This window comes from Sciurus carolinensis, chromosome 2 (genome assembly GCF_902686445.1).
Source record: "Sciurus carolinensis chromosome 2, mSciCar1.2, whole genome shotgun sequence".
NCBI classification, from domain to species: domain Eukaryota; kingdom Metazoa; phylum Chordata; class Mammalia; order Rodentia; family Sciuridae; genus Sciurus; species Sciurus carolinensis.
This window is the reverse complement of record NC_062214.1, coordinates 172,363,131-172,639,526: the sequence shown is the minus strand read 5'-3', so window position 1 is coordinate 172,639,526 and position 276,396 is coordinate 172,363,131. Positions and strand designations below refer to the sequence as shown.

The 276,396-nt window shown below is 40.3% G+C and overlaps 6 protein-coding genes, 1 long non-coding RNA gene, 1 other non-coding gene and 1 pseudogene across 15 annotated transcripts; 4 read left to right on the top strand and 5 right to left on the bottom strand.

Annotated features, from left to right (window-relative positions):
• Window positions 1–15,612: 15,612 nt before the first annotated feature.
• Vsx2 (visual system homeobox 2) lies at window positions 15,613–33,478 on the bottom strand. Its single transcript, XM_047542279.1, has 5 exons — window positions 33,109–33,478; window positions 31,729–31,813; window positions 27,828–27,951; window positions 16,743–16,923; window positions 15,613–15,938 (listed from the first exon to the last, which is right to left on the bottom strand). The coding sequence occupies exons 1-5, from the start codon at window positions 33,476–33,478 to the stop codon at window positions 15,613–15,615; spliced, it is 1,086 nt and encodes a 361-aa protein (XP_047398235.1).
• A 37,391-nt stretch (window positions 33,479–70,869) lies between these two features.
• Lin52 (lin-52 DREAM MuvB core complex component) lies at window positions 70,870–177,793 on the bottom strand. Of its 2 annotated transcripts, none has more exons than XM_047542505.1 (6): window positions 177,603–177,793; window positions 171,975–172,043; window positions 169,347–169,384; window positions 166,618–166,684; window positions 164,178–164,261; window positions 70,870–72,835 (listed from the first exon to the last, which is right to left on the bottom strand). In XM_047542505.1, exons 1-6 carry the CDS (start codon window positions 177,631–177,633, stop codon window positions 72,780–72,782), a joined length of 345 nt encoding a protein of 114 aa, XP_047398461.1. In that variant the 5' UTR covers window positions 177,634–177,793; the 3' UTR covers window positions 70,870–72,779. The 2 variants fall into 2 exon arrangements, with proteins under 2 accessions (XP_047398461.1, XP_047398460.1); XM_047542504.1 differs by having other exon boundaries at window positions 171,975–172,049; window positions 177,603–177,791.
• Window positions 152,394–152,470, bottom strand: Trnam-cau (transfer RNA methionine (anticodon CAU)). Its single transcript has one exon. It is a non-coding gene; the product is annotated as a tRNA-Met (tRNA).
• LOC124974109 (mitochondrial import inner membrane translocase subunit TIM14-like) lies at window positions 170,134–170,425 on the top strand (annotated as a pseudogene).
• Window positions 177,794–178,122: 329 nt separating the features above from the next.
• Window positions 178,123–197,811, top strand: Aldh6a1 (aldehyde dehydrogenase 6 family member A1). The gene is made up of 12 exons (XM_047539490.1): window positions 178,123–178,250; window positions 183,896–183,952; window positions 185,874–185,948; window positions 186,116–186,277; window positions 186,600–186,678; window positions 186,832–187,134; window positions 188,194–188,315; window positions 189,763–189,952; window positions 190,152–190,333; window positions 192,021–192,200; window positions 192,546–192,644; window positions 196,505–197,811. The coding sequence occupies exons 1-12, from the start codon at window positions 178,203–178,205 to the stop codon at window positions 196,607–196,609; spliced, it is 1,602 nt and encodes a 533-aa protein (XP_047395446.1). The 5' UTR covers window positions 178,123–178,202; the 3' UTR covers window positions 196,610–197,811.
• Bbof1 (basal body orientation factor 1) lies at window positions 190,648–233,556 on the bottom strand. Of its 2 annotated transcripts, XM_047539492.1 has the most exons (12): window positions 233,362–233,555; window positions 231,014–231,242; window positions 222,502–222,567; window positions 218,145–218,288; window positions 211,511–211,591; window positions 208,791–208,861; window positions 207,328–207,472; window positions 205,786–206,279; window positions 202,191–202,292; window positions 199,940–200,014; window positions 199,667–199,775; window positions 190,648–192,781 (listed from the first exon to the last, which is right to left on the bottom strand). In XM_047539492.1, the coding sequence occupies exons 1-12, from the start codon at window positions 233,415–233,417 to the stop codon at window positions 192,770–192,772; spliced, it is 1,584 nt and encodes a 527-aa protein (XP_047395448.1). In that variant the 5' UTR covers window positions 233,418–233,555; the 3' UTR covers window positions 190,648–192,769. The 2 variants fall into 2 exon arrangements, with proteins under 2 accessions (XP_047395448.1, XP_047395447.1); XM_047539491.1 differs by lacking the exon at window positions 190,648–192,781 and having other exon boundaries at window positions 199,626–199,775; window positions 233,362–233,556.
• On the top strand, window positions 205,313–207,295 carry LOC124976691 (uncharacterized). Its single transcript, XR_007107047.1, has 2 exons — window positions 205,313–206,235; window positions 207,175–207,295. It is a non-coding gene; the product is annotated as an uncharacterized LOC124976691 (long non-coding RNA).
• Window positions 214,139–216,154, bottom strand: LOC124976690 (E3 ubiquitin-protein ligase RNF113A-like). Its single transcript, XM_047539502.1, has one exon. It carries the CDS (start codon window positions 216,038–216,040, stop codon window positions 215,033–215,035), a length of 1,008 nt encoding a protein of 335 aa, XP_047395458.1. The 5' UTR covers window positions 216,041–216,154; the 3' UTR covers window positions 214,139–215,032.
• Window positions 233,557–233,574: 18 nt separating the features above from the next.
• Window positions 233,575–273,522, top strand: Entpd5 (ectonucleoside triphosphate diphosphohydrolase 5 (inactive)). Of its 6 annotated transcripts, none has more exons than XM_047539498.1 (16): window positions 233,575–233,639; window positions 235,443–235,506; window positions 251,776–251,828; window positions 256,272–256,555; window positions 257,344–257,423; window positions 259,303–259,446; window positions 263,013–263,088; window positions 263,345–263,380; window positions 263,900–263,988; window positions 264,298–264,377; window positions 265,211–265,272; window positions 266,418–266,519; window positions 267,377–267,517; window positions 268,187–268,243; window positions 269,458–269,573; window positions 272,796–273,522. In XM_047539498.1, exons 4-16 carry the CDS (start codon window positions 256,339–256,341, stop codon window positions 272,880–272,882), a joined length of 1,287 nt encoding a protein of 428 aa, XP_047395454.1. In that variant the 5' UTR covers window positions 233,575–233,639; window positions 235,443–235,506; window positions 251,776–251,828; window positions 256,272–256,338; the 3' UTR covers window positions 272,883–273,522. The 6 variants fall into 6 exon arrangements, with proteins under 6 accessions (XP_047395454.1, XP_047395451.1, XP_047395457.1 ...); XM_047539495.1 differs by having other exon boundaries at window positions 251,776–251,843; window positions 272,796–273,521; XM_047539501.1 differs by lacking the exon at window positions 251,776–251,828 and having other exon boundaries at window positions 233,587–233,639.
• The last annotated feature ends 2,874 nt before the right edge of the window (window positions 273,523–276,396 follow it).

The window sequence follows — 276,396 nt, the reverse complement described above, 5'->3', positions numbered from 1 at the left end:
AAATTAGGTAGAATGGAATTGCAAGGGAAATAACTTTATCACTCTTAAGATTTCTGGCTATTTAATGCCTTCTTAACACCCTGTAAAATGATTCCAGGTGAGAGTGGAAGTCCCTTGCATGGGGAAATGTGCCCTGGACTACTGCAGCTTCACCCGTGGGGCTGGCATGGCCTTGACCTGTTCCTCTGGATCTCCCTGTAGGTCTGCTAAGGCATGTGTCCAGGTGCCAGGCTGACGGTACATCCAGCCCCTGCCAAGGAACTGCAGGATTGTGGCCCTAGAAAGGCCCAGGTCAGCGCTTCAGCTGCACTCAAGGTTAAAGGGGCCTTCGGAGTTGGTGTCTACTTCAGGAACCTTCACATTCTTGAATCTTCCAAACACCCCATTCCAAGTGCCCCCCCCCCACACACACACACTTTTTTTTTTTTTTTTTTTTTTAAAGATGCTGGGGATTGAACCCGGAGCTTTGCATGTGCTACGCACATGTGGTAACACTCCAGCACTGGGCCCTGCCTGTCCTCTAGCAGCTCTAATGGGAAAATTCTTTCTTAAGGGAATACCTGCCTCTCACAGGTGACCCTGACTTCACCCCTTGGGCTTGTGTCTGTTTAGTTGACTCCCTCTGGTTTAATTTCTGTACATTACCCCCTAGCCTTTTGGGGGGACATGTTGTCTCATTGACTTTGTCCTTACTGATTTCTTGGACTCCCCCTCTATCATTCGCTCACCTCAGATGGAGGCACTGAGAGGTGTGAGGAGTTGGTAGAAACCCATATGAAGGACAGGCAGGCCTTGGGCCCTCCATAGAATTTGACAGGACAAATACGTTTGTTTTTAAATATATATCAGCCAGGAAGTAGTTGCCCAAGCTTAAATCCCATTCTGCCCCCAGGACCTACATAGACTCAGATGGAGCGCTGTCCCCTCCAGCACTCTGCTGAAGGGCCCTGGCTTGTGGGAGAGGGTAGAAAAGCAGTGTTTTGTCATCTCCAGCCACTGTCTGCTTACTATATCAATTTGTGTAAAGGCCCCTTCATGGTTTGAAGTTGCCTTCTCCAAAACTCATGTCGAAATTTAATGTGTTGTAAATGTTGACAACTGGGACCTTTAAGAGGTGACTAGGTCCTGGGGGCATTGCCCTCCCAAATGGATTGAGTCTGTTATAGTGCAACTGGGTTAGTTATAAAAGGGTGGAGGTTGGGCCCCCTTTTCCTCTTTTTCTGTCCTCCAACTACACTTCTCTCCTTGTAATGTGACACCTGTCACGTTAAGACACAGATACCGATCGGCAATCTTAGACTCCCAGCCTCCAGGTCAGGAGCCAGATCACTTTCTTTGTTTATAATTTACCCAGCCTGTGCTATTCTGTTAGGTCAGCAGGAAACGGACTGAGACCCACGTCCACAACTGCACCTATGGTCTTTCCCAAAAGCTGTTTCTAGGGTCTGCTGTGAAAGTGAGCCACACCACTGTAGTCATACAAGTCAAAACTCAAGTGGTCCTTAACATACCCTTTCCGCCCCTTATCCAGCCCACCACCAAGTGCTGTTGGTTTTACCCTGCCAACAGGTCCTCCGTGGATTCACTCCTCCACGAGCTTGAATCCCATCTCAAAGGAGCCCAGAAGGGAGCCAGGAAAGGAGAATAGCCACAAAGAGATCAAGGAACCAGAGACCAAGAGAAGTAGTGCCAGGAGGCAGCCTAAGCCCTCATTTAGGAATATCAGTGCCTGTGGGTTAGTCATTCTATGGACCAGAGTGCAGCTACTGAAAATGGTGGCATTGCTGTATTTGTTCATCAAACAGCTATTGAACACCAGCCACATGTGAAGTGCCATTCTAAACTCCAGGACTACGGTGGGGAGCAAGATGGGCCTGCACTACCTCTCCTGGAACGTCCTTGCTCTGTGGTACGCGGCAGATCTGAAGACCATGAAACACAGGATGCTTCAAATGGGAGACATTCACAAAATTGAACTTCTGCTGTGATGCTGTAGAAGGTCTGTGGCTTTCCCCCAAATACCAGTTCCCAAATAAAACCATGGAAGACTATTAACAATTTCGCCAAGGGTTCACGAGGTTTGGGGGCATCATACAGCCTACTACAAAGCAGAACGTTTAAAAATCCCTGTTAACTTATTTTTTCTGCCCACAGTTTTCACTCCCTGCATGTCTTCCCTCTCCCTATGCTGTGTGTCCCTTTTATCCACTTTAACCCCTGGGGTACTTCTCTCCCTCCCTTCCCAAGGGGTTGGGTGTTGGAGAAGACAACTTAGATTCCAGGGTGAACTATGTCAGGAAAGACCAGGGTGGTGGGAACGATACAAGCCTGTGATCACAAATCCACGAAGGCAACGTCTACAGACAGTGGTTATCAGCAGCTGCCATCCCTCCCACATATCCAGCACTTTCCACACCTTTTCTCATCTAATCCTCACTGCAAACCCAGCAGAGAGGAAGGCCGCAGGGCTTGGGCTGTAGCTGATGCACAGGGGTCTTTGAGTCCTTGTAACACAATGCTCCTAGACCAAGCCTGTGCGTTCTACTGAGAACAGCGAGCTTGTGACCTGGGACTGGAACCTGGCCAGTGGGGAAGGAAGTGACATGGGAGAGGCTGTGGGCAGAGGAAGGAGGGAGGGAGATGCTTCTCTTGGACAAAGGATAAGGAACCCTAGGGAGACTCGGATTAACCACCTCAGTATTTTGGTGTCAGGAACTGACAGGTAACACCAAACCTCTGTTCCTGCCTCAGACCACAGGCAATTGCGTTCTGTGTCCTGCATTACAGAGGACGGAGCTGAACTTTGTCCCAGGAAACTGGAGGGGGACAATGCAGTTGACCTCAGTAAAGACTGCTTTTCTAGAAGCATCCTGTCAGTGCCAAGACTCCTGGGTAATGCCATATCTGAATGTTGGGGTAACAGGAGGTCCTGACCTAAACCCTGGGGAAGAGGGGACCCTCTGGAGGCACAAAATTGTCAAGAGAACCCATCCCTGGAGGAGAACAAGTCAGCAGAGGGGGGCTAGGATCCTTGTGGGAGGCTGTAGAGACCACCTCCTGGGAGGCGGGATGGGGCTTAGATGACCTCAGCCCAGGGTATCAGGCAAGGGACATGGGCTGGGGAACCTCGAGGCTGTCAGACCTCTGGGCCACTGGATTTGCCATCAATAAGTAGATTTCCCTGGGAAAGTTCAAGTTCAAGGCAGGGAAAAGACTTTCACCCAGCAGTGGGTCAGTCCCTGACCCTGGGTCAAAAAGTGCCAGACCACAGCGAGGTAAAGGGAAGAGGAAGGTAAGCCCAAGCCTGGCCTGGGGAAGAGGTTTGGGGTTACACAAAGCTTGAAGAGGATGAGGGCCACATTCCCCAGGAATCTCGAGGAAGATGCTGCCTTTCCTTTATAGCCAGATTGAAATGACTGAACTCGAGGAGCTGAAATGATGTGCTTAGGAGTCTTGGGTTGCGCATGTTCGGAGAGAACCCCCGAGCAGCTCTCCTGCCTCCACCTGTAGCCTCCATCTTGCCTACCTCAGGAACTGCCTTCATTGACCCCCTTGAACTCGGGCCAGAGACCAGGAACTCTTAGGAGTCCTCCCCATCCCACCCAGCACTAGCTCCAGTGTGTTCTGCCTCCAAAGTACACCCCTTTTCTCCTTCCCAGCACCACCAAGCTGTTCTGAACAACTACAGTGACCTCATTCCTGGTCCCTGCAGCTTCTCTCAGTCCCTACATCTTCCACTAAGCAGCGTGATGGGCCTTACGATTGTGAATTGGTCGCTCACTGCACTAAAATCCAAAACTAGCTGCTGGCCTCACCCAGCCTCCAGGCCCGTCCATCGACTCTCTGCCTTCTGGAGTAGACCAAGCCAGTCCTGCCTCAGAGCTTGTCCTCAAGCCTCCTTGTTTTCATCCCACTTTAGATATTTCTACACATTTAATGGGAAACAGGCCCTGAAAGGGGAGTCCTGTGCTCAGGGTCATTCAGAGCAAAGATTCAAACCAGATCTGAGACCCAAAGCCAGTGCCCGGCGGCTCCTTCCCCATTCCTCATCCAGTCATTTTGCAGTGGAGCTCAGAGAGGACAGAGGTTCCAGAGTCATGAGACAGCTCAACCTGGTGCAGAGAGGACAGGATAACAGCACCCAGGGTGCGCCCTGGGCTACTCTTCCCCTACAGCCTATCGACAGAATCAGGCCCAGGGGCACTGAGCCTCGTGTCTCCCAGCTTCTGCCTACCAGCTCCTGCTACTCAACCAGCAGGCTGTATGCAGAAAGGACAATGAAGATAAAACACAAAACACTGGGCTAGAGGTGTAGCTCGATGGTAGAGCATGAGCTCAGCATGCACAAGGCCCTGGGTTCAATTCCCAGCAAGAACAAAACAGTAACACCCTGCAAGGACTGATATGCCTGCATTTAATTTCTTAGCTATTTTTGTGTGCTACTGGGGATTTAATCCAGGGGTGCTGTAACCGAGGTACCCATCCCCCTTTTTATTTTTTTGTCTTTTTTTTTTTTGAGACAGGATTTCACTAAATCGCAGAGGCTGACCTAAAACTTTCAATCCTCTTGCCTCAGCCTTCAGCGTCTCTGGGATTACAGTAGTGCACCACTGTGCACATTCTAATGGATTCCTAGTTGGTGGTCAAAAGAAACCTCAACCAGCCAGGCACAATGGCTCATACCTATAATCACAGCTATCTGGGAGTCTGAGGCAGGAGAATTGCAAGTTCAAGGCCAGCCTCAGCAACTTAGCAAGACCCTGTCTCAAACTAAAAGATTAAAAAAAAAAAAAATGGACTGGGAATGTGGCTCAATGTACAGCACCCCTGGGTTCAATCCCCAGCACTGGGGGGCGGGGAAAAACTCAAGAGAGAGAGGCAGAAAATATTAAAATATCCCTCCCTGTCTGCTAAAGAAAGGCAGTCACTGTCCTGGGTCAGAAAATAGTCCTATACTTGCTATTTTTAAGGACATTGAAATTTGTTTCTATGCTCTGTGAAAGTGCCTTCAGCCTCTGAATTCTAGGAATTCTGAAGGGCTATCTCAGCTCCTTGTCCAGGTTAATGATACTGAAATGCACATCTGCTCTGTCAAAGGTGGACTCGAGGATTTCCTTCATTAAACCAGAGGCAGGCCACTGGCTCTTCTCTCTTCCCCTGCATGAAATAATTTGATGACCTGGCAAGATTTCTGATATGAATTAGGATTGAGAGAATATGTTCCTCATTTACATTAACATGGGAAATAAAAGTGTAACACCTCAACTCTCAGGCTGTATTACGAACAGGATTTTAATATAGCATTCAAGTTTGTAGGCCGACTCTATTGAAATAAAAAGATTTGCCCACACCAGGGCACACGCTTATAATCCCAACAGCTCGGGAGACTGAGGCAGGAGGATCTCAGTAAACATGAGGTGCTAAGCAACTCAGGGAGACCCTGTCTCTAAATAAAAAATCCAAATAAAAAAAAAAAAAATAGGGCTGGGGATGTGGGCCTGTGGCTGAGTGTCCCTGAGCCCTGAGTTCAGTCCCTGGTACCACCCCCCCATCCCCCAAAAAGAAAGAAATAAAACGAATTATAAAAAAATATTATGGCCAGTCATGGTGGTGCACACCTATAATCCCAGAGGCTTGGGAGGCTGAGGCAGGAGTATCACAAGTCAAAGCCAGCCTCAGCAACTTAGTAAGGCCCTACACAACTCAGCAAGATCCTGTCTTTAAATAAAATATAAAAAAGGGCTGGGGGTGTGGCTCAGTGTTTAAGCATCCCTAGGTTCAATTCCTGTTACCAAAAAAGAAAAGAAAATACTGGGGCTGGGGATATAGCTCAGTTGGTAGAGTGCTTGCCTTGCAAGCACAAGGCCCTGGGTTCAAATCCCCAGCACCGCCAAAAAAAAAAAGAAGAAGAAGAAAATACTGTGAATAACGACACCAACAAATAGGGCTACCTAGATGAAATAGACAAATTCCTAGGAGCACACAAACTACCAACACTAACCCAAGAAGAAATAGAAAATCTGGATGCACCTTTAACAAAAGATCGAATCTAATCAAAAACCTCTTGAGCAATAACCCTAGGACGAAGTGGTTTCATTCGTGAATGCTACCAAATATTTAAAGAATGTTTACTCCCAGTCCTTCTCAAAATCTGCCTTTTCTCTTTTCAGTACTGGGCAATAAACCCAGCAGTGCTTTACCACTGAGCCACCTCCCCAGTTCTTTTTATTTTCTAATTTGGGACAGGGTCTTGCTAAATTGCTTAGAGCCTCTATATATTGCTGAGGTTGACCTCAAACTTGCAGCCATCCTGAGTCACTGGGATTACAGGTGTGCATCACAGTGCTGGGACTTCTCCAAATCTTTTTTAAAAAATAGGAGAGAAAACTCCCTAACACATTCTATGAGGTGAGCATCATTACCCTGATACCAAAGCCACACAAAGGTGCTTATTACAAGAAAACTGTAAAACAATTTCCCTTATAAATATGAAGACCTTTAACACATAAAAATGCAGCAGTATATTAAAAAGATTACATGATATGACCAAGTGAGACTTATCCTAGGAATGCAAAAGTAGTTTAACATGAAAACCAATCAATCAACATGATACACTACATTAGTAGAATGGAGTGGGGGGAAGTACATGATCATCACAATTGATAAAGGAAAATATTTGACAAAATTCAACACCCAGGAAGGCACTGTGGCACGTGCCTGTAATACCAGCAGCTCCAGTCTCGGGAAGCTGGAGGATTGAAAGTTTGAGGTCAGCCTCAGCAACTTAGCGAGGCCCTAAGCAACTCAGCAAAACCCTGTCTCTAAATAAAATATTTAAAAGTCTGGGGATGTGGCTCAGTGGTAGAATGCTTGCCTAGTACCTGTGAGGGGCACTGGTTCGATCCTCAGCACCACATTAAAATAAGTAAATAAATAAAATAAAGTTATTATATCAATCTACAACTAAAAAAAAGGCTAGGGATGGGGGTCAGTGGTGAAGCACCCCTGGGTTCAATCCCCAATACCAAAATAAATAAATAAATAAATAAATAAATAAGATTAAAAATATATAAAAAGGACTTGGGGATGTCACTCGGTGATCAAGTGCCCCTGGCTTCAATCCCTGATACCAAAAAATAAATAAATAAATGAGGGTGGGGGTGGGGGTGGGGTGGGAGGTGTGCTCAGTGGTAGAGCACTTACTTGGTACATTTGAGGAGTGGGTTTAATCCCAGCACCATCAAAAAATAGTCTGAGTTATAAGGAGAATTAGCAAAATCATAATTAAGTAGTTTTTTTAAAAACACATCTTTCTCAGCAAATAAAACAGGAAAAAAAGCAATATAAAATAGATGTAATATATATGGTAATCCACACAAAATAGCTCAACTGATAGGTATAATATATAAAACACTACTCTCCAAATTAAAGAAAATATTTTATGTGTAATTACAAATGGAGTATTTATAAAAATTAATCACTTTTCAATCCAAACCAACTCTCAATAAAAACCAAAAGATCAAGAGAATGAAAGGGATGATCTCTGGTCACAACATAATAAGTTAGGAGTTCGTAACAGGAATAATCACTTCCCCCATAAAAATACCACATGCTGAGCTGGGCACAGTGGCACATGACTGTAATCTCAGTAACTCGGAAGGCTGAGGCAGGAGAATCCCAAGTTTAAGGCCAGCCTTGGCAACTTAGTGAGACGTGAGACCCTCAGCAACCTAGTGAAACCCTAGTGAAACCTTAGTGAAACCTAGTGAAAATAAAAAATGAAAAAGCTGGGAATGAAACTCAGTGGCAATGCGTCCTGGGTTCATCTGCAGTACCTTCCTCCCTGCAAAAGTCCCATATCCTTGAAAATTTTAAAACACAACATTTGTAAGTTTTCTTTTCTTTTTTTTTTTTTTTTTTCACATAAGGGAGTTTATTAAGCAAACAGAGTGTCTCCCTGCAGGGTAAGAGAGAAAATGAGAGGAGAAGAAAAAGGGCGCGCTCTAGAGAGAGTGTGGAAAGTGAGGAGGAGAAAGTGAATAGGAGAGAGCCTTTTTTTTTTTTTTTAATGTGATTTAGTGTATATGTAAAACTGTAAATTAATGAAAACTATACACTAAGTCTTATGGGTTGCAGCTACAATAAACTTTAAATGATTTTAAATGTCTTATTAGTAAAAAAAAAAAAAAAAAAAAAAAAACAGAAAAAAAGAATGAGGTAAGTGTTCAACTCAAGATGTTAGCAAAAGTTCCCCCACTCAAACCCCATGTAGATGGTGGGACTTTTTTTTTTTAATAGCAGCAAAAGCTTAATAAAAGCGATTAAAGAAGAAAGAGTTTAGACAGGAACAGTGGAGCTACACCTGTAATCCCAGTGACCCAGGAGCCTGAGGCAGCAATCGCAAGTTCAAGGCCAACCTTGGCAATTTAGTGAGACCCTGTCTCAAAATAAAAAGGGGTGTTAGCCCGGTGGTAGAGCGCATGCCTGGCATGCTCCAAGCCTTGGGTTTAATCCCAGCAGAAGGAAGGAAGGGAGGGAGGGAGGAAGTGAGTGAATTCAGTGCCAGCCTTCTCATTTTCTCCTTGGTTGTCACAAGAGCCCAGTGACGAGATGAGAGCACCATACCTGAGGAGGCTGAGGGAATCAGTCTGCACGTAAGCTCAGACCTCTAGATCCACTCAGATGTGCCTTTTTTAGGCTGCCCTCTTGTCAGCGACACTCATCCCTGGGTGCAGACAGAGAGGGAGTTCCTGGATGCGGGAGGGCTCTCTGCTTGGCTCTCAGTCGGTCCCTGCCTTTCCCTGCATGCAATTCTGCCCCTGTCCTCCACCGCTTCCCAGAAACCGGCTCCTGTTGCATGGAAACCACAGATGGACTCACTTGGGCATTGGAACCACAGGGCATTGTGGGAATAAAAATTGTAGGGTGGAGGAGAAAGTGATCCTCCTGTTAGAAGTTATGACTGTCCTTTAAACACGCTTCTGCATCCATGACTATGAAGTTCGGCACTTTGTATTTTCTCGTTCATTGGTACGTCCATTCATCTAATTCCTATGTCGTCATCTTAACTGGCTAAGGCTGCATTCATTTCTTTTTTTATTTATATTTTTAAAATTTGCTCTAATTAGTTATACATGACAGTAGAATGCATTTTGACACATTATACATAAATGGATAAATGGGGTATAACTTCTTCTGAATTAGCTTTTACTCTTTTGCACTTCTGAGCAGGAATAAGCTGCTCTGGTCCACCCCATGGGGACCATGTGGAAGAAATGCATGTCTCCTCTTCCCTCTTCCCTCTGAGCCCACTGTGATCACCTTGGTAAAGCACCCCTCCCCTGGCCTCCTCAGCACCAAGCAAAGATGGGAGGTGAATCTCAGCCTGGTGGACAACAGGACAGCTTATGTGATTCTGCAGCTCAGCACAAGGCCACCTCCTCATTCCCTGACCCACTTCCTGTGACAGAGACTCCCACTTCCTATGGTCCTTATATTAAGGGAATTATTCTCTTAGATTAAGAGAATGGGCCCACTGTGCTGACCCCCACATGCTTTCTTTTCCAAGAAGCACTGCAGCACTGCCTGGCCCAAGTGAACAGAATATGTCGCATTCCTCAGCAGACTACTGTTCACTGCAGGAGAAATGCAGGCCCAAGATAATATTGGTAAGAGGAGCCCACATAACACTCCCTGAGGGAAGAGATGTGTGAGCAGGTCCTCATTTCTGGAAGATAAGGATATTTCCTCCTGACCATAAAATCTGTAATAATGTGTGATTGAGAATCCAATTAAAACTGGTCAGCATTTATTGAGGTGACCAAGATTTGCCATGACAGCGGGGACTTGAAAGTCTGATGTCACCTTGCTGTCAGTCAAAAGTCAGGAAGTGGACCTGGTCAGAGTTCTCTGGAAACTTCTCTGAGATCCCCAGTAAAACTGGAGTGCAGGAGAGGCACATTGCACCTTTCCTCTCTGAGAAGACCCACTCTCTCCCTTGAGAGTGTCCCCTTACCCTTCAGTCCCTTCAGTAAACTCATTCCTGCTACTCTGAGCAAGATACCTGAAATCTTTCTGACTTGGTCACAAGAATCGGGGTCTGAAGAGGGGGTCTTCGTGCTGCCTCGGTTTTTCGGAAGTCCCCAGCTCCATAACACTTAACTTGACCCTACCACATTGGGAACAGAGCCATAGCGACACAATGGAATGGTCCCTGGCTCTGAGGCAGGGAGTAGGGGAGGGAGTGAAAACGGCAATCAATAACAGTTAGCATTGGACGGAATTGATCTATAGTAAGGAATTAATGGAGCAAAACCTGCTGGGCCTGCTCAGCTGTGGCTAAGCAGAGACTTCAGTGGCTCCATTGGGGCCTGAGGTGAGGGGCAGCCAGGCAGGGGGAGGAGACAGAGGGCAGCCCAAAGAAAAAATAGGAGGCAGGAAGAGCCAGGAGACAGACCAGGGAAGGCCACCAGCTCTAGACCCAGGATCAGTTCCCCAGAGGGTACCTGGATGATCAACTTGGTAACTGGAGCCCCAGGGGTTAGAAATAGCCAAAGGGGCAGTCCTAGCACTAGTTTCAACCCAAAGAAGCCACTGCTGTTTCCCCTCTAGAAAACCAACAGCTTATGAGGTTTTTCTGTTTTATTGTTGTTGGTGGTACTAGGGATTGAACCCATGGGCAACTCTACCACGGAGCTACATCTCTAGCCCTTTTTTAAAGATAGAGTCTCACTAAGTTGTCCATGCTGGCCTTGAACATGCAATCCTCCTGAAAGCATTCAGAAAAACCACTCCGGACACAGGAACTCGCACAAGAGATTTTATTAAGCAGACAGGCAGAATGTCTACCCGCAGGTGGGGAGAGGGAGAGGGAGAGGAGAGGGAGAGGGAGAGGGAGAGAGAGAGAGAAAGGAGAATTCGAGGGAGTGAGGAGAAGGGAGAGAAAGTGAGGAGGAGCTATTCTTAAGTAGTGGAATTTCATGGGTTAATAACAACAGACCAAAGCTAATAATCTGGACCAGCCTGTTCACAGACTGACAGCAGACCAATGGCTGACTAGGATGTTCCCAGCCTGACAATAGGGTTGTAAAATGGGGGGGGGGGGTGCAGAATAATGGCGGCAGTAAAATAGTAGATCTGATGCCAATACCTCCTGCCTCAGCCTCTTAAATTGCTGGAATTACAGTCATGTGTGGTGGTACCCCACTGTGTTTTTAAATAAATTTTATTTTTACAATTTTAGATTTACAGAAAAATCATGAAGCTGATGCAGCAATCCCATAGTACCCTACCCCATTTCCCCACGTTGGCATCTCACATTAGTAAGATTCCTTTGTAACATTTGATGAGTCCCAAGGGGAGCCTGGATAGAGAGGGCACTGCAGCTCCAGTGGACGCAGGAGGAAGACTCCAAGGTTCCAGTGAGTTGTGGGGTGCAGGCGCCATGGGAAGCTGGTGATCCTGGCAGGGAGCAGGGACCAGTTCCCAGCAATCCTACAGACCAGATTCCCTTTCCCCGCACAGCTGCTCCCCCCACATCACAGACCTGGGCCTCGGGAACTTCCCCTCTGTCACCACCCCGACATGCCCTAGTTGGCCTCCTTATTCTTTCCTGCCAGGCACCCACAGCTTGGAGGCGGCCGCACTCACCCACCAGTCCTGCCTGCCCTTTTAAGGCTCTCTCGCACTTCCTAGTGCAGGTCGCCCTCTGTCCGCAGCCTGGTGGACTTGCAGCTTGGAATGCAAATCTCCCGTCCAAGGGCACCTGAGCAGGATTTGTCTTTGTTCTGCCCTGACTGGGCCTAGCCATCCAGGCCATCCCTTCCCGTGCAGCCCTTCCCTTGGCCATGGCTTCCCCGCCTCCCCTCACTGATTACCTGTAGGTCTATTTACATCTCCCTCTGCAGACAGCTGCCTGCCTCTTCCCAGGGTAAATCCCCAGGGGTGACTGTCCTGGAGGATTTCTGGCATCTCACAAACCTATGAGGGTCCTCGTTGTCCCTGAGGTCTACTTGAGAATGGGGCAGCTGCCAGGGACCTGAGGAGCCTGCCCTGGCATGGCCATCCTTCCTTGTGCTCCTGTGGGACCTTTCCCAATGTCCTTGCTCCTTCCTCCCAATTCTGTGGGAACAGATGTTATTATTCCATATGGGAGGCAGGAGAGAGAGGCTCAGAGGTTTAACACTTTGACCCGAGTCCTGTGGATGGTCAGGTCACTCTATTATACACTTTCATGGTCCTTCATATCATGCCTCCAAGGTCGTAGGACATATGCAATTTTCTGTTTTCTTTGTGTGGTTATTGGAATTCTGTCTCTCCATCCAGACTGTAAGTTCCATAAGAACAGGGGTTTAGGACTGCTTTGCCCACCACTGCAGACTCCCCTGTCTGACACATATTAGTTGCTCAATAAATCTTGTTAAATTACAGATTAATCACATAAGGTATAGAAAGAATGTTCATTCATTCATTCAAGAGTGGTTTGAGTAGCAGGCCCTTTGATGGGTCCTAGGGTTAAAAACAAATAAGATAGAGTCCCCACCCTTAAAGAAATCAGTCTTCTGGGGAAGGTAGACTTGTAAATAAAAATTACAACACAACATGGAAAATTCCATGATGGAGCAATGTCCCAAATACCAGAAGAGAACAGAGGCCATAAACCCTTCTGGCAGGGTCAGGTTGCCTTCGGGGAGGAGGGGACTAAATAAGAAGTGGTAGTTTGTTTCTGGAGGGCTGGGGATAGGCAGGTTAGGGAAGGGTATTCCTAGGCCCTGATGCTCAGGGAAGGCCTTGAAGCAGCCTAAGGCAGCAGGACTTGAAGTTCCCACATGCGCCCCCTCAGGCTCCAAGTTGGGGAGGACCACATGTGAGTCCCATCCAGGGTACAAGGACTGTCCACCTCCTGTCATTCTCTTTTTGCGGGGAGCAAGTACTGGGAATTGAACTCAGGGGCACTCAACCACTGAGCCACATCTCCAACCCTATTTTTAATTTTATTTAGAGACAGGGTCTCACCGAGTTGCCTAGTACCTTGATTTGCTGAGGATGACATTGAACTTGAGATCCTCCTGCCTCAGCCGCCGGAGCCACTGGGATTACAGGCGTGCACCACCACGTCCAGCTCAGTCATTCTCTTTTGATGGTGGGCTGCCAGAAACCTCTCCCGTGAGGAAGTTCCACATCTGAGCCAATTTGAAACAATCTTATGAGACTTTTTGAGCCCAAAGCTCAAATACAGTCCATCCAGTCTGCTCACTGCACCCTCTCTCATCTTGTAATTCCGTCCAACACACCATCAAGCTGGAGGTCACAACTGTCTGCAGGCAATTTCACGCCAGCCCTTCCCTTTGCAGGTTTTTCCTTTACTCTGTTTCTTTGACGGGGATTTAGCATCATCTCTCTGACTTTCAGTTCCAGATACACTTACCTTTTCTGTTTATAGTTATCTAGGTGGAGGGTGAGATGTGCGAGGGCACAGGTATATGCAAAAAGAAAGAAGGCTGCGCTCTTGGGGGTCCAGGGGGGCTATGGGCTTCACTAGCAGTGCAAAGGAAATAGGGTCGATTCCAGGTAAGTGGCAGACAGAAAGGTTAAATGTAATCTGCGTGGGAAGTTGCGGGCTGGTAGGTAATACCTTAGGGGCTCCGTGGCTGCCATATTCAAGTTGGGCCTTCATGGAGGAGGGTCCATATCACAGTGATAAATGTCACTGGAGGGTGGTATCAGCTCAACCAAGAGAAGCAGGCCACTTGCTCCTGATATGTCAAGTAATTCTGAAAGAGGAACTTAGTTTTGACCTAAAAAATCACTTTGTGGATTAACTTTGATGCCACCTATACACACAGACACACACCATCCCCACCCATGGAGGACTTCTGGGTCCCTCCCTGCTGTTTTTACATCAATTTTATTCTTACTTGTATCTTTACAGAAAATGGCACAAAAGCACAGGTTTAGAATATCTAGAGGTTATTACAGTTCCATATTTCAAACAGTTCAATATCAAGTTTTTCTTCTCACTCTATGTACATTATTTACACACCAGGGCTACAGTCTAACATTTTCAAACCAACAGAGGACAAAGACAAGAACTGGAGTGGGGAAGGGTGTTTCCATAAACGGGATGAAGAAATCAACTTTTGATAGAGAATTAAAATTGCAACTCAGTGTCTCAGGCCTTTCTCTTGCAAAGTATTCCCCACCGTGGTGGGTGGGGAAGTAGAAGAAAATGTCATGGGGTGAGAGGGCTCATGCCGGGCCTGGGAATATGGTCCAGTGGGCTCCACAGAGCCGTGTTCCCATTACTAATGAAAAAGTGAAAGGGGGGAGTGGAAGGAACAGGTGCAGAGAGGCATAGGTATTGACAGGCCTACTCATCAGCGGATAGAAGCCCTAGTCCTTATTACAACATGGCTCCTGGGTCTGTCTTACTCTAGTGAACATACTTCCCAGGATGCATCTGGCATGATAGGAGGGCTGTCACCTTTATCTGGTTTAATAGTGGCTCCTGCTTTGCTTTCCTTTGAACCTTTTCCCCTTCCTTTCTTGTGACCCATCCATGATGACTATGACCCAGTGCCACTCCAGGCTTAGGGATAGCCTAGGTCATGTTGTGGTTTCCTAGCTGCATTGCTTTTCTCCAAGGCAGGCACATGCGAATGAGTAGTTTGCTAGAAGCCCTAGGGGAAGGATGCTTTGCACAGCAAGTCAAGGTCTCGGGCAGTACTTGGGGAGAGTTAGAATGCTTCACAAATACAGGAACAGGAATCCAAGGGCTCTGGTAAGGGGCCTGGGCTCCCCAACAGTGCAGCGAGCCACAGCATTTATGAGACGGGCCTCCCCTGTAGAGCACAAGACCTGGACCCAGTACAGGTCTTGTACATGGGCACACGTGCTGTTGGCACCCATAGGGCAGATTGGGTGGGGAAGGCAGGTTCCTGAGGGTGGCCCACAGGCTCAGGCTGAGACTTCCCAAGTCAGTCTGGAAGGTGGACGGCATCAGAGGGGTGGGGCAGAGGATGTAGAGGTGGGGCAGAGGATGTAGAGGTAGTGCATGGGCCTGCGGAGCAGAATATTCCCACAGCAGAAACCCAGGCCCAGGTACCCCAGAAGGAACAGGCTGAGGGAGGATTTGCTGAGGATCGGGGTACTCAGAACATTGGAACTGGAATGCAGGTACTCAGTCCGTGTCACTGCTGTCTGTGGCTGGCTATGCTTTTGCAGCAATGGACTTCAGGTAGGTATGTGCTGAGCGGGATCCAAAGAGGTGCAGAGCTGGGAAGGAGGGCCCTGGAGAGCCAGAGAGCAGAGAGTAAGGGGTGGATTTCAACAGCAAGAGTCGCAAGGGATTGAGTGAAAGGGACTTGAGGTGGCTGGGGCAGCAAGAGGGCTTCTGAGGCAGGGATGTTGGGATGAGGAGGATGCTGGAGAGTCAGGACTACGTCAGGATGTCTCAGCTGGGGCTGAAGCTGAGGCCAGAAATGACCTGCGCCTGGAGTCAATGGGGGTAATGGAGGGCCTGTGGGGCAGGGACGGGCGGCAGAGAATCTCCCCGCACCACAGAGGCCAAGAGGAACAGAGTCTTGAGGCTCCAGGGCCTGAGTGCCCCTTGACCTAAGCCATGTCCTCAAGTGGTGATGGACTCGGCTTCTCGGCTGGCCTGTCTTCATCCATGGCCTCGTCCTCCTCTGCCTTCTCTGCATTCCGGGCCAGGCTGTCTGGCCCAGACACAGTCCCCAGCACTTTGGTGCTGTGCTCCTGAGCTTTGGCTCGGAGAGCTGCAATGCTGTTCTCCCTCAGTTCCTCCTGGGAGATGGCTGCCTGGGCGTCGGGGCCCCGCTCTTCCTGCTCCATCTTGTCGAGCTTGGGCAGGGCCTGGCGTTCCACCTCGGGCTTCCTCCCCGACTCGGCTGCTGCCTCCAGTGACTTTTTGTGCATCCCTAAAAAGAATTGTTGGTATTCGGGTTTAGAAAAGCGCCTGGGAAAGCCATCTTGAACTGAAAACAGCAAAGATAGAGAGAGGCCAGAATTAAGGACGAGCAGAAAGCCTTGCTTCTCACACGCCAGTCACGCAAGTCCCAGGGCTGGGCCAGGGTCAGGGGATGGGAAGAGTGGGGGTGGGAGATTGCAGGCCAACAGCTGGGAACCAGGCCTACAGAGGGGCTCTCAACAACGCCCCGGACAGCTGGCCCCCCGTGGCTGGTTTTGTCCCTTCAGGGCACAGATCAATTCCCCAACCCTCCACACTGGGAGTCCAGGTTTTAGAACCCCAAGATAATCTGATACTGTTATCAGACTCAGGCGTCCATGGCAAGTGGGGGAAGATGGCAGGTGGAGAGATTTGGGAGAAAAGAAGTACTTTTGGGCAAAGCCAGACCCAAGGGTCCCCTCAACTCCCGGGGGCGCTATTTCATTTGCCATAAGCCCACCTCTGGCCAAGGGAAAGGGGGAACACAGACCCTAGGGTAACAGCCAGCCACATCCTCCTTACAGGATAAAAGAATCCAGCCAGGGACCGGTGCAGGTTGAGGGTCCCTGGCACTCAGTAAGTAGGTGTGAGGGATAGACACCACACCAGGCCCTGCCTGCCTGAGTCCCCAAGGTAGACTGGGAGTCCTGTGTGGAGGCCTCTCATTAGGCTGCCGTGGCCCAGGTCTTCCTACCCCAGAGCTCTGCCGCCTCCTCCGGGGAGCCCGCTCTCCTCACCTCAGGGGCAGGGCCCCAAGGAAGGTGCGGGCTCTTACCCAGTAGCCACGGGGCACAGGAGTCCATGATGCCATCCTTGGCAGACTTGAGGATGGACTCGGGCAGGGGGATGGAGTGCCGCACCATGGCCCCATAGAGCCCGTACTCGGCCATAACACTGCTCCGTCCCCAGCACTTCTCTCGCTTCCTCCACTTGGCTCTGCGGTTCTGGAACCAGACCTGCAAGTTCAGAGGAGTGGCTCAGGGGCATGCTTTAAGAAGGTCCTTACCCCTGCTGCAAAATTTCCTCAGCAGGATGTCCTTACCCCAGCTCTTCCACCCCATGCTGTCCCTGAGGTTCCTCCAGGCTGGGAGGTATCAGAAGGAGGATGTCAAGGCCTGTGAGAATATGACTTTGTTTTTAAAAACAGCTTTGTTTTCAGTCAAAGCAGTTCTAGGGAGATGGGCTAGGGATGCCTACAGGACAGTCCCTTGCAGGTGAATAGCACCCAGTGTGTTCCTTGGTTTGCTGCTGAGAAGCCAGGACTTGATGGGCCTCTTGCTTACGTCACACCTTCAGCATATAAACAGAATCTCTTTCTGTTTTGCAGAAGGACAAATCCCCATAGTCCCCGTGCAGGCATTCTGTCTTGTTCAGGGCTTCCTCTCCACCAGAGGCCCAGAGGAGTCCAGGAAGGCTGCAGGGGGCAGTCTTGGGGGCATTTCATTCAGATGTCAAGGAAACCCAGAGGCAAGGAAGGGACCCTCCCTGGGTCTGAGTCAGGCTCTCTTCTCTGCTCCTCCCAGATGAGCACCGCCATGCTGCTTTTTGCCCTGCATAGTCTCTGGCCCACCTCTGGGCCTAATGTGAATGGGATTTGGGGGAACTGGGTGCCATCCCTCAGTCAAGGAAAGACGATGTTCTCCAGGGTGTGAGGGGCAGGAGGGAGTAGGAAGCTCGGAGAGTGTGGTAAGCCCACCCTGGGAATGTTTCTCTGGCCCCTAAGCTGATTGGAGGAGGGTCTAAATGAGACTGGGGTACCTTGTGGGCACGTGCAGGTTCTTGGAGGAGATTCCATAAACGCTGCCCAGTTTGGGGAGGGAGGATTTCTTGGCTTCCCAAAGCCCCTTTCCTGAAACATTAGCAGTTGACAGCCGAGCTTCCTGGCCTAGTCCCTCAAGGAGGGGAGAGGCCCTTAGGAAACTGGTGGTCCTGGAAGGACCCCAGGCCTTTCTCTTGTCTTTGGGGCCCTGACCCCTGGGGCGGCAAGATGCAGAAGCATCCCAGGGGAATGGGGGGTGGGTGGGCTGAGGAAATCCATTGGTTTTCTCCGCGATTTCCATTCCCTGGCCTGGCCGCCCCCCACTCCCCGCCTTCCTTCGGGCCCCTCCCCCGCCCTAGGCGGCCGAGGTATCAGCTTTTGATGAAAAATTGCTCCAGCTCTATTCAGGAGGCGGCAAAAGAAGAGTCACCCCCAGGGGCAGCCCTGGGCTGATTGAAAAATAAGTTAATTTCAGTTTGAATCGATGGGCCTCAGGCACTGAAATATCACGGGAAATTAAAGCGGCTGCTCTCCCGGGAGCGGCGGCATTGACCCGCACTAATTAATGCTGGGGAGGCAGCGCTCGCCTCGCCGCGAGCCGCTCCGCCTCCCCGGGGGACCCCAAACACTTCTCATTTAACTAATTAGACGGGGAAAATTGGGTGTTAATTTGTTTAGGATTTTTCCCCCTCTTCCCCCCAGCAGCTCCCTCCCCGGCCCCCGCCCCGCGCGGGGGCGCGGAAATGAATGCGGGGCTCGCCGGCAGATGGCTGCCCCGGTCACTCTGCAATCTTCTCCGACTTGATTGCTTGATTAGGTCGTTAGCACATTAAAAAAAAAATTGCTTGCCGTCTGGCGCTGGCGTGATGAGTGGGACGCGCGGCAGCGCCTGGGTAATTTATCTTTTTATACGGCAAAGAATTTGATTTCAATCTGCAGATATATGGGGCGCCTTTGACACCTGTTTAACATCGCGCGGCTGACAGCTTAACCCTTTGCTGTCGGGGCCGCCGGGAGTCCGGCTGGGGGCCCGCGGGGCTCCGGGTTCGCGCGCTCCCGCGCCTCCCGCCGCCGCCGCCAGATGGCGCAGCGCCGGGCGCCTCGCCTGCCGCCCAGTCCGCGACTGAGCTAGGCTAGCCACACCCGGCAGGGGGCGCCCAGGCAGCCCCCAAACACCAGCCGCCACTCGGACGCTCTGAGTTAGCGCGGAAGAACGGCTTGGTCCGTGCTCACCTTTAGGTTGACCCAAGCGTGTGTAGCCCTGTTTGACCATTTTTCCTTTGCAAATAACCGAGAGAATCTACAAATGGGAGAGAAGGCCTCAGATGCCCTGGACCTCTCCACCCAGGCACTGGCCAGCGCCGGTAGAAAGCCATCGCCACAGAGCGGCAGCGCCTTCCATTGTGCCGCACTTTTGCCACCAGCACCTTTGCCACCACTGTTTGGCACCTGCAGTTCCTGCTCAGAACTGGGTAGCTGGGAAGCACAGCTGCAAAACCTCCTCCTGGTCTGAACCCTGACCGTTCTGGATGTCCCCTGCCAAGGAAAAGGTTTATGCAGTTTGAAGGCCACTAGATGGCTATTCTCCTAGCCCCAGAGAGTGGAGAGAGCTGTGAGTCGGGAAGGCGACTAACCCAGCCTTTATCCTGGCCTGGCTCCAGGATGCATTTAGATCTCTCCCCAAAGATGCCTGCCTGTTCTGCTGGATGTCTGCTCTACCCAGGGCCTGCGGTTTAAGTGGGGCTTCTATCCTGTTCCATCTCCATATAGTATTAGCACTGGGTCGCCCTCCACAAGTTCCCACGTGCTTCCAGCTGCCTTCTCCCAGAGAAGCAAAATCAAAAAAGACTAATACATATAACAATCCATATAAGTGACTTGCGGTTTCATTCACCTCTCAGAGAAAACAGAACGGACCCCATGCTGACGGAATACCAATCATCTAATCTGACTGTAGAGGAGTGGGAAGACTTTATGAATAATCAAGCCATTTGCTACCTGATCGGGTGACCTGTCCTGCTTCCACAGAGTGCATTATAAAGCAACAAACCCACAACTCTTAACTGAAATCCCTGGGGCCAGGGGATGTTTGGGATTTTGGAATACATATGTGATGTACATACCACATGGTACATATCACCCTGCACCAGCAGCACCTTATAATCACACCCATCAGTTTTGATCCCTGCAGCAAAACAAACACACACTGAGAGGTATAAATTGCAAAAGATCTAGCTTGATTTTTGCCACCAAATGAGTTTTGATGCCAAATTTATGAAGAAACTTTCCATGTTCAGCACTGTTTGGATTTGGGAATTCTGGAGAGGGCATTGTGAAGTGTCAAAAAACAAAGCCCCCCCCTACCCCCTGTGAAGCCTGGCAAGGTGCATTGCCCTGGCTTGCCCAAGAGCTCCAGAGGCATCAGTGCTGGAGATGGAGCAGGACTTTCAGATGGAAACAGCATCTTTAGGACACTAAAAAAAAGGGTTCAGGCTCAGGATTCTGCTCTGGACCATTTTGTCTGGGTCTCCTAATTTGCATAAATAAATAACTGGTCTATAGATCAGACTCTGCCCACAGACAGTCTCCCAGGGGAGCAGGTGCCAGCTGGAGGCTCTAACCAGGAGTCATCCCTACCCTCACTTATGGGCTCCTGGAACGCCTGGCTCTCCATGAAGACCAGATGCTGCTCCAATTTACAGAGGAAACCTGGACAGCCAAAACAATTTCGTTTTAGGACTGTTGGCAGGGAAGCTGGCAGTGGTGCCTTGGAAGTGGACAAGGCATTAGAGTTAACCCTAACAATTCTTTGTATTTACCTTTTTCTTCCCTTCTTGGAAGCAACCAGTATGTGTGCAGAACTTTAAAGTTTACAAAAATCATTGAGGCCAACCAGTTCTGAACTGGAATTCCTAGCTCTTAAAAATTGCTGTGTGAGGGGGGCTGGGGATATGGCTCAGTTGGTAAGAGTGCTTGCCTCACTAGCATGAGGTCTTGGGTTCAATCCCCAGTGCCACAAAAAATTGCTGTGTGATCTTAGATATGTTATTTGATTTCTCTCAGTTCCAGGCTCTTCAAACAAAAAATAAGAATACTGTGGGCCCTTCATATCCGTGGGCTCTGTATCCAGGATTCAACCAACTGTTGATTGAAAACATTTTTTAAAACTGCATCAAGTAGGAGGTGTACAGACTCTTTTTCTTGTCATTATTCCCTAAGCAATACAGTTCAACAATTTCTAGCATATTGGACGTTATAAGCACTATAAGTATGTACAGCAGTATGTACATACTTTACATGCAAATACTATGCCCTTTTTTGTTTCTGCTTATTTTGCAGCGCTGGGGATTGAACCCAGGGCCTCACACATGCTAGGTAAGAGCTTTATCATTGAGCTACATCCTTACCCTTCAGCCTTTAATATTTTAATACAGACAGCCTCTAGTTTCCTGCCAGGCATCTGGAGTGCCAAACAGATGCCCCTGAAACCCTTCCTGCATTTCTAATAAAATCCAGGCCCTCAGGGCTCAAATGCAGGCAAAGCTCACCCCTGTGAAGGGCCCTGATTCAGAAGCTTGGAGCCTAGGCTGGAACTGGCTGCCCTACCTGTCGCTGCCTTTGTGACTACACTCACATTTGTTAATCCCCCTGAGCATCCTGCTCCTCATCTGCCTGTGATATCACTGCCTGGTAAGTCTGTTGGGAAAATTAGAACAGTGTATGGAATAGCTGGCAGGTAGTAAGAACGAAAACGCCCTAGCCTGACATGGGTGAATTCTGTGGGCAAAAGTGCCATGCTGAGATTTGGCTTCCCAGAAAATGCAACCAGACCCTCCTGTTTCCCACCTTTGAGAAAGAATCCTTGTTGGCATGTAGGCCCCCTTTCTACTTGGATTCTGGGTTCTGAGAGGCACATGAGATTCCTGAGTCCTCTCTCACTCGCTTTCCTAATGGTCCATTTTCTGGAAGGAACGGTTCTTCTTTCATGGGAGTCTGATCCCAACCAGGGCCAGAACCTTGCCTTACATGTTGGGGCTTCTGAGTTCCTGAGAAAGGGCCCAAAGCAACAGCAGGGTCACCAGATTTGGAGTCCTAGGCAAGAGTGTGCTGGAAGACTCTTCCAGCTTGGGAATGAGCCTGGGTTTCTGGGTACTTTTCCTTTAAGAGGAGGTGTCTGGCAATGCTCAGGAAGCTCAGGTGAGATGCCTCTAGATGTCAGCAGCTACTGTGGCAGGTACCGCCATAGCATACAGGCAGAGGGTGCATATACCTCCCGGGCTGAATGGCCCCCAAGAAGGACTTATTGCCACATGGATGCTCTCTTGCTACAGGGCACACAGCTAACAGGCTAGGTCACTCTACCAGTTCTTCCTCTCTCTGTGTGGATGGCCAGCACAAGAAGCTATGGCCATGTCCCAGGCCAGGGCTCCTCTGTCCTCAAATATCCCATCTCCTGTAGTCTGCTGTCCTGGCATTCCCACCAGACAACACGCCCAGGGCTGCTTCCCCCAAGTGTCTCCCAGAAGACTGCCTGCAGTCCTTCCAGGATGGCACCCCTACAGAAGACATCGTGCATAATATATGCCCTTTACACATTTTGATCATCTCACTACCTGCCAGCTCTGCCTTCCTTTTTTTTTTTTTTTTTTTTTTTGGTACTGGGAATTAAGCCCAGGGACACTTTACCACTGAGCTATATCCCCTGTCCTTTTTTATTATTTTTTAAAAGTTTGAAACATGGTCTTGCTAAGTTGCTGAAGCTGGTCTCGAACTTGCAATTCTGCTTCAGCCTCCAAGCCACTGGGATTACACAGTGACTACCTTCCAATCTTGCCACAGGTCATTAACCTGGCTTTATCATCCATGTGGCAGCATCCATCACGTTCGTTCAGCCTCTTTCCTCTCCTCCGGCTGGAAGCTGATGGATTGAAGCTCATGGCTGGCGTGATGTAACACCCCTCAGCCACTCAGCACTTCTGATACCATTATTTCAATTCACTCCTTCCAGCCCAGCTGGAGGCTCAGAAAACGAGGCCTTGCTGCAGCCTCTGGTGTCCACTAGGGGGCAGCTCCAGGCAGCATTCTTCCCCACACCCTTGGCAGATCAATTCCTTCCTCACCCACTTGTCACCTCAAAATCCACTTTCTTCCACTCATATTAACCCACTTACCCTATCCTGAGCCTCCAGTGCTTTTACACTTATTGCATGAAGAATCACCTGGAGGGATGTAAAGCACACAGATGCTGAGGCTCCACTCCAAACCAATTATTCAGGATTGCTGGGTGTGGGCCCCACATGGGTATTCTAAAATGCTGCCTTTCCCAGGCAGACAACTAAGTTTTCATATCTAGACTATAACTTTCTAACACTTTGATCCCTGCCCTTGGGTAGGAACCACTTTAAAAGAGGCAAAATTGAACTGTGCTGGTCAGAGCATCCAAATCTCACCCTTCCCTATACACGAAGTGCTAAGTAGTGCAGTGCAACGTGGACTTCGTGCCCTTTGAACATCCATAGCTCTGTAATGTGTGAATTTTTTTAGGGTGGGTACTGGGGATTGGACTCAGGGGCACTTGGCCACTGAGCCATATCCCCAGCCCTATTTTGTATTTTATTTACAGACAGTCTCACTGAGTTGCTTAGTGCCTCACTGTTGCTGAGGCTGGCTTGGAACTCAAGATCCTCCTGCCTCAGCCTCCTGAGCTGCTGGGATTATAGGTGTGCACCACCGAGCCCAGAAAATGTTTGAATTTTAATTACTTTATAACGAGTATGACTTTTGTCAGGAAAAAAATAAACAAGAGAAGTCATGTATATACCCCAATCTTATGATTCTAGCAACAAGTGATCCCACAGAGGAAATAAAACTAGTCTGAAAGCCCATTTGCCTTCCTTACAGATGACATCTGGCAGAGGCCTCAGGAGTGCCTTATCCCAACATTAATACATAAAGAGGACTGTGTGCCCAGGTCTCTCATGGGGACTTGGAATCTTTTCTTTCCCCACCAGCACACCATAATCCTCCATTCCAAACCCAGAGAGCTGTAGAGAGACTTCGCCCTCCTGTCACGTCATTCACATTGATTATTATAGTTGTACAGATACTGCTTGTTGGATATCATGTGATAACAGTTGAGTACTGAGTTCAAATCCTGGTCTACTGTGATTTTACCATTCAGTCCCTCAGTTTCCTCATCCTGAAAATAAGACATGAGAATAACATCTGTCTCATCTGGTGTTGTGAGATGAAATGACACATCTGGGACAGTGGTAAGTACTTAATAAATTCCAGAAATCACAATACTTCTTTGAAGTTAGCAGTTCAGAAAAATGTTACTATTATTCATTTATAAATGAATAATACGAAGCTCAGAGTTTGGCTTGCCAGCGGTGAAACAAAAATGGGAAGTCGGCCTGTGTAGGTCCTCATTAGACAGTAGACAGTAGCCTCCGATAAGTCCAGGGGTCTCCTTGGGTTGGTCCAGCAGAGTGTGAGCCCCAGCTATTCACCAGGGACTGTTAATCCCCACCTGGCCTGCACCCCACTCCACCAATGGCGGCCGCACGCCTGGTGAGGGGAGGTAATCCTGACGAAGCTCCTCTCTGGGAGGAATTCAGCCTCTTTCTTTCACAGATGAGGAACCTAAGGCGTAGAGGTGCAAATGGCCTGGCTTCTGTGGTTGTCAGAGTCTGAGTTTTTGATATCCTGTCTAATCACCTTTACATTACACCTGCAGATTTCCTAATTTGGAGGCTCCAAGTCCTCTAGTGACTCCCCTTTTTCTCTTCCTACACACACACACACACACACACACACACACACACACAGAGCTATCTCACCCAAGGCTGGGGCAGGAGAGGGAATAGGTACTAGACTGGTAGTGGTTAATCTTCAGATGCATCAACCCCACCTAATCAGCATACGGAGGGGACATGCTAAGGAAGGGGGACAAATAGTGGAGCAAGTGTCCCAGAGTCTAAAAGACTCAGTCTGAATTTTGATCTCTGTGCCTCATGTTCCCCCTTTGTAAAATGAGAACATTAGTCCTTAGCTCATGGGGTTTTCTGAGGACTCTTAGCTGAATAAACCTAACTATCTCTAGAAGAAAACAAAAGGTACTAGTTACCACTGGAGACCTGCTACCAGGGAGTGAAAAGGAAGACTAATTTTTTACTCTTTTGGACCCATGTACATGAATTTGCACATTCAAAAAATAATTTTGTTTTATGTGAGGTTATTATTATTATTTATTTATTGGTTCTCAATAATTTGTGTGTGCAGTACTAGGCGTTGAACCCAGAGGTGTTCTACCACTGAGTCACATCCCCAGACCTTTGATTCTTCCTTCCTTCCTTCCTTCCTTTCTTTCTTTCTTCTTGAGACAGGGTCTCACTAAGTTGCAGAGACTGAGTTGGAACTTGTGATCCTCCTGCCTCAGCTGGGGTTATGGTATTCACCACCATGCTCTGCTAATATTTTTTTACAGTTATGATACAGTTAGTATGCATGAGGTCCTGGGTTCAATACCCTACCAAAATAAGAAGTTGTGAGACAGGCCCCCCCATGCTGACTTCAAACCACCTCTGTTCCCCCAGTGTCAAGTGAAAGCACAGGTTTCAACCCCAAAAAGCAGGTGGTGAAAGAATGGGCTTTAGATTCAGACATGGGGTTGAGTCTTGTCCCCCATTTCCTAGCTGTGTTGCCTTGGACAAGTTTCTGAGCCTCCGTTTCCCCAGTTCTCAGAGGAAGCTATAGGCTGGGAGTGTAGCTCAGTGGTAAACCGCTTGCTTAGTATGTGCAAGGCCCTGGGTTCCATCCAGCACTGCAAGAATGAATGAGTGTATGAACGAATGAATGCATGGAGGCTAGCAGTCTCTCCTCTGCCAGTTGCCACGGGATTTAATCAGATAAGAGCTGAATCTGAGGGGGCGCTGGTACTTACTGCTCTGAACACTGTACACATATGGCTCAGTGCATCTGCGAGAGGCAGGTACCACTCATCCATTGGACAGATAAGGACTAAGAGGGGAAGTTCGGCTGTGAACCAGGCAGTTGGGAACTGGTGTCCCCAGCTACTATACCACCCTGCCTCGCCTGCACATGCCACATATTTAGAAGAACCCTGGCACATGGTAACTGCTCTGAACTGCTCTGGAAATTCTAGCTGGGATTGTTATTGATACATGCAAAGATCTTTCCTCGGCCACCTGGTTAAACACTTGGGAGTATGACCACTTGACCATCCACAAACACATTCGGGGGTCGCATTTAGCCACACGGTGCAGAGGATCTGAGAGACTCTTGCCCCATTTCTCCCACATTCACCCACATTGTAGCCAATCCTCCCAGTTCCAGGGTAGTAATGCTCCTTCCTCCACACTCTCAGCTCCTCTGTGTGGTTCTGGTGGCTTCTGATACCTTCCTTGCCTTATGGCAACTGGACGAAGCTGACACTAGTCTGCCAGGGCATTTGTAGCAATGCGGTTACAACTTAGGGACAAGCTTCCCCCAAATCCCAAGCTCAGTAGACTTAAAACACCCCACCTTCCACCACTACAGCCAAGCAGCTTTTAGGCAACCCACTGCAAGAGACAAGATGCTGCTCCTTACAGTCAGTAGTGTGAATATGGCGCCTGCCAACCATGGCGATTTGCCAGCCTTCCACTCCACCAGTCATTTGTTATGGCTAATGTGGTGCTAAGGGAGGGCAGGCAGGCGTTACTGCCACGTATCAGCTGGGTGGCCTGGGCCTTGGCTTCTGAGTACCTGCACCCCACATGTGCATGCACACACAGTTCAGAATTAACATTCAGAATTAACTCACCCCATTAGAACCCAACTGAGTGAGAGGGGATGGTTCTAGGCCACACTGGATAATGCACCAAACATAATCGGCTTATGAATAATTGAGCTTATTGTTAGTGTCAATGTCTAAAGCCATGGCTGAAATTTCTAATAGATTTCCAAGGAGAGGAAGGCCCTTTTGGAAAAGTAACTCAAGATTTCATTTCCTATTGTCTGGTCATTGAGTGAGACAGTGTGGAGCAGCCCCCAAACCTTCAGTTCCCTCTCCAGCTACCCTACACCCCACCTGGAGACACACAGGACCTCAATTGGGGTATGGAGAGATGCTGAGCAGAAGCAGTTTCAGGAAGTCAGGACCTGACTCCTGTCCCTACTCCTCAGCCCCAGCAGCAGCCACCTCTGGACCACCTCTGGACCACCCCAGGAGAGTAGCTTTCGTTTAAGGTTGAAATCGAGCTGAGGCAACTCCAGATCTGGTGGAAATGTCCTCCTTATTTCCATCTGCCATGAAGGCCCTGCCTAGAAGCCACTGGACTTCCTTGTCTCACAGAGAAGTAATTCAGCAGCCCACCCTGGTCCAGTCGGGGGGCTCCTGGACGTGGGAAGACCTGGATGCTGCTTCAAGAAGGCCCTATGCTCACCACTGCAGAGGCCCACCACAGCACTGGTCCAGAGCAGTGGCTGGTTAGCCACAGAACTGTGCAGGAGAGGAGGGGCTTGGAGAGTCACACCCACAGGTACATATCCCAGGTCACATCTGGGGCCAGACTAGGAGAAGTAATGGAATAAGGGCTCAGGGCAGGGCCAGCAGCTACTTGGGTATAAGGGGAGGAAGAAGCAGCAGCTGGATGTGGTGGTGGGGAGGAGGAAGGGGGCAGGTAATGTCTTCCTCATAAAGAGGAGAATGGAGGGAAAGGAAACAGACTGGGATCAGAGCTGAGTCACCTACTCCTTCACAGTCACACAAAACAGCCTGGGGCCACCTGACCTCAAAACAGACATCTACCACAACAGAGACCCTGCTCAGGATGCAGGACGTACCCAAAACTCCATATGTCATTGCCATGCCCCCTCAGGGAGCCTACAATCTGGAACAGCAGGCCAGGCCATATCTGATCAACCTTTGTCCCCACACAATGCCCACCTTACATGGCAAGTGGACAATAAATGCCTGTCAGCTTAAATAAAGGATTCTTTCTGAGGGCATGCTCACAGGGGACACAGGTGAGTGGGTCATGTGTATCTGGGACCCTGCATACACACTGATGTCCCCTAGGGGCTTGGGGCTGTTACCTGTATCCTGTCTTCTGGCAGCTCCGTTTTCATGGCCAGCATCTCCCGGGCATAGACATCTGGGTAGTGGGCCTCATTGAATGCCTTCTCCAGCTCCTCTAGCTGGTAGGAAGTAAAGATTGTCCTGAGGGAAGCAAGACAGGACACTCAGGAACCCAGAGACAGGAAAAGCCCAACTTTGGAGAGAACAGAATAATGGAACAGCCCTCTCCCAAAAGCTCCAAGACAGATCCCAAGCCCAGGCTAGCTTGGCATAATCAGCACAGTCTCTGTCTCTCTGTCTCTCTGTCTCTGTCTCTATCTCTCTCTCTCTCTTTCTTACACACACACACACACACACACACACACACACACACACACACATTTACACACACATCGGTAGCTTAATTGTCTGGACTCTTCATTCAAGGTAGAGGGCCCACACTACTCTCCTGGTCAGGGGTGGGCATTATTTCAGCCCTCACTGAACTTTCACCTTCAGTACGGCTCTGGAGATGCTCTGGTGTTAAGGAGGAAATTTTGAAGACCACAGAAAGCCCTCCTCCCAAGCACAGAAAGCAGACCTCACCAGATAAATAAAATATGCCCCAACCCTGCCGACCTGCTTCCTGGGCTCCCCTCAAAGTTTGAGGAGTCCCTGGAAGGTCAGATGAAGCTTCAGCCTCAGTGTTTGCATGGCCAAGACCTGAACCCCGACCCCCTTAGCCGACCCTAACACTCCTTCCTGCTCACCTGCCCTTTTACTGCCACCACCCAGACCTACCAACTGCCTAGAGTTACCCTCAGGGCCTTACCTCCATCTTCTCTGGTGCTCAAAAGGTGAGGGCCACTTTCCAACCATCCCCCACACAGTCGGCCACTCACCTGGAGGTCCCACTCAGGCCTCCCTGTCCCCCACTGAGCAGTTCCCATTGACCTATTTTGTATCAAAAACTGCTTTAGAGATCTGGTTAAAGCTACATTCTCTCACACTAAGAAAATGTGCAAACAAATATTCCCCAACACATAAAATCTCACCTCCAATATTAGAGGGTTCATAAACCCCCTTTTTTTAATAAACCACTAAACACCCATTTGCAGATACAAACTCTTCTCTTCTCATACCTTAATTTCACTAGGATTTAAGTGACCTTTATTCTACACCCTCATCAACAAGCCAAAAGACGATACAATCCAGTTTCCACAAACTGAAATTTGTAAAAGTGGTACATCCCTTGCTTGAGCCCCTTGGATTTGGACCTTGGAACCAGCATGGGGGGTTAGAATGCCTCACTGCTATGTCCTCCCCCTCACCCAACACAAGAAAATTCAAAGCCCTACATATTCCTCATGCTGGTGTTCACTTCAATATCTCAGGGATGATGCAGAGGGTGTGAGAGGAAGAGAAAATGACTGGCTTGATTCTAAATCATTCCATCTGTTCTCTTCTGGGGCATGGGTGGAATTCTATGTATATGGAAAGTGAATTCTTCAGAATTTTGAAGATCTACTGCTTTCTACTTCTCTCCTGCCATTTGCTGAAGTACTCTGGAACTGATCATAAACAATCAAAATATGCGAGTCCTTCTCAACACCAGGGAAACTGTTGTTACACAGGTAACTGTGTAACTGGGTTACACAGGTAATGTGACCTGGTCAAAGTCAGAGGAAAGCTAAAGATTAGAGGGCATTTAGAGCCATTCGAGTGGAGTGACTACCTCTTCTTGGATGAGTATACAATTAAGAAAAAACAAAAACAAACCTCAAATCCCTCCAACTTCCCCTATTCTTGCCCCCGAACTGGTCTGTGTGTTGATAATGACATACTCTGCAGAGAGATCTCCCTTTGCCCACCATGTGATCCAAACTTTGCTCCTGATTTAGGTAGAATCGCAGATCCTTTGCTCTTGTTGTATCTGGTCTGAAGAGGAGCTGAGCTTTCCAGAAAGAGCAAAATCCCAGAAACTGTCCCCATTGCTGCTCCTTCCCTGCCCCCCCACCTAAAACCCAGCTAAACCTGGTTTGTTTCCTCCAGGAGATAAAGAGAACTCCATCACTCACCACCAGATTCCAAGGGCTCTTCTCCCAAATTCCCAAATAAGAGAAGTTCAGGAAAACGTATTTTTTTCTAACTAAAAACCACACCAAGGGGTAGGGGGCTTAGTTCAGTGGTAGAGGGCTTGCCTAGCTTTGTGCAGTCTTGGGTTTGATACCCACAATAAATACATAAATAAATAAATACTGCATCAGCGATCGGTAGCCATTCTCCTCTCCAATAATCTGCTGCCTTCACGCACCAGGAATAGAAACCCAAGATGGTTAATTCTCTGATGCTGGTGAGTTGCTGTTCTGCCCCCCTGTGAATTCACCAAAGCCCCCAAAAGGTCTCCCTGGAGGAGAGGGTCACAGAGGAAGACAGGGTCAGGAAGCTTAAGCCCTCATACCATTCCAGGACCGGGATTTGAGGGATACATTTTCCAGGGGCTCCCATCCTAGGAGAACCCCTTCCACCTATTCCACCACCAGCACAGTAGCAGACTACTTCCACATTTTGTCCTGATGTGGGAAGGCTGACAGGATTACACACCCGGGCATGAGATGGTGCAGAAAAGGTGTTCTATGAATATTTGTTGAATTTTAAAAGTACTAGGAACAAGACTAATAAAAAGGTTTCCGTTTAAAATAAAACAAGCAACTAAAGCAGATAACTGTCTAAAGAGAATGACTCAACCAAGGAGAAACCAAGCTGAAGTTCACCTTTCTTCAGGCAGGAACCTATTGGGCCTGAGAGGTCAGGAAGGGCCGTTTTCAAAAATGGAGTCAATAGTGGAACTTCTGAGGGTAAGGAAGAGCAAGGGGCAGGGAGAGACAGCATGCAAAGAGGCTTGAGAACAAACTGAGAGAGGGAATGCGGTGGGGCAGGGAGCCGGAGAGCGCCCCAAAGAGGAAATGTCCCCAGAGCCAGTGGGACCCCTAGCGCTCCATCTGGATTGGGGCAACAAGAGAGTTGGGAAAACAGCCCCGCTGGGGAGCGCAGGGGCAGCGCTCGCAGAAAGACGGGCAGATTTTTGCTTCTTCCCGCTTTATTTCCTTAAAAATTTCCCCAAGAACTTCCACAAGGAGCGGGTAGCAGTGGTGCTGATCGGAAAGGAAACAGGTCTGGGGGCGTGGGGCAGAAAAAGGGCGAATTGCTTTTTAAGACATACCTCTGCGCCTATTGAATTTTAACTTTCTGCAAGTAATGTCTATTTAACTACACTTAACTCTCTTTTTAGTCTGCACTCCCACCCTACTTCAGTTGGGTCTGGTGGGACAAACCACCCAACCCCTATTTTACAGACTAGGAAACTGAGGCTCACACAAAGATAGCAACTCTCTGAAGCACAAAAGAACAGAAACCCAAAGAATACGTTCCATAAGTGCAGATATCGCTCGAGCTCTGTGGAACGGTGGGAGCAGAAAACTGGGGAGTTGGCAGAGAAGAACGGGGATCGGGGGGCACGGAAAAAACGGAACTGGCTCCGGCAGGAGGTGGGGGCCCAATCTGCCCGCCACCGGATCTGTGTGGCTCTCAAAATGTGCTGATACCGGGAACTGGGGTCCGCCAGTCCCTCTCCTGCTCCGGCTTGGCGCAGGTTAGGGCCTTTCCTTTCTCTTGCGGAGGGAGCCAAAGCCGGGGCAGCTGGGAGACAGCCCCGCTGGGGAGCTCGGCAGGCTGCTCCCGCGGCCCCTCGGCTTCCCACCTGGTGCGGCTAGACGCCAGGCCCGGACAGATTCCCACAAACGACGCCCGGGCTCTCCGCCCTAGTACGGCCCCGGGTTTCACCTTTGGGTCCGCGAAAATAAGACCCGCGACCAGAGCAGGGGACTGCGGGACAGCGGATGGCGGGAGCAATAACCGAAGGCGCCGCGGGGGCCTTACCTGTGTCGCCGCTTCTTCCGTTTCTTAGTCTGGTTTAAAGCCGATTTAGACATTTTTCGGTCACTGGAGGAAACATCTTCAGAATCTGAAAAGCGGGCGGAGAGGCATGCGGCAGAATGGGGAGAGCGCTCTGCGGCACCCGAAACCCGTGAGGGCCCCACCCCCAGGCGCCTGAGCGAGCCGCGGGGGCCTGCGATCTCCCTGGAAGCCCTCCGGGACCCTAGTGACTGTCCCCATCCCTAAGCCCAAAATGGCCCCACCAAGGTCGGCGCCTCAATCTGGGGAATCTGAACAGATTTCGTTGCAAGAGAGGCAAAGGCCACGGGGTCTTGGGGGAAGGGGTGTTCGGAGAACCCGTCAGGCTCAGGGGGTCGCAGGGACCCCCGGGTCTGCGCTCTGCCCTGAGCCTGCAGCCCTGGCGTCCCGGGTCAGAAAGTTGGTCCGGAGGAGCGGACTCGTGTCGCCCGCAGTTGAGATACGGAAAGGGCTGGGAGTTGCCAGGTCTCTGTCTCTTTCTCGATGCCCACACAATGTGCCCCCCGCTCGAGATTGGAGAGCCTGCAACGAGCCACTTTTCGTTGCCCTTCTAAATAAAAAAAAGAAGAAAAGAAGAAGAAGAAATGAAACGAAAAATCAGGGAATTTGCCGAGAGAGCACAAAAGCCGGTGGGCCGAGACGACCAGGACGGTCGGCTAGGAAAGTGGCCGAGGGAGGGCGTGGCGAGGTCATCTAGGGTCCTGCGGCCCGCGAAGTGCCGAGATCCGATATATTGTGACGCTTACATAGGATCCGATGGTGGCCACTTCGGCTGGCGCAGTGGCCTGGTTCTCCGGGTTCGTGGGATGAAAAATAACCCCCAGCTGAGCAATGCGGGGAGGGAGGTTGGAAGGAAGAAAGGAGGAAAACTGCAACTTTGGACACCAGGGCCGGGGCCAAGAGCCTGCACCCGCTTCCTGGGCCGCCAGTGAGCGGAGCAACACGGAGCTCCAGAAGCGCGGATCCTCCCAGAGGCCGGGGCCGCAACGGAGCGGCAGACCTGGGAACCTCCAGGTCTCCCGGGACACCCAGCTCCGCGGGTCTGACATCCCAGGTCGGTTATCCACTGGGGCCCCAACCTGGCGCTGCAGCCAAGACCAGCCTGACTCGGGGTCGCGGGAACGGAATAGCAGTTAGAAATGCTGGGGCCCAAACCCGGCTGGTGCCAGAGCATCCTCCGGGTCCTGCTCCCGGGTCGGCTGGCTCCAGGCCCGAGCTGCGTGTGACCCCTCGGCCTGCAGGAACTTTTCCACCTGGAGGAGGCCTTGTCCCGCCGGCGAGAGCCGACGGCGCGGGCTCCCGACTAACGCCCGCAATCAACCTCGTAGCCTCGCCCGCACCTACCCGAGCTGGCCGTCTGGCTGTTGTCCAGCGGCCCCGACGCTCTGCCCAGTGGCTGTAAGTGGACGCTCTGAGGGTCGGACAGCACTTCCAGGAAGGTGGGCTGTGCGTAGAAGCCGGGAAGTCCCCCGGGCCCCAGTAGCCCCATGCTGCCCACTCCTGCCGGGCTGAGCACGGAGCGCGCAGCCAGCAAGTGCCCAGGGGCCAGGCCGTCGAGGGCAGCTCGCGGGTGGGAGCTGGGGGGCTCCTTGTTCAAGCCCAGGATCTCCTGGATGCCGAACCCTGTGCACCTGGCTGGGGCACCCCCCGAGGTACTCTTGGCCACTGTCTCGGATTTGGGTTTGTTCAGCGCTTCCCCCGTTTTCCCCGTCATCTCCCGGTTCTTTGGAGGGGCTGAGGCTGCAGGTCTTTTGCTCCCCCCACCCCCCCACCGGGCTCCCTGCTTGGCAAAGTTGGTCCCAGGTGCCCCCTCCGGTGTCTAATGCTCTGGAGCCCCAAGGAGATTCCCCTTTTATCCAACCAGGCGGCAGCCCAAGTGGGGTCAGAGCTGAACAGCCAATCACCGGGGCCAGGAGCGATTAGGAATTCCAAAAAGCTGGCAGCTCCCGCCGCAGGCAGCGCGGAGGGGCCTGGGCGCTGCGGGTCTGAGTGCTGGTGGGCTCTGCAGAATGCCCTTGGGCAGGGACCCCAGGGGCCCAGGTAAAACAAGAAGATTCAGGGCTGTTCCGGGAGACAGAGTGGGTAAGGTTCTGCGCACATCCTAGCTAGGACCTGTCCCTGGGGATAGGTCCCTGGGGTGGGGTGGGAGGATGGGCTGAAGGCAGAAACTAGGAACTGGGAAATCTCCTCCCTCCCTTAACTCTTAGGTCGATCAGCAGCCTTAAACGGGGACCAGTTTGAAGCCGCCTGTGTAAAAGGGGACAAGGGTAGGATGAGTGTTCTGGACAGTGTGGTGGCAGTGGGGATAAAAGACCGCGCCAAGATGTGGAGATGGAAATGGGTGGGGGGCTTGTAAGGCTTGTCTTCCCGGCACAGGTTATAATGCCTAGTTCAGAAGAGATGTTCAATAAATACAGGCCCAATGAATGAATGTATTAATAAAGGGCTTAGGATTAGGGGTCTCTGGTGGGAAAGAGGAGCTGTGATGACTTCTTTTGAAGAGCCATGGACATAGGAACATCCGAGAGTAAGCATGAAGAGTGGTCTTTTATTTATTCTGCCACCTAGTCATTCAGCTAATATGTACAGAGCACCTACTAGCCTACTAGCTCTGAGCTAGGAGTTAAGGGTTCTGCAGTAAATCAGACAGACAAGGCAAAGGGCCTGCCATACTTCAGAGTTCATTGAGCAAACAGAATGAAGAGGCTGGGACTGTTGATGTGAAGGGAGAGGGAGAAGGGAGGGGTGAGAGGCAATTAGAAGGGGAGCTGCTCTCCCCAGTTGGTGGAGACCCTGTGATCACCTCCTGCACCGGAAGGGCAGCCAGCAGTGCCACTTGAAAGCAGCAAGAGGCTGCAGGAAACTCCTTCCGACAGGATGGGACCAACTGGATGGGACCATCCTCTGGAGAGGAGGAATGCCTGAATGATAAAAATGGCAGTGGAGCTACCGGCTTCCATGGCGCTCTTGCTTGCAGAGGAGGACATGGTCCAAGTGTCATTAGCAAAGGTGAAGGCACCCATCACACACACCGCACAAGCTTCTGCGTATCCCTGAGATCACACACTCTGTCGCTTCAGCTAGCTCTGCTGTGGCTTTCCTAGAGCTGGGAACTTTCTTACCTATCTTGGGACTCTTCTCTCCACTGTTCCTTGCATATAGTAGGTTTTAATGCAGTTCTCATGACTGAAAAACATGCATAAAGAGAGATAAACACAAGATCATTTTCTTTGCGTAGAGGCTGGAAACCCAGGCTGGGAAGAGATTCCATTCAGAATTTTTTGGCCAGTCAGCTATAAAATCCCAAATAGAGGGAAACCTTCTAACCATCCTCAGCCCACTGCCAAGGGGCTGAGGTAGCCTCTGTGGCCACCATGGGGTCAGACTGAGAGTTAAGAAGAAATCCTACAGGAGATGAAACTGAGAACTTGCTAAAGAGCTGTGGTGAGGTGGGTCTCCATTCCCTCTGGTGAACAAGAGCTGGAATTCATCAGGGGCTCCTCACAGTGCAGGAGGAATGTAGGAGAGGTGAGCCTTTCACTCCATTAACCCATAATAATGCCATGCCTGCCAGTGTCCCCAGCCCCTTTCCTTAGTATAATCTCTGGTCCTCACAACAGCCCTATAGCACCTTGGCTCCACATCTGAAAATTGACTTAGCAATTCTCACTTGCACAGTGCGGATGTGGGGATCCGCAATCTTGAGGCACCCTTCACCTTGTATTCTATGAAGTTGGTGGCACCACTCAGACAATGTAAATGGTGCTCTGGAGCTGTGCAGAATGGTGTCCTTGTCCACCACAGAGGCATTTCTAGCCCCATTCACAGCTACAGAAACTTAAGTTCCTAGCAAATAAGCAGCCGAGGTCAGACATCCACAACCATCTGATGAGAGAAGCTCTCTTTTGACTCCATCCTTCTCTCTCAGCCTCTCTCCATGCCAGCCTACCCTGCGAGGATGGATGGGGATGTTATGTTAATGGCATCTGTCATGTCCCTGACTTATCACAAGACAGCCATGATGAACCAGATGCCAGCCATGGGCAAAACGTGAGTGATGGAAAACTAATGTGTGAGCGATGAAGGTGGCTCTTGCCAGGAGATGAGGATGAAAAATCTCTTGACCAATCCGCATGTCTGAAGCTGCCGGTTCCCAATCCAAGGGCTCAGTCACCATTCTGCCACAAGAGGCTGGGGACAGGGACAGCCCCAGGCTCTCCAAGAGACACCCTTGTCAAATGCTACAGGTGGAGGGAGGGCCCAGCCTCAGCCTGCAGCCAGCCCTACCCTGGGAACTGGATTCCTCGACAGCCTCCTGTGGAGGTACTGTCTCTGAGCCTCGGGATGTCATTGTTCTTTCTCCACAGTTGCCAGACTCAAGACATTTATGGAGTATGGGGGGAGCCCTACAGGGAAACGTGTGCCCCAAAGCTTGGGCTAGCAGTGGGGTGAAGCAAATCATAGCCTTTCAGAGGCAATTAGCTTGGTCACACTGGATCCAAATTTCAGGTTGGCTTTGAACTGATCACTTTAACTTCTTTCTTAGCTTTAATTTCTTTTTCTTTTTTCTTTTCTTTTCTTTTTCTTTTCTTTTCTTTTTTTTTTAACCAGTACTAGGGATTGAATCCAGAGGCACTCTACCACTGAACTACATCCCCAGTTCTTTTTATTTTTTTGTGATGGTACTGGGAATTGAACCCCAGGCCTCATGTATGCTAGGCAAGTGCTCTACCACGGAGCTACATCCCCAGCTGTTATTTTTTATTTTGAGACAGGGTCTGGCTAAGTTACCCAGGTTGGTCTGGAACTTGTGGTCCTCCTGCCTCAGCCTCCCCATTTGCTAGGATTACAGGCACACACCACTGCACCTGACAGTTTTGATTTCGTTACCTAAAATACAGCCTATACCAGACATCTCCTGACCTCCCGAGTTAGCATAGGGGTCAAGGACATGATTTCTAGTCCACAGTGGGTTCAGACTCCTGCTCTCACTTGCTTGGTAATTTTGGGAAAGCTATCCAAACTTTCTGTGCCTCAGTTTCCTCACCCATGAAATGGAAATAATGGAAGTACCTACTCCTTAGAACTGCATGAAGATTTAGAAATGCACAGTGCTGAAAGTAGTTAATCAGGCTACTTCCATGAGGGAATGTATATAAGGAAAAAATAAAACCCTCATGAGCATTCATCATCAGGAGGATACTGGACTTGGCACTGGCAATATGGCAGGGAACAAGACAGACCCAGTCCCTGCCGTCGTGGAACATGGGCTAATGGTTGAAGGAGATGAACTTACGCACTTAGCACGGTGTGTGGCCCTGGAGACTGGCTACATTGTGGCCCTTAATAATATTACTAAGGTCACCAGGCCCCTTATCACATTTAATCCACTCAACTTCTCCAGTGGATCAGGAGTTCCGTCCTTCTTGTTACAAATAAGACACTAACTAAAGCTCTCTTGGGGTGGGGGGTGGAGATTGGGAAGGGAGATTCGGGAAGAGAGGGGATGCTGACTCTCTCCTTTGCCTCCTTGCTGGTCATTTTTTGCACCAGCTACAGATAAATCATCCCCCAGCTGCTCTTCCCTGAGTCCCTAACCAGGCTGCGGCAACACATTTTTGGGAGGGGCTAGAAAATGCAGGGAAGAGAAAGGATCTGTGTTTGAATCAATAATCCCATTAGGAATCTGTCACCCATGAATGTTTTTTGCTTTTTAAATGCTCTTGTGTACTGGGGCCTCACCCCTGGAGGGTAAACTTTATCTTTGGTTGTACTGGACAGTTCTCCCTAGAGTCTTGGGATGGGCCTGGTCCCAGTCCTGTGCTCTTCTTGTCCTGTCATCAGACATTTGACCAGATATTCTGTTCCCTTTGTTCAATAAAGAGGTTGATTCTAAAGAAAAACAAGAGGATTTTTGCCCCCATTGGGGATGGAACCCAGACCTTGCACATGCTAGGTAAGCATTCTACCACTGAGTTGAGCTACACCCCCAACCCGTTCAAGAGGGAGCTTGATTCACATTTAACTTGCACACTCTGAACAAGTTCTGAACTTCCTGACATTGTCTCAGTGAAGCTTCCCAATTACCCTGAAAGATGTGTATCATTTTTCAAGCAAGAAAGCAACCTCAGAGAGGCTGGGTGACCTCCCCAAGAACACACAAATGCCAAGGGCCAAGTTGGAGTCCAAATCTACTGCATCTTCTTTTTTCTTAAAGATGGAATTAGGGCCTCCAGTGGAGAAAGGGATCTGGGAAATAGGGAGACAAGCAATGTCCCCCCAAATTCTTGAGATACCATCCTTCCCCATAAGGATGGGAGGGAAGAAATGAAGGGGGTCTGGGTACCCAGAGGTGCCATGGGCTACTGAGGTCAAGGCTGAGGAGAATCCCCAGAACTCAGGTCTGATGTGAATATCTTACCTTAAACACTAGGGCTTGCTTTTTCCTCCTAGTTCTCCAAGAGACTGAGAAGTAATCTGTAACCTATAGAATTTTCCTGGGGGGTAGTTCAGGAAGTGGGGAGGAAGGAATAGCTCCTGGTAACGCCTTCAGTCAACTCTGTAGATGGCCCTGTCTCCTCCTGTCACCCACCGTCAGGAGCCCCCAGTAGCTGACCTGGGGGTCTCATCCAGGCAGAACACCATCCATGGTTTCCAGCTGCTCACACCTCACTGGGCCCTTCCTTCCCCAGCATTAACCCTTCCTTGGCCTCTCAAAGGAAAAGGAAGACACTGCCTGCATGCATCATCCTGGTCTCTTCTGCCATGTTCATCCACAGGCAGATGGAACAAGGAAAGAAGGAAGACGTAGAGGACTTGCTCCATTACCAGTTTGCTGCCTGCCTCTGGGTGGCATCTCAGTTTCTCATCAGTCCCAGATGGTGGATATGACCGCATTCCTGACAGCCTAAGAGGATGTTTGTTCTGTTTTTTCTCTCAAGAATGTTATAAGATAACCCAGGGCTCAGTGGTAGAGTGCTAGCATGTATGAAGCACTGGTTTTGATTCTCAGCACCACATAAAAATAAATAAAATAAAGTCCATCGACAACTAAAAAATTTTTAAGAAGATAACCTAGTCAAGTATTTATTCCTTCATCAAATAGTTATTAAGCATCTACTATGTACAAAGTACTATTCTTGTCAAGAATACACTGGGGTTAAAGACAGAAAAGTCTCTTGAATTAGTCAACTTTCTGTTACTGTAACAAAATGCCTGAGATAAGCCTTGTAAAAAGAGGAAAAGTTTATGTTGACTCACAGTTTGGGAGGTTTCAGTTCCTACTGGTTGACCTTTGGGGGACATTTAAGATTTAATCTATAGTAGCCTGTTCTTTAAGAATTTATATTCCAGTTGTGGGAGATAGTTAACAAAAAGAAAGTAAAGAAATAAGCAAGAACTTTGTGTGTGTGTGTGTGTGTGTGTGTGTGTGTGTGTGTGTATGCACACATGTATGATCCAGGGATCAAAACCAGGGCTTTGTGTATGTCAGTCACACATTCTACCACTGAGCTACACCCTCAGTGTAAGCAAGATGATTTAAGAAGGTAAAAAGTGCTGGGGATAAAATAAACCAGAGTAAGGGGTTACACATTGACTGTGGGAACCTCATTGGGATGTGGGACAGGAAGGCCTTTATGAGGATTCAACAACAGGCAGAGATCTGAGTGGTGAAAAGAAGTCAGCCATGTGGGGGGCAAGGATGGGGACAGGATTAGGGGTGTATTGTTCATTTCTCATTGCTATAACAAAATGCCTGAGACTGGATAATATATAGAAAAAAAGGTTTATTTAGCTCAGTTTTGGAGGTTGAAAGTTCAAGATTGGGCAACCTCTGGCAAAAGTATCATGGAGGATGGCATCAGGTGGAACTGTGTATCGGAAGGATCACATGTCAAGACAGGTAGCCACAAGAGATGGAAGATCCAGACTTACTTTTTTATATCAACTCACTCTCATGAGAACTAACTCACTCCTGAATACAAGCATTAATTTCTCCAGAGGGCAGCACCCCTGACAGCCTGATTACCTTCCACTCGGTTCCTTTAAGGGTAAGGAGCCCTTAAAGGACACACTCAAACTACATTCAAACCATAAAAGGGGGCCAGCAAGTGTACACGTTCTAGAGAGAAACCAGGTAGGTGTTTCTTAGAACCAGGGAGGTAACTGGATAGAGTCGGGGCCAGCAGGGAAGGAAACTGTTAGGAGTTGCAAAGCAGAGAGGCCAGTTTGGGGACTGTTATGTGGTTCAAGCAAGAGACCACTGTTGCTGGTTTAGCGGGTAGAGTGTAGCAGTGGACATGGAAAGCAGGGGATGGCTTTGGGATAAATTCAAAGAAATTTGAAAACTCCAAGCTCTCTCCCAGGTGGAGTATGATTCTCATAGTCTGCAGCTCAGAGATCTTGGAGCCAAAAGTCTTCCTGAAGGTCACTTTTGTGTCCTCCATATCAGTCCCAGAGATTCTCCTGAGTCAAGGGTCCCTGTGGCCTCTCCTCCTGACGGCAGAAGTTCAGCCTCTGTCTCTGTTCAAGTTAGAGGCAGGGCTAGGATCCAAGCAGGATCACAGGATGGATAATGAGCAGTCTGTAGCAGACATAAATATTAAACCGTTGTAAATGGTTGGAAAGACAGGATGGTGTGAGGAAGGCAGAAGGCACGTGACCTTGAGAGTAGCTTCCTCAGAGACCAGACAACGATGGCCATGGGTATCCAATCAAGGACAGGAAAGGAATGGGGCTGCAAAGGCACCTCCAGAATCTGATCCCCAGAATTTCCAGATTCCTTATGTATTGGCCATCTGAAGTGGGCAGCTTGGCCCTTTCCGGTTACATGACCTTGACAAGTGACTTCGCTCTTTGAATTTCCATTTGTTCACACATAAAGCAGGAGTGATAAGACCCACTCCACAGGACTGTCGTGAAGATTATGTGAAACAGTGAGGCCCAGGAATGAAGTGATAGAGCACTTGCCTAGTATGTGCAGGGCCCTGGGGTCCATCCCTGGCACTGCAAAAGAAAAGAGTGTCTGTAAAAGAAAAAAGTCCTGTAATGGATATTTATTATTTTATGGGCTGTCCAACATCAGAACTTGATTCTTTTTTTTTTTTTAATTTTTTATTTTGGTATCAGGGATTGAATCCAGTGGCACTTAACCACTGAACCTCATCCTCAGTCTTTTTTATTTATTTATTTATTTTTGAGACAGGGTCTTGCTAAGTTGCTGAGGCTGACCTTGAACTTGCAATCCTCCTGCCTCAGCCTCCTGAGCTGCTGGGATTACAAGAGTGCGCCATGGCACCCAGCTTGGACTTGGTTCTTATTTTGGGAAATTTTACAGCTTATGAGCCCTAGTGGAAGACATAGTTCCTCTTCTGTGATGAAACTGAAAATTCCAGACATTTATCTTCCCAGCTTCTCTTGTAACTAGAACGTGGCCAGGTGACCTGGGCTCCACCAATCAGAAGCAACCACCCTGGACTTTGAATGGGGAGGCAGTAACAAGAAGCAAGAACCATGGAGGAGCTTCTCTGGTGACAGCAGTAACAACAAGATCAAATTGCAGAGCAATAAGTTAGCCAGAGAATTCCATGGCCAGCATTGGTGGGGGCAGCAGAGGGAGCTCCAGCACCTACTTAGGGTCCAGCGGAGGTGACAGTAGCCACAGTGGCTTCTTCACCAGACCAGTATCATGGTGAGATTCCAGGTGTTGATTCTGGTCTCCAAACATCTTGGCGAATCTCTGAGCTACTGGTATCTTTCTAATAAATTCATTTTTGGCTAAGTCAGAGTTGTGTATAACCCAGAATTTTATTATAAGATGTGAATGTAGCACCTAACCCTATCCCATGCTGCAATCCAAGCTGGAAACCTTAGTTTCCCTAAATAATCAAATTTGGACCAAATCTGAAACCTATTAGCATAGGTTTACAAAGAGAAGAACTTTGGAGAGAAATCTTGCCAATTCTGATCTAAGCACATCTTGCAAATTCTGAGACTGAGAGCGATTGTTAGCCTAATTTCCATTCTCTCCTTCCTTTAGTATCAGAACCCTAATTTTATTCCAAGACATGATAGTCCTAGTAACTAAAGACTACATTTCCCAGCCTCCTTTGCAACTAGAAGACCAAGACATTTAGCATACACTCTTTTTGCTCTTTCCTTTTTGCCTCCAGCTGTCTGACTGGAACACAGACATGGTACAGCTTCAGCAACTGTCATGGAATATGAAGTGACCTTGAGGATATAAGCCAACACTGGGAGAGTAGAGAGGATAGGTGTCTGGTTGCCTGGAAACCATCAGCTAGCATATCAGACCTGGAATTGCCCCAGTGAATTCAGTGTTGAAGTCACTGGTCTCTGCTGTCTGTTACTGGAGGCCACAAGCAATTCCTTACTGAAACCGTGGAGAAGCATTTGAAATAAAATGTTGCGATTTGGGGGAAAGTGGAAGGCTTACTTATGGTTTTAGCAGAGATCTGGTTTGGGTAAGTCCTGGCAATCTCTCTTGGGTCCATTTCCCCACTCCAACCTCATGGAACCTGAACTTTGCTTGATCCTCTTCTCTTCCCTGACACCTAGGTGACTTCCCAGTGTCTTAAATGATGACCCCAAAAACAGTTTTGCAGTGGTGTGCCCTGGCTTTCTTAGAAGGCTATGGTAGAAAATATGTTCAGAAGATGGTGAAATATCAGTCAGATGTCTGGTCCTCTGTTTCTTGATTACAAATGATGACTCAGAATGTTTCAATCATCTTATTTGCAAGCTTAGGTATTTTTTCTACCTTGTACTTGTCCACAATTGCATCTCATCTACCCACCTTTCTCATTCTTCAGGCTTTTAAAGATCCTCCTGAGATTTATTCCTGTTGACTTGGTACTTTACTATCTAGCATTTACATATAGCTTGCATTTATCTATTGGAATTTATAACCATCTCTAGCAATCTCAGTTAATATTTATTGAGTGCTTACTATGTGCCAGACATTTTTGCTCAGCACTATACATGGATTATCTTATTTAATACTCACGGAAAACCAAAGAGGTTGGTGCTTCTCTTATCTTTTTTTTACAGATGAGGAAACTGAATCCCAGTGTGGTTATGGTCAGTTGGCTAGTGAATTGTGCTGTCAGTATTTGAACCCAGTGAATTAGGTTTTGTGGCCATAAGACTGTCTCCATTTGGATACTTGAGGGAAGCAGATGCTGAGAAAGAATTAGGAGTGCAAGTGGTTTGTGGTGTAGGGGACACCTGTGACATGTAAAGAGGAGGAAGCATGATTGGGCAGGCAGAGTCTTGGATTGTAGTTCAGGTCTCACAAAGTCTGGGTTCATCCTAACAGGGAGCTCTGGAGGGAAGACTGCCGGTTCGACAGAAATGGTCAGGTCCTAGCAGCCACGGCATATCCAGTCACTCACACACTGCAGTAGATCACACAGGGGCCACACCGGAAATGTCCACTAACAACAAATAGAAAGGGACATCCAAACAGTGCAACTCCACGGCTTCTACAAACACTGTGTAGCAAACATCTCAGGGTCCCTGGGTCAACCAGGCACAGCCGGGCGTGGCTCTGAAGTGTGGGCTGGTGTCAGGTCTGCCTCACCTGTCTCTTTCCGGGACTGGTGTCTACCAAGGTATGCTCTTCTCCTGGCTGAAGGTAGGTTGACCAGAGGCTGAGCCAGACCACTCTACTGCACTTAAAGCCCCACCTGCTCAAGTACTGTTAGCTGAAGTTAGTCACATGACCAAGCCCCAAACCAGTGGGGTGGGGCAACAGACTCCCTGCACAAGGAGAGCTATAACAGGAGTAGAGAGGAAAGGAATCTCTGAATAAACACACACACTGCCAGGCTAGCCATCTGGCTCCAGAGCACCCTGGGCCACGTGGTCACAGCACCTGATATGATGCATTATGACCCAATGGCTGAAAACATACCTGGAGTCAGGTGACTGGGATTCAGACCCAGCTCCAACACTTCCAAACTATGTGATCTAGGCCATGTACTTGACCTCTGAGAGCCTCAGTTTCCTCTTTGGTAAAATAGAGATCATTAAAGACTCCATTATGGGATTGTGTGGGGATTGAATGAGAGAATGTAGGTGAAGCGCTTGGTGTCTGGTATGTGGCAGGCACTCAGTAGCATTGTGTTTCCTTTGACCTGTGGTTGTTATATCTACAACAACCCTGTATTGTGGAAACTTACTGTTTGTTAACCCAGCGCCGTGCATTCTGGGAATGTTCTGTTCCCCATGTCCTAAATTGTTTCACTCTCAGGCCACCATTGATTGGCTCAGGGCCATTCACCTGCCCTGGGTTGGGTCCATGACTCCCTTTCCTACGATTTCTGGATTTGGGTTTAACCTTTATCTGATGGTTGGAGATGTAACCCACAAACCTGGGAGTTGGCAGCAACCATTTCCGGAGAAAACCCACGACCAGAGAATCAGATTGAGAAGAAGGATTGGTTATGCCATGAGTTCATTCCCCTGTTGCTGCTAAGGCTCAAGTACACTTTCCCCCTCTAGCCATGGCCTCTGTCATGTTCCAGTATCCTCCGTCAGTTCAAGTGGACTCTGTTAAAGAATCTTTACTAAGTCACTCTGCATGTTATCTGTCGTAATTCCCATTTTCAAGAAGTGTCAGGTAGGGTACAAGGCTTGTCTGAGGCCACAGAGAAGGGAGTGGCAGAAGTGGTTTGAATCTAGGCCTAGGGGATTCCAAAAGCCATGCTCTTTGTGGCTTTCTCCAGAGATGCTCTGTATAAACAGATAACCTGATGACTTTGCCAGACCCTCCTGGTTCCTGGGCTGGTTCTAAAGATGTTAAAGAAAAACAGACTATGTGGCTGTACAGAGAACAGATCTGTGTGTGTGTGTGTGTGTGTGTGTGTGTGTGTGTGTGTGTTTGCACACGCTGGGGATCAAGCCCAGGGCCTCTGGGATACCAGGCAAGTGCTCTGTCACTGAGCACTACCCAGCCCTGTACATATCTTCTTCTTCTTCTTCTTCTTCTTCTTTTTTTTTTTTTGGCAGTGCAGGAGATTGAACCCAGGGCCTTGTGCTTGTGAGGCAAGCACTCTACCAACTGAGCTATATCCCCAGCCTGTCCATATCTTCTTATGGAGCCCATTCAGCCTGTGGAGCGAAGCCCTGACTGGGCCTCAGATTCCTGGATGCCCATGCCAAGAGTTACTTCCCTCTGTCTTCCAATGCCCCAACCTCTGATGCTAAGTCCTCTTGCCTGTCCTCACTGACTTTGAACTTCTGCTTCTTCCCACAGGATACTTCTGTGCGTGACTTGTCCCCAGGGCCTCCACTGTTCTTTCCTTCTGTCATCACTGCTTCTCTGCTGAGTCTCTTTCTCCTCCCCTGTAGCCCCAGCACTTTCCAGACACGTCCAGAGGCCCCTACTCGCTCCACTTCCTGGCCAGGGTTTAACTCTTCTCAGTCACCAGTTCGTTGGGGCTCAGACCAGGTATTGCCCTGATGATTCCCAGATGCCCCCTGGTACACCCAGGTTCATGGCCAGAGGCTGATTAGGGACAAAGGAGACTTAGGTGAGTCTAAAAATTTGAAAAGTGCCTCATCAGGAAATTTCATGCCAAATATAACTTTTTTATCATTATTAGTATTGCTATCAATATTATTACTATTACAAAAGTAATACATGTTCATGGTGAAAAGTAAGAAAATATTGGTAAACTAAAAGAAAAGCATTAAAATCATCCCAAGATAACTGCCATTAACATTTCAGGTTGTCTGGTTTTTGGCTACAGTCTAAGCATGTAAGTAATTACATTTATAAATATGGGATTCCACTGTATACTGTTTAGTAAATCTTTTTTTTTCCTCACATGGAATGCACTATAATATGCCACAAGCACCTTCCTGTGTTGACCTTTTCCACACCTGTTCTAAGTTGTTCCTTTCCTTTCCGTGGATGTTCCCTGACTCAGGTTCAACTCCCTTCTAGCCAAAGCAGGCAGATTCCACTCTCAGATCCACCCACTGTTGCCCTCAAAGCCTCCCTTACTGAGCCCTGGCATGGGGGTGGGTGGGGAGGAGGTTCATGCCAGGGCCCCTGCCTCACAGAGCTGGGTGGCTGACCAAGGCCTGTGTGGTGAAGGGCAGGATTGGAAGGTGGGATGCAGATGGATGTGATGTGGGGGTAGAAGAGGAGACGGGAAGCCTAGTGGGTGGGGCTGAGGGCTGAAGCCAGAACATGGAAAGGGGAGTGTCCAGGAAGGCTGCCCGGAACACCTTTAAGAGTGTGAAGACCCGGTGGGCATGACTTGACAAAGTGTTATGGGGACAAGGAGAGGGCTTCCAAGGAAGGCCTGTGACACCACAAAGCTTAACCTCTTCACATCTCGGCTTTTCCTTCTGTAGAACCGGAACCTCTTTTGAGAACCTACCTTGCAGGGGGTTGAGAGGACTTAGGGACAGTGGAGATAAGGCACATGGACTGTCCCTGGTACACCGTGGGCACCTTCTCTTGTCACCCTCCCATCTCCTCCAGGCTAAGGTCACCAATGAGGCAGTGCAGTGTGGCTCTCAAATCACAGAGTGCTGGGTTCAGTTCCCCATCTGCCCTTGCTAGCTGTGTAACCTTGCAACTTAGCCACTTTGTACCTCAGTTACATCCCCCTTATTATTTGAGGTATTGGAGACAGAACCCAGGTGCTGTACCACTGAGCTATACCCAGTCCATTTTTTCTTTTTGAGACAGGGTCTCTCTAAGTTTCAGAGGCTGGCCTCAAATTTGCAATCCTCCCACCTCAGCCTCAGCCTCCTGAATCACTGGGATTACAGGTGTGCACCACTGTGCCCAGATAGTTTCCCCTTTTATATGGAGCATGCAGGGAAATCTTCCTAGAGGAGGTGGCATTAGGACTGGAATGTTCAATGGGACATTCTCCCTGAAACAATGGAGCCCCCACCTCCTCTACCTGCCATCTCCTCTCAGCATTTTTCCATCAAACTTCAGGATTTAGGATACTGCTCTGGAAAAATCCCATCCCACCTAATACCTCCTCGTGTTTCTCCTCAGCTGTCCTCAGTAGCGCGCTGCTCACTGCCACAGAGCAAGGGATTCTCCACCTCAGCCTAATTTTCTCTTGGCCTAGAATCATCACTTGTCATGACAAAGACTGGGGTCATAGTCTGAGGGACATGGTAGGCGCAGGGAGAGGAGGCCAACTGAATCCAGAGACCACCAGGGAAAGGTTTAGCCCGACAATCCAATTCCACTCAATATCCCATAATAAAACGCTGTCAGCACGAGTTTCCTGTTCAAGTGGATTTGTTAAGAAGGCTGGGGGAGGTCAGAGGTACATTCCGGCCCTCCTGGTGTGGGACTTCAGTAGGGTGTATAGGGGTTACTGGGGCATAAGGGCCCCCTCCTCACTCTCTCCGCTCTGCAGTCCAAACAGGCCCTCAGGAAGGGGTTGGTCACACTCGCCTGTAACCAAGGCTCTGTGGCCCTGTGGTGGCTCACAGAGGCCCCCTCGAGTCTTCTGGTGGTATGTGTGTCTCCTGAGAGAAGTGTCCAGCCACTAAGGCAGAAGGTACGATTTTAACACTAGGAAACTCAGCCCTTGACCAGAAGTTGGGAAATGTTGGCGGGAAGGATATGAAGGAGGATCCACAAGGCCAACTGGAAGGCACCTGTGGGTCATAGGGTTGGTTGCCTCAGCCCTTGTAAGTGACAGTGCAGGGTGTGACCCCACCTAGTACTCAAACGGGCTGCCGGTGGCTCCCTCTGCCTCAGGTACTGCCCACAGCTGAACTTTTCTTCCTCCCAGGAGCAGAGGCTTGGCTTCCCTGGAGTCCTTTGTGGCTGAGCTGCCTAGAGGTCTTGAGGGGAGCCTTCAGTGAGAGCCACCTACTGGGCAGTCACCATGGATCAGGTGGTGCTGTGGCTTCCCATATCTCACCCCCTGATGGAGTTCAGTAGTGCCAGGCCAGATCCCAACAGGGGTCACAACAGGGGCTGCACGAGGACAGGGATGTTATTCTCATCCTGTTTCTTCTGAGCCAACGGGGCTCCAGGAGTTTAAAAAACTAAACCAGGACCTCACATAACGAGAGATGGCAGGAGGACAGCGGGTGTGGCAGAGCCTTTGGACATCCAGCCTGGGCCAGCGCTTGGCCAGGGACATTGTACACGTCTGACTGGAAGTATCTGGGAGGGTGGGGGCAGAGGTAGAGGGGATGAGGTCATGCCTTGGCTTCTCCCAGGGACTTGCATGGGTGACAATGAGACCATGGGAGGGGCCAGGGGCCTGGGGGCCGAGGAGGGCAGGGCTGGGCCTCCAGTCCTTTTGTGAGCCGTTTTAATTCGTGTAAATGAGGGTTTTTAATTTGTTATTCTGGGTTTTATTTCTATTACCGTCTCATTTGCCTCTAAACCCTATTTCGCCCCAGCCTGGACCGAATTCCATTTGATGCATTAGGGACTAATTCTCCTCCCAAAGGGTTAGACGTTTTCTCCCCACACAAAAGTCGCTTATTTTGGATAAAGAGACGATTAGATTTATCTTTAATATTTTAATGGCAGCTGGGATTAGTGGGCAAACAGCCCTGACTGGGGTTGTTCGCTGCGGATTAGGTTCTGATAAACTCTCAGATGGGGAGCCCCCCCCCCAACTCCACTTTCTGTTTTCCACAAAGTGCTTTTTATTATTTTTGTTGAAAAAAAAATTCCCTTGTCTTTTGGAGCATCATAAATTCCATTTGCTGTTTTCTATTAAATCAAGTTGATTAAATTCGTTGTGACTCTCTGCACATAGATCTTTTTAATTTTAACGTCTCCAGCATAAAATCTTTAATGGTGCAATTTGAAATTGCTGCAATATACAGTACAGGCCCTGATAAAACAGATGGAAATGAGGTTCTGCCAGGGAGGGGGTCCTGTCAGGAGTCGGTAGCCTGAGCAGGCAGGGGAGGGGACAGACTCTCCCTGAGCTGAGCGAGCAAGGCCCAGAGAGTCTCAGTTTCCCATCCCTGTTCGGTGTCTGGCTAGCTTCAGGGTTTTGCCTGGAACATGGGCCAGTGTTTATAGAGTGCTTGCTGGGTGCCTGGCACTGTGTGTGCACTGCAGCTAATCCACTCTAAGAGGTCACTGGTTCAAGGTCACACAGCAAGTTAGTGGCAGTGGTTGGGTCAAGATTGTCTTTGACCCGGGCAGCCCCATTTTCTTTCAGTCTCCATTCCTCATCAATAAAATGAGGGTGATCATTTCTCCCCTCGCTCACAGAGCTTGGATGAGTCAGATGAAGTCCACAAACCGTCTTGTGAACAGTATAGGGCTGGGCTTCCCTGGGGACCTATAGCATGGGACCAACCCATTTGGGGTTCAGAGGCCCTGCCATCCATCCCTGGGTAGAGATGATTTTTGAGACCCTGGGAACCTTCCCTAACTCCGGGGACCAGGCTCCGCCTTCTCTTAACTCTCCAGCTCTCCAGCCCCGCCTCGGGCTTTCTCTCCCCATCCCTCTTCTCTAATCCTGACCTCATCAAGTCCAGGAAGAGTTGATCCACAGGAGCAAATCCCTCATTCAGAGAGGCAAAATCAGCTTAATTTGTAGCAATTTGAAGCAGGTCTTTGCCAGGATTTGAATATCAAATTATCCCACATCCTGGGCTGGCCTGAAGGGCCTCCGCCTGCTGCAATATGGATGGATGTGCTCTGAGCTCCGCAAGGAACCACTGAGGCTGAGGCTGGCCTGGGTGGGGAGGACGATTGTGGGCTCCAGAGGGTTCTGGGGCAGGTGGGGGTCACCAGTCAGCCCCTGTTCCCAGAGGGCACTGCAGCTCCCAGGCCTAAGGGATGGGATGGGAGTGGATTCCTTCGGTTCTTGAGAGGTACCTGGGGCTCTTGTCAAGCATGTCAGTCCTCTGTGAATGTGAGTTCCACATTTATGAACAGCAGATACAAAATAGAAAAAAATTGTGTCTGTATTAAACATGGACAGACTTGCTTTTCTTACCATTATTCCCTAAACTATACAGTGTAACAACGATTACACGGCACTTGCATTGTAATCTGGAGAATATTTAAAATACAAGGAAGGATGTGTTTAGGCTATATGCAAATAATATGCCATTTTATATAAGGGACTTGTGCATCCAAGTGTTTCAGTGTGTGGGGGGTGTCCTGGAACCATACCCTGATGGGTACTGAAGAATGACTGTACACAGATTCCCTGGCCCCTCCAAACATCAAGAGTTTCAACGAGAAAAGTTTGGGAAAATTTGGTTAGCCCGTGAACAGACACCCGCTGTGCACACTCTCTGTACCTCTGCTTATTTTGAGGGCGATCAGCCTCTGACACTGCAGACTATTTTCTTTGCAGGCTGCTCCTGGGCGGCCCTCGGCATCCACTACCGAGGACTCAGACTTATCTTCCTGGTGTCAACATGCCGATTTCCTTGGGCCATCTGCTCCTCCAATCCTCTGTGCATGCTCAAGAACTGGCCAGCATCCTCTCACGTGGACCACAGAGGACACACCACCAAGATCCAAGTCACACTAACATGGTGGGCATGTTAGGAGCCTCTTCATGGAGAGCTGGTGTTGGATGAACCATGCTGGTCACGCTCCTCTGGGTCCTGCGATGGGGACGTGGCAGGTAGGGCTGTTGAGAGAGCCCATGCAGGCCCATCTGTCTACCCACCACTATCAACACGGAGAGAAGGCCTGCCGGTTCTCAGAGTGCCCATGGCTGGGAGGGAACATCAGAGATCAGGCACCAGAGTGACACGCACTATGAAACCACAGTGCTTATTAAGCACTCGCCAGGCACTGGGGACAGTTCCGAGTGCTTTTCCTCTATTCTCCCATTCAATCCTCACAAGACTCCATGAGGTAGGAACTATGATTACACACATGCATTTTACAGATGAGCAAATTGAGGCCCAGAAAGATCAGCAACATGCCCAGGTCACAGAGCAGCAAGCAGTGGACCTGGGGTCACCCAGCAGCCTGACTCGGCCTGTCTCCTAACCACATGCTCTGTCTCCATCCATTTTCCTTTAAAACAATTTTGAATAGCTGGGTGCGATGGCACATGCCTGTGACACCCACAGCCTGGGAAACTGAGGCTGGTGGATTGCAAGTCTCAAGGGCAGCCTCAGCAACTTAGTGAGGTCCTAAGCAACTTAGCAAAACCTGTCTCAAAATAAAAATAAAAAGGGCTAGAGATGAGGTTCAGTGGCATAGCACCCCTGGGTCCAATCCCCAGCACCAACCAACCAACAAACAAGAAAACTATCTTGAGAGACAGTTGATGGATGGGTGGATACATAGATGATAGAAGATGGATCAATCGATGAGAGATAGATGATGGATGGACAGATATTCTGCATAACCGTGACTGACCTTATTGATTGATTTATTTATTATCAGAGATTGAACCCAGGGGCGCTTAACCACTGACCCACATCCCCATCACTTTTTTTTTTTTTTTTATTTTGAGACAGGGTCTCACTAAGTTGCTTGGAGACTTGCTAAATTGCCAAGTTTGGCCTTGAACTTGTAATCCTCCTGCCTCAGCCTCCCAAGCCTCCCAAGGCACGTGCCACTGCTCCTGGCTGTGACTGGCCTTACTCTTAAGGGCATAGACACAGGGTGTTTTGGTAGCAGAGAGGCACATTCGACCTACATGAGGGCAATCACAGAAGGTACTTTGGAGGCAGCATCTATTTGTTCAAGGATGCACTTGGCACTGGCAAAGCAGAGATGGAAAGCCATGCTTCCTATCCCAGAGACAAGTCCCCTCACTGGGTTCAGTCACTAAGATAAGGCTACAGAGGTCCTGCCAGGCACATATACCCCTCTTTGTCTCAGCCAGTCCCTCCTTTGTGGAGCCTTCCTGGGTCAACCAATATCAATCCCTTCTGTGACCACAGGCAAATCCCTTTGGGGGGAAGTCTGTGTCCCCAACATTCACGTGTTCTGGGAGTAGAAGACTCCTGAGTCCTAGATCATGTACCTACAGGGATCAGGCAGAGGCTCTTTTGGGGGGTGGTAAGTGGCTGCCTTGGGAAAGCCCAGTGGTTTGATTTGAGGGTACCTAGAATTTATAGCGAGAAGGGACTCCAGGAAATAATCAAGCCCACTTAGAAGGGACTCACAGGAGCTGCCCAGGCGCCCATCTGAGCCGGGACTCAAACCTCAGCCTCCCAGTGCCCCCATCTCCTCTCTGGGGTGGTCTGGCCCCACCTGGGCTCTCCTCCTCCCTGTCTCCCGTGTCTGCCCTGCCTGATGGTGGCCAGGGTAGCTTTTCCTGAATAACGATGGTATTGGCTCAGATTAAGGGCAACTAGCTGGCTCTTGGCTTTTCCTTTTTATATAACAACTAATCTCCTTCTAATCAGCCATTATTAAATTATATTCCGTTTTTAATTCATTCACAGATCACCGTTGGGACAGCTGGATGGATAATTGGGGAGAGATAATTTATGTAAATGAGGAACAGCAGAAGGTGGGGGAGAGGGAGGCCCAGGGTGAAAGGGGCCCCTCCTGTGCCCAGGCTGAGGAGAGGACAGTGCTGTGGCCCAGGCTGGGTATGCTGGGGGCTCGGGCCTGCCATGGGACCTTAGGGCTCCTGACTGGTTGCCCCTCAGCATCACCTGGAGCCCTCCTGGCAAATAGGGAGCATACTACTTTTGGAGGGCAGCTTTTGGGGGGGAAAATCAGCTTTTCTTTTTAAAAGTGGATCCGGAGAGGCGGTAGAATGCCCTGGAGAATTCTAGAATGAGAGCTGTGTTTGGTTCCAGCTACTACTGTGTAGTGATCTCCCTCACTCTCTCTTTGTACTGGGGATTGAACCCAGGGGCACATTACCACAGAGCTACTTCCCTAGTCTTTTCATTTTTTATTTTTATTTTGACTAAGGGTCTTAAATTGCTGAGGGTCTGATTAAATTGCTGGACTGACCTCAAATTTGCACTCCTCCTGCCTCAACCTCCCAAGTCACTGAGATTACAGGCATGTGCCACCATACCCAGTCTCTGTCTCTGTCTCTGTCTCTCTGTCCCGCTCCCCTTGGTACCAGGAATTGAACCCAGGGGCATTTAACCACTGAGCCACATCCCCAGCACTTTTTAATTTTTGAGACGGGTCTTGCTAAGTTGCTTAAGGCCTTGCTAAAGTGCTGAGGCTGGCTTTGAACTTGAGATCTTCCTGCCTCAGTCTCCTGAGTCACTGGGATTACAGGTGGGGCCACAGCGCCCCACTTGTGTATCTATCTCTTAACCTCAGTTTCTTCATCTGTAAAATGGAGGCAACAACAAGCCCTGCCTCATAAGGGTGGTGGTGCAAAAAACTTCAGTACCTGAGCAGAAGAGCCTAGCACAATGCGTGCTGGCTCCCAGTCCTCCTATGAGGACTATGCACACGGATTCAAAATCTGTCACTCTCATACCTGTGCTCAGGCTAGGGAGTTTCCTTTGAAACTGAAGTTGCTGTAGGTACCACTGAGAATAATCACATTAGCAACTAACACCTTGGAGGCCTCCTGCCCCAGGCCTGGCTGAGACTTTGATGACAGAGTCTCCCTGCATCACCAAAACAACTCGGGGCTACTGTCTCTGTTTTACAGATTAATACACTGTGCTCCCAAGCTCTCTTGACAATTCCTGCAACAGGCACTCAGAAGTCCCAGAAGCCTGCTTAGAAAGGAACAGGAGGTTAAAAAAATTAGGACCCCAGATGGAGGCTATTTTGGGGGACTGGCAGACAGGATCAGGGCTGGCAGGGAAGGCAGGTGAAGGAGATTGGACCTTCAGCTCTTCTGGCTGTCCCTTTGGGGCCCCAGCAATCAGGCACAGGTGGTCTGACAGAGAGTGAAGGATGAGGTCTGCTTTTGACGGGGACTGGCAGGGGATGGCAAGGGCTGGTGGGACCTTGGACGGTTCCCAGAGGGAGGCAGGGGATTAAGGAGGGCCAGGAAGGGTGGTCCCAGGGGGTCCATGCAGAGTAATGGGATTAGCCTTTGGGCAGTGAGTGAAAGTTATTATCCTGTGGGGCCTCTGTCCTCCCACCCAAGGCTGCAGCTGTCACCCATCCCTGGGAGAGAGTCGCTGACAGCTCCCCCTCCCCACTTGGGGCAGGCTGGCACCCCCTGCTCCCCACAGGCTTTTCTGCTGTGGTCATCTGTTAGGGGGCTGGCCTCCTAGACAGCCTTCTGCCTGCCCTTGCCAGGGCCACCCACATATATTGTGCCCAGCGTTGCCCTGAGTCTGTTTCCCCCTGAATAGAAGGATAGAGTGAGGATGCTCAATTCGCTGTGAGGGAGAACCTCTGATGTATGGGGGTCCCAAGACCTGGGTTTCAGGTTGTGCTGTGCTTTAGCTATATGACTCTGGGTAGGTCCGTTAGCCTCTCTGTGTCCTAACTGGTAAAATGGTGGGTGTGCAGTCTCAGCGCAGGGTTTCACAGGTGAGGGCTGAACAGGGGATGCAGTATGGGCACCTTGGGTCTAGGCACGTCCCCGAGGTCGAAGTCCCAGAGGGCAGCGAACCCGGGACTAACAACAGGAGGGATCAATCTTGCCAGAACCTGGCTCTCCCTGCGCGGTGGGTGGAGGAGGGCAGGGCCTGCAGGAAGAGCCTTCGGGCGCTCGCGGCTCCCTCTAGTGGTTATGGCGCGGATGGCGCGAATAGCGCGAATGCGCGAATAGCGCGGGCGCGGCCTCTTGCGGAGGGGCTGAACCCAGAGGCAGCTCTGGAGCACAGGTCCGGAATCGGCCCAGTCGGTGTTCCTCAAGGCACCAGAGGGGAGGCATTCCAGGGGTCCTAAAAGGCTCCCCGCTTTTTTTTTTTTGGTACTGGAGATTTAACTCAAGGGTGCTTTACCATTGAGTCACATCCCCCTCACACACACACACACACCCCCCCCGCCCCTTTTTGAGACAGGGTCTCACAAAGTTGCTAGGGCCTTGCTGAATTGCTGAGGCTGGCTTTGCAAACCTCCTGCCTCAGCCTCCCGAGTCTTTGGGATTACAGGTATTAACCAATGTCTGACACCCATCATAAGAACATCCTTCCTTTAGTTTATATGTCAGCTAAATGTTACAATGAAAATACCTCAAAGCAGGGGCAACACAGAGGGACATCTTACCTAGGAACCAGCCCAAAGCCCAGAGGACTGGGGAGGTTGGCCAGAGCATTTGCCCAGTATGGACAGCTAGTGCCAGTCAGCTGCGGGCTTCAGAGGTACTTGGAAGAGCCTGACTTTAACCTACCCTGTTTCCTGTGGTCAGCTGACAAGGACGAGTAGGTCAGTGGTTCTACCTTTTCAACAGGAACAACCTTTTTAAGTCTTAAAAAAAAAAAAACCCTCAGATTCCCTTCTATTTGCCATATTTGACTCAGAAAACCAAGTAGTGACCCCAAAGTACTAGGCACTTAAAATTGCTTTTACTTGAATTGATACTTTATTAATCTCCACATCTATATGTTTTTAAATGATTTTAAAATAAATTTCATCTTTAGGACAGTTTTAGATGTATGGAGAAGTTGTGTGTCCCCACACACCCTGCACCATTTCCTTTATTTATTTGTTTGTTTATTTATTTTTATTGGTGATTAAACCTGGGGATGCTCTACGAGCACATTCCAAGCTCTTTTTTATTATTTATTTTGAGATAGAGTCTCACTAAGTTGCCTGGGCTGGCCTCAAACTTGCAGTCCTCCTTCCTCAGCCTCTTGAGTAGCTGGAATTATAGCAGGTGCCACCAGTTTCCCCTATTTTCTGACATTAGGATGCTACATTTGTTATAATAAATGAAGTAAAATAGACACATTATTACTAATTAAAATTCAGGCTTCATTCAAACTTTAGTATTTGGCTAATGTCCTTTCTGTTCTAGGATCTCACCCAAGACACATCTGACATCTAATCATCATTTCTCCTTAGGATCCTCTTGACTGTGATGGTTTTACGGTTTTAAAAAGAAAAAAAACAGGTATACATTTATAGAATGGAATACCGTGCTGCTGTTCTCATGCATTCTGATGTGGAACATTACTTTAAAAAAAGGAAGATAGTATATTTTACTTCCATTGGTGAAAAATAAGAGATGCATACATATGTTCTTTTAGTGATACCAGGGATTGAACCCATAGGTGCTTAACCATTGAGTCACATCCCCAGCCTTTTTTGTTGTTGTTTTAGTTTTGTGGTGCTGGGGATTGAACCCAGGGTCTTGTGTATGCGAGGCAAGCACTCTACCAACTGAGCTATGTCCCCACCCCACCGTAGTTCTTTAAATATTTTTATTTAGAGACAGGGTCTCACTAAGTTGCTTAGGGCTTCACTAAGTTGCTGAGGCTGGCTTTGAACTTGAGATCCTCCTGCCTCAGTCTCCTGAGTACTGGGATTACAGGCATGTGCCAAACCCAGTTGTGTTATCTATCTGGATCAATAATTCATTAAACATAATGGTACAAACAGGTGTAGTAGGTTCATTGCATTACTTGCCACTCCTGCCAGCACACAGTAGGCACTTGGTAAGTGCTAGCTCCCTTTTGTTACATGAGTGTCCAGAGCTCAATTTGTGTTTACCCAACCATCTCCCCTGTAGACTGTGAGCTTTAATATGTAGGCACAATAAATGTGTGCTTAATGACTGAGTGATTTGGGCTGGGGGGGAGGGGGAAGATGTTGCCAGACCTTCCCAGAGGCTGAGGACCACTGCTGCCCACGCCAGGAGGCAGAGAAAGGCTGTCCTGGGCCGGGGTTGAGGTCGAGAATATGGATTAAAAGGGTGATTGGGGTGGGTGAGTGGATGGACTGGGCATGGGTGTGGGAGCATGTGACTATCGCTGGTACGGAGCGGCCCAGTTGGCTCCTAGCCCCACCTACTCTGTGTCAAGAGTGGGAAGCCCATTCAGCTGCCAGGGCCATGCTCAGGACATGAAGTCAATGCCCAGGGCTGCCGTTAGGCCCTTCAGCCCCAAGACCCAAGGGGAAAGGGCCCGCGTTTGCCTGCTTCCTGGTCTTCAGTTGGAGGCCTGTGGTCACCTCTGTGAGCTCCATATGGCATCCAGGGCCTTTTGTGAGTGGAAGGACCAGCTGAGCCTGGGTACTTGGACGTGCTGGGTAGTGGGGCAGGGAGAAGAGGAGGTGGTAGTCAGCATTTGGCACCCGGAGTGTCCTGAGCAGCCCACTCATAGTCTTCAGGGGTGCATTGAAAGCTGGAGGCTACGTAAAGCTGAGGTTCACAATTTGGGGATAAACCACAGTTCGAGTAAGTAGTTCTTAGTGAAGCACCCCTGAGCCTTGACCTGCCCACCTCCACTGTCCTCACTGCTGAACACGCTGAACGCTTACCATGTGACAGGTGCTTCACATGCATGACAGCCCTCATGGAGACCCAGGAAGGTCTTAAAACTTCTTATCATTATTTTCTTGTGTGACTCTGGGGATTGAACCCAGGGCAAGCCCTGTACCACTGAGCTACGTCCCCAGCCCTTTTCATCTTTCTTTGAGACAGGGTATTCTTAGTTGCCCAGGCTGGCCTTGAACTTGCGATCCTCCTGACTCAGCCGCCCAAGTTGCTGGCATTATAGGCGTGTGCCACTGGGCCTGGCTTATTCTCGTTTTTTAAGATGAAAAATGTGATTCAAAGAAATTAAGCCACTTCCTGAGGTGAGAGAGCTCACAAGTAGCTGGGTCAGAATTGGAAGGCAGCCCTGCCTGCCCACACAAGCCTGCACTCCCCGTCAGACCTGGCTTCCTCCTGGTCCACTCTGGACCTGGCTACCTGCACTTGCCCTTCTCCATGGCCTTGAGTTCCTATGGCCCCATTCCCCAAAGCTGTCCTGCCTGCCTCTAATTCTGCACCTCCCTCCCAGTCTATTCAGCTTCCCAGGAGGTCCCCAGGGACCCCAGTGTATGGGGACAGTGGTGGGCAGAGGGCCGTGGTGCCTCTCAGCTGGGCCGGGAGTGAGCTCTGTGGGGAGGCGGGCACGGTGCACAGCGCTGATCCTAACCAAGTTTGCCAGCCCAGCTTTTCTCATGGCTCCCACACAATGGTCTGCTTTGTGCCCACCTGCCGATAATGCTTAATTAGGCGAGGAGTTGATTAATTTGAGGTAATTGACAGCTAATTAGAGGCCCACAGGCTCATTAACTTGACATCTTGTCTTCGTGAATTGGCTGAGTAGGGTCAGGTGATGGGAGCCGTTGCTTCTCCCTCCCGGGCTCTCCAAGCCCCCGGCTGAGGTGATCACCTGGGAAGGGCTGGGCAGACTCAGGGGTTCAGGTGGGGCAGTCCCAAGACCAAGAATGGAGCAAACTAAGGCAGTAAAGGATGAAGGGTCCTGGATGAGTGCTGCCCTGACCCTAGGAAGGAGGCAGCGATCAGGAATGGGGGGCTCACAAGCACTGGGCAAGGCACCCAGGTTAGCGGGGATAGTAATAGTGGAGGGGAGAACCTGGTGTCCATGCAGGGAGGAGGGCCAAGGGGAAGCAGGTATGTGGGGAGTACTGAGCAGATGTGGGCTTGTTACTAAAGTTCAGTGACCATGAATGAATGATTTAATCTCTAAATCTCAGACTTCTTTTCTGTAAAATGGGAATAATAATAACAGTACCTAATAGTACCCATTAGGACCTTCAGGAGATCATTGTGAAGAATCAATGAGAAGCTGAAGTAAAGGATCCAGGTCAGTCATTGGGGGCCTGGTGACTCAGTTAAATGCTAACTATACTTAGCAGCAGAAAGAAGTGACCTGAAAAGCAGCTAAGTGACTAGAATGGGCCTCCAGGTTATGGGAGGCCATGGAAGCTCCTCCCAAGGGGAGTCCCTATTACCCTGCAGGAAATCTGCATGCCTGATCCTAGCATGAGCTTGAGGAAGTGGGGAAAAGGACTTGTCACAACTTCTTTAGGGGGCAATTAGCAATATATTAAAATGAAAGATGCAAATAGCTTTTGACTTAACAATTTCCCCACTAGTGACATATTTTGTAGATATATTTATACATGCACAAAGATTTAAATACAAGGATATTTGTTCATTCCAACATAGCTTACAATGTCAGAAGATTGGAAACAACCTAAATGTCCACAGGGTATGGTTCATCCATACAATGGAATCGTGTATAGCTGTTAAATCTACATGTACCAATATGATCAAGATTCAGGATAAACTGGGCGCAGTGGTCCTTGCTTGTAATCCCAGTGACTTGAGAGGCTGTGGCAGGAGGTTCACAAGTTCAAAGTCAGCCTCAGCGACTTAGTGAGGCCCTATGCAACTCAGTGAGACCCAGTCTCTAAATAAAATATAAAAAAGGGCTGGGGATGTGGTTCAGTAGTTAATCATCCCTGGGTTTAATCCCTGGTACAAAAAAAAAAAAAAAAAAAAAAAAAAAAAAAAAAAATCCAAGGTATACCAAAGAAGTAAAAAAGTCAAGTATAGATCTGTGCACAATTCCCATAGGTTGGTCACTAATGGCCTGAAGGTTATGGTATGTTGATAGAGAGATGTATTTTTTCACAATCTATTTTAAAAATGGTTTGTATTTATTACCATTCCAAAACATATTTGAAAATTAAAAAGCAATATAACCTTTTCCCCAAATGAACTCTAACTTGAAATCTGAATTTATAGGCAGAGTGGCTCTGGCTGTCTGAGGTGGGGACCATCCTACCTACCTAATTCCTTCCTCCAGTCTCCTAAAGTCTCCAGGAGGGTTTGAGAATTGTCTAGAGTCCGGGTAGCTACTGAGCATTGAGATGTGGCTAGTACAAATAGAAACTGATTTTTTTTTTTTTTGGTAGCAGGGATTGAAGCCAGGGGCGCTTATTTTATTAGAGACAGGGTCTCGCTGAATTGCATTGCACCTAAGTTGCTGAGGCTGGCTTTGAACTTGTGATCCTCCTGCCTCAGCCTCCCAAGCCATTGGAATTACAGGCATGCATCACTGTGCCCAGCTTGATTTCTTTTCTTTTTTTTTTTTTTTTTTTTAAATAAAAGAGGTTTAGCTCACCATTTTGAAAGGTCAAAGTCTAAACAGCATGGTGCAGGCTCTAGCAAGGCGCCCTTTAAGTTGCCTCACATCATGGCAGGAGCACATGGGTACCTCTGTTGAAACTGAACATTTTATTTTATTTATTCGTAATTTAGACTTCATAGCTACACGTGGCTAATGGCTGCCCACTTGGATAGCACACACATCTCTTCAAACGGTCCAGCAGCCCAGCTCTTCCTGCCCTCCATCTGAGGGAATGTACAACCCAGAGATATTCGTGGGCACCCTGCAGTGTAAACACAGGCTCTTTTCAAGGAGGAAGTTTAGAAGAATCCTGGAAAACTTGCTTCTTGAAAGAACAGGAGCTCCTTCCCAGCAGTATCGGAACTAGACTGAACAGATGCACATGGGAGATGCCAGCAGCTCACCTGGAATTGCCAGTACTTTTTTAAGAAGGAGAGCCTGGCTGACCCAGTAATGAAGAAAGCATATCTTTGGCTTTGAGGTGGTGGTAGATCCAGCTGGGTGACTGGAGGCTGTGGATTTGAGCGTCCACTTGGCAACTCTGTACTGAGCACCCATGACATGTCAAGCTCTGGATAAACACAGAAGCACAGACCCGATCCTCGCTCTGAATTCTCAGTAAGGGGTGGACACACAACGGGGCGCCCTCACAAGAAAATCCAATTATGAAGTGTCTGGGATCCCTGGAGTCTGGCTAATAGCCCTTCCCCACATCAAGGTCACAGGACAGACCCCTAGACTTGTGCTCAGTCAGCATGACAGGCAGCTGCCAAAGGAACATGGTGACTGTCCTCTGTCCTTCCTTTGACTCCTGAGTCCAGGAGGAGCCTGGCGTCCTTCCTATCCCCCCGTGTTACCATCCCAAGGCTTTGCGGTTTGAAACACAGAAACCATCAGCTTCCACCAGTGTTAGAGGCTCCAAGGACTTTAAATCCTTTTGTTTTGGGGCGCAGCTTACGTGGAGTGAAATACACAATGACCAGATGCGCAGCTCATCCTAGCACACCTATATAACCACCACCCCATCAGGAGAGACTATTTCCAAACCCCCAGAAGGTCCCCTGTGCCACTTTCCAAAACTCCAAGGTCACCACTGTTCTGACTTCTCACCCTAAATGATCTCTGTGCTGTCATTCTCCCCTGCCTTGCTTGTGCGGTTCATACATGCCACTGTGGAAAGCAGTACAGTGGTTCATTCATTTTTACTGCCAACTAGCATTTCATCCCACCGTGTGAATACATAATTTATCCATTTTCCTGTTGATGGACTTTTTTTTTTTTGACAGTTTTTGGCTTGCATGAATGAAGTTGCTATTAGCATTCCTGCAAATGTCTTTTGACATAGACACTCATTTCTGTTTGGTCTATACATAGTATTTGAATTAACAAAGTCTGTATTCCAGTTTTTTTTGTGGCGTGGGTGCTGGGGATTGCACCCAGGGGTGCTCCACCACTAAGCTACATTTCTAACCTTTCCATTTTTTTATTTTGAGACAGGGTATTGCAAAGTCGTCCAAGCTGACCTTGAATTTAAAATCCTCCTGCCTCAGCTTCCTGAGTTGCTAGGATTACAGGTGTGCACCACTACACCTGGTAAAACCACGTATTCTTTTTCTTTTCCTTTCTGGTACTGAGGATTGAACTCAGGGATGCTTTACCATTGAGCTGTATCTCCAGCCCTTTATTTATTTTGAGACAGGGCCTTGCTAAGTTGCTTAGGGTCTTACTAAGTTGCTAAGGCTGACCTCAAACTTGTGATCTTCTTGCCTCAGCCTCCTGAGTACAGGTGTGCCCCATGGTGCCTGGCAAGACTGTATTCTTGAAGGTCTTGGTGACTATCTCCACAGCAGTGAGGCTTTCAGGAAGGAGTAGGGTACCAGCTTTCAAAGTCCTCTTGGGCGTTGTGTCTCACTGGTTATGGAGGAGTGAGTTGCTCACATCAAAAAGGAAAGAGATAGAGCAAACCAACAACCACAAGATGGTTCTCAAATCAAGGTCATACTGACCATGACAGAACAAGTGTGTGAACAGAGGCTGGAAGGGCAGTGAGCACAGAAAAACAGAAGCCTTTGTTTTATAGGTGGAGTCTGTATAAGGAAGGCATAACTAAAGATCTTTTTATTTATTTTAATTAACCCCATGAAAATAAATTTATTTTCTCCTCTCTGCCTTATTTACATAACCAACAGCAGTAAGAAAAATCCTTATGTTTACCCAAAAATGTTTACTTCTAAGAGTATTGTTTTTAAAGCTCAGCATTTCCCTGCTGGCACATTTCTATCCCTGCAGAAGGTTCCCTTAAGCTCTTTCCCAGCCAGTCCCCCAGCAAGGGCAGCCACTGTCTGACTTCTGCCATTATAGACTAGTTTGTGCCTGTTTTTGAACTTTATTACATGGAATCTTCCAGTTTATATTAACATTTGATGAACATTTATTATGAATTTGCTAAGTACTACCAAACAGTAGTACTTAATTTGGTAGTAGTTTTAGTAGTATTGTTTGGTAATACTTAGTACTTACTGCCTTTGCTAAGTACTACCAAATAGTATCTCATGATCTTGATCCTGGAGAACAACCTGGAGAAGGGGTTGTTTTCCTCCTTTAATGAAAGAGGAAACCAAGTTCAATAAGGCCATACTCCAAAAGTTAAGTGGCAGAACCTGGGTTCAAAACAGAGTGACTAGCTATTCCATTAGTAAGACAGTCCCTCGTCCAGGGAACTCCTGGGTTTACAGTAAATGAGACAATTAGTCAATCTAATTTTGGGATTGAACTTGAAAGTTGGGCTCTTAATCATCAGGCTGGCATTTCCTTTGGCCTAAGATTGATCAGACAGTGCATGCGTCCGTGGTTAGCAGACTCAGTGGAACGTTTTGACTTCAAAACAACTCCCTTATTCAGAATTTTACTTGTTTTTGTTTCCATTTTGAAGAAACTGATTTCATTCAAGAAGATCTGAGTTGGGTAAGAACAAAATTATTCACATTAAAAGGGGATTCTACTATCATTGATCCATCAAACAGAATTTACACAGCATGCATGCACTGACAAGAAGTTTAAGAAGGTAATTATGTACTTAGGGAATGAAACTGTAGGATAATAAAAACTACTATTGATCACCTACATCTGAGTGCTTACTATGTCCTGGGGCTTCACTATAACATCTCATTTAATCTGCACAGCATAGCTTTAAGGTATGTCCTGCTTTATACTCATTCAGATGAGGAAACTGAGGCGAGGAAAGGCAAAGCTGATTTGCTCCAGGAAAAAAAAAAGAATCACTGAGCTGTTCATTTAAGATCTGTATACTTTGTATGAAAGTTATACCTCCAAGAAATGTTTATTGGATAGGAAGCCACTGAAGATGGGGAAATTTTTCTTTCCTCTGCTCTTGAATATACTATCCCCAATAATTGAATGCAAAAAATATTAAATGTGTTTTGCCTTTCATTTTAGTAAAATGGGTTAAGATGGCATTTTTTGCTTTCATAGCAAATAGACATGGCTCATGACTGAGAAGGCAGAGACCCAGCCTTGCAGAGGGGCCCAAGAGCTGACACAGGCTAATGACACCCCAAACCTTATCCCTTCTTCACCCTCCTGACCCTGCCACCCATCTGCTTTCCAGGTTCGAAGGCCCCCGCCCAGAGGAGCCTCCATCATTCCTGCCTGACGTGTCGGCTTTCATTTTCCTAGAACGAATCTCATTTGACAATCTCCGGCCCATATTTCTAAGCTCTCTGGGTCTCACGATGCTATTTCTCTGTCCTCTCTGGGGTTTGTAACACCAATCATCTGCAGGTTTCATTAGCATGCTGTTTACCCCTGTCTTTCAGATCATTAATGAAGATGTGAAGTGAGACACCAATCCTCGCAGCCCCCACCATGTGCCCCTCCCTTGCCCAGCGCTGCTGGAATCATTATCCTTCCTGGTGTGACAGGGTCAGAACCAAACCAATTTGCATCAATCTTTGGTGATGTCGCGAAGTGTCGCCGGCCCTGCAATCCTCCTGTTGTTGAGACTGCTTCAGCTGTCATTCTCAAGCACTTCTCCATCCTGCGGAGGGCTCATCAGATCTGGCCACCCCGGTTCATCTGGCTGGGAGTCCCAGAGCTACCATGATGGTCAGGCAGGACCCAGGGCTGCACACGACCGCCACTTCCTCTTCGTTGTTTTGTTATCCTGAGCTGGGAAGGAAGTAGTGCCTCTTTTTGGAAAACAAGGATGAACCAGTGCTCACACGGCAGGGAAGGTGGGTGGCGGGGGTGGATGTGACAGGCGTGGGTTTTTCTTACTTATCATGACACTTATTTTTATTTATTTGTGTCTGTTTTATGAAGAACACAAGGGGCAAAGCTCCTTCGGCCCCACCCAGGCCTGGGCAGATGCTTGGGATTGTGTTCCAGGTGCCTGGGACTGGTGTGGTCAAGTCGCTTCTCAGAACAAGGTCCATTCTTCTCTGTTATTTTCTTATGTCATCTGGTCCTAGAACTTTTCTGTCTTCTCTATGCATGAATACATGTCTCGTCATGGAGGGAAACTGACTTTACATACACACTTGTCTCCCAGTGAAGTTGAGACTCACCTCCCACCCACCCCGTGTCCTTCGGATCCAGCCAGGATGAAATGCACTTTTTTTCAGTACCAGGGACTGAAACCAGGAGTGCTTAACCACTGAGTCACATTCCCAGATCCCTAGTTCCCTTCCTTTTAAAAAAATATCTTTTTAGTTGTCAATGGACCTTTATTTTATTTATTTATATGTGGTGCTGAGAATCAAACCAAGTGCCTCACACATGCTAGACAAGCACTCTACTACTGAGCCACAATCCCAGCCCCCAGTCCCTTTTTAATTTTATTTGGGGACAGGGCCTCACTAAGTTGCTGAGGCTGGCTTTGAACCTGTGATTCTCCTGCCTCAGCCTCCCAAGCTGCTGGGATTACAGATATGTGCCACCTCACTGCTGAAATGTACTTTTTTGCTCCCTTTTCTGATGGGGCACTGTCTCTGATTGGCTGTCTGTGATGAAAACATAATTCCAGACTCTGCCCTGACCCATTCCTCCCCTTGACCCTCAATTCATCTTCTTCTCTCCCAACTGGGAAGGGGAGGGGGAGCAGGAAGAAAGTAAGTGAGGAAACTGTCAAACGCATCTGAAGCAATGTTTTGCATGCCTAAGAGCTGGGAAATTCAGCCCTCAGATTCCACAGCAAAATTTGGTGAGATGCTTTTCTCGGAGTAGGGATGGACTAAGGGACAAGATGGTAATTTTGCAAGACTGATATTTTTCTATCCCTGGGCAAAGGCTCTGTGGATGGAAATGTGAGGAGGGGTGGCAACCAGCATGATTAGGGAACAAGTGGCTTTTCTCTACATGCTTGTGATGTCTAGGGCACAGTCGGAGGTTTAGTAGGTATTCAGTAAATACTTGGTTCTCAAATGATATACATTTGCATATCTAAGAACAAATGTCATCACCTTTGTCATGCACACGGGTCACTGGTGAACTGTATGTGCAGGCAGGTGCATGTTAACAGGCTGAGTTATGGACAGGGTATTTGCATACAGCTCCAGAGGCTTTTTTTCCTCCTTATATTATAAAAGTAATACAGGCTGTAGAGGAAAATAAAAATGACCCATAATCTTCCAAGGCAGAAAGCACTATTATGACCTTGGTCTACTTCCTTCCAATTTTTTCCCTACAAATTGGAGATCCTGCTGTCTTTATAATTTTATATCTCACAATTTTCACTTATCCTCATGACAAAATCATTTCTTCTGTGATATTTTACCTTCTTTGCAAACATACTAAATCGCTTTCTAATACTTCACTATGTGAACGTGCCATAATTTCCTCGATAGCTGCATATTCTGAAGGGTCTTTGGGTCATTCCATCTTGGGTAGCATGGCTGTGAGGAAAGCAGTGGCAATAGACACAGACGATGGGGAGCAGCCAGGGTAAGGCAGCTTTGGGGAGCCAACCTTCCTTCGACCTTCTTCCATTCTTCCATTTCTGGTTGAGCCCCTCGTGGCCCTGTCCCAGGCAGCAGCAGCTGGGCCTTCTCATTTCCACTAGGCCTCAAGTCGTTGACTTTTCCACCTTGACTCTTCTCAGCTGCTCCTTTGTGTGGAGCTGCTGGCCCGAGCCAGTGTGGCTCCTGGGGCTTGGCTGCATTCAGCAAAACCCCAGGGCGTGACCTTCGACCTAGCTTGACCCTGAGGCTGAAGGCTGCAGAATCAGGACAGGCTGCTTTCCATGGGCTCTCAGAGGAGCTGAGGCTAGGGTAGATCCTGCTCAGTCCAGGAAAGGTAGTGAGGACTTGACCAACTCACACCACAGAGAAGCATCTGGAGAAAGTGTGGAAGGGCTGGTGGAGGGGAGGACAAAATAATCAGGAAGTGTGTTTCTGGGCAGTGACTGGAACAGCATGGAAGCTCAGAAAATATCAGGACTCCAAAACCCAGCAAAGCATAATGATTCAAAGCTCATGGTAAGCCCGGTGTCAGCTAAGAAACATGCCAATGTCACAAAGAACAGCTTTCCCTCTTCCTTGCCTATCACTAACAAATGGTCTTTAGTGACATTGTCTGCACAGTCACAATGGTATCAATGCTGGCATGGAGTTGTCTCAGAAGGCAGAAGGATGGGGCTGGAAGCAATCAGTAAATCTGTCAGCTTTTCTGAAGGGTTATTAGAGAAATGGTCCTCTGCTTAAACATTTCTTTTTCTTTGTTCTTTTTTTTGGGGTACTGGAGATTGAACCCAGAGGTGCTTAACCATTAAGCCACTTCCCCAGTCCTTTTTTAAAAAACATATTTTATTTAGAGACAGGGTCTCACTGAATTACTTAGGGCCTCACTAAGTTGCTGAGGCTGGCTTTGAATTCATGATCCTCCTGACTCAGCCTCCTGAGTCGCTGGGATTACAGGCATGTGCCACTACACCCAGCTGCTTAACCATTTCAAGTAACCAAAAGTTAGCATATTTTACCTGAGGGGTTATTAATACTTAACAAATATGAATATAATAAAATTACAGATTATATCAAGTCTATTTATAGGTAGACCCATCAAGCAGTTATATAATGGATAAGGTGTGCAACACACTGTTCGCACACTTTGCAAGTACCCACTGAATCTCTACAACTACTCAAGGAATTAGGGACTATTACTGGACCCACTTCATAAACAGGCAAACCAAGTTGCAAAGAAGTTAAGCAACTTACTCAGTCACATAGCGAGTAGATGGCAGAAGCAGGATCTGGACCCTGGCAGCCTGACTTTAAAGTCTATGTGCTTATCTACAACACTGGGCTGTCTCTTTTAAAGCACAAAAGTTCCTGAGGAGACCGAGGCTGAGAAAGCAGTGATTTGCACAAGCTCCTCCCTGCCCCTCTCAGAATCCCAGCTGTCATTCTCCTTAGACCAACAACTGGCTATAACATCGAATATGGAGGTACACTTCCATCTTTCAACAAATTCCTTTTAAGCATTTTTTATGTGCCAACTACAGTTTTAAGTTCTGTTTATAACCAGAGAGGCTGTAGGAGTCTGAGCAAATTTGGGCCAATTCTTTGACATCTTCCAAAAGTTATTTAAAAAGTCAAATCTTACCATTAAGTGTGTCTCAGAGAAGATGGACAGACAACAAAGCAACTCTGATTATTTGAGTTTTGGGCTCCTTGGATTCTACATAATTGTTTCCTTGAGGTCACTTTCAAAAGCATCAGGTATAGATCAACAGAAAGCAGAGGGCAAGATAAGAATAAAAAGATGTGAGCCAATTCTGCTCAAAGCTAGAGTTTAATTGCGATCCCAACTGCCACTCTCCCCTGCATTCCTTTGTTCCTGGCTATGACCAAGTTTGTCATTGCATTGCCCCAAGTAATCCCTGTAATGGGCTGCAATCCTGGGGCTGTTTCTGTTCATTAAGTGGCCAACCTCTGAGTCACATGGAGTGTGGCCAGTTGTGGCTTCTTGCCTTGGCAGTTGATGGGCCACTTTTCTGTCTTAAAAGCCAGGAATCATCCAGGAGAGAGAATGGAGTTGGAGAAGAGAGAGCCGTGAAGGTGATGGGGCTATAAATCAAAGTAGGGCGAGAGTGGGAGCAGGCGCCCCTTGTAGGATATGAGCTCTTTGAGGGCTGGTGTGCCTCGACGTGGAAGCTGTACTTGGACAGAAAGCTGCAGTTAACTCCAGCAATGGTGCCACTGTCCCTGTTACAGCTGCCCATGATACCAGCTGTGTGGACAGGCAGAAGGGGTGAGGAGGCCAAATGGGGACAGAGAGGCATGGACAGAGCAAGGCAAATGGCAGAGAGCGAGTGGACTTCCCCCAGGGTCGGGATTCTAAGGGCTTTAGGCTCTGGCTCCAAGGATCTGGCTCCAAGGATCAGGCCCTGGCTGTGCCCAGGGCAGCTCTTCCTTCGAGCCTACAGGCCCCGTGTCTGCCTCTTGAAGTCGGGGAACCTTACAGCAGCTGGTTGCTTAGAGATCCTGTCCCCCGTTAGCCTGCCCCACACCCTGCATCTGTCTTCTGGTTAGAGTTGTGTGAAGCGGAAGACAATTTGGGGCTTATTAGTGTCCCAGGGAGACATGTAACTTGTGTTGCTGGGACCCAAACAGCAAGAGTCTTAGCGGCAAACTCCAGCCGAGAAAAGACTGAGGAATTGTCTCACCTAATTACAGGGAATGGCCCTCTTTGTGTTTGTGATTCGGTACGGTTGTCCGATCGCTTTTGATCGCTTTTCTCCACTTGCTGGCTCAGGCCTTGCTGGAATTGTGCTAATTAGAAGAGAAATGGACAGAGTGATCCTGTCAGCCCTGGTTACTGGTGGGGACAAAGCAGAATATTATTCTGAGGCACTGTTTTGTGAGGGCCCTTCTCCCAGCTCTCATTAGGAGGAAGGGGCCCCCAGGAGGGGAAGGTTCCGAATGCCTGGCCCAGCTAATGGAGCATCAGGGTGTTCCTGTGCTAATTAACAGGCTCTGCCAGCTCTCGCGCCAACTAGGAGCCTCACAGTTGCATCTGGTGCCACCTGAAGTCCTCAACTGCCCTAGTCTAGAAGAAAAAGTGTCAAACAGAGGGTGGGAAGGCCAGTGGCCTCTTTAGGCAGAGTCAGGAACACATGCCCAAAGTATCCAAAAGCCTAAATAGATTAAAAAAAAAAAAAAAAAAAAAGCTGGTTACAGGCCAATCAGAACTTAGGAACTGACTTTGGAGAGCCCACTGCTTGCCCATTCTCTGGGAACAGGGTTACAAGGTTTTCTGGTAAAATGAAGCCCATGCAGGGAGCGGGTAGTTTTTGTTGTTGTTGTTATTGTTTGTAATACTGGTAATTGAACCCGGGACCCTGTGCATAACGGTAGGCAAGTGCTCTACCACTGAGCTACTAAGTCTTTTTTATTTTTCATTTTGAGAAGGGTCTTACTAAGTTGCTGAGGCTGACCTTGAACTTGCAATCCACCTGCCTCAGCCTCCTGAATCACTGGGATTGCAGGTGTGTGCCACTGAGCCCAGAAGTCAATCAGGTAGTAAGTCTTGTAGCTCTCAAAGGATGAAGAAAACAAAAATGGAGAATATAACCAAATGCTTGAGGACAGAGTTAGGCATAGTTGAGAGCTGTTAAGAAACAATGTTATTTGACCCCTGGGACTATCCACCTTGGCCCATGATTTCCTCATGTTCTATTCTGTTTATCTTTCTGTGATGCCTTAATCTGGGAGGAAGCAGAATTGAAGCATGCCACTGATAAATGAAATTTCTTCACTTCGTTACAAAGTTCCAATGGAGGTCCAAACACACTTCTGAAGCTGTAGGGACAATGGAATGACTTTCACCAGTTCGATTTTCAATGCCATAATTTGGGTGACTCCAGATATAGTGAACAGATGCTAGAGAACCAATAAAAGAGCAGTTACTAAAAGTCTATTTAAAACCTATGCTAAAAATTATGATTAATGCCTGGAATCCCAGCAACTCGGGACGTTAAGGTAGGAGGATCTAAAGTTTGAGGCCAGTCTCAGCAACTTAGCAAGACCCTGTCTTAAAATGAAATAAAAAGGGCTGGGTTTGTAGCTCAGTAGTAGAGGGCTCTGAGTTCAATCCCCAGTACCACAAAAAAATGTGATAAATATCCTTTACAATAAAAAAGATAAAAAATTAGTGGTGTTTTGATATTAGCACAATTAATATCTCTTTGAACTTTTAACAGTATCTTATGAATTGCTCTGATTAGCAATTTTATTTCCTTAACATAGAATGCTTTCTCTAGAAAGGCAATATTTGGCCTAGGGCAGGCCAGCTATCAATGGGTGACAGCGACAGTCCTAATGTGTACTTTCTCTTCTCTAGGTCTGGAACAGAGTTGAAAACAAAAAAATGCTAAGAGTTTTAGTGGGCAGCAGAGAAATGTTTTTTTTAAACTCCATCATGTTTAACTGGAAGTCTGCAAACAGCTTTGAACCCTACTTCAGAGAACCAGACGTGCAGGAGACAATCACAACCTGGAGGAGCTTATGACTTGGCAGGGGAGTCAGGTCTTTCATTAGATCACTTAAGACACAAGATGGAATGTGCTGAAAGCCAGAGGGACTACGGGACACCTAAATGTTGTAGGAATGCTGGGGGACAGGGATCAATTCCAGCTGGGTTATCAGGGGTTTACAGGAAGAGCAGGCTGAACAGGTGGCAAAAGGGAAGCAAACTTTCTAGAAACTCAATGACATGGGAACTGTTCAGAGGGACTGGAACAGACTTGATACAGGGCAGAGGAAGGAAACCAAACTGGAGGGTGGATGAGGATTACATGCAAAGTCTTAATTAACATGCTGGGTAGAGCAATCCAGACTTTATCAGTAGACACAGGGAGGTGACTCAGGTTTCCAGGTGCTCCTACAGGGAGTGGATGATGCTGGTAGGACAGACGAAAACCTAGGAAACCAAGTGGATGATTATAAAGCCCCAAATCACCCTGTAGGATGTGAAGGGGGAGATATGCGGGTTATTTGTCACTAGAATTGTATCTTTTGATGAGGTCTATGCTTTAAATAGGGACCTTGGTCCTTTGAGGAAAAATTCACTCTCCTATAAAAGGGACATATTTATTATGAAGACAGAAAACATCATATACAAAGTACAATCCTCTAACATTTTGAAATATACACGTATACACTGTACATAAATTTATATTATCAATATAAAAATACATCATTAACATTTCTAAGGATGACAAATACAAAACCAATAAATATCGCAATTCTAAAACATCTACTTACATTAAGTGCTGGTGAAAAAGATGACAGTAAAAGGAGGAGGCCAAAGCAGATCAGAAAACCAACTACCTGGCTTCCGGTTACAGACTTGAGTTGGTTTGGGGGAGGTATCCCAGTATTCTCCACATACTTCTCAATTTCCCCAAACACGTAAAAGTGCCTGACATTATCAACTCTCGAAAACAGAGCAAAGAAAAAATTTGACGTTAATGGTACTATTTTTTGATCACACACATGCGCATAAGCTCTTCAATCGCATTTAGGGAGATCAAGAAACATCAGTCATAAGCTTAACTTAAAATTAAAGCCTCCACAACTGACCTCCTGGGTAGCGACCAACCAGAAAGAATGGTTTCCTTTTCCCTCTTGCCCTTTGTGTCTCATGCTCAATTATCTCTCTCTCTCTTTCTTTCCTCCCCCCCAAAAGTAAGACTACCTGGTTGGTCAAGTGACACAAACAAGAGTAAAAACTAATGTTAATTCTAGCATGGGAAATCAGCACGAATGTCATCAAATGGCTAAAGATCAGCCATTAAATTGAAGAGTGCTATGCGCTAGCAGACATTCAAGACCACAAACTTGACTACAAGTTTGTGTCCAAACTCCCTCCGATTATTACCACAGGAATATTCTTTCCATGAAATTCAGGAAACCCTGTGTACTTTTCAAAACATCAGAAGATGTGCAATTGATTTTACTCTGGGGTGAAATTTTCAGGTTTTTATAAATAATTGGCTAAGAACACCATGAAAAACTGTATTTAACTGAGGAAATTCTCCTCATCTTTTGTGTGTTTGTGTGTGTGTGTGTGTGTGTGTGTGTACATGTTTCTGTGAAGTATCTGATATGTGCCATGAGGGCCTGAGGTGGACAAAACATTGTCACCATCCCATAGCACACACTAGATTGATTAGGATTCTACTTTTCAATCAAATGGAAACTCCCATAAATCATGTCCTTTTCCTATCTATCAGGCCATACTGACTCCTTCACTTAGATCTGTAACTGATTAACTAGAGCTCAAAAGTCCAGTAGGTCATCTTCATATTTGTCTTGAGGTCTGCAACCCAATGCGACCTAGCATGGACCTTTCACTTCTCAAGCTGATTCAAGGAGCGACACCCTACTCAGGGATCCCCTTGCCTGGAGTCAGGCCTGGGAGGTGGGGAATGAACAGTGTTGAGGGTAGGACTATAATGAGAGGTATAGAATTTAAAAGCCAATGTAAATTTCAAGAAGATTCTGGTTTTTCCAGCTGAAACATCTTGGAACCTATTTTATATTGGAGAGTTCACAGATCAGGCTGCATGGTCTAATCCAGAACCTAGTTGGTCTCTAATCTCCTCACATCATAAATACTTCCTAAAAGATCCAGTTCAACTCAAAAGAACCCATCCAATCAATGTGTCACAAGTGACTTCGCCATCATGGAATCAAATCAACTAGAAGATCCTGGGGCTCCTGAATCACTTCCGGAAATGAAAAAGGGTGACTTTGACCTTTAAGGATGATAGGACCTCTGGTGTTACCAATATCCAAGGTTAAGAAGCTGACGGAGTAACTGTGATGATCCTTGGGTAGAGCAGATTCTTCTCTGGTCACTGAATCTCCTCAGAGACACAGAGTGCCAGGAGCAGGGCAGAGGGGCAGTCCTGAGGTACAGCCTCTGGCCTCTCCTGAGGAAAAGCTGCACTGGGAAGAGTCCCCAGGACACCTGTCCACGAGCTGTTGCTACTTCTTGGGTTTCTCTAAGATGTTGAGGAATTTTCCCCTTGTCATCTCTCTGGCTGGAATAACAAAGCAAACAAAAGAGCAATGAAAACCTAAAATGTGAAAAAAAGGATCTAGGAAGATTTTATTTAAATGCAGGTTGGTTTAAATTGTATATCACGTTGCTACCACAACACATTCAACTATCATCAACCTCCTAAATGGGGAAAAAAATTAAAACTACTATTGACAAGTAAAACTGGAGAGAGACCCTGAAGTTGGCAGTTGTTATATGGTACCAGATAACAAGGGAAGACCATCATCAAACCTTAAAAAAAATCACCAGGGAATTTCCTTTTAATCATTTAATAGCTCTATCTATCTGTCTGTCTGTCTGTCTGTCTTTCTGAAGAATTTAACCTAACACCCATGTTCACTATGTCATGGAGTTTTCTCTGGAGGCTAAAATCCAACCAAGATGAGTCTTCTCTGGGTTGTTGGTCTGTAGACATCTATAATCTCAAATCAAAATCAGAGTCATTACCCCATCTCAGTAGTGGTTGTCCCGGCATGCTGTAACGTAACAGGGTTTATATTCCCTCAGTGCAGTTTGTCTGTGGATGGGAGTAATAAAGTGCAGTTTATAGAGCTTTGGTCTTCTCTCTCTTGGCATTGTCAGTTCTTAGGTATTTAATATAGCCAGGCAAGGTTTATGTGTCTTTCTCTGACTTTCAGCACCATCAATCTTTGAATGCTGTACTCACCAGTGGTTTTATACAGCTACTTTCCTACATATAAGGTTCCAAAATGAAAGCAAAACATTTCTCGATTACAAGGACCACTTCAAAAAACCCCTGTTTTAGCTCTGTCAAGCAAATCCTCAACAAGCATACACAGTAAAACACCCCCTCATCCTCATCCCACAGGGTCATCTTTTCAGATTTCTTAGCAGTTCCATAAGTTTCTGATGGCTGGCCCTGGAGGCCAGAAGTCTTCTGAAACCATGCAGTGGGCCCAGGGCATGCTGTGGCCCATGGCCTCTCAAAGACATTATCTCCATCCTGGCCAAAGAAGTGAAGTGGCTAAGGAGGCACCTGAAGGAATGAGAACCTTCACCCTGGCCTTCTTTCCAAAGTCCAGAAAAATGGTGCTGGATGACTGGCCTGCTAGTTGCCTGTTTATTTGTACAATGAAGAAATCATTTTTTGCACAATATCAACTGTCATCATAGGGAGGCTTTGGGTAACTGCTATCTATCCACCTCCCAGCTTTTACTAGTTCCTGAGCTCCAACAAAGGAAAAGGAAATTCTATTAGCCAGGAGTGGAAGCCCCAGCGCTGGGTCTTGCCTCATGTGACCACACCACTACTCTGTTCCAAATCAAACCAACCATTCATTCCCTGATGAATCTACACCAAACTGTACATTCAAAGTTAGGACTTGCACACAGATACTTGTTTATGTACTTGTCTTCTTCCACTAAAATATAAGAACTGAGGGCAAAGACGGTTAAGTGCTAGACCTGCTGAATAAACGCTAGCTGAATGAATGAATGGTAACATACAAAAGAACCTAATAGGAACACAACGAACATTAGTTTCCTTCCTTTACATAGATAAATAACAAAGACTAGTTAGTGGTCCTTGGTGTTCCAGCTTCTCCACTGTAGGAGTCTTTTTGAATGCACTTTGTTTATTTGGCAAGAAAAATATTTTCCTTTGGTGGAAGTAGTGCCAAATTTAAGGAGAGATCAGGGGTCAAGGGCTAACTATTCCAGAGGAAATTCAATCAAGTACTCTCTTGCCTATGGGAAGCAGCATGGGGCTTCTTCTGGCTTACCACAGGATGTAAACTCAGTTTAAGTTTCAGTGCTAGCACTTTATAGCTGGGTGACACCTTGAGTTGGACACTATCTCTAAGCCTTGCCTTCTTCATCTGTAAGATGGGTAATATGTTAATGCCACCGGTCCTACTCTTCTCTTGGATATTAGCAATGAACATACTTGGAATAGTGGCATTCATTAACACAACCCTTTTCACATGTGGGTAAGCTCTACCCTCAGTATTTTCTGAGGGAATGAATGAAGGACTATGACAAGAGGGACTAACAATCTTAAAACCACCACTCCTTGGAATCTTTTCCTCAGCCTAATCCTACAGGAATTTGCTTATACTTTTGGGTATTGTTTATTTCTACTGGATGAGTTACCTGTCTGTTCTGTAGTACTTATTAAAGACTTTAAACATATACAGTTATCAAATGATCCTGTAACATGGCTAGAAGCAGGTACTGTGGAAAGCGGACAGTGGTAAATCAGAATTATGATGAGAAGATAGCCTTGTCCCAAACCTCAAGTCTAGAGTACTGCCCTGACCTCACCAGGGTGACTTCCGCCTGCTGCCCTTCAGACACCCTCTACAATTCCTTACTATTTCTTCCCCAGTGGAAGAATGACCAATATTTTAAGACACAGATTAAAGATTCAATTATAGGAGGGATCAAAAGGTTTAAAAGGGAAAAATAAATGGAGATTCTGTAGTCTCTCCGTTGCAAGTTCTCCTTGAATTTAACCAATCCTTTTTAACAACCCCTTTTCCACTCAATCATTCCTCCCCCTTCAACCTAATCCAAGTATACAGAGCTGCAGGAAACCACCGTAAAAGTAGAAGTAATTCAAAAGACATCATCTTCTACATGGGAGGGGAGAAAGTTTCCCTTCTTGCCAGTCCCATATAGGAGATATACGAATGTGTGACACAGCCGCTCCCTAAAAGAGGGCTGTGCCCTATAAATCAGAGCCTAAGCACCAACCCCTTTTTGTGCACAGAGAAATTGCTGTGGGTCAGGGGCTGCTCCAGAGCACGTGCCCTCCTGTTCGCTTGTCATCAGAGATGTTAACATTTCTGATTAATTCACATAGCCCTTATTTTATTCCCTTTTTCTTTATCCTTGCTCTTCTGCAGGGTAAAGATTCTTAGCGACCTGCTACAGTAATCACCGCCGGCTCACCGCACCCCCCCAAAACCTAGTGAAATTGTTTAGTGATGCCAACCGCGCTTTTAATTTGCAAGACATCAGACACAGAGGTAATTTATACCAACATCTGTTCATTTTTGACTTCTGAAACAAACTCGCACATGCTGCTACAAAATCCCATTAGGAATAGGAAGACAGCCTTCTGCTACTATTCTATATTGCTTGTCTACACACACACACACACACACACACACACATTCACACACTCACACACACTCACCCCTTCCAGGAGGGTTTTATATGTAAATGTATTTTACTAAAACATTCCCACCAAGGATTTCAAATCTCTTTGGGGGAAAAAACCTTTGAGATAGCTACTGCCTGCTTATAGAGGAGAACAATGTATTTATTTCCCTCTGCCTAGTTCTGTCCCTGCTTCTTCCCAGTAATTACAGGATGGTTTACTCTGGCATGAATGGCCAGGGTAAGATCACATGTTCTTGAACTTGGCACTTCCAGTTCCTCTGATCTCTCCTATATTTCCCTCGCCCACCAGCCCCACACAATGTGTATACAGAAAATAATCCTAGGAGCTGGGGATGTAGCTCAGTGGTAGAGCACTTGTCTCTCATGCATGAGGCCCTAGGTTCCATTCCCAAAAGAAAAAAGAAAAAAAAAAAAAAGAAAACCAATCTAGAATTAGTGACATTTAACCACTATCTGCTTCTGGTTTACTAGCTTGAACAGGAAGGCAATCCTGCTACCATTTTAATAACTATGCCAAGAAGAACACACTGGTCATCAGCCTTCAAGATGTGTGCTGTGCAGAAGAAAAGCACAACGCAAGTAGTGATTTAGAGTTCTTCCTATGTAGTATACAGATCACAAACCCAGAAAGTCAAAACAGAGACTGTCACTATAGGGTTAACACATGAATTGCTGCAGTGTGTGTGGAGAGATGACCACTTGTACACACTGAAAGGCAGCAAATGACTAAACTACATTCAACTTCCAGGTTTACGCTATTTCTATTACCCACCTGGAAGTTTCTCTAGGGCTGTCAGGTTCATGGCAGCTGTAAATACGTGGGTATACTCAGAGAGGTCAGGGTTGAAGGGAGGACTCCAGCCTGCTTGTTCTGAAAGTGGTACAGAGTTTAATATAATCTCTTCTTGAGATTCTCCAATTCCTCCATCCTGCGTTTAGCCTTGCCTCTGGCTTCCTTTTCACAATGACTATCCCCAAACTGCCTTCTTTGCAGTAAATTTTCTGGTGGCTGGTTGAAAAAGATTCAGTGGTACAGATTGATTTCTCACCAGTGAGGGGATGAGGGATTACCAGAGGCACCCTGGTTAACGAGATTGGGTGCAGCATCTCTCTTGAGACCAGTCCTCGCTGCCAGGGTTTTGTACCTTTCGTCTATGACATATGGGTTTCATTATAGGAAGATTTTTCCAGATTATAACTTTGAGGCAATTGCCTGATAAAATTCCACTCGACTTTTATGTAGGGAACAATGTAAAGACTCAGTAACTTTTTTAATGAAATGGAAGAAACTCATCATAATGTTTGGTTTTTAATTTTAAACCACTTTAAATATTTCTGTGCTGCAATCTAATTAAAAACATCTGCAAGGCGGAGAAGAGTTACTTTCCACTGGTTTGCTCATATCTGGAAGAGTAACAAGCCGTTTTCAGGAGGCTCTTGCTATAAGTGGCCAGGAAATAAAGGAGATAGTATAATATTGTAAAGGGGGCAGGGCTCTTGGCATTGAACAAGCCTGGATTTTAACTTCATATCCTACTCTGACCCTGGGCAAGCCCCCAGGTTATCTTTCTGAGCTTCAGTTTCCTCATCTGTTCAAGGTGGGATTAATATCAATGTCTGACAGGCTTTCAGTAAATGCTAGCTTCTCGGTCATCATGGCTTTCATTTCCAACAAGAAGTTTCTTTGAGCAACAAGATGTTGCATAGAAAAATAATCTAAGAGTCATTTCTCTTAGAGTAATTATACCTAAAGACAATGCCCTATATGTAGCAGCTCTGTACAAAAGTTATAAAACTATCCTTGATTTTACAATGGTATATGAAAAACCTAAGACTTCTCTGAAGGAACAAGGTTTGAACAACAAGATTTGTTGGTCTGAACAACAAGATTTGTTGTTTTCTGTTAAATGCAGAGAACAAAATAATTTAAGGGATTATAAAGATAACTGGAAAAGTATGTCACTAATGGAGATAGGGAATATTTTCACAAAATCAGTATTTTTCTCTCATTCCATCACCCTTTGAAATTGATCAAAACATACTTGTTGGCCATTTAGTTGGGGGGAAAAAGGCAGTATGTTTACACATATGTGTCCCTTTACATACAATAAAGGAAGAGGAAGGGGGAAATGAAAAAATAGAGAAATCCACACTGTCAGGATGTCACGAGACCAAGCTGTAGTTTTCTAAGGAAATGTATTCTAGGTCTATGGGAATAGAGTTCTGGAGTAAGTAAAGGTTCCCTTTGCAGCAGACACTGTCTATCTGCTGCTGGAACACCTTAATTGTATCTCCAAACTCCATTTGTAACTGTGCAGGGGTGTTTCATTAATTGGTTACCCATCAAACTGGAATCTGATCTGCTTCATTGATAAGTCTTATTGTTTGCAATGAACTTTTATTGGTTTACTAAATGGCATATTCTTAATCTTAGATTGTACCCCTGCCACCTTCAAACTAATAAAAACCACTCTCCTCATTCTGAATTCCTTTCCTAGACTTCTTTTTTTTAAAAAAAAAAAAAAGAACTACAAATGCAAAATAAATGGCACCACAAATGTCTTGCATCTGGATAATATACTCTGGTGGATTAAACCCTGTTGGAAGAGCAAGCAAGCTCCAAGCACATCAACGCTGGTGATCTTGATATGAGCTTGTGGCTAACTTCAAGAATCTGAAAGTACCAGCTACACTCTGGGATCCATTTGACAATCAACCCAAACCTAACAATGGGCTAGCCTAGTCTTGAGAAAATGGATGTTAAAGGAGGTTCCTCATCAACAGACATCGTTAATTCTTAGCTATTTGTTACCATCTGCTTTTACCTCTATAAAAAACTAAACAAACATTAGGGTAACATGAACAAACCAAAAACTACCCTGCTGGAGTAATGCTGAGTTATTAGTGAGAGGCAGTGATTCCCAAGCAAAAAGAAACACAGAAAATCGTGGTTAGTTTCATTTATATCAATGTGCTAAAAGGCTATTTATTTAATTAGCTTCACAGAAGATGTTTTATAGAAATGAGGTCATTTGTTATATTTATAGGTTTGACTCTTTAAAAATTACTCCTTTGGTCCTTGATTGCACTGTGCACCTGTGACAAGAGGGATCCACCAGTCAGTCACCAGTGTGTGCTGCACAAAAGCATGAAGCGGGGAAGCTGTCCAGTGCAAACAGTGCCTACCTACTATGTTCAAGATATTAGAAAGATTAAAGTAAATTCAAAGATAAGCTTTTGGTAGAAAGAGACTATTCCCAAAGTCATGTTGCTATTTTTAAAATATTTTTTTTAGTTGTAGATGGATATAATACCTTAATTTTATTTATGTGTGGTGCTAAGAATCGAACCCAGTGCCTCACGAATACTAGGCGAGTGCTCTACCACTGAGCCCCATCCCGGTCCGCCATGTTGCTTTTGATGTCAATTACTTGTTAACAGTATTGTGGTACTTTAGAGAATGAAAAGAAACCAATGTGATTTATAATGCTGATTTCTGTCCTGCATGAAAGTGAAACGTTTTCCTGACACTATGGGACAAAGTTGGCAAACAGCAAAGCAGTTCCAAGACAGCCTGCCAGACTGAAATTCTTCTCTGAGCTCCAGTTCAATGTCAGATTTCTGCCCAGAAAGGACCACTAAGTGACTGATAATTCAAGTCAAGGACCAAGCACTTCTGAATGCCTCCAAAATGAGAGCAGCTGGTGCTGGTGCTACTGTTACAAGCAGAAGGAGCTGGGAACTGAACACAGTGTCACTGGATGAGGAGGGGTCTTTTGGAGTCACACTGCATTGGGATACTTGATGGCCCTCAGCAGGTACTAAGGGCCAATAACCATTTTCAAGCAACTGTTAGGGCAAGTGGTCACAAGTGAGAGTATTTGGTAGAAATCTTGCTTTCTCTAAAATATATAAAAGTGGCATTTGAAGGTCAGAACAGCTCTGTTATGGTTTGGATGGAAGGTGTCCTATAAAAGCTCAGGCGTGAGACAATATAAGGCGGTTTAGAGAAACAATTAGGTTACAAGAGCCTTAACCCAATCAGTGACTTAATTACCTGATGGGATGAATTGAGGGGTAACTGAAGGCAGGCGGGGTGTGGCTGGAGGAGGTTGGCCATTGGGAGCATGGCTTTGGGGTATATATTTGTATCTGGTGAGTGGAGTCTCTCTCTGCTTCTGATCATCATGTGAGCTGCTTTCCTCCATCACACTCCTCCCCGTGATGTTCAGCCTCACACCGAGCCCTGAGGAATGGAGCTGGCTGTTTATGGACTGAGACCTCTGAAACCATGAGCCCCCAAATATTCTTCCTCTTTCACAATTGTTCTGATCAGGTCTTTTAGTCACAGCAGTGAAAAAGCTGACTAAAACAATCCTTGAAGTTTTTGTCTGAAGTGCTTTGAGCACAAACATTTCAAAACAGTTTGAGATACTATACAACTGAGAAAAGCAAAGCCTGGGTACTATATCTGTGACCAAACCATTATAGATAATCAAAATTTGCATCTTCAGAATTCTCAAAAAAATTCTTTTTGGGAGCATACTTTCCAGATTCTCCTTCTATTGAGTGTTTTGACTTTGTGACAATTACTAAAAATGCTGGTTCCTCCAGCAACTTCAAAGAAAATTTTATGTTAAACATTTTTTTCCAACTCTTAGTAAGGCCCAATTCCAGAGAATGTTTTATCCAAGAAGTAGTATTAGAAAGAAAAATCAGGACTCAAAGTGCAGGTAAACAAATGTGGACAGTTCCAATATGGAAAATAATTTTAATGGCTTTTCATAACAACGGGAAAAAAAAGGACAGAAATATCTAGTCAACAGATTTATTTTCAGAATATAAAACATCAAGCAGGAACATAAAATATGGGAAGTGTCAGCCATGATGCCTGAAGATTGAAGGCAGAAGTAAAGGTATCTTAATTGTCAGGCATTTGAAAAATGCTGTATTCAGGAAAAAGCCTGTGTTTCTCCAACAACTCTCCTTGCCCTGCCCTCTTTTAAAAGCAAAACAAGACTAGATTTCACATATGCAATCTTTCTTATCATCCTTCTCCCTACTAAAAACAAAACAAAACAAAACAACAAAATACTTCAAAGATCTGTGTTCAAGAAGTAAGAGCTAAAAACCTACTTGTATTTTGTTTTCTTTTTGGAGGGCCTCATGGGTCTGTTGCAGAGTCTCTCAACTTGGTTCCTTTTTCAAGGGTAAAACTCAAATTGAGTGAAAGACAATGAGATCAAAGCAATGGATTAATACTCTGGGGACTAGAACTTTTATTCAATACTCATAAATTTGTGCAGAACATTCATGCTTCAGGGCTTCTACATAGTATTACATCCTGGTGAAAACTTATGACCAAAGGTTAGCAACTTCACACAGTCTTAACACCCTGATTCATAAAGTGAGAACAGCAATAATAATCTATCAGGAAAGCTTAAGATATAACAGTTAATCAAAGTGACTTTATCAGTATATGCAACATTTCGCCCCATGTTAGACAGAGATTATTATTCAGAGGCCAGATTCTACTCTCAGGAAAACCAGACCAAGATCACTGTACAGATCATTTCAAAGGACTTGGATATTAAGACAACTTTCCTTCTTGGTCCATCCCACTTCCAGATGCTGGCAGCAGCTTAAGTCTAGGGAGAATGAAGGACCAGCTTTCTTGACCCCCAGGGCAGGGAAAGAGTTACATCTTCACACTGAGAAGCCAATAAAAAGCTCTCTTGATTATAATTTAGATAAGAACCACTGGATTGAATAATAATGTCTGAAACTCCCCTGGCTGTTTCACCTTGAGACGTCCATCACTGGGTTAAACATGATGCTAATTGCATTTGGATTGATTAATTTCTCTCACTCCTGTCTATTCGAATAACGCTTAACAAAATAATCATAGCACCCACAGCCAAATCTTTTCCGTCAAAGGAATGAAGCCATCAGAACAGGCAGAGAAGAAAGAAATGAAGATGACCCGTAATTACTGCTACGGTGATATCATTACCATATTATACAAAATGAGTGTGGGGGGGAGGGGGGAGGGAGGAGGGGCTGAGATTATTTTTTTCTTAATGGACCCCTACAACCTAAGAATACAGATTTGACATCAAGTGGAATGCACAGAAATACAGAACTTAAAAAAAAATACAAATCTTGCTCATGAAATTGCAAAATCCAACACTGAGGCCCAAGATACATCAAGTGTCTTGGGCTGTGAGCAGGTATTATTCACGCCACTATTTTTTCATCGCAATAACACTTTGTGTATGACTTGCATAGAGATTTAAGATGCTGTCTTCACACCACAAGCATGCCTATGGTTACTGGAGAATTTTTCTTTGAGACAGGGAATAATACCATTTTATTTTAATATTGTTAAGGGTGGCCTTGTTTGTGAAATTAGAACCTGGGTTTTAACTGAAGCTAGTTCTGAGGTAGGACAGAGAAAAAATTTTAAAAATAGGTAGAAAGGAGACAGAAGGAAGATGTAACTAATATGAAAAACTTATGCTCAATTTCTTCATACTTTCCCTCCCCTAGTCAGTTCTCTCTCCCAGGCATGTCATCCCCAAATTTCCGGGAAATTTACAAATCTTTACTTGCACTCTTAAAGGTACTGGAAATTCACCCACTTATGAAAATTGCCCTGTGCACTGTTAATTGGCCCACGAATACATGTATTTTCAGGCTAGATCGAGAAAAGTAACCTGTAAAATAAAGTACTTTTCTAGAAATCTATAATATAAGGTACTTTCCAAACATTATCTATTGATTAGATAATGAAGAAGACATCAACATAAGGACCCTGAGAACTGCCACACCACCATAAGCCATCTTGTCATCACCAGTCTGAGATCGTCCCCACATACCTTCCCATGCCGCCCCTCATTTAGTCTCCTTTAAAAGAAGAAGCTGAGACCCCAAAAGTGCTTCTCACTCTTTTAGATAGCCTGCACTCTCCTTTGAATGTGTATTCCTTACTTTCCTAAATAAACCTGTGTCTCAGTATCTACTGCTTGCTGAAACTCTTTTCTGTCACACACATCAAGCATCTCGTTGTCCTGCGCTGATGCCTCCCTCTCCCAGACCTCTTCGGACTCCTCCGGTGACAGTTTCAGATTAAGACACCAAAGAAAATATCTGTGAATCTTCACACATGGTTCATTAGACAATATTCTGGATTTAATTTAAAATGCTAACAAGGAAGAATAAGGTAATATTTTCCTATAAAACTATTTTCTTGTTTGATATGAGCTTTTTAATACCTATGAGAGAAAACCTCTGATTGTGTGGGATTTGAACTTTAGGTCAAAATCTATTGCTGATTAGATGGCGATTTCAGGTAAATTATGTAGCCTCTCTGTGCCTCAGATCCATCATCTGTAAAAATGGGACCAGTATCTACCTTACGGAGTTATTGTGAGTCTTAAGATAATACATTTAAGTACTTAATAAGTGTGGGTACAAGAAAAAAAGATTCCCTTACAACTAACTGTATAGTTATTTGCAGACTCCTGTACAATGTCTTAGTTATATTTACTAAAGTTAATTCAACAGATATTTGTAAAGTACCTTACACAGAGAATTTAACAAATATTTGTGAAATAAATAAACAAAATACTTGAAAGGTTCATAGTTTTAAAAGCCTAGAAACTGACTCAGGAGGCTGAGGCAGGAGGACTGCAAGTTTGAGGTCAGCCTCCTATTGCAACCTCCCAAGTTGTTGGGATTTACAGGTGTGTGCCACCGTCCCTGGTTTTATTTTCTTATACAAACAATATTCCCAAATAAACCAAGCACCTGTATTTCCAATTTGCAATCATTCAGTAATAAACATGAACAGGGCTTTAAAAGAAAAAAAACAAATATCTATTTATTTCTGCCAAGTTAAAACAAGAGTCTAAACCATTTGCTTTATTAACTCAATATTTGCTGCTTTCCTCCCTGGTTAAGAGAGGCAATGTAAAACAGTGAAAACGATTTTTCTATCTGGCTTTGGAGTTAGGACCGAATTTATTTCAAATCCCAGACCTCATTTCCACACTTTAAGACCATGAGCAAGTAATTTACAGTCCTGAGCATCAGTTTCCTCATCTGTAAAATGGGAACTATAAAGATTTTGCAGCCTTGTGAAATTAAAAAAGGTTATATATTTAAAAAACAAAAAAAGAGGAAAAGAAAATCTTCATGCTATCTGGCACAGAGTAGGGAAGTCAATAAATGGTAGTGTTAATCTTTTTATCCTTCATGTCTCAGCTCAAATGCCCCTTCTTAAAAAGACCTTCCTCAACCATCCTAAAGAGCACCCTCTTCAGTTACTCTCTTTCACATCAACCTTCTTACTTCCTTTATAGCACTTATAAAATCTGAAATTAACTTTGTTTACCTTCCTGCTCCATGAAGTTCTACAGAACCTCTTACTGTACTCTAGCAATGAGAACAATACCAAGCATATAACTGGTGGATAACTACACACACACAAATAAATTATTCATGTGAGGAAAGAGAACTTTGCTTCCTTTTTAATTCTTTAAAATTTTTAAAAAATATTTTTAGTTGTAGGGCTGGGGAGATAGCTCAGTTGGTAGAGTGCTTGCCTCACAAGCACAAGGCCCTAGGTTCAATTCCCAGCACCACCACCAAAAAAAAAAAAAAAAAAATTTAGTTGTAGATGGACATAATATCTTTATTTATTTTTATGTGGTGCTGAGGATGGAACCAGTGCCTCACAGGTGTGAGGCAAGCAGTCCACCACTGAGCTACAGTCCCAGTCCTCCTTTTCAAATCTTTTTTTTTTTTTTTTTTTTCAAGGTGCTGAGGATTGAACCCAGGGTCTTGTGCTTTCGAGGCAAGCATTCTACCACTACCCCAGCCCTTCAATTCTTTTTTTTTTTTTTAGATGTTGTCAGACCTTGATTTTATTCATTTATTTAATGTGGTGCAGAGAATTGAACCCAGTGCTTCACACATGCTAGGTAAGCACTCTACCACTGAGCCACAACTCCAGTCCCTCAATTCTTAATTAAACACTATATGCATAAGATTTTTTCCCCCAAGTAAAACTACATATATATTTTACCCTTGGACCCAGCAATTCCACTTTACGGTAGTCACATTCAGTAGTATTTGTAATAATTGAAAATTGTAAATGACCCAAATGTCCATCAATTAGGAGGGAACTGGTTAAATAAACTATAGTATAAGCACATTATGGAATACTGGTCATCTGTAAAAAAGGCATGAAGATGATATCTATATGCTGCCATGGAGAGATCTCCAGAACATATTGTTAAACAAAAACAAAATCAAACAACAAAAAAACAAGGTATAGAAGTGTATATGTGGTACATTACCTTACACAACACATTCAGAGGAGTGGAAAATACAAAAAAATATGTATATTTAGGTTTATTTTCAGAAAGAAACAATGAAAAGATACAATGTAGTACTAGTTTGCTTTCCTTTTTTTTTTTTAACTAATAAAATGGTTATCCAGGAGCTGTTTCTGTAGTTCAATGGCAGAGTACTTGCCTTGCACGTGTGAGGCACTGGATTCCAACCTCAGCACTACATAAAAATAAATAAATAAAAGTATTGTGTTCATCTACAACTAAAAATTAAAAAAAAAAAAAATGGTTAGCCAGGGGAGGGAGGGAAAACAGGGGAAAAGAGACAGAGATGGGAAATGGGTACTTTTACCTTAGCTTTTTAGTTATTTTTTAATACTATTTTTTAAATTTATTTTTGTTGATGGATCTTTATTTTATTAACTTATTTATATATATGTGGTGCTGAGCATCAAACCCAGGGCCTCACACATGCCAGGCAAGTGCTCTACCACTGAGTCACAACCCCAGCCCTTAGCTTTTAGTTTTAACTTTGGGATACTATGTAAATATTTCATAGATTAAAAAACAAAATCTGTTAAATAGAAATAATCAACCTTTAAAATTTGAAATTAGTGGAAATAACTTAAATCTATAAGGTTTGGCCTAACTGCACAGGACAAATTTTTAAGAGATACATTAAAACTATATGTATAGTTATACACATCCCTGAAAATATCTATCCTGAGGATATAAAAGAAATACAGAGAAACTTTAAACTGCATCCAGCAGTCTTGTTATATATAGTTAGTTCTTTTGAAGCTACTTTTACTGTGGGTTAAAGCAAATAATTATGTTAGTTATTAGGAACCAAGATTTTTTAGCCTAAAAGAGATCAAATACCTGAAATAAGAATGCCTTAATATCTTTAATTTGAACTGGATATACTACAGGTAGGAATGTTGAATTTCTTTCTCTTTAAAAAAAAAAAAAAAAAAACACATATTTATCAACCCTGTTCCTGACTGTTCAATGATAATGAATGCTATTAGTGCCTAAATTTCCACTAAAAGGAACCAGACTTTGGAGAAATGGATGACATTTCAAGTCTGGAGAAGAAAATGACCAGGGATACCCTGACATGCCTGAAAGCAAGGAAGTTATCAAAGTTTAGTAAGGTCATATTAAAAGACACAGGAACCAACTTGAAGGACAGTCTGCTAAAGTTGGGAAAATTGTGAAGCAAAAAAGAATAATGAAACTAGACGTGATGGTGCACACCTGAAATCCCAGAGACTCAGGAGGCTGAGGCAGGAGGATCTCAAGTTCAAAGTCAGTCTTAGCAATTTAGTGAGGCCCTCAAAAACTTAGTGAGATCTGTCTTAAAATAAAAAATAAAAAGGGCTGGGGATATGGCTTAGTGGTTAAGTGCCCTTGGGTTTGATCCCTGGAACCAAGAAAAAAAAAAAAATAATGATTGTAATAGGTCAAAATTTATCAAATACAAACATCAATGATATTTACATTTCTAAAAATCCCTCAGTAATTTCAACTTCCTATTCTGAAATTTGATAGCTAAAAGGGGGGATAGCTAACATTTTTCTTGCCATTTCTCTTTGACTGCATTTCAGAGAAGCCAAACAGATGCTGATTTAATAGAGTAACAATAGTTATCATTATCATTATCATTACGAAAATGATCAGACTGATACCACCCAAACTCAGTGGTCTTCACTCAAACTGGAACAAACAGATGTCAGATGCTCCTGGATGTGAAGCAGGAGAAAACACCCAGTGAGGACTTCAGTTATAAAGAAGATTAAAAGAGACTTGATTCATGTCAATGTGTAGACCTTGTCTGGATCCTCACTCAACCAAACCAACTGTAGAAAACACAATTTCGAGCCAAACTGAACATGGATCATATTAGATGTCATTGTGGAATTATCGGTGTGATAATGGTGTTGTTTAAAGGGGGGGATTCTTGGTTAAAAAATATACACTAAAGTATTTATATATGAAATGGTATTACATGTAGGATTTGCTTTAAAATATTCCACCAAACAGACAAGCACAACAAAAAGTATGATACAAAGGTGTACAAATAAAAAGAATAGTATAAAGCTGACCATTATTGAAGTCGGGGGATGGGTATATGTGATTCATTATAAAATTTATTCTTGTTAGTATATGCTTGAAAATTTTCCATAATAAAAAGAAAAATTTCACCAAATGCTTCTCTGGAAATATGGCCTTTTCTCATTATCACTACATATCACAATATAATTCATAAGGCTAGGAGCTTCACGAATGAATACTCAGGGAAGGGTAGGCTGGGGAACAGAGATGAGGATAATTAATTCTGCCGACAGCTTGGAAATGGTTGGACAGGAAAAGCTTTAGAAGGTGGGTAACTTTTCATGTCATGAATGTTTATTTCCATCATTAAATTCTTTGAATGAGAAACAAATTAGACACGATCAACAATCAAAAGCAGATTACCTATTTTTTTAGATCTACCAAATTGAACTCAGGTTAAGTCTAGTAATAAAGAGCTGCTATCTTCCAACCTCTCTCTCTTAATTATTTAAGAAATCATACTGACAAATCTAAGAGCATAATTTTCACTTTGTTCATAAAATAGCTGAGAGAAGCTTGCTGGTTTAATACATTGCTTCTACAAGAGTCTTGGGAGGGAGTGAGAATGAACCCTTGGTTACTTATTTATTGAATATTCTTAGAAGAAGCTTTTTAAAAAATATTCTTTAGTTGCCAATGGATATTTATTTATTTATATACAGTGCTGAGAATCGAACCCAGTGCCTCACACAAGCTAGGCAAGTGCTCTACCACTGAGCCACAACCCCAGCCCTAGAAGAAGCTTTTGAGATAGGTAGAAAATCTAATCTCAAGGTCTAGGCAGGCTAACAAGTTACAAAAGGAATAGTTTAACTTAAACTCTACCAGTCAGCTGGGCACAATGGTGCACTCCTGTAATCCCAGCAGCACGGGAGGCTGAGGCTGGAGCATCACAAGTTCAAAGCCAGGCTCAGCAATGTACAGAGGCTCTGTCTCTAAATAAAAAAATGTTTTAAAAGGGGCTGGAGAAGTGGCACAGTGATTAAACACCCCTGTGGGTTCAATCCCATACCAAAACAAACAAACAAAAAAATAAAAAAATTTCACTAGTCATCCTAAATTTCAGCAAGTTTTCCCTCACACACTGTTAATAACTATGTCTATAAATGATGCCCTCAATAATCTTTCTTTACTTTGATCACTTTTTTTTAGGGGGGCGTTACTAAGGATTGAGCCCAGAGGTGCTTTACCATTGAGCTACATTCCCCCATCTTTTTTATTTTCAGACAGGGTCTCACTACATTGCTGAGGTTCTCACGAATTGCTGGGGCTGGCCTAGAACTTGTGATCCTTCTGTTTCAGCCTCCCAAGTTGCTGGGAATACAGGCAGGAGCCACTGCACCTGGCTACTCTGATCATACTTTTACTTCACTGATGCTGACTTATCTAATTTAAAACAAACTAATTGTTCTAGTCGATAATTTTACTTTTAATTGTACTGTGGTTTCACATGTGTATGGTTCATTTTCTCTGACTGGATAATGAATTCATCATGGAAGAGACTTTTAAAGATAATTTCCCTAATGGACTTGGAAAAAATGCACAATATACAGTACTATCCAGTAAGCCTTAATTTTAAAACCCTTTCCCTTTAAAATCATGTAGTAACACAAAAGTATAATTTCTGTCTTGCTTATAAATTTCTTTTAAAACTACACTGCAAAAAAAGAAAAATAAAACTACATTGCAAATATGAAGGTCAATGGAATAACTAGAAGACATAGAATACACATAACTACAGTCATCTGATCCTTGATAAGGGTGCTAAAAGCACACACTGGAGAAAACTCAGCCTTTTTAACAAATGGTGCTTCACATGCAGAAAAATCAAACTAGATCCCTATCTCTCACCCTAAAAAAAAAAAAATCAATCCAAAGCGGACAAGGACCTAGGAATTAGATCAGAAACAATGAAATTGCTAGAGAAAACACAGGGGCAACACTCCAACGTATAGGCACAGGTACCAACTTCCTTAATAAGATTCCTAAAGCTCAAGAAATAAAACCAAGAATCCATAAAGATGGCCTTAAATTAAAATCCTTCTGCACAGCAAAGGAAACAAGAACACAAAGGGGGAAAGTCTACAGAATGAGCAAAAATCTTTGGCAGCTACTCCTCCAACAGGGGATTAATAATCAGAATTAATAAAAATAACTCAAAAAACACCAAAACCAAAACAAATTGTCCACCCAAAAAATGGGCAAAAGATTTGAATAGGTATTTTTCAAAAGAAGATATGCAAATGGCCAAGAAATGTATCAAAAAATGTTCAACATCCTTAGCAATCAAGAGAGATACAAATCAAAACTACACTGAGATTTCATTTCACCCCAGTTAGGACAGCAATCATCAAGAATACAAATAATGATGGGGCTGAGGCTGTGGTTCAGTGGTAGAGCACTTGTCTAGCACGAGTGAGGCACTGAGTTTGATCATCAGCACCACATAAAATATAAATAAATAAAATAAAGGTTAATAAAAAGAGAATACAAATAATGAGTTGGGCATGGTGGTGCATGCCTATAAACCCAGCGGTTCAGGAGGCTGACACAGGAGGATCCCAAGTTCAAAGCCAGCCCCAGCAACTTAACAAGGCCCTAAGCAACTTGGCAAGACCCTATCTCTAAATAAAATATACAAAGGGTAGGAATGTAGCTCAGTAGTTAAATGCCCCTGGGTTCAATCCCTGGTACACACACACACACACACACACAAATAAAAATAACGGCAATTGCTGGCAAGGATGTGGGGAAAAAGTACACTTATACATTGTTGGCGGGACTGCAAATTAGTACAACCACTTTGGAAAGCAGTAGGGAGACTCCTCAGAAGATTAGGAATGGGGTAATGCTGAGGAATGAGATTGGCCAAATTATATAGTTATATTGTGTGCATATACAAATATATAACAACAAATCCTACCATTATATACAACTATAATGTACCAATAAAAATGTGGAAAAAATAATTAAGTGTGTTGGCAAGATTAAAAAAAAAAAAAGAATACGAATGGACCCACCATATAACCCAGTTATCCCACTCCTTGGTATTTATCTAAAAGAACTAAAATCAGAACACTTGAGTGATACATGCATACTAAAGTTTACAGCAGCACAATCCACAATAACACACATTATGGAACCTTGCCTAGTTGCCTATCAATAGACAAATGGATAAAGAAAATATGGTATATATACACAATGGAAAAAAAGGGGGGGGGTGTGGCTAGGGATGTGGCTCAGGGGTTGAGTGGCCCTGATTTCAATCCCGAGTATGCTTCCCCCCGCAACCAAAACAAAAGTAAGAAACCTGAAAACAAATGACCTAAGTATCAAAAAGTTAAAAAAAGAATGGAAATAAAACCACCAAAAAATCTAAAAAAAAAAAAAAAAAAAAAAAAAAAAGAAAAGAAAATATTAAGTGTAGAAATTAAGGAAATTTAGGATAAATCCACAGTAAAAGAAATCAACATTCATATGTTAATCATAATCATGAGTGTAAATAAAGATTTTTAAATAAATATTAATGAACTAAGTTGACCTAATGTAGGAAAAGTTAATATATAATAAATTTTCATCTTGTACTGAAGAGAAAAACTGACTTAACATTCAATAACTACTCAATGTAATTTACAACATTAACAGAATAAAAGAGGAAGAAAATTATGTAATCATTTTAACGATTGCAATACAAGCAGTTAAAAACCATCATCCATTAAGAATAAAAAGGAAAACTTTCAGTAAAAAAGAAAAGATAGTAGATGCCTTTGGGGAGGAGGGAGAATGGGATTGAGAAGGATCATGAGGGAGGTAAGGTTTGGGTGGGGTTTCTGTCAGTGTTCTGTCCTGAATTTAGAAACACAGCACATTTGTTTGATGCTTATATTCACTGAGCTATACTTTTGTTATTTTGTACACGTTTCTGCACTGTTACTTCAATAAAATTTTTTTAAGAAAAAAAAAGAAGAATGAAATTATGTCATTTGCTGGTAAGTGGATGGAACTATCAAACAGCATGCTAAGTGAAATAAGCTAGACTCAGAAAATCAAGGGTTAGATGTTTTCTGTCATGAGGGCTCTGGAGAGAAAAAAGGAAAAAAGGTGGATCTTGCAAAAATAGATTCCCTATTGGTAAAATAGAGGGGGAGATCAAAGAGGAGGGTGAAGGGGAGGGAATAGAGAAGAATTGGGGAATGAAGTTGACCAAATAACACTATGTACAAGTATGAAGGTATTGCAATGCATTCCAAATTTACATATAACTATACTGCACCAATTAAAAATTAAATAAATAGAAGGAAGACAGAGTAGATGAAGGGAACTGGGAGAGGGAGGGAAAGAGGGAAAGAGGAAGTACTGGGGCAAATGGAGCATTTATGATTATGTAAAAAATGAACCCCACTGCTTTATATAACTATAATGTACCAATAAAAACACAATTTAATTAAAAAAGATCAAGGTTACAGAGTCTCCGAGAAAAAAATAACTACATTGCAATCAGGTAAGAACTTGATTGCATGACATACCTACTTATACCATAGTGGTTATTTTCCCTGCAATTAGAAATAATAGCTAGTTAACATCTGGGTTTTTGTTTGTTTTTTTCCAGAATACACAATTTTGCTTTTTCTGAATAATCTTATTTACAACATTCATGAATTACTGGTTTAAAATAATCAGAACATGAGCTGGGAATGTAACTCAGTGGTAGAGGGCGTGTACGGCATGCAAGAGGTGCTGGGTTCAAACCCCTGGACCACAAAAGGCAAAGAAAAAAATGAAAAAGAAAAATGCTTAAAAATAATTAGAACACAACAATATCCTTAGCCATAAAATTATATTATACTGTGTATAACAGTCTGTGTCACTGACACTCCAGCACTTAAACTGCACATAGTTGATAATAAATGTGTATTGGGTGAAAAAATGCTCTTTCAATGACAATACATATCCTAATTTAGGACCTTAAAAAGAAACTTGTGGGTAATCAAAGTAACAGAACAGAGGGGGAAATCAGACTCTATAAGCATTAGACACTCTATAAGCATTTATTTAATTTTTTATTTTTATTAGTATATTATAGGTATGGCTCATTTTGACATATTTATACATGCATATAATTTGCTCCATTTCAATTCCCAATATTTCCTCTTTCCCTTCCCCCTCCTCCTTCTCCTACTTCTTAATTGAAAAATTTTTTATTTTATTAATTTTATTTTCATTCAAATGAATACTGAAATGAAAGTAAAAAGAAGAATTTTTACAGATGCTAGACTACTGGTCTCAAAATCAGATGATTAGAGCTCTAAACTAGTTCAACTGGTTAGTCAACAAATTCTTACTTTATGCTTACTATATATGCTTATACAATTGCAGACGATGAGACACCAAAAGAAATCTCCCATTCTTCCTTAGAAAATGCCTACCACTCCTTTGAGCACTTAACTTTGCTCACTGAGAGTTAATGCTAGACAGGTGAGGTGGCACACACCTATAATACTAGTGACTGGGGAGGCTGAGGCAGGAGGATCGTAAGTTCAAGGACAGCCTTTGTAAATTAGTGAGACTCTCCCTCAAAATAAAAAATAAAAAAGACTATGGATGTAGCTTAGTGGTAAAGCACCCCTGGGTTCAATCCCCAGTACCAAGAAAAAAAAAAAAAGTTAATACTCTGTGTGTAGACATGATACCTATAAACAACCAGACAACTTTGCAAATGTGAAGTACTCTTTTCTCCCTAAGACCTTAGAGCGGGTCAGGTGGGGAGATCAGGAACAGATTCTATTTCAATATCCTATATGTGTTCCTGGTAAGTTAGTTAGATTTTATAAACTATCATATAGGTGGTTTTCAAAATGTGGTCTCTGGGCCAACTACATTAACATTACTTAGAAACTTGACAGACATGCAAATTCTCAGGCCTTACCCAAGATCTCCTGAGTAAGAAACTCTAGAGGCCAAGTCCAGGTTGTTCATATTTTAACAAGCCCTTAAGGATACTCTAATGCATGGATCTTTGGTTTTGGTTCCAGTTCCCTACATCTCTAATTCATCATTAACTATGTTAGTTAGCTTTGTGTCACAGGAATAAAACACCTGAGAAAAATAAAGGAGGGAAGATTTATTTTGGCTCACGGTTTCAGAGTTTCAGTTTATGGCCAGTTGATTCCATTGCTTTGGGCCTAAGGCAAGGCAATATCATGGCAGAGGAAAGCTGCTCAGCTCTTGGCAGTGGCAAGCAGTGGGGGAGGGAAGGAGGAGGAAGAGGGGGAAAGGGAGAGAGGAGAAAGGAAGAGAGGGGGAGAGGGAGAGAGGGGGAGACCAGGGAGAGAGTGCATATGCAGAAGGAACTAGGGACAAGATATATCCTTCTAGGGCAGACCTGCAGTGTGACCCACTTCCTCCAAGGAGGTGGGGTCCCTACCTCCTACAGTTTCCACCATCTCTCACTAATGCCATCAAATTATGAATCTATCAACAGATTAATCCACCAAAGAGGTTGGAGAAGTAATGATCCAATCACTTCCTAAAGACCCAACCTCTGAACAATGCTGCATTAGGGACCAAGTCTTTACACAAGAGCTTTGGGGGACTGTCCAGATTCAAACCATGCCATTAACAAAGGAGCAGGTTTTATTTCATCAACATTATGATCATAAAGTATATTTCTTACTAAAATAAGAGACACTTATCTGTTAGAAAATATGAGCCACAAAGAGGGAAATTCAAGTCAGTCAAAGGATTAGAATTTTGTTGTTGTTGTTGTTGGCAGTGCTGAATGTGGAATCCAGGGTCTGGCACATGTAAGCAGGTACTCTACCACTGAACTACACCCTCAGCCCACAAATGGAATGTTACCAAAACTGAGTTCTATCTCTATTGGGACTTCTTGTGCTCAGTATTTAGGCTACAATATAAATATAACCCTTACCCTTGAGAATCTTGGCAGGAGAAATCCTGGGAAATAAACAATTATCAAATGTCATAAAAGCTATAGATGGAGTCTAGAACACATTATTAGAACAAAAATGGAGAAAATTCTATAGAAGGCTTAGGGTAAATTGACAGGAAAAGCTTTAGAAAGGGGAGGTGTGTTTGGACTGAGCACGTAGGAACATACAATCTGGGAATAACTAGGCAAGTCAAGGACAGCGCCTTTAAAAAGCTTTACACTAAGCTACTGGTGTAAAATGCAGTGAACAATACAAAATTAAATCTCAAAATAGGTCTGAAGTACTCACTCAATTCCCAACCTTGTATAGGACTTCTTGTAGATACCAACATAGTATATAAGACATGGCCCTGCTTTTAAGAAATTAAATCAGAATAACGAATTTGTCCTTATCCAAAATTCAGTAGAAACTAAGTCAATTACAGTCGTTCTTTTTTTTTTTTTTTTTGGCAGTGCTAGGGATTGAACCCACAGCCTTGTACTTGCAAGGCAAGCACTCTACCAACTGAGTATCTCCCCAGCCCTTTCGTTCTTAATATTTTGTTAGGCAAAATGGTGAAACAGGCAACAACCAAATCACCAAATCATAAACTCTAGCTTTCATAGTTTGCTAAAAGAACTATTTTAATAAAGACTAATTACTAACTCCCTACTAATCTAGTTCTGATTTGTTTAAGAGGTCCTATTTCTAACAAATAAACCTCAAAATCCAGAGCTGAATCATCAGTCAGAAAACAGTGTGAATAACACACTTGGATTCCTCTCAATCATATTCCTTAAGTCACTTTCTTAATGACTGCTCAAGTTCAGTTTGAGCTGCTGGGTACATTCAATTCATTTGTACAATCAATGATGTGTCTTTGAGGTTAATGTCAAGAGAGAAATTAATTTCTATGTGCTAGAAGCTGTTCAGTATTTTAAGCATACAGACTTGAAAAGTTTCACTCTAAACAAAACCAACAAGAACACGACTGGGATTTAAAGACAATGACAAAACAGAATGACTTATTGTCGTCTTTCGGCTTTTCATGCTCCAAGATAGCTAGGCAACTGTGAATGGGTTCACAACAAGTCATTCTCTCTTCTAACTCAAGACAAATAATATTTAACTCCAGACTCCCTTGAAATAGAGTTCAATACTGAGGGTGATGAAAGTTAAACGGACAATTTCAGTTTCTAAGTAACTCAAAAAGAAAAAGGAGAAGCCAGGAGGGGGCCCACGCCTTTAAACCCAGTGGCTCGGGTGAGTTCAAAGCCACCCTATCTCTAAATAAAATACAAAATAGGGCTGGGGATGTGGCTCACTGGTCATGTGCCTCTGAGTTACAATCCCTGGTACCCCTCTCCCCCCATCAAAAAAAAAAAAAGAAAAAGAAAAAGAAAAAGAGATCAATGAGCAAGTAGATGATCTATCAGTTTAGTAAGATGGATTTAGATCACTGGATAATATATGTTGCACTCTGTTAAGTAAAACTATACCTGGGTTGTTCTAATGTATATCTTATGGCATTATATACAAACATACACCCACATCCAAAGAAAGCTAAAAATGGTGACATAAAAACTTGTACATAAGTTCATAGTGGCATTATTCACAATAGCCAACAAGTGAAAACAACCCAAATGTTTATGAGGAATGAATAAACAAAATGTGGTATATCCATATAATGAAATTTTATTTGGCAAAAAAAGGGGAATAAAATCCAAAGACAGAAAGTAGGTTAGTGATTACTTAAGGCTAGTGGGGCAGGATATGGCAGGGGGAGCCAGGGGAATAGGGAGTGACTATGAACAGGTATGGGGCTTCTTTTGGGATGAGAGAAAGATTCCAAAGATAGTGGTGACAGTTGCACAATTCTCTTAAAACCCATTGGCTTGTATATTTTAAGTGGGTGACTCTCATGGTATGTGAAAAATATCTCAAAAAAGCTGTCTTTTTTTTTTTTTTAAGGTGATTATGGAGTTGAGCAAAAATTAAATGCAGAGATGTAAAAAGTCCTTTGAGCTTTCAAGTCACATCCCTGATGAAGAGATTTCATTCACATGGGAGAATTCATGGCAACAGAAGCAGTCTCTCTCCACTGAAATAACAGGCACCCAGTTCTTGTACCCTGAAGCACAAAAGGAAACCTACTCTTTTCTTCTCCTTTTTTTTGGGGGACGAATGGTGGTGAGGTGCAACAGGAATTGAACCCAGAGGTGCTTAACCATTGAGCCACACCCCTAGCCCTTTTTATTTTTTATTTTGAGACAGCATCTCCTTAAGTTGCCAAGGCTGGCTTTGAACTTATGATCCTCCTGTCTTTAGCCTCCTGAGTTGCTAGGATTCAGGACCACCATGCCTGGCTCTGGCTTTCTTCTTGATAAAAGAGTTGACTGGAAATATAACTAATCAATGTTCTTAACCAAAAAATGGGCATTGGGATATTACTACCATCTATTTCAAGAAAGAATATACTTGACAAATTCAATTCTGTTTACATTCAAACAACAGAATTTGTATTTATGATGTACTATTTTAAAAAGCAAAGACACTACTTTGAACTAAACAAGTATATTATTTAGATTTTCAGATATTATGAATAATTATTTGAAAAATGTTCCTTTTGTGTAACAACTTGATATTCATCCCAGGAAATCAGAATGCAATTAGATTTAATATAAATGAATTAGATTAATGTAAATGCATTAAATAAAAAAACATTTAATAAAGCTGTATATTTAAACATCAAAATCCATGAAAGGAAAGATTAATGTTGCTATGAAATCTAAGTAATCCTCAGTACATGCAAATAACTGGTTAAAGGTAACAGCTAAATCAGCTATCATCAGATTACGAACAATATATCTAACTTTATTTATACAAAAAGCATCTAGTTGTAGACTATGTGTTCATTATTGTGCTACACTCTAAAGGTATTAGGAGACATAATAATGATAGTTTCTTTGTGTGTGGGGTGATGAGGATGGAACCTAGGGTCTTCCATATGCCAGGCAAGCAATCTACCACTGAACTACACCCTGAGTCCTAGAATTCATTTTTAAAACTGGTTCATTCAATGTGTACTTATGGAACACAATTTAATACAGGATTAGGAGTTTTATACCTTTTTGCATTCACAGTATGAAGAGATTAAAATATTCAGATAATCTCTAAATAAGTTACAGTTATTCCTATGGTATAATTTCTCTCAGGATCCATATGAGACCCCATCATCTTCATACTAGTTAAGTACCCTTTAGTGCTGTGTGGTTCTTTGAGCAGAATCATTTTCTGATCTGACCACATTCTTAATATTTACAAAGCAAAGTTCTCATTTTTCCAGTGCCATCCTTCCTTGATGCTGGCTTATTTAACATATACTCTTGATTCATTAACATTGAACTCAGTCAATAAAACTATAACTCATGCTGGGCACAGTGGTGCATGCCTATTACATAATCCCAGCAATCTGGGAGGCTGAAGCTGAGGATTGTAAGTTTGAGGCCAATTTAGTAAGACCTGGTCTCAAAATTTAAAAAATAATAAAGACTGGGGATGTAGCTCAGCGGTAAAGTGCCCTGGGTTTAATCCCCAATACAAAAAACAAAAGCAAAAAAAAAAACCCAAAAAACCCCAAAAAACAAAACCAATTATAACTCAGGTTTGGATGAAGTCTATTTAACACATGTATGGTCTCTGTAAGACATATCATACATGGCCTTTTTGCACTTAGCAACATAGACAGAACTTCAGCATTATGGTTGGGGGCATTTTAAACAGCAAAATCACCAACAAAATGAACAGATGCAAAAAAAAAAAAAACAAAAAACAAAACAAAAAAAAAAAAAACAGTGGCACTAACCAGTCATGATAGAGCCCTTCTTTACAATAGCTAAAACAAGACAGCAGAGCACGGACTTTCATTTTCTTAATAGTATTTTCTGAATAGCAGAAGTTTTTACTTTGATGAAGTACAATCTATTAACTTTTTCTTTTATGGTTCATGCTATTTGAGTTACCTAAGAAGCTTGTGGCTATCCCAATAATGCAAAGATTTTACTAGGTTTTCTGTTAGAAATCTTAACTGTTTTAGCTTTTACATTTATATCCACAACCTATCTTGAGTTAATTTGTTTTATGTTGTGATGTAGGGGTCAAGTTTCATTTTCTAAAAATTTTATTTATTCATTTATTTAGTGGTACTATGAATTGAACCCCAGGGTTCTCTACTAGAGCTACAGTCTCAGTCCTCTTTGACTTTGTGACAGGGTCTCGCTAAGTCACTAAGTTGTTAGGCTGACCTCAAACTTGCAATCCTTGTTCCTGGCTGTTTCATTTTTTGCCACATAGACACCCTAGTAGTTCTAGCACTATTTGCTGAAAAGACAAGACTATCCTTGAATTATTTTGGCATTAAAGAGAAACTGACTACCTATGTATGGGTCTATTTCTGGTCTTTATGCATCTCTTTATGTCAAAACCACACTGTCTCAATAACTAACTGTAGCTTTACAGTAAGTCTTGAAATTAGATTGTGTAAAACATTCTTGTTCTTTTTTGAAACTGTTCTAGTTATCAGGTCCTCTGCATTTCCATATAAACTTTAGGATCATTCAGTTTTCAAGATAGCTGGCTAGGATTCTGATTGGAAATGCATTGAATATATATATATGTATATGAATATATATATATGCATATTGAATATATGCATATATATGTATGTTTAGGGAAAACAAATAAACAATATTCAACCATCTGATTTACAAAGTATAAATTTGCAGTTACTTAAGATCTTTATTTTCTCTCATCAATGAGTACATTTCTGCACATAATTTGCTAAATTTATTCCCTAGAATTATATGGGTTTTTAATGTTATTATAAATTGTACTGCTTTTAAAAATTCCTTTACCCAATTGTTTATTGCTAGTAATAAAAATAAAATAAAATAAAAATAAAAATGATTTTTAAAATTTTGACTTTGTATACTTGCTTCCTTGCTAAATTTCACTTACTAGTTTTGGTAGTGTTTTTGGAGATTCCTTACATTTCGACGTAATCACGTCATCTAATATGAAGACAGTTTTATTTCTTCTTTTCCAATCTAGAAGCCTTTAATTTGTTTTTCCTTTTTTCACTGTTTAGGTCCTCTAGTGAAAGGATAAATTAAAGTGGGAAAAGCAAACCAGGCAAGGTGGCGCACACCTGTAATTCCAACTACTTGGGTGGCTGAGGCAGGAGAACCATGAGTTTACGGTCAGCCATGGCAACATATTCACAACCTAGTATCAAGGCGGGGGGTGGGGGGTAAATGGAAAAAGCAGACATTCTTCTTTACCTTGTTTTCAATCTCAGGGAGAAAGCATTTAGCCTATCATGAGTGACTAAGTACGAGGATAACAGTAATTTTATTTTATTTTATTTTATTTTTGCAGTGCTCGGGATTGAACCCAGGACCTTATGCTTGTGAGGTAAGTACTCTACCAACTGAGCTACATCCCCTGCCCTAGTTTTATTTATTTATTTATTTATTTTAAATTTATTTTAGTGTTAATAGATCTTTATTTCATTTATTTATATGTGGTGCTGAGAATCAAACCCAGTGCCTCATACATGCTAGGCAAACACTCTACTGCTGAGCCACAATCCCAGCCCCGCTAGTTTTATTTTTCTATGTATGCAACCTTTCAGTTTGAAGAGTCCTTGTACTTGTAGTACTTGTAGCTTCACTTAAAAAATAAAGTGGGGGAAAAAAAACTCTTTAAAAACAAAAATAGGTGCTAAATTTTCCAAATGCCTTTTCTATAGATGTTGGAAAATGTTTTTTTCTCCTTTGTTGAAACTGTGCATTACTTTGATTTAGAGTATTGAATTAACTTTGCATTCCTGAGATAACCCCCACTTGATCAGGATATATTATTATTGTTGTTTTATATATTGCTGAACTCAACTTGCTAATATTTCACTAAGTATTTTTGCATCTATGCTCCTAAGAGATAATAGACTATAGTTTTATTTTCTTGTCTTTGTTTGATTTCACTATTAGTGTACAACTGGCCTCAAAATATGAGTTGGGAAATGTTTCCTCCTATTTTCTGAGCATGTGTGTGAGTGCTATTACTAATTTTTTTTTTTAATGTCATACTGGGAATAGACCAGGACCTTGGGTATGCTAGGCAAGAACTCTACTACTGAGCTACTGAGCTATATCCCCAGTCCCACTAGTACTAATTCTTCATTAAATGCTTAAAAAAAATCAAATAAAGTCATATGCACCTGAAATTTAGTTTTTGAGGTTTTTAAATTACAAATTTTTTTTTTTTTTTTTTTACTATATATAAGTAAGGCTACTGAGTTTTACTCTACCTTCCTAAGGCAATTCTGAAAATCTGCACCTTTCAAGGAATTTGCCCACTTCATCTAAGCCATCAAATTTAGTAGAATAAAGGTGTCAAAATTTCCTTCCATTTCCTATAGGATCTATAATGAAGCCCCTCTTTCAAAGCCCTTCTTTCATTCCCAATATTAGTAAAGAGTAATTTGTGCCTTCTCTATTTTTTTTTTTTAACTTGATTAGTCTAGCTGGAGAGTTGTCCATTACTTTATCATTTCAAAGAATGAGTTTTTGAAATTACTGATTTGGTATCTTTTGATGAACTGAAACTTTATCATTATGACATGCTTCCTTTCCTCCCTCATAACATTTCTAGTTCTGAAGTCTACTTAATATAATCACTCCACTCCAGCACTCTTTCGACTAATGTTTGCATGGATTATCTTTTTTTATCCTTTTATTTTAATGTATCCATGTATTTATATTTAAAGCTTATAAGTAGCATACAGTTAAGTGTTGATCAACAAAGCACTTTTTAGTATCCCATTATATTTTCACTAATGGTTTATTAGCTATGCCTTGTACATTTTTAAATATGTCTACTGGAAATTATCCTGGTTTTTGTTTGCAAAATTTATTTTGTCTTAATTTTTGAAGCATATCCTTTCAGGATATGCAACTCTAGGTTGACAACTGAGTTTTTCTCTTTCAACATTTTAAAGATTTCATTCTATTATTTCTGGCTTACACACTTTATGACAAGAAGTTCTTTGTTTCTTCTGTATAACTTTTTGCTGCCTGCTTTTAAGATGTTCTCTTTCTCACTGTTTTCAACCCTTTATTATGTGTGTTGGTATAGTTTTCTTTGTGTTTGGATTTCTAGTGGCTTCCGTATCATATTTGGGCTATTTATTTCTTCAAATATTTTTTGGCTTGCAGCTCAACTCCTTCCTTCAGGGACCCAAGTTACATGTATGCTACACTGCTTGATTCTGTTCCACTGAGTCTCTATTAATTTTGTTTTTCATATTTTTTCTTGGTGCTCTGTCTTGGATAGTTTATATTTATCTAATAGTTTCTACTGCTATTCAAATTCAAGTTGGGCAGAATCACACAACTAATTAATTTTTAAATAAGCTAAGTTCTGCTTTTGACTTCATGTATACCAAATAGATTTTCATTATGGGCGTAAATCTAGAGTGCTTATTGTCATTCCTAAGGTTTGCAGCAAGAAGAGTGGGCTTTCAGAAAAGAGACCAAAGATGTCTCTTAACAGAAAGTAACAACCTCATGGAAGGAAGGAAGAGGAGAGGATATGGCACGGATTAACCATCACTCAATTCTTACTATAAAGCATCAAACTGAAAAGAAAAAAACTGTAACTTTTCAATCTCTTCCATTTTTAATCAGAGAAAAATGGAACATTTAAACTTCAAGGCAAATTCTAAAAAGTTAAACAGGATATTGCAGAGTTCACTTCACCAAGAAATATTTTCATTTTGCTTTAAGTTGGTCATTTGCAAAATGTAGCACAGCAAACTCTGGCAGGCAATTAAATAATTGAGCATTTCTTATTTATCTCAGAAATCCATTAAAAAGGAAAAACTGCTCATTAATAATTATGCTGAAGAATCAGAAGATACAAAAGTCCTAGTAGTGTGAAAAGAGCCGGTCTTCATAAAGTTTAAATGAAATCTCTTTCTTGAGTTTTGTTAATTGGCAGTATTAGCTCACTTTTCACAAGAGGGCAGCAAGTAGCTTTCTAATGTCATGAAAGTTCTAACTGAAAGGTATGCTAGGTATAATGAAATTTAAAGCAATTTATATAATTATTGGGGCATTCTATGAAAGCCTAATGAATGCACAGGTAGGAAAGATTTCAGAAGTTCTAGTCGGGCATGGTGGTGGTACACACCTATAGGCCTAGCATAGGGAAGCTAAGGCAAGAGAACTGTTAAGAGACCAGGAGTTTGGGGTCAGCCTGGGAAATAAAGCAAGACCCTTTCTCAAAAAACAAACAAAAAGTTTTACTTTCAAAGGTCTATAAATGTGTTCATACTTCCCTCCAAACTGTAACATCTCTCTCCATTCAGAAATTCTTCCTATTATCCAAGTCATTCAGTCTTCAAGTTAAGTATATTTCCTTTTACTCTAAATGTTGTTCTAAAAAACTTGCTAATTTTCCTATCAGAACATTTAATAATTTAAGGTAAAGTACCAAGAACGTTGCTATCCCCATTAACAAGTAACAGCTATTATTTGTAACAGCGAGGACTATAGTAAACAAATATTTTAAGAATGGAACAATTCAATATGGAGACTGTTTATTTTGTAGAACTTTTGTTGAAAGCAAAAAGTATAGATTTTTTTAAATTCTATGAATATATAAGAGCATTTGAGATTAGTTAATTTGCGTGCTCCTACTTAATCTCAAGCATCTAGTCACAAAGCTCTGCCTGAACATTCCCAATGCAAAGGAATTTGGCACTTTCTGAGAGTTCATGTAATTCTGAACATTTGGGAAGTTCTTCTTTAATACTGTAGCAAACCAACCAACCAACAAATCCTAACCTCTCTAACTCCTCCTCCTTGTTCCTAACTGCCCTCTGGAATGGGACATGTGGATCAATGCCCACAGTTTAGTCGAGTCAGACAAAATAAGATGCAAGGAGTCTAATCAAAAGCAAATTTAAAAAAAGGTGAAGTGTTAGGAGCAACTAAGATAATAGGCAGCTGTCCTTTATCATCCTCCCTGACATTAAGATTATGTTCAAAGGATTTATATAAATTGTACAACTCTTTTAAGCTTACAGATATTTAGTATTTCTTCAGATGCAACATACAATAAGGTGAAATAGCATGTGATTCTATGGTCAACCATGGATGATCCATTAAAAAGACAAGTGACAGCTCAACCCTCTCTCCAGGAACATTTGTCACCTACGCCTTTATCCTTCAGGGATCTGAATTGAATGACATTTGCTTTAGGTTGATAATTAATTTTTCTTTATTTTTCTTCTTTACTTCTTTTTTTAAGCACACAAGGCCAATGTTGGCCTCTTCCCCAGGAGAGACACTAGCCTGAGTGGTCTGGGGAATATATGCCTTCATCAGATTTGCACTATGACTCCTGAATGCAGACACCATCCAAGCAACACCTGCTCTCCTGATAAGCCACCTGGGACTAGCAGAAAAAGGATGCATCAATTCCTTTCTCTCCACAGAGGTCAACCAGACCTAATGCTACATGTACAAAGTAATGCCACATTATATAAGTAAAATTCCATCTACCAAAACCTATCAGCTACCACAGGTCAATATGTTAGAGGGCTCTAATAATGGAATTACCACAGAATTCTGGTTTTTGTTTTTGTTTTTTTCCTAGCCGAATTACAATCCCACTAAATACTGGGAAAAGTATCACTTAAATCAAGAGATGAAAGATGGGAAGGAGTGAAATTCCTTAATCAAAGTTTGTCACCAACATATTGCTAATGGCTTGAATTTTGGGCTCTATTTCCCATCACTGGATGGAAATACAGTTGCTTCTCATGCAAAAACTGAGTTATTTATTTTAGATTGCAATAACGTTTGGGCACACAGACTTTATAATATAAAAGCTGAAAACATAAGAAATCACATTTTAATTCAAAGTAATTATAGCTTCCTTTTACATAAAGAAAGGTAGACATCTTTTATTTTTGGCCTATTTGTATACATTTTGTCTATTTTGATTTCTATTCAATTTGTTATTGTTACTTAAACTCTAAATATTACACAATCTAGTCTCTGTCCTCTGTATTATTTCACCTACTTTTAAACTTTATTTGTTTATATATATTTTTTGTGGTGCCAAGGATCAAACCCAGTGCCTCACATGTGCTAGGCAAGCACTTTACCACTGAGTCACAATCCCAAGGCCCCTATTTCACCTATTTTGGACAATGAAATCATACACACACACACACAAACATTTTAACAATAAAGTTACATATGTATCCAAGAGTCAAATAATTCTATAAGGTTTGTTATGAAAAACCACAGTTCCCATTAACTCCTGCCTGATAGCAACTATTAAGCCAATTATATTTCTACTATGTCTCTAATAACTAAATAACATGCCTGTATTTCTTCTTGATTTTTCGATTTGTGGCATTATCTATTGACCTCCCACAAGAACAAAGTGATGATTTAACTTTCTTCCACCCACCCTTCTACCTTAATTCCTTACAAAACACATAAAAGCACCCATCTCCTCTCCTCTCGGAGTTCTACAGTCATGTGTAGCTTAACAGGGACATATTCCAAGAAATACTCTGTTAAGTGACATTGTCATTGTATAAATAACATCATAGTATACTTTCACAAACCTAGGTGGTACAGCGTACTACACACCTGAGTTATTTATTATAGGCTACTGCCCCCAGGGCAACAATGAACAAAACAACATGAGATTAAAATCAAGCATGATATAATCGAGACACAGCAAACACAAGAAGTACCAGGGCACCACTAATGTAACATGGTGTACTGTATTACAGTACACTTTTTTCTTATAAGTAGAAGCACATCCTAAATAATGATTAAAAGTTTAATATAGTAAATACCTAAAATAGTAATAAGGCCCTTTATTATCATTGCCAAGTATTATGCATTCTACTTAATGTGTGCTATATTTTTATACTGACAGTGCAATAGGTTTGTCTGCAGTAGCATCACCATGAACAGACAAGTAATGCACACTGTTAGAACACTATGATGGCCATGACGTCACTAGGTGACAGAAGTTTTTCAGCTCCATTACCATCTTGTGTGACAAATATATGCAGTCTATCATTGACCAAAAAGGTCATTAGGCAGTGTATGACTGTATATGGTAACTTAGATCAATATTCAGTTTCTATATTATGGCTAAAGCAAGAGGGCTGTGCCATGTAGTAAAATAAACTATGATTATTTTCCTTTCTGGCAGGTTTTGTTGTTTTCCTGTGGTTGTGGCATTATCTATTGACCTCCCACAAGAACAGAGTCTATGTCTGGCTGCCATCTAAATCGTAAGATACTGAGATGTATTGTGAAATTTATCAATTTCATCTTCCCAGATGCACAGTCTGTCTTCCTCTGAGTTGGTTTTTCCACTTCTTGCCTTTGTTCTTTATTTTTCATGATAGGGCTTTTCTCCAACATTGGTAATCTTTGTCTTTTCCCCCTATGTAAACAGGGGATGAAGAAGCACTGAGGACAGGAGCCCAAGCTTGTTGACCGTGAGCTGCAGCAGGGTTGGCTGTCTGCTGGAGAACTTCTAATATCAGTGCTTAAATATCTAACTCCTTTTAAACCAGATTTACTTCTTCCTTATTTTTGCCACCCCCCTCTTCCACCTAGTCTCTTACCAGTCTTCAGTCTTTTGGCCTACTGTGAACTGGCTTAGATCTTGGCTTTCCTGGCTTCAGTACTGTTTTTCATAGGTCTGCTAAGTTCATATACTTTCCAGCTTCCAAAATTTTGTTTCACCTACTTTTAAACTTTATTTGTTTATATATATTTTTTGTGGTGCCAAGGATCAAACCCAGTGCCTCACATGTGCTAGGCAAGCACTTTACCACTGAGTCACAATCCTCTTAACCTATTCTCTCCTTCAGGACTTATATCTTTTGTTTGTTTGTTTGTTTTCCCAATTATTTCAGTAGGATTTGAGAAGGGAAGTGGAAAGAATGGGAAGGAAAGCAAACATGGGCTTAAAACCATCATTAACCTATATGCAAACCCTCCCCACATTTATTTTCCACTTCAGATACTTGCCGCTTTTTCCACGAGCATAACAGTTTTGCCATCTTCTTACTCCTACCCTGGTTTTGTCTTTACATTCCTACGTGAGATTATTATTTTTCCTTCTGTTAGACTCCTAGAAAGTAAGAGACACTGAGAGACTGTTGATAGCTTCTGCAAAAGTAGTAATGAGAAAAGAATTGGTAAGGACCTATCTGTTCTCTGAATGCCTTAGAAACTGTGTTTCTCTTTTTTATTCTGTGAATATAAAATGATTCTATCTACCCAACAGGATTTTGCCCAATTACTGTTTATAATATACAAAGGGAATACTATAAAGTATGGTCCCTGACTTTAACAGCTTTACAATTTAGTTGGGAAGACAAGTATACCTAAAAATTGAAGAACAATAAATGGTCATAAGACAGGAATGGGGGAGTTTGAAGTGGCTAAAAGCTGAGAGAGAATAAGGGTTTATTCACATTCTTGCTTTGTTATCTTCCCATTATTATTTATTATTTTTTAATTTTGAAAATATGTTAAAACATATTTATTGAATAATATTTATAAACCCCTTTTGTGAAAGGTAGTCAAAAATTTTTTAGGGAGCATTTGCAAATCAGTGGCTCAGGTAGCACTGTCCAGGTGGTGAGAGCTACCTAGCCAAGTGCAGAAATTACAGGTGTACCTTGCTTTAGGAGAAATAAACTGTTGGGTTTGGTGGCATGCACCTGAAATTTCAGCTGCTTGGGTGGCTGAAGCAGGGAGATCACAAATTTGAAGCCAGCCTGAGTCACTTAGAGAGACCCCATCTCAAAACCTAAAAAGGGGCTGGGATTTTGCTCCGTAGTAGAGCACTTGCCTAGCACTTGCAAAGCCCTGGGTTTAATACCACACACACACACATACACACTCAAAAAAACACACACACACAAAGAGAGAATATACAATGGAATATTACTCAGTTATAAAGTAATTATGGCATTTACCAGTAAATGGATGGAACCAGAGATGATCATGCTAAGTAAAATAAGCCCCTTCCAAAAAAACCAAAGGCTGATTGTTCTCTCTGATATGTGGATGCTAACACAATAAGGAGAGGAGGAAAGAACAGATCATTGGACTAGAGAAAGGGGAATGAAGGGAAGGGGGAGGAATGGGAATAGGAAAGACAGTAGAATGAACTGGACATCACTTGTCTAAGTTCATATATGAATACACAACCAGTGTAACTCCACAACATGTACAACCACAAGAATGGGAAGTTATACTCCACATAGGTATATGTCAAAATACACTCATTCTACTGTCATGTATAACAAAAAAGAATGAATAAAAAATTGAGAGAAACAATTTGAAACAAGACGTATTCATCTTTGAAAGTGAATTCATTTACTTTTTAAGATTGAAACTTACAAAATGCTTTTATTCACTGGGTCACAGTTATTCCTTTTTGTCTGTTGACTCTCAGATCCTAATTCACCCTTCTTTGCCCTGCTTTGTGGTACTGAAGCAAAACCCAGCGGCAGGCTGCATTTCTCTTCTGCCAACTGGTTCCATATTAAGTTTTGCCAATGGAAAGCTCTGGCGAGAGACTGCAAGGCTAAAGCAAGAAGGCATTTTTCCTTCATGTAGTGTGTGGGTTTTGGGGCAGTGACAAGCAGGTTGGCATACAGGGGTCCTAGAAATGCTCATCTTGGCAATGGTGGTCCTCATAATCCACCACAGGGGCAGGCTGTTCCCTCAATATACCCAGGAGCACCTTCTGGCAGTGGGCAGCATGTTCCTGCAGCAGCGTGTCTTCTCCTAGAGGTCTGACTCTTTTATGGGGACCTCCACAAGTTCCTCTGCTGTTCACCACTCTAAGGGCTCGTGGTTTTTTGCAGTTGCCACCTCCATACACTTCACCGTCTTCTTTTATCCTTTTAGAAGTTAACTACCTTTCACCTGGTTAACAATACTTTAAATTTTCTCCATCAAATTACCCCTGACTGGATTCCCACTGATATAATCACCCCCAAAGACCAAATAAACAGAACACAATGTGATCCCAACTAAAGCCTATCCCCAAATCCTAATACTAAAAATGAATTCTAGGCATTACTGTTGTATATCTAGGAGAAATAAACTGTTGGGTTTGGTGGCATGCACCTGAAATTTCAGCTGCTTGGGTGGCTGAACCAGGGGGATCACAAATTTGAAGCCAGCCTGAGTCACTTAGAGAGACCCCATCCCTAACATCAATTCTGAATAAGGTAATCATGAATATAAGGTTACCCAAACCATGAGTACTAAGCACCAAAGAACAAAAGTCAAGAAAAAATTATGTCAGAAAAACTTTTTGTTTTGATAAAATTATAAGATCAGTGGCTGACAAGAACCCAATGGATGAAATAACCTGATTATAAGAAAGCATTTAATACTGCTTCTCCTGGCATCTTCCTTGCAAAATTAATTAAAACTAGCCAGGATATATGAGTCTCATGAATTGAAAACTGGCCTCAAGACTGCAAGGAGTGATTATAAACTGCCTTAAATCACACTGAGCAAAGTGTCTGATAGAATGTCCAGAGAGTATTAGATTGGTTATAATCCAGTATTTCCATTAGTGCTTGGGAGAAGTAAAGAGTAAGTTAATTAATGTTGAGTCAACATTAACTAGAAGGGATTTGTGTGAAAAACAGTATGGCCTAAGGTATAAAAGATTCACCACAGTGAAAAGGATGTACAGAAGATCTTTTCAAAAGCTAAATTATCCCTTTACTAGAAATAATTAGTATAAAAATAATTTTCACCTAGAGATCTCAAAATCTCCATATGTATACAGGATTACATAAAGTTGATAAGGAAGAATCAAAGGTTTTTATCAGGGGTAAGAAGAGCAGTCACCTCTGAGGATCTACTTACAGTTAGTCTACAGAAATTATAAATTCTAAGAGCCAGGGATGTGTCTCTGTGATTGAGTGACTGCCTAGCATGCCTGAGGCCCTAGGTTCCATCCATAGTAGAGTTTGGGTTTATAAATAATTCTATGCATTACTACATCATATAGCAGCTTGAGCTAGAACCAGCATTTCCTTTCCCCAAGGATCTGAGCATTTCCAAATACACAGAGGCAGAGACAGAAGTAAAGCAGCAACAGCATCAGCAGTCAAATTTTGGTAAGATATCACTTAGGCCTTCGTAAAGAGATTGCGGAAACCCAGAAATTGGGCTCTTCTTTCCTCTTGTGCCCTTTCTTTTTTTGGGTGCAGGGGAGTACGAGGGATTGAACTGAGGGGCACTTGGCTACTGAGTCACATCCCCAGCCCTATTTTGTATTTTATTTAGACACGGGTCTCACTGAGTTGCTTAGTGCCTCGCTTTTGTTGAGGCTGGCTTTGAACTCGCAATCCTCCTACCTCAGCCACCCGAGTTACTGGGACTATAGGCATGCACCACCATGGATGGCCTCTTGTGTTTTTTTCTTGGCATCATACTGGGGACCCAGTGGGAAGCAAAAAAGACATTCTAACAAGTAATTGCAACACTGAGTTAGGAAAAGGGGAGCAGACAGTGCTGGTAGAACATGTATCCTGGGAAAGGGAGAAGAGACAGGAATTACCTAATCTAGGAGCCAGGCCCAGCCTTCCACAGAAAACCACGCTAAACCTGGAGCTTACTCCAATTCCTGCATGGGATCTATTCTTAAGGGAATGAGTTGTCTATGGTAATTTCTTGTTATGGGACAGAAGATGGTCTGGGGCTTATTCTCAACTTGACTTCTTCAGTCAAAAAGTGGTCCCTCAGTCTGATTTTCATGAAAAATTCAGGGATCTAAAAATGCTAACAAGTTGCAATTTAGCAAAAAAGGGCCTGTATTAAGCTCTTCCTCCACTCTACCCATGTGGATATACTATGATTCAGGCTTCTTTCTAGCAATTATTTGGACTTAAGGACTGGCCTGAAGAATTAACTATTTCATGGTATTGCTAAGCTAACATCAGGAAAGTACTCAGGGTACATGATAAGAGGCCTATGGTCAACCTCAGCAGCCACATTTAGGATTAGCATCTCAGGAACACTCAGGCCTGAGTTTTGGTCCTGGCTCTATCATTTAATACCTGAATACATTGGGCAAGTAATTCTCTCTTTCTCGCTAGGTCCAGTGAAAGTAATAGTAACTATCCCACAAAAGTATTATCTGGATGTGCACAAGGAGCTGGGCACAGTGCCAGGCACGTATCATGAAATGTAAGCTATCAGTAATAAAAATATATATGTATATGATGGAGTATATCTATAAGTAGTTGAAGGAGTATACATGATTATTTGGAAATGTCTAAAGTGTTTAATAAACCCATATTTAGCTAAGTAAAGTGATAATATTGCCAGGTATAGTGAAGTACACCTGTAATCCCAGTGACTCAGGAGGCCGAGAGGTAAGAAGTTTGCAAGTTCAAAGCCTTAGTAATTTAGCAAGACCCTGTTACAAAATAAATAAATAAATAAATAAATAAGCCAAAAATGTAGCCCGGTGGTACAGCTTGGGTTTAATTCCAAGTACCACCCTCAACCAAAAAAAAAAAAAAAAAAAAAAGAATGCTATAGAATGCTCCAAGAGCAAACAAGATAAACATGCTAAAAACAAATATCTCCCAGACCCAAACAGTACTTTCCATATATTCTCTATTCTGATTAATACAACCAATAAAAAAAACTCCTCAGGTTAGAAACTAACTCCTGCATCATTACATATTCTAAAACCAGTCACCCTGAAACTAGCCGCCCACTAGACATGAGCACCTATAATGTGTCAGACACTTTTTAAAAAGGGAGGGAGAGAAATACTGTGAAATGAATCTACAGGCTCTGTCCTTAACCACCTGTCAGAGATCTTCCTAAGAAAAGGTCAATGTTATTTCCCCCCTTATCATTCTTCACTGGCCACACAAAGCCTTCGAGGTAACACCTTGTCTTACATGCATGATCAGGATCCTTCTTTAGCTTTCCATATTCATCTCCTAAACGCTTACTCAGCAGTTCCTGCAAATACAGCATGCTTCAGGATTTTGTTTTCACAGCAGTTTATGTGCAGATTATTCCTTATCACTCTATTCAGAAATATCTCTCTTTCTCTCTCTCTCTCTCTCGCTCAACCTTAAGGTTAAAGATTATTGTACTTTATCTGACCCTGAGATAAGAACCCCTCCCTAGTGCCCTCTAAGACACTGTAGCTTTAAGCATAAGAATGTTCTTTATAACATATATATATATATATATATATATATATATAGAGAGAGAGAGAGAGAGAGAGAGAGAGAGAGAATGAGAGAATATGAATATATATCTTTACACACACACCTATTTTTTTGCCCCTTCAGGGCTAGGCAAGTGTTCTACCACTGAGCTACATCCCCAAATCTCCTTAATCTTTATTAATAAAACCCTGGTTTTATTCAGGTCCAGGTTGATCACGTTCTTAGGGGGGCCTAGTATCTTTACCACCCTGGAGGGTAAGGTCTTACTGGTTCCTCTAAGCCAATCATGATAAGTTTCATTTCTCTTGCAGGGACTGGTTCAAGTATAAGAATGTGATCAACACCACTTGACTATATAGAAGGGGAATCTTTCAGAGTTTCTGGGGTTTTCCCTGACAAGAAGATACAAGGGGAACACAATTCCCTTTTCTATCTGAGAATACTATTTCAGCATAAGATATTAAAAACTGTAGCAACCATCCAGGAACTAAGAAGGAAGTTAACCAAAGAGGGAGCTGAGTTCACTGAAGGTGGCACAGCAGAAAAATGGAAATAACAGGGATCTTCTAGGATAATGCTGAGTCCCTGAGTTAACCAATCCTGAAAATGACGTTACCTCTAGACTATGTTACATGGAACATCCTTATCCTTTAAGCCATTTTAGTTGAGTTTTTTGTAATCTGCTGACAAAAGCACCCCAATCAATATAGGGCTCATGTAACAAACTACCACAAACTGAGTAGCTTAACAACAGAATTCTATTTGCTCACAGTTCTGGAGGCCAAGCAAGGTGTTGAGGACCCTGAGGAAAGGCTCTCTTCTAGGCTTCCTTCCTTGGCTTGCAGATAGCTCTGTGTCTTTCACTCTGTGCATGTCTGTTTCCCAAGTTCTCAATTTATATAAGGATATAAGTCATACTGGGTGACTTAAAGGCCCACTCTAAGGACCTTAATTTGATTACCTCTGTAAAAACCCCATCACCAAATAAATTCATATTTTGGAATGCTAGAGGTTAAACTCCAGCACATCAATTTTGGGGACGCAATTCAACACTTAACAGAGTTCTTTTTAAAAATCTGATAACTATGGATATTCTGCAAACACATAAATTTTTGTTTATCATTTCAGAAGACTTGGAACCTCTAGGTTAAGAAGCATGCTATGAGATCTTATCTCACATCAGTCAGAATAGAAGTCATCAAGAATACAAATAATAAATGCTGAAGAGGATGTGGAGAAAAAGGAACACTTTAACACTGTTGGTGGGACTGTAAATTAATACAACCAGTGAGGAAATCAGTATGGAGATTCCTCCGAAGACTAGGCATTGGAACCACCATTTCACCCAGCTATACCACTCCTTAGTATTTATCCTGAAAAACTGAAATCATTACACTATAGTGATGCATGTATACCCATTTTTATAGCAGCACAATTCACAATAGCCAAACTGTGAAACCAGCCCAGATGTTCATCAACAGATGAATGGATTAAGACAATGTGGTATATGTACACAATGGAGTTTTATTCAGCCACAAAGAAAAATGAAATTACGTCATTTGTAAGAAAATGGATAGAACTGGTGAAACAAGCCAAACTCAGAAGATCAAGGGTCGTCTGTTTTCTCTCATATGTGGAAGCTAGAGAGGAAAAAGGCAAAGAAGAAGGGAGGCAGAGATCTCATGAAAATCAAAGGGAGGGGTTGGTTGTGGCTCAGTGGTAGAGCACTTGCCTTCTATGTGGGGGGAGTGGGTTCAGTACTCAGCACCACATAAATAAACAAAATAAATAAAAGTGTTGTGTCCATCTACAACTAAAAATAAAAAATAAAAAATAATTAAAAAAAAAAAATCAAAGGGATATCAGTAGAGGAAAGAGCCCAGAGGATGGGAGGTATAAAGGGAGGGGAAAGTGCTGAGGAGTGATATTGACCAAATTATATTTTTATATTTTGTATGTATATGGTATGTAACAATAAATCCCATCATTATGTACAAATATAATGCACCAATAAAAAAATATGGAGGAAAAAAGGAACCATGCTGCAGACAACTCTAATGATACTGTGTTATGTATACACAAAGGCAGACAAGAGATATTTTATTTAATGAAAGCTATGCTAAGATCACCAGAAAGTTTCAAACAAAGAAGTTACTAAGAGAGTCTTCTTTTAAAGAGATAAAGTCAATAATATTCTTTATTTTACTTAAAAATTTTAAAGATAAATCTTTTGAGATTTTTTTAACCTGAGAATTTATAGTACTAAATTTTTCTTATAATTAAATGTAAAAATACAATTTACACTGAAATTTATTGATAAAAACAAGAAAACATATTTTACTTGCATTAAGCCATTAATGTCAAATAAGGCTTAAAACATGTAACTTACAATAGCTGGGATCCAACTACTAGGAATACAGAGGCTTAATATGCTCACTTCTCAGACCCCAGCAATACTACATTGTTGGCAAGGTTGGAAGGAGTTCCAAGGCTCAGCAAAACGGCTGGAAGGAGAGGGTAGAGAAACCTAGGAAGAAAACTAATCATCTGGATGAAACATGGATGTAACTTTGATGAGAAGGCCTAGAAAATTCTGAAATTCTGTGCAATCTGGCTTTGAAAAATAGCATTCGAAATTATTAAGGGTCATTTGTGTGCTGTGACAGTAAGTTAAATAAGTCCATTTCTCCCCTCTGGAGAGAAATAACTTAAGATAGTGGTAATGGTGGGAACAGCAACACTTCTTGTCTTAACCAGAGAAATTTCCTCTATCACTGCAAAACAAAATCCAATTATAAAGAGAATGTCATAAGGACAAATCATTGAAAACTTGATCATCAAGATATCTCTGAAGTCGAAACAAAGAGCTGAGAACATCTGCAATACCATCTGGCAAACGATGCACAAAGTCCTTGATTACTGAGACCAAGAAGTTGTACATTTCCTCTTCCATGGTAAATCCTTAAAACTTCAGATGCAGAACCCACTGTCTGATGACAAGATCTTATTGGAAAGGGCCTGAAAGATAAATGGAAGTTTTCCAGATGCAACTGGAGAGAAAGAGCAGGCCAATGCTAGGAAGCCCTTTTGTGGAGGCCTGAGGAATTTAAATTTTATCTTGTAGGATCCAAGGAGCCAAAGAACTTTTATTAACAGGAGTATGACATGATTAGTTTTGTTTTTTGAAGTATCTGAGGACGCACAAGACAGACTTTTTTCACCACTGACCACAGCAACTAACAGATGTTCAATCAATACTTGTTGATAGACTGACCAACTAAATCCTTGGAAAAGGGTTATTAGAACTAGACTGACATAAACAAAAGTGGGACCAAAAAGCCAAATTTGGGTGTTCACATAAAGATAACAAAAGTACTGAAGGTTAATGTTTGTTTCTTGTCATTGCTAAACAGGGAGTAAGTATTATGCTCTATAACCAAATGATGCCAATTCTTTTCCTACATTAATATGACATTATCTGGCTTAAAATAGAAGAACAAAGCAAATCAATAACCTTATCTAGAGGAAATAAAGCCGAGTAAAATCACACCCCAAACAGCAATGTTTATTTCAGTCTGTTAGCCCTTTTCTTGCTCAGCTGTACAGTCTCCAATCATCCCTGAAATACAGGTGATTGGGCTCTTCTAGACCCACCACTTAAAGGGAGGGAACATTTATCTACCATCAATTCATGGGACACTAATCTCCTTCCCACTCCTCTGATTACAAGCAAGCAGGATGCTAGAGAAAAGGCTTCAACAGAAGCTTTAAAAATAAATAAATAAACCCAGCCCCTTCTGCTCTAGGAATACAGAAAAGATTGGCATTAATACGAGAGAAAGTGATCTGTCCAAACAAAAGCCAATCTGAAGGAAGAGCGAACCCCACAAGCTAGCCTGGCATTATCACTAGCAAGATAGCACCCTTGTTAAAAATGTATATTTTAATTTTCTGTATTGCAAAAAGCTCCAATTTGCCCAGGGATCTAGCTAAGCTGCCATTTTCTACTACGACAGAGTCTAATCTTTATTTAATGGATTTAGCATCTATCTTTACTAGAGTGGTCTCTAAGGAAAAGGGGAGGGGAGAATGAAGGGGCAGAGAAGAGACGGTCTGTCCCCCTCCCCCTTTCATCCATCCGGCGCTCATGTTTGTGTTCAAAATTCAATTACCTCCTTATTGATACTTCACAGAGATATTTAAGCTGCAAACATGAAGCCCTGATTTCCCAAGGGGCCATGCCCCTCTCTATTTCACTGCTCTGCTTCCCCCAGGGTGAATTCCTGAGGCGTCCATATTAATAGGTAATCAGTCACAATTCATTTATTAAACAGCTAGCAAGGTTTATCAGCCTGCCCTGATTAGCCCGAAGAAACCACTGAATTCTTAATTTATTTATGGAAATGTAAGTGTCTTTTTGAATTCCATTCAGGAGCTGCAGGAGTGTTTTGGGTTTGGCATACTGAAATCTAACAGCAGCACAAGCAGCAAGCAAGCTTTCCAGGAAGGAGAGAGTGCCTTGGCAATAGAAGGCAAAGAGCCAGGGTCATACACTGCAGAGATTCTTCTGGTCACCGGATTTGGGTCCACATAATCCTTGGATTAGTACTTATTTGATTGCTTTCTGTTTACATAAAAGAGTTGGAAATGTTGTCACCAGGCAGCCATTACTAGCCAGTATAACAAAAATCAATCTCCAGGATGCTATTTTTTGATTGGCAGAAAAGTGGCCCTTAATGGAGTAGAATTGAGGACCTCAGTGATTTAAAAGACAATAATTCTTAGCAGAGTTAAACCCAACACCAGGCTGGAATACAAACCAAAACTACTAAAAGAATTGTTCTCAAGCATTCATCTTAGAATAGTAACTAAACCAGATCCTGTTTTAATCTTACACTGCTCTAGGCTGTAGTGACAAAACAGCTTTGTGTATAATTTCTACAATTCTAATCAATTAACATTTCACCCAAAATTGCCCGTTACTAATTAAAAGGCCAATACAGATTAAATAAAGCTCTTAGGAGTAACATTAAAGCCCATCCTAACTGCCCCAACAGGTGTAATTAGAAAAGAGATTGTTCTGGGGACATGAGTAGATCATATTTTCTAGACTCTTGTTCCCAACCAGAATTAGAACTGGCTTCTTATAAAAAATGAAAATAAATAAAAAATGTAAAGAATATATAGCCAATGTTTCAATGCCAACAAAGAAGGCCGCCAATGCTTATCTTTGGCTCTCTCTCCACAGCCAATATTTTCAAATCCTAATCTGCCTTCCTCACAAAGCTCACTATGATTAAGAGCACCCTTTCCATATGTGCTGGTGAATGCAGTGAAAGGCAAGCCACAAGCATGAGAAAACATCAAACTCCAACTGAGGAACATTCTACCATATACCCAAACCAGTACTCCTTACAACAGTCCAGGGCTCAAAAATAAAGAAAGTTTGAGAAACTGTCACAGTCTAGAGAAGCCTAAGGAGACACGACTAAACTGTAATATGGCATTTTGGAGAGGGTCAGGAACAGAAGAGGACATTAGAGAGAAAACTAAGGAAGTCTGAATCAAGTATGGACTTTCCTGTTTAATTAATTGTATACCACATTAATAGGAATTTGTAGGGCAAACTAAATGTGGGTTATATGGGAACTTCCCTTCATAATTTTCCTGTATATGAAGAAATAAAAAGTTTATTTAAAAACAATTAGTGATAATTTATAGACTAAATCAGAAGGTGACCAAAACATGAATAATATTATAGGTTTAAAACAGGAGTAAGTAATATTTATGGGTTTAAGCTTTTGAAAAACCCTTTTCCATTAAAAAATTTTTGGACTATTAAAGATAACTCATCTATAAATGGAAATGTTCATATATACTTAATTATTTTTACCTAACAGGAATAGGAAAAATACATTTAGTTAGTAGTGAATTTAGTTACCATTTTAAAAATCTATTCTCCCAAAGATGCCATCACCATGAAAATATCAATGACCATTATAATTACAATAAAAGAGAAAACACTCTAAAACATGCACACACACACAAAGAAAGAAAAAGGCAAACCAGTTCTAATATTAAATAAGATATAATAGGAAAGGGCATCTGTGAAAAAAAGTCATAGTATATACTCAAAGAAGACATTAACATTCACTAAATTGTATAATGTTATTCTTTATTTCTCTCCTTGAGTGAATTTTCAAGAAATAATCTGCCTGTGCTCTGGCTAAAGACAAAACAGGCAAGTCAGAAGCATCAACTTTCCCCATTCCTAAATTAGTAACTGCATGCACTAGGATTCTGTTAATAATTCCAAATAATACTCAGTTTTTTCCTTTAAGGCCTAATGTCTATAAACACCCAGTACATAAAAATATTATATGGTCCTAGTTTCTAAAATAATGGATAGAGAAAAGTCAAAACTCAAGTGCATCAATGGCAGGCAGAGAGCATCATACACTAAAAGCAATGGCTATGGAGTCAGATGGTTTAGACTGATTTGTAGCTCTTGGGACTCCTCCAGATCTTTGCCAAATGTAAACTGGAGTCAGTGGTCCAATTTACTCACAGAGCAGCTGTGAGGCTTTAGAGACTATGCACCTAAAGGAGTGTCCATTAGTAGATACTCATATAATGAAGGCTGCTGAAGTAATAATAATCAATGTTTCACAGTAGGCACCTGATAGCTAGAGGCAGAAACCTGGAGGAAACAAGTTAATTGAACAGTACAAAACCAAAGTAGAGCCCATATGTAGACTCCATCATCAACACAGCACCCTTAAAGCCAATGCATCTATTTTATACACTCAACCTATAAGGGAGGCAAAGCAGTTATTTATTTATTTATTTATTTAATTTTTTTTTTCCAGTACTGGAATTGAACCCCACGGCCTGGTACATGGTTAGGTAAGTGTTCTACCAATAAGCTAAATCCCCAGCAGTTTTTAAAAAGAAATTTTTGGCACTGGGTATTGAACCCAGAGGTGCTTAACCATCGAGCAACATCCCCAGCAGGGGAGACCCCCACCTTTATTTATTTTGAGACAGGCTCTTGCTTAGTTGCTTAGGTCCTCACTACTAAGTTGCTGAGATTGGCTTTGACTTTCGAGCCTCCTGCCTCAGCCTCTGGAGTAACTGGGATTATAGGTGTGCATCACTGTGCTTGGCTATAGTGGTTATTATCTACAACTGATATTTCACAGATAAGAAAAAGAAAAATGCTGGGCACAGTGGCTCACAACTGTAATCCCAGCAATTCGGGAGGCTGAGGCAGGAGGATCGTGAGTTCAAAGCCAGACTCAGCAGATAAGCGAGGCACTTAGCAACTCAGTGAGATGCTGTCTCTAAATAAAATATAAAAAAGGGCTTGGGATGTGGCTCAGTGGTTCAGCACCTCTGGGTTCAATCCCCAGTACCACACAAAAAAAAAAAAAAAGGGAAAAGAAGAAGAAGAAAAATAAGAAAACTTAGGCAGGTTAAGTGATTTGCCCAAGGTCGCTAATTAATAAGAAGCAAAGATGTGAATGTAGTTCTTCTCACTCCATTCACATCAGTTAAATTTATTAACTGGTCTCAAATTCTGCATGACAGGATATTTTCAGACTAGCTGATAACTCCTGATTTCTCTATGGCATATTATTATATGTCAAATTCCTTATAACTAAAAATTCCTATATGCCAGATTTCCCTACCACCTCTAGATTGCTTAAACCCCAGAGCTTTTATCCAACACTATTATTTTAAGAAACTTTCAATATTAAAATGAGACTATTGAAATAGTATTTTGTTTGTATTAAAATACACAGTAAAAACAGTCAACTTTTAAAATTTCTGCTCAACCGATTCCTAATCTCCTTATCAATAAATTTCAGGGACATCTTTGTCCAAAACAGTTAGTCACAATCTCAATCTTGACGTATACATATTTCTAAATAACAGACAGTACACACACACAAAAAAAAAGATTTCCCAAAACCTCTCCGAATATTCTATCCTTTAACAACCCCTTAAAGCAATATCACATTAAATGAACTTCTTAGAGGCTACCATTCTAGGATTTTGCATGAAAACAATGTGTTCTTTAGATGTGTGGACTTCTAAATCCTGTTAATTCATTCAAAATTATAACACATGAAACAACACACAATAATAAAATATTCTTTCTGGTCTACTTACCCTAGTATGTGACTCATTTTTACTCCTACAAAAAAAAGAGTCACCCCACGTACCCACATTTTAACTAAAAACTTCAAAGGGAACACTGCCATCTACTGAATCATATTCATCACCATCCTCTCGCTATTCCAGCAATACGTCATTTAAATGATGCCCTGGGGACAAATTTTAACACTCAGAATATTTGTGTTCAAACAAACCTAGGAACAAAAAATTGTACACGTTTCACAGCTTTTGATGACAAAACACTTCAGAAAACAATTCCTATTATTCCATTAAATTAGGCCTGCTCAAGATACATTTTGAAATTTGGGGGTTGGTTACCTATCTTCAAGATTCTCTTTTCCTAACTGTTTGGAAAACTGATACTCAATACCCTTCTTTCATGAACTTCCCATCTCAAACCAGACAGGCAAGAGAAGCTTTTCCATTGTAAGGCCAGACCTACTATGAGACTTCAGAGTAAATTTGTTTCAATTTTTATCTTAGCCATAATCCATCTATAAAATTTTTTAAATAAAAAAAAAATTTTATGGTACTGGGCATTGAACACTCTACCCTTGAACTACATCCCCAGTCCTTTTTTAGAGTTTCAGAATTTTGAGACAGGGTCTGGCTAAGTTCCTAAGGCTGGACTCAAAGTTGTGATCCTCCTGCTTCACCATCCTGAGTTGCAGGGATTACAGGTGTTTGTCACTATGTCTGCAATTTTTATTTTTTATTTTTTTTTAGTTTTTAAAAGTATAACATACATATGGAAAAATGTGCTAATTGTAAGTATACATGTTACCCATGTAAAAACCACATGTTAAGTATAGAGGGAAACACTACCAGCACCGGAGAAGCTTCCCTTCTCGAGTTCCCTCCCAGTCATCACCATAATCCCAATGCAACCATTATTTTGACTTATGCTGCCACAGATCAGCTCCAGACCTCTATTATATTCTTGTACAATAAATGCCATATTGTTGCTGGGTGTGGTGGCCCATGTCTGTAATCCCAGTGGCTCAGGAGATTGAGGTAGGAGGATCATGAGTTCAAAGTCAGCCTCAGCAAAGGCGAGATGCTAAGCAACTCAGTGAGACCCTGTCTCTATATAAATGACAAAACAGGGCTGGGGATGGGATGTAGCTCAGTGCAACTGAGTTCAATTCCCAGAACCAAAAAACATCAACAACAACAAAAACATATTGTTTGTTATATTGTAAGTGAACTTTGAATTGTTTCTAGGTTTGGGTTATTACAAATAGTGCCACTCTGAACCTTTTTGTATGTATCTTTTGATACACAAATGTATGCATTTCTATTTCCAGGGTATACACCTAGCACTGGAAATTACCTGTCATAAGGTACAATATATGAATAATCTTAGAAGATACTAACAGTTTCCCAAAATGTTTATATCAATGATCACTTGCCATTTAAGGTCTCATATTTCCCAGCAAGGGGGATGCTATGACTTGAATATGGTTTGTCCCCTTCAAAACTCATGTTGAAATTTGACTGCCATTGTAGAGGTCTGGTGTTGAAAAATGTGGCCTTTAAGAGATTAGAACCGGGCTTGGTGGTGCACACCTGTAATCCCGATGACCTGGGAGGCTGAGGCAGAAAGATTGCAATTGCAGTCCAAGGATGGCCTCAGCAATTTAGGAAGGCTTTAAGCAACTTAAAGGACAGCTCAGCAGTAAAACACCCCTGGGTTCAATCTCCAGTACAAAAAAAAAAAGTGATTAGGGTAAGAGGGATTAATGTCTTTCTTGTGGAAACCGGTTCATTCTTGCTAGAGTGGGTTGTTATGCCCCTAATGTTTTGCCTCTCTCACATGCACCCACTTGCCCTTCCACTTTTCTATCATATAATGATGCAACAAGGGGTTCACACCAAATAGAGCTGCCTAATTTTGGACATCAAGTCTTCAGAACTGTGAACTAAATAAACTTACTTCCTTTATAAATTACCCAGTCTCAGATATTCTGTTATAGCAACAGAAAATAAACTAAGAAAGGGACAGTATTTCAATTATAAGTTGTTCCCAGTTAAAAGAATTTAAGACTTTTAGAAGCAGGCACAGAATACTTAGGGAAAGAGACGTCAGAGAGTGGGTTGAAATGAAAGCATAAGACCTTCCTGAATTCTGGGTGCCCTGAGGACTATGACCTTAAATCCAGAGATTGCCATTAGCATATGAGAACAGACATCTGTGTCCTATACCACTGTACCCTGATACCAATTTACCAGCAGATTTCTTCCATCCAGGTTTTCCTTAGCACTCTCTTAACCCTAATCAATACCTCAAACTACTAAGGAGATTATATATTTTTGAGCACAAGCTACATTATTTCAATCAGAATTCAAAGATATTTTTACACCACAATTTCCTTCTTATTTGCACAGAATGTGTTTTGAAGTAGAGGTTTCTGACAAGCAAGAATATTACTGGAATTGATTTGGAATTACTATAATAGGAGCCCTTCCCCCAAGATTTCTCCTATTTAGTGACAAAGACCCTTGTCAATAATGTGAGAATACCATGTCTAAACTTATTCATGTACGGATCAGGCCTGGTACAGTCTTATCTCATCATGATGTCTCAACTTAAAGGCAAAAAGGAGACAGCTGCCAGAATATTTTAATGCCTATGAATTTAGAGAATTGCTCTACGTCAGTCTAATCATTTTGTAGAGTTATAAAAATATCTGCTACAAAAGTGGTACTGTAAGTATGTGTCCTTATGTAGCTGAGGGTAATAAAACACTGCACAGCCCTGGGTCAATGTCTGCCAAGCCAGAACTGATATACATCTGAGCTGTTGTGAATTTTTAAAACTGTCCTGGCTAATCTTTTTGAAGTACTCTTGTTTTATTTAAGTAAAAATTAGCTGCAATAGTAATCGTCTCAGTGCTTCATTGAAGAGATGTGCCTAATGAAAATTCAGAAATCATCATTCCATGTCATAAGGAGATTAACATTTAACATGGAGACGACAAGAACAGGGGGATGCAGAAAGGAAGAAAGAAGGAAGGAAATATTTTTAAAAAATCAAGAGTCTTTGAGACTCTGATGGATAGTAAATTCATTCAGCATAGAAAGTAAAAATAATCAAAATCATTGTCAAGGTGCAGGTCAAATTCACCCTAGGCCAGAGATGTTTGACATTCGCTACTTTCTTATCTCTTTATTGCCACTTGCAGGCTTATCAGGGTATATATCTGGAGAGCTGGCTACAGTCTGATGGCCAAATTATGATATAAGATTTGCTTCCTAATGCTAACTTACTGCCTCACATGTGAGAGATAGAGAAACAAGTAGTGCTCCCCCCCAGAAAAGTGGACTGCCAAACAAGAGAAATGGGTAAAAGGGAAAAAAAATTATGCAGGTTAATTGAATAGCAACTGCTAACACAGAATGTTACATGTTACATTTTACATGGAATCTTACAGTGAGGAGAAACCCACTGATTATGCCACTGATGAAATATAGGATTTGTTTTTCATTCCAGTTTAAATACCACTTTTTCCTCACCTCTGGACTATTCTGCTCTCTCGTCTGTCAACTTCAATACTATTCAAGTGGCTCTTAACTGCAAGGTCTTTTGCACAATCTTTTTACACATTTGCCTTGTCTCCCAATCAGTTAATAAGTGCTTTGAGAGATGCTTATGTATTTTTGGCACCTAAGTCAGGATACTACTTTTCGTAATAACCCACAATGAATGTTTTATTTATTATAATATTCAAATCCTAAGAAATAGAAGTGAACTCTTAGTAGTGTCTGTGATGTTAAAAGAAAGGATGAGAAGATAATTTCCAATCTATTTCGGGAAAAAATAAAAGGAAGAGGAGGAGAGTAGGTACTTCTTCACAACTTGATGGAAGTAGAATACAAAATTGGTCTACTTTTTTTTAAGGCCTTCAGGGAGCTGAGATGTGGCTCAGCAGTATAGCACTTGCCTAGCATAAATGAGGCCCAGGGTTCAATCCCTAGAACCACCAAAAAATATATACATATATAAATAATAAATAAAAAGGTCTTTAATTCGAAACAATGATATGAAGGCTTCAAATCCTTCTGGGCTTCCTTGATGAGTTTAATTCTTTTTTTCTTATTTTTCTCATACAAATTTTAAAAACTGAGCTATAATTCATGTGTAATAATGCCAGCACCTATCTTCTTAAATTGTGGCAAAATATATATAACACAAATTTACCATCTTAACCATTTAAAAAAACTTTGGGGGGGTACTGGGGTAGAACCCAGGGGCACTTAACCACTGAGATATATCCCTAGTCCTTTTTATTTTTTGAGAAAAGGCCTCACTAAGATACTTAGGGCCTCACTAAGTTGCTGAGGCTGGTTTTTTAAAAAAACTATTTTTTAATTTGTTCTAATTAGTTATGACAATAGAATGCATTTTTTACACATTGTGCATAAATGGAGCACAACTTCTCATACCTCTGGCTGTACATGGTGCTGAGTCACACCAGTAGTGTAATCAAACATGTATATAGGGTAATAATGTCTGTCTCATTCTACGGTCTTTGACTCCCCTCTGCACAATCAAAGTTCCTTCATTCTTCTCTATCCCGCCGCCCCCAATGGATCAGCATCCACTTATCAAAGAAAACATTAAGCCTTTGGTTTTTTGGTTTGGCTTATTTCACTTTAGCATGATATTCTCTAGCTCCATTCATTTACCTGCAAATGTGAGGCTGGCTTTGAACTTGGGATCCTCCTGCCTCAGCCTCCAGAGCCACTAGGATTAGAGGCATGTGCCACCATACCTGGCATGTTAAGAGTACCATTCAATGTGGATTTACTTTTATTTGAATCATTGTGCAGCCAATCTCCAGAACTTTTCATCTTGCAAAACTGAAACTCCACACTCCTTATTCAATAACTTCCTATTATTCCCTCCTCCTAGCCCCTGGCAACCACTATTCTGCTTCTGGTCTCTATGAATGTGACTACTCTAGTTACCTCATGTGAGTGGAACCAGCCAGCATTTTTCTTTTGTGACCGACTTAGCCATTAGTGTCAATATCCTCAAGGTTCAATCAGATCTTTGAAAATTGACTAATTCTGTTACATGTAGATGCTACATTTTTTGTTTATTCATTCATCAATAGGTAAGTGGGTTGCTTCCACCGTTTCAGCAATTGTGAAAAACACTGCTATGAATGTGGATGTTCAAATAACTAACTCTGCTTTTAATTCTTTCGGATATATACTCAGAGTTGGAACTGCTAGATCATATAGTAATTCTAGTTTTGATTTTTAAGGAACTAGGGACTGGGGACATAGCACAGTGGGTAGAGTGCTTGCCTAGCAAGCATAAGGCCCTGGGTTCAATCCCCAGCACTGCCAAAAAAAAAAAACAAATTAAGGAAGTACAATACTGTTTTTCTTGGTGGCTGTATCACTTTACAGAGCTAACAACAGTGCATAAGGATTCCAATTATTTCACATTCTCAACAACACTTGTCAATCTTTATTTTAGCTACCCTAGTGAATGTGAAGTGCTAACTCTTTTTGGGTTTTGACCTCCATTTCCCTAATGATCAATAATGTTGAACATCTTTCCAAATGTGCCCATTGACCATTTGTATATCTTCTATTGTTGGTGATAAATATGATTCAGTAGATGGCAGTATTCCCTTTGAAGTTTTTATTTAAAATGTGGGTACCTGGGGTGACTCTTTGTAACTTTTTTTTTGTAGGAGTAAAAATGAGTCACATACTAGACCCTCATCAGATGACAGGCAATGATTTGCAAATATTTTTGCTCATCCTGTGAGTTATCATTTTCTTTCTTTCTTTTTCTTCTTTTTTGGTGGGGGGAGTACTAGGTATTGAACCCAGGGGTGCTTAACCACTGAGTTACATCCCCAGTCTATTTTTTTCTTTTCTTTTCTTTTTTTTTTTTTTTTTTTTTTGAGAGAGGGTCTTGCTAAATTGTTGAATCTGGCTTTGAACTTGCAATCTTCCTGCCTCAGCCTCCTGAGCCAATGGGATTACAGGCATGCGCCACCACACCCACCGTTTCACTTTCTTAATGTTGTCTTTGAGCACAAGTTTTTAATTTTGATGAAGCTCATTTTTTTCTTTTTTTGCTTATGCTTTTGATTCACATCTAAGAAACTACAACCTAATTAAAAATCATGAAGATTTATGTCTGTTTCCTTCTAAGAGTTTTAAAATTTCAGCTCTTATATTTAGGTCTATGATCCATTTTCAGTTAATTTTCTGTGTATGATGTGAGGAAGGGGTGATTTAAATTTTTTGCACATGGATATTCAGTTTTCCCAGCACCATCTGTTGAAGGAATTATTTTCCCCCACTGTATAAACCAATTAAATATAAATGTGAAAGTTTGTGTCTGAATTCTCAATTCTATTCCATTGATCTATATGACTATTCTTGTCCCAGTACTACAATCCCTTGATTACTACAGTTTTGCAGTAAGTTTTAAGATTGGGAAGTATGAGTCCTTCAATTTTGATTTTTTAAAAAACGGTTTAACTATTCTGAGTCCTCTGCATTAACATGAAGATTTTAGGATTAGCTGCAAAACTAGTTTCATTCTTGATCTAAATAAAGGACAGTAGTAGTTTCCACATTTGGTCGAATATGTAGTCCCCATGAAGTTCATCATGCAAACTGGGATCTCCCCACTTTTTGCACCCATCAAAGACCAAAGCAAATCCAAGAGCTAACAGCCATTTTGCATACACTCATATCATACACTGGTGGTGAAAAACAGAAACACAATCCAAAGTAATCTCTAAGAACAGAGATATTAGTTTGAAGAAAATAACTATTAATCTCATTTATAGCTGCAGTATTATATATAATGCTGAATAGTTCCCCTACATTAAGAATTGAATTTTTCTATACTTTATTCTTAGAAAGGAATCAAAGTTAATCTGAATGACTGTTATTAGTGTTTGAATTCAAGTCTTTATTCTCTGTGGGATTTTACTGTGAAAGCATGAATGTCAATAAAACAGTTTATTTGCAATTATGGTGAGGAACAAATCTGAACATGGCACACTGAATGACCCAGTCTTTTTAGCTGGTGAGCTTGGTGGTCCAACCCAGCATCTGCATTCTGCTGTGGATGAGATTACTGTTAAGTGGTATTCAAACACAGAAAAATAACACTCTGTGAAGCTGAAGAGGACTGTTTCTACAAACTTGGAATAAAAGATTGATGGCATATTTTCTGGGAGGTGAGCTCACATATAGGACATGAATAATGCTGAAATATATCCAGCAGGAATGTCTTAGCAAGTATGCCAGTTTTATCTAAAATATTCTTTGTTAGAGAGGAAAAAAAAAAAAAAAAAAACAAACTAGTGAAAGCTGAAAAAAATAGTGAGGATTATTCAGGAAGCAAAGGACTCATGACTACAATGTGATCTGGGAGAAAATATGAAGTTAAATGGTTCAGGAAATGGAAGGGTAGTAAATCATAACAAGAAATTGTTCAACAAAGATGTCTTTATAAACATAAATAATGGAAGAGGAAAAGTGAGCACATATTAGCCAATGGCCATCTACTATATACCAATTATGGTAAGTATCTGGGATTCAGTGGTGAAAAACCCAGGTGCCTGGATATCCTTATAGAGCTTATGGAATTTAAAGTCATATTGACTCTTCCACATTGTAGTAATATGCAGGCTTTATGAAAAAGCAAGAGGTTCCTTGAGAACCTCAGAAAAAAAAAAAGGAATATATTTTCCAAATAGTAAAATGTAAAACCATCCTTAGCTCAGAGTCAAAACAAAAACCCACTGTGGGCATAGTTCATTGACACTTAGTCTAGAGTAGTGCTGTCCGATACAGTAGCCACTAATCACATGTGGCTATTGAGCATTTGCCAGTAAACTAGGAAATGAAATTTTAAATTTTATTTTATTTTAATTAACTTTAAACACACATTGTGGCTAGTGGCTCCTTCTGTAAACAGTATGTGGTTAGAGGACCTTCGATACCTACAACAGTGCCAGAAATCTCTACATCTATCTCTCGAGAATCTACTGAAGGCTTAGAAAAGAAGTAAATTAGGTATAAACAGTAACTCTAACTAATAATAGCCTCCAATTATTAAATTAAGAATTATGCAACAATCCAAATGACTAACATCAAGGAAAGGAAAAATACCATAAGAAACCTGAAATCAAATTAGCTGCATTTCACAATTTATTAGTAAGACATTTCTTCAGTCATGTTTGGAAAAATCAGAACTTTGAAGTGTTGACAGAAAGAATTTTTCAGTTTAAAAGGCTAAGCAATGTTTCCATTTTTGATGGAAGTGAAATTTCTACTGTTCAATTTGCAAATAGATTATCCTATTGCAGGCAGATGCAACTAAAATTAGGTTTTTGTTTGCCTGAAAAGACAACTGATTTCTCCCATCACTAACCTGAAAAGCTCCTGGAAAACTGTTCTGCTTCACTCATACTGCCCCTCCCAGCAAGGCCCTTAAAGTTCATGCAGCACAACCTTCCTTTGTTAGCCAAGCCGTTACACGAGAAACTTAAGTCCTCATTTCCACATGTTCACAAATCATTTCCCAAGTCCATTAATGCATCTAAAACTTGACTCCTGGAACTTCTGAAGTAGAAAATTAAGGGAGAAAACAGTCAACTATAGGGGAAACTTCCAGTAAATACCTTGGATGACATTATCAAAAAGCTATTTGTTTTTCCCATGTATGTGGAATAGAAAACTTCTCATTTAACAAAGCAAAGATTTTAAAAACACGCAGCAGGGTGCACATCAGTACACACATTCAGCTGATGATGCAGGATCAGACTCATATCATGCCCCCAAAATTTCACCTTCAGCATTTCCTATTTTCGAACAATCCTAGACTAAAGGCTAAAGTTTCTGAAGAAAGGAAAATCACTTTGTGTGAAATCAGAAGTTGAACCATGGAACACAAATCAATGAACACAATCAGGACAATATGCATTCACTTATGAGGTCCAAGTCAAATGATCTACTAAAAGTCTAGAAATTTTATATGCATTCAATAAAATTCGACACATCAAATGGTAAACAATGTGAACTGGGGAGGTATCTCAATGGTAGATGCTTGCCTTGCATGTGTGAGGCCCTGGGTTCAATCTCCAGCACCATTTAAAAAAAAAAAAAGTTAAATTAAAAAATGGGGAACAATGAGGTAAGTCTATTGTGAAAAAATACCCAACATACAGTGTGTGGTTTAAAAAAAAAAGTTACAAAACAGTATGCAGATTATGATCTCATCCCTGAGTGGTAGCAAATATTAACCTATGTACAGAAAACGTCTGGAGGTGTTCATGGAGAAACTGGTGGTGGTGGTCACCTCTGGTAAATCAAGCATACTAAGGCTTTTACTTTTCGCCTTATGCTCTTTCACGCTATTTAAAATTTTTTATATCAAGAGCTTGTGTTACCTGTGTAAGTTTAAAATATTCCTTTAAAAACCTGAAGAGATCTCTGTAGTGACTCCTCTCAAAAGCTCAAGTTGTGGGCTGGGGTTGTGGCTCAGTGGTAGAGTGCTTGCCTGGTGTGCGTGAGGCACTGGGTTCGATCCTCAGCACCACATATAAATAAATGAATAAAATAAAGGTCTATCAACATCTAAAAAATGTTTTAAAAAAAAAAAAAAAAAAAAGCTCAAGTTGTGGTCCTTCTTTGCTGTTGCAATGTCAATAATTTAAATGAAAAAGTCAATGATTCCTTTTGTACTTAAAGTCATTATAACATTCCAAAGAGTATTTCTGTTAATGAGTTTCCATAGTGGGCAAAAGAGAAAAAATTCACACAACAGTGTTATGAAACTAGAAGAAGAAAGGGAAAAAAAAGGGGACACACTTTAAAATAGGGCCTTGGTAGGACCAGACAATCCACAAGTGCCAACCAGCTCCAGGGCTGTAGAGATCTCAGGAGAGCCATCACATTTCAATTACCATCACTAACATTACTTATTATTTGGCCTGCTCCAGTCCCTCAGGAAGGCAGCTTGTGATGATAATACCCGGCCTCTTCTTGTAAAACAATTCATTAGGCAAAGCAGAACAGCTGGGGCAGCCACGTGCGAGTTCTTAAAGCGCCGCCCCACTGGGACCTCTGGCCCAGATTTCCCTTTTCGTGAGGGACAGTCACCACCCCTCTGACAGCTGTAGAGTCCTCCAGGGACTCTTCAGGTTTAATCAGTACTTCCTGCACCACAGAGGGCCATTTGATTTCTAACATAAACTAATGGCACTCCTGCTTTCAGCAGGTTACACCAGACATCAGATAAGAGGCTTTAGTGCATTTTTATCTTGTTCTAATGCTCGAGAGTTAATGAGGCAGCAAAAGATATTGTCATAGAGCCCCGGTGTAGCTATATTATCCAATAAACGGACTCTTTCCAAGACAGGTTTAATATGGATCGAGGAGGTAAAGAAGGCTGGCTTAATATTGATCCTATTGGGAGGATGAGAATCCAGTGACCATAAGTAGGGCAAAATCATGCACATTCTGCAGCAAAGTGCTACAAAGAACGTAAGGAGTCGCCTTTGAAGACGAAGAGTTACATGCTGATATTTTCCATGGCAAGCAGCATAACCTTATGGCTCTGACATTTGATCTAAGTTTTAAAGCAACACTTCGAAATGGATCTACCTATTTTCATGTATTTTGCTGAAAAGTGTTCTTGGGAGTTAGCGTTGTTACTAATTTTTTAAAAAAATCTATTATAAAAGTAGCTTTGTATTATGTTAATTACATAATACAATATATAATTATATTATGTATATCACACAATGCTATAAAAGCAATTATAGCTTTTTGCCAGCTATAAAGCACATTTTATTATGTTAAGTGGTGAAGACTGCCTTAATTTTTAAATTTCACCCGAGCCTACATTATACACAGAGGTCTTCAGAAATAATTTGATCATTCATTCAACAATACAAATAGCCTATTATAATAAAGACTGTGTGAAACAAAGTAAAAATAAAAATCCATTGAATTCATTAGTCCATGCCAAATGCATAAAAGAAAATATTAATCTTTTATTTTTAAACCTGACAATCTGTTTTGGCAAATACATGGCAATCAGAAAACCTGGTATTCCTCTTCTCCATAGCAGAAATATCTATGGCAGATTCTACTAGCAATTTTAAAAGCTGAAAGTTTCTGGAGTGGCTTGCTCCCTAAAGATTAAAAAGGGGGCTGGGGTTGTAACTCAGTGGTAGAGTGCTTGCCTAGCATGTGGTAGGCACTGGGTTCCATCCTCAGCACCACATAAAAATAAAGGTATTGTGCCCATCTACCACTAAAAATAAAAATAAAAAAAAAAAGAAAGGACACACTATGCATGCATTCATTCATCTATGGAATACCAAATATATTTAATATGATTACAAAAACAAAATAATCAATACATTACATGCATCCAAGTCACAGACACTAAGACCACACCTTTAATATCACTAATTCTGAGTTTTCTCAACATAACCACCACCTCACATCCTTCTACTTCTACTGACCCATTGCTCTTGGACAGGTCTTTTGTTCCCTGCTGTGGCCGAGAATGTTGGCTGCCTTTGCTAACACCCATCTTCTCTTCCTCCTTATTAATAAAACCCCCAATTTTTGCCAGCAAAATTACAGCCCAAAACAAGAGATTACATTCTTTTGTAGCTAAGTCAGGCTACGAGACTGAGTTCTGTGGGACTTGCAGGAAGGATATTTAAAGGAATCTGAGTCAGCTGTGTGGGACCCCCCTTTTATCCTCCTCCCGTCCCACATTTTTCTGGTCTACAGCTCAGACATGGTGGCTTGAACTCTAGCACCCATGAGGTACTCTTTAGGACAGAAGCCATGTACTAAGAAAGAGGACTAGAAAGGCAGAAGCCCTACTCCTTGATGTGGACCTGCCCCACGTGCCTGGCCTGTCCATCTCCAGCCTGCCTTCATGTGGGAAAAAAAGAAAAGAAACCTACCAGTGTGCGTCACAGTGATCTTGGATTTATAGTTGTACATTATTCTAACCAATGGACGTGATATCCACAACCTTTTAACCTATGACCCTACGACAGTAGTTAATTACAAAAATGCTTTAACACCCTAGCAAACAAAACTGAAGTTTTATAACATATACCCAGTTCTACCCTGAACTGTATTCTCCTAACCACAGAAGCTTAAAGACTTGACATTATTTTGACTCTTGCTTCTCTACTTTGTTATGATTTCTTATCTACCTTTTCTCCCAAAAGCCTCTCTGAAGGTCCCTCCTCTGTATTCACTCATTCCTACCCAGTACAAGCAGCTACTGCACTCTTGGACTCACAAAGGCAACCCCCTACCAGTCTCTGGAAACCATTAGCACACCCTTCAGGGGTTGTTATCATTTAGAAAATGCTTACTCAGCTGGTCCTTCAGGCTTTCCATAATCTAGTTCCTCCTTACTATCCTAACCACACTTGTTAGTATTCTAACCAATCTATACTCAAAAACTGCTTCCTAATCTGAGGTATATTCACTCCTTCCACATGCAAATAAAAATGTCAACCACCAATCCTACTTCAAGTTTCATCTCTTCCACAAGGTGTTTCCTTAATTCTTGACCTCACTTTTTCTTCTACAGGAATCTGCAGAACACATGCTCAGAAAGGGAACATGGTATGAGATGGCCATTGTGTGAGAAAGACCAGATCAGACAGAAACGGAGCCCAAGCTAAAGGTTTTGACTTTATCCTAAAAACAACAGGAAGCCACTGATGGAATTTACGGAGAAGGGAATGAGGTCACGTGTCAATTTGTGTTTCAGAAATACTACCTCGACTATGGGATGGAGAAGATATTGGAGAAAAGATCAATGCTACAACTAATTCAGCTGGAAGAAGGGGATAATACCAGAAATTAAGGAGCTATGATAAAGCAGGTTTGTTGTACAGGGAGAACCTAAGGCTCAATATTCTGGAGGAAAACGATAGCCATTGGAGTAAATATATGTTCTCTGTAGGGAAAAAGTGGCAAATACTTATTACAAGATTTGGTGTGCAGAATTTAGTACTAAATGTTCTCCTATTTAACAGCATTTACAATGTCTAGACCTTGACTGGATATTTGTTTTAACAAAAAGCTTAGATTATTAGAATAATTGAGTAAGTCCTAATATGGAAGGATATTAGATATTTTCAAAGTACTATAAATTTTTCTTGAATGTGCTAATGTTATTATGTAGCAAACTGCTTATTCTTAGGAGATAAGGGCTGAAGTATTTAGGGATAAAATCCCATGCTGTTTGAAATTTATTTCCAAATGGTTGGAAACGGAAGGAACACATTCCCATGCACACATGGCAGCAGAGAGGGAGTACACTGTGTTTAATATTTTTTTCATGACAAACTGTTGGAGGAAAAACTGGACTTGACAGCATTTCTTAAGTTACAAAGAAGGGCTTCTTTCTTGATCTACTTGTAGCATTGATATTCATTCATTTACTTGATAATCTGAAATGCCTTTTTTAAAAATCAGCTCCAAAAAATCTGGAATCTTAAAAAGAAAACCAACATATGAGGATTTTCACCCCAAGAATCATTCCTTCTACAAGTAGTAAGCAGATCAATACAGCAGCCCTCGCTCTAGTTTCAAGCCTGGCTACTCTTGGATTCCATTCTCCGCCTGATTAACTAAGGCAGGAAGAGGCTGCCTGTTCTCTTTAAAATCTGGAGACACCTGACTGAATCCTTCTCCAGTACCTCTATTTGTTAAACCTTTTATACAAAGTTATCAAGTCCTGCTGTAGAGTCAGTTCAAAGATTAGCAGGAACACCAATTAGTACTCAAATAATCTTTTATTTTGTTGCTCTTCTTTTAATGACATTTTCCTCCAACACCGTGAGACTGTGGCTAATTAAACCCTTGTTTTTCCTGAACTTGACAGCTGACAACAGCAGACACAGAAGCAGACAACCATAAACTATTTTCCCTTCAACCAGGGGAAAAAATGCTTCCCCTGTGAGCCTAGAACACTACACTTTACCCATCTATCAAACTATTTTCGGGCAGGGGGATACTCTTTGTAACAACAAGCTTTTCAACATGAGCAATTAAAAAGCTTATTTTTCATAATGAAACTGTTCTTTTGACTTACTGAGTAGATGTAGGTGAAACTGCTTAACTTGGTCCAACTTTCTTTGCTTATAGTCAGACTGCATAAAACTGATAATCAAAGACAAAATGAAGGTCTGTATCAAAATGGATGTCACACAACTCCAATATGTGCATTCACAAAGGAAAACAAATTTAAGTTCATAGAACAATACAAGGAGATCCAGCTCCCACAGGATAACTTGAGGTTTTGTATGTTTTTTAGGTTATAGTGCATGAGTTAGTTACATGGCATAGTAATTCAGAGAAGGTTTCCAAAACTAGACCTGGGGAACCATGTAATTTCATGAGCTCACACCAAGAACACTGTTGGTATGAAGGAAAGAAAAGAGAAATAAAGGGGGCCCATTTTTCTAAAGCAGGTCAAGAGGGACAAGACAAGAGGGCTACGTAGATTATTCCTCTCACCCAAACAAGGTAGTTTACAAACTGTCGAGGAAGAAGAAATTCTACTCAGGCCATAGGAGAGATTAAAAAATATTAAAGCCCTAGATATCATTTTGGCCACACTTTTTTCTAAACAGGCTTTTCACCAACAGCTAAAAAGCCAAATAATTTTCTATTACCTTTATTCTTCCCACTCTTGCCTACTGATGGAAAGATGGCCATGATCAGTTGAGGTCAAAAAAGAATAAGTGAAGAAAGAAGCTGAAGGTATATAGAAATTAACCAGATTAACTTTCCACATTATCTGGACTTGCATGCTGCCTAAAGATTGAGACTGACCATGTATCTTAACCTCTCCTTATGATGTTGCCTTACTATTTTTTAAAACTACCTCAGAGAAGATTCAGCAAGTACAATGACAGTTTTGACCCTTGAGGGATCTGCTTGAATATCAAATGTACCAGAAGCAAAATATTTGTGTCTGTCTACCATCTACTTAAAGGGGGCTTCTCTTAACTTCCTGTGGGATTCCAGGCCTGCATCACCTTGCCCAGTACTACTGGGTCTTTTGAAGACAGGGATATTAAGAATTTCTCTCTAACACTGCTTTTCTCATGGTGAATGGTTGCCAGTACACCACTTGAAGCAGCCAAAAAAGAGCCAATAATAATTGAAAATTAAGATGTGGCAGATGTAGTCATCATTTTAACACTAGCTGCCCCCACTCTTGAGGAGGAATGAATGTTTTGAAAGAGAAATCCTGTGTTTTAATTCTAAGGAAAGGAAAATAGGGGAGGGGAAGACCCAAGTTTAGATACCAACAGTGATAGGAAAAGAAAGTTATCTTAAAAAGGCATTGTATAAAATGAAGTTAGAAAAGGTTTCTAACTTCATATCTAATTTAATGATATAAGTTGCATTTTCATTTAGAAAATGAACATTGCCTGTCCATGCCCTATTTTCTAGACAGTAATCCTTAAGGAAGTCATATGACCTCAAATAAACAAACAAGAGAGGCCAAGGTCCAGTATCAATTCCTATCCCACTGTTCCTACCTAATCTCCTAGACTAGCAAGCTAATGCAAATCAAAGCAAGCACTTCAGTGCTGCTGGTAGCGAAGCCTGTACCTTTCCCAAGAGAGGCCTGTAAAACAGGACAGTCACTGACAGCAGTACAATTACTGACACAGATACAGACTTTATGGACATGTTTATCTCTGCTGTAAATCCACACTCTCTCTCCACTCCGATTCACGAGTCATAAAGAAATTGCAGATAATGAAAAAGTTGGGGAAATTTACAGCATGTCGGAAACCTCAGACAGCCAGAAGAAATTAAAGAGCTGACTAGGGATAAATCACACAGGTACAATTAAAACTTCTCGTATACCTCCTTCATTTCCAAACTGAGGCACAATCCCATGGAGCTGATGAAAAGTTGAGGTCATGACTCCTCAGGCTGTAATCATTTCTTAACCAACTGCATGTTAAAAATTAGCCAATTCATGGGTCATGTGTAAATGCTGATTTCTTGCTGCTAACTCGACTTCCTCTGCTCTCCACTAGAAGCACTCACAGAGCAATTCTGTCTGTAAACAGGCCAAATTGCAACAAGCAATAAATGGAAAGGTGATGTCCCCTCTCCTACTGCCATTTCTGTAGGAACAGGACATCTTTTACCATTGGCACTGTGGACGGAACATTAAAATGAGAAAGTGGAGCTACAATGGGTGAATGAAATTGGAGGTTTCTTGTTCCCCAATAAATAACCATTCTGAAGGTTTCATTTGATCTCTTTTCAACATTCCAAAAGAGATTTTAAAGCATTGTTATGTTCGATACTAGAATAAGAATTACTCCTGGTGATACTTGGTTTTCAATAGTGGACTGAGTTAATGTCTCATAAGGTTATGCAACCATCTCTGCATGCTCTGATTACTGTGTTAATTAATGTGCAGCTCTTGTGACAAGAAAGTAAATCAGAAAAATACCAAAGATAAGAATTGATGCCCATTTCTCAAATAATAAGGTTCAAGAGATCCCTACTACTGAAGACTAGAAAGTGAGTTGATAATTTTGGTCCCTTTATTACACAAGGCCTTTATAAAATCCTATGTGAAAGAAAACAAGAAAAGATTCTATCATAGTGCTCTCTTCATCTCATTTAGCTGCAACTAGCAGTTTTAAAAAAATGTCAACCCACTCACAAGATCTCTGGAAAGCAGAACACAGATTTTACCAACTAACTTCTATATAACTGAACCAAACTAAGTGTCAACAAAGGTATAAAAAAGTCAATACTAATCTTTGTGCATCTCTATGAGATGAAGCTTCAACCAAATTAGCTCTAAATGATTTTGAAATTTTAAGCCCTGTCACAAAATGAAGTTTTAGATATGAAGGATGCAACTAACATGGTTTCGATTTTATTCCTATTTGACCCCTTGATAATTTGAGGTCCATTTTACACTTCAGAGAACCCAAATGTCATTTTCATTTTATATATTAAAATTTTATTCTCTGTGGGATAAAAATAGTTCTAAGGAAGACTTTCAACCTAGCTGGGTGCAGTGGCGCATGCCTGTAATCCCAACAGCTTGGGAAGCTGAGACAGGAGGATTGCAAGTTCAAAGCCAGCCTCAGCAAAAGCAAGGCACTAAGCAACCTAGTGAGATCCTGTCTCTAAATAAAATACAAAATAGGGCTGGGGATATGGCTCAGTGGTCGAGTGTCCCTGAGTTCAATCCCCAGTACCAAAAAAAGAAAAAAAAAAAAGTTTCAACCTAGACAATCACTAGCATAAAATACGCAGGTCATATAAAGTACATGGATCTCAATTCTACTCACTTGATAAGCATAAGTTATGGTCTCTGATCTACTTTTGTGTATAATGAAAAGTTACTTAAATACCTAAGTATCAGAGTGGTATCTAATATCAACAGGAGCTACTGAACAGTAGCAGAGTTTTATTTACCAACTCCAAGAGGCAAATCATATTTTATCAAATTAGTATTTGAGTGAAGCCAAGAAACACATTCTCTGTTCCTATCCCAAGGGGCAACATTATCCCTAGATTAAGAATCAGAAGACTGGGATTCTATTCCTAGTTTTACAAATAGCTAAGAATGCAACTCTGGGCATTCTATCCAAATGGGAATAATACAAGATTAGCTCTGAACCTTAAATGAGAAACACATGTAAGAAACATAACAGGCTCATAAATATTTGCCTTTTTTGCTTCATGATCTCATGATACATGATTCAAATTCTTGGTTCTGCCATTAATGAGCTTTGTCCTCTGGCAAGTCCCCTAAGATTGCTAAGCCTCCGTTTCTGTATCAAAGGGGTAGGAATCAATGATGTCTAACATTTCCTTCCAGCTCTAACATACTATGACTACATTAATGGGTGATCCTGGGAGAGCCCCTTCAATTCTTCAGACCTCAGTTTCCTCATCTTTAAATACTGGAAAAAGAATCAACAGAAATAAATAGACAAGAAAAGTCATAAAAGGAGGAAAACTGAGTAGCTGGTGAACATTACTTCATTAGTAACCAAAGAAATGCATATAATACTGAAAAAATTTTTCACCTATAAAGTAGACATGAGTTAAAAAGTTTAAAATATTTAAAGCTGGCTAAAATATAGGAATCCAAACACTTTCATTCACTGTTTTCTGAAATGTAATTTGGACCAGTCTTTCTGGAGGTCACTTTGGTAATATACACACAATTTGTGTATGTGGGATGGGGGATTCTAGGAACTGAAACCGGGGTGCTCCAACACTAAGCTACATTCCTTGCACTTTTCATTTTTTTATTTTGATACCTGGTCTTGCTAAATTGCCACAGTTGGTGCTGAATTTGCCATCTTCCTGCCTGAGCCTGTCAAACTGCTGGGAGGCAGGCAACTTAGACCCTGAGCAACTGAACAAGACTGTGTCTCAAAATTAAAAAAAGACTGGGGATGCAGCTCAGTGGTAGAGCACCCCTGGGTTGGGTTCAATCCCAAGTACAAAAAAAAAAAAAAAAAAAGGTTGTGGAACAACAATAGCATAATAGGGGCTGGGGCGATAGCTCAGTCGGTAGAGTGCTTGCCTTGCAAGCGCAACGCCCTGGGTTCGATCCCCAGCACCACAAAAAAAAAATAATAATAATAAGAAGAAGAAGAATAGCATAATGGCATGAATCAAAAATTATATATATACATATGCATATATGCAAATATATGTAAATATTATATATCTGCTAAAAGAAATGTTTAGGGGTTAGGGGTGTGGTTTAATGACAATGCTTGCCTACTAGCATGTGCATGATCCTGGGTTCAATTCTAAGCAGCACAAAAAAGAAAAAAAAAAAAAAAAAAAAAGAAGAAGAAGAAAAGAAAAAAAAAAAAGAAATGTTTGTAGGGTTTGTAGGGGTGTTCACCAAAATGTTAACAATAACTATTTGGGGATGGTGTAAATTTAGATGATTTTTGCTTTCTTTATATTTTCTACAATGAATATATTACTTTATAATGGCAAAAAAGCTCATAGTTAACTTTAAAAAATATGTACTCTAAAAAGGATTCTATTATTCTAACAATTCTTAATCAGATAAACAACATCTCTTGTTCTTGAAACAAAACTGAAACTTTAAGAAGGGAAAACTTTTTTTTTTTTTTTTTTGGTGCTGGGGATCGAACCCAGGGCCTTGTGCTTACAAGGCAAGCACTCTACCGACTGAGCTATCTCCCCAGCCCCAAACTTTTTTTTTTTAAAAAGTCACTTAAATACCAATGAATTTTATTCACAGTTATCCTTCAAATCTCAATTAGAAATATCACAGCATTTAGGAATTCTGACGGGGGGCGGGGCTTACTCAAGATTCCTAAAATCCAGGAAAAGTGCAAGTGTGACATTTGAAAAGCACACTGAATGACAGGTGATGGGATGGGGGTGCTGGTTATTTGTTGCTGGATACCCTACATAGGCAAACAAGTACTTAAGAATAAAAAGCATAATTTCTAAATTATGTTGAAATTGTCAGTTGCCATTCTATATGTTAAATGAATTTCTTCATTTTCTGATAATGTTCATGTAATTTTAGTTAGAAAAATACAGAAAGGGAAGGTCTGTAATCCAACACACTGGTACTCCCTCGTCTTCCTACCAACTCACAAACCTGGATCTTCATCTGCTCTCCTTTCCATAGTTATGATAGAATAACAAAGTAGTTCTTTTTCTTCTGATCTAAGGCCACTGTATCTGTGCTCTAAGTTCCAACCCTTCAAGCCCTCTCAAGAAACTTGTATGTGATCCTTTCTGTTTCAGTCTTCATCATGGAAACTTAAACATTTATAAGTCTACTGTCCTAAAGTAAAAGATAACTCTGACTCCACTTCTTCCTCTAGCTATCCCCCAACTCTCTCTCTTAAGAGCCAAACTCTGAATTATCTATATTTCTATTTCCTACCTTCCGCTCATTCCTCACTCCACTTCACCCTGCCTCCACCACACCACTAAATCCACCTCACTTGTCCATACGTTCAGCTGCCTACACAAGGTCTCCAATTAACATCCAAAGCCAAGCCTCATGTTGAAAACCAAACTCATAATCTTTTCTTACACACCTGTTCCTTCTTTTGTTTTTCTTAAAGAGTTTTGCTGAGGTATAAATACATGAGGTATTCATACATGATAAACTGCACATATTTGAACTGTTCAGTTTTTAAGTTTTGACAAATGTATTCACCATTACTCAGGCAAGACCCTTCTGAGTCCTTTTCCCAATATCCTACAAAACATGAGGTTTATCCCAGTCAGGGCAGGTGGCCCTGTGGCGTCAGACCCTGCCCCTCTAATGCTTTCCAATGGTTCTTTCTTCTGTCTGGTTCCCCATCCTGTGAATTCTAGTTGCCTCAGTCACTAGGATCAGTTTCTTCAACATAGGGGTCCGCGCTTTCTGCCTGGGGTTCCTGTTTCTGCATCACAGCCTGGAAACTCTCAAAGCAGTCAGCTGAGGCAATCAAAGGGAGCGCCTCATTTATTTCCTCTTTCTCAGGAATCACTGTCCATTGTTGCTTAATGTCCAGCATTCTGAAAACCATTGTCTGATATATTTGGTCACTTGAAAAAACTGTCTCAGATGGGAAGGTGAATCTAATCCCTGATATTCTATCTCAGCCCATTGTTCTTTGCATACCACTGACTAATATGCTCAACAGAGAAATGTAGGGGTCATCCTTGATAATCGGTCCTCTTTCTCATCTCCCACAGTCAATCCACCAAGACTCGTCCTTTGTCTTAAGACATTTTCAAATTAACAACTTCTTCCCATGTTCACTACCAGTACCTTAGTCCTAGGCATCATGGTCTTGGAGTGCAATGATATTCTCCTTTGTCACCCTAGTTCCTCTCCTGCCCTCCTTCAAACACTCTTTGAAATGACCAGGAACTGAATTGTATTTGCTTTAAAGCCCTTCAATGATTTCCCAGTGCTCTTAGGATAATGTCAAAATCCTCAATATACCTGAGACGCTGCATATGATCTGAACTTTATCTAACTCATCAGTCACCGTCTGAGTTCCATCATATTTGTCTCCTTTCAGTTCTTCAAAAGCACTATGCTCCTCTCCATTACACGGTTTGCTGCTCCCTCTTGAAACTTGGGATTACAAGTGTGCATATCTTTATCCTTCCACCCAGTTAACTCTCACTCATTCTTCATACCTAAATCTCTCTCCCTCTCCCTCCCTCCCTCCCAACCCTCTCTCTCAGGAGATCCATTCCTGCCCTCTTAAACCATTCCACATTTTTTAGAAAACTTATCAGCAAATGATTATTTAGGTAATGCCTAATCTACCAGAATGTTAGCTCTATGGCAGTAGGAACCATGTATTATTTAACTCTAAGTCTTTGCTGCCTAGCACAGTACACTAAAGGCATTTTAATTAAAGAAGCATTTGAATTAAATACTGCATCTTAAAATAATATAATTTTAATGCCATAAGGAGCTTAGCAGGGCTGGGATGTAGCTCAGTGGCAAAGCGTCTGCCTTGCATTCCCAAAGCCCTGGGTTCGACCCCCAGTTCCAAAAAAGACAAAAAAAAGAACCCCACCAAAGGAGCTTAGCAGACATGAAGTCTAATAACTTCATTTTTCAACCTAGGAAATATGCCCCAAGTCATATCTAAACTACTGATAAAGGTGATACTAGGCAATAGTATCTAAAATTTATTAATAGCTTAACAGGATTCAAACACCATGCTAAGCATTTTAAAAATGAAAGTCAAATTCTTTTTTTTTTTGTGTGGTACTGGGGATCGAACTCAGGGCCTTGTGCTTGCGAGGCAAGCATTCTACCAGCGGAGCTATCTCCCCAGCCCTCAAATTCATATTTTTAAAGTGAAATTTGAAAGTATAGAATTCACTAGCATTTAGAATGTTTGCCATGCTTTGAAACCACCATCATCCCAAAAGAAAACACCATACTCATTAAGCAGTCACTCCCCATTCCTGACTCCCTCTGGTCCCTGGCAATGACCAATCTATTTTCTGTCTCTTTTGGATCAACCTACCTTGGATGTTTCATATAAACAGAATCATACAATATGTATGACCTTTTATGTCTGGCTTCCTTCACTTAGCATAAAGAGTTCAAAATTTCTCCATGTTATAACACATATCATATTTCCACTTGTACAGCTGGATGATATTCCATTGAATATATATACTACATATTGTTTATCCATTCCGGTGTTCATGGGACTCCTGGGTTGTTTCCACCATTTGGCTACCATGAATTGTACTGATGTAAACCTTCATGTACAAGAATTGAATAATTGCTTTCAATTCTTTCAGGTATATACCTAGTAGTGGAATTGCTAGGTCATATGGTCATTCTGTTCCACTTTTCTTCTTCTTCTTTTTTTTTTTAATTTGGGTCCTTTACTTCTTTTATTTTTAATATTTTTTTTAGTTGTCGATGGATCTTTATTTATATGCAGTCTGAGAATCAAACCCAGTGCCTCAATAGGCAAGCACTCTACCACTGAGCTACAATCCCAGCCCCTGTTTCACTTTTTGAAGAACTACCAAATTGTTTTACACAGTGCTTACACCATTTTACATTGCTATCAGCAAAGAAAGAGGGTTCCAATTTCACCATATCCTTACCAACAAGTATTATTTTTTGTGACTGTATTTTGTTATCACTGCCATCCTAACAGATATGAATGGTATCCCATTGTGGTTTTGTTTTGCGTTTCTCTAAAGACTAATGATATTCAGCACTTACATGCTTGCTGGCAATTTATATTTCTTTAAAGAATGTCTACTCAAAAGGAGAAGGAGGAAGGGGGAGGGGGAGAGAAAAAGGAAGAGGAAGAAAGGGAATGTCTACTCAAGTCCTTTGCTCATATTTTAACTGGTAGGTCTTGCAGTTATTGAGGAATTCCTTATACATTCTAGATACAAGTCCCTTATCAGATATAATTTGCAAAAATTTCCTCTATTCTGTTGGTTGCCTTTCACCTTTTTCTTTTTCAGTACTTGGGATTGAACCCAGGATAGTTTTACCACTGAGCTATATTCCCAGCCCTTTTTTTCATTTTTTATTTCTAAACAGGGCCTTGCTAAATCACTAGGGCTGGCCTCAAACTTGAGATCCTCCTGCTTCAGCCTCCCAAAGAGCTGGGATTACAAGTGTGCATATCTTTAAAGTTTTCTTGACAACATCCTTTGATGTACAAAATTTTAAAATTTTAATGAAATTCAATTTATCTATGTTTTCTTTTGTTGCTCATGTTTTTGATGACATATATAAATTCCATGGCCAAATTCAATCATTCAAATCACCTCACACAAAGTATAATCATCATCCAATTTAATCCTCTCAACAACCCACTAAGATCTAGGTATTATTATTACTTTCAATTTACAGACAAGGAAAATGAAGCTCAGAGAGATGTAACTTGTCAAGTTAGTAAGCAGAAGAGCAGATCTGCCTCCAATGACCACAATCTTATAATTCCCAAGCCAGTTTTCTCTCAGAATCACAAGGCAGCTTGCTTCTCTGAGGAGGGTGGGGAGAAAGACAGTTACTGTCTTTTTCCAACTTAATCTCAGAGTGGCATCCACTATTTTGCTATCTCCAACTCCAACTCAATTCTTAAGTGAATTTAAACAGGGGCATAAATACCAGTAGCAAGAATCACCAGAACTATATGAGGCTGCCTAGCACACCAAGATTCTGTTTTAATGTTACATATCCTTTCCTGATGATCGCTTCACCTGTGGCTTCAACTGGAACCTATGAGTTGATGATGTTCTAAATTCTTATTTCTGGTGCTCTATATCCATATATCCAACTATGTCCTTGAATACCTATTTACACCTAGACAGCCTGTAGATACTTATAACTGAACTTCCCAACTATTCTTCGCAAAGGTCCTCTTCTTCCCAATATTTACCAAGCCTGAAACCCAAGAGTCCTTGATTATTCATTCTTACTATTCAGACTCCCCAACACCAACACATCCAATAAGTCACTAAGACTTTGCATTCCACCACCCAGCTTTCTAGAGCTGATTCCTCCTTCTCCTGTTGCCCTTCTACGATTTTCATTGAAGGGCTTACCATTTCAGTCTGGCTTACTGAAGGAGCCTATTTTGTCTTCCTAGCACCATTTTTTCATTTCACACTAATCTATCTTCTACATGTTGCCAAAGAGATCTTTCTAAGAATATATAAATATGATCACATGCCTACTGTGCTTAAAATTGCCCATATGCTGTCCATAACAATAATAACAGTTAAGGGGTTTTTTAACATTTACTAGGAGCCAGATAATACAGTAAGGGTTTTACAAATAAGATGGTATCAAATCATCAAAATACTCTATGAAAGCGGATTTCAAAGTGTAGTCAAGAGAACATCTACAGACTTTGGATATCTCTAAGTCCCTTTCACGGGGTCCACAAGATCAAAACTATTCACTTATCAAACTAAGTGAAATGAGATACCTTTTCACTTATTCTCTTAAAAGCATATAGGAGGCAGGAGAATCACAAATTCAAGGCCAGTTAGAGCAATTAAGCAAGAACCTGTCTCGAAATTTAAAAAAAGTGATGGAAATATAGCTCGTTGTATAATATCCCTGGACTCAATCCCCAGTACCAATAAATAGACAGATAGATAAATAAGCAAATAAAAAAATTACTGAAGAAACTTTCTACTAGCTTAGAAACTTAAGTAATTTGCTTAAGACTGCAGTAAGTGGTAGACTCAGATGCAAAGTAAAGCTGTTATAACTCAGAGCTCAGTTCTTAATCACTCTATTGTCCTTCTCTGTTAGCTATTTATCATCTGACTCCTATCTATTTATCATCAGGTAATTTTTCTTTCCTTTATATTATATTCAGATCATCACTTCTCTCCATTAGCCTTCATTTCTTCAACCACAGGCACTTTAGTTGTTTTGAAAAACCAATTCCTACAAGGTGTTCACCATAAGAAAGCTTTCTTTAACCTAGAAAAACATGGTTTTCACCTTTTAATTATAGGTAATTTCTTAGACCTCATTTTGTGGTTTGGACATGAGATGTCCCCCAAAAGCTCATATGTGAGATAATGCAAGGTTTTGAGGATAAATGATTGGATTATAAGACTCTTGACCCAATCAGTGAATTGATCCCTGATGGGACTAACTGAGTGGTGACTGAAGGCAGGTAGGGTGTGGCTGGAGGAGGTAGGTCATTGGGGATGTGACTTTGAGGTATACATTTTGTATCTTGTGAGTAGAGTCGCTCTCTTCCTGATCATCATGTGAGCCACTTCCCTCCACCACACTCTTCTCCACCATGATGTCCTGCCTCACCTCCTGCCCCAAGGAATGGAGCAGGCTGTGTACAGACTGAGATCTCAGAAACCGTGAGTTTATTAAGGAATAAACTTTTCCTCCTCTACAATTATTCTGATCAAGTCATCCAGTCACAGCAGTGAAAAAACTGACTAATACACCTGACTTCTCAAAAATCTCTTCTTGTGCTGGAGTTGGAGTTCAGTGGTAAAGCACTTGCCTACCTCTGCACCACATTCTGGATTCAATTCCAGCATAATTCCCCACCCCTACACACACAACCTCCCCAAAGATCACTGTGATACCAATACTTACACTCATCTTCCAAAGAACTTGTTTTGGATCCATGAAATGGCAACTTAAAGTCATTGCTCATATGTTTTTAAATTAGTTAACAACACATTCATTTCTACTAAAGGTTTATGAACTAAAAAAACTGCTGGACAGTAAGCCACTAACAATTATGAATAGTGCCACAATGATTTCCTAAACCTTCACACAGATGCCCAACCAAGCTCGCTCTCCTCAGGCATCTGCATAACCATGCAATTTCTTCTTCAAATGAATTTTTTCTAGTTGACTTCAAAATTAGATAGGTACATTCTTACAAGATATAGCACTGATCCCCACTAAATTCTCTTTTTAATGTTTTCTCGCTGAAGATGGTGGTGCACACTTGTAATTTCAGCTGCAGGAGGCTGAGACAGAAGGATCGCAAGTTCAAGGCCTGCCTCAGCAACATAGTGAGACTCTACAATAAAATAAAAATAAATAATTTTTTAAAAAAGGGCTGGGGATGTAACTTAGTGGTAGTGGGAGAGTGCTTGCCTAATATTTGCAAGGTCTTGAGTTTAACTGCCAGTATTACAAAAAAATTAAATAAATAAAAATTCAAAAAAGAAAGGGGGGGGGGAATGAAATTAACTGTTTCTAAAAATAAACTGCCCAGGATGAGTTTTCTACTTGGGGTCCAACTCTACGGACAATAAGCAGAGCATTCTCATTATAGCCTAGCTGACATCAATGGTCCCTGAACAATTTCCAGGGATTTCTCTATTCCCACCCAAACAACTGTTCTCTATTCTAACTATCTGTCATGACTTCGGTCTGCTGTTTGCATTTTATACTATCAATTAAATCTCTATTTGACACAATTAGCCATGATAATTTCCATGTAAAAACAAAAAGGTGTCTTCTGTTGATTTGATAATTAGATGATATATAAGTTTTAATTATTAATGTGAGAATAAACTCTTCCTTAGTCATGCCTTTCCAATTCTAAAATATTTATATATAAATATTTAAATATTTATATATAAATATTTAAATATTTATATATAGCAGGGCTGGGGATATAGCTCAATTCATAGAGTGCTTTCCTGTCAAGCACAAGGTCCCAGGTTCAATCCCCAGCACTACAAAAAAAAAAAATTATATATAGCAACTAGATTGTTAGCTCATTATGTACTTTTTTTTTTTTTTTAAACCATATAGTAACCAGCTTAATCAACAAACAGTTGTAATGCTTTGGTTTTCCAAGAATTTTCAAATGACAATAGTAATACATTTAAAACTGTGTCACTTCACCAAAAAAATCAAATAACCCAATCAATAAATGGGCTAAGGAATTGAACAGAAACTTCACAGAAGAAATACAATCAACAAAAGTATGAAAAAATGTTCATCATCTCTAGTAATTAAGAGAAATGCAAAACAAAACTACTCTAAAATTTCATCTCACCCCAGTCAGAATGGCAATTATCAAGAATACAAACAATACAAACAATAATAAATGTTGGTGAGGATGTGGGGAAAAGGTACACTCGTACACTGATGGTGGAAAAGCAAATTAGTACAACCACTCTGGAAAGCAGTATGGAAATTCCTCAGAAAACTTGGAATGGAACTACCATCTATTCCAGTTATCCCACTCCTGGGTACATATCCAAAGGACTATTACAGTGATGCAGCCACATCACTGTTTATAGCAGCTCAATTCACAATTGCTAAGCTATGGAACCAACCTAGGTGCCCTTCAACAGAAACTGTAGTGTATGTATACACGAGGGAATATTACTCAGTCATAAAGAGGAATAAAATTATGGCCTTTGCCAGTACATGGATGGAGCTGGAGAATATCATGCTAAGTGAAATAGGCCAATTCCAAAAAATCAAAAGCCAAATGTTTTCTCTGATATGCAGATGCCAATTCACAATGGGGATGGCTAGGGAATAACAGAGTTACTTTATATTAGTAGAGGGGATTGAGGGGAGGAGAAGGGATATGGGGATAGGAAGAATAGTAGGACTAATCAGACATTATTACTCTGTGTACATATATAACTACAACTGGTGGGATTCTATATCATGTATAACCAGAAGAATGAGAAATTATATTCCATTATATATGACTATCAAAGTACATTCTCCTATCATGTATAACTAATTAAAACAAAAAATTTTTTTAAAAAAATGCATAACTTGGCTGGGCACAGTGCTGCATGCCTGTAACCCAGCGGCTCAGGGCGCTGAGGCAAGAGGATCTCAAGTTCAAAGCCAGCCTCAGCAACGGTGAGGCACTGAGCAACTCAGTGAGACCTTGTCTCCAAATAAAATATAAAACAGGGCTCAGGTTGTGATTCAGTGGTCAAGTGCCCCTGAGTTCAGGTACCCCTGAACTGGTACCCCCATGCAAAAGAAAAGCATCGCTTGGGGTTGGGGATGTAGCTCCTTGGTAGAGTATCTGCCTAGCATGTACAAGGTCCTGGGTTCAATTTCCAGTACTGCAAAAAAAAAAAAAAAATATATATATATATATATATATGTATATACATCACTTAAAAGGTTGTCAAAAAACTTAAAACACCTCAAATCAAGAAACAAGTGGGTTAAGCAAAAGAGAAAAGCACATCTTTATTTCCTCCATTTGAATTTTTTTCTCCTAACAGATAACCAAAGACAGTCTAATATTCAAAATAATGAAGAAGCGAGAGGAAGAAAAGAATTCAGTGAGGCCAAGTCACACTAGTAATTTAATTTACTTCTGAGATGATCCATGAGTCAAATAAAAACAACTGGGGTGACATCAACTAAAAAGGAAAATATTGCTAAATTGAACTATATACTAAAATCCAAAGCTTCTGTTCAAATTGGAGGAATGTGATTATGGTAGTAGATCAGATAATCATACTATGTTAGATTTTTTGAGATTGTTAAATTGTATTGTAAATATATACAAGAATGTCCCTGTTCCTTAGGAGATAATGCTGAAGTATTTAAGAATGAAGTATCACAGTATCTGCAGCAGCTCTCAAATAGCTCAAGAATAACACTTAAAATTATATAAAGCAAGTGTGATAAATGGTTAACAAGGGGTGAATAGTACAGTGTTGTACTATTCTTGAAACTTTTTTAAAAATTGTACTTTGACAAAATAAAAAATGCATGGGGGGGATTTTGGTTTATTAAAAAAACAAAAAGGCAAGCCATGGCATGAGATATGCATAGTTTATGTAACTGACAAGGGACAGTAGCCAGTATATGTAAACGATACTTAAAATTATCAATTTTTAAAAGATTGACCATGCAATTTTTAAAGAATGCAAAAGACATGAACACTTCATAAAAGAGGTTATCTAAATGGCCAATAAAGATAGGAAAAGACGCTCAAAGGTACTCAACTATTAGTCATTAGGGAAGTGCAAATTAAAACCACATTGAGACTAAACCACACTCTATCTAAAATGGGTAGAATTTAAAAGACTGAGAATATACCTGCTGGTAGGGACTTACAGGAACTGGCATTGATGAGGGGCTTATAAACTGGTATAACCACTTTGGAAAACTGGAAGCATTGGTTAGGGCTAAACATATATATCTTTTATGACCTCATGACCTACTCCTAATTAGATACACACATACACCAAAAAAACAAAACAAAACAAAACAAAACCAGCATTTACTTATAACAGCCAAAAGTCAAAAAGAATACAAATAATTCATCATTAGTAGAATGAAAAGATAAACTGTGGTATATTCTTAGAATGGAATACTACACAGCAACAAAAAACAAATACTGCTAAAAACAATGACATAGGATTGCTATATGAAAATTCATTTAGGTGTGCATTACAACTTGTGTGTACTTTTGTTTACATACATTAAAGTTCAATTTAAAAAACTTTATTGTAAAGAACAAAAAATGGCAGGAAAGCAGAATATTTTTATATTCTAAATCAGAAATTTCACTTTAGCTTTTCTCCCCTTCATTCCATGTTCAAAACTTCAACCCTGCAAATTCAATCATTCTCTCAAAGAACATCTTCACTACTACTCAACCACTCGGTCTTAAATTTATCCTCATACAACAGAGTCAACCAAATGTAACTTTTAATTCCTTTTTGTCTATTGTATTTCTAGAATCGTTTTTCAATTATACCAAACACCAACAGCCTTTACCAAGACTTTAGTCTAGACTTAATGATTTCTATATTTTTACATAAGTCAAAAGTCATCATCATTTCTCTGTACTTTCCACAGCAAAGTATTTTGTCATTTACAAATTCCCAAGCAACATCACTATTTCCCCAGATCAGATTTTCTACACAAGCCAATGGAAAAAAACATGGTAAAACGGTCATAAGACATTGAAAACAAAATATACTTTTTTTTTTTTAAGTACCAGAGGGCTGGGGAGATAGCTCAGCTGGTAGAGTGCTTGCCTCACAAACACAAGGTTCTGAGTTCGATCCCCAGTACCGGGAAAAAAAAAAAAGATCCTTAAGTACCAGAGATTGAACTGGGGTGCTTCACCACTGAGCCACATCCCCAACCCTTTGTAATATTTTATTTAGAGACAGGTCTCGATGAGTTGCTAAGGGCTTCACTAAATTGTTGAGGCTGGCCTCAAACTTGTGATCCTCCTGCTACAGTTTTCTCAGTCACTGGGATTACAGGCGTGCGCCACTGTATCCAGCTCAAAATGCACTCTTGTTTTGTTGAAATCTCTAGAGTATCAACAACTAAACTAATAAATAAACACTAGCAATATGCCAATTTATTTCTCCATAGGCAGAAACAGTCAGTCAATCCTAATTCCAAAATCTAGAAAGAAACTCAACTCCTAGGAACACTATTATAATTTTTTTTTTTTTTTTTAGTTATCAGGTCTGTTCCACCTCTCAAACAGCTGCAGTTCCACTTAAGACTGACTTTTTAAATGTTTCTTTGCTCCTAAGTAGTAATACTGAGTTCAGTTCTCCAACTATGAGAAGAAAGCCTGAAAACAAAGCTTGACAAAATCACCACTTCTCTGGCTAACCAAATCTCTTGCCCTTGACCTATCAGATTATCACTCCTTTTGTTCCCAAATTTTCTACTTCTGCAAGGACATGCTAAGCAGTATCATTAACTTTCACCTTTCTATTCACTGTGTAAATGAATCAATAGTTGTTAATGGATGGAACAATTTTTATTTAGAAACAGTCCATAAAAGAGTTAAAAAATTTAACTGTCCAGAAAATATAGGAAATAGATCTTTCAAAGAACTCTAAATTTTGTTTCTAAAATGACACACAATTTTAATTCATTTTTTTAGATAGTATTTTTCCTAAACCACAGAATAAAATGTATTCACTGTTGATAATTTGGAAAATTCAAAAAAACTGTAAAGTTGTAAAACAAAATCACTTGACATAGCCATTAAAACATATTGTGGCTGGGTGCTGTGGCACACACCTGTAATCCCAGTGACTGAGAAGGACTCTTGTCCTTCAAAGATCAAAAGTTGAGGCCAGACTCGGCAACTTAGCTAGATCCTGTCTCAGAATAAAAAATCAAAAGGACTGGGAATGTAGCTTAGTGGTAAAAGCATCCCTGGGTTTGATTTCTTTTCAGTCATTTGTCTGTGCCCATGCTCTTAAAACTAGTAAGAAAGGGAGGAAAGAGAGGGAAAAAACCTGCTAGTTTTATGTTCTGCTTTTTTTTTGTTCACTTGCCATTGTCTTTACATATAATGAGCATTTTCCTGTCATTAAATTCTCTTAAATGCTTTAATATGATTTATTTGTGTGTGTGTGTGTTGGGGTGGTCCAGGGGATTGACCACTATGTAGGGCCCTTTACCACTAAACTACATACCCAATCCTTTTTATTTTGAGACAGGGTCTTGCTAAATTGCTAAGTCTAACTTCAAACTTGCAATCCTACTGCCTTAGTCTCCTGAGTAGCTGGGATTTCAGGCATCCTCACACCACGAACTGGATTTAACATGACTTTAAATGGCTACATTATATTTAACTGTACAGATCTACTATAATTCACTTGGGTATTCCTCTAAATGTTGAACTTTGTTTCACTATGTCATCTTACCTATAACACATTTTGTAGAAATATATACAGAACACTACTTTCAAACCACCCCCATCCAAATTAATTCATAGCCTGCCTGTTCTCCTCCATCCTTCCTCACCCCTTCAACAATCAGAAGAGAGTAAAATACTGCAAGCATTTTATCACAAAATCCTCTTTGTATGTAAAACCACTGCAGAAGCAATGTTAGATTTATGAAATAACTTGACTAATGGATAAAAGATATAAATGCTTATAAGCTTTAGAGGTAATTTGAGGATTTGTGTACCCTAATTTGTTAACCAAAGGAAAAATGAGAAATAATGGCATGTTTTATTTCCCATTATCAAAATACATTTTTAAAAACAAAATACTTAAGGCTAAATTGACAATTCCTAATTGTGAGAAATAACCTTGATCCCTTCAAAGTAGGGTTTCTAGATTTCATACTTAGTACTACCTAATAGAATGCCACACTAATGACTATGGCTAGATGATATGGTAATGCATAAAACAAAAACAAACAAGGATAAGTTCCAAATGATATTTGAGAATGCAGATTTCAACACTGGTTTTTGGGGGGTTTTTCTATTTGTTTGTTTTGTTTTGCTTTTGGGGTGCCAGGGATTGAACCTAGAGCCTCACACATCCCAGGCAAACACTCTACCACTGAGCCACATCCTCAGCCCTCAACACTGTTTTTAGGGTGTTTTGTTTTGTTTTGTTTTGTTTTTGCTGTGCCGGGGATCGAACCCAGGGCCTTGTGCTTATGAGGCAAGCACTCTACCAACTGAGCTACAGCCCCAGCCCTAGGGTGCTTTTTAAATCAAGTTCCCTGGTTTTATTTTTTAAGTTAAACAAAACGTGAATTTCTTAAATTTCCAGTCCCTATCAACAGATATGATTGAGAACATGAAAAAGAAAGTTCACCTTCACAACTGAAGAAATGAACATTCAACCAAAATATTAATATTTTACTAAGTTGGCCATGAAAAATCATGATGTTTGGAGTTCAATGATAAAGGGGTGGGAAGCGTCAGAACACTATTTAGCCATACGTTTCCCTTTCAATCAGAGGTCCCACAAATCTCCACTTACCTATAAAATGCAGGCTTCACTTCTACAATGAGTTGCCCTAGTGCTGATATAATCCAATTGTAGCTTTTAATTAGCAGATATAACAACAGGAAATATTTTGGGTCAATTACTGTTATTTCAGATCTAAACTTCTGAAACATTTTTCCAGCTAACAAAGAATTAGAGGTCTACTATATATACTCTGACTAACTCTGTATGTTACTTGAATGAAAAAGCATTAACCAACAGGGAAGAAAATTACAAAAATCAAGTCATTTTACTTTATGATCTGCCAAAGAGTATAGGGACTTCACAGATCCATTTCTGAAGTTATAGATGTTCTATTTGACAAATTCATTTCCCTGAGATCAAATAACTTACCACTCTCTATCTAAAACAATGCCTGTTGCCTAAGTGATACAAATAAACTACATAAGAATACTGCTTTCATCCTGTTAACAACACCAACCTTAATAAAGAGCTCTTTTATTCTCCTTTATCTTCAATACTGGGATAGTCATTAATAAAGGTTTTTGTTGCTATTGTCTGCAGTACTGGGGGTTGAACCCAGGGGTGCTCTACCACTGAGCTACATTCCCACACCTTTTTACTTTTTATTTGAGACAGGTTCTCACCAAGTTGCTGATGCTGGCCTCAAACCTGTGATCCTTCTACCTCAGCCTACTTAGTAGCTGAGATTAGACAAACAGCTTTTACCAGGTATACTCATACATTTGCTGGCGAGATTGCAAATTGGTACAACCACTCTGGAAAGCAGTATGGAGATTCCTCAGAAAACTTGGAAAGGAATCACCATTTGACCCAGCTATCCTACTACTTGGTACATACCCAAAGGACTTAAAATCAACATACTGTAGTGATGTGACCACATCAATGTTTATATAGCAGCTCAATTCACAACAGCTAAGCTATGGAACCAACCTAAGTGCCCTTCAACAGATGAATGGATAAAGAAACTGTGGTATATATACACATGGAATATTACTTGGCCATAAAGAAGAATGAAATTATGGCCTTTGCAGGTAAATGGATGGAACTGGAAACTATCATGCCAAGTGAAATAAGCTAATCCCAAAAAACCAAAGGCTGAATGTTCTGATATGCAAATGCTAACACATAATAATGGAAGGAGGAATAATAGAAGTTCATTGGATTAAAAAAAGGGGAATGAAGGGAAGGGAGAAGGAATGGAAATAGGAAGCCAGCAGAATGAATCAGACATAACTTTCCTATGTTCACATATGAATACACAACTAGTGAAACTCCACATTGTGCACAACTGTAAGAATGGCAACCTAATTAGACTGTTTTGCTCTATGTATGTATGTCAAAATATACTCTACTGTCATGTACAGTTCAAAAGAACAAATTTTTTAAAAGTAAAAAACCAAATAGTTTCTACCTATTTCTTAAAAAAAAAAAAAAGTCTTTGCCTATCAAGAGATATGTAAAAGTTATATGATTTTTTTGTTGTTTTTTAAACAAATATCTTGCCTCCTTCTGACTTCCTTGTCATCAACCAGGCTCAAAACATCACAGTAATTTTTAAAAACTACAAGCTAAAACATCTATTATTAGTACACTTTTTCCCATTATTACTTCTACCATCCATTCCAGTCCTCACCTGGACCCCTACAATAACCTCCTACCTCAGGTCTCTACCATTCCATTCCACTCTATATGCACAAATGCCTCCTACAGACGTGTGACTGTTCTACTCAAAACTCTTCAGTGGTAGAATTTTTAATGATACATGAAAATGCTTCATAAGAATAAAGCTTTTAAAAGCACAGGCTAAAACTGCACACATACAGTTTCAGTTATGCTACAAAAGCACGTCTGTGACTATGTATGGGTACTAGTATAAATATAAACACACAAATGCACACAAAGGGAATAAAAGGCAGGCCAGGTCAGGCTAAGTGGCACATGCCTGTAATTTCAGCTACTCAGGAGGCTGAGGCAGAAGGATGGCAAGTTCACAACAGACTGGGCAACCTAAAAAGGCTCTGTCAAAATAAAAAATAAAAAGGGTTGGGATGTAGCTCAATAGTAGAGGGTCCCTGGGGTCAATTCCCAGTACCACTAGAAAGGGAAGGGCAGGAAACATATAGAAAATGTTATAACAGTAGTTATCTCGAGCTATGGTTTTTTTAAAACTTTATTTTTACAACAAACAAATGTGTAACAAAGTCTCTTTCAGCCAAGTGTCTCCACAATCACCTTTAATGAATGCATAGTTAATGTTATAGTAATTAAAAAACAAATACATACAATGTATATATATTTAATTCAATTTTGCCCCTTATTCCTTCCTAGTCTTGTACTTCTGGCCCCTAATACAACCCAGGGTCCTCAGGAAGCAGATTCTATCACTCACACTCTTTCTTGAACACTGCTATTGCTTTCAAAATCTCCTTTTCACCCAATATTCACTCCACCTCGAATATGTTCCTTTCCCACTTTCATCCATCTAGATCCTATGTGTTTTCTAAAATCTATTTTCAGAGTTCCAGAAATAGTAACTACCATGCCTCTTTCCTTTGTCCATAAGCAGACATCACTAATGACTTCTCTGAATCCAGACTCCTTCTCAAAATCCTTCTCAATTGAATGGTCCTAAGCAATCCTTACTAATCAATCCATGCTGATATACACAATGAAACTTATCTGCCATCCCGGCAGCCATCTGATGCAATTATTTTTTTCTCTCTTACCCATATAATTCTTTGTACTCTATAAGAGTTTATCTACTCTGCTTTCTACTAAAAATCATTCACTTGTCTTATCTCCCTTTCATACTAGATTTTAATCTGCATAGTGTAGCGGTGTTTTATTCATCTTTACATCCCCTACAGATCCTCGTATGGAGTAGCCATTCAAACAGTTGTTGAATAGGACGCTTCATTCTTTTGCTATTATCACTCAAAAATGACTATTTAAAAAATTTATTTCTAAATAATAATATTTTTCTTAAAGGACTAATTAATGTAACTTTGTTTCATCAATTTTAGCTAACATTTCTGTTTTAATTTTATGTGGCATTGTCTGATATCTGGTGATAAGAAAGTCCAAGGATACAAAAAAAAAAAAACCAAGAAGGTAACGGACACAAGAGAATCGAACCCATTGAGGGTCTTATATTGGAGTAGTCACTGAACTAAATCACATTTTTGGAATTTTTTTCTATCAATCTCCTTAATCAAATACAAATGCTACTTCAGATAATAAGGAAACTAAAAGAATCTAAGCATCAAAAATATACATTGCTTCAGAAAGGAAATGAGTTTAAAATAAGATTAAGCGATAAACATGAAAATAAAAAGCTAAAATTCAAGCAAGATGTCAACAAAGTTAAGCAAGTAGTCTTATAAAAGTACACAAGAAAAATTTAAACTAAGCCAGAAATCCAGTTCAAAAGTGATGGATATAATAAAAGCTGGAAGTACAGTAAGACTCATGCTGCCATCTAGAGGTTAAAGGCTGGATGATTTTTTTTCCCCCTCAATCAGTCAAGACCTCATAATCGAAGTCAAACAAATAACCCTGATGTCAGGTCACAAAGAAGAATATCTAGGATGTGAATCATAGTTATTCCCTTTCTCTCTCCTTGGATTAAAATTAAAATTCAACACAGTTAACTGCCCTTTATGATTTTACTTACACGGGGAACAATTTCTAAATACAAATGACTACTTTTTTCAAAATCACATGTCTAGAGGGTACAGAAATAAACTATTCTAGAGGCTAGCTTGGAAGCACAAATTTTTCTTCAGTACCACCACCAAAGAAAAGTTGTACCAAATGGTTTCTGATACAGACAACTTCATCAATGTATCAAGTTTAAAGTCTCAATCTTTTTACATTAAATGTTGCTTTAAAAAAATATAGAAAGTGATTAAATTTAGTCAAATAGCGGCTGCTATTCACTAGTAGTAAAACTACTAAATGAACTTATAGGATTATGCTATAAATTACAAAAGTGGCTACTTTCATCAAGGTAAGCTGATTCCTTAAAGCTCTTTTAGTAGGTAATGTACGCAGTGTGATCTTATTTACAATAAAAGATACCTACAAAATCCCCACAGCTAATACCTTATTTAATGCCTTCTCCTAAAGATCACGAGGAAGACAAGGATGTCCACTCTTACCATATCTATTCAACACTGTAGTGGAATTTCTAGCCAGGGTAAGAAAATGAAATAAAAGATATCTAAATGTGATAAAGCTATCTTTATCTGCAAATGAAGATTCTGCATATACAATATTATAAGTAATCTACTAAAATATTATTAGAATAAATAAGTTATTCAAAACTGCAAATATAAGATGAATACACAAAAATTATTGTACTCTTGACAGTAGTAGTAAGCAAACTAAAATGAAATTAAGAAAACAATTCGATTTATAATAGTAACAAAAGAATAAAGTACTTAACCCAAGTGTGGTGAGCATGCCTGTACTCCCAGTGACTCGGGTAGGCCGAGGCCAGAGAATCCCAAGTTCAAAGCCACAGCAACTTAAAGAGGTCCTAAGCAACTTAATGAGATCCTGCCTCAAAATAAAAAATAAAGAAGGGCTGGGAATGTGGCTTAGGGGTAAAGCGCCTCTGGGTTCAATCCCTAGTGCAAAAAAAAAAAAAAGAAGAGAGAGAGAGAATAATGTACTTAAGAATAAATTTACCAAATGAAGTATAAAACTTGTACTTTGAAAACTATAAAATATTATTGATAGCTTTAACTTCATTAGGAAATAAAAGAAGACCTAAATAAATGCAAAGATTAGAACTTATACTTTGAAAATTATAAAATATTACTGATAGCTTTAATTTCTCTAGAAAATTAAAGAAGACCTAAATAAATGGAAAGATATTTATAAAGATAAATATATCATATTTATAGAGCCTTAATATTATTAAGATGGCAGTACTACCCAAACTGATCCACATAGTCAATGCAATCTTCATCAAATCTCTGTGACTTCTTTGTAGCAAAATTGAGAAGATAAAATTCCTATGGCTATTAAATACCAAAAACAAAGAACAAAGTTGGAAAACTTATACATTCCAAATTCCAAAATTTACAAAGTTACAGTAAGCAAGGCAGTGAGGTCACTGGTCTAAGAGTAAACATATTGACCAATGGGACAGAATTGACAGTTAAGAAATAAACCCTCAAATTTATGGCCAAAATATTTTTGATAAGGTTGCCAAAACCATTCAGTGAAAAAAATATATATATTTTTTTTTTCAATGAATGGTGCTGAGACAACTGGATACCCACAAGCAAAAGAAAGAATTTGGATTCCTATCTCACAACATATACAAAAATTAACTTAGAATGGATCAAAGAGTGCTGGGCCTGGTGGCTTATACCCGTATTCCCAACTCCTTCGGAGGCTAGGCAGGAGAATCTTAAGTTTGACATGACTGGCCAATGTAGCAAGACCCTGTCTTAAAATAAGAAATAGAACTGGGATGTAGTTCAGTAACAGTATCACAACACAACAAAACAATCCTCAAAGGATCAAAGATCTAAATATAAGAACTAAAACAATGAAATTCTTAAAAAAAAAAACAGGCATAAATTTTCAGACACCAAAACACAAGCAACAAAAGAAAACACAGATAAATTGGACTTCAATGAAATTACAGTTTGTTGGGGTTAGAGGTGTAACTCTGTGGTACAGAACCTTCCTAGTGGGTCCTGGGTTCAAACCCAGTACCACAAAATAATTAATTAAATAAAAATTTAAAAATTAAAGTTTGTGCTTCAAAGAACACCATCAAGAAAATAAAAAGATAATCCATAAAATAGAAGAAAACTTCTGCAAATTATATATCTGATAAGTGACCTGGTTCTGGAATATATAAAGAACTCTTAAAATTCAATAATAATAAGAAATAATCCAATTTAAAAATGCGTAAAAGTGCTCACTCTAGCAGCACATATACTAGGATGAACTCTAGTTACCAATAATATGTTCCTCTGCTTTCTCAATTTTCCCATTCTATTGTAACATATTTCCAAGTTGGTCAACAAGTAGGTCATTTGCATGACTACTGAATAGTTTGTCACTTTCAGAGACAGAGGGAGAAAAATCAGAAAACAGTAAAAACTACTAAGAATTGGTATTCACTAGGATTCACAATAATTCAATGGGTCTAAGAATAAAGGAAGCAATGTACTATTACAACTTATAGGATTAAATCAGGATCATGGCCGGGTCATAACAGTAATGGAGTAGGGTTCAAGTAGAAGGTAATATCTAGTCATTATCATCACACTTCACAATATGATTTACTCTGTGTAACCATCCACTATTATTAAGAGAAGAAACTCCTGACATCATAAGATTTTTGAACATTACTTTCATTAAAACACCAACTACCCAGAAAAAGAACAATTTCCAGCTTCTATATTTTCAGTTTTAAATCAATGGACTTCATTAGAAAAATTCTGTCATTCCATTCGAAAGCACCAATAGTTAGTCATTCATTCAATCAGTAAATATACTACATGCTTCCTATACATCAGGTGCTCTATGGGCTACAAAGGCAGCCCCAAAATATGACTCTTACCTTAAAAAGTTTCACTCAACCTAATAGATAAGACAAATAACAAAACTCTCCGAGAAGAATGGTAGAAGTACCCTACAAATGAAACAAACTCCTCTCCGAGCAATTTAGGAGGCTAGGAGAAAGATAACTTTTCAGATCAGGGATGAAAAGGAAAGGTTCATGGAAGAGGGTGGGCTTCCTGAGAAAGGAGTAGCAGAAGCCAAACTAACATATGGGTAGTGTTCCAGAAGGAGTATTCCAATGGGGGTAGTGTACAGTGTTTGGGTAGAGGACAACTAAGTCCAAGGCTAGAGATTAGGCTAGGGCCAGAGTATAGAGGATTTTGAATGTCATGCTAAGGAGTCTGAACTTTATCTTACTGGACATGAAGTACAAGTAATGATTCATGAGCAAAGGACAAAGAGAAGCAAATGGAACTTTAGAAAAATTCATCTGGCAGCCAATAAACAGGATGAACTAGAATGGGTAGTTGAGAAGCAGGGAGACAGACAGAAGGTGACTGATACAGATCCAGTAAAAGAGGAGGAGCATTGAACTCAGGTGAAAGTAACAGAAATGGAATTCTTTATACGTCAAGACAGAGTTCTACTGCTTTTAAATTTCTGTATATTTCAAGGAAATTTCACACAAATTAAATGCCCAAATGAAGCCAAGAGACCCAATCATCTGAGAATATATTAAACATCTATAACAAAAGTTATTCCATTTCAGCCCAAAAAGATTATCTGAGGCATAATCATGAACTCAAATCCAAGGTAAGGTTCATCTTCCAAAAGACACAATCTGGCTACTAGCAGCTCTAGAAGGTTCACATTATTTTTATACTAACATTTAACAATGCTCTTGGGAAATGACAAACAACCACGTTTTGAGGACAAATATTTTTTGCATTTTTTTTCTTTCCCTCATCTTTATCAGCACAGATATTTGCATGAAAACAGGACCACTGGTCCTTGGGGATTCATCAGTTCCTACTGCTTATTTTTCATCCATGTCATCCTCTCAATTAATGCAGGAAAGAGGATTGAGACATCGAAACACCAGATTAGGGTGTCAAGTAAAAGCCAACCCCTAGAGTAGATGAATAATCTGTAAGGACAAAAAAAAAATCGTGTTTTTATGCAAATATTCTATACACAATAAAACAAAGAGAGACTGCATCTAAGAAGTTCAATACACATCAATGTAATTATTACCATTTCTAACTTTAAAAATTGTTCTCTATGTCAGCTAAATTCATTATGATCAAGGAAAATGGCAATCAGTTACAACCTGCTACAGAAATCAAAATAAGACTGTATTTTGAACTAGAAGATAATTTTGAAGACTCTTAGCTGTGCTCATGGGACTCCTCTACAGAAACAAGCATATAGTGTGCAGTTTGGGTTCAGTACTGAAGGTGGATGAGTCAGGTGACTTTAAAACCTCACTTCTAATGCCTTAAAAATATAAACACTTAATAGTAATAATGAATTTAATTGTGTGAATTAAAACAAAGCGAAAAAAAAAAAACCACACCAATTTCTTTATTCTGTGGGAAGTCATTAAAATAGACTTCATTTAGAATAAGATGTACTCCATGTTTATATAAATATGTCAAAATATCCTGTCATACATAACTAAAAAGAACAAATTAAAAAATTATATTAGGGCTGGGGAGATAACTCAGCTGGTAGAGTGCTTGCCTCGCAAGCACAAGGCCCTGAGTTCGATCCCCAGTACCGCCAAAAAAAAAAAAAAAATTATATTAAAAAAAGACTTCATTGATGCTTACGAAACTGACTCATTATTCTAAAAACTAACAAATAAAAAAGAAAGACTCATTTACCCTGTTGTTCCAGTAGGAACAGATTGCAAGGCAAAGAGTCCTTCATAGGAAAATTTCAGACAATAAGAAGGAATGACAGAATTAGGATATTACCCTCTTACAATCTTTAATAGTGGACCCAGACAGTAATCGGAGGGTACTAGTCTGGGTGTTACGTTTGATGGAGAAATTTAAAGCTACTGTCAGCTTGTTTTATTAACTATTAATCTTAATAACACACAAAATAAAACAAGCAGACTCAATATACCTCTGATGAACAGACAGAACATTACCTATGAAACATTCTTGCCGAAATAAAAATTAAAAAAATCAAGCCTATGTGTGTGTGCAAACTTCTAAGTCTAACTACCAGGAAATAAACAGGGATAAATGAACATGGTAAGCACAACCTCAGGGATATAATCAACAAAATGCAGAATATGGAAAATTCTATACAACATATGTCTAGGTTTAATAAATGACAAGGGAAAATAAAAGAAAGATAGAACAATGACAGACTAAAAGAGACTTAAAAGATATATTCTTTCAAATATAGTATATGACCTTATTTAGATCCCAACTCAGACCAACTGTATAAAGTCATTTATGACTCAAATCAGGAAAATAAGAATCCTGACTGGCTACTTTATGGCATTACCAAGCAAGTTGGGCCTGGTGGTACACATGAGTAGTCCATTTATAAGTTTAGGCAAAGGATTACTTGAGCCCATGAGTTCAGAAACAGTCTTGGCAACATACCAAAAACCCTTCTCAAAAACAAAAACAAAAACAAAAATATGTTTAGGCATAATAGAAGTGTGGTAATATTATTTAAAAAGTCCTTGTCTTTTAAAACCACATGTGAAATTATTTGGTAGAAAACATTAACTGATGGCTTTAAAATTATTATGGGAGGTTACTGTAAGCAAAGCAAGATAAGCCATACATTGATTACCAAAGAGGGGTCATAGGTATATGACCCATGTACTTTGATATATGTTTAAAATTTTCCATAATAAAAAGTGAGAAAAGGGTTACGGTTGTAGCTCAGTGGTGAGCTAGTGTGAGGCACTGGGTTTGATTCTCAGCACCACATTAAAAAAAGTAAATAAAATAAAGGCATTAAGTCCATATACAACTAAAAAAAATTATAATTTTTTTAAAAGTGAGAAAAAATACTTTGCTACTTTTCTCACTAGGAAAGTAGCAAAAGAAAAGTAATCGGGGAACACAGCAATTTCAGCTACAACTAACTTGAGATGATATAGCTGACAAATAAGTTTGGTAATATAGTACCCTCTTGATGTAATAAAGTTTATTTTGTTAAAAGAAAGACACAGATAAAGCATTGATGATTAAGATGATTATAGTATTTATCATCCAAAGCTAGAAACAAACTCAAGGAATTCTATTAAAGTCTTGCATTCATGAATTTAAAAATCACAGATGTGTCTTTTCATTATATACCCACAGGGTCCATAACATACCTAGTAACTAGTAATTTTGCCAAGACATAAACCTTAATCATAAGAACTAAATCACCAGGATATACAGGAGGTAAATTACCAGTAAGTGAACCAAGCAGACCACAAGTTGGTCTCTTTTCCTTGATTCATGAAGTGATTAAAAAATGTCTTCTTGGTAAAAAATCCAACTGTGGGTTGGGGGTCTAGCTCAGAGCTACAGTGCTTGCCTAGCATGTATGATGTCCAGGGTTTGATCCCCAGCATGCACACACACACATGCAGACAAGACAGCCAACTGCTGCTGATGACAGTAATGGAAATAAAGAAAGGATAAAGAGTCTGCCATGGTGGCACATGCCCAGTGACCCAGGAGGCTGAGACAGGAGAATCACAAATTCAAGGCCAGCCTCAGCAACTTAGTGAGGCCCTGAGCAACTTATTGAGATCCTGTCTCAAAATTAAAAATAAAAAGGACTGGGGAGATAGCTTAGTGGTAAAGCACCTATGGGTTAAATCCCCAGTACCAAATTTAAAAATGAAAATAGAAAAAAGAAAAGGAAAAAGAGAACTAAGGAAGTGATGACTGTAAGTCAAAAATTAGAAATTTAAATTTTTAAAGCACTATGTTGAAGCTGAAATAATTTCTATCAATGAAGTTAACAAATCCACTATATACTCTACATGCTCTAAAGAAACAAAAATAGCTTGGAAAATGATTTTTAGGATTGCTCCAATTAGTACAAAACTTGCATTTTTGAAGGAAATTAAACATCATAATAGTACCATCAAGACTGTGAATTTATGAAGGTCTCAGGAGGAAACCCTTGAGAACAAGGTTCTAACCACTGTATTCATGTCGAATATCTTGCTTTTCAATTACACAGCAAGAATTTGCATTCACTCCTTTTCCAGTTTCACAATTAGTATGAGAAGAGATACAATGTGTAAGGAAATAATTTTAAACTAAACAAATGGAGACCAGACAGGCATAAATGAGAAATTTTAAAGCATTACTCATAGTAGCTGATACATTCTTGGTCTATTATATATGCTTTCCTTTGAGAAACCAACCCTTTCCTCCCATTCCCTGTGATTTTGGTCAAACGAACCCCTCTAATCTGTGTCTGCACCCAGGCTGACATAGGCCTGGTCCACCAGAGTGCTCCTTCCTATCTGGCCAAAGGACTGGTTCAAGGATGAGGCAACAAAGAACAGTTAAAGTCTTCCCAGGACTTTTCAAACACTTAGAAAAAAATATTATTTTTTTCTAAAGTCTCTCTTCAGCATAAGCTAGTTCAAGTTGATGTTCTTTCACTAAAAACTGAAGGATTCCAACAGGCTTTTACGGCACAGAGAAAAATAATGTGTTACCTAGTAAACCCAGTTAATTATTCCAGCATACTCGGTCATAAAAGGCATACTACAGAGTAAATACACTGACTTCTTACCTTCATTCACTTATCTTTTCCCTAATAAAGGGACTATTATATTTTCCTGAATTGTAACTAGATCTCATCATGAATACATAACATGTAATCCCAAATAAATGTGATCTGTGTACTTACACTCATCCAGCCCCAGTTGATAGGCCAGGTTCTGTAGGCCTCGTACCTTCTCCATCAAATTAGCTGTGGTGAGGCTCCCCAGTTCTAAAACAGAATCATTTATTTCAATACCATTTCTTTTTTAAAAAAAATATTTATTCTGGTACTAAGGATTCAACTCGGGAGGCACTCAACCACTGAGTCATAGCCCCAGCTCTACTTTGTATTTTATTTAGAGACAGGGTCTCACTGAGTTGCTTACAGTACCTGGCTTTCGCTGGCTCTGAACTCAAGATCCTCCTGCCTCAGCCTCCAGAGCCGCTGGTATTAAGGCATGCACCACTGTGCCCAGTTCAATACTATTTCTTTCCATTGTTTTCTAGTAACAATTCATTTGGATTGCGGATTCTGGCTATAAAAGTTTTCAAGCTAGGCTGCAGTACAGTACAGTGGTAGAACTCAGGCATAGGACGAACAAAGCCAGGGTTTGATTTCCAACACCAGCAGAAAGAAAGAAAGGAAAGAAAGGAAAGAAAGGAAAGAAAGGAAAGAAAGGAAAGAAAGAAAGAAAGAAAGAAAGAAAGAAAGAAAGAAAGAAAGAAAGAAAAGAAAGAAAAGAAAGAAAGAAAAGAAAGAAAGAAAGAAAAAGAAAGAAAGAAAAGAAAAGAAAAGAAAAGAAAGAAAGAAAGAAAGAAAGAAAGGAAGGAAGGAAGGAAGGAGAGAAAGAGAGAGAGAGAGAGAGAGAGAAAGAAAGAAAGGTTTTCAAGTTAATTCCTATTAATAAGTAGAAAATGGGTTCCTATGTCTTCTCCAATCTTACACACACACACACACACACACACACACACACACACACACACACGAAACCAATGAAATTTTCCACTTCTACAAATGCCTTGAACGATCTTTCCCACTTAACAAGAGCAAGAGCAAGAATACAGTAACAAACTGTTTTATCCTAAGGATCCTTTTATAGCATTCATTTTGTCTATTGTACAAAATGTATACACCATTAAAACACAAAACCTTATGATATGCCATAGCACTGAAAAAGTCCTACAAACAGATCTCAATCTTGCAAAATGGACAATCTCCATTTATAAGTCTCCAGATTTCAACTAACAACAAAATAGCAACAGAATACCATTCCCCATTTTCCAAAGTTTAGAAAATAAAGACTAGATATATATAAATCCAAACTTACCCTTCAAATCAAATTCCAATAAAAAATTCCAAGTTTTCCAAGAAAAAATGTATTATACTAGAAATAAAAACTTACTTTCCCAGATTTTCATTTAAAAGGGACCCAATTCCTTTAGGTTTAAAACCCAGGTCAATTTTGTATGGAACATAATGAGATGATCTCTCACTTAAAATTTAAAGTTTCCTTAGGAAATGCATGCCAATGGGATATTATATAAATGCCTGTTTGGAACATTAGAACAATGAACCTGAGATGCCCTTGAGACTTAATTTTTTCCAAGGCTGGAGGAAGGACCTGCATTTAAGCATGCAGAACAATGGATTACTTCTGAAATCAGATAAAGATATTTTTTTCTCCCATTTATCATGCTGCAGTCATTATCTATATCTGGCATAAGCAGACTTTCTTGATCTGTTCAGCTGCTTAAATAGCTTAAGAATTCCAGATTTTTTACCTTAATTTCAGTCTATTACTTCACAACCATCATGAATCTTATCACCAGAAGGATGATAAAAATAAATAGTGGAAAATTAATGTTTTTAATTTAAATTTCTGTTCTGTGACTGAGTTCCAAATCATTTATCAAACACAATATTCACTACTTCTAGAGTTCTTTATGGAAGAAACCAAAAGGATAGAAAAAAAGAAAAAAACAGCTCTTAACCCACTAAGAAGTTGTCATTCAATAGTAATGACAGTAATATATGCTTTGAAATCCTATATAAGGCACTGTGTTATACTGGAAAAAGTTTAGACTTAAAAGACTAGAGTATAAATTTTGACTCTTTCTAATAAATCTTGGTTAGTTAACCTCTGAATCATGGGCACTGTCATACCTAACAGAACTTTGATGACAATTAAGTGAGAAAATTTGTGTGAGAGATTTTTTGTCCATTGTCAGCATTATACAAAATAAATTTAATATTAAAATAATTAGCAGCAGAAAAATTCATTGTGACAATCTTGAGTTGGTAGATTTCTACACATGGAAAAAGCAAAGAAAGGCATTTCTGATGTGAAGAATTGCAAATTAAGGATGGTTAAGTAGGTAGTTTGAAGCCAAGAATACTTGAAAGAGAATGGTGAAAGAAAAATTGGAGGTGGTTTGTGGCACATGCCTATATCCCAGCTACTCTGGTCAAACAGGAGGTTGAGGCAGGAGGATCACTTGAGCTCACAAGTTGAAGACCAGCCTGGGCAAGAGAGTGAGATCCCATGTAAAAAAAATAAAAGTTAGAAGACACCAGAACCACTTACCTTTCAACATGTCAATGTCATCACGTTCTATTTCAGCCATCCATTTGGGTGGAGAGCTAGTAATAGGCTGTCAGAAAATAATACATCCATTCAGATACATACAAAATATGAAGAGACCCTACTCTTCCTTCTTATAAGAAATGTAGCTTGTCACCCAGTCCTCGGGTTGACTGAAAATACTGGCAAATTATAAGTTAAAAAATTCAGATTTTTCCAGGTTCAGATATGACTTACAAACAATAACCTTACAAAATAATACTGCTCATCTTTAAAGTTAAACTCAGAAAGATGATATTAAAAGAACTTGGTGTGACTACTGTAACTATTTCATGCATAACAAGTTAGTACAGCACTGAAATTTCATTCTGGGGAAAGCCTCCAAATGAACTGTTTGAAACAATAATCAGTTGCATTCTCTGGCACAAAGAAGAATCAAGAATGAGAAATTCTGGGCCTGGGGTTGTGGCTCAGTGGTGGAGTGCTTGCCTAGCATGTGTGAGGCACTGAGTTCAATTCTCAGCACCACATATAAAAAAAAATGAATAAAATAAAGGTCCATCAACATCTAAAAAGAAATATTAAAAAAAAAAGAAAGTAAAAAACCTCAAATTAACTAACAGAATAGAGAGAATGGTCATCACCTGAAATTTCAAACTTTTATTGTAGAAGTTTTAGAAAACTTTAGAATTTTAAGTCATTTTCTCATGTCTGCAATTAAATTTAAAACTATGAAAGAAAGTCTATTCTAAGAAAAACTCTGAGTTGGGAGGCAGTTTCCAATCCTAGTAGCACAAGAGAGAATAACCTATGTAATTTTAAAAATATACAAATGTCTTGGCCATACCACAAATATTCCGATCTAGAATATCTGGGACTGGGGAAGGGTTCAGTGGAGAAAATACAGCAAGAGAATCCACAGCTGCACCTGATTCTGTCATATTAACCATGTAACAAGCAAACACTTTGCATCACGTCATTTACACCCAGAACAATTCTATGAAGTAGGTATTATTATTCCCATTTTACAAATGAAAAAAAAAAAAATCAATGGAGATTTTTAAATAACTTGGTTTAGGCCACACAGCTAGGGAAGTCAAGATTCAAAACCCAGGTAATCAGAGTCCAGAAACCACAATGAGTCCTCTATGCTGCCTCCTCTAAGGAGGTTCTACACCAAATTCACAATTTTCATCCTTAGTAGGGATGTTAACTAGGGTCCTGGGATGAGGTAGAAACAAAATTCAGAATATGTATGTACATGTTTTTAAAAAACACCATCCTCCAAAAGTTAAAACACACACACACACTTTATTTATATTTACAACTTAAAATATTTAGTTATAACTCAAAATAATTAACTAAACTGAAAACCAAGTATAACTGAGATAGAAGAAAATCAAATCATATACTACCTGCTCAATCTATTAGACAAAAATTGATCCAATAGTAAGGCACCTATAATGTTTATTATATCCTAGGCACTAGGCAGAGTGTTTTATAAGCATTATGGCATTCTAAGAATTCTACACTGTAGTTTAAGATGAAAAACTAAAATTTGAAAATGTTAGGAAACTTGCTCATATCACAAAAAGCTTAACAGCAGATTCCAAAGCTGCTTGCTACTTTGTACCTCTCCCACCCAACTCTTGAATAAATGAAAGAGGCTACAAGTCTAGATTTCCATGGAATAAAATTCTCACAGCACCTGAAAGTCTCAGGTCAAGAGGAGTCTTAATATTTAACTCAAGCACCCCGTACTCTAAATAATAAGAGAATGCTAAAAATATAGTAAGAGACAGTGGAAGTTGTATCACAACCCCCAATGGTATGGTTTAAAAGAAAGAGCTTGGACTTTGGAATCAGACAGATCTGCATTCAAATCCTGGTCTACCACTTCCTAGGACTTGGGGGAGTAACTTAAAGGTCAAGTTTCACTGCTAATCAGTGCTTGAAACTGGGCTCAAATCCTATTAAGTATAGTGTTATGAGTACTGAGACCATAATGGGTTCAAAACCTGATTCTTCCACTTAAGAGTTTATAACCTCAGGTAACTTAAGTAACCACAACCAGTCTGTGCAGATATCCTTGTCTGGGATGATTAGAGTACAATCTCATTTGGTTTTGTGAAGATTAAATAACATGTAAAGTATTTAGAACAGCACTTGGAATATGGTAAACACTATGTAAATGTTAGCTAACATTAGTATCATATTTTCCTGGTTTTGGGAATACATAAGAGAATATATTTAGAGCATCAAGCACAATGCCTGCTGCTGTAGAAGTGGAAAAGTCTGTGGCTCTTATCAATGCCCTCTCTCAGGTTTCTGATGAAACACGAGAAATTAGAAAATCCTCTAAGGAGGAGTTAAGTTCACACCATAATGCATCACATAATCAAAAAGAGAAAAGCTTCAAAATTATAGTTTGGGCAAAAAGAATATTATCAGTACATTAAATATTTCAACTGCCTTACCTTAAAAGCTTTCAAGCTGAGAAAAGAGGTTAAGAGACAAAGGACAAAATGTCAAAAGAGAGCATTTGAACAGAGGAACGCATTATCAACCATTAAAGTGATAGCAATATAAACAGATTAATAGGGCTGCAGTTAGAAAATGATTTGAAGGCTATCATGTTACTCTTGAAAACAAAGAAATGAGAGATGGGAGCTTTCACCAAGGAGCAACACTTCCTTAGATACACTTCATTAGGAAAGTAAGATATTACTTACACTTTTGAAGGAAGCTGCAAATTCAGCAACACCTGGTACTAAAAAGAAAAAAGAAAAGTATTCATACAATAAACATTTGAGCGCTCAGGCACAAAGGATTCAAAAAATTAAGAAAATAGCCTTGGGACTGGCTGTGGATCAGTGATAGAGCGCTTGCCTTGCATGCATGGGGCACTGGGTTCAGTCCTCAGCACCACATAAATAAACAAAATAAAGGTATTGTGTCCATCTACAACAAAAAAAGAAAAAAAAGAAAAAAAAGAAAATAGCCTTGCCTTCAAGGAGCTTACAGTCTGTAGAAGAACAGCATAAACTAATAACTCTAAAATTATTTAAATGCATCAAGATGCCAAGCACCATGGAAAGGCCAAAAAAAAGAGAAGGCAATCTAAACCAGATTGAGGAGGCAGGAAAAGCTTCTCATAGGAAAAAAAAAATGCCTCAACTAAGTTTTAAAGAACCAGGAATTATTTGATTTGGGAGGGTGGTGAGATACAATATCTCTTACCAAAAAGTTTAAACTTCCTTTTTAAGTTATGTTGTTTTGTTAATTCAATTACTTATTTAAATGTATCACAGGAGGACTCAGATTAAAAAGCAGAAAAACAAGGGTTCTTGTACTTGGGAGATCTGTACTTGCTTCTAGAGCCTGTGTCACTTTCTGATAAAGGCCTGGTTGTGTGGTCTCTGGATTAGGATGAATGATACTACTGGTAGAGGCAGGGGGATTGAGGCAGAGCCAAGGCCAGTACGGTGGGAGCAGTTAAGACTGACCATTGCTGCTGCAGAATTTGCAGGTCATTATGTTTTACAAGCCATGAGGCATATGGAACCTCAGTTTTTCCAAAGACTATCAAAAACTGCCTTCGGTCATGATTACAGAGGTGGGTTTGAGCCCCAAATGACAAGAGGAAGCAGCATTAACACTTGTTTAAGCTCTACTACAACTAAAGGAAAAATAAAAGATGCTCATCAATAAAGTATGCTCTTAAATTACCCAGACACAGGAGGATTTCCTTAGATACAAGGCAAAAATCAGTGAAGTTAAAGATTGATCAGAAGGTCAAGCTAAAAACTGAAGTAAATATATGATGAATTATAAATTAAAAAAAAAAAAAAAAAAAAAGACAATAAAAACCAGATAGTTGCCAGGCACGGTGGCAAATGCCTATAATCCCAACAGCTTGGGAGACTGAGGCAGGAGGATTGCAAGTTCAAAGAAAGCCTCAGCAAAAGCAAGGCACTAAGCAACTCAGTGAGATCCTGTCTCTAAATAAAATACAAAATAGGGCTGGGGATGTGGCTCAGTGGTCAAATGCCCTGAGTTCGATCCCTGGTACCCTTCCCCCCACCCCCACCCCCACCCCCCCCCCAAAAAAAAAAAAACCCTCAGATAGTTAAAAGGGAAATAATGTTCAATCTCACTAATAAAGAAACACAAACTAAAAATAATAAAGGTTGGCAACATCAAAAATTGGCTGGTACGTAAGAAAATGGGCACTCTCACCCAGTCATCTTTTTCCATGTACACAAAGATGTGCAGATACTCATTAATAAAGATTGTGTTGTTGTTGTTTGCAGTACTGAGAATTGAATCAAAGGAGCTCAACCATTGAGCTACTTTCTCAGCCCTTCTAATTTTTAATTTTCAGACAGGGTCTAGCTGAGTTGCCAAGGTTGGCCTTGAACTTGTGATGCTCCTGTATCAGTTTCCTTAGTCACTCAAATTATAGGTATGCACCCACCATGCCCAGCTCTTATCAATAAAATCTGTAAAATAAAAAACTGAAAGGAACTTATGTTGCCAAATAGGATATGAATATACAAACTATGATGTATTTATATAATAAAATACATTTAAAGGAATGACACAGACCTACACATACAATATGGAAAGATCTACTAATAAATTACTAGGTTTAATAAATTAAGTTGAAAATCATATACATAGGAATTCATAATAATAAAACACAAAATGACCCATTTATATTCTTAAAAATCTATATATTTATTTAGGGTTGGGTATATAGCTCAGTAGTAGAGCACCTGCCTAGCATGTGTGAGGCCCTAGCTTCAAACCCCTGTACAACACACACAAAAAAAAGTGAAAAAAAGTGTGTGTATATGTGTGTGTATTATGTGTAATATATAAAGTATATTATAAGTATAATATATTAATATATATTACATATATTTTATCTGTACACATTGTATATTTGTACCTATATGTGTGTGTGTGTGTGTGTGTATGTGTATACTTGCTTATCGTATAAGTATAAAAAATACCAAACCAATTTGTATCACATTACTTGTAGTTAACTTTATAAGAGATTAAAGTAGGATTAAAGTAGGCAAGGAAATGTTTCATATATCTCAGTATTAACTATGTTTATTACAGATATAGTTTTAAAAAATAATTATTGTTTCAAAGCTCCTTATTTTCTGTCATACAATGTTCTGAAAAAATTAATGAAACAGCTATTCTTATCCTTGGACATCAATCTCTTCCCTTTGCAATGAAATAAAAACTTTAATCATTATGCTTACTTGATAACCCTTCAAAAATCTCCCAAGGGAGTACTGGTTCTCATGCATCTATACTGATAAGAAGAAAGTTAAAAAACTTACATTGTTCTGGCCAAAGATCTGGTGAGGCACGGTCAAGTTTTTCAAAACTTAGCAAAGATGCTTCCAAATCTGTCCCTAGGACAAAACACCCAGATGAGACATAAAGACAGGAAACACATTAATTTCTATTTTATTACATTTCAATCTCAAAGAACATAAACTGAAACACTCAACTGGAGGTCTAGAGATCTGAGATTCTATAACTACTAATGCTCCTTATATAAAACAAATAAATTAGCTGAGTTAGACAGCACACACTTGTAATGTTAGTGATTTGGGAGGCTGAGGCAGGAGGATCTCAAATTCAAGGCCAGGCTCAGCAATTTAGCAGGACCTTGTCTCAAAATGAAAAAAAATAAAATAAAAAGGACTGGGGATGTAAAGTACCAATGAGTTCAATGCCCAGCACCATAAAAAAAAAGGAAAAACAAAGAAAAATGAGTATCAACAAACCCATCTTCATCCATACTCTCCAGCTTCTCCAGTTACAATCAAGCATCCTTTGCTCCCATGAAAGATAAACTCCTCAGCTAGAAATCTGTATTTAATCTTCTCTTGCTTTGTCAAGTACAACACCTTCAATAATCTTCCTCTTCATTTTCTATTTTCTCTGGACTCATACTCAACACCAAGCAAGTTTGCTCTAGAATTTCCCTTCTGTTATTTTGTTTGCAGTACAGGGGATTGAACACGGGGACACTTTACCACTAACCTACATCCCTAGCCCTTTTCATATTTTGTTTTGAGATATGGTCTCATTAAGTTGCTGAGGCTGGTCTCACACTTGCAATTCTGCTGCCTCAAGTCTCCTGAGTAGTTGGGATTATAGGTTTGTGCCACCATACCTAGCTCTATACAATTCCCTACTTAAAAGAATAATAGAAAAAAAAAAAAAAAAAAAAAAACAAACCCTGCCAGGCATCATGACATGAATAGAAAAAAAAAAAAAAAAAACCCTGCCAGGCATCATGACACTCACCTATAATCCTAGCTAAAACTGAGGTCCAGCTACTGCACCTGCCTAACATGTGTGAGGACCCTGGGTTCAACCCCCAATACTGGGGTGGGATGGGGATTTAAAAAACTATATATTCCCTTGACCCCATAAGCTCCTCCTCATCCTTCACTTCTGAAGCTCTTAAGTTGTCTATCTTTCCTTCCCTTCCTCACTTCATATTCCCTCCTTAACCTACGACAAGGTCTGTCCCTACACGTATGGACAGAACATACACTGCTGTTGTCAAGAACAACTGTGACCTGTTGTTAAATCCAGTGGCCATTTCTCTTTTCTCCCTTCTGTGACCTCTTTGCTAACTACACCATTTCTATCAAACCACCATGCTCCCTTTTCTCCTAGTCCCTGACTCCTCCTTTAGTCTCCTCCTCCATCAGGTCATAACCTAGGCTGGCTCCACTCCTACCTTCACCTTGTCCCACAACTTTTACCATCACCTAGAGGCCAGTGACTTCCTATTTACATTACCAGTTCCAACCTTTCTCCTGAACTTCAGAGTTATATGTTCAACTGGCTACTTGACAACTCTCTCCAATTACATGTATGAAAACTTAATATGTTTAAAACCATAATTTCCCAATCCTTGCCAAATTAAGAAACTGCAATACCCTGAACCCAAACCCAGATTCATCTATCATGCCTCCTTTTTCTGAACTGTTCTATAACCAATCTATCAGTAAATACAATAATTCCTGTCTCCAAATTACTCCACGAAATCAAACGTATCCAAGAAGCCATCACTTCTCTCCCGGACTACTTCAAAAGTCTCTAAATAGATATCCCTGCTCCTGTTTTTACTCCTTCCCTTTCACCTTCAGACCTATTCTCCACAAAATAGCCAGACACTACTTTTTAAAAATGTCAATTATGCTGGTCATGGTAGCACATGTCTGTAATTTCAGCCACATAGGGGGCTAAGGCAGAAGAATTCCAAGTTCATGGTCAATCTGGGCAACTTAACCAGACTTTGTCTCAAAATAAAATAAAAAGTAGCTCGGTGGTAGAACGCCCCAGGTATGTACGTACGTACGTGTACACTTACAGACACAAACACAGACACAGACACACAATGATTAATTTTATTAAATCACAACCCTTAAGTACACGTCTTTTCAATACTGGGAGTGACCACACCAGAGTACTCAGAGAACACTTTAGCATATTGGGTATGATGATTGTCTTGGTTGGTCCACTGTGTGAAAATGAAACATCACATTTACTTTAGAGAAAGTGGTAGAACATCCCCAGGTTCAGTCCCCAGTAGCACCCCTCCCAGAAAAAAGTTAATCTGTTCATGTCATTCTCCAACTTAAAGCTCTTCTTTCCAGTTAATTCTTTAAGTATCTATCTACCACATTCTACAAAATTCTACCTGATCCAGCCGCCCATTCATTCTTTGACCTTTCTTGCCCTCTATTCTTCCCCTGGCACACAACAGGTACTCAATATTAAAGTTTGTTGAGTATTAATGTGTGCTTAGCAAGCTAGCTGGTTAAATTAGTTCATTTAATGCTATAAGCCAGGGGTTCTTAACATTTTATGGATAAGCAATATCTTTAGAAATATGAGGGAAAAAAATATGCACTCTCACCCCAGAAAATGCACAAGACTTTACAAAATGTGCTTTTATCTAAACTGAATCTGTTTTACCAATATTCCAAGGGAATTTCCAATTGTTAAAGAACTCATCTAACACATTGATTTATTTAAAGCATCCAAAAATTTGGTCAGCAGAAAAGCTACGTAACACACAAAATATCGATTTTCAAATTCTCAAGAAATGTCACCAATGAGAAGCTCAACCATAATAAAAATAAACTTATTGGGGGGGGGTTAGAATCCAATAAACAATAAGGGTTGTACTACTGCATTCTGGGACATAACTCAGACTCTGCTGTGAGTCTTAAACTCAATTAATAGACGGCTTAACTTGCATTTCAATTTTCTTCTCTTTTAAGAAATTCCAGTAAATTTAGCATGAAAAAGACAAAAGATGCAGAAAGGTAAATTGAAGATTAAAGAGAACTACTTTACACAAACCCGTGCAGCAAGAAAAATTTGCCAATCTACAGATTATATAAAACAGAACATATACAAAATTCCTTGTACCATTTAATTGTAGAGTGCATGCAGTCTAAACTTATATTGTTACTTCCCTGTCTTCTATATACTCACATGAGTCCCCTACCAAAAACAAAAATCCATGTACCTTGTTCACCAAAAATCAAAAAAAAAAAAGAGTAGATGACCTAAACTTACTTTCAAATCAAAATTATTTTAATTAAATTTTAAAGCAAAGACAGGTGGAATACTAAAAATAAAAGTGAAAGAGCTAAAAGCAGTGGAATAGTTTAGGATGATAAAAGTGAAAGAGCTAAGCCGTGGGATAGTTTAGGATGAGATACCTTTTTTTTGAAGACAGGGTTTTGTTAAATTGCTAAGGATGGCCTGGAACTGTGATTCTTCTGCCTCAGCCACCCCAGTCATTGGGATTACAGACCTGTGCCTGTGCACCCAGCTGAAATACTTATTTAGAGGCTCCATTTAAGTTCAGAATGCTCAATTTGATTTTGTCAAAGTAAAAAAGAAAAGATTGGCTAGAAAAAAGGTATAAGCGACAGAGATGAGAATGAAAACTTTAAAACTCAAAATGGCAGCTGAAGGCAATGAGGCACAATTTTAAACCCAGCAACTCTGGGGCTGAGGCAGGAAGATCCAAAGTTCAACGCCAGCCTCAGCAAGTTAGTGAGACTCTGTCTCAAAAAAAACATTTTTTTAAAGGGCTGCAGATGTAGCACAGTGGTAGAGCACCCCTGGGTTCAATCCCAGGTAGGAAGGTGGGAAGATTGGAAAAAAAGAAACCATGGAGAGGATTAGATAACCAAAGGGAAAAAATATTATTCCCAATAGTCTTCTTGGCCAAGGAAAAGAAAAGAAATTGAGAGAAAGCAAGGAAAAAAATCAAACACAAAGAACACAGCTCCAAAATCTCCGAAACTTGCAAATATAAAAAAACTTAATAATAAATTAAAAATTTCAATTGCAATTAATTCTGTACCTAACAATTTGACTGACTTTGTGTGGTGAAATTCAGATAACATAACTCTACCATTTTATTCTTTAAGTGTATAAATCAATGGTATTAAGTACATTAACGTAATCCAACCATCACCATTATCCATTGTCAGAACTTTCTCTTCTTCCCAAACTGAAGTATTAAATAAGTCCCCATTCCCTTAGCTAACTTCTTAAATGCCTTCCACCGCCCACCTCTCCTGGCAAGAGAAGGATCTAAAAGGCAGAACAAACTCTTTTAATTCTGAACATCCATAATTTTTATACCCTATGTCCCCATGCTCAAAAAACTTCAGACTCAATTGAACATTATTTCTATATATATCTAATCATTCTTTTAATAAATGTTAATTGAAGGAAGACTGCTTACCAGGCACTATGCTAAATCCAGGGATTCATAGACAGAATTTATGACCAGGCATAAAAGGGTCCAAAGTTAACAGAATAACTATGCTGACAATGAAGAGACAAAGATAGTGAATAATGGTGGAGAGGGACAACTTCAAAAACTGTTCTGGGAAAAACCTCTTTGGGAGGTGACATCTAAAATGAGAATGGAATTGAAAAAAAAAAAAAGTGTTTGATTCATCCTTCATCTGATGATTCATCCTTCCATCTCCCAAAGCACCCAGCATTTCCTTTTCATTTAGCAGGTACCCAATAATAGCTCTCCTTGGCTTCCACTTCATCTTTCCTGAAATAAACTTCCACGATTCCTTCCAAACACAAAATGTTTGAGGACGGAAAACTACCTGTCAATGAATCGGTGTGGGGCTGCGAACAACAGATGGAAAAATCGAGTTCAAAAATGAGTACAAGAGCCTAACCTCACTAAAGCAGAGTGTACCAAAACCCCCTAACTGCTACCTTGAAATGACTTGCATTTTAGACAACGTATAAGCAGAAATTGTTTCTCACTCTGCCTCAAGAGACAACGCGTAAAGCAGACACGAGTGGCTGTGACATATGCAAGACTACGTTAAAATGCTCAATTCTCATTTCTCTTGAGACTCCAAAGGCAAGAAAACGAGAAAGTACCCCGCTTCTCTTCTGCCGGGGCAACTGAAAAAGCAGGAATAATATTTCTCTTGCGGTTCAGTCCGGGGATGAGGTCAGCCACCAACCCCAGCCGGATCTTGAGAGACTCTTCCATCCCGGCTCAATCAGAATAGAGCAAACACTTCCATGGGGCGCCCCGACGAGAAAACTATAGGAAAGCACCTCGTTCCCCCCAATTGTATTCCCTATGCGACCCTCAGCCCCATCCCAAAGGGATTAAGGAAGGGTCAGGGCGATCCCAATCCTTTTGCCTGAAACCGGTCTCTAGCTGGTGCCTTCCTCCACCCGCCCGGCATACCCGGAGACGCTGCGAAGAACTGGGGACCTGGAGACGGGGACGCATCCCAAGGAAATGAAGTGAAGAGAAACGAGAGGAGCCCAATAAAGAAGTGTAAGTGCGAGGGGAAAATGGTGAGTAAAAGTTCCCAGAGAAGCAAAGAAAGAGGTTGCAGGCGAAAGATCTCTAAGCCGGCTCTTACCGTCTGTGGGAGACGCCATCTTCCAACCCATGTCACGTGACGTGGCCAACCGTCGGCGGGAAAGCGAGGATTCACAAGCCACGCCCCCAAAGAGACACCCTATCCCCAACTTGTGACTGAGTCTCGTTAACCCCCCATAGGGCAATATTTGCCTATCCCCGCCCTCGGCGATAGTCACTCCCCTCGTGCTGTTGTTAAAGTGAAGTGACTGCAAAATTCTTGGAGGGTCTATTTACTTTCCTTAGTGAGGGGGTGGGGCCTGGGTCGTGCCCGTGGCCAATCGTGGCTCCCGGTTAGGGGGCGTTTTCCCCGTGTGCTCAGAATAGAGTACCCAAGTCAGGGGCGTCTCCCTATCTTCACCAATGGAATTGGCTGAGGTGGGAGGGGGCTAGAGCGCCTCTGTTTCTGACCAATCATATTTCCAAAGGACTGGAAGTGAGAGGTGGAGTCAGGTGTTCCGGCGAGTGATTGGCTAGAGGAAGTGGTCTTGTCTTCCAATGAGGAGGTTTGGCAGGATGGAGGGCGAGGCCTGGCAGCGGTGCTGCCTGGTAGGCACAGGCCGCAGAGGCTGGAGAAGCGGAGGAGTGATACCCCGAAGCCATGGCGGCGGTGGTGGCGGCGGCGGCTGTGCGGTCCCGGATCCTGCAGGCGAGTGAGGGTGGCGCCGAGGGACCACGAAACTAGGAATGAATCCTTTCCACCCACTCTCTGAGCAATGCTCCGGCTGGACAGACTTTTGGCCCAGCCCCTTCTTGGCGGACCCTTGTGTTCCCACCCTACCGGTGCAGCCCTGTCCCACCCCCTCACTTCGTACCTTCCCTCGCCCTGGAACGAGCCCTGAATTATCACCCCTGGCCCTCAACCCTTTTCTCCCGAGCCTCCTCTTTTCTGGCTTGACCCACTCTCCTCCAGTCTTGCTGTGTCCCTACTGTCACTCGCTTGCTCTCACCTCTCGGTCCGCCCACCGTTTTCCTTTTCACCTCTGCACCAGCCACCTCTCTCTCCCTTTTCTGGTCACCTCTCTTAGAGCTCTTTCCCCTGCCAGGAACGTCCAAATTGCTCCTTTCTCCCAACTTCTCTATCCATAATCTGAGGTAAGGGCGGGGAGGCACTCAAGGGGTCAGAAAATGAACTTTGAATCTTGTAGAAATGCACACTGGGTTTTCACCAAAAGCAGCCATTTGCTAAGCTTTTTTCCCAACTGTTATAACTCTTTTTGTATTTCCCACACGTTCTGTGCAAAACTTTCCGTTAAACTTTTTCTTGCGAAGTTTTGGTGTTCATGTTGGAGGTAAAGGGCACATTGTTATGCTACCACTATGTTCCACATAATTCAAACGATCAAACATTTCCAAAACAGAAACTAGAAAACGAAAGCAAGCAAGTCAATTAGTTCAAAATTTTTGTCATAAAGTCAGCTTCTTCAACACCTTCTCAACTCTGCCCAGGGGCGCTGAGTGCTCTCTTGGCTCTGGAGTCAAGGAGAGGTTGTAAAATAACACAAGCTGCATGCCTGAAACCTGTGATTCCCCAGCTTTGTTCATAGCCTTTCCCCTGTTGTTCTAAGCCTACCAAGGACTTAGAATATGAAGCAAGAGTTGCTTCAGGGAAGAGTCTCAAACCTATAAGGAACAACATTGCCTTTCTACTCATTACATTCAGCTTGGGAACTTCTTTTATGTTGTTTCACTTTTAGGTAATATTAGCATTTATCAAGTTCTGATGAGTTCTGCAGAAACATATTTTCAAAATTCTTGGCAGAGCCAGCAAAGGTTCATGTTTGAAAATGCTATGTAATAGAATGGGTTAAAGGGGTTGGTCTGGCTTCACTCATATTTCTTGCTGTTATCCTAGTTCTACTCTTTTTTAATAGCAAGGAAACTATATTTCCCATTATTACCTTGTTGAAATCTTTCACTGAAATTGGCTTTTTCCTTCACTTCTTCCCTTATCGAAATGAATCATTGAAAAAAAATGAATCATTGAGAATATTAAGAAGGTATTTTGACTTTTGCATCAAAGAGGAGAATCTCTCTTCCCATGCACTTTATTTTAGAAATATTAGACACTATTTTTTTATTTATTGGAAGAAATCTCTGAACTAACCTGAAAGAGAAGAGAAGTAATAATCCTTAACCAACTAGGAGTTGCTGTAACTTGAAAATTTGCTAAAGAATAGTCTAAGTCAGAAGAGAGTGATCCAAGTTACTGGGGAGGTTGAGGCAAGAGCATCACAAGTTCAAGGCCAGCCTGGGCAACTTAGAAAGACAGTATCTCAAAATAAAAATAGAGCACTTCCTGCACATGCATGAAGCCCTGGGTTCCATTCCCAGGACCACACACACACACACACACACACACACACACACACACAAAAGTAGTCTAAATCCTGACAGCCATGAATATAAAGAGGACTATCAAAAGGATTTGTAGAGCTGAGGGTTCATGTTTTCAGTTATTTTATGTATTCAGCTTATCTTCTCTGTTATTGAGGTTAGTAAAACTGAACCAAGAACCTCTCTCTTTTTCTTATGATATTCTCATACTATTCAGAAAACCAGTCTTATAGACTCAGTAACTTGCCTCAGTGATGTATAAAAAACACAAGCTTCCAATTGCATTTGGCTTCTATTCCAGCTCCACAACTTTCTAACTTTAAGAATATTTATGAAGATTAGAATTAATAAATATAGCTAAATAAATTGTCTGACATTTAATGTCACCTCGTTAATAACTGATGGAACTGGGAATTCAGGACTTAAATCTTGGAATCTTTTTCTGTGAGGGTACTGTCCCAGACTTTCAGTAAAAGACTCACTAAAATTTCCTCTAATGTAATGCAATAAGTGATAAACAATAGGTGTGCCCAGGGTACTGCAAGGGCATAAGGAAAAAGCCTCAAACTCAACCCGTGTAATTCAGGAAAAGTTTCCAAAAGGGTATGACTCTGGGCCTAAGTGTTCCAAGACTAACACTAACAGGTCATTAGCCAAGAAAAGAAGAGAGTTCCTGGTAAAGAAAATAGCAGGTAGAAAATGGGCATCTCATCTCGAGAGCAGAAGTTTGGTATGACTTGTCATAGGATATTTTCTTCAGCAATGGTGCTGAGTGTTTCTTAGGAAGTGAAGAAAAGATGTCAGATTTAACATGACCGGTTGAAACCTACTCCATGTACAACCAGAAAAATGAGAAATTATATTCCATTAAAAAAAAAACATGCAAGTTGGTCCATACCTGTAATCCCAGTTGCTCTGGAGGTTGAGACAAGAAGATTAAAAGTTCAGGACCAGCCTCAGCAGTTTAGTGAGGCCCTAACCAACTTAGTGAGACCCTGCCTCAAAATAAATAAATAAATAAAAAGAGCTGGAGATGTAGCTCAGTGGTAAATTGCTCCTGGTGATGATATATGCCTGTAATCCCAGCTACCCAAGAGACTGAGTCAGGAGCCAAAGCCAGCCTGGGCAGCTTATCCAGATGTAGCTCAGTGGGAGAAAGCCCCTGAGTTTGATCCCCAGTACTACAAAAACAATAGAACTATGCTAGGAGGGAAAAGAACTATATGATAATGTTCTGTGGTACCAGATATAGTGTCTATTATGCCCCTTTACAGGAGACAGGCTGTATATAAGTGAAAACATAAATCTTAAATGGCCTAAAACATTCAAGTTCGCTGATCAGTGCATTTTCTGCCCTTTTTGAAAGAGCACATAGAGCAAAATAAGTAAATAAAATAAAAATATTGCCTGGTGAGTATTCATTCTGCATTTTTTTCTGATGCTAGGGATTGAACCCAGAGCCTTGCCCATAATAGGCAAGCACTCTACCACTTAGCTACACCCCCAGGTCTTCCTTTTTAAAATTTTATTTTGAGGCATTTATTTATTCTTACTAAATTGCCAAGGCTGGCCTTGAACTTGCTATCCTCCTGCCTCAGCCTCCCAAGTAGCTGGGATTATAGGCATTTACCACCATGCCTGGCTCGTTCTGCAAAATATCAATGAGTACTTACTGTATTCTAGGAACCATGCTATGGGCTGAGGGCACAATGGTCTATTGATCTAAGGTGAGAGGTACTTAATAACTAAACAAGCTTAATAGCTTGATTAATATCCATAAAGTGAAAGGAAAAAACTCCACAATCAGGTACTTACCCCAGACCTAAGGTTAAGGATTCCTAGACAAAATGTTGACCAAGTAGACACCTAAAAGATTAGGAGTGAACCAAGCAAATAGAATGAAACAGTGCCAGCCAAGAGTGATTAGCATGTACAAGGGCAAGAGTGCAAAACATACTCAGAATGACTGGAACAGAGAAAGAAAGGAGGAAAGTAGCAAGCCTTGAGACCTAGAGAAACAAAAGTACTACAGAGAGTCTTCCAAGCAACATCAAGGAGATGAGTTTTTATCCCAAGGGCAGTGGAAAGCCATTCCAAGGGTTTGTTTAAATCAATTTCCACAACATATATATAAACTTTTTTTAGAATTACAGTGTGAGAGTGACATTGTAACTGACCCTCCCTCCTCCATTCACTGATTTTGCCACTCAAATAATACTGATAGGACACATTTCTTCCTGTAAGGTACTTGTGGCATTTTAAAAACAGCCTTACTGAAATAAAATTGGTATAAAATAATCTGCATATTCAAAGTGTACAATTTGTGCCAGGCATGGTAGTGCATGCCTATAGTCCCAGCGACTCAGGAGGCAGAGACAGGAAGTTTGCAAGTTCAAGATCAGCCTCAGCAACTTAGTGAGGACCTAAGCAACTTAGTGAGACTGTCTCAAAATAAAAAGGACTGGGGATGTGGCTCAGCGGTAAAAGTGCCTCTGAATTCGAAAGAGAGAAAGAAAGAGAGAGAGGGAGGAAGGAAGGAAGGAAGAAAGGAGGGAGGGAGGGAAGAAAGAAAAGAAAGAAAGAAAGGAAAGGAAAGAAAGAAAGGAGAGAAAGAGGAAGGAAGGAAGGAAGGGAGAGAGAGAGAGAAAGGAAGGAAGGAAGAAAAAAAAAGAAAGAAATTGTACAATTTATATGGTTTAATGTTTTTTTTCAAGATAATGAGAGCCAGGTGTGGTGACACAGGTCTGTAATTCCAGCAACTTGAGACCCTGAAGCAAGAAGATCAAAAGTTCCAGATCAACCTCAGCAACTTATAAAACCCTGTCTCAAAACAAAAAAAAAAGAGCTGAGGAGCCAGGCGCAGTGGCTCACATGCCTATAATCTCTGACCTCCGGGCTGAGTTAGGAGAATAGCAAGTTCAAAGCCAACCTCAGCAAAAGTAAGGCACTAAGCAACTCAGTGAGACACTGTCTCTAAATAAAATACAAAATAGCACTGGGGATGTGGCTCAGTGGCTGAGTGCCCTTGAGTTCAATCCTTGGTCCAAAAAAAAAAAAAAAAAAAAAGGAGCTGAGGATGTAGCCCAGTGGTAAAATGCCCCTGGATTCAATCTGCAGTAACAAAACAAGACAAAAATGACAATCAACATAATGAACCATCACCAAAAAACAGTTTTCCTCTGAGCCCCCTTTACCACCTTCCCCATCATTCCCTAGTAACTACTAGGCTGCTTTCTCATACTATTTGCATTTTATAGTTTTTTTATATAAATGAAACCATCTATTATGTACTCTTTTTATGTCTGACTTCTTTCACTTGTCATAATTATTATAATCACCCATGTTGCATGTGTCAATATTTCATTCCTTTTTACTTTTGAGTAGTATTCTGATGTATGGATATAGACTTTGGTTTCATCGTTCACCTATCCAATGGTGGACATTTGGGTCATTTTGAAGTTTTGGCTTATTGCAAGTGATGCTGCTATGAACGTTTGTATTCAAGTATTTGTATGAGCATTTATGCTTACATTTGATTATGTACCATTTAATCTATGCCTACATTGATTATACATGATATTATTTATAGCTTATTACATATATATTGATTGTACATTGTGTTCAACACCTGTTTTATTATATACCATGCTAAATATTTTCTTACTGTTAGAATTATGGTGACATTTTCCAGACCCCAAACTATGAAAATATCATAACAAAAAATTTAAATCAACCCTCTTCTGGAAATTTGAAACATGATCATTATGATTTATTATTTTCTCAGTTTGCTGTGTCTCATAGTTTCATATATTTTTTAAAAGTATATGGCTTTTGAAAACAAACACCAAGTTCTTTTTCATACCCACAACAACTAGTATAATATACATATAGTAGCCATTTGCTGCATTTTTAATAATTCTCTGCTCTCATTTATCAAATTACTATTTTATCACACAGGTTTCTTCCAAAGTAAACTCCACCTGGTATCCAGCATCCTCCTTCTCTTCTTCAGTGGTGAGTATATTTATCACTGAAAATTGACTTCAGAGAAGGAATCCAATATAGTTTGGGGATATTCCTTTTTATCTTTACATAACTGTGATCAGAGGATATGTGAAATTTTTTATCTTGGTTTTCTTACCTAATATTTTGACTATTATTTTGTGAGTATTTTTATTATTCCAAGATGGTCTTTATAGTTGTTGTTGTTGTTTTTTTTTTAAGTGCTGGAGATCAAACCAAGGGACATGTACCTGCTAAGAAATTCCTCTATCACTGAGCCACATCCCCACCCCTATGATTATGATTTCTTTCTTTTTTTTTTTTTTTTTTTTTTTGGGTGCTGGGGATCGAACCCACTAGGGCCTTGTGCTTACAAGGCAAGCACTCTACCAACTGAGTTATCTCCCCAGCCCCTGATTATGATTTTTAATGACTGTGTAGCATTCCATCAAGTTGATGTAGCTTGAATTAACTAATAATTTCTCCATATAACATTTGGATTGTTCCTATTTTTCAATATCATAAAGCATTTTTAACATAGTTTTTTGGGGGCTGGGTTTGTGGCCCAGTGGTAGAGCGCTTGCCTAGCATGTGTGAGACGCTGGGTTTGATCCTCAGTAGCACATAAAAATAAATAAAGGTTCATTGACGACTACAAAAAAATTTTTTTAATGTAGTTTTTTCCTTCTTTTGGATTATTTCTGTTCTGAATTTTACTTACTATGCCAGAAGGTACAAACATTTCTCTGACTTCTATAGGTTTAGAGTTTGGCAGGAGCGCAAGGTTTAGCTAAGTTACCCAGGCTGGTCCCGAACTTGTGATTCTCTTACCTCAGCCTCCTGAATACCTGTGACTACAGGTATATGCCACCACTCTTGTCTTCTTCTAAAGAATTTGTTGAATCTGCCAGATAGTCCTCTTCTGAAATCTTTACAGTTGTTTTTACAGAACATCTGTCATTTCTGTATGTAAAATCTATTAAACAAGGACTGCTACTCAAAGTCCTTTCCATGTGGAAGTATGTACACACTGTAACACAGTAGTCCTTCACCTTTATTGGTTCACAGACCCTGTATGATCTAAATATAGTTTGTCCCCTCCAAAATCCATGTTAAGGTTTGATTGCCATTGTGTAGGTGTTGGGACGTAGTGCATAAAGAGATGGTTAGGTCATTAAGAGGAATGAATGATATTCTTGCCCACTTGCCCTTCCTGATTTTCTGCTGTTATTGTGAGGTCCTTGCCAGATGCAACTGCTTTATTTTAAACATCTAGCCTCCACAACTCTGAGATAAGTAAACTTCTTTCCTTTGTAAATTACCCACTCAGGTATTCTGTAAGACAACAGAAAAAAAAAAACTTAGACCTCTGAAAATTTAGTGAAAGTGATCTCAGAAAAGAAATGCATGTAGAAAGAACTATTTAAATTTTTTTATCATAAAGGTAAGAGTACATGTAGTAATGTGACAGAAAGTCAATGGAGCCAATAGGCTATAATTGGCTAATCCACATAGTGGCTGCTTTTTTAACCATAGTTTCCAAGTGGGGGCTGGGGATGTAGCTCAGTTGGTAGAGTACTTGCCTCTCATGTACAAGGCCCTGGATTCAATCCCCAACACCACCACCAAAAAAAAAAAAAAAAGGTAGTAGAAGTTTCCAAGTGATGTGTTTGCTCATGAAGTTCACTGAGTAAATAGCAGGGAGTTTCTCCTGCTCAGAGAGAAAATGGTGTTGAGAGGTGCTGCTGCATTTTAATAGAACCATAGATAAGAACATTGTATATTTTTTTCCTGAGGCTCACATTCCTAAAGACAGGAAGATTCATTTATCAACCTGAACTTCTTTATGAAAGGGAAAGGGAAAAAGAAGCAAAGCAATTAATATAAATTTTTTTGTGTGTGTGTATGTGTGTGTGTGTGTTTCATTCCCCAGCCAACAGTAAAACTCTTCATTGATGGCAAATTTGTTGAATCCAAAAGTGACAAATGGATTGACATCCACAACCCAGTAAGCAAAATTGCTTTGGGACTTAAACTGACTAGCCTGGAATTCTGGGAACATGGTGGGAAGGTGGGGGCCTGGGGACTTGAACACATAGTGCTGCCTCTGTGACTAGGTGGAACATGGAAAAGGTATGGCACTGGCAAAGTATGATGGCTTCTTTTTCCCATCAGGCCACCAATGAGGTTATTGGTCAGGTCCCTCAGTCCACCAAGGCTGAAATGGACGCAGCCATTGCTTCCTGCAAACGTGCTTTCCCTGCATGGGCAGACACATCAGTGTTGAGCCGGCAGCAGGTCCTGCTCCGCTATCAACAACTTATTAAAGAAAACTTGGTAAGACATTTAAATGGTATAATTTTCCACACTGATGCCTATGGAGCTTTGGTCACTCCTCCAGAGAACTTTTCAGCTGCCTTCCCTAAGTCTGCAACACCGAGACATCGATCATGGCTCTCTCCCTGTTCTGCTTCTCCTTTGGGTTTGTTCTGTCTTGGCTACCTGAGAATTAAAAGGAGGAACATAGGGACTACGGGTCTAGCTCAATGGTAGTGTGTGTGGTTAGCATACACAAGACCCTGGGTTTGATCCCAGAACTGCAAAAATAAAAGGAGGACTATCCTTGTATGAGTTTCTATTTGTGTGTTTTTCTCTCTAGAAAGAAATTGCCAAGTTGATCACCTTGGAACAAGGGAAGACCCTAGCTGATGCTGAAGGAGATGTATTTCGAGGCCTTCGTAAGCTGGGAAACCCTTATGGGACTTTAGGAAAAGAAAGATAGGAGTCTTTCACTGGCCTGATCACAGCCTCTGGGCTGAACAGAGCAAGATAAAGCTAAGCAGTGTTCCGTGTGGGGAGCTGGTGGCCTAACTTCTTCTTCTCTGTTCCAGAGGTGGTTGAGCATGCCTGTAGTGTGACATCCCTCATGCTGGGAGAGACCATGCCTTCTATCACCAAAGACATGGACCTTTATTCCTATCGTCTGCCCCTGGGAGTGTGTGCAGGCATTGCTCCTTTTAATTTCCCTGCCATGATCCCCCTTTGGATGTTTCCCATGGCCATGGTTTGTGGAAATACTTTCCTAATGAAACCATCAGAGCGAGTCCCTGGAGCAACTATGCTTCTTGCTAAGCTGCTTCAGGATTCTGGTGCCCCTGATGGAACACTGAACATTATCCACGGACAACATGAAGGTAACTTCCCTAATGCATGTGACTACTTAATCTGGCCACCAACAAACTAAGATATTGAGTGATGACTGGGTATTTTAGGATGAGGAAACTAGGAAGGAAGGGACTCACTAATAATCTCCATGATTGAAGGTAATGTTTGTTGACTGTTTCTGTATCTGTGCTAAGGTAACTAACTGGGGAGTAGCAGTGCTTCTTGCCCTTCACTGTGCAATGGGACTCCAAAATTATGAATTAGGATGAAAAAGAGAAAGTTATTAACTTATTTAATCCTCAACAACCCTTTGAGGAAGTATTATTTTTCTATTGTATAGATGAGAAAATTGAGGCAGAGTGAAATTAAGTAATTTGCCGTAAGTCACTACTATAAACTATGAATTTTAGGGTATGTATCATAAGGCTGACTCTGCTTCTTGCTTTTAAATATTAACACCATATCACCTCATCATATCAGCACAATAGTTTCTGAGAGTCTCTGTATATAGCAGCAGTTCTTATGTTTTTGGTACTGAGGATTGAACACAGGAGTGCTTTAACACTGAGCTACAACCCCAGCCCTTTTTATTTTTGATTTTGAAGTAGGATCTTACTAAGTTGCTCAGGACCTCACTAAATTGCTGAAGATGGCCTCAAACTTGCTATCCTCCTGCCTTAGCCTCCTGAGTCACTAGGATTATAGGCATGCACTACTGTATCCAATTGAGGACATATCACATTTTTAAAAATGAAAAAAAATAAAAATAAAAATAAAAATAAAAATGAAAATGTCCAGTTTTGAAAGCCTGTTATTTTAGAGGAAAATAGGACTTGTAGTTTTTCAGAATTAGACTAGAAATAGGAATTCTGGAATAAATAAAAAAAATACTGAAAGGGTAGAGGCTAAATAGAATTTGTAAAGAATTTAAGGGAAACAAAAGAGAGAATTTCACAATGGCACTTGAGTGTAGAAAAACAAATTATGAGAACTTCTTGTTCATATCAGTGGGTAAAGAGAAGATTTGCCATGTTGAGAAACCTATGGCCATTTGTTCTTTTTGGTGACCATTTATTTTCTTCTCCAAGCTGTAAATTTTATTTGTGATCACCCGGACATCAAAGCAATCAGCTTTGTGGGATCCAACCAGGCAGGAGAGTATATCTTTGAGAGAGGATCAAGACATGGCAAGAGGGTCCAGGCTAATATGGTGACTTTTTATTCTTTTTTCTCCTGAACTTTGTTATATGTTTATAAATTACCTAGGAACGGCACTTCAATAGCAGGACCACTCACCCCACTAATGCCACTGTTTCTTAATTACAATTTCGTACTGAATGTCTTCTCCTTAACCATGAACCTTGTGAAGAATATTGATCATGTTGATCACCTTTATCATATACAACTAATCTTGATAACAAGGGACATATTCCTTCCTAAGAATGTTATTCAGATTCTTTGGGTGTTCAGCAGTAACAGCCAGATTCTGGTTCCGGCCCTGTTTCTTCCTTTCTTTATACCATGCTCTAGCCCTTAATCCTTCCTTCTTTTAAGGTACATCCTAAGTAGTAATTCCAAGGCACTGAAAAGAACCAAATATCCCCATATGATATGTGAACATGCTTTAATTTTTACTGTTCTCTTACTAGTTCCTTGCCAAATGCTTAGCAACACTTTAATGCTAAATATAAAGTCCTACCACATCTTTCCTACCCTTCTTCCTTCAGCAAACATTATTTTTCATGGCTGAATGTGTTTTGTTCAATTTGACTTAAGCCCCTCCCATCTCAGTCCATATTTATGCATGTGTTCTGTGTTCAACATTATGTATAATGGGATTAAATTAAGTAGTAGACATGATATATACCCACGCAATCAATTATACTTATCTAGAAAAATGTGAAAATTAATATGTCATTCTACACAGAAGATGTGTATGTAGTTATATATCTAGAAGTCTAGAAGCAAGCCAAATTGAAGAAATTCATTCTAGATGTTATGTATCAGGTCTGATTTTGACTTTCAATTGGTTACTGACTTTTTAAATTATTTATTTTTGGTACAGGAGATTAAACCTAGTGATGTTTTGCTCAGTCCTTTATATTTTCTGCCTTGAAACAGCCTCACTAAGTTGCTGAGGATGTTGCTCTGTTGCCAAGGTTGGCCTCAAACATGGTGATCCTCCTGCCTCAGTCTCCCAAGTTGCTGGGATTGCAGGCATGTGCAGCTTGGCTAATTACTGGTATTATTATTACGGGCAACTCTTTGTTTACATTACTCTTCATTTAACTGGAAACCTCAGCAGACAACAAATTATTCCCTAAGTTAGAAAAAGACATTTTCCTTGGGTTCTGGATGCAGTTTTTAACCTGTTGGTTTGAGTGTGATTGGGGCCTTTCATTGCCTTGGTAATGGTTTTGAGCTAAATACATAGCAGTTTATAAACTAGGAAGTGAAGAAAAAAATGTGGAGACTTGCTTAATGTTGCTAAGACTTCGGCAGTATTAAAAATAATTTCTTTGTCCTCAAAACAACAAAGAATGAACTCTCTAATCCTTCCCTTAAATTCTCATTTGAAATCTCAGATTCTGTGCTTTATTTCTTAGCTTAATTATATTTGGCTAATGAAGACTAATGCACATTCTGTGTTTCTTTAGGGAGCCAAAAACCATGGGGTAGTCATGCCAGATGCCAACAAGGAAAATACACTGAACCAGCTGGTTGGGGCAGCATTTGGAGCTGCTGGTCAGCGCTGCATGGCTCTTTCAACAGCAATCCTTGTGGGAGAAGCTAAGAAGTGGCTTCCAGAGCTGGTGGAGCGTGCCAAAAAACTGAGAGTCAATGCGGGTAATCACTTATCTACCCAGCAACTTTAGATTTTGTATCTTTGACACTAGCTCTTGGTTTTAGCATTGACCTTGACCAGTGGAAGCAGTCATGCCTTCTTACCATTGCCTCTCTTTAATATGTACTTGTCATTCAGATTCATATATTGTTAGCAGACATATTTTATAAGTCCTTAGTCTACTTGTATATTGTTTTACAGGAGACCAGCCTGGAGCTGATCTTGGCCCTCTGATCACCCCTCAGGCCAAAGAGCGAGTCTGTAATCTGATTGATAGTGGAACAAAGGAGGGAGCTTCCATCCTTTTGGATGGGCGAAAAATTAAAGTCAAAGGCTATGAAAATGGTAACTTTGTTGGACCAACCATCATCTCAAATGTCAAGGTGAACAACTCAATCATTTCACAAATATGAAAGCTGAAGGCATCTTAGAGGCTATGGAAGCTATCCTTCTGATTTTTTTTTTTTTTTTTTTTTTTTTTGCGGTACTGGGGATCGAACTCAGGGCCTTGTGCCTGCGAGGCAAACACTCTACCAGCTGAGCTATCTCCCCAGCCCATATCCTTCTGATTTTTAAATGAAGACAGTTAATGATTAAGACCACAACTCTTGCCAGGATTGTTCACTTATTTTAATTTGGAGTCTGAATAAGTCTCCTCTCCTGAGTTCCAACCAGAGTTCTTTCTATCATACCAGTATTCAGCACACTTTCCAGTTTTTCAGAAATATATAATCTCTGTCACAACTCCTCAATTCTGACATGTAGTGTGAAATCAGCCATAAACATTAGGTGGCTGTGCTCCAATAAAATTTTATTTATGGACATACATTTGAATTTATATCATTTTACATGTCATGAAGTATTCTTTTGATTTTTTTTTCAACCATTTAAAAATGCAGAAACCATTCTTAGCTGTGGACTGTACAAAAACAGATAGCCACATTTGACCCACAGGTAGTAGTAGTTTGTCAACCCTTGTCTTATACTATAGTAGTTACTTATTTAGGGTAATTTTGTCTTCCTTCTTGTTACCTACCTCATAGCTACTGAAATGTCTCAATCAATATATCAACCCCCAACACTTGTGTAACTAACTACTCTAGTCTCAAAATTTAGCTACATCTTTATGGGAAAGTGCCAAAAAGAAGTGATCTGTCAATTTTTGTCAAAACTCTGAAAGTCTCTCAGTTGACATTCATGACTAAATTGGGATTAGGAACCTATACTCCTAAATAACCAAGGATTGAATGTAAGTGTAATAGAAATTAAGTCTCTTGCCACAAAATCAATAAACACAGCTGGTTAGGTGTAGTGGTGAAGGCTGTTTTGAGTGTTTATGTATGACATAATATCAAAATACAAATGTAGAGAGTTAAATTTGGGAGGCAAAGGATAAGTGAGAATGGAGTGTAATGAGTAGAAAGGCAATGTTGTTCCTTATAGGTTTGAGACTCTTCTCTGAAGCAACTCTTGCTTCATATTCTAAGTCCTTGGTAGGCTTAGAACAACAGGGGAAAGGCTATTAACAAAGCTGGGGATCACTGGCTTCAGGCATGCAGCTTGTGTTATTTTACAACCTCTCCTTGACTCCAGAGCCAAGAGAGCACTCAACGCCCCTGGGCAGAGTTGAGAAGGTGTGACTTTATGACAAAAATTTTGAACTAATTGACTTGCTTACTTTCATTTTCTAGCTTCTGTTTTGGAAATGTTTGATGTTTTATATATATTAGATTTATAAGAAATACATTTTATGTAATTTTTTGGTAACACAACAATTGTATGAAACAAGTTGTACAGTTTTTACAAAAGAAGCTAGTGTTGTATCATGGGAACTAAAAGTACAGTACTTAAAGAGTATAATTATAGTAAAGAGGAATTTCAAGTTGTTTATATGTTGATAGATTGGAAGATGGAACAGAGTTGTTTTTTTTTTAATAGGCAATTTAAAAATAAAAAGAGATTGCTAACATGAAAGCAATCCATGTAAACTAGTGGGTAGTAAGTGAAATTACCAGATAAGTATAAAATACGTAGAATCCAAAAAGCTCACTTCTTCATTGTTCCTGGCAGCCAAATATGACCTGTTACAAAGAAGAGATTTTTGGTCCAGTTCTTGTGGTTCTGGAGACAGAAACATTAGATGAAGCCATCAAGATTGTAAACGACAACCCCTATGGAAATGGAACTGCCATTTTCACCACCAATGGAGCCACTGCTCGGAAGTATTCTCACCTGGTGGATGTTGGACAGGTTTGTAAACAGAATTTCTGGAGATTCTCACAGCTCTTAGGGATTCCTAAGAGGACACAGTAGACAGTGATCAGTCATTGTAGCTTGTGTAAAGGTTGCCCCTTTAATCTTCCACAATGCTCCATTTCTTCCTTAGGAATAAAAGTTCATAGAATAGAGAATGGGGTGGAAGCTAGCAATTTAAAATGGTCTCTCCAAAAAACAAATACCCCCCCAAAAAAACCATAAAATCTAAATTGATTTTTTTTAAAAAGAAAAAATAAATTAGTCTTTTATGCTTCTAAATAGAGAGTCTATAGTTTGAGTCCTTTGCTTAGTATTTGATGTAGATTTGTTCTGCTTTAGGTCGGAGTGAATGTCCCTATTCCAGTGCCTTTGCCAATGTTCTCATTCACTGGTTCTCGATCATCCTTCAGGGGAGACACCAATTTCTATGGCAAACAGGTAACTTTTGAGTCCATTTTTTTTCCTTTAAGAAACTTTTCTTGAACATATTCAGGAACAAGGATTCTGCAGAGAAGGACGTGCCAGCAGCTTCTGTGGGGTCACCTGTTGTTTTGCAGTATTTCTCAGATAGTCTCCTAGAAAAGATTTAGCAATGGCAGGGAAAGAAAGAATAGAAGTTGAGTGGATTGGACAAAATAGAATGAAGGGAAGGGAGAAGGGATAGGAATGGGAAAGACAGTGAAATGAATCTGATATAACTTTCCTATGTACACATACAAACACACCACAGTGAATATCACCATCGTGTACATCTATCCACAAGACTGGGAACCTAATTAGAATAAATATATTCCACGCTTGTATAAATATATCAAAATGGTTTATACTGTCATGTATAACTATAAAGAATAAAAAATTTTTAAAGTCAATGAAACGTTAACAAAATTGCTTCTTCTTGAACAACTTAAGGCAACAATGTTGGGGGAAAACAGCATGAGGAAGTTTAGGACTTTGCTTTGGGAGTTTTTGTTTTGTCTCGTTTTGTTTATTTTTGTTTTTGTAGTACTGGGGATTGAACCCAGGGATGCTTTACCCCTGAACTATATCCCCAGTCCATTTTTCTTTTAATTTTTTTTTTTTAGTTGTGGATGGACCTTTATTTTATTTATTTATTTACATGTGGCGTTGAGGATCGAACCCAGTGCCTCACACATGATAGGCAAGTGCTCTACCACTGAGCCACAACACCAACCCCCACAGTCCATTTTTTGAGACAGTGTCTTATTAAGTTGCCCTGGCCTTGAACTTGTGATCTTCCTTGCTTCAGTCTCCTGAGTAGCTAGGATTACAGGCATTCACAACCATGCCTGGGAAGTCCAGGCCTTTGTATATGCCATTTTCTCTGCTATTCTTCCAGAAAGAAATCACCTCTAATCACCACCACCCCTTTCTTTGATGCTAGGTAGTATCCCTCATGTGTTCCCATTGCATGTATTTTTCCTATAATAGTTGTTTATCAAAAATTTTTTTGAAGGCTGGGGAGATAGCTCAGTTGGTAGAATGCTTGCCTTGTAAGCCCAAGGCCCTGGGTTCAATCCCCAGCACTACAAAACAAAAAAGAAAGAAAGAAAAAAATTATTGAGCACCTTCTTTGTATCAAACACTTTTCTAGCAGACACGGTGACACACACTTGTAATCGAAGTGATTTGTAAGGTTGAGGCAAGAGGATTGCAAGTTGAGGGCGGGGCAACTTAATGAGAACCTACCTATCTAATGATTTTAAATAATTAAAAATTATCAATCAGATCACATAACAGATATGATAGTTATGACCATATGGTTAAGATATGGCTAATGGGTTAAGAAGTCAACATTGCAAGGCATGGGGAAGCATGCCTATAATCCAGTGACTCAGGAGGCTGAGGCAAGAACGTATCAAGTTGGAAGCCAATCTCAGCAATTTAGCAAGTCCCTATCTCAGAATAAAAACCAAAAAGGACTAGGGATATAGCTCAGTGGTAAAGCACTCCTTATTTCAATCCCCAGTACCAAAAAAGAAAAAGAGAGTCAACAGTCAGGTATTGAGAGATTCATTATCCATTTTGTACATTTGTGACAGTTTATGCAAAATTGACTATATTATATAGACACTCCTCAACTTATGATGATAGGGTTACATCCCAATAAACCTATCATAAGTTGAAAATATCATACACCTAACCTACTGAACATCATAGTTACTCAACAGAGTATACAACTCTCATGGTTGGGGCTGATAATTTGTATTGCTTATTTCTAGTCCAGGAAGAGATCAAAATTCAAAATTCAAAGTACAATTTCTACTAAACACACATTGCTTTTGCACTGTCTTAACTTGGAAAAATAGCAAATCATAGACCACCTGTAGTTTGATACTAGTAACAAGCATTTCTTCTGAGGGAAACAGTAAAACTACTGTTTAAAATAGTTTTTCTCAATCTGGAGTTGTAGTTCAGTGATAAGAGTGCTTCCCTTGCACATGTGACGCACTGGGTTGGATCCTCAGTACCACATAAAAATAAATAAAGGTATTGTGTCCATCTACAACTAAAAATATTTTTTTAAATAGTTTTTTTTTCCTCCCACAAACTGCTATCTCGGTTTAATTACTATAAATTACCCTGGTAAGATAGGGTTCTTGGAGGAAAAGATATACACAGTTGAAGTCTTATCCTTATGTTATTAAATTGCACTTGGCATTCTGGAAAGAAGACATGAAAGTATTACCTTACATAATAAAACATGAAAGTCAAGCCCTGCATGATACCACATGCCTATAGCTCTAGCTACTTGGGGGCAGGAGGATCATTTGAGCCCAGGAGTTTGAGACCAGCCTGGGAAACATGGCAAGACCTTGTCTCAAAAATAAAAAATAAAAAAGAAAGAAAGAAAGAGGAAAATGTAAAAATTTGCTGGGTGCGATGGTGCAAACCTGCACACCTGTAGTCTCAGCAACTCAGGAAGCTGAAATAGGAGGATCACAAGTTCAAAGCCAGCCTTAGCAACTTAGCAAGGACCTAAGCAACTCAGTAAGGCCCTGTCTCAAAATTTAAAAAAACAAAGAGGGTTGGAGATGTTGCTCAGTGGTTAAGCACCCCTGGGTTTAATCTATGGTACCAAAAAAAAAAAAAGTTAGTTGCATCTTCATGTTTAAATTTGCTTTCAACATATTAAAATGGCCCAGATTTTGTCAAATAATTCTAGAAGAGCATTTAAATCAAGGAAGTTTTTTTTTCCTAATATCTTTCTAGTTTGCTAATAATTTTATGAGTGTTAGATCTGCACAATGTATGCTTTCTCTCTCCTCTTTCTTTTTTCTTTTTCCTTCTTAAGTCTCCCTTGCACACTGTTTCTTTTCTTTTTTAAACAATTGATTTGCTACAGAAACTTGGTTGCCACTTCAATACAAAGCTCATTATTACACAATTATCAGAAATGGCCTAACATATATATTTCATACTCTATTCCTTCCCCCGCCATGGGAAGGAAAGAAAAACTAACAATTATTGAACAGCAGTAACTGCTAGGATATTTTTGTGTGTCATTCATTTTCTCCTTACAACATTTCCATAATGTGCATGTTAAGTCAATAAGGCTCAAGGTCAAGCTGCAGTCAGTAAGGGTAAAGGCAGGAGCACACGCCTATAATCCCCAAAACTCAGGAGGCTGAGGAAGGAGGATCACAAATTTGAGGCCAGCCTGGCAATTTAGTGAGACCCTGTCTCAAAATAAGAGCAGGGAATGTAGCTGAGGGGTACAGCACCCCTGGGTTTAATCCCCAGTTCTGCAAAATAAATAAATGAATAAATAAACAAATAAAAAACAAAAAATAAGGGTAGAGGCATGATTTGAGTTAAATCTATTGACATGGCACACGATATTCAGCTCGGGAATAGAATGATCTGCAAGGGGCCAGTGATGTGGCTCAGTGGCCGAGCACATGTCTAGCATGTACAAGGCCTGGGTTCAATTCCGAGCATCAGAATTTACAAAGAAAGAAAAAAAAATGTAACAGAATGACCTGCAAGTTTAACAGATTACATTGTTCTATTTTTCCATTTAGATACTCTTAACTTATAAATTCTAATTTCAGGATATTAATAATGGCTAAGAATGGACTATTTACTCTGTGTCAGGTATTATACTGTTTTAGATTATCTCATGAACAACACATTGGATTTTGGTTGCACCTGTTGCTCAAATAGGAACATGAGTAGCACTCACAGAACAACCTTGAAAAGTTCATTCAAAGAAGAATCATGACCTTCCCCCACCAGAAGTATATGTTAACTCTTGCTATTCTCTTTGCTGTCTTTAGGGAATCCAGTTCTACACTCAGCTAAAGACCATCACTTCTCAGTGGAAAGAAGAAGATGCTACTCTTTCCTCACCTGCTGTAGTCATGCCTACCATGGGCCGTTAGAAACAAGTTTCTCCAAGACTCAGTCCATCCTGAGAAATCTCTATTCTTGACCAGCTTCGTTTGTCAACTTTGCTCAGATTAGATCCTTGAGATTGGAATATGTTGTTATTAAACTCTTTCTCAGGCTCTTGGCCCCTTCAGAGTTGTGTAGGGAGACCCGTAGTGTAACACTAACTCCAGATTTTTATTTGCTCTTCATACTTCTGCTTTGAAGGCAACTCTTGTAACTATAATGCTTATCTGGAATAAGAGCTTAGATCAGTTTTCTAAAACCTTTTCCCCTTTTCTAATGACCTGAAGGAGGGTAAGGTCAATGTATGTACAGATGATCTTCCAAAAATTGGAAAAAGAATCCTTGGATGGGAAAACAGGATAGAACTAGTTCATGAACTCTGGTTGAGCCTCCAAGACAGCCCTCATCAATGCCAGTGGGCAAGACCCCTCTGCCAAGTTTTCCTGAGCCTCTTGCTCATTCCCTCACTGACACAAAGTATAATCAATCCATTTCTATTTATCCCAACATTGTGATCACTGCTCTTTCTTTTCTTTGCCACTTTGTTGTCCCTGTGATTCATGACCACTAATTCTATCATTGTCCCCATTTCTGCTTCTTAAAATCAAATCTCAAGGATACCTCTGTATGCAATGGATAAATTAATGTTTTATGTGCCAAATGTTAAGTTTCAGGGTTTACTTCAACAATCATTTATCAGTGCTTCAGTCATTAATTCAGATGCAAAATAGTTTTCTTAGAAAATTATTTCAAAAGTTATTTTAGACCCAGAAATAAAGGAGGGGTCCACCCACAAAACTGCATTAGATTCTTGCCTTACGCAAGTCATATATGCTATTATTTGCCAAATTTTTTATTTTTTTATTGTTTTTATTTTTTGGTACCAGGGATTAAACACAGGGGTGCTTAACCACTGAGCTATGTCCCTAGCCTTTTTTATTTTTTGAGACAGGTCTTGCTAAGTTGCTTAGGGCCTCACTAAGTTGTTGAGGCTGGCTTTGAACTTGCAATCCTCCTGCCTCAGCCTCCTGAGTCGTTGTAATTATAGACATGTGTCACCACACTTGGCTTGCCAAATTTTATATATTACTCTTTTCTCTTGCCTGCAATTATCATAAGTGATACCTTTTAATGAGAGAATTCCTCATCTGATTAATTAGGGTCTAATAAATTTTTAAGTTTTTCAGTACTTTAAGTAGTGAAGAAGAAATGCTTTGATAGTCTTCTTCTGTTAATTCAGCTGCCTTTATCCTTTGTTTTTTTGATACATCTTTTTTTTTATTATTATTTGTATTGGAGATTGAATCTGCGGATGCTTTACCACTGAGCTACATCCCCAGTCCTTTTTAGTTTTGATTTTAAGATAGGGTCTTACTAATTTACTGAGGGTCTTAAATTGCTGGGGCTGGTCTCAAACTTGCAATCCTCCTGTCTTGGCCTCCTAAGTCCAACAGGCATGTGCCACTATATCTAATCTTGAAATGAGAATGGAAGTTGATGAATTGGGGTTGTGGGTCAGTGGTAGAACACTTGCCTAGCATGTGTGAGGTACTGGGTTTGATCCTCACCATCGCATATAAATAAATGAGTAAAATAAAGACCCATCAACAATCAAAAAAATTAAAAAAGAATGAAAGTTGATGTGCTGAACAAAATAGATTCTGTTTTTTTCCACCATCCCAGTTGAATTCCATCTTTCTGAACTAGGGGAAGACTGTTGGCTCTAATGGCATAACCCTTAGGCAGATGCCGTCATTTATTTTTCTGTTTCTCCATTAGTCATTTAGTGCTACCCTACTCCATGGGGAGTTAAGGATGGTGAAGAACTTTGAAAATGTTGTGCATGGATAGAATGTCAGAACCTTCAATCACTTAAGGTAATACTTACAACCTTACTCTGGGTCTTTTTTATTTTTATTTTTATTTTCTGCCTCCCTACAGGTGAGGCAATAGAAATTTATACTTTTGAGAATGCAATTGCCCCTTGTTTTCTCTTATAAAATATAGCTTATATATAATACAATCCAACAACTTCAGGCTGGGTTGAATAAAAAATTATGCCTAAATTCCAAGTGGAATTAAATATAGCCACAAAGATTCCTAACATTTTCCTTACATTTAAGGAAAGTCACTTTTTAAAAAATACTGACTAGTCAGAATTGTGTTGCTCTCATTGAAATCAGCTCATTTGGCCAACTACTTGCTGTTCAAAAGTTTCTTGTTTCTTGGGGAAAATATGTGTACAGTTGTATTCAAGTTAGTAGCAGCTAAAAAATTCAGAATTTTTCTTTCTTTTTTGATTTGATATGGCTTCATTTGAACCTTCTCAGATACTACATTCTACTAATTGATTATTCATAACAAATTACAAATAAAAAGCTCTTAAAGAGAAAGAAATCTGGCTTTTTCTTTTAATGGTACCATAATTCCTTATAATACCTTTGTCACCTAGGTTGTAGTGACTTGGACATAGACTTCCCACCCTATGTCCAAAGTTAAGAATTGTAATGTCATTATGTTTGTGCTTACATAAAAGATAGTATACATTTTGACTATACTGCTGCTTTCCTTTTTTTTTTTTTTTTTTTCTTTTCTTTTTTTGGTACTGGGGATTGAACCCAGGGGTACTTTGCCACTGAACTAAATCTTCAGATCTTTTTATTTTTTATTTTGAGACATGATGTCTCACTAAGTTGCTTAGGGACTCACTAAGTTTCTGAGGTTGGTCCAAACTTGGATCCTCCTGCTTCAACCTCCTGAGTCACTGGGATTACAGGAGTATGCCACAACACCAGTAGGCTACTTATTTCAAAAGGTTTTCTACACTAAAAGAGACACGAATATCCACTTGCATTTTGTATTTCCAACTTTAGTGTGAAATTTTTATAAAAATTTCTAGGATCTCATATTATTTGTTACTCATTTCACTGATCCCTGAAGGCTCCTGGATGGCCAGTAGAGAAAAGAAGTAAGAATTAGCAAGAAGCTGCATGGGGAAAGGAAATAGCTGTGTGTATTATTCAACTGGATTATAGTCTCCTTACTTTGTTGGACTCCTGAGATCCTTTTGTATTGGGTAGTGTCATTTCACCAGGGTCTGATATTTCAACTTGCTGAGTGATGAAGGTTTGATCTTGAAGTTTACTTTTATCCCTGCAATAATGACAAAATAAGAGTATTGTCAGCATCCATACCTGAGATTTGGTTCAGAACAGCAGATTCGTCATATTATTCTCACTCAACTCTAATACATGTGAAATGCCCACAAGAGCCATTGTGATTGGTTCACATTTGAAACTTTGCAGGAGAGATCTTACCCAAATTCCTTCATTTCTCTACTGTCAGAAACAACATGATCTGGAACTGGAGTCCTAGAAGTCTGGTTGTATTTCCTGTGGTGTATAAAAGTCAATAAAAAATGAGGCAGTGTCTCCTTATATCCTTATATTTCAAGTATACCCTTACCATGACAAGTGAAATGTTTCAGTTAGATGGGCTTATTTTCAAAATAAATTTTTACATGCACATACATACACACATGCACACACACACACATACAGCAGGTTAGGCAAACTAATATATTCACTTGAAAGTTGAGGTATGCCGAACTTGAGAAGTGGAAATATTTATGGAGATGATCATAATGAAGCTACTCATACAACAATTTGTTTGGGGAGGGGGATACTGGAAATTATAAACTAGGGCATCATGCATACTTGGCAAGTGCTCTACCACTGACTGACCCTGTACAACAACTAATAGTGGTAAAGGGCAAGTTTGAACCAGAGTACCAACAAAAATGTCCAGAAAAATATCCTTCTCACAAAGAGAAACCCAGAACACAGAAGGTTATCCAGTAGGGAGATAGGCCCAGTAAGAAAATTTTTACCTTAAATTTTGGAAGGACAGGAAATAAGCATATCATAAATTTAATGTTCTAATTTAAGTGAGTTTAATAGAGATAGAAAGGATAGTAGGTTGATACCCCAACAGATAAAGATACATACCCCATTCCTAAAACTTGTTCTCAATTAGATGCCTTTGAAAGCAACATAAAACACTCAAAATCTAGCTATATAGTCTAATGGTGATATGTAAAAAAATACTTTAGACACTAAAGAATCTGAAGACCTATGTGGTTACTAATGTATTGATTTATTGTAGTCACTTATTGATTATTCCCACTAAGATCAATCATAAAGAAAAATACCATGGACTCATAACCATGAGCTATCAACTATGAACTCTTAATCAACTTCCTACATGCCTTGGTAGACCTTCTATCATCTAACTCCTCCCCCATTTGGTTTGAATCTCCTCAACATTCCACCATCTATTCCTATCTTACTGTTCCTTTATCTAATTCTGGCATGAGGTTTCAACAGGCTTAAACATAGTTCCATTATGAGTTAGGTTCAAGTTCATTGCTTTGGTGTGAACCATCTTGCTTTAATTCCTTTGTTTCTCCAAGGCTGAAAACAACATATAGTATGGAATTAGAGGTCTAGAACTCTAGCTATATTCCTTCAATAGGAAAAAGTTAACTCAAATGGTTATGGTGGTGCACCTGTAATTCTAGCAGCTCAGGAGGCTGAGATAGGAGGATCACAAGTTCAAGGCCAGCCTTAGCAATCTAGCAAGACACTAGCAACTTAGTGATACCCTGTCTCAAAATAAAATTTAAAAAAAAAATTGAAAAAGGCTGGGTACATAGCTCAGGTAAAGCACCTCTGGATTTAATCCCTGGTGGTACCTCCAGTACCCAGTACCCCAAAAAAAAAAAAAAAAAAAAAAAATCAGCTCAAGACTTACTGATGATATCACATTCCCCTAGTCTAGGCTTTCCTATTACTATATAATTCTTCTGAGTCTATGTTATAGTTATACTTTTATATTTATTTGTATGATGATTTTAAAAAATTTTTCTCTCATATAGAGCATAAACTCATTGAGATTAGGTGTGATGTCCTTATTTACTCAACACTATATCCTCAATAAATAGCACGGACTCAATGTGTACAAGTGAATTAAAGGATAGACTAAATAAAATTTAAACCTTTATCTCAAACTGGCTTTCTGGTTTGGTTTTATTTTGTTTTTGTGGTACTGGGGATTGAACCCAATACCACAAAAACACAGTGGCTAAAACACAGTGGTGAGAGTGAAACTAATAATTAAAAGGAATTTATTGGAATACCTGTGGATTTCTGTTTTCCCTTCTATATCTCTTTCTTATATTAGAGTCCCTTGATGAATAATCACATTTACATATTTTTGCAAACCAATAAAACCTTAACAGTTTTTATGCTTCTCTACATGTGCTATACATTCAGTTAAGCAATGTAACTTAGCAAGCATTACAGTAAGCATCATCCTAAATATCTAAGATAATATTTTCCCTTTAATTCCAAGTCATCTTATGTCTTCATGTCTCCTCATTCCTATTCCTTATCTCTTGGTGTACTCTTTTAGTTTTTCTGGTCCTTTAATATATTTCTTCTTCTTCTTTTTTTTTTTTTTTTTTTTGGTATTGGGATTGAACTCAGGGGTGAAGAAGTAGGAAATTACCTAGGAACAAAACCATTCATTTTTGCAAAGAGCAATCTCAAGACTTTTTCCTTCTGCTCCCAGGTCAAATCTGCAATATCCACATTTTTTTCAGTACTTGTCCTAAAGAATTTCAAAGGGAAAAAAGTGAAAAGAAAAAATGTGATCAAAGCAAACTTTTCTTTTTAAAAAATATAAAATACGTAAACATAAGAAAAATTCCATACCATAACTGAATACTATATAATGACTACAAACTATATCCATTAAAAAACATAAAATTGAAAAGGTTACTAATATACTAGACTACCCAAAATGTTATGTAGTCATTAACATGAAAAAGACAAGAACTATAACATGAAAAAGGTTTGTGCTCAAACATTAAGCAAATAAGTAAAACAGAATGTTACAATATAGCACACTATGTATTCATAATTACTTCAAAGACAAAAGGAACAAGAAAAAAAGTTGATTGGTAAGATTATTAATAGGTGTTTTTCTTTTAACATTTCTTTTTGTATAAAATATTTACCTGTGAAAACAGTGACAAAAAGTAAATTTGGGAAATAACATATAAATTAAATTTATAATCTGTTTTTCTTACCTTTAAGTAAGGCTCCAGGCAGGTCTATCTACACTAAAACTTTTCCATAGTATGCATAGTCTACTTGCTATTTATAAAAGCTAAAATGTAGAGTATTTACGTTGTATAATTCAGGAAATATTTTTGCAGATAGGCCAGTGGGGTTGGTTTGTTGTTGTTTTGATTTTCCTTTTTATTGTTCTGCAGTATTGGGGATTTAATCCAGGGGTGCCATATCACTAAGCTATACCCCCATCCCTTTTCTTTTTTTTAATTTTTTTTTAATTGTAAACAAATGGGATACATGTTGTTTCTCTGTTTGTACATGGAGTAAAGGCGTAATCATAAATTATTTGTGTAATCATAATCATTTGTGTAATCATAAATTTACATAGGGTAATGTTGTTTGATTCATTCTGTTATTTTTTCCCTTCCCCCTACCCCTCCCACCCCTCTTTTCCCTCTATACAGTCCTTCCTCCATTCTTGCCCCCCTCCCTAACCCTAACTCTAACCCTAACACTAACCCCTCCCACCCCCCATTACCCCCATCCCTTTTTATTTTTTATCTCAAGATAAATTTTTTTAATTTAATTTTTATTTATTTTTTTTGTGTGCACTGGGGATTGAACCCAGAGAGACTTTATCATTGAGCTACATCCCCAGTCCTTTTTATTTTGTATTTTAAGACAGGGTCTAACTAAGTTATTTAGGGCCTTTTTCAGTTGCTGAGGCTGGCCTCAAATTTGCTATCCTCCAGGCTCAGCTTCCCCAGCTGCTGGGATTACAGGTATGTGTCACCATATCCAGCTAAAAAATTTTTATCTTTTTTATTTTAGGCTCTCAATAAGTTTCCCAAGCTGGCCTTGAACTTGCAATCTTCCTCCCTTAGTCTCTTAAGTAGCTGGAATTATAGGTGTGCGTGACAGCAAAACCTGAAAGTTTAGGGTTTTTTTAATATAATTTATTTTAGTTGTAGATGGACACAATACATTTATTTTATTTATTTTTATGCAGTGCTGAGGACTGAACCCAGTGCCTCACTCGTGCTAGACAAGTGCTAGACAAGTGCTGACCACCAGGCTGCACCTTACAGTCCTGAAAGTTTAGGTTTTGCCTTATGATTACCATATATTTCAATTGTCCTCCCTAATCTGCCTCTTAAACAGATGCTGGAGATTGAAGTCAGGGCCTTGAACATGTTCCACACATGCTTCACCACTGAGCTACACTTCCAGCCCCCAGATGATGCAATAGTTTAAACACCATTTCAGCCCTGCTAGTAGAAGTGATAAGTTGCCCAGTAGCAAAAATGTTACACAGAAGGCAGAAGAGGAAGAGCACAGTTTCTGCAATAACAATGTGGGGAATCGTTTAGCCTCCTCTGAAATTTTATAACAATATACAGTAGAAGAACGGTGTACGGAAACTACCTTATGTATGGTGGAGATGCAAGCTACAATAAAAAAGAGGAAACTGCAGCCAATAGCTTCATAACAAAAGTAACATTCTGAATGTGGCAATAAGATAATATACTATATTATTAGCAAATAGATATATATTATTACAGTAATATATGGTTTTGTTTTGTTTTTTTTTAAGTATCATCATCTTTTCAAAAACTTCCAGAGGCCACTGGGCATGTCCAACCTTCCCAATAGCTATAAAATTCAAAAGCACCTACAAATTAGTCCCTTCTAAATGAATGTAGGGGACTGGCTGTGTGTGGTAGTGTACATCTGTATTCCCAGCTACTTGGGAGGTTGAAGCAGGAGGATCACAAGTTTGAGGACAGCATGGGCAACTCCCCCTCAAAAAAAAAACGAGGACTGCAGATATAACTCAGTGGTAAATTGCCTGCCTAGCATACACAAGGCCCTGGGCTCCATCCCCAGCACTACAATAATAATTAGTATTATTTAATATATAATATAATCATAGTAATATAATTATATTATAACATGATATTATAAAAATATAATAATATATTTTAAATATGTTTATTATAACAATTTAATATTTACTATAATAATACAATTGTGTTACATTATTATTAAAATATTTAAAGCAGAAAATACACATGAAAAAACTCTTACTAAGATACTAAGTTCATAGTTGTATAGGAAGTCCTTTAAAGTTTCATCAGTTGGGCTGGGAATACAGCTCAGTTGATAGAGTGGTTGCTTTGCATGCACAAGGCCCTGGGTTCAATCCCCAGCACCACAAAAAAAAAAAAAAAACAATTCAAGAAACAAAGTTTCATCAGTTAGGACCTCTGAAGAATTCAATTAAATTGGAATACAAACCACAATTTAGTTCCAGAATAATTACAATACACGATAATGTAATCAGTGGTTTAATGGGAAGACTGTACTACAAAACAAAATGCTAACAGGAAACAAAATTAATCACTGTACACCCAGGCATGGTAGCACATGCCTATAATCCCAGCAACTAGGGAGGCTAAGTCAGGAGGATAGCAAGTTTAAGACCAGCCTCAGCAACTGAGAGAGGCCCTAAGCAACTTAGTAAGACCCTGTCTCAAAATAAAAAATAAAAAAGGCTGGGGTGGATTCAATCTCCAGTACCAAAAAATAAAAATAAAAATTTACATGGTTAGATATTTTTGTCTTCATCTCAAGATAGGAAATGAAGCAGTACAAAATATCTGAGAAACCTATACTTATCAAAAATGTTTAACTTGAATCTAATGAAGCCTTTATAACTACTTTCCAATTTAAGCAAAATAAGATAAACAGGTTAAAAGATATTACAATGACATCCTATTGGACAAATAATCTAGTCTCTAACAAATCTCTGTCATGAAAATAATGAGGTATCTACTAAGAATACATACATACTAAGATCCACAAACTATTCTGAACATAAGGATTGCAAAGATAAATCAGTTCCCATTCTCAAGTAACTTGTTGAGAAATCTATTCTACTTAGTTATCAAACTGAACTTTTCCAAGTTCTTATTTCATTAAAGGGCACAAAAATGGCAGCACAAAATAAAAAGTGTTATCAGTACCATTTTTCAGCCTTGATAAGATCCTGATTCACACTATTGGTGCTGTGTTCTCTGCCATCAAATGTCCTGATCAGGGGATATTCTGTTTTTCCTGCACATGCCATTCTCATTTTTATATTGAAAGCATCTTGTGCTATCTGCTTGTAACGCTTTCTGCTGAGTAAGATCTGTTGCTTCACTTGGTATAGAGCATCTAAAAAGAACCTTTCCACTTCTGTTCTCTCATCCAGTATGTTCTTGGCCAGCTTCTTCACGCGATTCATTTCCCTGTCCTTCATCTGAAGGAGGTATTGTAGCTTGTCAATTTCTCCCCGACCTGCTTGGTTCTCTATTGTTGCCTGTTGCTGCAGGTTCGAAACTTCAGTCTCAAACTCTTTGGTCATGAAACTCAGAGCATTCTCTAAGCTTACCACCTTCTTCCGAAGAACTTGGATTTGTGCTTTCTGCTGGGTGAGTTGCAAAATCTTTTCCCTAATCAACAGGTCATTGATCTCCTAAAAACAGATGAGAGAGGGGAGAGTTCATTAATCATTCCAAAACTTTAAAGTTCCTCACTAATTTTCATTACTTCATGAGATATAAGTTAGCTACAAGGCTAAGAAAGTGATTATTTCAATGTTTCTGTGTAGAGAAAGTAACAAATACCCTAAGGCCCTTGTCTGGACATGTGATCTTACTAATTATGAAATTTCAAACTGCCTCTAAAATTTTGAAAGGTTAAATAATTTATATTATCAAAATCAATAAAACTAATGTAATGGAAATCATGGTAGTCTCCTAGTTGCCTACTCCAATATCCATTTTCCATTTTTCTTTGCATCTTAGTAATAAAACCCCAATTTTATTAAGGAAGGAAGTAGAACCAGCTGAAAATCCAAGACTTCCTTGCAGTTCAGCATATTAAAATTCTGGTCAATGAGATATAAGTGGAAGTACGTGTAAGACTTCCAGGAAGACCTCTGAATCTAAATCTAAAAGGGTACATTTTTTTTCTTGTTGTCCTTCCTCTTCCTTCTGTTTGGAATAATGGTTAGACCTCCAGTAGCCACCTTGGCCATGAGATAACTTTGAGGATATAAGCCAAATGTTGCAGAGGAGAGTTAAGGAATCCGAATATCTTTTGATTTTGTGGCACTACCACTCCTGTTCTGGATTGCTTATCACCAGTTCCTTTAGGGCAAAAACAAACCCTCTTGTGGTGATGCCATTGATGTCAGGTCTGTTATAATCAAACTTAGGTGATTTGGGGACCAACTATAATCAAAGGAAAATCAGTATTTTCTAAAGGTAGTAGACAATAAGAATAATATTTATGTTTCTGATAAAAATCATATTTATAAAGTCAAATCTAATGCTTCTTATAAACTATTCACTAATTCATCTTTTCAGATAAGGAAAATGCATCATCCAGACAGAAGAAACATGGTTCTACTGTCCTTTTGTATGCTTATAGTAGTCAATTCTTAATATTCACCAACCCAATCATTAAAAAAAAAAAAAAAAAAAAAAAGACTAGGAAACAGTATAAATGAAAGTGGGAACCTTTTGATGTAAAAGAAAAGTACGATTTTCTTGCAACTTCTCAGAGGTTTTTTGTAGAGCGTCAGCTTCCTTCAGGTGGTATGAGAGAGCTTTCTGGAGATAAATATTCTCTTTAAAAACATTTCTTCCAGCAGCATTCAATTGCCTAAAAGAGATATAAGATCACAAAACATAGGCCCAAGTTTTAGATATTATCAAATGAAAACAATGATTGCTTTATCCTCTAACATTAATAATGACCATCACTGTAGTTCAGTAGTAGTGCACTTGCCTAGCATGCATGAGGCCCTTTAGTTCAGTCTCGCACTCATTTAGTTTATGATAGGCACTCAATAGGCAGGTGGGGAGCTTGTTACAAAGTTCTCACCCTATAGGAAAGTGCAAAGTGATGTGTTACTTTCAGGCATGAGTTTCCCAAGCTCTTTCCTATCCAGACGACAACTTGAAGAACTCCAAAATGGCAGAGGTACAAAATGAAAGCATCCCAGGTTCCTGAATCACCACTGAAGGAGAGTTGCCAGATCCATATTGAATTGTTATACAAGCAAGAAATAAACCATTGAGACCTGGGAGTTCAATTATTAACATAACATACTTTAGTGTTACTTCCACTAATATGTCTCAAAACAATCCTGCAAGTCTGCTGATATCAGTCCGATTTTTATTTATTTATTTATTTTTATTTATTTTTTTGGTACTGGGGATTGAACCCAAGGGAGCTTAACCACTGAGTCACATCCCCAAACCCTTTTTATTTTTAGAAACAGATCTTGCTAAGTTGCTTAAGACCTCGCTAAGTTGCTGAAGTTGACTTTGAACTCATGATCCTCTTGCATCAGGCTCCCCACTTGCAGGGATTACAGGTGTGCACCACCACACCCAACCCATTTTCAGATGAAGAAATTTAATTTCAAGAAAGTTAAGCGGTCTACCAATGTCACATGCATGCTGAGAACCAAAGTCTAACTTCAAGGCCCAGATTCTCTCCACCACACCATGCTGTTACAAAATGGTTAGAGGGAAAGGTGTAGAGCATAAAGAGACAGTCAGGGAAAATAGACCAGAACATTTGAAAAAGGCTAGCCAGGAGAGGAGGAGGAAGACAAGAAGATAAAAAGAAGCCAGGTGCAGTGGTGCATGCCTACAATCCCAGCTGCCTGGGAAAGTGAGGCAAGATCACAAATTCAAGGTCAGTCTTGGCAACTGAGCAATACACTATCTCAAAATGAAATAAAAAGGGCTGGCAATATAGCTCAGTGCTTTCCTAACAGGTGTGAGGCCCTATGTTCAAACACCAGTACTGTCAAAAAAAAAAAAGGTCTGGGTATGTGTAGAGCACTTGTCTAGTATCCACAAAGCCTTGGGTTTGATCCTCCAACCCACACTCCCCTCGAAAGAAAGAAAGTAGACAAAGCAAAGAGGTAAGAGAGGCTTATTTGAAAAAAGAGGCAATGATCTCTTACGTCACAGCTTCATGGTGGGCTCTCTCTGCCAGCATTACTATCTTCTTTTCAGCCTCTTTTTCTAGTCGGTGCTACAAAAAGAAAATGGCTGGTTTAAAATAGTTATATCTCTAGCAACAGTTCTAAAAGATTTACACATGTTATTTACTTTTTACAACAACACTATGAAATAGATATTATTATTATCCCCAGAAGCAATGACTTAGGAAAAGAGAAATTAATGCACATTGTCAGGAAGTGGTAGAGCAAAGACGCATACACAGGCAATCTAATGTTACATATCCTCCCTAATGAGTAATCAAATAAATAAGAGAATGAATAGGCTGTGATAAGAGCTATACATGAAATATGTGGGAGTAATAAGATAGGGAGTAACTAGGGGAGATCATTTTAGGTTGGAGTGTAGGAAATCTCTGAGGAAATGACATTTTAGATTTAGAGAATAAGCCACAGCTTAAAGAAGAACATTTCAGAAAGAGGTAATAGTCAAGCACAAAAACATGGAAGTAGGCATGACTTTGTGATTCAAGATACAGAAAGGAATAAAAGGGAAAACAAAAGCAAACCAAACAACAATGAACTGGGGAAATCCTTTATATGACCAGGTGGAGCATGCTAAGCAAGAGATGAATGAACAGACCTATTGGAAAGCCTAGTGCCTTAGGAAGGAGCAGCCCTGGGATTCAAATCCATAGAGAAATACCCATGAAATCTGTAACAACAGGGTGAGGCTGATACTGCTGTAGGTGACCAACCAACACTTAATTCCCATCTTCCTTTTTCCTTCCTAGCTGCTACTAGTAGTTGGAAAAACAAAATATTCACTTTCCCAGCCTCTTTTATAACATGGTCTAGCCAATAAAATGTAAGAAGAAATCTGCTAAATGCTTCCGGGAAAGGTTTTATGGCTTCCAGATAAAAGGGACAGATATATCTGGAGTATCCCTTCATTCTTGCCTTAAACATAAATAAAGATTGAAGTTACTGTTATCATCTTGCAACTATGAGGAAAAGACCAGAAGCACCTACTCTCAGACAGAATAATCCTATTTATATATGCACTATTACTCAGGTATTCTGTAAGCTGACCAAGTACTTCTAAAGAGATAGGATTCAGGTGAAGTAGAGGGGAAATGCAACTGAGAGCGTCCAATTCCTGACCATTGCAGGAAGAGTCCCAGAGGGAAAGCGCCAGGGTGCTGCTCCTGTCTTACTCCCTTTAGGTAATTCCATACACAAACTAGAAACCTAGGCCACTGTGTGTGGAGGGGGGGGTGCTGGAGATGGAAATCAACTTAACACATACTAAGCACACACTCTACCCCTGAGCTTCATCTCCAACCCCGTAAACCACTTTTTAAAGTAATTCTTCTTATCTAAAATTCATGAGTTATTTGCCCACCCTCAACTCCCTACATGCCTACCAATTTCTGAATCTAATCAATTCTTTCCTACAAATGAAAATTTAAGAAACAAAAGAATTAATTGAAATCATGGGGCCTCTGAAAAGACTCTATGGAAGAAACGTGTTCCAATGTACTTCCCATAATTTGGAGAATTAACTTCAGAGACCCAGAAAAACCAGGAAGTTTGGGATGTGCTAAGAAACATTTTTGAACCCCCTTTTATTAACATCCTTGGCTCCACTAGACTAAGGGAACATTTTCACACTCATACTTAGAGTGATTTCTCCAATACCTTCTCCCCTATGTAGAGACACATGTAGCTTTAATTGTACCAGGGGAATACCAAGCTGAGACCTGAAGCCTTTATAAAATCTTTAAATGGAAACAACCTAAGTGTCCATCAACTGATGAATGGATAAAGAACATGTGGTACATATACACAATTGGGTATTTTTAAGCCAAAGAATGAAATTCTGTCATCTGAGACAACATAAATAAAACTACATGATCCATGGCTGGGTTTGTGGCTCAGGGGTAGAGTGCTTGCCTGGCACATGTGAGGCACTGGATTCAATCCTCAGCACCATATAAAAACAAACAAAATAAAGGTGTTTTAAAAAAAGAGACTGCTGGACTCTGAGGTTCATGTTGCCAAAACAAAAACAACAACAAAACCTAGATGATCTGGATGAAACAGAAACGAAACCATTATGTTAAGTGATACATGCCAGGCCAAGAAAGACAAGTACTGCATGATCTCACTCACAATATGGGATCTAAAATAGTAGTGTAGAATGGTGGCTACCTGAGGCCAGGGAGAGTGGTGTAGATGATGCAGAAGGGTTGATCAGTAAGTCAGTTATGAGCAAGAAGATGTGGTGTGCTATGCACAGTGGAGTGACTATAAATAAACAATATACTGTAAGTTTCAAAAAGTAGAAGATTCTGAAAGCTCTCCCCATAAAGAAATGATAAATGTGTGAGGAGATAGATAGATACTGGATTTAAACAGTATATACATGTATTGAAACATGATATGGTACCACATTAATATGTACAATTTTATATTTTTATTTATCAATTAAAGTAAATCGTAAAAAATTAAGAGAATCTCTGAATGGAAGGGGGAAAGGAATGGAACTTCAGATTTCTAGATTAGAAAGTTTTGTTTTCTCTGATTTTTATCTATTATGAAATTGATAATAATCTATTAAGATACCAAATGGAAGGTTGGTATATTTCAGAATGCATATAAATACACTTATGTCGTTCTGGTAAACGAAACACTTCTTAATTAGCCCTAACATTCTGTACCTTTTCTTCAAAAAATCTGCTCTCCAATCTGCTAAGAGACTCCTGATGTTTCTTCTCTGTGTTTCTTAAATTTTCCTTCAGCTAAAATTTAAAAAACAAAAACTGGTCAGTAGGAAATGAGGTTGACTGGGACATATTTCTAAAACATTCCCAATATAGAAACACTTTTTGATACATGTTAACTTTCCTAGTCCTGAACACAAAGAAATTCAGTGTCCTCGCCTTGGAATACCATATTTCCCTCAATCTTCTATAGGTTTACAAGAACAGTATTGAGGTTTTGTTTTTTTTTTTTTTCATTAAAAAAATGTGTTGTCAATGGACCTTTATTTATTTATATGTGGTGCTGAGAATCAAACTCAGTGCCTCACACATGCTAAGCAAGTGCTCTACCACTGAGCCACAAACCCAGCCCCAGTATTGAGTTTTTAAAAAGCCTTTCATGATCAACAGGTTCTCAGGGCATTCAGATAAATTGTTCTTATCATAGTTTCCAAATATCTTCATTTCAAATGGGGAATCAATAAATTCTGGAATTGGAGGGATATTCCGATGCCAGAGCAAACTGTGGCCCTGAACCATTGCCTGGAGACTGTGCTTGAAGGCTGCTGCCACTGATGTGGGTTGCACAGTGGGGAAAAAAAACTGGAAGGATGTTAGGAGTCAGACTATACCACTTCCCCACCTAACACAGGAACCCCTTCTGAGAAAAATGCTCTGAGACAGAAATATCACTAATTCAAGTCTCATTAATATATCAGGCTGCTTTTAAATAGTTGCCACTTTAAAAAAAACTCTTCCTAATATCAATCTAAAAAATATGTCCCCATGGTTCCCATGGGTGGGCACTATTTTTATTCTCTAAACGAAATAGAACAAAAAAGGCAAAGAAAAATACACTAATTTAAAGTAATGATCCTGTAGTCTATACTACTGGCAATAATAAATAAGACTGGCTGGTGCACACCTGTAATCCCAGCATTTCAGAGTCTGAGGCAGAAGGATGGCATGTTTGAGCCCAGCCAGGCCTTAGTAAAACTGTCTCAAAATTTTAAAAACTGAAAAATTAAAAATGCCTGGAGATGTAGCTCAGGGTAGAGCGCCCCCAGGTTCAAACCCCAATACCACTAAAAAAAAAGAAAGAGATTAAAATAGGCATCTGGAATACTTTTTTAACATTCATACCACAAAAGAGGCAGTAAGAGCTTCCTCTCTCACCAGCTGTTTGATGTTTGACTCTGTTCCAATCACTTAACTGCTCTAAGTCTCAGGTTGTCAGAAAAAGAAGACAATAATAGTACCAACCTCATAGGGGTGTGGTAAGGATTAAGTAATAAATAATAAATGTAAAGCACTTAGCATAATAACCATTTAATATATAAATTGGTGAATGTCTAAAATTATCCTCCCTATACATAACAATTTTCCTTATGTAATCTGTTCTGTTCATTAAATCTCCACTTTATATGATCTCTTTCAGATGTTATTCTTTCTTCCTAAAATTTTATACAGTTTTTTAAATGACCTCATATTGTCAAAGACTTTCCAAATAAATGTCAATTTAGCTGGGTATGGTGGTACATGCCTGTAATCCCAGTGACTCAGAAGGCTGAGGCAGGAGGATTACAAGTTTGAGGCCAGCCTCAGCAACTGAGAGAGGTCCTAAGCAACTTAGCAAGACCCTGTCTCAAAATAAAAAATAAAAAGGACTGAGGATGTAGCTTAGTGATAAAGTTCCCCCAGGGTTCAATCTCCAATACTCCCCCTACAAAATTAATGAGTTTATATCTTCAAGTGTGTGGAGACAACCCTTTTATATACCATTAGACTTCCCCAAAAATCTATAATTAATAAATCTTTCAAATGATAATTAGGCAATGTGCACCACAAATCTTTAAAAGTTCATGTACTTCTTTCTTTCCTTTCCTTTCCCTTCTTTCTTTCCTTCCTTCCTTCCTTCCTCCCTTTCTTCCTTTCTTTCTTTCTTTGGAGATGGGGGTCTCATTATGTTGCCTAAACTGGAGGGCAGTGACTATTCACAGGCACAATTCCAGTACTGATCAGTATTTGCAACCTGTTGGTCCTATTTCCAGGTCACCATATTGATGTCAACTTAGTGTGAACACCCAATAAGCATATACACTATATCCTGGAACTCCTGGACTCAAGCAATCATCCTGCCTCAGCCATCCGTGTAGGCTGGACTGTAGGCATGTACCATCACACCTTATGTCATGTTCTTAAACTTATGTCATGTTATTTCACTTCCAAGAAATTGTCCTAAAAACTAATCAAAGATATAGAAATTTCTTCATGCCTTAGTTGTACATCATACTTTATAATAGTGAAAAATTAGAAAAAACGTCCAAATAGCCTACAGAACAGCAACTGATAAATTGATGTCTACCCAGTGGAATTTCATGCATTTATTCAAAAGATTTTATAGAAAAATACTTATAGCATTGAAAAATGTTCATAATATATAATGTGAAAAGTTAGGTTAACAATTTGTACATCATGACTTTACTTCTATTAAAAATAGCATGTATTTTAAAATATATTTCAACATAGAAGAAAAAAAGGAAAGACTACACCAAAATATTAACGTGGTTATCTCTAAGTTGTGTAATTGTGGGGGCTGGAGTTATTTTTTTCTTTTTTAATTCTCTAAGCTAATTTGCTAAAATGAACATTATCAATCATAGAGCGCTTGCCTAGCATGCATGAGGCCCTGGGTTTGATCCTCAGCACCTCATAAAAATAAAATAAAGGTACTGTGTCCACCTACAACTAAAAAATGTATTTAGAAAAATAGTAACTTCAATTTCCAATGTTCATTTTGTTAGGCAGAGAGAAATCATTTTTTTCTTTAAAAATGTGTGCCTTGGGGGCTGAGGAGATAGCTCAGTCATAGAATGCTTGCCTTGCAAGCATAAGGCCCTGGGTTCCATCCCCAGCACAGCAAAAAAAAAAAAAGTGTGCCTTGAATACCTTTAGATAATGCAAATGTAATTAGTCTCTTTTCAAGTTGTACAACAAATTCTATATACACAGTAAAATGTCCCTAATATATACCTCCAATTTGAAGTTCATAGGCCCCTATGCCTGTCTTATTTCTTCTACATTTGGAACTCCACAGAATCATTTTACTTTTTCCCATAAACTTACAACTTTTGCTTTTGAATTTTAGGTCCTCAACAGCCCTCTTTGAAAGAGCTGAAATCTATTCTTCCAGTAGGTGGCAACATTGGTCTTTAAAAAATCACCCTACGCCCAACTAGAATGTTAACCCATTTTGATTCACGATATATATCTATCTACACATAGATTGATTAATGTTGAGTTTCTGAAAAGTTATATTGTTTCAATTTGCAGCATTTTTATAGAAAACAAAACTTTATATTTCTTCTAGAAAAACTTGACATTCCTTCAATCTTGGTTTGTTTTGGGGTTAAGATTATCAAAAGAAAAACAATATTTATTTTGAGATTTGACAATTATGGAAAACCTAAGTAATGAGGATTAGATCCCATGGGGGTCTCCTGAGATATCCGAAGCACCGCCCTCTGCTGCAGCTCGCTGCTTCTCCAGTTTGGCAATCAATTCTTTCGCGGGATTGAAGACACCATTGGTCTGCTGGTCACAGACATAACAGCGAGGGGTGGTGCGATAATGCTGTAGTGCACAGTTCTCGCAGAAATAATGCCTGCACTTGGTGACAACTGGGTTCTGGAATGTCTGACGACAGATGAAACACTTGAATGGTATTTCCTCATCATCGCTTCCCACTTCATAATTTTCTTCTTCATAACCACCATATCGACCCTCATCAAGCTCCCGTTCTATCTGCCAACCATGCTTGTAATCTGAACGGTCATGGAGGAATTTGCAGCTATCTCCGAAGCCGCAGAAGCCAGTCTCCTTGTAGTCCTTACAGATGTCGGGCTGGTAATCCCAGCGCACGGTGGCACGTAGATGCTCAGGCGCTCGGATGGGGCCTTTCCTCACCATCCCGGAAGAGGCATTGCCCATAGACGTATCCTTGGGTTTTATGTACTTCTGGTAATTATTGATTCCCCGATAGATCTTGTCATCTTCCTTGCCCCTCAGTTCCTCCTGGATCTTCTGGCTGCGCTCAAAGATGGTTTGTGCGTCACGCTCCTTCTCCGTGTCCAGCTCGTAGACAGCTGTGGCCCCCATATCCTCTGGCCCCACTGGCTTTGCCGATCGGGTGGACTTGTAGACCACGCCTAGACTCTCCTCCTCCTCCTCCTCGCTACTGACGTTGCCATAGGCCGCCTTCTGTCTACCGCTGCCACGGGTCTTCTGTATCATTGGATTGTGGGTCGCCCGCTTCTTCTCTGGTCGAACCACGGAGCTGCCTTCGTCACTACTGCTGCCGCTTTCCCCGGGCTCCGGGTCGCACACCGGACGCTTTCTGCGGCCTGCAGCCCCTTTCCGTACGGGCTTTTTAAAGAGAAAGGAGCACACCTGGTCTGTCGACTTTCCCGGAGAAACCCGCTCGGCCATCTTGGAGCCCCACGCGCCTAAACGGCCGCGGCGCACTGGGTAGCGCGCTGGCTGGCGCGGGGCTCACGTCACTGCTGCCGTGCGCTGGGCGGGAGGCGCCGGGGAGCAGCGCGAGAGCGCAGGCGCCGACCGCCGGCTCGGGCCCACTGCGCCTTCCACCGAGGTGTACTAAAGACTGCTGCGGGTCTTGGGTTTCACTGAACGCTAAAGACAACACGGTTCGTGCTTAGAGAATTTACAATCTAGTAGGGGAGATAAAACAATAAATAAATATAACTTCAAGGTAGGAGGGGCTAAGTAGCATAAAAGACATACAAAATGCCTTGGTAAGGTACAGAGAATTGTTGCTTTTTCACAGGACTTCTGAGGACGGTCTCATGGAGAACTTGAATTTGAGCTGAGACTTTGAAGAACAGGTCAAATTTAAAGGGCAGAGATCCATCAGAAATACATTCCAGATTTTAAAAAGCAGTGTGGACAAGTAAGAAAGAAAAGACTTTAGATATAAGTGAATATCCTGTTTGGGTGGATTAAAGGGAGTGTGTGAGTGAGGGAAGAGTGAAAGTAGCAAAAGGAGACAATAACGTCTGTAAGTAGGTGTAGGGTCTTAACTTTCACATTAAAGTATTTAGACAATATTCTGTTTGCAGTGAAGAAATACTAAAGACTATTCTGCTGATCAGAACACTAGAACCATAATATTTTAATAAGATATTCTGTGTATACTGTGGACAACAGCAGAGGTCTTAAAATATGTGCAACATTTTTTGACACGAAATCTTCCTTTCAAATTGAAGCCAAAATTAAGGACAGGTAGTTAGTGTAGAAATAGGGAATGGGTCAAATCGAGGAAATGTAGGCCATAAAGTCATCTGCCTCTGGAAGTTGGAGACTGCCCCTGGAAGAATGGAATGTCAAGGATCTCTGGAGCCCATTGATTACCAAAATTACCTGCCTTTATCAAGGACTGCAAAGAAGGGGCTGCTAATTGGTGCCCCCTGGGCCCTTATCTGCCTGAATCACCCTGGCCCTCCCCCTGCCCATGGTTTCTCACCTAATGAAAAACCAGGCCTAGTCATATAGGCAGGAAGGAGAGATAAAGGGGGAAAGAACTGGAGAACAAAAGAGACCCTAACCTATACCAAATTTACCTGCCTTTATCAAGGAGTGCAAGCATGGAGCTGCTAATTAATGCCCCCTGGGCCCTTGCCTGCCTGAATCACCTTGGCCCTCCCCCGCCCATGGCTTCTCACTTAATGCAAAACCAGGCCTAGTCACGTAGGCAGGAAGGAGAGAGAGATAAAAGGGGAGAAAACTGGAGAACAAAAGAGACTTTAACCTACAAAAGATGTAGGGTGCGCTCACTTCTTGGGACTTTTAGAACATCAGCCATGGCCCCCTTCTTCCTGCCGGGAGAAGTCTGTATTATTACCTTTAAATAAAACTTGCTTAATATGCTTGCCTTGGCTGCTTCTCTAGTGTTCAATCTTCAACATTAGAAGGAGCAGAACTCGTCACCGGTAAAGGGCGGTATCAAAATGATGGAATCTAATTCCCCTCCCCTAGGATGAGGGTCAGACTTAGGGACTCACTTGAGAAATTTGCTACTTTTCCCCTTATGTTTTCTAGAACTGGCATTTCCCTTCTTACTGAAGTCAGTCCAAAGGGTTAATGCTGATAAACGGGAGGATGTGTTGGCTGTGGTTTGGTTGAATTCACAAAGAAATCAATGCTTAGGGAAAAAAACAACAAAACAAAACAAAATAGCCAGCTTGGGAGACTGAGGAGGAAGATCACAGTTCAAAGCCACCTTCAGCAAAAGTGAGGCACTAAGCAACTCAGTGAGACACTGTCTCTAAATAAAATACAAACTAGGGCTGGGTATGTGGCTCAGAGGTCAAATGCCCCTGAGTTCAATCCCAGGTACCAAAACAAAACAAAACAAAACAAACCCCGCCTAACAGTCAAGACCTTTGGCTTCCTCTTTTTCTCTCAAATAATCTCTACATTGTCAAGCAAGTTCTTTGCCATTTCATATGCATTATGTATGTGAAGGTTTTGCAGATCTAAGTAGTTAATTTTAATCTCCAAGAAGGAAACTTACATCATCTAATTCTTTCTCCACTTGAATTTTTCTCTTCTGGAATTGTTTAATTGTTTTTAGCTCAGTCTGAATCATGCCAATTTCTTTGGCTTTTTGATGGAACCGTCCCTCCAGCCCATTTATTTGCAAAGTATATTTTTGTTCCTGTGTTCAAAAAAGAGGCAAAAGAGTTAGGAAAAACAGAAGTTCCAAAGAGTTATGTTCTCTTTAAAGCATTAAGTCATTACTATATCTTCTTTGAAGAAATGCCCCACTTTTATTTTTGCATAAAGTTTTTAAAATTTTGCATAAAATTTTAATTTCTGTAAAACAACTGCCTTAAGTAAGAAAAAAATATGAAAAATTTTCTATACAAGTTGGTCTTCTTTGAAAGGCAGAAAATGCAGATGTTTATTTAAAAGGGGCATAAGAAAATAAACAAAAAACCCCAAAATTGAGTACTTGCCTAGCATGCATGAGGCTCTAAATTCAATCCCAGTACTAGGAGTATAATATATCCCTAACCTAAGTTAAAATTAGTCAGCTAAGATTAAAAAAAAAAAAAAAATTTTTAAAGAAAAAAATTAGTAAGTTAAGAGTCAAAGGGAGGACATGTATATCTCTAATAGAAGAAAACAGTAGGAGAAAGGAAAATGGAAAGGAAGGAAGGAAAGGAAAAGGAGAAAGAGGTTGACAAGACAAGGAAAGGGAGGTAAAGGAAGGAGAAAGAGGAAGAAAAAAATGAGAGGAAAAAAAATGAACCAAAAATATTAAAAGAAATGCAAATGTCCCTCAAACATAAAAAAATCAGTTGAGCACAATAGCACACACTTGTAATCCCAGCTACTCTGGAGGCTTAGGCAGGAGAATCACAAGTTCAAGATTTCTCGGTTTTTTTAAAATTTTATTTTATTTTTTAATTTTTTTTATTTCTCGTTTTTGAAATAAAAAAAAAATTAAAAGGGCTGGGGATGTAGCTTAGTGGTAAAGCAAAGCAACCCTGGGTTAAAATCCTCAAAATAAATAAACATATATATGTATACATATACACACATGTACATACATATATGAAAAATATATACATGAAGAAATGCTCAAACCAGTCCATAAGAAGAGAAATACATATTGAAACATGGAAATATTGTTTCTTATCTATCATATTGGCAAAAATCAATCTTGATAATATGTTCTATTGGTCAAGTTATGAAGAAAGAGGAAATCTCACATAGTGGCATTACAAAATAGCACAATACCTATACAGGGACATTTTCTAATTTCTAGAAAAATCACATATTTTCTTTGACCTTGCAAAACTACTTCCAGGAATCTATGCCAAAGATACAGTGGCCAAAGGTGAAAAAAAAAATGAATATACTTGACTTCCTGGAACACTATAGTACAATAGCAACCCAACTATTCATCAAAAAGGGGACTTATGTGGACTGAATGTTTGTGTCCCCTCAAAAATACTAATGCCCTAATAGCCAATGTGATGGTATTTGGAGGCATGGTCTTTGGAAGGTAATTTAGACATGTAAAAGAAGGTGGAACTTCCATGATTGAATCAGCTTATTTATTTATTTATTTAGGTGGTACTGGGGATTGAACCCAGGAGCCCTTTACCACTGAGCTACATCCCCAATTCCCGTTTTTTTTTTTTTTTTTTTTTTTTTTTTTTCATTTTTTCAAGAGAGGGTCTCACTAAATTGCTGAGGCTGGCCTTTAACTTTCAATCCTCTTGCCTCAGCCTCTGTAGTAGCTGGGTTTACAGGTGTGTGACATTGCCCAGCTGGGTCAGTCCCTTTATGAAGAGATAAAGCACCTAAGAGCTTGCTTTCTTTCCACGTGAGAATACAGCAAGAAGGCAGTTGTCTGTGAACCAAAAGAAGAACCCTCACCAAGAATCTAACTGTGCTGACACTCTGACCTCAAACTTTTTAAGTCTCCAGAAATGTGAGAAATGATAGTTGTTTAAGCTACTCAGTCTATGGTATTCTGTCATAGCAGTCCATACTGACCAAAACAGGGACCATTTGAGTAAATACTTCATATTACTATGACATGATCTCCAAAAAAATACAAAGTAAGTTGGGTGCAGTGACCCAGGCCTGTAATCCTATTGACTCCAAAGGCAGGAAGATCACAAATTCAAGGCCAGTTTCAGCAACTTAGACTCTGTTTCAAAATTAAAAAAAAAAAAGAAAAGGCCTGGGGATATAGCTTACTTAGTGGTAAAGTGCTCCTGGGTTCAATCCCTAATACCAAATATATATATATATGAGAGATACTATTAAGAGAAAAAAGGAAAAGTACTGGTATGCTACCTTTTATCTTTTGTTTATACTTATTACAAAATATACATATATATGAAAGGATATACCATAAATAAAATGGTTGCTTATAGGGAGAGGGAGAAGAATGTGGAAAAAACATAGAGGTTAGATTTCTCAGCATATACTTTGTCCTCTTGATTTTGGAACCATGTATGTATTATGTATTTTACATAATTACAATAGTTACAAAATTTTACATGCAAAATAAAAATTTTTAAAAAGCAAATTCTATGGGCTGGGGTTATGGCTCAGTGGTAGAGTGGTTGCCTAGCATGCATGAGGCACTGGGTTCAATTCCCAGCACCACATAAAAAAAACTAAATAAACAAAATAAAGGTTCTGTGTCCATCTACAACTAAAACTATTTTTTAAAAAATAAAAACCAGGGCTGGGAAGATAGCTCAGCTGGTAGAGTGCTTGCCCCACAAGCACAAGGCCCTGAGTTTGATCCCCAGTACCACAAAAAAAAATAAATAAATAAAAATAAAAAGCAAATTCTAGCTGGGCATAGTGGTCTATTCCTGTAATCCCAGTGACTTAGAGGCAGAAGGACTGCAAATTTTTTATTTCATTCATTTATTTATTTATAGTCGTCAATGGATCTTTTATTTTATTTATTTATATGTGGTGCTGAGTATTGAACCCAGGGCCTCACACATGCCAGGCAGGTGCCCTACCAGTGAGCCACAACTCCAGCCCAGGATCACAAATTTGGAGCCAGCTTCAGCAATTTAAGGGAGACCCTGTCTCAAAAAAAAAAAAAAAAAAAAAAGTAGTTATATTTCAGTGGTAAAGTGCTTCTGGGTTCTAACCTCAGTACCAAAACAAACAAAGAAACACAAAAGCAACTTCTAGACTAGGGGTGCAGTTTAGTGGTAGAGCAAGTACTTAGCATGCACTTGCTCCTGGATTCAATCCAAAATTCAATCCAATTCAAACCAAAAAAAAAAGCAACAAAACTCAAAAGTAAACACAAGCAGCTAAACCTGGCACATGCCTATAATCCCAGTGACTCAGAGGCAGGAGGATTACAAATTCAAGGCCTGCCTCAGCAAATTAGTGAGGCCCTAAGAGAACCCTGTCTCAAAATTAAAAAAAAAAAAAAAAAAAAATGACTGGGAATTTAGCTCAACGGTGCATCCCTGGGTTCAATTCCCAATAAAAACCAAACAAACAAAAAACCTGAAAGTAAAATCTGTTCTTAAGTTTGTTGAGTTGGTGGCGTAATCTCAAAGAAAGGAACTTCCCATGGTTTTTAAACCTTGAGATTTTGATCATGCATCCTTATTGGTATATAACCTACAGGGAAAATGCCACCCCCCAAATCTTAATCTGTTTCCAATAATCTATTGTTGGTGGTAGCATAAATATTCTGAGATTGTATATATTAAGGTCTAAGCAATGTGATTAATTTTGCTGATATCATTAAAAAACCGAACTTTGGTAAGGGAGAAAGGAGATGCAGGTTAGGTAAAGCAAAAATCCTATATTCCTCCATCTGAACTGAAAGTATTAGTATGGGTTAATATGTATTTCCTAGCTCTGTCTACTGAAAAGCCCTAGGAGCAATAAAAAACAGGCTCAGTAAGCACTCCTAACACCAGATAATTTTCAAAGTATTTTCTAAGTTTCCTAAAATAAAAATTTATGTTGGTGTTGTGTTATTTTTATTATTATTGGTGTTGTGTTATTTTATTAGTTATATGTTGTACAAAAAATCTTGAATACAGGGGTTCTTAACGTCCCCAGCACTTTTTTTATCTTTTATTTTGAGACAGGGTCTTGCTAAGTCCTTAAGGCCTCACTAAGTTGCTGAAGTTGGTCTCATACTTGCAATTCTCCTGCCCCAGCCTCTGGAATTAAGGTGTATGCCACTGCGCTTGGCCTATAATATGTTATTTTTGAGTTTCTGTACAATCAAGTATGTGGGCTTTAAAGGTGGTGAGCTTCTTAAAGAACTTTTCCACTTATTGGTCTTAAATATCTGAACTCACTAGAAACCTGACCATCTAGTAAATGAAGTATTAGTATATATTAATACTCACCAATTTTTCTTTCTCCTCTTGAGCTTTTTCTTTTGTTTCAACCAGTTGTTGTTTTAGCTTTTCAATCTGAAAAAGATGAAAATGCAGTCAGGAAGGTGATAAAATTGTTCTGTGATCTACATTCATTCGTATGTTTTAGTATTTTACATAATATTAAGACCAGAGGGGTAGGAGTGGTAGTAAAGCAGGAAGAGGAGAAGGGAACAGGGTTTTCCCTTACACTTAATCTGTTATTGGCTATTTCTAAAACCATGCTATCATCAGAGAATTACCTTAACCATTTTTCAGTGCACATTTCAGTAGTTTAAATAGTTTAAGTTTTTATGTTGTATAAAAAATCTCTAAAACTTCAATCTTGCAAAATTCAAACTCCATACCCATTAAGCACTAATTCTCCCTCTTCCCTTTCCCCACACTCCTTGGCAACCACCTTATACTTTAGTTTTACAATTTTGATTGCTTTATATACTTCAAATGAGTGGAATCAAATAGTACTTGACCTCTTGCCACTGACTTATTTAACATAATGTCCTTGAGGTTCGCCATGTTGAAGCATATGACAGAATTTCCTTTTTCAGACTGTATAACATTCCATGGTATGTGTGTATACCTCTCTTTTTCTTTCTTTCTTTCTTCTTGTGGTACTAGAGATTGAACCCGGGGTACTTTACTGTTAAACTACATTCCAAACTCTTTTGATATTTTATTTTGAGACAGTCTCATTAAATTGCCCAACCTGGCCTCAAGATTGCAATCCTCCTGCCTCAGCCTCTCGAGTAGCTGGGATTACAGGCATGTGCCACCATATTTGACCTATATCAATATTTTTTAAGAATACTCATCAGGACTGGGCTTGTCTGAGGTTTCCTCATGACTACCATGCATTTGGGGCATGTGTATGCTACCTAAGTGATGATATATCCTTTTCAGTACCTCCCATCATGAGGTGAGTAATGTTAATAAAATCAGTTGATTAAGATTATATCTGCCAGGTTTCTCCATCTAAAATTTATGGTTTTCCTTTTATAATTATTAAGAAATTTGTGGAAACATATTGTGAGACTGGAAATAGCCTCATCCTCATCAAACTTTCACTCACTAATTCGAGCATCCATTGATAATTCTATTTTTTTAATTGGGCATTAAGTGCTAGCCATTGTTCTTTTAACAGATTGTTTTATTTAACACTCCTAACAGTTTGGTTTCTCCAAAGGCCTCTCTCCTTGGCTTGCACATGGCTGCCCTCTCTATGTCCTCACACAGCCTTTACTTTGAGCACACACATCACTGGTGTGTCTTTTTGTGTTCAATTGCCTCTTACAAGGACTGAATTAGGGCCAACCTATAGGTCCACTGATAGTTCTTGACTGATTCCAAATAGTGATTTTTTCCAATTTCATCACTCCTTAGAAATGTATTACCTGGTACTCTACTGTAAAAAAAACTTTGCCCTCTCCCTTAATTGCTCGATTGCTTGATGGTTTTTGTTTTCGTCCTGCAGTTCTGGGGAATCAGACTCAGGGCTTTGAGCATGCTAGGCAGGTGTTCTACCACTGAGCTATATTCCCACCCCTCCCTTATTTGTTTATTTAAAATTTTGTCTCATATAAGTAGGAGAGAAAGAAAGTGGCTCAGGAAACCATGGTAATGGTTCCTGGAAGCTGGGCTGTTGCCTTGGCATGTACACTACTACTTGCTGCAGGGCACTGTTCCACCTGGATCCGGTTGTAAAGTTGATTTCAAAAAAGTTGAAGGCCTCTCTTAGTTATACTGGATTCTCAGGGAGCCCTCTGTGGCCTTTTTACTTTATTTTAAGTGCTGTTTCCCCCTTCTTACCAGAGGGCAGCAGCACTATAGAAATTTGTTTTTCCCCATAGCGTGTTATTAGCAGAGGGTCACATATTGGGCAGAAGTTGCTGTTCAAGCCTAGGGTGGGCTTCCAGCTGCCTTAAGAGAAGTATTCAAGTCTCTTGGGTAGTGAGTTGGAAGGCCTACAGGAGAAGAGGGGTACCTGTTTTCACTTGAAAACTTTATGGTTAAGGGAATCTTTAAAAACTGATCTCAAATTTTTAGTGCCCATGTGACTATATTTCACTGCTTTTCTGGGTGGATGAGACTTGTACTTATGTGCTCCTTTGTCCCCTAAGGTCATCCTTACCCACAGGGTTGACTTTGTGATTAAAAATAGGATTTTTGCTTCTGTGTAGCATAGTTGTACATAACCTGTTTCAAGCAACTTTCTTTGTTTTTGATTTGTATTTCATAGCTTAGTAGCTGCTAATAAAACTAGAAGATCCTGAAAAAATAAAATTTTGTTTTTGGTGGTGCTAGAGGTCTAACTTCAGAGCCTCACAGATGCCAAGCAAGCGCTATACCACTGAGCTACATTCCCAGGCCCCTCCCTTATTTATTAATGTATTTATTGATTAATAGTATATACTTATGGATTCTTGTTTCTTTCAATAAGTTACAATCTATTATTGTCAACGTTTGTTTTGGTTGTCTCAGATTTGGCCAATTGAAGTCCCTTCAGGTTAGGCTTTGTGTACTCTAACATTTACTTACTTTCTGGGACAATAAGATATTCTAAGATTATCTTTTCATCTTACCCAAGTCCTGGAATCAATATTTTTCTCCAATCAGTTCCAACTATTTTTCTAAGGAATGCTGGTCCATTTCAGTAGAGAACCTGAGTACTTTTTTAAACTAAAGATTCATTGACATGGTTATAGAATCAGAGGATATAGATGTTAATATATTAAATATTATCTTAGACCAGTTTAAGAAAAATCTAGAAATTTTAAAAATATATTGGAATGGTCCTAAGTCATATAGAACAGGTGTGACAATAAGATTATGATTGATTCAACAAATCCTTAAATACAGAAACCCAGTCTCTTAATTTTGTTCAAGACAAAATTGTTTTCAAAACACATTTCATAAGAAAAATTTCATTTCTAATATTTCTTTTTTTAATTTAGTTTTAGTTATACATGAGAGTAGAATGCACTTTGATACACCATATATAATGGAGTATAATTTCTTATTCTTGTGGTTACACATGATAGAGAATCTCATCCGTCATATAGTTATGTATGCCATAGGGTAATCATATCTGATTCATTCTACTATCTTCCCTATCCCCATATCCCCTCCCCTCCCTTCAATCCTCTCTGCTTAATCTAAAGTAACTCTATCCTTCCATAGCCCCCACCATTGTGAATTAGCATGTGCATATCAGAGAAAACATTGGGCTTTTGGTTTTTTGGGATTGGCTTATTTTGCTTGGCATGGTATTCTTTAGCTCCATCCAATTACCAGCAAATGTCATAATTTCATTCTTATATATATATGATGGAATATTACTCAGCCTTAAAGAATAAATAATATATATAATATATATATGTGTATATATATATAATATATATATATAAATGTGTGTGTGTATATATATATATATTTTTAAATCCCTTCATCTATTTAAGGTATTCTAGTTTGGTTCCATAGTTTAGCTAATGTGAATTGAGCTGCTATAAACATTAACGTGGCTGCATTACTGTAGTATACTGACTAAGTTCTTTGGATATGAACGGAGAAGTTGGATAATTGGGTCAAATGGTGGTTCCATTATAAGTTTTCTGAGGAATCTCCATACTGCTTTCCATTGTGGTTGCACCAGTTTACCTTCTTACCAGCAATGTACGAGTGTACCTTTTCCCCCACATCCTTGCCAATATTTATTGTTGCTTGTATTCTTGATAATTGCTATTTTGACTGGGGTGAGATGAAATCTTAGTTTTGATTTGCATTTCTCTAATTGCTAAAGATGTTGAACATTTTTTCATATGTTTGTGGATCAATTGTATTTCTTCTGTGAAGTGTTTGTTCAGTTTCTTAGCCCATTTATTGATTGGGCTTAGGGTTTTTTGGTAAGTTTTTTTGAGTTCTTTATCTATCCTGGAGATTATTGCTTTATCTGAGGTGCATATGGTAAAGATTTTCTCCCATTCTGTAGGCTCTCTTTTCACGATGATTGTTTCCTTTGCTGTGAAGAAGCTTTTTAGTTTGAATCCGTCCCACGTATTGATTCTTGATTTTACTTCTTGCACTTTAGGAGTCCTGTTAAGGAAGTCAGAGCCTAAGCTGACATAGTGAAGATTTCAGCCTACTTTTTCTTCTATTAGGCACAGAGTCTCTCTCTGGTCTAGTGCCTAAGTGTTTGATACACTTTGAGTTTTGTGAAGGGTAAGAGATAGGGGTTTAATTCCGTTTTGTTACATGTGGATTTCCATTTTTTCCAGCCCCATTTATTGAATAGGTTATCTTTTCTCCAGTGAATGCTTTTGGTGCCTTTGTCTAATATGAGATAACTGTATTTATGTGGGCTTGTCTCTGTGTTTTCTATTTTGTACCATTGGTCTATGTGTCTGTTTTGGTACCAATACCACGCTATTGCTATACCTCTGTAGTATAGTTTAAGGCCTGGTATTGTGATGCCTCCTGCTTCACTATTCTTTCTAAGGATGGCTTTGGCTCTTCTGGGTTTTTCATTTTTCCAAAGAATTTCATGATTGCTTTTTCTAGTTTTATGAAGAATGTCATTGGGATTTTAATTGGAATTGCATTAAACCTATATAATACTTTTGGAGTATGGCCATTTTGACAATATTAATTCTGCCTATCCAGGAGCATGGGAGGTCTTTCCTCATTTCTAATATTTCTATAATTAATGTGAAGTAATACTATAAAGAGTTTAAGAAAATAACACGTTTCTAGAATACCACAGAATAGGTAATAGAACTATGGAAGAAGCGAGGTACAGTCATATACACCTACAACCCTAGCTACTTGGGGCTAAGGCAGGAGGATCACTTGAGTCAAGGAGTTCAAGGTCAGTGCCTGGACAACACAGTGGACCTCATCTTCAAACAAAAAACAAAAACTATGGGAGAGCTAGTTAATTGATATATATTCAAACTATTTTGTTTCTTCTTCCTAGTATACTTTCTTTGTTTTTATTACTGTTATTCTTTGTTTTGGTGTTGGGGATTGAACCCAGGGCCCTGGGCATGCCAAGCATGTACTCTACCACTGAGCTAAATCTCCTACCCCAGTTTCTTTGGTTTTAGTGGAACCCATGATTATAAGAAACTGCATTTGCTATAGCAAGATGCTGGCCTGTGATATACGGAGGCAGATGTCAGTCTGAAAATACAAATGATACTGATAATTGCAACCCAATACTAATTAGTTAATGTAGGATGCAAACCTTCTAATAATTAATTTTGAAAACTATTTGTATGGCTGGTCAAAAAACTTACTTTAGAATAATATTTTATAGAGGAAAATGTATATAATGCCTATTATTCAAAGAGTAATTTTTAAAACAGAAGGTGTCTGAGAATGTAAAAAAATATTAAGGCACAAAAAATTATACCTTATTTAATAAAATACATAAAATCCACATAAATGCTCAGTTGTTTGACTAATTTACTTTTAATATCATCTTGAACTTAGTTGTATTGCTATTAACTTTTTAAAAATATCAGTACATTCATAAGTATTCAAAGTATTAGTATATTCATAAATGCATAAAAAATATATTGAATGACTACTATGTGCTAGGCCCTGTACTAGGAACTGGTGATATAGTCCTGAACAACAACAAAATGTCCCAAATTATTCTAATTAGGAAAAGGGACAATAGACAAATATGTAAGTGACATGCATTATTAATAGATGGAAGGTAACAAATGTCACAAAGAAAAAGAAGGGAGATTAGAGAGTGCTGGAATAGGGTTGATTTTAATCTTTATACAGGGTGATGAGTTATCACTGAAAAGATGGCATTTGAAAAAATATGGACTTATACATGAATTTGTATGTCATCCTTATGTAACCAGCCATGTTCTGCATCACTCCAATATTAGTTTATATGTGTACCAAAGCAAAAACATAGACAATAAAAAATGGTGAAGGGGCTTAGGGTATAGCTCAGTTGTAGAGTGCTTGCCTAGCATGTGTAAGGCTCTGGGTTCATTTAATCCCCAGTGTGAGTGCACACATACACACATGGAAAATGGGAACATATAAAAATGTTCAAGTTGAATAGTTATAAGGAAAATACAAATTAAAGTAATAATTTATACCCATTAGATTGGCAAAGACTATTAAATGCAATATCAAGCATTGACCCATATGTACGCTAATACATCATTTATGACAATATACATTGGTATAACACCTTTGGAGCTCAAATTTAATCCCTGTTGGGGCTGGAGATATGACTCAGTGCTAGAACACTTATCTAGCAGGCACAAGACCATTAGTAAAATAACTTTTTTTTTGCATTGTACTGGGGATTGAACCCAGCATTCTCTCTCTGAGCTACATCCCAAACCTTTTTTTTTTTTTTTTTTGGTACCAAGAATTGAACCCAGAAGTGCTTAACCACTGAGTCACATCCTCAGTCCTTTTTATTTTGTATGTAGAGACAGTGTCTCACTAAATTGCTTAGGACCTTGCTAAATCACTGAGGCTGACCTTGAACTTGCAATCCTCCTGTCTCAGTTTCCTAAATTGCTGGGATTACAGGTATATGCCACCATGCCAGGTTTTTAAAAAAAAATTTTGAGACAAGGTCTTGCTAAGTTACCTAGGTGGACCTCAAACTTATGAGCCTCCTACCTTAAACCTCAAATTGCTAGGATTACAGGTATTTGTCTGGCATCTGGCTCACAAAATTAAAAAGTTCTTGTGAAACTGAAGGTAAGTTTGCCCCATAATTTAAAAAAAAATTTTAACATTTATTTATTTATTTTAGTACTAGGGATTGAACCCTCGGGCACTCAACTACTGAGCTACATCCCCAGCCCTTTTTATATTTTCTTTAGAGACAGGGTCTTGATAAATTGCTTAGGGCTTCACTAAGTTGCTGAGGTTGGCTTTGAATTTGCAATCCTCCTGCCTCAGCCTCTCCAGCTGCTGGGATTACAGGCATGCATCCCACCCCAACCCTATAATCTAAAATCTCACTTCCTGGGGTCCAATCTGGAGAATCTCCCACATGTGGGCTCAGGCAGACATATACAGGAATGTTCATTGTAACAGTGATGATGGTCATCGTAACAGTGAAAAAACGAAAGTTTAACTGAACAATGGGGGATAAACATAAATCTTGGTTTATTTAGTGGAATATTATAAAGCAGTTAGAATGAATGAAAAAATAGAATATGCCTTTTAATAAATTTTAAGAAAATAGACTGAATCATGTGATTTTTGTGAATATATCACAAAAACAATGTTGAGTAAAGAAGTTGCTGAGCCAGGCTTGGTGGCATGCAACTATAGTCCTAGCTAAAGGAAACTGAGGCAGGAGGATTACTTGATTCCTGGAGTTCAAAACCAGCCTGGGCAACACACCAAGAACTGTCTCAAAAAGTTGCAAAAGATCTATACAATATGCTACTATTTATATACATTTTAATGCCTATAGAATTTCTTGTTTATAGGTATGCATACACAAATAGAAACACAACAAAATGTTATGTAAAAGGAAGATTACATCCTCATCACAGTGGAAATCTCCTTGTGTTTCCAAGCAGCTTATAGAGGTAGAAAGAAAATAAAATTTGCAGTTATATCTAAATTCCACTTTTAATATCCACTAGCTCTGTGATTTGGGCAATTTACTTGTCCTGAGAGCCAATTTCTTTGTCTATATAATGGAAATAACAATCTTGTGGCTACATGTGGTTATTAAAAGAATTAAAGGAGTTAATTCAGGTAAAGTAGCCAGCATAGTACCTGGCACAAAATAGTGGCTCCAAAATGTTAGTTCCCTCCCTTTTTCTTTCAGATTTAAAATGATAGCTTTACTCTCAACACTTCAATAAGGATAATAAGATATAAAATTTTAAAATGCAGTCTATAAAAATAAAAAAAGAAAAAAGATATAAGATTCAAGTGGTTGAAAGAGAGAGACTGAAATTCAATTTTGCTGGGTTTATAACTGATCATGGATTATCAGTGAACTGCTTTACAAATCATTAAAATTAAGTATCAGCACCAGAACACAGAGATCATATTGGGTGGGTACAGTATTGAATGCCTGTGAACCCAGCTACTTGGAAGGCTGAGGCAGGAGGATGGCAATCGTGGTCAGCCTAGGCAACTTAGTGAGACCCCGTCTCAAAATAAAATTTATGAAGGGCTGTGGATGTGGTCAAAAGTAAAATGCTCTTGGATTCAATCTCCAGTGCAAAATGAAGTGTTTATAATGCTCCCTTACGATCATCACTTTCTATTTGTTTGAGACAAGAAAACAAGGGACAAGAATTGAAAATAAGAATCATTGACAGTAAAACCACTCTGAAATAGCATTGCTTCAAGGAGAGTTAAAAGCTCACTGTAATGTCTTAACAATGTAAGGGAATTTCAAGGAATTTAAATCCTTGAAACAAATAATCACAGAGGTATCATATGAAGCTCAGGAGGCTTTCTATCTACCTACCATATTATCCTTCTCCTGATCCTGCTTCTTCAGGTAGCTTAATATGGACATTGTGTCTCTCTCCATTTTATATTGCAGTTTCTTTAAGTCCTCATTACTTTTGGCCAGTCTCCTAGAAGTATCACGATACTCAATCCTAGAGAGTTCAGTGATTTCCAACCTGGCCTCCCAAAGGGAGGCATTGGCCTTGGCTCTTTCCACCACGGAGTCTTCTGGTTTTGTCATCTTCCTGTATGGGAAGAGGACATTAAACAGTATATAACTATTTCTCTACGCTATTAGTATTCTCTCTCTTTTGTTTGGCACTGCCTGTATATACACAAGCAAATACTGTTGAGTGAAAGAATGAATGAATAAGAAATATATATTCATTTGTTTTCATTTAAGAGAATTAAGAGGCACCTCTTCCTGGAAGAGGAGAGTTTTGGAGCATAATTCTAAAAGACTGGAAAGAAAGTCAAATTCATTTCATAAAGCTTCTACATCTTTTCATTTACTTTTTTGATTCTCCCACATTTGAATTGTCTTCTATTCTTATTCAGTTGACTGTGAACTTCGGTTCTTTCTACTCTTACTTCTGCAGGAGGACACTTTGTAGTGTACTTGCAATCTTCCCACCCACTCCACACCCCCACCAAGTTTTGTTTGGGGTTTTTGTTTTTGTTGTTTTGGGTAGGCCTTGGACCAAAGATAAGTCACTCAGGCAAGAATGTTAACTATTCTACCAATTGGTACCACAGTGCATCAGGGTTTAAAGATGCCTGAGATACAAATCATAATTATGTATACAAAGGTGAAGAGAATATTTTTTTAAAAGAGGGCGTTGGGGTATAGCTAAATGATGAGGCCTTCCCTGGATTTGATCCCCAGCACTTCCAAAATGAATGAATGAATGAATGGATGGATGGATGGATGAATTTGAAGATAAAACAATAAAAGGTGAGATTTTTCAAAATATTTATTGTACAAGCATTAACAAAGCACTGTCCCTTCTTACATGGTAGACATATTAGATATATGAAAAATACATAAAAAGCTTCACTTGTATTTAAATTCTAAACATTCTCACACATTTGTGAGTGGACCTTTCTAGACTGTCAACCTCCATTTATCAACTCTTGGTCCTTAGTACCTGTTCACCCCTAACTTTTGTTCTCTTCAAATGAAGGCCAGTTCTATCCCCAACCCCATACTCCAGATGTTGACCTCTTTCCAGCACTAGTGATAGACTAGTTTAGACACTAGTGATAGACTGCCTTGCTACAATCATCCATTTGCTCCCAGAAGGTATCAGAGTACTTGGTGTAAGAAATTAGATACCCCTAACACTGACTGGAGAAACAAAGCAGAATTTCTCAAACAATGGGCAGTGAAACAGCCAAGGAATAAAAGTTCTGTTATCCTGAATGTTCTTAATTTTTTACATGTGTACTGCAGATGTATATATAGCAAAAATCTGAAAACGTGATAGAGAGTACCAGATGGGATAAGGCCTTGGCACTTTTTTAAAAAGTGCTAGACTCTGAAGTTTTGTTTAAAAAGAAAAGAAAAGACCTTGTATAAGAACACATTAATACAAGGGAAGGAAAAAAGCTACAAATAATTGGTCTATCACAAAACAATAGTATTAGTTATCTACAAATGATGGGATTATGGGTGATTTTTTTTCTCCTTTGGTGTTTTTCATGTTTTCCAAACTCTGTACTAAGCATGAGTTACTATCTTAAACATTTTTTTAATTTTTATATATATTATTATTTTTGCCACGTTGGAATTTTGGAATCCTGGGCCTCACTTATGCTAGGCAAGCGCTCGATTAATGAGCTACACTTCCACCCCTCCCCCCCAAACACACACAATCAAGTTACTCTATAAACATTACAAATTTTGGGATTCCTGGTCCCATATATGGTGAGACACCATGTAAAACTCCAGTACGTTTAGAAGCCACCGGGGTCACCTAATAGGTCTGGTGGCAATCTAGTAGCAACTCCAAGCATGGAAGGGATTAGTGCTAGAGCATTACCAGTTTCAGGAAAACCTAACTACCCAATCTGGTCAAATCCTTCAGGTTCCTCCTAGAACCAAACCGATTCCTGAAAAGGTCCAAGGAATTACATCGACCACCCAGACCAGAAAGTCTTCTAGATATTCAAGATCATCTAAGCCGCATAGCAGAGCAGGCGGGGGCCAAGCTAGAATCAACAGTAGGCGCTGTCCTTAGAAGCCGGAAAAGCCAGAGCAGGGTCGACTGGCCGGCGCGGGGTGGCCAGTGAGCCAGTCCCCAGAGTCGAAATCCCCTGAGGCCAGGCCCAGGGAGAGGGGACTCCAGGACGGCTGCTCCTTACTTAATGTCTTTGCCTTTGCCTTTGCCTTTCCGTTTGTCCTTTTTCTTCGGCGGCATCTTGGCTTCTCCAGGAGCCCAGCCTCGTCGTTGCCTGTCCCGGCCTCCCGGGCCGGTTCAGTCTCTAAGGAAACCGGCACGCGGAGAGGGTAACGTCCACCTGGCGGTTGCCGGCGCGCGGAGAGCGCACGCGCCGTGACGTGGCCGCGCCGCGGACGCGCGAGGGGCGGGGCGGAGATCGCGCCGAGGGCGGCGGGCGGCCGCGCCAGGGCGGCGCGCGCGGTGAGTGTGCGAGTGGCGGCGTCGCCGGCTTCTGCTCCGGGCTCGGGCTGAGACAAGCACGCCGGCGGGGAGCGGGAGCCCAGTAGCCCTGGGCGGTGGTGCGGCGTCCTGCGGGCTGGGCGTCGCGGGCGTCGTGGCGGTTGGGGCGCTCCTCGCCTCCAGAGGCTTGGTCCCCGCGGGTCTCCCCGCCCCGCCGTGGTAGCCCGAGCGCTGGCTGCGGTCTTGCAGCCTTTCCCTTCTCGTCTGCCTTCCGTGCCGCATCCTGCGCGACCCCGGTTGCTTCTTCCTCGACCTTGCTGCTCCTCAGCTACTCTTGCTTTCCTTCTCCCTTTCCTGGCTTCTAACTTGCAGTTTCCCTAAGGCATGGCGCACCAGCGGACGTCCCAGGCCAAACATTTTCCGAGAGATAATCGAGGACTTTTCCGAGGGCAGTGGCCAGGCTGCCAGTCTCCGCAGGACAGAGTGTCCCGGCGCCCTGGAGTGGGGTCACCAGGCGAGTCCTGGGTTCCCTGGGTCCAGTGTGACCCGTGCCGCCCGCCCAGAACCGTCCCCCAGATTCCCATTAGCCAGTACCTCTTTCGTTCACAGTCTCTCTGCAAGTCGCGTAAAGTTGTAAGCTCTTGCCTTGTCTCCCCTACCCTCATCTTGACTACACCTTAGAAAAGGAGTGTACTCTAAAATATTCTCATTTTTCAAGGGAGGATCTCTGCGATTATTCCTTCATTCAGTGAGAGTCAGTGAGTCATTAAGGAAGATGGGTGTTCTAGCTTCCAATTCAGTATTAGACATGTGGCTGAAGCTCTGCTCTGCCTTATTCCCTTTTCAAATTACATTTTGGATTTCTTCAAAACGTCATTGTAGATCCTCCTGCATTTCTCCAGGGAGAACTTAATCCTATATCCCTTCTTGAGGTCTTTGATGACCCCTCCCCCACTTTTTCTCTTAACTTAGTTTTTATTCCTCAATTCTGTGATTAGAGGAAACATGCTGATTTGGTAAGGAGCTCTGAAAACCACCTTAGATGTGGCATGTGCTACCATTGACTATGCCTTGTTCTGTTTCTGGTGCATTTTCACCCCTATTTATTTGCCATGGTTGCATGAGTAGAAAGAATTACAATACACTGAAGGAGTTACCTCTGATATGAAATCTATAAAGATAGATTATTTTTGTGTATCTCAAGTTCTATAAAAGCATCCTGTTGGTAGCTTGCAGAAGAAAGAGTAGGGCATCCTCTGTCACAATCTATATATTTAGAATTCATTCAAAATATTATAAAAGTCCAAAACTTACTTGATCATTGGCCTACAGATTCATTTATAAACATAAAATTTTGACTATAACAAGAGTACTTTGTAATATCTGCATAACATCTTAAAGTACTTTATTGTATGATTCATGTTTTTATAGACTTTGCTTTTGTAGATAAAACTGTTATGACCTGAGTATGACCAGTAGGAATGTCAAGATGTTTTACTCTGATAGAGGTGGTTCTACAATCAACTGTCTTCTGAATCTCCACATTCTCTACCAAAGAACTCAGTGTTGTTATTCAGTCATTGTTTGGCGAGAACAACTGATGGTACAGATAGCACATTAGGAAGCTGCTATTTAGCAATTTATCTGGTAGCATTTCCTTCCCTAATTGAAGGTAGGCAGCTTTACTATGAAGTTTCAGGCACTGTTTTACCGCATGGATTTGCTTTGTTTCATGGTTCTTCTTATGCTTTTAAAACTGGGAATAAGCCATTTAGGGTTTCATTGGCATGGATTTATAATTCATTTTCTGTCTGATTCTTATAGTTCCTGGTCAACATAGAAATGTGGAGTATATTGACTGAATCCTCATGCAGACAAGATCATTATGGTAGGTAGAGCAGGTATCTGGACATAAGGTAATATCTCTGCTAGCTTATGTCCATAAATGTACTTAATATGTTCTTGGGTGGTAGTTTTTTGTTTTGTTCCTGAGTTGGATTCTTTATCTTTTGCAAAATGATACCAATTGTCTTCTTTCCAGTGATTATAGTACCAAGTGTGAAGTTGTTCAACAAGCTGTCTTTTTTTTTTTTTTTTGGTGGTGCTGGGTATTGAACCCAGGGCCTTGTGTATGTGAGGCAAGCCCTCTACCAACTGAGCTATATCCCCAGCCCTCAACAAGCTATGTCTAGAATTAAGAACTGTAATGTATCAAAATTATTTTTCTGGTAGTTACAAAACTGAGTTCACTCTGTAAAGTCATCTGTGGTTTTACTGTGGTTTCTTTTGGAGACCCAACTTTCTCCTTGTAGATCATCTTTGAAATCACTTGATAGCAGATGATACTCTGTAGGTGAAAAAGACTTGATAAATGGTTTTTAATTTTGTTTTCACACAGCCTCTAGAATCCTATATAATAATTATACAGACTATGTCTGAGGGGAACTGAGCAGTCTTTCTGAATGTCATGGGAGTTACTTTCATTCTACTTTTTTATTGTATGCACTGAAAATATATAATTCTCTTAAATGGACATTATCTTATGATATTATGATAAGTTCATATCCCAACAGAGGCATTATAAGGAATTCTTATGGGGGGGGGGTCAAGGATTTAATAGTATCAATTTCAGATTAATAACATTCACTATTTATACAAGTTGTACTGCCACAGATAATTATTAATCTTTGCACTTTATTTGCAAAATATGCAAATTATCCATCCCAACCTTGGCGTGGGATTAAATCCATTTTTCTGGAATTCAAAGTCAGTTCTATAAGAAAAGTTATCCAAATTTCGGGCTTATTTGTATTTACTTTTATATCTTGGATCCCTCAAATTTCATTCATTTAAGAAGTGTTTAGTAAGTACTAGCTTCATACCAGGTTATTTATTAGCTTGATAAAGAGGGCAGGACAGGACAGGGCCTTTTCTCTCAAATTGCTCACAATCATGAGTATAAGACTCCAACCCAGACATTAATCTCTGAGAATACACACTCTTGTTGGCAACCATACATAAACACTTAAAAATAATCAGTGATTAGTAAAGGGGAGATGGCATAGATCCTCTGTGCTACAGGAATTTAGAGACATTTGAGACTGTCATAGTCTGGGAAAGTTTACAGAAGGAGGTGGATGGAAAGGAAGAGGGGAGGCTCTTTGGGAAGGTAGAACAGAGGAAGTAAAATTCCCAGAGTGCTTGAGACAAGGAATAGTCTAACTAGGGCAGTTTAACTGTGGTTCCTAAAGTGGGGTCCACAGACCAGTAGTAGCATCAACATCACCTGAGGACATGTTAGGAATGCAGTTTCACAGTCCTAACCTTAGGCCTACTGAATCAGAAAATTCTGGCAGTGAGATCCACATTCTGTGTATTAATAAGCCAGTCAAGGGCTACAGGAGTAGCTCAGTGGTAGAGCACTTGCTGAGCATGCATGAGGCCCTGGGTTTAATCCCCTGCAACTTTAAAAAAAAAAAAAAAGTCAATCTATTAAAGCTTCCCAGGTGGTTCTGATACATACTAAAGTCTGAAAAATCACTGGATCAGGGTGTTCCTGTACAGGAGGAATGGGCAAAAAAAAATTTGGAAAGATAGGCTGGGAACTCATATGTGAAGGACTTAGACTGTCAGGAGGAGTTTGTCTTTTATTCTGCAGACCAGAGTCATTAACTTGGGACTTGAGGACTGGGTTTGGCCCATAAATGTGTTTTGTTTGACCTACATGGTGGTTTTTTTGGATTTTAGGTGGAATTAGTTGTCATCATTTAAAACCAGCAGATTTGCTTGGACTTAACTGGAAAAAAATGAGAAGACTTGGCAATAGGGGGCTTATCTTCCATTATGGCAGCAATTGGTGGTAACAGCAAGAAACTGCTCTTTTAGATGGGACATGTGCTTTCCAGTTGCCACAGTCTCTACCACTTCCTGTTGTTTTACACATACTTTTACTCATTTGCATTTCCTGCCTGGCCTCTGTAGACATTAAGTCCTGTTGTGGATAGTGGGAACTTGATGAAAGTTTTGAGAAAAGTGACATCATTTTTATATTGTTAATTCATTCAACAAACATTGGCTAATTAAACACATATGCCAGGTTGTGCTAAGTAATTAGAGTTCAAAGATAAATAAGGGGCCAAGGTTGTGGCTCAGTGGTAGAGCCCCTGCCTAGCATGTGCAAGGTACTGGGTTTGATTTTCAGCACCACATATAAATAAATAAGATAAAGGCCTATTGCCAACTTAAAAAAAAAGATAAATGAGTGCCTGCTATATGCTGGTTTATCACTTAGTGGGAAAAAATGAAAGCACATTTTTAGAAACTTGGTGATGTTTGCATTTGAGAACAGTGACATCTTGGTGATTGGTGTACCATGTATGGTGTACCAATTTAGAGACCATAACAATTCAAGTCTAAAGTAATAAGTACTAGGATTTAGGTATCAGCAAGGGGACTAAAAGTAAAGATGGGAAGATACTGAAAAGGAAGCATCATCAGTTCTTGATAAAAGGGTGCAATATAGAAAGCATGAGAGGACCATTCAAATGATAGTCAAGATTTTGAGTTGCATGTTAGGAAATTATACCACTAAAGAAACAGGAGTTCAGCAAGAGACTCCACTTAATCTCTCTGTGTATATGTGTGTAGGGGCAGAGAGTGGGGGAGGTTTAGAGGTACCAGTTTGAATTGTCTCTTGTTTTGAGCTGTTATATTGGGCTACATACAATTTTAAGTGTTTTTTAAGAGGAAAACTTAATAGAAATATCAAGATTGCATGCTTAGAGGTAGATAGCACTCATCCCATCCTAGAATTCCAAGGAAACTCCTGGAGAAGGGTTTAATTTGTAGTCACAAAAATGGAAGAAGATACTCCTTGGAAACATTTGTTGTAGTTAGAACTTATAACACTGGTTGTATGAGTCAAATTTGTAATTAAAATCCTCTCTTGAATGTATGATCTTCAGGTCTGTGTTGTGTAGACTGTTTCTGTTTCTGAGGGACTGAAAAATACTATATAACCTCAAATATTTTCTAAGTGTCAACACTGTCTTCAGAACTTAAAATTGGCCATGTTCATAGCTCAGTTATGAATTGTTATCATAACGCTTACTCATTCTTTCCCCTAGTACTGGGGATCCATTGCAGGGCCTTATGCATGCTGGACAAGCAGTCTACCACTGATTTACATCCCCAGCTCCTCCCCCTTTTTAAAACAATTTTCATTTTTTGTTTTAAATTTTTTTGTAGTTGTACATGGACAGCATGCCTTTATTTTATTTATTTATTTTTGTGTGGTGCTAAGGATTAAACCCAGTGCCTCACATGTGCTAGGCAAGCACTGCCATTGAGCTATAACCCCAGCCCCTAAAAAATTTCATTTTGAGACAGGATCTCACTAAGTTTCCCTGACTAGCTTTGAATTTGTGATCCTCCTGCTTCAGTCTCCTAAGCTGGATTTGCAGGCATACACCACCATTCCTAGCATAACTGTTGGTCTTTTGAAAAGTTTTTCCTCTAAGGATCCTGTGTTTGCAGTGCTGGGTTTCCCCACATACACATGCCTTTTTTCGTGGAAAATGTTTATACTACAGTAAAATATATATAAGAATTGATATTTTAAAACATTTTTAAGTATATAATTCAGTGGCATTACTTACATTCACAGTGTTTTATAGCCATAACTATTTCCAAAACTTCATTAAGGAACTCTACCATTAAGCAATAACACCTCATGCTTCCCTTTCACCACCACTGATCTGCATCTCTTTGAATTCACCTTTTAAATATTTCATATACTTAGAATCATACAATGTATGATCTTTTTGTCTGACTTCTTTCATTTAACATAATGTTTTTAAAGTTCATCATGTAGCATGTATTAGAACTTCATCCCTTTTTCTGGCTAAGCAATATTCTGTTGTATTGGTATAGCATATTTTGTTTATCCATGCATCTGTTGATGGTAAATGAGTCATTTCCACCTGTTACTATTGTGAATAATTATGCTGTGAACACTGGCATAGAATTATTTGCTTGAGCTGGGCACAGTGGTGCACACCTATAATCTCAGGTGCTCAGGAGGTTGAGGCAGGAGGATCACAAATTTGAGGCCCACCTGGGCAACTTCACCAGATTCTGTCTCAAAATAAAATAAAAAAGAACTGGGTATGTAGCTCAGTGTGGTAGAATGCTCCTGGGTTTAAATCCCTAGTACCAAGAAAATAAAAAAAGAAGAACGATCCGTTTGAATCCCTGTTTTCAGTTCTTGTGGATATGAAAGTAGGTCTGGTATTGTCTTTTAACCTAGTACTCACACATGTAATAGGAAGTAACCACTCACTCATTACACTGTGAAACAACAGCTGATCTTTGGGTTCTCAGCAACACTCAAAAGACCCCACAAAATGCAGAAACTAGATTTAGAATTAACTCTTGAGTTACTACTCTTTCATTTTTACACACACATGGGCACACACTCACACACAGTAGCTTTCAGAGAATATGACTTGCTTCTCTTGCTGTTAATGACTTTATAAATGATCTTGCTGAATGGTGAGAGTGGCTGAAGTTGTGATTTGAATGAGAAGAAAGTGTAGAAGAGAAAAAAAACAGCCAGAGAGTATTAGACTATGAGTTATTCATAGTAAATGAAAAGGGGTCTATAAACCACTAAAGAACTGGCATGAAGTTCATGACCCTTATTCTGTTGAAGAGACACTGATTTGCTTATTTAACAAAATTAGAATAATTATAGCCCACTGATTTATATCCCACAATAGATTTTTTAAAAAAATTAAGTGGTGATGGTTTATTGAGGGAGGTGGACACATGACAGCACTGATCTGTGTCCATAGATAACATGATATCAAGGAAAAATAGCTCAAAAAGCCTAGCAGTCTGGGACCATTAGTATTAGAAGAGCAGACAATATGCCCTTGGAGGCACCCAGAGTTTACAGGAAAATATAGCTGATAGTATGACCCTTAACTATAAATAAAAGGCTGTGTTCTGTATAGGAAATTATGTAATTCACTTAGAAAACAATTTTACCGAATGCTATTAAAATTAAAATGTTGTGGTATTAAAATGTTGAGGGAAAGCATTTAAAGACATATTTTGGAAAATGTAATTATGTAGAATCCTTATTCCTTGCCTTAAACATGAAGTGATCATTATAATACTTAATACTTAATACATAATACTTGAATCTGTTTGTTTGTTGTTTATTTGAGGTATGGGGTTAGAACTCAGGGGTCCTTTACCCCTGAGCTACATCTTCAGCTAATTTTTTTTTTTCTTTTTTATTTGAGACAGAGTCTCACTAAGTTGCCAGGGCTGGTCTTAAACTTGTGATCCTCCTGCCTCAGCCTCCTAAGTCTGGAATTAAGGGGTGTGCCACCATGCCCTATAGCTGTAGTTGAATCTTTGTCATGTTTTTCATTTTGATTTAACATGGTTGAGGCCCATGCCTATAATCCCAGTGGCTGGGGAGACTGAGGAAGGAGGATCCTGAGTTCAAAATCAACCTCAGCAATTTAGTGAGGCCTGAGACTTTGTCTCCAAATAAAATGTTAAAAAGGGCTGGGGATGTGGTTTAGTGGTTAAGCACTCCTGGGTTCAATTCCCAGTATCTACATACATACATACATATATCCATAAAATGGTTGAAGCAGTAACTGTTTTTCAGTTGATAACAAAAAGGGAAAATATATTTTTCTTCTCTTCCCATAGTTGAACTCTAAGCAGTTCTTAGTGATACTGATCCTTGGCAGTTATTCTTCTGTAAATACAGTAGTCTCCCCTTATCCATGGGGGATACTTTCTAAGAACAATTATGGATGCCTGAAGCCACAGAAAGTATTGAATCTTATATATAGTGTTTTTTCTGTACATAACTGTGACAGAGTTTAATTTATAAATTAGGCACAGTAAGAGATTAGCAACAATAATAAATTAGAAAAATTATAATATACTGTAATAAAAATTATTTGAAACTTATGAATTATTTATTTTTAGAATTTACCATTGAATTTCTGACCACAATTGGCTGTGGGTAACTGAAACTGTGGAAAGCAAAATAGTAGAAAAGGGAGTCTTCTGTAAGTACCTCTCACAGTAGATGTGGAGGTACAGCTAGCTTATCACTTCAGATTTTCATTTTATTTGTTTATTGGGAAAATAGGAACCCCTTCCAGATTGGTAGTATTGTCTTATATAAAGGACTTTAATTCTTAATGGACAGATAAGAAAAGACTTTGTGACTTGTGAAAAAAGAAGCCTCAGTAGCAACAGCTTTCTTTGTATGGTGATTATTGTAGCTAAGTCATGCCTAAAACAATGGAGAATGAAGGCATCCGCTGCCTGACTCATCTTGATGTAACATCCAGATTGTTTCATTGTACAGAAGGGTCCTTTTGGACACTTGTCTAATGATGTTTTGATTAAAATGGAATAAAATATGGAAAGAAGCAATCTACTTATAGGAAGGAATTTTATATTTGTTGATAACTAGAGAGCATCAATTCTAATTCCTTTATTGAGAGTAAGATATTTGATCTGAGGGTGAGCGGAGCCTTAAAGGTTATGTCATTCAACTACCCTCCTGATCTGTGACCCCACTCTGGACATTTTGGCTGAGCCCTCCAGGCAAGGAACCTCCCGTCCCCACCAGTGTAAGACACCTCATATTATTGGAAAATTGTTCCTGCTCAGTGTCTCCCAATGTTTCTTTGCTCATGGACCTTAATTACAACTCCTTGGCAATGATCTAATAAAAGTTGATTTTTTTTTTCCACATAAGGGAGTTTATTAAGCAAACAGAGTGTCTCCCTGCAGGGTAAGAAAGAAATGAGAGGAAAAGAAAGGGAAAGAGAAAGGGCACGTGCAAGAGAGAGTGGAAAATGAGGAGGAGAAAGAAAGCAAGTCGGGGAGAGAAAAGCAAGAGAGAAAAGATGGCGGTAAAGCTATCTTTAAGAATCCCACTGGGCTAACAGGGGACCAATAATGGAGAAGGATACTTGCAAGCTGACTGATGAACCAATAGCTAGCTAGGATGTTCACAGACTGACAGTAGTTGGGAGGCAGGGAAAATGGCTGCACCGGAAAGGGCGGGGAAAGTTGATTTTTAAATAAACCTTTTTATTAGTTTTATTGATTTTTTGAAAATACTTGTTATAAAATCTTCCAGTGGTTTTCAGATCTGGACCAGTTGTCAGTATTGTAACTTTCTAACAAATATCTCTTCAGTACCTAAGTATTAATGCTACTATTTTATGATTAGACAACTTTTTCCTATGTAGCATAGACTAAGTTACTGTTCTATTAATATTTTCTTTCTGTATCTTCCTTGATTAGTATTTGAAACCATTTAATTAGTATTTGAAACCTTATTCAATTTTTATTCAGTTATTCAATTATTAACTGTACCTATCCTCTAAAGAAATGCAATAATTTGTTTTCTTCCAACTCTTTCCTAAGTATATCTGACTTTTATTTGAAGTATTTAAATTCACTACCAAGTTGGATGACACATGCTTATAATCCCAGCAACTCAGGAGACTGAGGCTAGAGGATTACAAATTCAAGGCCAGCCTCAGCAATTTAGCAAGATCCTATCAGAATAAAAAATAAAAAGGGCTCAGACATAGCTCAGTGGTAAAGTGTCCTAAGTTCAATCAGGACTTATATAAGTTGTAGTTTTTCTGACTTTGTTTTCCTTAACTAAATATTGGCACTTATAGAAAATAGAAAACTTAAAGTAGTAGGGTAAATTTTAAGAGAAGTTGAAAATCAATATTATTTCTTTAATTTTTACTTTTTTCTTCTTTTCTTTTTCTGTTCTATGGGATTTGAACTCCGGACCTCACATATTCCCCAGGCAGACGCTCTACCACTTTTTACTTTTTTGATACTGAGGATTGAACCCAGGGGTGCTTTGACACTGAGCTAAGTTCTCCTTTTATTTTTTATTTTGAGACAGGATCTCACTAAGTTACTTAGGGCCTTGCTAAATTGTTGGGGCTGACTTTCAACTTGGGATCCTCTCACCTCAGCCTCCTTAGTCACTGGGATTACAGAGCCTTTTTCTTCTTTTTTAATTTTATTTTAAAACATGGTCTTACTTGTTGCCTAGACTAGCCTCATATTTGCAATCCTGCCTCAGCCTCCTGAGTATCTGGCTTTACAGGTGTGTGCTTCCACACTGGGTACATACTTCATTTTTAAAACTGAATATCTGGTTGGGAATGTAGTTCAGTGTTAAAGCACTTACCTAGCATGCGTAAGACCCTGGGTTTGATTCCCAGCACTGGGAAAAAAAAAATCATTGGTGCCTGACCTGGTGGTACAATATATGTATAGTCCTAGCTACTCAGGAGGCTTGAGGTCAGATTGGGCAACATAAGACCCTTTCTCAAAAACAAAAGAAGGGTTTCAAAAGTTAGTATTACAATAATATGTAGTTTTTAACCAGAAGTATATAAGTTGAAAGTGTAGTATGTATATAGATACTGTGTATATAAGGATATAGATACATACAATCATGCACTACATAACATTTAAGTCAACAACAGACCATATGTCCAACAGTATATACTATACAACCTAGATATGTAGTAGACATTACCATCTTGGTTTGTGTAAGAACATTCTTTTGTTCTCACAGTATGATATCTCTCTCTCTCTATCTCTCTCTTTTAGGGGGGATACCAGGGATTGAACTCAGGGGCACTCAACCGCTGAGCCACATCCCCAGTCCTATTTTGTATTTTATTTAGACACAGGGTCTCACTGAGTTGCTTAGTGCCTCACTTTTGCTGAGGCTGGATTTGAACTTGCAGTCCTTCTTCCTCAGCCTGCTAAGCTGCTGGATTACAGACAGGTGTGCACCACCATGCCTGGCACAATATGAACTCTCTTAATGACACATTTTTCAGAATGTATTCCCATCATTAATCAATGCATGAATGTACTGAAAAAAAAACTGAACACAAAATATTATTCAAATACTGGTTTGTTTGTTTGTTTATTTGCTTTTTTTTGTTTGTTTTTTGAGACAGGGTCTTGCTATGTTCCCTAGGCTGGCCTCAGACTCCTGGGCTCAAGAGATCTTCATGCCTCAGCCTCCCAAGTAGTTGGGACTACAGGTGCAAGTCACCATGCCCAGCATTCAAATCCTGGTTGTAGCTTCTAGCCTCTAAGTTGGCTCTTAACAATCCTCACCTTCTAATACTCATGCATTTGTGTGGTCCCATTGCACATTTCATCATGGTTGGTCTGAGTAACCATTAGAATCTAAGGAAGTGATAGTGCATGACTCATAGGGCTAGCTCTTCTTGGATTGTCCACTCTGGAGGAAGCCAGCCACCATGTTGTGAAGACATTCAAGCAGCCCAATGGAGAGTTCGTGTGGGGAGCAACTGAGGCTTCCTGCCAACAGCCAGGACCAACTTGCTAACCACTGAGTGAGCCATCTTGGAGATGGGTACTCCAATCCCAGTCAAGCCTTCAGACAACTGTAGCTACAGCCTACATCTTGACAACCATCTCACAAGAGACCCTGAGCCAGAACTACCAAATTAAGCCTCTCCCAAATTCCCATACCACAGAAACTGAGATAATAAATGCTTATCATTGTTGAAGCTACTAAGTTTCGGGATTATTTGTTATATAGCAATAGATAACTAATGCATAGCATTCTAAAATATTTTAGGAGAGAATTTTAACAATATAAGCAATATTTAAGATTTTTTGGTTTCTATTTTTTGGGGGAGGGGGCGAGGGGCTCCTGAGGATTGACCCAGGGGTGCTTTACCACTGAGCTACATCCCCAGTCCTTTTTTTATTTTGAGCCTGGGTCTCACTAAGTTGCTGAGTCTAGCCTTGAACTTGAAATCCTCATGTCTCAGCCTTCTGAGTCTCTGGGATTACAGGCATGTGTCACTATGCCTGACCTTAGAACTTTATTATTTTTTTTAGTTTATCACAATTTCGATAATTTGAAGGTTAGTTAATTAATTTTGGTACTGGGGATTTAGCCCTGGTGTACTTAACCACTGAGCCACATCCCCAAATCTTTTTAATTTTTAAAAGTTTTTTTGTAGTTGTAGATAGACAGAATGTCTTTATTTTTTTTATTTCCATGTGGTGCTAAGGATCGAACCCAGTGCCTTATGCATGCTAGCTGAGCGCTCCACTGCTGAGCTAAGGCCCCAGCCCTCATTTTTTATTTTGAGACAGATTATTACTAAGTTACTAAGGCTGGCTTTGAATTCATGATCCTCCCAAGTTGATGAGATTATAGGCATATGCCACCATGCCCAATGTGTTTTGATTTTAAAAATTCAATTTAGCTATAGAACTATGAGGTTATAGAAAATAAAATTATAGTTCCCCCAAAATTAATATGAGTAGGTTAGGGATTTCTTTTTTTTATTAAATTTTTTTATTTTTTAAATTTTGTTCTAATTAGTTATACATGACAGTATGCATTTAAATACATATTATACACCAATGGAGCACAACTTTTCCTTCCTCTGACTGAACATGGTGCAGAGTCACACTCGTAGTGTAATCATACATGTAAGAATAAATTTTGTTTTTAGGAATTTCTTGATCAGTTGCATTCTCACTTAAAATCTGTTGTTTACAAAAGTATAATTTCTTTTTATGACACTTGAAATTTATTCCTGTTGTCAGTTCCTACTGGATACCACCTTGGGCATTGATTTAGGTGACTGGGTTACATTGATAAATAAAGATTTCTGCTCTTGAGGAGCTTATATTTTCTCAAGAATACAGACAGTAAGTAAACTTTCTGGCATGTTACAATATGATAAGTGATGTAGAATAAAGGAAAAGTAGATCAGAGTAAGGGAAATTGGGAAAACAGGAGGAAGGGGACACAAGAGGGTGGGAAGTTGTAGTATTAAAGAGAGCCCTAAGAGAGCAGATAATAAATATTTAGAGCCAGACACAGTGGCACACACCTGTAATCTTAGAGATTTAGGAGGCTAAGGCAGGAGGATCCAAGTTTGAGGCCAGCTTCAGCAATTTAGTGAGGTCCTAAGCAAATTTTAGCAAAACTCTGTCTCAAAATAAGAAGGAAAAAAGGGCTGGTGATGTGGTTCAGTGATAAGCACCTCTGGGTTCAATCCTCAAAAAGGATAGGCCTCAATAAGAAAAGCAGCATCAGTTCCCGCCACTTAAAAAAAAAAAAAAAAAAAAAAAAAGCAAGTAAGGCTATATTAGTAAATTTCCTGAAAGATGGTGGCTTGGAGCTAAATCAGTAGTGATGGAATTGGTCAAAAAAGGTGTATTCTGTATTTATTCAGTAGGAAAATGAACTTTTCAAAGCTCTTGATCATGTTTAACAAGATCAAACTACTACAAGACTTTCACATCCTGCTGCAAGTCAAACTTTCTTATCTCTTAACCATTCTCTCTACCCCTATATCCATTTTTTCTGGATGGTCTAGTCATTATGACTGTGAGTCTGGAATTAAGCCGTCTGGGTTTGATTTCTGGTTTTTCATTAACCACTGTGTGTCTTAACCCTGTATGTGCTATCATCCTATACAGAATTGAAAACTTAGGACTTAATTAAGGGTTAAATAGATTCTCTATGCCCCAGTTTTCTAATTGTAGAATGGGGATATTAATGATATCACCCTACTCTCAGAGGGATATTGAGATTAAACAAGGTAATCCATGCAAAATACTTAGCGTAAAGCTTGGCATGTCTGATTAAGGTCTCATAAATATTAGCTGCTATTATTATCTCAGATTGTGTTCTTGTGGTCACAGTCTTCCCTCTGCATTAAATGTTAACCTTTCTTAATATACTCTCTTCCATTATAATATTTTACTTTCTGTTTTTGTTTCCCAAATCTATGCAATAACAATTCTTAAAATGAAGTTTTAAAATAAAGCCAAACTATCCATAATTTTCCTATTATCTATTTCATCTTTTTATAATACCTTTGGTCTTTGTCCACATCTTTATGTAGTTACTTTTACTCATTTTTCATAATCAGTTTAAAGGTCATCTCATGATGCCATTCCAAATCCTCTTGGTAGTTAGCCCTTCTATGCTTTGGACTCCTTTACTATTTTAAACAAAGATGTGGTTATCTGTATATATGTCTGTCACCTTGTCAAATTCTGAGCATCTTAAATAAAAAGACCTGTTTTATTCACCTAGCATTTAGTGAGCATCAGTGAAGATTTGTAGAATTAGACAACCTAGTGATCCTAACAAAGTCACCACTGTACTCCTTCTATGTAATTACTACATTCATATTTGTGACTTTTGCTGAAAGTCTTCAGTTGCTTCCTGTTACCTGCAGAGTAAAGTCTAGACTCCTTAGCTGGGTATTTGGTACACTCAACTATCTGACTTCAATTTCAACTTTATTTCCTACTACAGTTAGTCAAACTGAACTGGACTTGCCAGGGTGCCCCATTCCCTTTTCTATATTTATATCTTGATTCATACTGTTCCTTATTCCTGACCCCTCTCTGGTCTTAATTCATTTCTCTCCCTATGACCCTCCTTAAATGCCACCTCTTTTACAAAGACTCCTTGATCATCCCAGCTCTAAGTAACACCCCCATCTTTGAGGTCTCAGAGCATGCTAACTGCTACTTTTCATTTTCACTTTACGGAGGTCATTTATGGACATGTATTTTTTCCTACTTACTATAGTCTCTTAAAAGATAGTTCTGTCATACACAGTGACACACACTTGCAATCCCAGCTACTCTGAAGGCTAAGGCAGGAGGATGGCAAGTCCAAGACCAATGTGGGCAGTTTAGCAAGACCCTTTCTCAAAATGAAGAATAAAAAGCACTGGGGATGTAGTTCAATGGTAGAGTACCCTGGGTTGAAACCACAGTATTGGGAAAAAAAAAAAAAAAAAGAAAGAAAGAAAGCAGGCAGGTCTAAGATGGTTCATCTTTGCATGCTATACTTGTAAGTAGTAGTAGGCAACTGAAATTTTCTGGAATGGCTAAATGAATTAATTAATATGTGAATAAACAGACTTCTTGCAGTGGCACCCATACCTATGGGCTGATTTGGAGGAGCTGGGAGTGTGATACCTAGGTCATAGTGGGATGCTGGGAAAGGGAGAAATTCTTGTTCCAGTGCCCCTGTGCATGTTCCATTTGGGGTGCACTCACTGATGTCTAACATGTTCCAGACCTAGATGTCAACTTTGGAATATAAAAGATATGCACCCCCACCTTAGACAGCCTTCAGATAGCAAGGTATTCTGGGGCTCTGGTCTTTTGTGTTGGTCCTGTAGGTCCCAAGGTTCATCCCCAGATGAGGTCGTACTCACTGTGCTGAACTCTGCCCGAGGGTTACCTTATTAGACCCATGCAGTTTTGCTTGGCAGGGCTTTTATACAGCATAGTTTGGCTATATTCATTCCCATAGTTCAACTTCTGCTTAAAATTTTATTTCTAGTTACATTTTAAACTTACCTTTTGTTTAATTTTTAACTTTGATCAAATCAGCTCTGCTGTGGAGCTCAGGTGAATTGGCAATGGGAGCTTTTACATTTCACTGTTTTCCAACCTTTGGTGGACTTTTCTAGTCATTTATTCCATTCCATTATTTTCCACTGTTATAAAATGCTGTGTCATTTTATTCAAGTCAATCAACATTGATATTTGCTTAGGGAGGGAACAGAATGACATAATCAGCAATCACGTGTCACCATGGAACCATTCGAGGAAAACCAGTTCACTCCTTTAGAAATCTCAGTGCCTCCCGAACTATCCTTCCTCACATTGCCTTCTTTTTTTTTTTTCAAAAAAAATTTTTTAGATGTTTACAGCCCTTTATTTTATTCATTTATTTATAGTGTGGTGCTGAGAATCGAACCCAGAGCCTCACACATGCTAGGCAAGTGCTCTACCACTGAACCACAACCCCAGCCCACATTGCCTTCTTTATTCTCTATTTTCCAGTCATATTTGAAGCTCTCAAAATTCCCACTGTGTCACTTCCCTGGGGTAGTTCCTACCTCTAATTCAGGATTCTCCTCAGGTCTCTCATCCCTCAAGAAGCCTCCCATTCCCTTCCAACCCATCCTTCCCCTTCTAAGCCCAGTTACTTGTCCATTATATCTTTTCCTGAGCTCTGTGCTCATTATTGTCAGAGAACGAATCCCGATGCATTATAACCATTGGTTTACTTGTCTGCTTTTTCTGGTAAGCCAAAGTCTCCCAAAGAGCCAAGCCTATCTGATTCCCCTTTGTATATCTAGTACCAGCGCAATTTCTGTTATATAATTAGATGCATATTAGTTAGCAGCTTTCTAAATCCCGTCATGGGTGGAAACTGGCAAGACATGCTCTTAGCTTTCTACTCTGTAGCTAACATGAAAACAACACAGAATTCAGTTCTTGAGCAACTTCTGCCCTGGGAGCAATATTTCTATTAATTGGCATTCAACTGTCATAAAAGTAGATGAATCAGACAATCATGTACCCAGAGAAAAGGTGGAGCAGGGAAAAGTGAAAAGTAAAGATGGGAATGAGTTAGCAAAATTCCACGCAGTTAGTTGTAAACTAGTACAAAGGTGTTTGTGCCTTGTGAAGCTGGCTTGATTCAGAAGATCTCAAATAGGAACAAAGAGCAAAAGGCAGTCAATAGTGAAAGCAGGGATTCACAGAAGGCAGACATAAGCAGGTGAGTACCTGAATGGGCCCCCGATGCTCTGGGATTGTGGTCTCTGAGACTTTATGGGGCATGAAGAAAGGGAAGCCAGAATACAGAGCTCTGGGAAGGCTGAGTAGTGAGGAATAAGCACTTACTTCAGGTATAAAGAAACTGCAAAGACCTTAGAAGGAGATAGAGATAGTGAGGGACAAACACTAGCTGGCACTGAAGTTTCAAAGAAAAGAATTGAAGAGGGACTTTGTTGGGGATGAATAAAAGATAGTGAGCAAGAGGGGCTTGGGAGATAGCTCAGTTGGTACAGTGCTTGCCTTACAAGCACAAGGCTCTGGGTTCAATCCCCAGCACCACCAAAAAAAAAAAAAAAAAAAAAAAAAAAAAGTGAGCAAGAGATATTGAGAAGACCAGTTCTCAAGTTCAGTCCATATAGAGGAAACTTAACTCTGCATTATTTTGAATAGTATATAAAATTTACTACATTTGGACAAATTATATCTTTATGTGTAATTGACACATTGGAGAAACAGCCCTTCCTTGGTAGCTTGGAATCACGATCTTCCAGAGGGTAGGTGATTAATCTTTTGGAAGGAAGTCTGCCCTTGTATCATTGTTAAATGCGTGAGATCCAGTGCCTGATTTATTAGATCCCTGTTTATCCCTTCAAGAGTGTTTATTTAATACCTACCATATGTTAACTCTGTCCCAGCCCCAGGAACACACCAGAAGCAAAACAAAAGTTTCTGTAGTTGGATAGCTCACGTGGGGGGATGGGAGTGGGGAAAAGGAGGACATATGAAAATAAAGTACTAAATTACACAGTGTATTAGAAGGTGAGAAGTGCTATGGAGGGAAACAGAGAAGGAAGATAGAAAACGTGTGTGTGACCTTGGACTGCAGCTTTGAAAAGGGAAGTCTCACTGAAAAGCTGACAGTTGAACAAAGATTTTTAAAAAGTGAATGAGCAAACTGCAGACTGGGGTGGTATATAATATAAGATGCCATTGTGTAAACTCAACATTGTAAGCCTTTCTAGTACCATTTAAAAAAGAGCTTATCTTAAAGAAAAGTGGGGTTGGCAGTGGTTAGAAGGCAGATGCTGAGGGCAGAAAGGGCATTTTACATGTTCATCCTTTGCTTTCCCTAAAATCTGTTTGGTTTTTCACCAAACACATGGTATGACTCTGCAGTTTTCATCCCATGAAAACGGATACCTAGGATGTATTTTTTCCCTTTAAAAATCTTCTGGAAGAAAAACAAATGTTTGCTTAGTGAAAACAGAAGCTGGAGAGGTTTTTCAGAAACCACAGTAATTTGAAAATATGAGTGACCTGTGAAGAAGCTGCCATCACAGAGGAGAGCTGGTGCCCGGAGCGCGGCTCACGCTGGTCCTGAGGGAAGAGGGAGCACATGCTGGACAGAGCAGGTGTCCCTGTTAATACTCAGAATCTAAAGAGCTGTTTCTGTTTCCAGCTATGTAGATCTGTGTGACCAGTCCATTTTCTGTAAAAGAAGAGTCCACCGAAGTGAGTGCTTTAAGAGTGAGTATGAATCTGGCCAGGAAGCTGTCCTTTCAGTGGTTGATTTCCTGGGATGAAGTTTCTTTGTTAGGAATTTGAAAGTGGAACAATTCTTGTGGTTCCTTTCCCTAGCAATAGCTCTCATTCTTAACCACAGGATAGAAGTTCAGCCCTGAGTAGCATTCAAAGGAACAATTCTGTTTTTGTAGTACCTGAAAAAAACTCTAGTTTTAAGTATTTTAAAATTCCAAATGCAGCTAACTTTTGTCTACTTCATTTTGTGTTATATGTCACCTCTGGGGAAGGAGGCATTTTACTTAAGCCCTTGATGGTCACCAAACTGAGAATGAGTAAGAATGCTTCATCTATATTCTAAATGTACCAACTCTCCTGTTAGGATAAGTGGAAACTTTGAAATCAGAGCTTATTACTTAACCATTAACTATGGCCTGCCCAAAAATCCAGACGGGAAATCTGGATCAGAACACCCACACAATGGGGCCATTAGACAAGTTTTAACTGTTGGAGGATAGCAGTGGCATTTTTCATTAAGGAGAAAATAACAGCCTAATGAGGAGATAGTTGGTAATGTCCAGAGCCATTTTTGTTTGTCATAATTGGTGTGTTGGGGAGGGAGTGGGGGAGTAGCTGCTAGTAGCAAACAAGTAGGTAGAACCAGAGATGTTGGTAAAGGACCTGCCATACACAGACAGGGTAGACCCCACAGCAAAGAATTACCTAGCCCTGAAAGTCAGTAGTGCGGAGGTTGAGAAGCGCTGCCCTTGAGAAACTCTTTTCTCCTTCACATGTGAGGTCATCTAGCAAACCAGCTACAGATCACCGAAACAGCACTTAATGTTTTTGTTTCTCACTTAACACCCCTCTAAGAAAAAAAAAAAGGAAAGAAAGTTTAACTAAAGCAACCAGGTAGAATGGATCCCATTATTCCATTGATCATTACAAAGTGTTTTTTTTTTTTATCACAGGCTTCAAGGACATTAAAAACTCACTATAGTCGGGTGCAGTGGCACAAACCTGTAATCCCAGCAGCTTAGGAGGCTGAGGCAGGAGGATTGTGAGTTCAAAGCCAGCCTCAGCAAAAGCAACTCAGTGAGACCTGGTCTCTAATTAAATACAAACTGGGGCCAGGGATGTGGCTCAGTGACTGCCCCTGAATTCAATCCCTAGTACTGACCTGCCCACCCCCCCAAAAAAACTCACTATATTGGCTTTGGTGAAGAATGATGAAAAGTAAGCCTTCTTTGTATTTTAAAAATTATTTTCCAATAATAACAACAAATCCTTTCTCACCTTCCACTTTGTACAACCTCAGTCCTGGAAAAATACTAGAAGATATTACATAATGTTTAAATAATGCATTGTAATTTAAAAACAAAAAAACAAGAACCAGCTATGGTGGCACATGCCTGTAATCCCAGTTGCTTGGGAGACTGAAGTGGGAGGATTGTCCTGCCACAGCAACCTAGTGAGGCTGTCTCAAAAAATTAAAAGGGATGGGGATATGGCTCTGTGGTAGAGCATGCCTGTATTCAGTCCAGTATTGCAAAATGAATGAATGAATGAATGAATGAATGAATAAATGGACTACAGATATAACTCAGTCCAAGTACCTCACATAATAAAACCTTTTTTTGTATTAAATATAATTTTAATGGTTTTTTTATGTTTATATAAATGATTAGGTAAGATACAAAGCTAAACCAGTCATTGTCTCTTCCTAAGAAGAATATGATCTAACAGGGACAATCAGTTATGTTCTTGAACTAGAGAACAATAAAGGAAAACTGACAAAAGAATGGAATGCAATTACTTCAGGGAAGAAGGGGCATTTGAATTATTATTACATAGTTATACCTTTCACAGCAATGTGATTTCATTCCACCATTAACATTAATAGAAATTTTTAATTTACCACCCCACCCCCCGCACCCCCTTCACCCCCGTGCTGGGGATTGAACCCAGGTCCTTGTGCATGCAACAAGCGCTCTACCAACTGAGCTATATCCCCAGCCCACAAATCAATAATTTTTATTCATTAATTTATTCACTTGGCAAAATTTATGGACCACCTACAGTATATTAGTCACTCATCTATGTGCTAGAAAAAAAACAAGAAACAAAAATAGATAAATTCCCTATACTCATGGTCCTCAATCTGGAGAAAATTTTTTATTATTATTTCGCAAATACTTAAACTATAAAAATACTTTTGAATTTGATTAAAAAACATTTATCATACCATTCACTTTACAAAACTTAAAAAAAACTTCATAAATGAAGGAATCAGATAATATGCATATGAGAACATATTTGATTGGAATATGAAGTACAGTTTCCAAAAAGGAAAGTGAGAAACCTCACTTCCCCATCTCTAATAGAAAATTACCCGAAGAATACTCTCCAGATGTCAATAGCATCCACAGATAGCTTAAAGGCTTTTTTGTTGTTATTGTTCTTTTTAGATATACATGATAGTAGATATATTTTGACATATACATATATGGAGTATAGCTTATTCTAATTAGGTTCTACATCTATAACATGCTAATTAGGATACACACATATGTGGGAAAATAAAAATGAGATGATATATGTATATATGTACCTATACTCTAATTACATGCATATATGTAATATATATATATATATATATCAACATGTATGTGTATGTAACATATATTATCTCATTTGATTTTTTAAAAACTACGGAAGGAAGATAGGGCAAGTACTCTTAGGATTTTTTTTTTTTTTTTTTTAGTAGATGGACGCAATACCTTTATCTTATTTATTTATTAATTTTTTTTGTTTTGTTTTTATGTGGTGCTGAGGATTGAACCTATTGCCTCACACTTACTAGGCAAGCACTCTACCACTGAGCCACAATCCCAGCCCCAAGGAATTCTTATTCTCACTCTACAGATGAGAAAGTAGAGTCTCTGAGGCTAAATGACTTGTTCAAAATCATGCGGCTCAGTGGTGGCATGCACAAAGCCCTGGGTTTAATCCCCAACTCTCCAAAAAAAAAAAAAAAAAAAAAAAAAAAAAAGAGAGAGATCCTGCAGCTTCTTGATAGATAACAAATGCTAGAACTAGAACCTGACCTCTGACCTGACACTTTGTGTCCTCCTCTGTGTTCCCTGTCCTTATGCTAAGTTTCCAGCAGCATTTGTATCCAGCCTCCATTGTATGAAATCCAAAGCAAATAGTAAAAAGCATATTAAGTGGTTTTTGTTTCTGATGAGGATACATTAAAAAATATGGACAATAACTTGCTATAAGGGAAGCATTTGGAATTAGGGAAAAAGATATAGACAAGACTAAAGACCAATTTCTGATCTGGATTTTACTACTGACTTGCTTTTTAATTTTCAGCAAGTCGTAGAACCTCTTGGCCTAAAATGTTCATTTGCCCTAAGCTCTTATGGCAATAATATGACCTGAAACCTGTGAAGGCTGTTTGAAACCCATAATGCGCTGGGTATGGTGGTATATATCTGTAATCCCAGCCACTTGGGAGGCTGAGGCAGAAGAATCAGGTTTGAGGCCAGCCTGGGCAACCTAGCAAGACCTTGCCTCAAAATAAAAAGGGATGACGATATGTGCATATAGCTCAGTGGTAGAGTACTTGTTTAGCATTTGTGAGGTCCTGGGTTTGGTTCCCCAGTACTGTGCCCCCTCCCCACAAATTGTATATGCTAGCCACTAGCAATATTATTGATCATAGTTGACAGCTCAATGGCCTGATTTTTCTTTTTAATGGTACTGGGGATTGAACCCAGGGGTGTTTTATCACTGAGCTATATCCCCAACCTTTTAAAAATTTTTTTTAATTTGAGAGAGTCTCACTAAATTGTCCAGATTGGCCTTGAATTTGCAATCCTGCCTCAGCCTCCCAAATTGCTGGGATTACATGTGTGCTCCACCAGGCCCAGCAAGGCCTTGATTTTTTAAGGCTGTGAACACCACAATGATAGGAACTCTGTAACTTCTTTGTAACTTTGTACCTTTAGTTCAGAAGTTGAATTAAACTTATCTATCAATCAAAAGGAGAAAAGGGAGGAAAAGAAAGAAGGAGGGAGAGAAGGGTGTTAGTTTGTGATCTAAAGGTAAAATGATAAAAACAGAAAAAAAAGAAAATTAGAAGCAGGAGGGTAGAGAGAACATTTGGGCACATGAGAACCACTCTGTAATTAAAAGCAAAGCATGGAAAAATATATTTTAAATCCCAGTTTCCTTTTGGAACCAGATACCCTTCAGAAAAGGTGCTAAGAACCTATATTACCCTGGTTTAGCTTGTTGTACTTGTTATTAGAAATAGAGAAGGAACACCTTGGGGACAAGGGCGGGATTTCCATTATGGGTGTTCCTTCTCTTACAGGTTAACTAAAAAAACAATTGAACTAACCTTATGAATCTTTGTCCTATAAGCCACTACAGGACTGTGAGCAGCACTCCTTCCACAACAAAACTTCAAGTCACCACACTTGGATAGAGTATGGGCACTTCCTGGGGTACAGTCTTTTTCATGCTGGTGGTATCCTGTGTTTGTAGTACTGTCTTCCACAGAGACCAGCCAACTTGGTTTGAGGGTGTCTTCCTGTCTTCCATGTGTCCCATAAATGTCAGTGCCAGCACCTTGTATGGAATTATGTTTGATGCAGGAAGCACTGGAACTCGAATTCATGTTTACACCTTTGTGCAGAAAATACCAGGTAAGTGCAACTGGGACCCTCACCACTCTATGGATCCACCCTTTAGCACCCCGTTCCAGTAACAAATGTGCTGAGAGTGTGTGGTGTGAATTACAGAATTTTATACTTAGTCAATGTCTTTCTTCAGAGACCATTTTGGACTTTAACTAAACACATTTTCAATGTGAAATTAAGAGACCTGGGCTGCCCGAAGTCTGAAACTCATATGTCCAAGAAATATAGCTGTAATTTGTCCTTTCTTTTCTACAAAGTTGATTAATACTCCAGGATTCCAGAATAGTGAGAATATTGGGAGTATCTTAGGGAATCACATGACTTTTATTACCATCCTTGAAGAGGGGGCTGAGGGGACCCTGAAAATTAACTTTTTCTGAGTTGTTAGTTTTATTATTATTATCCTAAAGAGCCTGGTGAAAGGGCCTGGGGTTATGACTCAGTGGTAGAATGCTTGACTAGCATGTGTGAGGCACTGGGTTTGATCCTCAGCCCACACACACAAAAAAAATGAATAAAATAAAATTATATACATATAAAAAAGAACCTGGTGAAAGGAATAGGAGCTAGACATCCACCAGAGAAATGACAGACTCTCAAGGGTTGCCTGATGCCCTCCTTTCTCCCTTTCCAGTACTTCTGCAAGACATTCTTCACAATGAGATCATTTGAGGGAGCCTAGGGAAAGAGTAGGTAAATCTAGTAAGTCTTGACAACTTACAGAGTCGAGTAGCTGAAGCAGCTTAACTTTTGGTAATCAGCCATCTTTCTTCTGTTTTGTTCCATGGACAAAGGACAGCTTCCAGTTCTGGAAGGGGAAGTCTTTGATTCTGTGAAGCCAGGACTTTCTGCTTTTGTAGATCAGCCTAAGCAGGTAAGTTTCTTATGATTTGATGTTCTATTCTTGGTGCCTTGATAACTTGACCACATCACTACTGTTAAATATCTCATGTTGTTCATTAATGACATTGAGGTCATGTGTGAGATCAGATTCTCTCCTCAGTAAGTCTCCTGAATAACAGTAATTGTATACCCTAGGATCACCAGGGCTGGGTGGAAGGAGGCTAGAAAATAAATTGTGCTTATTGAGGATAGATGGCAACTTTTTAGAGATTGCTCTTTTCGTATTTACTATTCAATTTTTTTTTTTTTTTGTGCTGGCGATTGAACCCAGGGTCTTGTGCTTGCAAGGCAAGCACTCTACCAACTGAGCTATCTCCCCAGCCCTTACTATTCAAGATTTTGAGTTAAGGCCAGTAACTGTATTATTTAATGTCAGTGAAGAAGATAGATATGGAGTTCTGTAGGGTTAAGAGTACAAACATGGCAATTGAAGGATGGAGACTCAGTGAATTCTGTTTCAGAGGGTTCTCATATAACATGGAACCATGCTTGTACCAGAGAAATTAATCAACCACCCATGAGGACAAAAATCTTTGGTAGTCGAGGATGAATGGAGAGTATATGGTGACCAGTGGCTATATTTCATATTCGAGCACCCCAATATACTATACCCAGTGTGTCTGAGGCCACACTGATATAAAGTAGAATAAGGTAGAATGTTGAACTTTGGTAGTAGAGGTAAAGTACTATTTGGTGTCATAGAATAATCATTAACCAAGGGAAAACCTAATGAAAAAATGGTTTGATCTTGAAGAGAGGACAGGATGTATTTTCTCAGTTCAGTAGCACATGAAATGGCAAATATACTAGAAAATTAGACACCATTGAAAGCAACTGCATTGTTAGAAACTGATTTGATACTTAGAAAAGATAATTGTGTTGTTTGCTAATAATAATAAGGGACAGTGTATTATCTGAGTAAGTGTTCACTCAAGGAAGCACCAAGCACATCATAACAGCTACAGCCAGCATTTGTGTGGCAGTGACACTGGCTCTTGACTCTTCTAAAGTGCACACTAGTTTAGTGGTGGTTTAAGGTGTATTTCCTATTTTATACCTAAGGATATCAAACCTCATGAAAGCTAAGTGGCCCATATTAGGTCATAGGCTAGCAAGCATCTTCTGACGCCAACTCCTGAGTTCTCAATACTATACCCAACTTTCTGGCTTAAACCTAATTTTTAATTTTTTTTTTTGTTTTGGTGCTGGGGATTGAACCCAGAGGCACTTTACCCTACATCCCCTGGCCTTTTTAATTTTCATTTTATTTATTTTTAGATAGGTTTCTCCGAAGTTGCCCAGGCTGGCCTTGAACTTGTAATTCTCCTGCCTCCTGAGTAATTGGAGATTCCAGGCATGTGCCATCCTAAACCTAATGTATTGACACATTAAAATAGCAATCCACTAAAATGATCACACTACAGCTGGATGCCATAGTGCACGCCTGCAGTACCAACCACTTGGGGAGGTTAAGGCAGGAGGATCATAAGTCTGAGGCCAATGTATATGCTTTAGTGAGACCCTGTCTCAAAATTTAAAAATTTTAAAAGGACTGGGAATGTAGTTCAGTGGTGGAGTGCTTGCTGAGGATGTGCAAGGCCCTGGATTCAATCCCTGGTACTACATAAACACATACAATGACTATACTATAAAAGAATAATTTTTATGATGACTATCAAAATAAAATGGATACTCCTTCAAAGTGCACCACTTCTCTATTTCTGCAGAGCAGAGAGGGGTTGGAGCCCTCTGCCACATCATTCCTGATATTCCCCCAGAGCTTGAAGAAGTAGACCAGTGCTCTAAAGGGACTGACTGTTCATTGAGTATATGGGTTGTCTCTTTCACAGGGTGCTGAGACTGTTGAGGAACTCTTAGAGGTGGCCAAAGACTCAATTCCCCGAAGTCACTGGAAAAGGACCCCAGTGGTCCTGAAGGCAACAGCAGGACTGCGCTTACTGCCAGAACAGAAAGCCCAGGCTCTGCTCTTTGAGGTAATTTTTGAAATCTGCATCTTGGATAATTCTGTTTTCCTGTATATGAATATTTTCTTTTTGAGAGATTAGACCTTTGGAATATGACTGCCACTTTCAGTATTCCACCATTGCTAAAGCACTTGGTGATTGCTCTTGTAGCTAGTTATATGGATTTTTTAATATATATATATTTAAAGAAAAAATACATAAATATACTTATAATATTTATATAATATATATAAAGAAAAAATATATATATATTTATATTATATTTTATATATATATATATATATATATATATATATATATATATATATATAAAGAGGTTTAGCCAGGTGTGGTAGTGCACGCCTATAATCCTGTAGCTCTGGAGGCTAAGGCAGAAGGATTGTGAGTTCAAAGCCAGTGAAAAAAGAAAAAGAAAAAGAAAAGAAAGTTCATGGTTCTAAAAGCTTGGCATGTAGCAAGGACCTTCCTGCTGGATCAGACATGGTGGAGGGATCACATGGGGAGACAGAGCAAGTTCAGTTACATACATTTTTAACTACAACTATTGAATTTATAGAGGTTTTCCTGAAAAGTGTATACTACCTCCTGTCTATGATAATTGTTCTAACTTTTTAAAAATAGGATCATAGAAATGGTCTTTAATCAACTTTATTAAGGTAAATTTATGTGACTATTTGAACATACATATATTTTAAAAATATTTTTAGTTACATATGGACACAATACTTTTATTTTATTTATTTAGTTTTTATGTGATGCTGAGGATTGAACCCAGTGCCTCACAAGTGCTAGGCAAGTGCTCTACCATTGAGCCACAACCCCAGCCCCTGAACATATATGTTTATCTGAACAAATGAATGTATTCATTTTTGGCATACATTTAAATGAGTTTTGACAAATACTACAATTTCCTTGTGACCTTTTAGTCAGTTTCCCCCACCACTGAAACCAGGCAACCACTGATAGGCTTGTCACTTTGGTAAATTTTGCTTGTTCTCACATTCCGTGTAAATGGAATAATACTGTTTAAATTCTTTTTTTGAATGTCCAGCTTTTTATCAGCACGAAGTTTTTAGAAGAATCATGGAATTTTAAAGTTTGAAAGATTTTAATTTACCTATTTATTTATTTATTGGCAGTGCCAGGGATGGAATCTAGTGCCTCACACATGCTAAGCAAGCACTCTACCACAGAGCTACATCCCCAGCATAATCTGAAAGATTTTTCACCAAGCATGGTGTCACACACCTGTAATCCCAGTGACTCAGGAGGTTGAGGCAGGAGGATTGCATGTTTGAGGCCTGCTTCAGCAACTAAGCAGCTTAGTGAGACCAAGTATCTCAGAATAAAAAATAAAAAGGACCAAGGATGTGACTCAGTGGTAAAGTGCCCCTGGCTTCAATACCTAGTATAAAAAAGGAAAGAAAGAAGGGTGGGGAGGGAGGGAGAGAAGGAAAGAGAGAAAGAAATATATATATATTTTTTAATTTAAGTATGGGGCTGGTCTTGTGACTCAGTGGTAGCATGTTCACCTAGCACGCAGGAGGCCCTGGGTTCATTCCTCAGCACCACATAAAAAATAAAATAAAGGTATTGTGTCCGCCTACAACTGAAAATAAATAAATAAATAAATAAGTATGGCTGGATGCAGTAGCCCATGCCTGTAATCCCAGTGACTCAAGAGCCTGAGGCAGGAGGATGACAAGTTCAAGGCAAGCCTCAGCAACTTAGTGAGACCCTCAACAACTTAGAGGGTCTCAAAATAAAAAATGAAAAGAACTGAGGATAGAAGCTTGGTGGTAAAGTGTCTGTGGGTTCAGTCCCCAACACCAAAAACAAAAAACATAAAAGAAAAATTAGAATTTTGTTAAACTCAATATTTTAAGTTTATTGTACATATTTATTATGCAGCAAACACAATCATATTTAAATTTCATGTTGTAAAGAATATTTATTAAAATATGGGAAATAAAGAATATTTGTAGGCAGATCCCATAAAAATCACAGCAACAAAGGATTCTGTATTAGAGTTGTGCTTATTCCTCTAAATGTGTTAAGTGTCAGCACAGAGGGCTTAAGTCCCTTATCCAAGCAGCCCAACATGTCTGTGAGAATCCGAACCCCAATTCCTTATTCATTCATTTGTTCAGTCAGCAAATGAGTGCTTAGCTCTGACTAGGTGCTGATGAAGTTACTGGGGATCGGAACAGCAAGAAACGAAAAAGACCATCAGTCCTTGTCCTCATAGAGCTCACTCACATTCTAGTTTCAGGGAAACCAAATAAATAAAGTTGAACAAAGTGTTTCAAATATTGTAGATGCTATGAAAAAATATAGCAGGGTAAGGTGGGTAGGGAGTGCTGGGGATGCGGGAAGTGCTGTTTTAAATGGAGAAGGCAGAGGAGACCTCTTTGGTAAGATTCGTTTGATCAGAGGTCTGGGGAGAATAGAGAAGCAGTTATACAAAACATTTGTGGGAATATTTCAGGCTGAAAAGAATATAGGTGCAAAAAGGGTAAGGCAGGAACACACTTGCCGTGTTCAGGAATAATATCCGGGAGGTCATCATGGCCAGAGGGAGCTGAGTGATGAGAGCCAAGTAGGAGTGAGATCAGATGTGGGGGGAGTTTGTCATACATCCTCTCAAAGGCCAATGTAAAGGGTTTGACTTTTTTCCTAAAAAGAAGGAAGCCATCAGAAAATGTTCTGATATCCAGTTTTAAAAGCATCATTCTGGCTGCTGTGTTGAGAATACTGTGGGGCAGAGGAGAGGAGTGAAGTCAAGAGCAGGAACTCTCTTTCTATATTTATTCCTGTTTGCTTATTTATTTTCTTCTTAAAAGCTTACTAACAGATGACTTAACTGGCTTTTCCTGGTTGAAACAGGATCCAGATGTCACTGCTTGATATCTTTCATCCCATTAGAAGTGAGAACAACAAACAGACTAGAGTTCTTCCTATTCCTATTTGGAGAATATTTTTTACCCCATAAGATCTATAAAAATAAGCCATATCACGCATATCACTAGCCTGTATTTGCGGAGAATCAAGAGCACTTATACCAGATCTTCCTTCCTTTTTTCTGAAATAGGATTCCATAAGTCTTGCTCTGGGCTCTCCCTAAGACTCTAAAGGGTCCAACCATGTTTCAGAATCTAACAGAGGCTGGTAGCAGAATGCTTTACCCTTGGACAGGAGCTCCTTCACTACACCAGGTCCATCTGCTCATCTAAGAATGAACTGGGAAAGGCTCCTCCCAGCTTCTAGTGCATGCCCAGGTGGAATTTAACCAGGGGTTTTTTAATAGAATTACAGGATCCTGATTGAATTGGCAGGATCAGATATATTCCCTTCTCTAGATTCAGTTCATCTATAAATTTAGATGGTTTGTTTGAGATTATGTTTAAAGTCAAATCCCTGTGTTTTGTTTTTGCAGGAAACTGGTCATGGCTTGCCAAGTTCCTTTTCTGGTTTCTTTCATCTAGGAAAAATAAGCCTTATAGAACACAGCCAAAATGTGCAAATCTGTTTTAATGTCTCAGAGAATGCAGAGTTTTTCCCCCTTTATTTCTAAGGTGGAGGAGATCTTCAAGAAGTCACCTTTCCTGGTCCCAGACGACAGTGTTAGCATCATGGATGGATCCTATGAAGGTAGGAGAGGTGGGAAAATACGTCCTCAGGGGAGAGAGGCAGGACCAGTGAAAGCTCTGATTCAAGGAGTGGGAACAGGGATTGAGCAGTGAAGAAAAAAGAACTAAGTAAGGGAAACAAATCAGCAGGGAGGAATGGGAGAGCAGGAAGTGGAAGGGCAGGTTTTGAAAGAGGGAACGCGCTCTCCCACAAAATTTAGAGAGCAAAGAACAAAGGTGGCACCCGGAGTGTAATCCTTGTATTTCTCTCTTTTTAGGTATATTGGCTTGGGTCACTGTCAACTTCCTAACAGGTAAAGACATCCCCAAGGAGATCTTAAGACTTTAACTAGGGGCCAGGGATATTGCTCAATGGGAGAGTGCTTACCTAGCACATACAAAACCCTGGGTTTGTTTCCCAGCACTACAAAATACAAACAACAACAACAGAAACCCAACCCAAAACCCCAGACTTTAACTGGTTTTCAAAGGCATGGTCAGAAGAGTCAAAATCCCTTTCTTTCTTCCTGTATTGTTCTTAAAACAAACAAAAAACACATACATATATACACACATACACACACACACACAAAAACCCAACCAAGCAGGGTGATGCAGGGAAGATAAGAACTTAATGTTTATAACCAGCCTTTAAGGCTTCAGCTGCAACAGAATTTCCTCTTGAGTTGACATTTAGCTGGAACCTTTGGGGCCAGGGAGCTGTGGACTATTTATGGAATACTTCCAGTATACAACAAAACAGGAGAGAATTTGCAGACAGATGAGTATTGTGCTGTATGTGGGGGGTATGCAGAACTTGCTCTCATTGACAGGTCAGCTACATGGCCACAGCCAGGAGACTGTGGGGACTCTGGACCTGGGGGGAGCCTCCACCCAAATCACGTTCCTGCCCCAGTTTGAGGTAAGTCATTTGCTTGAAGGTCTGGTGAGCAATACGCTTGGCAGGCATATTGTGGTGCCAAGAAACTGGAGCCCAACTTTCAGATAGCAGTTCTGCCATGAACAGACTGAGTAGAGTCAATTCATGATTGGGCAAACTTCCTCTGGCCCTCTCACACTGTTCATGAGTCCCTTTGATTCCTCAAGCTTTGTGAAATTAGTGCAACTGTCTCCGTTTCTGATTTTTGCAGGGAGGGACAGGGATGGTGGTGATAAGATCTTCAGAAAATTGTAGATCCTGAACAGTCTTTTTGCTTTTTCTGATTTGCAGAAAACCCTGGAACAAACCCCTAAGGGCTACCTCACTTCCTTTGAGATGTTTAACAGCACTTATAAGCTCTATACACATAGGTGAGGAGCGGGCAGGGAAGATACTATTTCACGTTGTATGATTCTCCTAACTTTTCAAAGTATTCTCACATCTGTTATTACATCTGATCAGCCTTATAAAGTCTTTGCCAATGTCCTAAGGCCTACTAACTGAAACCCCAGCCATTTACCAAAACCCAAGGGACCCATGAGGGTTCTCCATTCTTGTCCTCAAAAATATGTGATGTAAAAGTCAAAAATTTCTTGCTGGGTATGGTGGCACACACCTGAAATCCCAGCAACTTGGGAGGCTGAAAGGCTGAGGCAGGAGGATTGCAAGTTTGAGACCAGCCTTGGCAAGCCCTAAACAATTTAGCAAGACCCTGTCTCAAAATCAAAAATAAAAAGGGCTGGGGATGTAGCTCAATGATAAAGCACTTCTGGGTTAAATCCCCATTACACCCCACAGTGTTTCTTTGAGGGAGGTCACATTTAGTAGCTTTGGTACTAAAGCTCAGTACCAGCTCTTTTGAGTTGGCCTTCAGATGTTCAGAATCCACTCCTCAACCCTAGTTGGGTTGAGGAACTAAGATAATGAGGGCTTTCCTGGAAATGGTTCCCAGGGTGGGACTTTAGGAATATCACTATCTCTGGTCTTAGAATGATAAGAGTAAGAAGTTCTTACTGCATAGCCTTGATCCAAATTGTGCAGAAATTTTCTCTTGTTGACCACATAAGGTAAATAAGTCCCAGAAACAGAATAGGTTTTCATCTGTCCAAAGGGAGGCAAAGAACCATATTCCTTTTGAAGGAAGCAGCTTTGGGCTGGAGAACTTCAGGTCCAATGTAAAATTGGTCAATCCTATATTTTACAGTTACTTGGGATTTGGATTGAAAGCTGCAAGACTAGCAACCCTGGGAGCCTTGGAGACAGAAGGTTCGTCTGGGTACCTGTGCCGGTTGGGGGTGATGAGCCCAATGCTAGTGCTCAGCTCTCCTCTTCCTGTCTTTGGCAACAGTTCTTTGGAGGCAAGGTTTACATTGAATTGGGAAGCATATGTTGTACAGTGGACATAATAGTAGTAAGTTCATAGTCTGTTTTGTAAGTTTAGATGCTTTGGTATATATCATGAGCTGTTTTTAGAATGAGGTCTACTTATATAGGGTAATGGCTTATGGCTAAGAGGCTGAAGCATCTGCAGAAATTCAGGGCTTGAAGAGTGAATTGGATAGGAGCTTACACAAGCCCTCCACTTTATTTGGGAGGTGCAGGAATCAGGGTCTGTTCTGAAGTTGGAGTTAGGCAGAACTGGGTGCAGTCCTGGTTTTGTGGTTTGGGGCATGTTAGTTGACATTCTTGTGCCCTGTTCCTCACTTTACATGTGATTTCACATTTAATGCATTTTGTAGGGTGCTTGGCTTATCATAAGCTATTATTGGAATAGAGATTGTATAGCATTTCAGAGTTACCAAACATTTTCAAATGTATTTCTCTTAAACCTTTGGCTACCAATTAAAAAGGAAGCACAGTATGTTTCTGTATTGTAGAAAGGAGGAACTTACTTTATTGGGGGTTTTGGATTTCTTTGAGATACAGTGAAATCTATGGACTCCTGCCAAATATTCATTCATGGCGTTTCATTAACTGCACAAAGCCTGTATGTGAACCCTGAGTTAAGAATTGCTGCCACAGGAAGGGTGCCATGTCCCACACCTGTAATCTCAGTGACAGGAGGCTGAAGCAGGATGAGGATCGTGAGATCAAGGCCAACCTCAGCTACTTAGTGAGACTCTAAGCAACTTAATGAGTCCCTGTTTCAAAATAAAAAAGAGCTGAGGATAGAGCTCAGTGGCTCAGGGGTAAAGAATTCCTGGGTTCAATCTCTAGTACTAAAAAAAGAAAAAAAGAAAGAAAGAAAGAAAAAGAAGGAAGAATATGCTGTCACAGAATGCAGTCAAGGAACTAATTCCACAAGATTTAAAGGTCTGGCCCTTGGGTGATTCCACAGCTTTATGGGTTTCTTGCTTGCCTTCCTCCCTCTCTCTTACGTACTGTCCTGTTTGTGCTCTCGTTTCTTTCAGGGATTGATGGACACACTTTCCGAAGTGCCTGTCTACCAAGATGGTTGGAAGCAGAGTGGATCTTTGGGGGTGTAAAATACCAGTATGGTGGCAACCAAGAAGGTAAATGACTAAAATGACCTTTATGGTGGAAGTTCTGGAAAAGTCCCATGGGAAACGTTTTTTCAGAGCTCAAGAAAAACTTATCATGTCGCAGTCACTCATTCCAAAGATCTTGGAATGCCTCCAAGAACCAGTGTAAAGGGACTGTGAATAGGCAGTTGTTACTCTGTGTCCTGCACCATGGATCCCTTAGAAGCCTGTTCATAGTCTGGGGTTTTTTTTGTTTGTTTGGTTTGGTTTTTGGTACTGGGGATTGAAACCAGGGGTGCTCTACCACTGAGTTATATCCCCAGCCTTTTTATCTTTTATTTTGAGACAGGGTCTTGCTAAGTTACCCAGGCTGACCTAGAACTTGTGATTCTTTTGCCTTAACTTCCCAAATCACTGGGCATAGCCTGGGTTTGATTCTGCATTGTGAAACCTTGTTTCAGGTTCAGTTAATGTTTGACTATTGAACTCATAGTAAAACTCCTGTTTAAGATGATAGGAAGAATGATTCTTCTTAAATATTTTAAAAGGCATAGACCCTAAAATTAGGCAGAAAACTTGTTTCCAAGGAAGCAGGTAAGTCCTCTGTACACTTGCTCACAAAGACCACCAAACATTGGTAGGCAGCTGTGGAGGTCAGCTGGGGCTATATTTGGTGAACACAGCTTAGGGAGGGAGTTCCATGGAGAACAGCATAGAGGTTGCAGAAGTTTGCTCGTCTTTGTTTTTAATAAAACCTTTTGTTCTGAGCTTTAGCCTTCTCCTTGGTTCTCCTGCTCTCCTCCATTGGCTCCGGCAGCTTGCCTTAGAGAGTGACCTCCTCCCCTGTCAGTGTTGTCACTCACCACCCTGCACTTCTGCTCTGCCAGGGGAGATGGGCTTTGAGCCCTGCTACAACGAAGTGCTAAGAGTGGTGCAGGGAAAGCTCCACCAGCCAGAGGAGATCCGAGGAAGCTCCTTCTATGCTTTCTCTTACTACTATGACCGAGCCGTTGAAACCCACATGATTGGTGAGTTCACCCCAGGTGTTGGTTCAGAAAGGAAAGATGGCAGGCCTGTGGTGGGAAGGTCAAGGAGAGAAGCATTTGAAAAGTTGTGGGCAATTTCCCACCTCTTCTTCAGTGTTGTCGTTGCCCCAGCCATTCAGGTGGGAGGGTGAATGTGATTCAGGGCGTTTGGGACCTAAAAGATGACCCTGAACAACCGTACATGAAATCTTACTGTTTCACATCTTTATTGAGGTATAGTTGGCATACAATAAATGCACATGTTTATAGTGTGCAATTTGACAAAGAGGTCACAAGTAAGCACCTGTGAAACCATCCAGGTTCCTCTGGCTCCTTCGGATCACTTTTTTTCTTATCACAAAATTTATACTACTATTTAGCTGTGAGAGTGTCGGTATATAATCTGTCATGGCCTGAGAGATATGAATTAATTTCCTACTTTGTAATTGAGGTTAAATACATGTAACATAAAATAGATAACAAACATGAACTATTAATATAAATAAAAAGGGTCCATAGATTTGTGTTATATGGATATGCCATGTTTGTTTATCCCTCTCTCTAAATTAGAAATTTTATTTCTAGCTTTACATTATTATAAATAGCACTAGGATAAATATCCTTGTTTCCTTGAAGGCTTTATGACACCAGCAACTCTCTATTTCATTTTAGATTATGAAAAGGGGGGTGTTTTAAAAGTTGAAGACTTTGAACGAAAAGCCAGGGAAGGTGAGTAAGCCCTTGACAGCCAGCCATCTGTGTGCTTGCTGACTCTGGTGACCTCATGTGACCTGAAGCACCTCCTCAGTTCAGAAAGCCACTCAGAGAGCCAGCTTCAGCAGCTCAGGTTCAGTTAATGTTTGGCCTCCATTCTGTGCCAGAGTTAAAAAGCACTGGGTGGCATAAGACTCTCTGTGCAAGAATACGGGAATACAAGAGGCTTTGAAGAAATGGTGAAAGAAGAGAAGGTCTTCTTTTTTTCCTTCATTCTTTTCTTTTTTTTTTTTTTTTTTTTTTTTTTTTTTTTTTTTTTTTTGGTGGGGAAAGGCACTCAACCACTGAGCCACATCCCCAGCCCTATTTTGGATTTTATTTAGAGACAGGGTTTCACTGAGTTGCTTAGTGCCTCACTTTTGCTGAGGCTGGCTTTGAACTTGAAATCCTCCTGCCTCAGGCTCCTGAGCTGCTGGGATTATAGGCGTGTGCCACTGTGCCCAGCTCCTTCATTGTTTTTTAATCAACATTATATTATCTGGACTGGGGTTGTAGCTCAGTGGTAGAATGCTTGTCTCACATGTGTGAGGCACTGGGTTCAAATCTCAGCACCACATATAAATAAATGAATAAAATAAATGTCCATCGAAAAAAGAAAAAGGTCAGTTTTTTAAAAAAAATGTATTATCAGGTGTTAATGGAACACCGAGCACCAAAGCACATGGGAAATAGCCACGGGGGCTTCCTTAAGAGAAATAGTCTAAAATGCAAATGATCTTATTCACTGTCCCCACCAGAGGGCTAGAAAGTATTTGCCTGCCTTTCGGGGACTTCAGCATTAATTATAGATAGGACTTAAAACTAAGCCCCCAAAATGGGCCATAGAAATTTGGCAAATAGGGGCCTGCAGGTACAGCTCAGTGGTAGAGTACTTGCCTGGCATGTGCAAGATCCTGGGTTCAGTCCCCATAACCCAGCCCCCAACTTTCCCCCCAAGAAGAAATTTGGTAAATATGAGTAGATGAGATTTCACACCAGAAGTGTGCGAGTTCTTGAGAAGTGGTAGTTTTATAGAGGCAATCAGTGCACATAGTCCAGTCTCCAAGAAGCCCAGGTGCCAAGCAAATGGAGACTTCTGCTTTGCTTATTCTACCTGTTTGTGTTTAGAGAAAATCCTATACCTCTCAGTTGCAGACCTGACTCCACTGTTCACTCTCTCTCACTTTCAGTGTGTGATAATTTGGAGAACTTCACTTCAGGCAGTCCTTTCCTCTGCATGGATCTCAGCTACATCACTGCTCTGCTAAAGGATGGCTTTGGCTTTGCAGATAGCACCCTCTTACAGGTAAGAGGCAGGGCCCTGGAGTCCTGTAACAGTCATCGCTTTTTTTTTTTTTTTTTTTTTAGTTCAGTTTTTATTTGACAGCCTAGTTTATTGCAAAAAAGTCTTTGAGGTAGCTCATACATGATTGATGGATTACATTATCTGGTGAAAAATTCCTAATCAATAACATCATATGCATGTTTGCTAAGTGCCAGATTCTGTGCCAACCATTTCATGTACGTTTTCTCATTTAACTCTCATAACAACACTTTGAGTAGACGTTAGTTATATTCCCATTTGTAACAGTCTTCTTCTGTGGGTTTTGGGAAAAGGAGTCATGAACTTGTTTAGTAATCAGAGTAGCTATAAATGGAAGTAGTTTTGTTCAGGATGTGGCCAAGGCTCTGTGCCAACCTCCATGAATGTGGGAAATTACCTTGATGCAATGGTAGCCTCTGAGTATATATTATCAGGCAAGCCATCCCAGGATACAGAACAGAAAGACTTGCAGCCAAGTGAAGATACTCTCTGTGCTTTCAACAGGAGCAGAATTTAATTCAGGGGTGATTCTCCAAATTGAATCAAGTTAGAACTCAGATAAGCAAAAACAAAGAGATGGGAGTCATGAACACACTGGATAGGGTGTGCGTGGGTTGGATGCATGCTTCCTGAATCCTGGGTTTCTTTGTTGTTGTAGGTGAACACAATACTGTACTTATTTATTTTTATATGGTGCTGACGATCAAACCCAGTGCCTCACACATGGCAGGCAAGGGCTCTACCACTGAGCTATAACCACAGCCCTCCATCCTAAATTTCTTGACCTGGGTTCATATGATCTCTCTCTGCTACTGATGGGGTAGTTACAAGAATTTTAGCTGAAGTTTGATCAAGGGAGCACAGGACAGAAGGTGCCTTGGCTGTCACATAAATTTGCTGTATTTGAAGAGCCCAGGAGCAGATATGCCAGACCAGTTGCATTAGCTCCCCCATTAGCTAGGTTTTATTTGGCAGAAGACAGGAAGGCTCAGAAAGGTGTCACCATTGAATGACTTAAGAACTCATCAGTATTGAATGTCTCATGCATATGTAGTGTGTTGGATGTATTTTATGTAAGCCTCAAATATTTAGTGCCTCTTGAATATAAGGTTCTCCTTTGTCTTCCTATCTCTCCTTATTGATTTCAGCACATGCAGGTTCTGCCTTATTTGTAGTATTTTTCTATTTTAAAATATATCTTAGGAGTTTTATCCACCCCATTTGTTTTCTTACCTTCTATACCATGATTGAACTATAGTTAAAAAGATGATTAAGATTATATCTTTGGTTGGGTGCGGTGGCACACACCTGTAATCCCAGTGCTTGGGAGCCTGAGGCATGAGGATCTTGATTTCAAAGCCAGCTTCAGCAAAAGCGAGGCACTAAGCAACTCAGTGAGACCCTGTCTAAATAAAATACAAACTAGGTCTGGGGATGTGACTCAGTGGCTGAATGTCCCAGAGTTCAGTCCCCAGGATACACACACACACACACACACACACACACACACACAGATGTAACATACAGTTTTTTATAGAGATTTCACAAAAAATATAGCTACCACACAGGCAACTTTGTGAACTTTGAGGTTAAATAAATTGACTACAGTTTGTCTTCTAAACCCTTTTTCCCCCCTTTTTTCTTTTGTGCTACTTCCTGTTTCCCCAGTTCTAGATGAATTTATATTGTCCCATTTCTTGTGTTGATTCAGACTTCATAATATCATTCCTACTAAAGTATTTGAATTTATTGTGTTGTTATATCTATCAAGAATATCAGTATTTAAATTCCTTAACACAGAAGAATTACTTGCCAGGAGAGTCACTATGGTATTGTTTTAGGCATGAGTTCTGTTGTCCATTAGGTCTGTGTTCAAGTTCAAATTCTGTAGTCTTACTTAGCTCTGTGACTCCAGGTGATTTATTTCCCCTCTAACTCTAAGGTTCCTCATTCAAAACAAAGATCCTGCCAAGCTTGGTGGCACATGCCTATAATCCTAAGGACTCGGGAGACTGAGACAGGAGGACAACAAGTTCAAAGCCAGCCTCAGCAATATAGTGAGGTCCTAAACAATTTAAGTGCTTAAGAAAAGACAGTAGTTGACATAGTATGAATAAAGAAGATTGGTGTGTTCTTTCTTACCCCTACATATATTTCAGAAAATTAAGCAGAGAAGCTATACTTAGTTTCAGGTTTAGGGAAAGAGTTTGGAAGCCTGTCTAGAAGATCTCTTTAGAAGGCCTGGGTGGCAATTAGAATGGCGATTATCAAGAATACAAGCAACCATAGGTGTTGGAGAGGATGTGGGGAAAAAGGTACACTCATACATTGCTGGTGGGGCTGCAAATTAGTGCAGCCACTCTGGAAAGCAGTGTGGAGATTCCTTAGAAAACTTGGAATGGACCTACCATTTGACCCAGCTATCCCACTCCTCGGCCTATACCCAAAGGACTTAAAATCAGCATACTACAGAGTTACAGCCACATCCATGTTCATAGCTGCTCAATTCACAATAGCCAGACTGTAGAACCAACCTAGATGCCCTTGAATTGATGAGTGGATAAAGAAACTGTGGTATATATATACAATGGAATATTACTCAGCCATAAAGAATAATAAAATTATGGCATTTGCAGGCAAATGGATGAAATTGGAGAATATCATGCTAAGTGAGATAAGCCAATCTCAAAAATCCAAAAGATGAATGATCTCACTGATAAGCGGATGATGACACATAATGGGGGGTGGGAGGGGGGCAAGAATGGAGGAAGGAGGGACTGTATAGAGGGAAAAGAGGGGGGGAGGGAAAAAAATAATGGAATGAATCAAACATCATTACCCTATGTAAATGTATGATTATGCAAATGGTATGCTGTTACTCCATGTACAAACAGAAACAACATGTATCCCATTTGTTTACAATAAAAATAAATTAAAAAAAAAAAAAAAAGAAAAAGAAAAAGGCCTGGGTGGAACAACTTCCTGAGCCAGAAGCTCTCAAGGATCAGAATGGTGGATGTAGGGACAATAAGCCTTGGCGGGAGGGAAACTATTACAGAGGGGAGTAGTTCCCTGGGACACCTACAAAGTCTGGGACTCTCGATTTTGCCTTGGTTTGTGAATGCTCTGTGTACATATTATCTGCCCAAGTGCTGTGCTTTTTGTTTAAAATGGGATGAAAATGTGAACTTTTTTCCTCAACAGCTCACCAAGAAAGTGAACAACATAGAGACGGGCTGGGCCTTGGGGGCCACCTTTCACCTGTTGCAGTCTCTGGGCATCTCCCACTGAGGCCAAGCATTTCCTCTGAGGCCTGCATTCACCAACAACCTTTTTAAGGGGAGAAGAAGAGAGGACGTGGTCATTTTCTGAGCTAGTTTGGGGACAACCTGGATTGAATGCAGAAGGTGGCTCTATCAGGGTGGAGGGACTTTCATATTACAGATCTTGACCTTGAGCCTAGAGATTTGGATAGAATTAATTTTACATGTCTAATGTGAACTATTACCTAACCATTTGGGGGCATAGATGGCTCTAGAATTCAAATCATCAAGAGTCTTTGTGTGACACAGAGAGCCCTGTGAGCCAAAAAGAGTAACTTTGGAACTCAATCTTAGAGTAAGAGCTCAGGGACAGGTCCCTGGGAACCAAAGAAAACTTATTTTAATCCTTGGAGTGCCTCGTTCCTTTGAACATTTTTGTTTTCCTCTTACATGCTAAATTAAGCTGATTACTACAATCCCATGACCTATCTGTCACTATTTTTTTCCTCCCTATGTACTGTCCTGTCCTGCCTTTTCCAACCTTGTCTGCCCTGGCCCCTCACCTAAAAAAAGAGAGAAAAATTACTTGGTTTTACTTTCCATGTGTAATTAAAAAAGAAAAAAGAAACTATCAAAATTTGTGTGATTCTTTTGTACACTAGCTCCAATCAGCCATCTGAGATCCATCCTGAATCTTAACAGGATAGAGATGGCAGACTTAAGAAAGGAGGTCATCCCTTCCCCCACTTACTCAACAAATCTTTGTTTTAGAGACTCGCCGAGACCTAGTGATTATTACTATTCACTCTATCTATGGCTTAAATAGGGAAGGGTTCCTTCCATGCTACTAGCCGTTGCCAAAGTTTATAGCAGTGGAGCCTTCAGAGAGCGGGTTTAGTAGTGGAGGGTAGGACAGAGTTCCCAATATCTGTTTTTTTGTGTGTGAAAGTTTTATTTCATTTTATTTTTTTGGTACTGGGGATTGAACCCAGGGATGCTTAACCACTGAGCCACATCTCCAGCCCAAATCTTGATGTCCTAACTTTATATGACTTAGGTAGTGGTTCTCTCTTGCCCATTAGTATTTTAAAATAGCAGAGTGAATTTGATGTTATGTGCATTTTATCCCCCCAAAAATAAAATAAAATAGTAGTGATTTTATAAACTTTCAGCAAGACCTGGGTTTAAATCATGCCTGTGTCACTTACTGGTTTTGATATTTTCAGTTTAAGATACCTAAATTCTTAGGGCCTCTATTTTCCTATGTGTAGAATTAAGGTACATACCTGTCTGAATTACTGAGATTTAATTATGCCCCAAACTGTAGTCAACAGATAATCTTCACCAAAGCCCCAGACCGCTCAAGCCCATCATAACTTCTCTAGGAACTTCCAATTTAGGACTATATGGTCTTGACAGCAGGCTGTAGATTAAGACGCCTGCACAGGGAATTCTGGATATAGGACTCTTTCCTTTCCCAAGTTCTGTCCTACATCCCTTAGTGGAGCAACATCACTCTATATAAGAGACAGGAAGTTGAAGGAGCCACAGTTCTGGACCATGTCGGGGGCACATTTATTTGAATGATAGCCCTAATATTTGTGTAACCTGCTGAGAACTGTATAGGAGAGTTTAGGGTGTTTTTTTTTTTTTGGTGAGGAGATTTGCTCTGATTTCAAATCCGTTAACACAAAACATGAGCTAGTCAAGGTCCTTGTGGATTGTGGTAATGGGATGCCTATGGAGAAATGGGACCAAGTGAGTCAGGCCAAGGGTTTGTCTTGCTTGCAGAGTGGAGTTGATTGGATAACGGATGAGCCAATGGTGGAATTGGGGAGTGGGGAGGGAGAAGGGCTCTGACATCTTGGGCTGGGATTCAGAGGAGAAAAGATTTATCGTAGTAAGGAGGTAAGGTGGTCATGGTCATTTTAAATGCAGGAACAGTGTTGAATGAATTCACACATACTGCTGGTTATACCAGACTGCTGAAAAGAGCAGATTCTCAGATTCTTTGAGTTAGTACCTAGAAGAATAAGTCACAGCCAGCCCGGCTCTTCCAAGGACATCCAGATACCCTATTAAAGATGGCATAGGCCTTTCATGGGAGGTCAACCTGAGTTAAGTCTACCTATGCCTTATTATTGATTCTTTGATTATTGATTATTAACCCTGTGAAAGAAAATAGGTAGACCTCTTCTGGCATCTCACACTACTCTGCTCTTCCCTGAGCTCCAAATTCAAGCTTGTAAAGATGCAGATTTTTAAATTGGTTAAGAGAACAAGCTGTCCAGAGAGTGAGTTTGAAAAGTGAGATGGTAAGCAAGAGAGAAGACGTCCATTTCAGCTCCAGTACAGAAGCTGGCAGCCCCAAGGAAAGATGGCTAAGCAATTCATTTTTCCTCTTAGTCCTTAACTTGCCTCTGTATTCCAATTAGCTTTAGACAGTTGGTATTAATTCTACATTGTACAAACTAATTTATTTCAAATAAGCAACAAAATGAGAGGTAGGGTGTCTACCGAGTTTAAGTGTTTATGTGACTGACTTACTACCTCCAGTAGAAACCAAGTTGCTCCCCCAGGAAGTAAGCTGTGTTCTTCAGACTCCTGCAGACTACCAGGTCCCAGGAGGCAAGGCCCCTGGTCTTTTATCACCTCAGGCAAACTCCGAAGCGTCTCATAAACAGAGGCCCTGTTCGTGAAGTGCGCTCCTTTGGTGACCCTGGATACCTTCAGAACTCTTGGGTAGACGCAGTCTCACTTCAGAAATCTATCTTTATATACTGTTAATCTTAATCAGAACACTGAAAAAATTAACCAATTTGTTCATTTTATGTGCAATTTGGGATGAGAATTATTTCTTAGAAAAAAAGATTTGAAAATGTATCCTTTTGGTCTTCTACTAAGTTGCCCTACGTATTCTAATATTGCTTGTTAATTTCAGCTCCTTAAAAAGGGCTAGTATGTTTAAAATACTGAGGACACGGCCTGACACATGGTGGATGTTGTGTGCTTATTAACCGCCATCACTATACAAAGAACATCTGCTGAGAGTCATGGAGGCCCTGGCAGGGTGTCTCAAACTTCTTGCTGTACTGCCTGTGTTTGTTTGCACACCTCTGAAGAGTCCATGTTCTCCTCACCTGGGCTACCTTTCCATTTGAAAAATGACCTGTTCCTCAGTCTCTGCCAGTAGTCACACAGCTTTTCACGGCAGCTGTCATCTTTTATTCTGGGCACATTTTTTTCCCTGGGATTCCTGGAAGGTTTGTGACCTTATCACTTTATTACTCATCTCACAAATTTCTCTGAAAAGCTCCCCTCCAGAAGCTTTTCAGCTTCTGAAGGAACTTGAAGGAACTTCTCATTCCTTCAAAAATTACTCCCAGGGGCTGGGGATATAGCTCAGTTGGTAGAGTGCTTGCCTTGCATGCAGAAGGCCCTGGGTTCAATCCCCAGCTCCACAAAAAAAAAAAAAAAAAAAAGTTACTCCTAGTCAGGCACAGTGACACATGCCTATAATCCCAGTGACTCCGGAGGATTGC

Bases quoted from the DNA above. Each gene is read 5' to 3' on its own strand.
- Vsx2 (XM_047542279.1), bottom strand. From the start codon at position 33,478: ATGACGGGGAAAACGGGGGAAGCGCTGAACAAACCCAAATCCGAGACA. The intron at 31,814-33,108 runs GTAGGTGCGGGC...CCCGCTTTTCAG, and splicing joins CAGCCAGACGGCCAGCTCGG to ATTCTGAAGATGTTTCCTCC. The intron at 16,924-27,827 runs GTAACAGCCCCA...CTGAACTTGCAG, and splicing joins TGCCAGAAGACAGGATACAG to GTCTGGTTCCAGAACCGCAG.
- Lin52 (XM_047542504.1), bottom strand. From the start codon at position 177,633: ATGGGTTGGAAGATGGCGTCTCCCACAGACG. The intron at 172,050-177,602 runs GTAAGAGCCGGC...GTTTTGTCCTAG, and splicing joins GATGGCGTCTCCCACAGACG to GGACAGATTTGGAAGCATCT. The intron at 169,385-171,974 runs GTAAGTTTTTTA...TTTTCTTTTTAG, and splicing joins AGATCTTTGGCCAGAACAAT to TACCAGGTGTTGCTGAATTT.
- Aldh6a1 (XM_047539490.1), top strand. From the start codon at position 178,203: ATGGCGGCGGTGGTGGCGGCGGCGGCTGTGCGGTCCCGGATCCTGCAG. The intron at 183,953-185,873 runs GTGAGTATATTT...TTCATTCCCCAG, and splicing joins CCTCCTTCTCTTCTTCAGTG to CCAACAGTAAAACTCTTCAT. The intron at 185,949-186,115 runs GTAAGCAAAATT...TTTTCCCATCAG, and splicing joins GGATTGACATCCACAACCCA to GCCACCAATGAGGTTATTGG.
- LOC124976690 (XM_047539502.1), bottom strand. From the start codon at position 216,040: ATGGCCGAGCGGGTTTCTCCGGGAAAGTCGACAGACCAGGTGTGCTCC.
- Bbof1 (XM_047539491.1), bottom strand. From the start codon at position 233,417: ATGCCGCCGAAGAAAAAGGACAAACGGAAAGGCAAAGGCAAAGGCAAA. The intron at 222,568-231,013 runs GTAGGTAGATAG...CATCTTTTTCAG, and splicing joins ATCAGGAGAAGGATAATATG to ATTGAAAAGCTAAAACAACA. The intron at 199,776-199,939 runs GTAAGATCTCTC...TCATTATTGCAG, and splicing joins AGAGAAATGAAGGAATTTGG to GGATAAAAGTAAACTTCAAG.
- Entpd5 (XM_047539498.1), top strand. From the start codon at position 256,339: ATGGGCACTTCCTGGGGTACAGTCTTTTTCATGCTGGTGGTATCCTGT. The intron at 256,556-257,343 runs GTAAGTGCAACT...CCATGGACAAAG, and splicing joins CTTTGTGCAGAAAATACCAG to GACAGCTTCCAGTTCTGGAA. The intron at 263,989-264,297 runs GTAAGTCATTTG...TCTGATTTGCAG, and splicing joins CGTTCCTGCCCCAGTTTGAG to AAAACCCTGGAACAAACCCC.